We start from the raw sequence: 230,675 nt of genomic DNA, 5'->3' as shown, positions 1-230,675 counted from the left end.
GGGGGGCCAGCCGCTGTCCTATCTTCTTTTTAAAATTAAATTGAATTATGTGCATCTTACTAACTCGGGCTAACAAAAAACAACATGACTAGCTTATGACGTTTAATTTCTTGGTTTATTGGTGAGGTTATATATGCTGGAGTTTGCAAGTTGATGATCCTGAAGATGGCGCTCTAATGGTTAGGAAAGTTCACTTGTGGTTGCTGGTTTAAATCCCCGACCATCAGGGTACTTCCCCTTGCCTCCATCCTCCATCCCTGGGTGCTGAATTAGCTGCCCCCTGCTGTGTCACATATGGGTTCAATTCAATTCAATTTATTTTTATATAGCGCCTTTCACAACAGAATTGTCCCAAGGCGCTTTACACAGATGTGCTGTGATATATTACAACATTATTAGAGACAGTAATACAGAGCAGGAAAAAGGATGGAAAGAGAATAAATAAAGAAAACCAGATGACAAGGGAGGAGAAGAACCAAAACCTCCTCATTACAGAAAAAAATAAAACCTCTGGGGGTCCAAGGTGAACTGGCTGCCCCCCCACCCCCCCAGCTTACAGCTAGATGTAAGCTGTGATTAAGGATCAAGACAAAGTCTATGAATGAGTCCATTATCCACATTGTCCTGTGTAGGTGGCACTGAAGGTTCGTAGGTCCCATTTGCGATGTCATCCCTCCATGGGACTGAACCAGGACTCCAGCTCAGATGGTGCTCAGATGGATATGTGGGAAGGCAGAGAGCATGGATGGTCAAAACATGTGTTGACATAAAAATGGACAAGCACAGTGGATAAAAATGACATGTACAGCAGCACCAGCAGCCAGAGTTATGGTGCGTTAGGTTGTGGGTAAGCTAAGCTGAAGTAATAGGTCTTCAGTCGAGATTTAAAAGCCGAATCGGCATCCTGAACATAAACCATTCCACAATATAGAGGCCCTGTAACAGAATGTTTCACTGCCCACTGTCACTGTATTTATATGTGGAATGAGAATTCTGTGATCTAACTGGACGATGCGACTTGGAAACCTGAAGTAATTCAAGTTAATTGCAGAGGACACATTTCGATGTTGTGCACTGTGGTGTGTTGACAGTTTTTCACTTCACTTAACCTTTCATGGATGTGATATCTAGTTCCCTCCACCCGTTGGCTGTGGAGAAGCTTGTGGCCAAAGCAGTATATAAGTGAGGATCAGAGAGATGAATCAGTCAGTATCACTGGAGAAGCTGGGTTACAATGCCTCGCTCTGGGGCCCAGTGGTAATGTGGTGACTGTGCTGGCCGTGGGATTTGAAAGCACAACCATCAGGAGATGGCACACATCCCTAAGCCCTGTTTCTCCCCCTTGGCCTTTTGAAAGCACTTGCAGTCTAACTCTGCTGCTAGTCTTGTGGTTTCACTGCCCTTGTCTGGACACACCTACTTCTCTGTCTGGTACATCACAATGACTCCCTGACAAAGCCCAAATCTTACTCGTGATCCTTGTCAGAATGTGTCAGAACCCAGGTTCAATTCAGAAACCTTGTAACATACAGAGGTGGAAAGTTCAGGTCCAGAAAGTACAAATCCAGGTTTTGTTTCAAGGAGCCAGTTGAGTCTCTGTCACAGTGACACTTTATACTAAACTGGCTGGTTGAAACAAAACCCTGGTCTGGATTTGTACTTTCTGGCCTAAACTTTCCACCTCTGGTTACATATAACATATAAGAAGTACACCATCTTTTCTGACTATGCCTGTCGGATATGGACAGCCTGCTGATCAAAATAGCTTCCATTTACATGCCAAATACATAGTGCTGAAATACTAACAGTATTTTATATAAAGATCTGGGATCTGGAAATTCCTTTACTTTTACTTTTTAAACTAGATCAATATCAAGGTTTGTGACTTCACACTCTCCATATAATACAGTGAGCTTCTTTTCACTGTTATACATTTAAGCTGTAATTTACCTTGGGGGTAGTGATATAGTATTTGGTATAGGATGGTATAGGATTGTGGTTTTTTTCCACAAATCTGTAAATCTGTGAGCTTGCATGTTTGTTTGGACTTTCTCCGTAACATCCTGCCCCATTTCCAGAGTTGAGTAATTCAGGTGCCGAGAATAAAAGTCCAAAGCAAGACTTTGTTTTAACCAACCAGTTAAGCATAGATTCACAGAGTACTTAACTTATTGGTTGAAACAAAATCCCGGTCTGGATTTTTACTCTCTGGATCTGAATTTCCCTACTCTACCCAGTCCAAAGCCCACCTACTTGGGAGGACGGGTGTCTCCAAATTTTCCACACGCTGTATTATTCTGTGCGAACACTAGATGGCAGTGCGGGTTCAGTGTTAGGTGTTCTCAATATCGTAAGATCTGGGCTGGGAGGGCATATGGTGCTCAAAAAAAAGCACGTGTTGCAGTTTGCCGTTCTCACGTGTAACAACGCTTCCTGTTTTGACCTACGCTAAGTGCCAGATTTGCCAAGCCAAAATTTTTGGTTTCTTGGTGAGTTCACATATGCTGCAGTGTGCAAGTTGAAAGATGAAACTTTTGTGGATGTAACAGAGGGAGGAGTTCTCGCGAGTATGACACCGTATGTGTTATATAACACATTTTTCTTAAATTCTATAAGGCAGTAGCTGATTTTTCTCATATGTAATATATTTCATTTGCTGATTATTTATTCTGCAGTTGCATTTTTTTATCCATCTTCTAACCATCTATCCTGGTCAAGGTCATGGAGGGTTGGGGGCTAGCTGGCCCAGGGCACGAGGCTGGGGTACACCCTGGATGGGGTGCCGGTCCGTCATAGGGCACGAGGCTGGGGTACACCCTGGATGGGGTGCCGGTCCGTCATAGGGCACGAGGCTGGGGTACACCCTGGATGGGGTCCCAGTCGGTCATAGGGCACGAGGCTGGGGTACACCCTGGATGGGGTGCCGGTCTATCGTAGGGCACGAGGCTGGGGTACACCCTGGATGGGGTCCCAGTCGGTCATAGGGCACGAGGCTGGGGTACACCCTGGATGGGGTGCCGGTCCGTCATAGGGCACGAGGCTGGGGTACACCCTGGATAGGGTGCCGGTCCGTCATAGGGCACGAGGCTTGGGTACACCCTGGATGGGGTGCCGGTCCGTCATAGGGCACGAGGCTGGGGTACACCCTTGATGGGGTGCCGGTCCATCATAGGGCACGAGGCTGGGGTACACCCTGGATGGGGTGGCAGTTTGCAAACCACATACTATAGGCAATTTACAGATGCCAAGTAGCCTGACCGCATGTTTTCAGGCTGAAGGAGAAAACACACATGACAGAGGGAGAGCAAGCAAAATGCACACCCACAGAGCAGAGGCAGGTTTCACACCACTGTCCGCGGAGGTGTGAGGTAACACTGCCTTCCACTGAGCCACCGTGCCAGTCTCCTTGGTTTAATGATGTAACGAAGCATATATTTCCTCCTACTTAATGGATTTCTTCATAGTTAATGTATAAATGTAAAGTGGTAAACACAAGAGGAAGACTGTGCATGGTTCCATAGTGGGTGATTTCCCAGGCAAATGAAGGCTTGTTTTGGCTCTAGGGCGCCGGAGTTATTTGCTGTGCAAAGGCCGTCGCTCATTCCCTCCCGTAAAGCATATAGAGGGGATGAACAGATGGTCTAATGACACGTCGTTACGCGGCTGGCTCATGCAGGCCCGCCACGCCCGGGAAGCACGCCTTCAGCTCGCCTCCCAGGCTGTCTCTCCACTCATCTGTCAAGGTTGCCATAAAAACACTGGCAGGTAAACAGGCGAGTTTCGATGCGTCGACTCTCACGACTCGCCTGCCCGCTGTTTAAAGGCGCAGATAACGACTGAGCGACTGTGCAAATATCTTGTGTGCAGTCAATATGTCATTTTTATCCCTGTCTGGGAATTGTGGTCACACTTTGACCTTCTGCAAAAAGCCACAATTTTTTTTTTTTTAGCGGCAAGTTTATTGTCCTGTTACCGTAAGCCTGCTTTCTACCAGCATTAACAGGCCTCATAGATGCAGATGTTTGATAGCTGGTCACCAGGGCTACATGCAGGACTTCATAGACTTATATCTGTAAGTTACAAAGCAGGCTAGACATAGTAAAGTTACTTTAGCTATGAAAGCAAAATATGTAAATGCTAAGCATTGCATGTAACAATAAATTTAAAAAGATGGAAATAAAATGTCAATGAGTAATTTAGTTCACTAATTAAGAAAGAAAATTCCTTATATGATTAAATTAAAAAATTATAACATATAATATCTCAAATATAATTCTTTAGAAAAACATAGAAATTCTCACGTCAGACAATTCAACAAAATAAAAAAAAACACTTCCTTCACTTCATTGGCTGGATTCCTCTATGCAGTTCTTCCAGAAAGTTCCTCACTCAGTTATCCCTTGAAAGAGGTTCCTGGTGTAGACACGAGCTCCATAGCTCTCCATAAGCACATGACAAATAAGTAACAAATAAGTCACATGACAATTCAGTAAAGGCAGCATAGCACAGGTTTGCAGGTTGCATTTTTGCCCAGATTCATAATAAACTGTGAATAAATCTTTATTAAAATACAAAATGTACACATCTTAGATAGCCCACAAATTGTGCAATCACTCGTAAAACTTTGAAAGCCAGCTTCAAAATTATGTCCAGAGAAAATGTCAAGATCTTATGTATCTTCTTGCAGTTGGAATGGGAAAAAATGAAGGGAGTACAGAGTACGGAGTACAGAGGAATACACTGACGTTACGCAGCATTAACACATTCCCAGTCTGGTTTCTTGTCACACAAAACAAACCATACCAAACAAGCTTTACACAATATTAGCAAAGCATTTAAATAAATAAACTTACCAGGAGTCTCTGCTGCAGTATGTGGTTACTGATACTAAAATAATATTACATATTACATAATGGGATTGGCAATAATGAGATGCTACATTGGGCAATGCCCAGTTGTGGAAAATAGGACCAAGTGTTGGAGAGACTCCGTACTTTCTCCTGGAATCACACGAAACTCACTGGGAACAGTCAGAGCTGGAAAAGGGCATTGGCACCCAAAGTTCTCGAGTTCTGGAAAAAGACTCCTAACGTGATCCGTAGGGCAAGCACTTCCAATTTCTACTTCATCAGACCCTGCGTTGGCGTTTCAGGAATATGTCTGATGACATCATAGATGGTGGCATGCAAATCCTGGACAGAATTTAGCCCCGAGAGAGACTTGCTGGATGCCTGGATGAGCAAACCCAAAGAGACAGGGAATATCAGTCGCAATAGGCTGCATCCCGTGCTCTCTGAATACCGCACAGGGCAATTCGCAGTAGTGTATGAGGGAACGTACCCGTGTGGAATCTGATTTACCCGGAATGGTGACAAACTCATAAATGCCAAAGTCTTCGGTTGCATCCTCGTGACCTTGCGGAGTAATGAAAAAAAATAAACAAATGACAAAGTAAAACATAACATGCACATGCGTGACCTCAGAGTAATGAAGAGAAAAGTAAACGTTTGGTTTTGAATAATCAGAATTAAATGGATTAAGTGTAGGGTGACCAGATAATCCAGGTCAGGGAGGGTGCTTTGAGCCAGAAATTAAGAAAACAAACCTGTCAAAGCAGAAGAGGAACTGAACTATTTCGCCAAGCACAGGGGCCCTTCGGTTTAAAAGTAGTTTGTAAAACCTGAAGTAGTTCAAAATGTCCTTCCTGACATGGATTTTCAGATTTTTTTCTGTTATTAATTGGCAACACCTCAAAGTGTAGGGAAAAGCTTATGCAGCCAGACTGATGAACGTCTATTAACAGCATGTTTCGGAAAAGCAGAGTGTGCTCTCTCACCTGAGAGGTGTGTCCGCTTCTGGTCCATCAGTGGCTTGTGGTTTCTGCGGAGAACCAAATCATTCTAGCTTATGATTTTCATTAGACTATTCATCAAAGATATCAGAGCCTTACAGACATCAGAGATCTCTGAACCACAGGCGGAATCACTGCATACCTGTTATACATGTCCATGATAACTGGGGGAAAGAGAACAAAAAAAGAAAAGGTGAGTTAAAAAAAAAACATTTTAAGGCAGTATTTTCCAACCCGGTCCTCACGGACACACAGACAGTCCATATTTTTGAGGTAGCAAAAATGTTGCCATTCGGGCAGGGAGCTGGGAGGGAGCAAAAACATGGACTGTGTGCGGGTCCCTGAGGACCGGATTAGGAAACACTGGTTTAAGTCCTGCAAAGGAACAGTGAGACAGATGGCAGTATCTCCACTGTGTGTCTCTTGTCACAGTGACAACCCAAGTTCACTGGCCTAAGTGCAACAGAAAGATCCATCTGCTGTGTGCTGGATTCTGTTTCCACCAACTACCGATGAAACACATGACCCAGGCGTGAGCTGCTGATTGGACGCTTTCCCACCTCGATGAGGCCGGCAGCTTCTCCTGAAGAGAATCAGTAGCATGCAGGCAATGATGATCAGGCACGAAATGGTGATGACTGCCAGTGGAGACACCGAACTTCCTGTCTGCAAATGCTTCGCTTTTCCTACAAAGAGAACCGCAGACAAATGTTATAAATTATATTACTAAGTTTATATGTATATCTTAATCAGGGTCAGGCATGTCCGACTCTTTTTACAGTGAGAGCTACTTCTACGAATAAAACACTATCAAATCGCAACGGTATATTTTATCGCTGACTGGAGTGGGGCAGGGGGATTCCACTGGTACATTTTTCCAAGCAGGATGGTGCTCCCCCCTTGGGATATTTTGCCAATCGTGATCAACCTGTTGGCCGCCAAGGAAATGAAGCATTATCCATTCATCATCTCGTGTTCGTCCTGGAAACACGCCGCGATCCGCGGGTTGGGATGAGGTGGAGACCATAATTGGGTTACGGTTCAAAAGAATTACGAAGAGAAACTAAATCTAAAGAAAGGTCACAGGAAATGATGTCGTCAGAGATGTCGGCTCTTGGAAAGGAGGGCGAATGGAGAGGACTGAATAGATTCGGATGGGGGCTTGAGCCAACATGCAAGTTAGAGGTCAGTCTTATACTGTGAGTAATTACAGGTGAACAGATAAGCTCGCTGTCTGACTTCACCTCAACATGGGGCGTCCGCAGCCACGCCAGGTCTGTCTTATTAGTTCCAGGAAGTGGCACAGCGGTTGACGAGCAGGACATGGACTTTGCAGGTTACCACGGCTGGCACTGCAGTGTTTATTTACAGAAGTGGCATCAGTGAACCCTGGACTCCGTGGAATGCATTATTTTGGTCTTTTCTCCACATCTACAGTAGTGCATTCCCGAACATACCCTGTCACTTCTCTGGTTACTCTACCGCAGTGTTTCCCAACCCTGTCCTCTGGAACCCTCCACGTTTTGCTCCTTCCCATCTCCTTGCCAGACACCCCACCCACACCAGTGTTTCGCGATCTGGTCCTCGAGGTTCCCCCAGACAATCCACGTTTTTTTGCTCCCTACCAGCTAGAGTGAAACAACGTGGACGATCAGGGGGTCTCCGAGGACCGGACTGAGACACACTGCCCTAGTGCACCGTGTCCCCAGTGTATAAGATAAGAGGCTTTATTCGTCCCACGGGTGGGAAATTTGCATTTTACAGCAGCAAAGTGGATAGTGCAGCAGAAATAAGCAGAATGCAGAAAATCCTTAAACAATAACAGTAGTATCTAACAATAAAAAATTTGAAATAAAAAATAAAATAAAATACAATATATACATATATGTATTGTCCTCTATAATACATATATGTATTATACATATGTGCATGTCCTGCTCATGCAAAGGTCATAAGGACAGCTCTCTGACCCCTTATTCCACTGACATGTCCAGGGACGTCACTTCCCTCTAGGTGTTGCTGTTTTCTAAGATCATCACTGAAGGGTACTATCACTCATGCTGCAGTTCATCATCATCTGCCTCAATGAACCCTTTGCCCACTTTCTTGAAGTGATTTCAACTCACCAAAATGATTATTGCTCCTTTTGCAGCAGGGTTGTTTTGCGTCAGTTTTTTTTCTATATGTGGAGCCAGAATGCAGTACTGTAAACACTGAGCACCTGCTGTGTGCTATTTGCTTTCCAATATAGCCGTAAGTCTTTGGTACAGGTGGCAATGACGTGTAGCCATAACACAATATTGACTCTGCTCAAATGCGGCCGATGAATTAGATAAATTTTGTGTTTGCCTGATTCACTCGTTACCATGAGCTTTTGTAAATAATTACATTGTCAATTTACATATGACATCAGGTTCAGCATTATGTGTCATGTTTTATGAAATATTATGTTTTTATCCATCCATTTTCCAAACCGCTTATCCTACTGGGTCGCGGGGAGTCCGGAGCCTATCCCGGAAGCAATGGGCGCGAGGCAGGGAACAACCCAGGATGGGGGGCCAGCCCATCGCAGGGCACACTCACACACCATCCACTCACACATGCACTCCTACGGGCAATTTAGCAAGTCCAATTAGCCTCAGCATGTTTTTGGACTATGGGGGGAAACCGGAGTACCCAGAGGAAACCCCACGACGACATGGGGAGAACATGCAAACTCCACACACATGTGACCCAGGCGGAGACTCGAACCCGGGTCCCAGAGGTGTGAGGCAACAGTACTAACCACTGCACCACCATGCCGCCCCTTATGTTTTTATTAAATATGAAATGCATTTAATTTATAAAAATTTATTGTACCGGAAGATTAACTGCGTCGTGTTTTGTGCTTTAGTTTTCCAACCTGGTCGTCGGGGTTCCACTCCACATTTTTGCTCCCGGTAGGGAGCCCGGTGGGAACAAAAACGTGGGCTGTTTGAGGGTCGCTGAGGACCGGGTTGGGAAACACTGTTTTAGACTAATGTGTTTGAAAATCTGAAAGGTTATTTCCCATTACAAGTAACGTTTCCCACGTCCAAGAAGAACTGGCAGTGCTCCTGAAGATTGGCCAGGAGGTACTCACCGTGGAGTTTAAGAAAAGCCTTATGTCTTTTTTTATAAAGTATGATTATCAAAATTATGGATTTCGGAAGACGCATTGAATGCATCACATTTTGTGCTTTAGAATAACAAGTTTGAAAATCTGACAGGTTACATTCACCACATCAACGAAAAACTGGCTCTACCCCAGAAGCTTAACAAGGAGACACTCACCAGTGCCCAGACTTGCCACCACCAGGGTGAACTGGGTCTCATCTTGCTTTCGCGTGACGTTGTTGAAGGCACGGCATACATACTCCTCTGCATGGGCCAGCTTTTCAGACATCACCTCCAAGCGGGGCCCCTTCATCACCACCTTAGTGGAGTTGCAGCTCTTGGAGATCCACACGCAGGTGTTGGGTGGGTTGGAATCAGCGTGGCAGTCAAATAACACTAGCTCCCCGGGGTTGATGGTGAACACCTCGCCTGTCCTCAGGCCCTGCTGGGAACTCACCTCCAGGTTGTACGGCCCATCTGCAAAGATGACAGGCTGAATACCTTATATTTACCAATCATTGGAAAGACCGTTTGAATTTATCCAAGGGTTAGTACTGGGATCATCACCCTGCCTATTATCGGACGGACACATCTAAGGTAAAATGTTTCGATTGATGGAAAAAAACAACGTAGGCTACATTTCGATCAAAATATCTATCAGAATTGGGCATAGCGTTAACCTCTGGATGGTACTAAAATCCTCCTCTGCACTCTAAAACCTTTAAATACAAAACTGTTTTATTCCGCGTACCATTAATTACTCTGTGGATCCTTTTAAAATGTGTATTTGCACGCACCAACCTTAAAGGCACACTCCTAATTCTCCACCAGTTCAACGACATTTAATTACTATTCAATTACCATTACCATTCCTACACAAAGGATACATTTAAAGAAAAGCACAGTGGCCACGATTCAATATATGTACATGTTCTCGTTCAGCTCCTGTTGGGCATTGCTTACAGCAGGTGCCAAAGCCTTATCCCCAGTCCTACACACGTGCCTGAATCCCTGGCAAACGTTTCTCTCATCGACATGACTGTATTTGCATTGCAGCTAAAGAGCTCGCTCAGAAACAGAAGGGGCCTGTCTCTATAGATAAAAAACGTAACCTAACCAGAGGCGATCGCGTTTGAAAAGCGCTTCCTGCAAAAAAGGTATCTCTTGCTTGATCAGAAAGTATTATAAATCCACTAAATAATATAGATTAATATCATTGTTTAAATTTAAAAATTAAAAAGCAACTTTAACTAGCAAAGACACTTTCTGGTACAAGATGTTAATCATAGGGTTGCGGCCAAGTTTGACTAAAAATGATATCATCTGTCATCTGTCATCTGTCATCGTTTGGACAAAGGGACTACTGTGCAAATAAGAGCCAGTTCTGCTTCTACACAGGACAGTTTGTGGACACTGAGAGCGTGAATTAATTATTTCCTAGGTGTAGTTATATTTAATGTGAAAAGGTGTTTTGTATCTGTCTGAAAAAGGATCTGTTTTGTACAGGAGTATTTAAGAGCTGCAAGCAGGGGATGGTATACTTACAGAATACGCTTAGGGGGACCGGTCTGCTCCTCTCCTCGCTAATGTGGTTGCTGACCTGACAGACATAGTCGCCAATGTCCTCTTTCCTTACAGGACTGATGACAAACTTGCCATTATCCCCTGAGAAGCTGTACCGGTCACCAGCACCAACAGGGACACCGTCCCGGAACCAGCGGTACTGCACATGGGAGCCATTCTCCACCGAGCACGTCAACGTCACGTTGTCCGTGTCCTCAACAACCGGAGAGACGGGGCTCATGTGGATGTTTGGCTTAGACACAGGCACTGGGGAACACAGATCGTGTCTGTTTACAGCTTGATTCATTACCTGTTCACGTCCCAATTTTTAACGTTAACAGGTCAAGTGATTAATGTCAAAATATGAGGAAATTAGCGAGATGCCGCTAAAATCGATAAGGCCTCCCATGGAGTTCTCATGAATTTCTTGCATCTGCTTACCGTTGACTATGACTCGGACCACTCTGCTCTCCTCGATGAAATCAGGCCTGTCGGCAAACTTGAGCCGGATGTCCACCTTGTACTGTCCCTCCGCCTTGTCCTCCAGCACGTTGATCAGCAGCGATGCGTTTGGGGGCAGGAAGGTATGCCGGTGCTCCATGCTCGGGTTGGAGATGACATTGTGGTTCCTGAAAACCACCAGCATCGTATCCTGGAGCTTCCAGTCACCCTGGATGTCCACGTTCGCCGTGGTGAAGTTGTATTTCACTGGCAGGAGGAGAGGCCTTCCCCTGACCCCATGTAGGACGGGGGGCACGCTTATGAATGTGGAATGGGTTCCTGGAGGGATCATGGGATTGGTCAGGAAGCAGATCCAATCAGTGGGAACAACCTCATGGAGACCTCGGTGGCCTTTGCTGAGTTTCATTGGTGTCCATAATGACATGCAGGTCAGCATGGAGGACCACAATATTTGCCATTATTGAAAGGCAATGCCTTACTTTTAATTACTTTGTGATCATTTACCGATCTTCAGTTGTACAAACAAGTTTAAAATTTCCTGACAAATTGAGTCATACATTAGCTCCACATGTACTGTAAATTTTGTAGTCATTTTTTTTACTGAGAAAGACCGAAAAGTGATTATAACCACCTGGAAAATCCACCGTAAAATAAAAAAAAAAAAAAAAAAATCTAAATGAGGAACTTTAATTATCATTTGTAGTGTGAATATCATATCAAAATTTTTATTTGAATTTAGTTTTTTTAAAACGTTTTCAGTTTTGTCTCTTTCAGTTGCTCAAGACTTAATCTTTACCTTGGAATGAAGCCTTTCTTTAGTATTTGTCTAGCACCTGAAGGATTTAAACAATTAATGAGGCCAAACAGGTCTCAAAGCAAACACTCGTTTTGCAGACTGACTGTTGAGCACTGCGCTTAACCTGGGTTTTCCTTTAATCATGAGTTTGAACTTTTTAAAAGACAGGATGGGTGTGTCAGGCACCCAGCGGACATATACGCAGTGGTGAGAAATGGGGTGTTCGACACGTTGGAGAGTTATAGATGGGATTCTGGTCGCAGCAAGGACCCCCAGCGTTTGTTCTGCGTGGAGTTCAGTGGTAATTTTAAGAAGGGCTGCAAGGAGCCGTTGTGTCATTGTCTGCTGTCGGATTGGGGGGGGGGGGGGGGGGGGGCATGCGGGGTGGAGATCGTGACAGTCGGCGTCTGTGTTGCCAGGTGGACTGTGGATCATTCGACAGCAGGTAGGCTGCCTTCACATAAGCACCCCCGCCCCCTGTCGCCACACACACACACACACCCCCGCCAGAGTTACCCTGGAGACAGGCAGCTTTACCAGAGCTGCTGACTGGCAATATTATTCATCACAATAGATTACTGTGGGCCTGTTGTTATGTCATAAATAATAAATACAGCCACCCCCATGACACGTGCCTCGACATCTTGGGTGGGGGAGGTGAGAATGGGGAGATGGGAGTGTGGACACACTCAAAGAAGTGTGCCCACTGTTTACACGCGTGCAGGAATGTCATGAATAGGCTGGCCTGTGGACTCACTGTTATCCCCAAACAACTAGGGGGCTGTTTTGTTATACTGATAGAGGAGATGGGGGTAGTCTGACACGCTTTTACAAATGGGACACTCCCCATGACCACCGTCGGCCTCGTGCCCGTGCTGTTTGGACCAAAAACACAGGCAGCCTGCAAAAATATACCATTCACTCTTTTTCGTAGCGTTTGTTAGTCAGAGACATTGCTTATTTTCTGGAAGTCATCCAAGGGTCCCCATAACGTTGAGGGCATTGCTTTCAATGTGCAGAGTAAGATACACATCACATGCTCAGGACAGAAACTCTTCGAAAGTCATTACGGTCAGATAACAGAAATACATCCTTTTGAGTCACAGAGCAAAAGATGGTAACGAGAGTGGAATCGCTAGCGGGGGAATTACATGCAGCGAGACAGATACCAGATACTCAGATACCATTTGCAAGTGATCTGGTCTTCCTGGAAACTCCAGGAAAGTACAGTTCGGCAAAAGCAAAGTGCTGCTGGTAAAATTTGAAATTTTAAAATGCTTGCTGTTGTTATTGACAGGTACTAACATACACTTGGGTAAAATACCAACACATGGAAAGATGGTGTTATGTTGCTAGCAATTTATGAACAATATTTCCTGCTTCGTTTTGAGTTCTGGCTCGTTCCCTCGCGGCGATTCGGCGTCCATCCACAGCGCGGCTCGCGGTGAGACCTTTAGGAGGTCTCCGTGGCAACAGCAAACCGAAGGTTCGGGCGGCTTACCTGTGAGGAGAAGCAGCCCCCCAAGGAAGAGTGGCAGCGCAGCACTGCTGACGGACTCCATCTGAGCATCCTACTCTCCGAGCAGCAGGCGGGCTGTGGCCAGGGCAAAGGGAACAGGGAACTGCTGACAACATTTGCCAGGGAAATGAGAGTGTGCTTGGCCCCACCCCCACAGCCCCCCCGTCCACGTGGTACACCAAAGGAGACCTACACCTGGCAGGGCCTCCGTGCTCGCTCTACGTGCTGGCCGGCTTCTCCCTGTCTCCACCTCCCGCTCTGTCCTTCTCCTGTCAAACCTTCATCGCTTCTTGGGACGCCTCCATGTCAGCCTCCCCATGTGAGAGCATAACAGGGCCAGAACCCCTCATGTTGACCCCCTGCTGCCATTCCAAAGGAGCCCCAACCATTTAGTAAAAGTGCCCATTGGGGGGGGGGGGGGGGGGGCTCGCTCACACACCGGCATCTTCTCTTCGCTTTCACACCAGAACCAGTGCGACTCTAAAACGGGTTTAATGTGCACTTCACAATATTAGCTTTCCTATCCAGCTAAGCAGTTTCTTATAAACCCTGCAGTTTTTTTCGGCCATCCAGTCTCCCCGTATTCTTTGGACGTACTTTGATCTTGTATCTTGTGGTTCTACTTTGTCATACTTGTATCACACTGTAACTCACCATCACGCTCTTATCACAAGGGTCATGAATAAGCTCATTACTGTTGCAGTTCCCGTTCTGCATTAAAGGCATTAAGGTAACTTGTGCATACAGCCTTCTCATCTATGGTAGGTGCTGCTTAGTTCCCTTTTCCCATCCTGCATCTCCCTCCCTATATGGAGGAAGTGACTGTCATTTTTGATCTGTCCTCTTGGTGGCAGTATTGTGTTGGATATTCAGCTCTGTGTGATCCACTTTGGCGCAGGAGGTGGGGGGGGGGGGGGGGGGGGTGGAACAGATAATTACAAACAGTTCTTATCTGACCAAACTGAGGGAAAAGGCCTTTTCAAATTATATAAAAAATGCTGCCGATATGCATATACACAGTGATACTGCTGCATTATCTGTGCAACAATTAGATGTATTTCGGCCTGTTTGTTTTTAACACATGCTAATTTGTAGCCTTGTATTTTGAGGGTGAAACGGAGCTTGAGAAAAACATGAACCTTTTGACCTGTAGTTACCTCAGGCTGGTGGCCAGTAGTGGCACTCTGGCGCCCCCAAGCTGCTCGGAGGTCACCAGCTGCCTTGTCCCAAAGCAGGCATGGACTCGGCGACCCCGCTGCCATGACGCTTCCTCGGCGGCTCTGGGGCGCCGACGTCGGCAGTCTGACATAGCGCAGAGTGGAAACCGCTGGCAGGTGCCAAGAAGCGGTGGTGTGTGTGTGGGGAGGGGGGTGCTCCGGAGCACTTGCGGCCTCACAGGAGCTGCGCTGTGTACGTTGTGCAGACCACCTCCCCTCCCCTGCTTCAGCCATGCCAGCGTGCGAGTGCAGGTGAGAGAGCCTATGCAGTTGCATGTTTGAGCGTGTGTTAGCATGTCAGTCCGGGCGTGAGTGTCCACGCGTGTGTACGTATGCATGTGTGTTTGGCCTGGAAACAACACGGAGTGCACAGCAGCAGGAAGTGCAGGGGTGCCACGCACGACGGGGCATTCTGGGCCTTCCCCCTGTGCCGGGCGTTACGTTTTCCACCTCTCAGTTCCCCCTGGCTACGAGGTGGGGGATGTTGGAGGGGGGGACTTTTGGATCCCAGCCACCCACTTTCAGAGCGGCTCTGTACCCTGTTGCAGCCAACGCCATCTTTGCTCATGACCGCACTCCACCCAGATCGGGAGACATTACTGCGCACACAAGTGTTTCCCTCTATAGTCTATAGCACTATGCAGATGGCACACCTCCACAGACAGCATAACTGCGCAGACAGCATAGCTCTGTCAATGGCATAACTGCGCAGACAGCATATCTCTGTCAATGGCATAACTGCGCAGACAGCATAACTCTGCCAACAGTTTAACTGCGCAGACAGCATAACTCTGCATATGACATAACTGCGCAGACAGCATAACTCTGCATATGACATAACTGCGCAGACAGCATAGCTCTGCTGATGGTGTAACTGCACAGACAGCATAAATACACAGACGGCATAACTCTGGATATGGCATGACTGCACAGATAGTATGACTCTGCAGACAGTTTAACTGTGCAGACAGCATAACTCTGTATACGGTGTAACTGCGCAGACATCATATCTCCACAGACAGAACAGCTCTGCAGATGGCATAACTGGGCAGATGACATACTACTAAAGACAGAATAACTCTGCAGACAGAACTACTCTACAGAAGACATAACTGCGCTGGTGACATAACACTGTAGACAGCATGAAGTTCTCAGAGTAATAGGGCATTGGGACATGTTACATGGTGTAGTTTGTAATTAAAGGAAAGGCTGCACTGAACTCCAAACGCATCTTTCCCTGAAATGTTTATGCATTTTCAAACCTATAAGAGCTTCCTGGCTCCCCATTGGCTCTTGATTTTTTTTTCCTGAAGCCTTTTCCAGGTCTCTAGCATCACCAGCCTCGTGATATTCCTGAGGCTCACCGCTTCTCTGCATCAAGACAAAGAGAGAATCCTCCATGACGCACTTCGGGGGTGAAAGCCCCACATTTGCCAACCGCTGAACAAAGGCAGTTTCCTCAGATTCCTTACGATCTTCCTCAAAACGAGGCACGCGTTCGGTCGGGCTCCCCATCTCAGGTTTTGGGCCAATGCTTCACCCGTAGAGTGAATGGAAGGTGTGAGTCATTGCACGCTCTTCCTGCCGAAAAAGGAAGTCGTTCACTCGTTCCTGCAGCCGTGGGGGCATGGCTTTTGGAGAAGAGGCCGAGAAATGCAGAAGCGGAAGGCCGACTCTGCTGCAGAACTTCTACACAGGGCTGCACTCAGAGGGTGCCGAGAGGAAGTGTCTGTTTCTATGCCAAACTGGCAGGGGGGGCGGAGACTGGGTCCTCGTAGCGTGCTCATTGGCTGAGTTGTTTTCATTCATCCTGTGAATGATTTATAGTGTCGGGAAGCCATAAACAGGCAGGACACAGGGCAAGCTCCACTCACCTTCCACAAAGCCCAGAATGTCGAAACATGGTGCCTGTCCCATTCCGGTTTTCCAGCCCCCGCCTCGCTACAGGAATGTCCTGGTGCCACATAAGAATAACCAAAACCATAATCAATATCCCATAATCCTCAACTTCCTCTCATTGCTTGGAATTTTTTTAAATAATTGTTTACTCTATTCCTCCTTGTGAAAATGATCCCACTTTTGTTGGAAAATTCATAATTAAAATAGTTGTATAATAACAAACCTCTCTACTCGATGATGTTGTGTTGCAGCGTATTAAAAAGATATGCACAGAAAAGTTCTTAAAAAGACATTTTATTGGTCATGTGTTTTGCAACATTTACTTGTTAAGCCACATCCAGTACAAAGAACAACTAACAGTGCAGAAATAAATAAGAAACAGATAATAGCCGCAAAAAATATACCAAGTGGTCCATTTTAAATCTGATCAATGAACCAATCCAACTCACATATTTTAAACCTACAATGACTACAGAGCGATTGGTTTATATTTTACATTAATGAATTAAGATACTAAAGGACACAAGTAGCTACCTTTACTGCATCTTAATGAAACGATATGGCTCTTTATTTATTGGTGCTTACAGATGGTCACAAGTTGTCACCTAGGGGGCCATAATGAAAACTGACACGAGACGACCTCATGCCGTAAACGCTGCACGTGAACCGTGAGATGCAGATCTCCACGCCTTTCCTCCCGCAGACGGCCGCCCTAGTGCACTCTGATGCTCTTACGGGTGACAGTTCTACTTGATTTGCAAAAAAAAAAACAGCTGACACAGCCACTCGTCCGGCATGGCAGTTTCGGATGAGTAAGAACCTTCCAGGTGAGTCAGAGGACAAGATGTAACGGCAGCGGGCCTCACTGTATAATGAAGTTGCTACATGAGCAAGAAGGATCAGGCTGCAGAAAACCATCTGGCGGTTGGAGGACCTCCACTGAGCGGTCAGAAATCACATAGCCTCCACTCCTGGCCTGGACATGACTCTATGCAAAGTTCAGGTACAGAAGAAAAATTATTATAATAATAATTATTATTATTATTGGTACTACTAGTAGTAATATATTATTATTGGACAGGACATTATCTCCACCAGGATTATATCCTATCCTCCTCTAGGATACCCATATATACAAATATATAGGATATCCATCCACTATCTCCTGAGGCTCGTAGTCACATGACCTCCACAATAGCACTAAATATGATGTTAGTGCAACATAGGGAACTATAATAATCTGGTCTACTGAGTTCTCTTCAGTAGCGTTATGTCCAGGCCAGGAGGTCATGTGATTTCCGACCCTCCTCCTAGAGGAGGTCACCCAATAGCCAGATCCTTTTCAACCTGTGTGGCAGGGTGACGTGGACAATGAGGCAACTTCCGGTGCAACGACATGAAGGAAGTGAACTGAGATGTCCCTTCCAGATTCAGTCCCCCTTCAGAGGCCCAGCACGTGAGCTGGTGACACAAACAGTACAGAACCCCACCGCACTGCAGCACAGAGCACCTCTAAGACACTGGAAGTGCCTTTTTAAAACTACACAAAATCGTCGCCGGCCACTGGCCGAGGAATGGATCTCATCCAAACCATCCAAAGATATTTGGAAGGACGTTTTTCCACGAGAGACAAACTGTTTATACATATTCTGCTTAGTTATGCTGTCCGCTGTAACGCAGACACACACACACACATACACTCTCATGGGATTTAAAAAGCGTGCTTGGTAGACAGGGAGTCTCACTCTGGGTGGGGCTCTTCCCAATCCAGTCCCCCACCCTGGATGGGCTCACAAGCTCTAAGTTAATCCACTTTGGAAGTAGATCTTGAGTTTCAGAGCCACCTTCAGTATGTTCCCTGACTTGATGAGTCATTTTCCATGCTGTCTGTCACCGCTTGTGAGTCCAGGTAATGACGCTCCTATCCCTTGGCACGGCAGCAGCTACCAGCGCCGGCTCCGGTGTCAATTCTGGCGTCACCCCGTCTGGGGACTAGACCAGCGTTTCAGTCGCTGGATGCATTTGATGAACAAGCACAACGCTGCATAAAAATGAACTGGAATCCAAATTGTGACGCAATTTAAACGCAAACTTCTGTCTCCTGACCTCAGTTATTGAGGCCGTTATGCAGAGGAAGTCTGGTGAGACCAGGGGACCTGAGTAGATGCCTTCAGCTCTCTTTCTCTGACAGAAACACTGGGTGATGTCACGCAAGTGAGGTGTGAAGCAAAACAGCCAAGTCATGTCTGCCGCTAGTCCAGATGTTTAGAGGCACCCTCAAAAGCCCCCCCCCCCCCCCCCCCAGGGAGCTCCGTGCCAGGATCCTCTCCTGGGAACACTGGCCCCTACTGGCTTGCGAGCAAACGTTCGCTGGGGCCAGCGAACTAGGCAGGACGAAGTCGCCGTTTGAATCTTATAACATAACCTGCAAGAACATTTTTCCAAAGAAGCAGGAAGGCGAGTGTGAGCTCCAGGCAGAAATAACCAGCCTGCCACGGCTCCCCGTTCCACCAGAACTCGGTCAATGGGTAATATAGACACACGCACAGATCCACACGTGTGCATGGCTGATGTGTACACCGTCCTGACAGCACTGATTGACTCTTTACAGGCCTGAGCCCGACAGACTGACTGCCCCACGTGACAGTCCTGTCATCGCCGTGAGGTCTAACTTTTCACCTTTTCCACACCTCTCCATCTCAAGCATGCTCTCGTTTTCTTCCCGAGCATGCTATATGTCTGCCAGGACTTTGATTGCTGGCTGTGAAGATTAGGGGCTACACATCTGTTGCAGCAAATGGGTGTTGATGTTGTGCCATTGTGCCATTGTTCCTGAATACCCCATTGTCACCCACATACAATAAAACATCTGCGTGGAATACCAGCAAAGAAAAATTTACAGCCTAAGACGTGGAGAAAAGAAAACCATGTACGTACATTGTTCCCTCTGAACGTTCATTGTCTGGTCTCATGTTCCTAGCCACGTGTCAGTCGGCCAAGAAAGCACCATGAAAATAGGCGTGTGTTTCTGCGGGCAGAGCCGGGCGTGGGAATTTCAGACTGGGTCTATCTTACCTGTAACGAGCCATGGGTGAAAGGAAATCGCTGTTTTATGAACAAGCAAGCATACTAAGGGCGTGGTGGGGGGGCACCTTTGAAATTGCAATCGCAGCTACCTTCCGACAAAAGATAACCTAACCTTTATTATTTTTACAGCGAAAATAAAACAGCACGCCTACGTTCTTTATGACTTTTTAAAATTTCCTGATGCCCAGAGTTGAACAATGCGCTTATTGATTGAGAGATACCATTTATTGTATGTGGCCGGGATGTATAAAAGCAATGGCATGTCATACAGGTAACTGTAAAACGAGGTGAGCAAATTCATCCAGGCACTGTGTTTTACCGCCTTTTTGTAGTTATTGTCACAATTTCATTTGATGCATGACTGCAAATATGACAGGCTTGAGTTTTTTTGCCCACCCATCCATCCATCCATCCATCCATTCATCCATCCACCTTCTGGCCACTAATCCAGTTCTGCGTTATTGTAACACCTGAAATTTATACAGCTTTACTCTACATCTGCATTTATTTATTTTATTCAAAGCCACATACAAGCAAGGCAGATAAATACATTACGAGCCAAATATTCATAAGTGCAGCTAGGCTGAGCTTCCAGTGGATTCCCATTAACAAGTGAGTGGCTGTGGAGTAGGAGCTGCACAATACATACAAATATCACAAGAACCTGATAGGGCAGCTATTCAGATCAAGCACAAAGTCCAAAACCCAAGAGCTCAGCTGAGGGATCACGCAACAGTTCAGTGGCTGGAGGGATAGTTGAGGTTTTCGCAGAATGTCTTGAGACATTTCTTGAAGGTTCGGCTATTCCAGAAACCCCAGAGCATAGAACAGGCTTAATGATCAATGATGCAGCCTTAAATATCAGTCATACAGTCTTAGTTATTGTCACAACATAGAAATGAGCGACTTGGGGGCATAAGGCCAACTAAATTAGTGCTTTATTGAGCAAAAAGAACGGACACGAGAAAACAGACCATGAGGAGTCAAAATGGGAAGACTAGCACAGGGTAGGGCACAGGCAATGGGAGGAATGACGTTGGACAGGGGCTGATGAGACAATAAGATACTTCCATACAAAGAGTATTGAGTAATGGGCATGGCTTCTTAGAGCCATGTCAGTGAGAAGACAGGAGGCTCAGAGAGATGCGTCAGGCAGGACATGATAATTATCAGTGATGCAGCCTTAAATATCAATGATGCTTCATCAGTAGTCAATGATGCAACCTAATTATCAGTCATGCAGCCTCGATTGTCAGTGATGCGGCCTTAATTATCAGTCATGCCTCTTTAATTATCCGTCATGCAGCCTTGATTGTCAGTGATGCAGCCTAATTATCAGTGATGCAGCCTTAATTATCAGTAGTTTGAGTCAGTGGTGTGAGACAGGGCTCGAATTTGAGGGGCCAGCGAGTGGCCTTCTTTCTGAGAATAACATGCCGTGCATTTAGCATTTTAGCATCGCTGGAATGTGAGGACAGCTGTCAGCTTTACACATGAATGGAGGGACGTGCACATGGCCGGAGATGGACAGGCCGACTATCAAAGGCAATAAATGTGGCAGCTGGACGGGACAATGGCACCCTGGTTAACCATTAATGTGGCATCTGAGAGCATTGTCTGAATGGTCCCTCTCTCCTCTTCCTATGAGTGGCACGCTAACCACATGCCGAACTTTCACTCAAGTCTGTTTTTGAGACTGTAAGAACGCCCACGACACATCTTTCAAGACGATAAATGCAGGCATCTGGCCGAAGGACGTCCTGTGTGGGGTGGTCCTGGCCGGCCCACTTCCCATAGACATCCAGTCTGCTGCCTGTTTTTGCAGTTCTCTGTAAAGTGACAAGACAGGAATCGATCTTCCTCCTGATCTGGTCTCCCTGATCATGGGCCAGAGCCCCGATGTGTAATTATTGCACACATGATTCATATTAAAAAGTAAAATATAATAAAATAAAATCAACACCTGGCTTGTGCAATAGCATAATAACACCAAAATGATCTCTTGCAATATACAATGAAGGTTAGTGCCCATGCAAACAAGATAAAATTCTGACCGATCTTTTAGTTTTATATTGTATGGTATATTTTGATATATATTTTTTTTTTTTACAGTACAACCATCCCAAATGGCCTGAAAACTAATCAATGAATGGCTCTCATATTTGAGGCTCTGTTTATACATGAATACTGTCTTTCACCTGCGAAAACAAGCCTTTATATTCTGATACCAAGTGCCACGGGTATAATGTATAAATGTACTGTGTTTCCAGCCCCTATCAAGCGAGGTAACAGGTGTCCCTCTCTTCAAAGAGCTGGCTTTCTGTCTTTTCGCAATTTAGTTGCTGGGTTTCCATGGAAATACAAAACAGAAAGAGTCTTGTCTGGGGGCCTGTGTAGGGGAGTTTCCTTTTTTGCTCAGTGGGTAAAAATCAAGCCAACACAGACACAACACTCCATTGTCAGGACATTTAAAGTTAAGACTGAAAAGCGTCGTCCTTGCTGAGGTCCTGCCTCCCCGGAAGTCGCGGCTGGTTGGCTAGGGTCCACCTGGGCCTATGGTGTCCTTTTTTTTAAGCGAAACCTCTGGTCGAGTCGTGAGCTCCAGTGGCAAGGACCACTGTCACCTCGTCTTCCCGCAGGATTCGCAGCGACGGACCATCAAGCGCACGGTGAGGCAGCGAACGGTTAACGAAACCTGGGGGATGTTCCAGCCAGCCGCACAGTCCCCATCACTGTTCCTGGGTCACATGGTCACGGCAGCTGTTGTCGCCGCTCGGGTCGCTCAGTGGATGTCGCCCCCCCCCCCCCCCCCCCCCATCCAACGACTACATGCTGTAGGGTGGAGGACCCTAGTCCACAGATGCTCAGAAAGGTGATCCGGGAAGTCAGAGACACCTGCCCTGTGTCATCGCGGGACAGCCCCGGGACAGGAGCCACCCCCCCGGGACGTGCCGCCTGCCATCTGCTGCACGTGCTTCCCATTAGGCATTATGTAACATTCATAGACAGTGAGCTCACACGCGCACGACGCCGCACGGCGGGCAAACTAAACACGCGGACGCGTGAAACGGTGAGCTCTCCGAAACGGCGAGCTCCTCGAATGCTACTTGCTCTCGAAGGAAGCTTTCCATACGCAGGATCTCCAGCGTCACAAATGGCTCTGGGCTCACCTACCTGCCCATCCGGGGTTATTTGTCGAGTCTTTGCTCGCTGTCCACAGAGCAATTTATGAAAAGCTGCTTTCTGTTAAGCGTTCAATTTAAAACACTTGAAACAAATAAGGAGATTTATGGCCAAAACTTCAAGACCACGTGTTTCATATTGATACATTACAGGATGGATGAGTGCTTTAAAGTACATAAAATGCATATTTTTATCTATTGGTTTATGGATATACTTGTATAGTACTTTATCTGTTTATGGTAAAAAATAAAGCTACATTTTAAAAAGCCACAGCAGTACTGATAATGATTACACATGTTGTATCTTCAAGCCATTCACCACTGAATCGCTGTATAATAGCTAGGTGTGTCTTATTTGCAAATGTTTCAATTTAAACTTCAATTTTACCTTCAGGATAAAGGAACTTTTCCTTTAGGCTCTGGTTCAGTGTTTTCTCACTTACAGCCAGCTTAGGAAGGGCATGATGGCATCTCATAAGTGAACAGCAGCACCCATCGATAAATGGTGTCCACATTAATGTGAAAAGAATTATTGTAAAAACAAAAGAAAAATGCACAGTCGACTGTGACACTTAAAGGGAAAATTAAAAAAAAAAATTAACTAGGTTAAAAACATTTTGCATATGGCACTCAATTTCACTCTGTTCATTTTCAGCTTCCATTTTATGGCCAAACTAAGACCATGAATGGTAATATATTCAGTCCAGGCAATGGCTTTCAGTGCTCATTAAAACTGAACAATGATGATGCAGAAATGTAAAGGAATGCATGTACAGTTATACATGGAGGACGAAGCACTTGCCAAGTGCATTGTAATGCAAAGATGGCATCTCAGTGGGGGCGCGGTTCGCCCTATATACTGCAACATCCATTATCATCCTCACTGGTAACCATATAAAGGTCTTTCTGTGTGTGCGTGTGTGTGTGCATGTATGTGCATGAATGCAGAGTCCCCACAAAGATATCATTTCAAGCCTGTGTATGTGTGTGTGCATGCAAGTGTGTGTGTGTGTGTGTGTGTGGATTAGGTTTATGTCCCCTACAATGTGATTAAAAACCTGTTATTCATGTTGTGGGGACCATTTTCAGGTCTCCTCAAAAATCTGTGACTAAAAGTCTAAAAAAACTAAAAGTCTCATATTTTGTTTGGTTACTTATGGTTAAGGTTAGGGCTGGGTAGGGGTTAAGGTCGTCATGCTGGGTTCAGAGTTTTCCCCATAGAAATGAATGGAGAGACCCCACAAAGATATCATAACAAACCTGCGTGTGTATATGCGTGTGTGTGTGTTTTGAATTAAGAAAAAAAATCCATGTTCCTCCACAAAACCAGTCCAAATATGTAAATGAAAATGCACCCCCTCCCCCCCTGCCGCACCTGAAAGAGGTCAGAACACGGAAGCACATGAGAGACCCTCCCCAGCCCCAGGTCTGCTGATCCTCGGCGCCCTCTCAGCCAGGGAACTTACCTTACAAATACCTGGCAACCGTGAAAGACTTCTCTCTAATCAGTCTTTACATTTTTCTAATCTGACTTGATCAGTGCTTCCCAATCTGGTCCTTGGGGACCCACAGTCAGTCCACGTATTTCCTCTCTCCCAGCTTCTGGGAGCAAAAATGTGGACTGTCTGGCAGGGAGCTTGGGGGGAGCAAAAATGTGGACTGTCTGGCAGGGAGTTTGGGGGGAGCAAAAATGTGGACTGTCTGGCAGGGAGTTTGGGGGGAGCAAAAATGTAGACTGTCTGGCAGGGAGCTCGGAGGGAGTAAAAATGCGGGTTCTTGAGGACTGGATTGGAAAACTAGTCTACAAAAGTGCTCTGTTTCATAAAGGGTAATGGGACCCAACGTGGCTGAGGAAGACCTGATAAGTTTCATTTGCGACTCCAGAATTCGGGTCCACAACTGAGAGAAAGATGAGCTAAGTCTCTCCCAGCATTTCTTTCCGATGTATGCATCATTTCTGAGCATTCTCAAGGAACAGGAAGGCGTTCACCCTTCTAAGACAGAGGCCAATGGGACAGTGCATTTGGAGCGCTACCAGACTTAGAGAGGACATCTGAGGGGATACCCCATTTCCTGGCCAGAAAGTACAATCTGCAATCTAGATAAAAACCTCTGGCCAGGGACCATGGTGGGGTATTTTTTTTCCTTTCTGTTTTGCTCTGGACCTACAGTGTGTCTGTCTAATGTTTTTTGCGTTTTAATTTCTGCTACATTTGCTGTGACTTCTGCTAGCAAATGTTGTTGATAAGCTTGGTAACATTTTGAATATATCTACATATAGACATACAGCACTGTGCAAAAGCCTTAGGCAGTCACAGAACATAATGTTAAAATGATCTTAAATGATGTTTATGTTGGTGTAAAATTATGATATTATGTCTGTCAAGTGTGTCAGCTTGGCCATTTAAAAACCTCTCCTAAAGTCACCTAAAGTTTTTGACTACCCCATCTTGTTTGGGTAATCAATACCCCATTGCGTTATTTAATAAAACAAGTTAATTAATTACCCCCCCCCCCCCCCCCCCATTCTGGGTTGTTCCCTGCCTCGTGCCCATAGCTTTCAGGATAGGTTCCGGACTCCCCGCGACCCAGAAGGATATGCGGTTTGGACAAAGGATGGATGGAAGTTAATTAATTAATTGAACGGGTGGACAAATTTAGCAAAGAAATAGAACGGCTGAGGTGCCCCTGAGGAGAAGTTTGGGAACCAATGTAGAGTTTATCTAGCCGTTCAACAAGATTTCAGTAACCTATAAACAAATAAAGAATAAACAAAATTCTTGTTCACTTTTTATTGTGTTACCATTAATTTGCATACGTTATAATGTTAGCTTTTTTTTCTTCTGAGGAAATATACCTGTACCACCGAGATAAATAGCCGTAAACATTTTCTATGACTGCCTATGACTTTTGCACAATACTATATATTTGATAATATCTATAAACATATCTATTTATGAACATATCTGAGCTTTTGACAGATATGTTTGCACAACAACATATTAAAGAATAATACTGCAGTGAGTTCAAAGGAAATTAGCATCTATCCTTTAGCCTTTTATGAAAGTGAATTCTGTTCTCCAAGTATAACAGGCATTCAGTTGGTTCTATGTATCTGATGGGCCTTGCGAGGAATTTGTAAGAACAACTTAATTTTTATGAGAAATAAATGCTCATGGGTAGAGAATCACTTTTACCCACAGACTTCTGGGATTTGATCAGTATGGCACAGAATTTTTGGATGTTTAGAGTTTTTGAGTGCATTATAATTTTATGGAAAATGGTTGTGAATAAAGCATAACATTCGCCATTTCTTTGCTAGTCAAAAACCTTAACTTTTACACACTGGAACGTCTGCATTAAGAACAACGGCATACCAGTGAACACGAAATGCACAGCTCTCTCAAATAAGAATTCGAGTAGTCTGTCGTTGAGGATTCTTTCTTTGGTTTCTCCCAATGCAACGGCATTAAAATTATCCTAGGAAATATTTCACACAATATCTCAAACAACAGCTTGACGTATGTTAATAGATGTGGATCGGACAGAATACATATTTACAAAAGGTTAAACTTTCTCAGTATGTCGCGTTATCTTCTCATTTTGCAAAAACGATGAGTCGAATTGAAATTCACTAACATTGATCAACAACGGCTTGCTTTGCAAGATACGTTACACGTTCCAATTTTCTTGAGTTCACGTTTCACACATGGGTTTTCCCCCTCATTGGGCCATGCAAATACTCTTATTAACAAGTAGCCTCGGACTGATTTCATACGGCCCATGCAGTGCTTATTCATGCCACGCATACAGTGGTTCACTTGTCCGAATACCGTTTATCGACACATTTAATACGCATTAGTACAGCCTGTGATAAATTATTTCCCCCGCAAATGTGCAATCGTGTACATGAATACATTAAATAAATACATACATCACTGACGTCGCCACTATGGATGTTTATCGTATTCTACGTGTGCCTGTATTTTTAATAAATAGTGCTAAGCTTACTGCACGCATTTATGTAGAAAATGTACGTCATACATGTACTCACATGCATGAATGTTAATTTTGGTTTTTCCAGAAATGCGCAGGAGTCGTGTTGCCAAAAATAAATTGAGCAAGCAATTTAAAACTGAGTCTGCATTAAACATCTCATGACATTAATCCTGTGCCTCTGGGTTTTGAACCTGGCCTCACGGCACAGAACTACCCATGTCGGCGTAGAATCTGCTCTGCATCGAATAAGGAAAAGCATGTTTTCTACATCCCGATACTCGACTGTTGCATTAAATGGTGTTTATGATCACTTTTTTCTCTTCTTGTAGATCCCTGTTTTGGAAGCTGACAATTTTAAAAACGGCCCAGAGAAACCAAGGAGACAGAAAGAAAGCAGAACGAGGCGGTTTTGCCTTTGTAGTTAGAGAGGAATGCGGAAATGTTCCTGCTCTGTGTCAAACTTCTCTGAAGGGGGTCAAGGCGCATTCAGCTAGCGTGGGAAAGGGAAAAGGAATCTGAGCGAACTCTCCATACTCTGGGACGGGGGAACAGCACTTCGTTCCTTGAGGAGCCTGCGGTATGGACTGTGATCTCCGGGAAAACCGAGTTTTTAAAGTACACGATCTAGTGTGAAAAAAAAATCGAAAAGCCCTTTTAGTTGATTTGCTTGAATAGGTCGTGCTGTGTTTGGTACTGCTGGAGGATGGGGGTTCCAGCGCGTGCACCATCCCTCTACCTGTGTGGCCCAGGGCATAGACAGTGAGGGATCTGTGAAGTATTTGCAAACTTCTGCTCACGAAGAAAGGGCTGGTTTCATCGCAGATTGTAAGGACGTGCACGTCGCTACGGATTTGGATTCCTAATCTATATCTATCAGGTATTTGAATTTCTGCAAAATGTTAACTTCCTCCAGGATTTTTTCACATATCTTTTATTGCATGTATGCAGCTGTGTCGACAGTGTGGGTGTTAGTGCATGCTTGTAAAACGGTGTTTAGCCTATAGGACATAGTTCTGTGTTTCCTAATGTATATTTTGCTCAAGACTGACACTGAATTTGAGCTAGCCATGAAATGTATAATTAAAACTTTCGATCCTTTTAAATATGATGGTAAACTTAATGCTGCAAAGTGCTGTCCAAGTAACATTTTCTTTAAATGTTACGGGAAGTTTGGAAGCAAATAGATAATATATAAACTGACATCTTTTATTTATATGGGAAGTCGAAACAATACAACCACGTGCTCGCCACAATTTTTAGAGCCTCGCATCAGAAAGAATATATGTTATCTGATTTTGAAAGTCTTGTAATTTAGGCAAACGCGAATCCAGTTGATATCTTTGCATGTTATCCTTATTTTGTTGTCTTCGCTTAATTAATTCCGAGTTGTATAACACCATGCATAGGGACAAATACCTCGTGCTTTTGTGCTACACGCCCGTACTGTTATGATATGCATTGGAATACATTGACTTATAAGTAGTTCAGGACCCAAATATTTAAGTTGCTAGATAAGAAAAATGAAACTTGCAATAACAATGTTTACTTATGAATAGATTAATTATTCGGCGACATTAAAGAAATGTGATAAAGCTTATAAAGGCGATTTAAGTCTTTATTTTGCGAACACAGTATGACCCGCTGTTTTCTGTCTCTTTTATTTGTTTAACCATAGGTATTACAAATACAAGCCATGCATTTCTGGTGATGTTGTAATAATTTTAATGCTTCGTTTTCGTCGGGATTTGGCACCGGCGATATTTTTAACCGCAAGTGAAAGAGACAATAAAGAAGTGTAAGATGGACAAAGACAGCACGGCTCCACAATACGAACCTGTTGCTGAGATCGGCGAAGGTGCGTACGGGAAGGTGTACAAAGCACGCGACTTGAAGAACGGTCGCTTCGTAGCCCTCAAAAGAGTGCGGGTTCAGACAGAGGAAGAGGGGATGCCTTTGTCAACCATCCGAGAGGTGGCAGTATTGAGGCAACTGGAATCATTTGAGCACCCCAACGTTGTCAGGTAAGGAATTGGATTAATAATATAAGAAATGGAATTCATGTTATACACATATTGTACAAAATATAGGGTTGATTTATACAATTTTAATACATGGCATTTGCTTATTTTTAACATCTATTTTATGTATTTAACTTGACGTGTAAATTGTGCATTTACAAATGTTTTGCCTTTTTTAAAACATCGTTTAGGCCTATTCTACAGCATTTTGAATGAGTTATCTGAATGAATTTAAATATTTAGTTTATTGGCTAGTTTACGTTTATGTGCGATTTTCACGGCTCTCTAGTTTCAGTATGTGGGTAGAATGTGCGCACTTTTGTGGAATTGTTTTTTCGTGCAGTCGTTCGTTTGCTCCGCCGAGCCATCCGTACCTTAACTACAGCGCCCCCTGTGTTCCAGCTGTGCTGAAGCTCGTGCAGACGCCTCGCGCTGTGTCGCGCGGCTTATAACGTAACGAAGAGCTGTCGGCTTGATAGCTTCAGATGCAGTAATTAACGAATTGAAAAATGTTTTAATCCCGAAATGAGGACATTCAACAGGTGGAAGATTTTTATATTTGAAAATCAGGATTTGCGTTTCAATACAAAAATAGCTCACATTTCTTAGAGTTCTTCATTATGGGATGTTGTTTCTAAGAAAAGTGCTGCTCTTTGCTTAGCGCCCGAAAGCTTTGACTTTCAGTCATCTGTCTTAAAATACAGCACATGTACCCTAATGACTCAGGAAGTGAACTGAATGCGTTTGTTGAGATATTCCTTAGTTAACTTACTTAATCATATCTGTTCAGAATATGAGTCAACTAAGTAATTCAGACTTACCATTTGGTTCTGGGGGAATTCTTTTCAAAATGTCTTGCGTTGCTGGGAAAGTTATGTTGAATATAGTTCACACGGGCATTTCTCAGAACAATCTACCTATTTAAGTCTCTTCAGAGCTTCTGGAAGCAAGCTACATTTAATCTGTTAAAGGTCTGATTTGAGAGAATGATTGAATTTTATTTGGGGTATATTTCAGACTCTGCCCCACATGCAGTTTGCTGGTGATCAAGGTATCTTGACTTAGACAACCTAATACATTGTTAAAAGAAATGTAATAATTGATTGAAATAGCAATTATGTTCCTCTTAATAGCTTTCATTGTGGTCAGCGTTCAGGTTTCAGACCTTTGCCTTGAAAGGTAACTCAAGGAAGTTATGATTCCATGAATCCTAGAGAATTCCAGTTGTTCTCTTGAGACACGTGTAACTTGACGCTGTGCTTCAATTAGGACGTTTGTTACGCTTGACCCTACGTTGAAGTTTCTTTGTCTCCTTTCCTTAGCTTGCTTTGGGATGAAAATACTTTGATTGCCCTGAAAAGCTCTGTGGCTCTATTCACTGGTTTCATGTTATTTTAAAGGTACCTCTGGTATCTTATAAAGTGTTGATTTTTACATGTTATTTATTGCCTGATTTATATTCATAGTAAAGCAGAAAGGAAATTTAAATAAATAATTAATACGAAAGAAAAAAGGCAATTTTTTTTTTGCATAATTCTTGACACTTTTTACTCTAACTTAAACTTAATTTAGGTGTGCAAAATTACTTAGACAACTCACACAGATAAGTATATTCTGTCCATGTGTGATAATAGTATTTCAGAATGATGTGTATCGTTCAGGATATTAAAAAAAATGGCGTCTATAAGCGTCTAGAAACAACAGGGTGCCAAGTCAAGATAAAACTACAAGAAACAGATACATCTAAGAATTTCCCTCTGCTGAAATGACACCAAACAGAAAATCCATAGCATTGTGTTTGGGGAAGTCCCACCATCCTCAGCAGTGGGCCTTGGTGGTCACATGATGACAGCACGGAGATGCTTTTCCTGCTGAGCAAGGTCTCCTGCAAAGTGGGTCAGTACTGGAGGATGAATGGGCAGAGTGAAGTAAAGGCAGACAGCAACTGAAAATGATGTTGAGAATCGATCTTTGAGCTTGAAAGTGTTCAGCAGGGACGGCACCAGGCCAATGCTCCCCTTATGACTTTTAGTCATTGAGTTAAAGACCTTAATCTTCTATGGAGCAATTTCATAAAATGAATTAAAACTTCTGCATTGTGAAGAAACCCTTCGTACGGCTCAGTACCCTCTGATGTGTTTTCTTGTGCCTACGTTGATGAATGTCTTGTATTTACCATAAATAGAGCGTGGATTTTAGGAACAAAGAAGAGAGATGGTTCATAGTGCTTATTGCAGGGTCGCGAATAACTTGTCATGAAGTTTGCAGTTATGGACAGGAACAGTTGTAAATGTAATGATGTTACACATAATCCCTCATCTTACAAAACTGGAACATAGGTCAGTCATGGCAGGGTACTGTCATGGAAGTGGACAGGGAAGAGTGTGGAGACCTTTAGAACTGAAATGAGAGAGCATGAAACTTAAATGATGTGGGATGTTGCTGAGGAGCAGTAAATTACCGTGGTAAATGGGAAACTTCTATTCGGGTTACAATGGACACAAGCAGAGATGGCAGAAAAAGAGAGATACTTACAAGCACATTTGTGTAACTGTGCACGGCCTTTTGTGTACTGGTGAGTTATAAGTTAATAGCAGAGGTGGATAGTTCACGTCCAGAAAGTAAAAATCCAGACCAAGATTTGGTTTCAACCAGCCACTTGAGTATGAAGAGTCACATTAACCGAGTACTAAACGGGTCGGTTGAAACAAAATTTTGGTCTGGATTTTTACGTTCTGGACCTGTACTATTTCCCTCTGCTAAAGAGTATGTTTCACCTAAATATGGTACAGGTATCCCTCAAGATAGGTGGGGAAAGTAAGGACGATTTCAAGGGCCTCTATTTAAAGTTTGGATAACATAATTGGATTGGTCTGGGTTGGGGGGCCAATATGACATGCTTTCATGGGGCCCAAGATCTCTTTAACTGTGGGACATCCATCCATCCATCCATCCATCCATCCATCCATTTTCCAAACCACTTATCCTACTGGGTCGCGGGGAACTTTGAGACATTAAAATCCAAAAATGCTATAAATATCCCTATGCGACCAACAGCTCACTCTACAAGTAACTTCAAAAAGCATCCATTTCTAACCATTATTAAGTATTAGCTTTGGATTAAATACAAAACGATGAACCTTGGGGATTAATCAACTCTCGTGGCTCACTGCCACATTTTACAGTAAATGTGTGTACATTTAAAAAGCAAGGATGATCTATGCTACTCATTCTGTAGTTATATTTGCCGTTCCTTTAATGACTTGCCTGTCGAGAAACGAGTCATCATAGAGCTTTAAACAGCTATGAAAGTTGTCGAAAAATTGAAATGAGTAACGGGTGAGCATGTTGACTGTGCTTGTATGCTTTTCCACAGGCTCTTTGATGTATGTACGGTGTCCAGAACTGACAGAGAGACAAAATTGACACTGGTCTTCGAACATGTGGATCAGGATCTGACTACGTACTTGGAGAAGGCACCTGAACCTGGTGTACCACCAGAAACCATCAAGGTACTTTGGATACGTTCATCCTGTTTGTGTAGAGAGCACTTCTGATTGTTCCTTATGCAGCCTTTCCCCAGGTTATGATGAGGTTAAGTTCTCATAAACCTATCAGAAGGCGAAAATACATTTTATTGCAGTGCACCTAATCTAACAAACATCATAGTTTAGCCTATAGCATACATACTCAGGACACTTACGTTAGCCTACAGTTTAGCAAAATCATTAACACAAAGCCTATTTTTATAATAAAGTGTTGAATATCTCATTGAATTTATTGAATAATGTACCGAAAGTGAAAAACACTTACCCATCGTAAAAATGAAATATCGTAACACGGACCATTGTAACCCAGGGCGCCTGTATTTTATTTTCTGGATTTAAGGCAATAGAGAAACATGTAATGGAGAAATGATGAACACAAAAGCACCTCAATGTAGTATATTGTGATATTTTTGATTTATGAGAAGCTCAAGGTCGTATCTCCTCACATCCTATTTCCTTCTCATGCTCTGGGTCAACCATGTCATGCACTCTGTTGTGTAATAATGTGAACTTTAAACATATGTGGCGTGCCCTTCCATCCAAAGTAATTATAACAGTGGCCCCCATTCTTGATGAAAACATCACACTTGCTCGAACATTTTATGCATACGAATAAATACTTGAACAACCACACCTTCCATTGGTAACCTTTTGCAAGTAAAGAGAGAAACATGCCCATAGACTTGGAAATACCGGAATAGATGCAGGGATACATATGTTAGCAATCATGCATTTTCCAGAAACAATGCGCATACAGGCAATTCAATGGCAAACAATAGTTTCAGAATTTGGCGTTGATCTGGCAGGATTATATTGTAGCTCCTTAATTGCCGTGAACAATAAAATAAATCTGTTTTTGAAGGGAACATTTTTAGTTATTCCCGCTGCTTGCGTGAAGTGCACAGGAAATGTGTTCTGCTGGCTTTGGAAAACACAAGGACATAAAAAAACAACCTTTGAGAGACTTGTGCTGCTTTGAAGGGCACTACATGTGCTGGAAGGCCACAAATTAAGGGAGCGAAACGATACAGTACTTTTATTTTTATTTGGCTCTGATTTTTAATAGCCTGAATGCTGTTATAGAGTCTGTACTATGAACATCGGGGTGTTTGGCTAACTTTTGGTACAAACAGTTGAATTTATGGTTACTTTATTATTCATTGTATTTTATGTATTTGTAGATGTATAACAAGAACATATTCCTGCAAAATCACCTTACCTTTTTTAATGAATTTCACTCATTGACTTATTTATATCTAGGTTCTTACACCTCAGTACATAGTGGTGCAATTGCATGATATTAATAATTGTGAGAGTATATTGTTTTTACTTTACTTGCACATAATAATAATGGATAATTGTGACCCACAATAGGATAAGCAAGATGGAACTGAATGATGGAGCACAGATTACAGCCATGTTTGACACAGGGGGTCCGGTACTGAAGCGCGATAAATCAAGACATTCAGTGTCCTGCTCAAATAGGACTTCAGCCGAAGCTGTAATCACATATACCGGGGGACACATGTCCTCCCCAAAATACAAATGTGCTCACAATGACCGCCCCCCCCCCCCCCCCCAGTATTGACTCCATGGCTACTGCCTTGGCTTCAACAGGAAGTTAGCATGAATCACAGTTGTAACTGGTACTCCCCATTGAGTGAATATGGGTCTAATGAATGTAAGGCTATAATAATGTAGAATTTGTAAATTTTGCCTTTTTACCATAGGGAAATTGAATTAAATCAAGAATAATGAATGAAAGGAGCATCATCTCAGTTGGCTTGCATGATTGAAAAAACTTTATATCAAGCACGAACATTGCAACATTATGGAATTTGCTCATAAAATGTACAACCTTATCAAAAACGATAATGAAGCGGTAAGGAAGATGAATGGATGGATGGATTTGATTTCAAGCAGTTTCTCTGATCTTTCTGTCCCACCCATTTACCATTATTCTTATCCTACTGTACATCAACAAGTAATACGGAAACTGCTTAATGGAGCCTAACTGTCTTTGTAAGTAAAAGAGGAGACTCACACATTGCTGTTGTGGTTCTTTGAACAAAGGAGGGGTACAGCCTTCCACACAGACAGAGGACGCAAGGCTGCTGGAGTGGAATTAGTGCATAGGTTCTGCGACCTGTGGATTCAGAGAGCTGGCTAATAGATTGGGTAGCTGAGGATATACTGTATGACTAGGTAATCCTGCACCTGTGGGGATTGTTAAGGCCCTTAGAGAGGACACACCCTTTCTCCGCACTCTCTTCTTCTTCATCAACATTCCCCTATACAGGAGACCATTGTAAACCTTGTGACAGGGATAATAGAGATTTAAACATTAAAGAGCGGTAAGACACTGATATTGATATTAATATTTACCCTGGGTTTAATTATTTTTTTCTATATAGGTCCCATTTTACATCAGGTTATGGCATTTTGAGCACAGCCATTACAGTAATTGCCCGTCGTTGGAGGTCCGTTACACATCTGTGCCGTGTGCTTGCAGTGTGGCATGGTCACCAAGCAGTTGTCAGCAACAGGCCGGTCGTTGGGCTTCGAGTGCCAAGCCTCTTGTTCAAAAGGCCTGTTCCCAGTCGAAGGGAGAATTGACAGCCTGAGCCACCAGGCCAAAGCCATTAGAGGCCGTGGTCCCCTTTTCAGAGCACCGGATTCCCCAGAAATGGGGAAACAAGCTGGGCGAACGGGAATATCGTCCTTTTAGCAGCAAACGACTAAATAAATGCAACTCCTTCGCAAACCTTTAACATCTTAATCTGCGCCCCCACGGAGGACAGCAGATTGCAGAGAACACCCCCGCCTGCCATTCAGACCCACCGCATGGGCAGTGATGAAAGAGGCCCGCAGATGAAATGGGGTGGAAGGATATCAAGCAGGTTTGCCCTGGCTCAGGGAGTGTGGGGGGGACGGCTGGGCCTGCAGCCCTCAGAATCCCATCTCCCACTCATAATGAGGAGGTTAATGAGGCATGGGCAGGGAATCATACCGCCGGTAACGGGCAGATGTCCCGCATTATGCCCGCCGACAATAAACAATATTGCAGCTTCTCCCCCATTTGCATTAAAAAGGCGGCCCTCTGTAAGCATGTTTCGGCCGGTCCGGGGGCCCTTTCTCCTCACCCTTTTGATACCCCACTCCTCCAGTCTCTGTGAAGGCCTTGTGAAATAATCACTCTCACGTATATATTTCAGATCGCCCAATCAAAAACCATGGAAGGTATCCGATCGTCTCCCTCTTGTTTCCCATTCACACTGTTAATATCAGAATATCGTATTTTAATTCTCAAACAAGTGTTTGGTAAGGCTATCCTTTCGGAATTAAAATGTGAGGTTCTTCCGGGCAAGGCGGTTCTCTGTGAAATGCGACTCGTCGAGGGGCAGCACCTTCAGTCTGCACTTTCTCCTTGTTTTTAGCCTGCTTGCTGTTTGTTTCTCAAAGGTTTCGGATAGAAATGGAGGATTCCATAGATTCCAGCTGATTTACCTACCTTTTATTAAGCAGACTTCTCCGCTTTCAATGCAAACTCACTCCAGGGGATTTTTGTGACCTAGATATAGGGTGAATATTAATCTGCATTTTATAGATGGAACAGAGTGACACTTTTTTAGAGGTTTTCTGGTACATTCTCTGGAGTAGTAACTCGTGCAGGTGTGTCTTACTCCCCCCCCCAAGGGCTATGTGACTGGTAAATATAATACAAATACCCCAGCAATTGTACATGTTAAACACCTCAATGGCAGCAGTGGTCCATAGAGCAGAGCGGTTTGTTCTGGATGGGAATCTGTTGGATATTTCAAAATTTAGTTTTCATTTTTAATTTTGCAGTAATCAGCACTGCAGAAAGATGGCCACTTGATGCTGAAGATACTCGTACTAAAGGCTCTGAAGCTCCTGAAACCTTCCTGACACATTTACCACGGCGTCAGGCTGCCCCCGGTCAGATAGCTGCCGCTGGCTGGCATTTTCTGCTCGGCTGTGTTCGGTATTCTCTCAGTGTTTTTAATCACTGACCAGCTGGCTCGTTAGTGAATGGAACCGCGGGCCCGTGTCCATGTTACTTGTGAGGTCTTGGCCCGAGGCGATTCGAGCGGTAACTGTGAGACCGCTCCCTCGAATTCCCCCCCCACCCCCTAACCAGCCCTGTTTTCCTCCCACTCGTCTCTCACGTGCCCCCCCCCCCCCCCCCCCCCCCCCCGCATTAACACATGCTTCTCCTCACCGAACACCCTTATCCTAGCTCATGCCAGAGGAAACAGCCTCTGTGTTTCTTTCTCTTTCCTTTTTTTTCCAGGGCCCTTGTTACACCAGGTCCACCGCTGTGTAAACTGCCCCTCAACGTAGGACTAGTGGAGGCCCTGTGAGCTGCAGTGCAGAGCCAGAGGGCTGAGGCCGGCCAGGCCCGCTATTCGGCTTGTGCTCTTTCTGGAAGTTCTTAATCAAAATGCTTCTGCCACTTCAGTATGGAGATTCTATATATAATATATTTTATTAAAGGTTCGTGTAACAGGTGCCATCAAATCCCAAAATATGAGTCAGGATGTTTGTTGTCCGCCCATGTTTGCCATGGCATGTTTTGAATTTTTGTCGCGTTACTCATGGGCCATGCTGATTATCGCTCATAAATACTAGTTATGGTTCACCAGGCACCCCCACGCACTGAGAGAATGAAGGAGCTCCCTTTTCATGCTGTTCTGCTTGATCTGAGCCTTGTCACTCCTACTGTTTTCCAGGACATGATGTACCAGCTCCTGCAAGGCCTGGATTTTCTGCACTCCCACCGTGTGGTACACCGCGACCTGAAGCCCCAGAACATTCTGGTCACCAGTGGTGGCCAGATCAAGCTGGCTGACTTTGGCCTGGCCAGGATATACAGCTTTCAGATGGCCCTCACCTCAGTAGTGAGTATCCCGGCTTTGCTAATGAGATGACCCGTCCTGATCTTCTACTGTGTTGCTCTTTAAGAAATAAACTGGTGTCGAGTTTAAGCTACACCTGCACTATCAAATCATTCTGAAAATCATACTCAGATTCCAGTCTGGCATATAAAATCATACTGAAAATCATACTGAAAATCCAGTTTGGTATATAAAATCATACCAAAAATCATACTCAGATTCCAGTTTGGTATATAAAATCATTCTGAAAATCATATTCAGATTCAAGTTTGGTATATAAAATCATACTGAAAATCATACTCAGATTCAAGTTTGGTATATAAAATCATTCTGAAAATCATACTCAGATTCAAGTTTGGTATATAAAATCATTCTGAAAATCATACTCAGATTCCAGTCTGGCATATAAAATCATACTGAAAATCATACTGAAATTCCAGTTTAGTATATAAAATCATTCTGAAAATCCATACTCAGATTCCAGTTTGGTATATAAAATCATTCTGAAAATCATACTCGGATTCCATTTTGGTATTTAAAATCATTCTGAAAATCCATATTCAGATTCCAGTTTGGTATATAAAATCATTCTGAAAATCATACTCAGATTCAAGTTTAGTATTTAAAATCATTCTGAAAATCATACTCAGATTCCAGTTTGGTATATAAAATCATACTGAAAATCATACTGCAATTCCAGTTTGGCATATAAATAACAGCCACAACTTAAGCTTGTGTAGATTTGAGCTCAGCCAAATAATGCGGTGAGTATGTTTACGTAACATAAATTATTTAACTCGCCACACCCATGTCTTTTTCTTTCGCTTTAATGGTGTACACACCGCACATAATTATATCAGCAACGACGTCCCTACTGCAGTCATTAGTAGCCAGCAACAGGTACTCAGAAGAGAGAAAGTTCTCCATTCCCTGCTGTTATTGTTTGTGCGCGGAGAGGAAACATCAGGCCGCTCACTTCGATTGATGCTATGGCATTTTACAGCTTTCTTGGGATTTTAAGCGTATTCCTCAATACTCTTTTCCTGAGACAAAGAGGAGTACATGTGGGCAGAAAAGGTTTACTTGAGGGCCTAAACCTGATCCCTGTCTCTTTACTCCTGTCTCCCTCTCCTTCTTTTCTGTGTTCGTCATTCTTTTCTTCTTATCTACCTCTCTTGTTTCCCATGCGCTCTTGGTTGAGGCAATCCCACCATATCAAAGTGACGACCGAAAACATTTTCTTAAGGCTTTTGTGAGTAGCTGTCAGCTCCATCTGGGCGTGTCCACAGAGGTAGGCTCGACGCCGATGAAGGAGGGTTGCACGTTGCCGAAACAGAGACTGGAATGCGACTGAGCTGCTTGTAAATGACACCGCGGGCGCAGGGGGAAAGCTGGCCGCTCCTGTCCCAGAACACGCCATGCAGACGAGGCTAGGGGGGGGGGTCTCCGGCTGGTTTTCATCATCGGCCCCTGTCATCTTTTTGTAGATTTTCAAGATTTTTGGATATAATATGCGGGATTTGTTCGATGTAGGGTTGGGAATTTGCAGGCATTTCTGTGTTTATCTACACTGAAACGGTCAATTACAGGTGCCTCCTCCTGGGTACACAGGCCAACCTGTTTAGGAGATCTTTTCTTCGGGATTCCTTGTGTTGGACCTCACTGGAGGTCTCTCCAGTCTCTTTAGGCCTTTGTGTTTATGAGGAATCACCAGGCGCTGGACAAAATAACTTTGGAAATAGCGCAGGGGCGACTTTTCAAAAAAGGGAAGAGACAGACGCGTCGTTGGCCCCTGAATTCCCCTTATCACCTTCCTCCAGCGGGGGGAGCGCAGAGGGAAAACAAACGCTTCCTCTCAGTCTTGGCAGATGAAGGAATATCGTTATTTTTGTATGCAAAAGCAGTTGATAGTTTTTCTTTTTCCGCTTGGGCGAGATCCTGGCCACGGCGAATACCAGACTAAGTGAGGGGAAAAAACCGTCTTGTAACAGTGACACGTAAAAGAAACCCAGTGACTCACTCCCAAAATGTGAAACAGTATGTCGTATGAGGTGTAACAAGCAGTGGTTATTTTGAGTAATAGGTTTCGTTTCAAGATTAAAGAGATGAAGGTTTATTTATGGTGTTTTCAAGAATTTTTTTCTTTTTATTTTGGCGCATCACTCGTATGTGAATGACCATCTGGCATTATTGAAAATGGCTGCCCATCAACTTGGTACCTCAGTACCACTTCGGGCTTCAGCAAAGGCATCAGCCACCCGCAGACTTCTGATCGATTAAGATCTCTGCTGTGGGTGTTAATTGGTAACCTGCACAAACGCGCACGACGAGGAAACCGTCAGCGACATCCACCCCCATAAACTGCCACCGTAGAACTGTCTCTGGTTAAGCTGGCATACAGACCCGCATGACCCAGGACTGGCTGGGCAGGGAGTTGGATGTTCGTTGGAGACATCAGGGTGCTGTTCAGGGGCACTGGGGCGAGACTGGTGACACAATGTGGACAGAAAAAAGCCAAATGTGTGGAACCGAGGCAGGCAGGACTGACTTGGGGTTTTATATTAAAGTTCAGCCTGATTCACAGGAGCAAAATAAAACAAAAGCAGTTCATACATATTAAGCGGAACAAATGCTAACCCATCAACCAATCAACACACAAAGTTCTGGTCACCTGACTGGCCCTCCCATGCTGGCTGTATTTAGATACAGCATGGATGCTTTTAGCAACACAGGGACTCAGTGGGTAGCACTGCTGCCTCACACCTCCAGGTTTGGAGCTTTAAATCTCATACTCTGTGCTATGTGGAGTTTGCATGCTTCGCCGTATTTCATGGGTTTCCGCTGGGTGCTCGGGTTTCCTCCTGCAGTTAGGCTAATTGGCGTCTCTTAATTCCTTTTAGAGTACAATTGTGTATATTTACCCTGCAATAAACTCGTATGCCATGCAGAGTGTGCCCCAGCCCTGTGCCCTGTGCTGCCTGACATGGTCTCCAGTACCCCCTGCTACCCTGACCAAGAAAAGCAGTTAGATCGGGTAACGCTTTGTATTACCTACCACTTCATAATGCATTCATTATACATTAATGGAACATTCAGTGCACCTTCATAATGCATTCATAGAACATTCAAAAGCAGCATGTATGTATACTGTAACATCCTAACATCCCGTAACAGCTTTAATATACATTAACAACAAATGTTATATGATATTAACAAACATTATAATCATATAATGTTTGTAATTAATATCCAGATGCTTCTCTACTTACGAACTTTCAACTTACGAACTTTCAGATATACAAACAAAGAGGACTGTAAGTCCAAATTGTGTTCATTGGGCTCCTGTTTCCTGTCCGCAACATCAATTTTTTTTTTTTTGCGCACCAATTCTGCTTAGTACGACTTCTGGCCGCTACTCCCGCCGCGCAGCAGCGTAGCGTGTAGCGTACTTGCATATACCCGTAAAATGATACTGGATAACAACTTACGAACATTTCAAGTTATGAACGGCCGTTCGGAACGTATCTCATTCGTAAGTAGAGGAGTGTCTGTATATTAATACTCTTAAGATATGTTAGAATGTTATGGTATATTAACACGCTGCTTATGAATGTTCTACGAATGCATTATGAATGTCATTTTGAAGGTGCGCTGTATACGGTTAGCTCAGAGGTTAATGCTTGTATCAGTTGATTGTCTAAGCTTTGATGGAAGCATTTTTTGATGCATTGGGAATTATCTTCATGCTATAAACCCGAGAACGAGACCAAACTGAAGTATGTCATTTAATTGAATTGCTGCCCGATGTAACCAAGCAGCCCGGGTACCACCTCAGAATGGGAGACTGGCATTGGCTTTTAAGCGGCCTTGCAGTGTAGCGTATTCTTTTAGCACCACCACCCCCCCCCCAGTTGCCTTCAGAGGACCTAGTTACATGGAAAAAGGGTCCCTCAAAACAAATGGGACCACCCACTGGGCACTACCGTGGAGGGGGGGCCGGGGGGGATTAGCATGGATAGGCAATTCATGTATTGTCCTTCCACCATCGGATAGTTTTATTATGAGTCCAGCGTCCCTGCATTATCCTTGCATCTGACTGACAGCTTCACAGCTTTAGACCATGGGGTGGGGAGGAGCTTGTGCCACAAAGGAACACATTTTATTTTTTCCCTGTCCCCATTGATAGCCATTGTCCTGCTATATACCACATTTCAGGTCATTTACAATGACAGCCTTTTTCAGTCACATACTTTAATGACAGGAGGCCACTTATTACCCGTATAAAGATGATATTCTGCCGTAATTTCTATACTGCTCGATTAAAAAGAAGATTTTTCATCCAGAAAACACTGATGCTGCCTTCCCTTATTTCAGAATCCGGGTTAAGCTGACCGGTATCCCACTCAGGTGCTTGCCGGGGTGAACACTGCATAGTTTTCTCACATTTGAGGTTAATTGGAGAACTTTTCATGTGAGTTACTACAGGAGGCCTTGAGGCCGCCAAAATGTTCAGGAGTCTATTCTGAAGATATCGCGCACAGAATTGCACAAGTAACTCGATTCAGGATCCGCAAGCAACAGTCACAAGTCGTTTATCGTAGTTTGCACTGCGTTACTATGGCAGTGTCATAAACACAAACACCCAGATGGAAATGGCCAGACATTTACTCTTATTATGGCACGAGTGTTTTTAAACAAGACCTCATGACCGCAGTGTAACGGTTTATAATCACGAAAGGACTGATGGTTTTTAAAACATACAATGATGTTACTGTCATCATCCTAGGAGCAGAGTCTGTACAAGAGGATAGAATGTATATATAGGGTTATAGAATATCTCAGTACAGCCATATAAATGTCCGAATGCCAGCGGTGGTAGAAAATAACCTACCACAGGATCATTTTCAAAGAACTCCACTATCTCAGGTGATGGTTACATGCTGATGATGTGTCACCGTACAGCCATCTTTATGGTTCTGGGGTGGTGTGCAGCTCTGTGAGTTTAGATTCTGTGCCCGAGATCCGGCAACAACCAAGGTTGTTAGTTCAGATCCCGTAGTCTGTAGAGTGACATCACTGGTGGGCCCTTGAGCAAAGTCCTTAATCCCAATTGCTTCTGGAACACTGCCTAATCCTCACTTGTAATTGATTTTGTACAAAAGTGTTTCTTAAATGAATAAAATAGAGATGTAGGCTCTGGACCACCACGACCCTGCATTGGACAAATTTAGAAAATGGATGAATGATGGATGGATGGATGTTGGAACCATCTGCCTGCCCTCAAAATGGCTCCCCAATTGAATACACACTCAGGGTCTTTAGTCTCGTAGACTACAGAAAGCTCAGAAGCACGGCCTATTTGAATCAGAGTAAATATGCTCCACGGGCTGATTGGCAAAGGGGAGAGGAATGTGGCATTTGAAATCCAGTTTTTACAGTGGGGAAGCCTTAACAGGTGGTGCCAAAAGCCCATTTGCAGTGCTGTGGGCAATGGTTGCAATGCAACGGACCTAAAGCGTGACTGAAGCAAAACGAATGTCCAGCATTGTTTATCCATCAAAATTCATCTCAGTGAAGATCCTTTCCCTGAGTTCAACCCTTTATGCAACAGCTGAGGTTTTTCATATAACCTCACCCTTAAATAATACGCCCGTATAGTTAGCTTCAGCGTCGCGTAATTGTGTCAGAAACCTTCCTATATCCATCAGGAAAATGATCTCGTCTTTACAGAAAACAAAATCGTACACTTTAAGGGTTTAACTTTAGGGGTTTAATGTAGCAATTACATTTATTGTTGTGGTTAAAATAAAAAGTGAATGGGGGAGTGGATGGTCCGGTGACGCATGAAACTGGCACGACATTGTGCTTGTGCCCTGTTTACGCCTATGCACGCGCATTGTGTCGTGAAAAAAAGGGCCTTCCACAGGCAGCCACTGCATACCAGACCCAAAATAACCGCGGCAGCAGGACTCCTTTGGGTCCCGTCACTTCCTGCCCACAACTGGAGGAATGAATTCCTCATGTTAGCGAAGCTCACCGCTGGTTCAGGCGGTCCCCGCCCCCCGTTCACTTAAGGTCTCGTGTGGAAGCAAATCGTGCCCAACCGTCGAATCGACGGCAGACAAGAGGGAGAGTGTAGAACAAGGCAGAGGGGAATGCGTTCATAAAGCCCACCTCCAATGATCAAGGTTCGCTCAGACCCCAGTCGCATGGCAGGACCTTTGGGGCAGTGTCTCACTTTGTATAATCTGCTTTTAGAGAAAAGAGATACATTTGTATTTCTCTCTTCCATTCGTTAAATATAAATATATGGCTAGATGAATAATATATATTAAATATATTACAAAATATGAGCTAATTTGGGATCATTAGCAGCTGGAATAAAAGGATGTAAACAGATTGAAAGGCAGGCCTGCTGAGTAGAGTTTCCATACTGTATTATTATGTAAATCTATATTTTAACTTTTCATTGACCTTTGCAGCTAACATACTTATAACATACTTATATAAGACACTTATTTAAGATACTTATTTGATTTCAGCATTGCAAGGTTTTCACGTGCAAATACCTTAAGAGAAGCAGACGTAATTATGAAAATACTGCAGTTGTAGAGATCATAGCATCATGCATTGTGAAACTGAAAATTAAAAGTGGGAAAATTAAAAGTTGGTTTCTCTGTTCCACGCACGAGACAGAGGCCTCCTCTCAGCGGCTAACCAGCTAGCTAGCTAATCGGGTCATGTATGAATTATTGGTGTTTCCTGTGCAGCTGGAACACAGAGGCATTTTCTCTCTGTAATTAAGTTGCTCTCTGTATTTAGCCTTCTTAAGAACAGGGGTTCCTTCCATTTTCTTCTGGAAAAGTCCAACATATGTCCGCCTAACATGGAAACTGTCCTTTTGAGATGAACGTGTATGATCTCCATGCCCGTTCCATCACTTAACGAGACATCTGTGCAAAACAGCTGCAAGGTAGCAAAGGTAACAAATACAGGACACGCGTTACTGAATGGAGGTCAGGTGACACAAGATAGGGGTGTTAGTGAACACATTACATGTGTTATTAATCAGATCACACAGTTCATTGAACAGAGGATAGACAGCCCAGGATTCTGGTATTAATGAACACAGAACACATGGTACCGTTCACAGGTGTTAATCAAAGAAATAGATGAGCTACCAACCACAGAACGACCAGCCATTACCAATCTGTCTTTCCATTAACCATTTCATTAGTAATAATCACCTCTGTTCACATCCTACCCTCAGTTCTGTACGTTATTTTTAAACCATGTCCTTTACTTTCAATGTTGCCTTGAAAGACCTGGTGAAAGGAATGGCTGAAAATCCCGGTATGACTAATACCTGCCTGCCAGGATTTTACCAGAGAACAAGCCGAGTGATTTTCCACCTGTGTTTCTGTCTGCATGCAGTAGGGGTTCCGGCAAATAATCCGGGACAGACGCACCACACACTTGAAAAGCCGCATGTAGCACTTGGAGAGAATGAACGGCCAGCAGGTTGACAGGTCAGGCTGGATTTCAGCACACTGTGTGAAGAGGTGAAGCTGTTCGCATGGATATCGTGCAATAGATGCACTTTGCAATTCTGACCCAGCATTTCTGCTCCGGGCTCTGCCAATCATTTGTGTTCCTCCTGGGTTCATTGTCGAAGGGGGGAAGGAGAAAAAAAAAGGATTCTGCGTATTAAAGCTTTCCCTGTACCAGGGAAAAAAATTACAGCATATATCAGGAATTTTCCAAGTAATGATTCGCGGATGTGGAAGCGTTGGGGAAACGGGGCCTTACTGAGCCGCCTTTGTTCGCGAACACAGGGCCCCACACTGAATTCCTTTAAGCGCTGCATACTTTGGCAGCCGTTGTGCACTTTTTAACTGTATGCTGTGCACCATTGCGCTGCGATTTGCACTGAGCGTATCACTCTCCTACAAGCTGCCTCCTTAAATATGCGTGCCTTTTATTTCGCCCTGTAAACAGTCTTTTTCGGGAGAGCTGATGCCGACTTCAGACATGGTAAGGGACAGATTGACCAGTAGGGGGGACTCATTTCAGGTCCCAGTCTACACAGGCCAGTGTGGGTAACAGCAAAGTTTGACTAGCTGCTGACAGCCTGTACCATGTGTAGGATAATGTAGAGGGGTGCGCTGGACAATACCAAGTGTCACTCCCAAGACTTGCTGAGGCAAAAACTAGACACATGATATTCAAGCCTGGCTTCCTGCTTTCAATGATACAAGATATCCTTCTGTGACAACATGCACTATTTGCATTTTGAAGCAACTAACAAAAGAAATATGAGTAAGACAGGTACAGAAAACTCAGGAGTTCGGAGAAGCATTTTTTCAAGCACCAGGTGGTGTGCTGGTTAAGGGTGCTGATTTACCCACTGGAGACCTTGCAAGGAGCAGTTGAAATGTTCAGTTGTATAAATAGATGCTATTACAAGCTGCCAAACCTCTTATCTTGTGCAAAGCCTCTCAGTCCTGCTGCTTCTTCCGTGTTTGACCACGTGCCGTCGAGTCAGACCGGATGGAATGGCTGTGTGGCTGGCCCACGATCGGCGGGTGTCAGGACGTGTGCCAGGATGTACCGAGGGGTCTTGGACCTCTCCTAAGGAATAAAACAGTATCTGCCATCAGAAGCTATCCAAATATCCAAAAAACCAACAGTTTGCCAAGACGAACCCTCAGAATTTAAAGGGACAGTGAGGAGCACCTCGCTTCCGAGCTTTACTGTCCTGATTACGAGGGACACATTTACTCCCACGGACGCGACGGACAATGATAACTGAGTTAGAGCTGGAACATCACCCCTCGTGCAAGCTTGATGTGTGTAGTTGGCACAGTCCTGAAATTAGCTGCATATTACAATCCAATGGTAACGCAAGGATCCACCACAATCGGGAGGCAAATTCCCATAAGACGCAGATCCTCTGTGTCTGTGGTGTCGTACACGCACTGTGCAAAGGGCTGCAGCACCAGCCTAAGATCCTGGCTTGTGGATGTGCGGATATCCCTTTAAAACCACCCCGGCCTGCCCAGGAGGATGTGAAGGTCCATATTAAAGGCTCCTTCATCCCTCACTTCCTCCTTGAGCGAGAATGTAAACACAGGGCTCCGTCCAACACTGTCAGCCTGCCTTCTGCTAAGTTGCATTGTGTGCCATTGTTTCAGCTGCAAGCAGAAAATTGGACGAGAGAGAGGGGGACCGTACACCAATTCTGAAAGAATAAAAACAAAATCTTCCCTCCTGAGGAGTATTAATTCTATGGATTTGGGTGTGGGCTTCATGGGCGGAGCTTAAAGGGAAAGGCTAAGTGGTTCCTCAGAAAGGAATGTGTAGAACGTGGCCATTTCATCTGCAGTGATAGCCAGCCTGCTTCTGCCAGGCTGACTGCACTTCAAATGTGCAGGCCGACAATAAATTGTATTTTACTGGACGATTAATTACTTGTTTTTTTTTTATGCTTAATGTTTTGGCTCATTGGAGTACACTTTAAATACATATAAAGCTACTAAAAGATGATACACTGGGCTGCAATCTGCAGAGCAAATTTGCTAAATGTGTAGCTGGCTTGATTCATGTGGTTCGATATTGAGATTAACCCAGAGATTCGGTAAAACATTTGCAAGCTTAAAATTTGTCTTTAGGAGGTATAACGGTGCCATAGTTCAAGGTGTAAACCCTTCAGTATACAGTAGTTTCCATCATGCAACCACTCTGCTCTCCTTTTAAGTGGTTCCCATGACGTGTATCTCTGCAAGCTGCCCAATACGCTGTCGCTACAGTGTAATGTTTACCATATATAAATAATTGCGAAAGGCAAATGCTCGTTGACAGAATATATCAAAACCGTGCTATGCTGCGCTTCAAAGACTTTCCACTTGACAGCGGCACCTCTCGCAGTCCTGCTTCCTGCTGGTGGGACAGACCTCTGGTGTAGCCTTCTATTAACAGTGGCTGTGTGGGGCGGATATGCTCAGATGGTAACGTCGCTTCACTGCAGCATGCGGTTCTTCTTAGAAGTCAAAATCCTATACATTTATAGTTTTTTCTGAAAAGCAGTTAAGAGGAAAAAAGGCCGAGGTTTTTTTGTTGCATAACTGAAAATAAGTCTACCTTTCTTGAAAGGGGAATCTAATATCTGATTTAGGTCGGTTTCTCAAGCTTGGTAGACATTGACAGTTGAGTAATTTTCCTATTTTGACATGGTTTGTATAATGATAAAAGTTTTAATTGTGAAGGGAAGCTGAATTTTGACAATCAGATTTTTTTGGGAACCAGATTTAGGAAGCCATGTGATAACAGAATGATGTAATGAATAGCCTATCAGGAAGGAACTGTGGCTTAATCGCTCAGGACTAACATTAGGCTCCACCACGAGGCCTTACCCCAGAAGACAACAGCAGGAACCAGCTGCTTACCATGGGACAGTAGAGAGACAACTGCAAAAGTTTATTTCAGATTCAGAGCAGGCATATTTGTTTTTTAAGGACCACCTGAATATTCAGATCAAGAATTTGTTTTCTGGACATTTAATTGAAGGGGAAGGTAAACTCTGTGAGGGTGGGAAGAGCTCTCTTGAGTTGTCACCTAAGGGTGCTTTGTTAAGGTAAATGGTACGGTAAATATTAAGGTAAATGCTGTGTAAAAACAAAGCATTCGAAGCAAAGTGGATTTACGGGGCTTGAGGTCAGCGTTTGTATAAATTGTGAAAACAGGTGAAGTTTGATTATGTGTTGAATTCTTTACCTTACCTTTATTCCTGTTGTTGCACTGAGCATGTAAAGGACAAAAGAATTTCCCTCGGGATAAATAAAGTTTTTTCTTATCTTATCTTATCTTAATTAGGGGCTAAGATGCACGTCTATGAAACAAGTGATTAGCCATCTTTTCAAAAGGTCTCCTTGTTCACCCTGTACTTGTAAATTGTAAAAAAAAAAACAAAAGAAAAAAAGAACGTTCCGAATGCTATTTTATTAAAACTTCATAGCCTGGGCTGAAACAATGTGCCAGTATTTACAGCTGAGACGATCAAAGACACTTGTCTATAATGTTAACCGCTATGTCGTTTACCTAGTTTATTCTCCACAAAGTGCCTACAAGATATAAATCCTTTTTTTTCCCCCGGAAGGCAGAGCTAGAAAATGGCAGCGGAAGATGCTCACTTTTGCATCAACTGTTGGCCTGCGGGTGTCTGGTGTTTCAAGTTTTCAATGAATGGTGTGAGATTGAAGAGGAACCATCACGCAGTAACCACACATGGCCCCTTTGATCACATCATCACAAACTAAGGGCAATATTTACATGACTTCCTGTGCATTTCCACTTAATCAGGAAGGCTAAAATAAGAGACAGTAGCTTATTTAAGTCCTGCAACTTCTTTGTAAATCCCATTTTTAAAATTGCTATTTTGAGAGTCAGAATCAATGCAAATATCAGACGCCCTTATTTGGGAGCTAATCTGCGGGATCGATGACTTTTTTCAGTTTTAGTTTGTGTCATCATAACATTTTCATCTTGGCAGATATGCATTTAACATATTTAGTGTGTGGTGTCAGCCCCATGTTAAAACGATTCTTTAAGCAAGATAAAAGACAGAGGGCCGAATGAAACTTTTGAATCAAGCGTTAACTCAAACACAGATGTCATCTCCACTGATATCAAATGAAAACAGATGGCCAAATAAAGCATTAAATGTCATAACACTGTCATTATATACCGATTCGGTATGTTTCCCATAGTTTCAAAGGTGCGTTCTCTCACTCCTTATGTCCTTGTACCTTGCCATCAATACTTTGCTTTCAGGGCTGCCCCATTAGTCATCTTTGTAGATGACATACTTGGGGTTTCTGTTCCTATCAATCATGCAGCAATAAAGCACTAATATCAGTAAGCCTCCAGTCGATGCCTTTCTCTTATTTTGCAGACTTATATGAGTTGTCTTGTCCCATTAGTCATCTTTGCAGATCTGCAAAAAAGTGATTAAGACAATGGGGGTTGGTAGTGTCCAGATAAAACCAGCTTTGGTTCTCTTGAGGAAGGAACTGGCACTGTGGACAATGATGCAGGTTTATTGTCTGTTGGACATATGCCTTATTGTTTCATGAAGACGAGCGTGCGATGATTTATGGGACATTTCTAAGAAATGGTAGCTCATCTGGTTACAACACCTTGCTAACATAACATCCTGCTAAGGGAAGCATTTTAGTGGTTCAAAAAGAAGATTACATAAACGGTAACGCTTTACATTAACTGCACCCTCATAAATGCCTTTATAATGCATTCGTAGAACATTCAGTGTATTTTCATGGTGCATTCGTAAAACATTCATAAGCAACATGCAAGGATATCTTAACATGCTAACATACCTTAACAGTTTTAATATACATCAATAAACATCATACAATTATAATGCTTGTTATTATTAAGCTGCTAAGTTATGCTAGGATGTTAAGGTATACTTCTTATGCTGCTTATGAATGTTCTATGAAAGCATTATGAATGCATTATAAAGCATCACTGAATGTTCTACGAATGCATTATAATGGCATTATAATGGTGCAGTTCATGAAATGTATAACCCATAATACTTTGATTTGTATACGAATATTTTATTCAGCAACACGTATTTTGTAGCCCATGTTTGAGTAAGCCTCAGTGTAGCTTCAGTAACTCACGGTCCACCAAAACTGAGTGTTAACTCACTGGTGTTAACAACCTTATTTATACAATATTTTGGTGAGGAAATGCATTTGATAGATAATTGATTAACCCATTAGAAGTTATTATTTGAATTATTATTGTCTTACAATTGCTGTATTATATATGCAAATTATTTACATATCCACTGATAATCAGACACTCAACTGTCTGGAAAGTTATATCAAGAATCAGAAAAATCCCTGTTTGGATGAGTCATTGAACTCACTTGTGCAAACTTTATGTAAAATAGAATTATTGACAACTACAGTGGAAATTTGCAGTGATACCTATATAGCGATATAACCAGCCTCTCCTCACTGCATGATGAAACCTCATCTGGGATAAAGGGTGTTCAGCCTAAACCTCACATTCACCCACCGATGTCCTAAATGGCTGAAAAGTCACCCAAGTGAATTATAATACCTGACAAGGTATCTGAAGGTCTAAATATACAGATGGCATTTGGGCTTCTGAAGACTACGGAGGTGCGTCTGATGGCACGGCTTGGTCTCAGCCTACACATGGACTGGAAATGTCTACAGTCTTCCCAGATTTGTCTTTAAGTGGTTCTAAAAGAGGAGAGGAGCCTTACCTGATGTAAACAGCCGGTCCTTTCCAGTACGGTTGGCTGACTACTGAACATTTCTGTGGAGCTCTCTGGAAACGAGTCCTGCATACAGATGAGCTGCACAGCCAGCGCAGTGTATGAAAGGCCAAGCCCAAAAGCCGTCTGACGGAGTTGCAGCGTGAAATGCCGACTCTGTCTTCCCCACGTGCTCGCTCTGAGTCTCCAGGCATACCCAGGCCGCAGGCCGGCCAGCCTTTCACAGACCCAGAGCTGTACAAACTTGCCTTAAATATCAGCCTTGTGTCAGCCTCTCCACTGAAGGTACCACAGACACTAGCGTGTCTCAAGTTAATCCTCCTGCCTTTGAGGCTGCAGCTGGAGGAGAAGATTGCGGACAGCGTTCTTTTTGTGTAACTCGGCAATTTGGAATACAAGCGGTGGATAAAAACATCATTATTTTCACCCTAAATGCTTTATACTCTCATTGTGCGATTTGAATAACCTGAACTTTTTTGAAACAATATAGCTTTTTAAAAGTTTCAATATGCTTTATGAAAGTAATTCCAATAGTAGAAGTGAATTTGACAGTATATTTGTATGTTTTCGGCTTGTTGATGTTGTTGTGGTCAGCTATTTTTGCAAGTTGGTATGTGTATTCATTATTATTCCGCTTATTCTGCTCATTTTATTATGCAGAATAGTCTATTATGTCTGCGTACGTGGCATGTTGGTGCCGCGGGGGTCAACTGGAACATTTACTTGAGTCAGATTAGCAGAGTCTCTATGAAAGACCATTGTGACATATTTGGTAGCTGATGTAAGTAACTCTGCAGAACACAGACGATATTGCCAGTTTAGCTTATATGTGGGTTGTCATCTGAGGCAGAAAAGCAGGGTCCTCGGTTGTTAGTTACAGTATGAGTTGACGTTTGCCGTAAGTCGAAGCTCAAAAACACCCAATGGCGTGTCGTCTCGTGGGACCTACTTGGAGCTCCTTGGGAGGTAAATGACAGCAAGGATGCGGTCCCCTCATACATGGCCGTTAGCCCATCATGGATCCCTATGAGAGATCATCTGATGCAAATAGGATTGCGGGCAGATAAAGGAAAAGAGCCATTTTTATGGAGCAATACTGTCCAATAGCATCCTATTTAATGTAATAGACATACATTACCAGTCAAAAGCTTTTGCACATCACAAATTTTTGTTACTTTTCCATTTATTTTATAAACTGCATGCATTTTTTATTCTTGTTGAGCATTGGAAAGTTGAACACCTATAAATGAAAATATAAGTGAAAACAAGTTACCTTTATAACACAGAAGGAGCAGGGCATGTCTGACATCCTATGAACTGGTTGTATGGTGATGGCATAGTCACATTCTAGGCTGTCATTTAACTTTAAATGCATTAATTAAGTGTCTCATCTCAAACAAACAGCAGTATTTAATGTTCCTTGTAGAAATAATGCCTTGAATTTTCTCTGCTGCTATAATTGCTAGAGGAGGTTGATTTGATTAATCTAAGATTTGACATTTTCTTGCTAAAAATGTACTCAAATGGTGAATATACTGTAAATTTATTTCTTAGCAAAGAATACTGAGTGTATTTGTAGTAAATGGTAAGTGAGTTGCATGCAAATGTAGAAAATCTCAGTATGTGCAATCACTTTTGACTGGTAGTGTAGCACGGTAGCAAAAAACACAACTGGAAGGAATTCCTGCCCCCCTGCAATGATTTAGATATGTTAGGAAAAGAATTACTTTAAATAGGTGGAATTTAAACATAATTACAGTCACCCCTTCACTTTCGCGAGGCTTAGGGGCAGCAATTTGTGAATAGTATTTGGTTCCATTATTAAAAATGCAAAATTAACAGCACTGAGAAGTTTAAAAGTTATGCAAGGAATGTAAGTTTCACAGTTAGAGCGACAGCTAACATGTGTGTGAAGCTGGTTGTTGAGACAAAAAAATGCATAGCATGTCCAAGCCAAGACTTTTAATATTAAAGATATAGTGTGCACTAACACTAACAAATATTAAATAACACTAATTATATCATTTTATGCGTTCTCCATAATTTTATTGCCTAAGGCCAGCTCGCGAAATCACTAATGCCAAATTCGCAAATCTGGAAGGGAGACTGTACATCAATGGTCGAAATCCTAAATATAATATAGAATACAGAATACAGCGTTAATCAAAATTGATATTAAGTCAATACATGATGTTTTAAAATAGACCAAATTCTTATGAGTTTATTTAAAGTGTAAAATCATTGCACTCCTATCCCTAATAATTTTATACCCATAAAGAAGCCCAGTGAAATAGCTAACAGGATCGGAACAGGGCCAAGGGGAACACCTCTGATGATTTGCTGCAGGCTATGATCCACTCAGGGGCTTCTATACCTTTCTGCTTTCTTGCTGGCATTTCATGCCACATGCCAACATTTCAGCACAGCATTTAATCACCGAGGGACTCAAAAAAGGCTCAATATGAAGGAGACATTTGAATTTTAAGAAGCTTTGAGTCAGAGTCAGTCTGCCTCCTGGCCTAACCCAGAATCATGGTGTGCCCCTTGTGTGCAGTAAGAGTGACCCCCGTTAGTCCATATGGGTTTTCAATACTGTGCTCACCCTTTGTGTGTGTATCTATTCCGCTGCAGGTTGTCACGTTGTGGTATCGGGCCCCAGAGGTCTTACTGCAGTCCAGCTATGCCACACCAGTAGACCTGTGGAGCGTGGGCTGCATATTCGCCGAGATGTTCAGCAGGAGGTAAGTGTACTTTCTTCGTAAATACTATAATCTACAGTCACATATTAAATCACATTGTATTGCATCGTAGATCGTCGTTTCGCTACTACACAACATACTATATGTTTACTTCTTATTTAAAGTTCTCCTTTGATTATACTGTTTGAATGTCTGCCATATTCCTGACTCGGATTGCTAGTTAGAAGAAGTATGGATGAATATATACCGTTTGATAGTGCCCCCAGACCCTGAAGAGGACAACTGATTAAAATATATAAAGACAAGCAGGTTATAAGAAGCTTAAGCAGTTAGAAGTAGTTTGGATGAATGTTTGATTGATTGTTTTTTCACATTAGATTTAACATTACCTTTCCCTAGAGGTAACCTCCTTTCACTGGCACCTGGGAAGCAGAGCATAACTTCCTGCTTTTTTGACGGTTGGGCTGTTAAACGTTAATGAAATTCAGTTGGAGCCTTTCCGCGGTTTCAGACTTCTGAGAATTCAGCTTCAGATATATATTTTTTTTCACTGTTTGTGGTTTACCGTTAATTTTCACAGCGAGAGAGAATCACCAGTCGCACAGCAAGCCCACATTGAAATTTGGTGTAGATGGGGTGGGGTGGGCTGGACCCGCTTCCCCATGTGGCATGTCTTCCGCTGTGTTTACAAGCTCCGCTTAGATGCATTTTTTTTTTTAACGTTTGGGAACTGACATGAAAACGAAGCCCGACGGAACAGCATTTGGTGCTCGGCTAGTCATTCATAGCGGTGGACTGCTGCCAGGAGAGTGAGGCCCTGGTCATTTCTGTGTCGTTCCTCTGATAAGTAACATCCCCTTTTCAGCTCACTGGGCTCAAGGAGACAGTAGACCGTTACCCCATCTGACCTGCCACCATTACTACACATTTTTTGGTCATACTCAGTTGCTAACTGTGACTGTATGTTTAACCAGATGCTACACTAACCTAACTTAGTTAGACCATCGATGCAAAATACTCAGTCATACGTAGTTGAGCTAATTGTACTCTTTGGCCCCGTATCTTCAGAAGAGCAACAGTTTCAGCTTTTATTTAATAATTTTAAATATGTTTTCTTTTTAATATGTATACGACGTTTTATAGCAGAATAATGTGAAACTTATTGGTTCCCATGATTCATTGTCCTTCTGTTCACACCATAATCCATCTCCTGGTTTCCTGTATTATTTCTGCCATGAGTATGTCCTTCCTGATTTTCCATTCCCAGGAAAACACTCTCTTTATCCGTATGCCACGATTTTGGGAGCGAGACCTTCAGCTGTGCTGTGGCCAGCTTCTCACGTTCTAAAGAAATCCCCAGACACTACACAGGTTCTGTATGTTTGGTCCATAAACATAAAAGGCTCTGTCTCTCCAGCTGGTCTCTTTAGATAAAAGCAATAGAGCAATGTAGAATTTCTCACTTTGGATGCAATGAAATATTCCTGTGGATCTGTATGTCCGAAAGATAGCTCTCTTTGGGCATCAAGTGCCTGGGTGCAGAACCTTTTGAGGAGCTGCTGCAGAACAGAATCGGTTTCTGGGTGCCAGTCTTTCACATAACACACAGGGTGCTGTGACTTAGTGCTCCGCAGCTTTGACTTGAGCGGTAACGGGACAGGCACATTCAACACCCAGCTGGCCGTGAGACACTTCAGACACGTGTTGCCAAAATGACCTTAAGTAGCGTGGGACAGATAGAGCGCATCTGAAGGTGAAATTCCAGCCTTAAAGATTGTTTCAAACCACGTGCCAAGTCTCACAAATCCTCGAGGAATGTTTCGGAGCAGAGCCTGAGTCACTCCCGTGACGGCGGCCATGGGTTGCGTGCATTGACACAGTTGGATAACTTCCACTTCAGGCCAGGTACTTCGCTCAAGGCTAAAAGGGCACTCCATGACCCAAACTCCGTGCTCTAAACCTTCAAATTCCCTCAAATTCCCACGCATGGAGAACGTTTGTCAGTCTTATTTGGTTTCCTAGTGGAACTGGGAGCTTCCTTTCTTGCATGGACGATGAAGGGATCAGGTCGGGAAACTCAAAGATCTGTAGTGTTTTTGCATTTTTCCAACCTACCCGTACTTGTCTCTAAACATTTTCAGATTCCAGGAGGCCCTTTTTCATCATTTACCGAAGAGCCATCAGCTGTGTTAGTAAATGATTTGAGAATTCACTGTCGTCGTGGTTTCCCCCAAGCCTGTCTTAGCAGTGGCGAAACGCAGTGCATTGGCTCCTCTTCCCCTAGTGTTGACTTACTCATTTCACACTCACACTATGCCCTGAGAACTGAAAGCCCTGACCATGTCGGTGTCGATTTCAAACCCGGCAGACCTACGAAGCCCAGGGGGAATCCCAAAAAGGAGGAAAGTGTGCAGTGTAAGTTTGGGTTGTGCAGTGGAGTGTGTCATCATCTGGCAACTCGTAACCACAGGGTCGCCGCTGTCAGTTAGTTCCTGTTTCTATGGAAACGGCTCGCTGGCCTTCATATTGGATAAATCGGACCACCCTTAACCTGCACCCACATGCCATTTGCAGCAATAGTGGTTTATTATCAAGTTACAGTATATATGAAACTTCCCACTGAAGTAAGACATTAATAAAAATAATTGATTGACAACCAGACTTAATTTGTTAATCCACAGAATAATTGCATGTAAATGATGAAAATATGTAAGAAGAGTCTTGCTATTAATATCTGCTGATACATTTTAATGCTTAGTTAATATGAGCTTCTGAAAGTATCTCTTATTGAGTTACCGCTGAAGTATCATAATACCATAAAGGGTTATTCCGCCAGAAATTGTTATTAAGATTCCTGTTTAAAATCATCTCTAGGTTACGGTACTCCACCCAGTAGGACCTAATCCTTTGTTTCAACAAAACATCGCAGATCACACTTCTCACATTTTGCTTTGACGGTACAGGTACATGAATGAAATTCAGATGACCAGATGCAATCCTTCTATTTCAAAGGAACTGGGAGTGTATTGGAAGTACTTCTATCATTTCTGATCACCCTCTGAGAACAATAGTAAATGACTGCATTCAGATCTGAATTTATGGTATGTGCATAAAAACGTATCCTATAAGCCGTCATTCATAATTAAAACACTTGTTAAATCCATTCTATCCATCCTATGCAGGGTAGAGGGGGTCTAGAGCCTATCCCAAAAGTTATAGGCACAAGGCAGAGAATAGCCCAGGATTGGGGGCCAACCGATGGCCAGTTTGGCAACTCCAATTCACTGTGGGGGGTAAACTGGAGAACACCTCACAATGACAGTGAGATCAAGCAAACTCTCCCCCACCCCATGTAGAGTCTCGAACCTCACTCCAAGAAGGGTGAGGCAACAGTGCTAACCACTGTGCCACCCCTCACATGTTTTATATGTTCATGAACTTCTTTAACAAGGTCTTTATTTGCATTTTGATCTTTTAAATATAAAAATGACACCATATGCTCACCTAAAAGGAAAAATTTCATATGAGTAAAGTTATCATAAGCATTTCCTAGTAAATGTATTACACTCACAGACTATTGCCAATACCATCTGTTTGTTTTTCATAGCTGTCTATCCAGTGCAGGGTGTCTGTCTGCCTGTATCTCAGGAAGTACAGGGTATAAGACAACCGGACACAGAGTGCCTGCTCAGCCCTTACAGGTCACACACACACAAAGCACAGTTCACAGCTACTGGTCCAGCTAAACTCTGCATTGTGGGTCAAAGCTGGTCTGCTTGTTAGATGCAGACTCTGAGCAGGACTCGAATCCACAACCCAGGAGGTGTGAGGGCACAGTAGCTGGTTAGACATGACATGCTAGACACCTCAGCCTGACAGCCTTATTCCTCAGCGCACCACCAAAACACCCTCTACACACTCCTCTGCATGTCCCGCTTTCGTCAAGCTGTGCTGGAACATCCCGGACCTCCTCTGCACCCAGAACAGGGTCAGTCCCCCACAGACCACAAGAGGCGACCTTTTCAAAGAGTCTGTCACACCCATGGGCTCTCTGTTCGATTAGAAATGCAAAAGATGTAATGCATTACGACGATACCTTCTGCAAGCTAAGGTCCAGCTGCCATTCCAGCAATCAGCAGAAAAAGAAACCCAACGTTTCACTTCTGACTGTCTTGATACGCACATATTTGCAGAAAAATTCCCTTGATAAGTCAGTTATTGCCACCCCTCCCTACCCCCACATGAACTGTAAAGCACACATTCCACTGATAACTCTGCACCCCTCACATCCTCAATTGCATACACACACACAGAGACACACACAGTCCAGGAATGCAGGACAGAAGCACTGTCTCTAACCAAGCATGACTACCTGCATGTCAAAGCTCAGGCTCTGTTAACCTGCCAGATTCTCACTGTCCTGCCTGGAGCTGCAGCAGCCTGGCACATCACACAATGCTGCAGATTCACACTCCGACCTGAATGCAGATCCTGTTAGAAGCTGTTGATTAATATCAAGGGAGTAGTTCTGGGAAAATACCTTGGGAAGAATTTCAAATGTACTTGTTTTGGCACGACATCGCTTAAGGTTATTTTTAAAAAGAACTGGTTTGGCAAATTCTTAAAATTGCAATATTGTTAGATTGTAAATCTCTCTAAGTCATTTATTATGCACCTGCGAGACTGCAAAGAACACAGCGCTTTCTGAGGTGCGCCATACACATGAAACCATGAAAGGATGATGCGTATGGCTATTAAGCGGAATTATGAGGTGTTTTGTGCTAATCCGGACTGTGTGCTTTATTTGATTGTCCTATTCCAAACAACAAGAAACAATATATCACTGACAGTTACTTTTTTAAATGACTATGACTGTTATTTATGAAAATTACTTTTGTCCAACTCGCATTAAGTGACTTACAGATCTACATTTAGCACTTCCTGTTTATAACATGGCTGTCTATTGTCATAGAAAATGCTTGAGGAGTATCTGTAAAAATGCCAAAGGGGATAACAGTATAGCCCACAAGCTATTGATAGCATTGGGGTCAGTATGAGGGAACCAGTCCAGATGTGCATCTCTTTAAAGGGTCAGGGTGAAACGCAGCTGCTATTCAGCATGTTCCCAGGATGAACAGCCCTGCAGCTGGCTAAGGGGTAAGAGAGCTGCTCTGCTTCAGCTGCCTTGTGGCAGGTCGACCTCTGGTGGCGGGAAGCAGTTTTGCGAGAGAGTTAGTGGGTGTTACCAAGCAGCGCTGGGACCCGTGTGCAGCAAGGTGCAGATGTGGGCTTTGGTTTATTCTTCCTCTCACACTCGTCTACGATGAGCATTTGAGGCTCTGCTCATCAGCCACGATCCTCAATCACCCCAGCAGGGGTCACTGGAAGAATCATAGAGGGACATGTTTTGGGGCTTAACTGTATTGTGTGGGCTCTGGAGTTCAGTCTCACACATAACAGGAGCTGCCAGTGGTCCAGCTCCCGGTCATCAGCACTGAGGTTTTAAAAGCGTCAGTCTCGTGTAAGGGGTTCCAGTACTGGAGGAGAGACGCCAGATAATGTGGGTCAGAGGTGCCGAGTGTGTGTTGGAAGGTGCCTGTCTTGTGATTTGTGCCTGAGGCTTGGAGATTGCTTGACGCGATGTCCCCAATCAGCCGTAGTTAATATGCTTGAGAACACACATGCAGATTTCCTCATAAGCCTACGTGCGTGGGCTGGTGGGAACTCTAAACCGACACTTATAAATTTAGAGGGAGGGAACCATGACATCAGTTCCAGCAGCTGCTCTGGGCCTGTAGAGGGACACCCTTTCGAAGGGCCTCTTTCTGTGAGGACCACCCCATCGGCCTAGGCTGACACTCTACCCCTTGGTACCCCTCTTAATCACCCTCGAACCTAATCATAGCCTGGAGAAAATGTAGGGTCTTTTCAGACATATTAATGGTTCAAATCCACTGCAGCAATTGCCACAAACTTCAGTCCCTATAATTCCCTTATAAATATATATTTTACTTACTACTTCACCTAATATTTCAGTTCTATATCACATTCAAAAAATGATTTCTTGAACTTTCATAAGGTTGTCCGTAAAGGTCCACAGTTAAGCTGTGACTGTTCGGTTGTTATTCAGATTAATGTATTTACAGTTTAAGTAATTTTGCGTGGTCACAGACAGAACATTCCTGAAAAATGAATGTTGCCAGTAACTCATGTTTTTCTTCTTCCTTTCTAGACCGCTTTTTCAGGGAAACTCTGATGTTGACCAGCTGGGCAAGATTTTTGAGTAAGTACTGGGTTCCCTATAATTCAGACACCATACACAAACAACGTAAACAGTTTTTATAGTGCAGTCATCTGATGGGCACATCTGCTAGGCTAATAATGCAGGGCGGGGCAGCGCAGTCAGATGTATCACTGTACTGTGGTATGGGCTCGCTTGACACCGTCACCAGACGAAGTGAGACTCGCGTGACCCCCCCGTAAGACACTGTAAGACTCCTGTAAGACCTAGTGAACAAGACGCGGCTGGCAAGGGAGTCCCAGCGGAAATTTAACACCCCAGCAGGCCATGGTGACGGCTCCAGTTACCATGGCGGTCCTGAGCACATGGCTTCACAACAGATGCAGTCAGAAGGTAGCAGCCATCCATCCGGGTAGAACGCCCCCCTCATTTTCTGATGCCTAATAAACCGGGGGTGGGGGGTTGGATTAACATCAGTGCTGACTAGAGATTTCAATTAACCCAATCCAGAATGTATGACTGTGCCTGTAGTGAGTTTGTGTGTGTGTGTGTGTGTCTGTGTGGTCCAGGTACACATTACATTGTGGGGACCAAATGTCCCCAGAATGTGATAAAAACCTGTTATCCTATGGGCAATTTTTTCAGTCCCCTAATCTGTGTGTGTGTGTGTGTGTGTGTGTGTGTGTGTGTGTGTGTGTGTGTGTGTGAGAGAGGATTAGGTTATTGTCCCCCGCGATATGATTAAAAATATTATTTTGACCTTGTGAAGACGTTTTTTCGGGGAAATTCAATTTGATAAAAATCTGTCACTGAAATTAAAATCAAAAGACTTGTATTTTGTTTGGTTATTTATGGTTAAGCTAGCTTAGGATTGGTCAGGGTTTTTGCCATAGAGAGAGTGGAAAGTCCCCACAAAGATATCTGTGGTGTGTATGTGTTTCCCTGTGCATGTAGGGTCAGTATCAGACCTCACATGTATGTGTGTGTGTGCGTTTGGTCCCAGAGCTGGTGTGTGTGTGTGTGTGTGTCTGGCACCCTGGCTGACATGCTGCACCTATTCGCAGTGTCGTAGGAGTGCCCAGCGTGGAGGACTGGCCCTTGGACGTGGCCCTCCCTCAGAGCGCCTTCTCCCCTCGGCCCCCCAGGCCCATCGCTGAGCTCGTCCCGGAGATGGATGAGCAGGCACAGGCCCTGCTGCTGGTAATCCCCCTGCCTCGCTTCACTAACCTTGGACTCGCACCTTCTAGGGTGTGTTAACCATCAAGGCTTTGCCTAGAAAGTGCAGTTCTACATTGTCGCTAACTATTTGCAAACGATTTCTCTCCAGCAATTTCTCACATTTAATCCCGCCAAGAGGATCTCGGCATTCGCCGCTCTCTCCCATCCGTACTTCCAGAATATGGAGACTAGCAACAAAAGTTCCCAACAAATCCCTAGCAACAAGTCAACGCTGGAGAAGGCGGCGGCCTAGCGGACATGTCTGCCACCACGGACTTGACTCAAGGAGATTAGCTTTTATTTGGGTGGTTTGAAATATTTTTTGCTGAAAAAGAGAGGGGGGGGAAAGTCTTCCACAACAACATATGCTGCTCTTTTGATTTCTTGATAATGGAATCAAAAATAGTTTGCCCACGATATGGAATAGTTTTTTTTCTTTTTACTACAATGCAAAGACATCCCGTTCAGAATCGAACCACCTGGGAAAAATCTGGACTTCCAGAAGCTGCTTCCTCACATGCTGTCTTCCAGAGGACACCCCCTCGAAGACCCCCTCCCCACCCAGACAGGGGGTCCTGGGTCTCACCACTCCAGCTGTTCTCTCCAGTTCATGGCCATACTTATCTTTGCTCATCTACTTAGCTGATCATCAGCACCCCCGCCAGTTCCCCCCATCCCCATCTGGCTTGTGCTCCCCCCCCCCCCCCCCCCCGCCCAACTTCCCGGAACATTGACGTTCTGCATATCACATCATGGAATGTGTTAAGTGACTGTGTCATCTCTGCCCCCTAGTGGTGGCGATACTGCTTAGTGCCTTGGGTTATGTTTTCTCATTTGTGAATTCAAGTTTTATATACTCTCAGTTCCTAAAGCAGCCTCAGCTATTGAAGCTGATGGAGATGACTGTGTGTACAGTTATATATATATATATATATATATATATATATATATATATATATATATATATATATTTCTGTTTAATTTTTTCTAGTTTGTGTGTGTGTGTGTGTGTTTTTTTAAGTTAAATGTTCTCCCATTTTTACAAGTGTTAACCAGCGTTGCGGTTATTTTGATATACTGCCGCAAGGCTGCTGGAGGCAAACAGATACAAAGCAGGATTAAATAATTGCGGTACATTACCTGATGCGTGCAAAAAGAGGAAGATGTGTCTGCTGAGTTGTGAAAAATCCTAATATGTTGCTGTAAAATATTTTTGTAGGTCTTTGATAAAGGATAATGGAGTTGATGTAAAAATCCTGGAGTTGTTCCAAGGCCAATGCGTGTGCTGCCACGTATATGTGTTCTGTGAAAACTGTTAACTTTGTACATAATGGCAGCAGGTCATTGCAGAAGACCAGTAAGTATGGTGTGTGGTTTGTGAAAAAAAGCTAATTGGGGTGGGCCTTTCGTGGTGACGAAAGGGTCGGTGTGGATGAGGTGGCTGCAGACACTGCGTAGATGACGTGACCCATGAATTTTTCGGAGTTCGGAGGACGTAGTGCGGTAGCTGTAGTGTTAGAGCAAGTAAGAGTTCATTGTTGGAGGTTATGTCATGTCACAGAAAGTGTTTGCATGGATGAAGCAGTCATTTTTTTTCTTATAACTGGCCTTTTGTCCATATCCTGAATTTTTAGACCCAGGACTGCACTAGAAAGCCCGGTTTATCATGAACATTTTTTTTGGATTGTAAGCATGCGCTGGTACGCTGTGTATCACAATAGAAAAATGAAAGACAGATTATAGGGTGGAACAGGTCATTACATATCAGACATAATTTTGTATACTAGACCTTATTGGTTTAAACGCCACAATTAAAAATATATGCAGGACGGACAGTAAATGTGATACATGATTACACATCATATGTATACTTACACATCTATTTTGAGAACAGGTCTCTTACTAATTTCGTCACATTATATGCATGTTTATGTCATTGTGACACTAATGTCTCATTTGCTGCATTATTTCATCGTTGGCCAGTAAAAATAAGTCCGAAATGAGGTGGGGGGATAAATTAGACCTTTCAGAGTAAGTTACAACTTTGTTACTGAAAAACTACAGTGAACAAAATCCAAAGACTTTGAAGCTATCTGTACATGTTAAATGTGATTGAACGTTTAACTCCTGAGAGTGAGTTTGCTGGTCTTCAGCTCAGCAGTTAGGATTCAGACAACAGGGTTTAGTTGCCTGGGGAGCCTGACCTGATGACATGTTCATGTCCTTAAACTTAATTCTTTGTGTTTATACTCAGGATTCATGTAAGTAAAATAACACAGGCATGCGTCCTCTTACCATTCACTCTAATGTCACATGAATGCTTACCAACAATTTGCAGGTAATTTAAAGGTACAGTACACACATATATCAGTTAATACCTTTATTTTTTTTTTTTATTAACTGGGACAGATATAATTTCCAACGTGTGTAATTTATATATAAGCTACAAGTGATTTTTTTCCAACAGTATTCTATCTACTTAGACATGTAGTAACTACCCACTACACAGTCCTTCTGTCTTGGATAATGAATCTTGGATTTGTCATTATAGATGGAAAATCTCAGCATAAATGTGCAAGTTATTTTTGAATTATGAGTTGAGGACAAGTAAACCCTCTATCTTAAAAACTTGGGCCAATTTTCATCGTTTTTTTTTTTGTTTTGTTTTTTTGTTTTTTTACTGCAACTCACTCAAATCTCTGCCCCCATAGTGGGAAATTCAGGGAACGTATCTGAATGACTATGATTCAGCCTGTTGCTTGTTATGTGTAAATACAACTGTAAAAAAATCATTAGTTAAATGCCTTCAGAAAATGTGAATATGCTGTGGAAAATTCAGTATTGCGCTGAGTATGCCCCTGTTAACTGTTTGCTACCACTTGTATCTATTTTTGTAAAAGAAATTATTGAGCAGAATGACTTCTTATGGTAAATAGGGTTCTCCATATCGGTTACAGAACACAGATGTAAATAATTATTTTCAGCAATGATAACAGCCTGTCGAGTGCATTTCCAGTGCTGCTGGCTTATTGTCATTGGTTGCATGTTGATGTAAGTTGCACCAGATTTTGGGATGTGCAGATGCTCCCATCCAGGATCCTGTGCCTTAATACAGGCTAATTCGCCCTGCACACTTCAGCACCTTCCACTCGTAACATCTCAGTGCCTCCCAGGGAAAACGAGTGCATTCTTGTTTTTGAGAATTAGATCAACCCATTCTATACAGGCCTACCTTTACAGGGGTAGTCTAGGTTAAATTAAGCTGGATGGTTTCCATGTTGCTGGGTGTTGCTGCAGTGCATTGTGGGTGGCATGCTCCCCCAAGACAGTATCTCCTACCGTGTCATGCCAACCTCAGTGAAAATTTTGATTTTGCGTTGTCGTTGTATTAGTTATTTATTGACCCTATCGATTTTAGTATTTAAGTTTTGCTTACATTCATTGTCTTGCTCGAGAGCGAAAGGAGTCTGGCATCATGTGCAAATGACGATGAGCGATTTCACCTCCTTCGAACCTGAAGCACCAGCATGTCAGAGGTTGCCATGGAAATTGTTGCATGGTGTATTTTGCTTGATTTCAAAAAGCAATGCTTTTTGAGCTAAAATACACCTTTAGCACTCTGTTGCCCTACAAAATAAGAAATATTCCTGTTTTATTTATTTTAATATATATTTGTTAAAATGTCCTTAACAAGCTAAAGAGCTCTGATACCTCTGGAGGGTCACACTGCTCCTCTCTTCTGATGGTTCTTAATGAGACTGTAATGAAACTGTCGAGGAGTCTTTTGTAAGGGGGACTAGATAGCGAATGTTTAGCGGTATTGTAAGCCTCGCTGGACAGTTTCCATTTTAACTTGAACATGCCCACAAGGTGGCGCTCAAATGTGGCTTTAACATTTTTGTTTTGTGGTTTGGTACGCTCACCTGTTCCAACTTACATTCCTGAATAACAGGCCTACCTGAGAAATGGGTCATTACGACGCTCCGTATGAGCATTTGCGTGTGGCCGTCGAGGCCCATGCTTGGCTCCTCTTCTCCTTGTTATTCTCCGTGATGTTGTTCCTACAATCATCAAGCCCACCTTCAATATTTCAGGTGCCTTTCTCTGCATTAAGCGTGGATACGGACAAAAAAAAAAAGGAGACTATTACCAGAAGTATAAAAAATGCATAAACTATTATGCTGTTGTGCATGAAATATTCATTTTGTTAGAGTGACATTTTTTGCGAAATATGTGCATGCTCATGATGAATAAAGCGTGCCTGGTGGTGAAATCGGTGCTATGAGCAAACATTTTCATTATATATTAAGTATAGCGATCCTGCTCATTTTCTGCGCTTCAAGTTCCGTCGGCAGTGCTGGAGAATACAAATATTGTTATTACTGTTATTTAAAAATGTAAGAAAAATATTAATCTTTATATTGGTTGACATTGTATTGAATACATTTCTATGGAATAAGGACTGTAAAAGACGAACAGCTGAACAATTCAGAAAAGGTGTTTCGGAAATTTGGGGCTATTGTTTTTGATCTTTTTTTTCATTTTTTTTTTGCTAGTAAAATACCATTACAATAGAAATGTTGGTGTAGGGTATTTAATGAACTTGAGAAATTTTTACTGTATTTAGTTAAAATGCTACGTTTGCAATGGGCTTATACGTGACGGACAATATAGCGGTTTGTGCCAAGTCGGAAACCATTCAGGACAGAAAAATGCTTCGGATATATTGCATTACTTAGAGTAACAATGTACTGTACTCTCATGTATGTGGATCTAGTTAGATCAGTAAATTTAAGAATCAGTATTGTAATGTAAACCAACCTGAGGCAAAAATGTAATGCAGTAGATTAAATGCCAGTTTTATGCTGAAACCTGTAATAAGCTTTTTATTTTTATTTACATGCAATTCAGCCTTATTTATAAAATTCACCCTGAAACGTTAGAGTTCGATTGCTTTTTGGTGTTGCATTATTTTCTGATTTAAACTGATGCCTAAGATCATTCTTAATTGGAAAGTATGTTAAATTGTAAGGTATGATAACCAATATTGGCAAAAAAATTATGACCATTTTCTTTTAGAGGTGGGGGCATGTGTTTTTATTTTTGTAGGATTTTATAAACAGGTTTTGCTGCTAATTGCTCTGGCCCAACCCATGTATAGATCCAGCCAATCTAAATAAAAGGTGGTAATTTTCTGCCAATGACTAAAGCTGCTTGAATGTAAGCTTGTTGTTTCAAACTGCTTTGACTGCTTGACAGTTTTATTTTTCTAAAATAAATATTTCTGTGTGTAAATGCCCTTTGTTTCTCATCTACATGAAACATTTGTGTCACAACAGAGAAAACAACAACCAAAACACCACTTGCCCATGCATCCACCCATACATTTCCATATCACTTATTCTAGGCTGTGTTGCGGGGCGGCATGGTGGTGCAGTGGTTAGCACTGTTGCCTCACACCTCTGGGACCCGGGTTCGAGTCTCCGCCTGGGTCACATGTGTGTGGAGTTTGCATGTTCTCCCCATGTCGTCGTGGGGTTTCCTCCGGGTACTCCGGTTTCCCCCCACAGTCCAAAAACATGCTGAGGCTAATTGGACTTGCTAAATTGCCCATAGGTGTGCATGTGTGAGTGAATGGTGTGTGAGTGTGCCCTGCGATGGGCTGGCCCCCCATCCTGGGTTGTTCCCTGCCTCGTGCCCATTGCTTCCGGGATAGGCTCCGGACCCCCCGCGACCCAATAGGATAAGCGGTTTGGAAAATGGATGGATGGATAGGCTGTGTTGCGGTGACCCTGTAGTCCAATGTGGACTCTGGCAGGGAGCTGGGAGGGAGCAAAAACGTGGCCCTGTAGGTCCTGAGGACTGGGCTGGGGGGCACTGCTGTGGTCTAGCCCAAGAAATACAGGGTATTTATACGGCGTATGTTAGCAAGAGGCAGCCCACCGGCCCCTTTTTAGTTTTCGTCATGCCCCCCCGCCTCCTAATAGATTCCTGCGGTAGTATGACCCCCTCCCGGAACATAGCTGGAATAGGGGACGTGGCTCAGTGGGTTACGCGCAACGTTAGCGCAGACCAGCGGGGAAGTCGGGGAGAGCAATCATGCTCGGGCACAGTATAAGGCAACCGGGTCAAGTGCGAGTATGCTACGATCGGAAGGGTGCCTGTTCAAATCACGCACTCGGGAGAGTAATTACCCCGACTCATTAAACCCCAACTGCCACAGGGAGTGGCTGACCCAGATTTCTCATTTGCATAAAAGCTGACTACAGCTGGTTTATGTATCAAATACATAAATGTACATGTATTGCGTACAGTCTCCCCGCCGCACGGAGAACACATGCGAACTGCACACAGACAGATAACTAATTCCTAATTGACAATGAACACCAGTCCACCCTGTGAACCTTTGAACACAGTGGCCGCTAGATGGCACCACTGTCGTGCATCCGGTTCGGGCCCAGTCAGAAGAATTGCATCATCGGCGGAGGGATGTAAATAAAGCCTCAAAGTTAACCGTATGCATGCGTGGCTAAATCCGTAAAAATGGGGAAGAGAGACAACAGAGTGGTAAGTCCAAGTTAAAATGACCTACCTGCGCGCGCCCAAAAGGTGCTTCAGCGGGGGCTGGTTAGCGAGATGGGTGTGGAAGGCTCCGCAGCGTTTGGTATCGTTATCACGGTCTGCAAAATAAACGGACGCCGTGGCCGAAGGGCCTGCTCATGAAATACCTGAGCTGCCTCGGTGCAGAATGTGATTTCCAAAAATGTTGGAAAAAACTTGTTTACTTTTTGTTCCTGCCTGCCGAATATAAAAAACTAACGGGAACCTTACATTACCAGCCGTTATCTTTACCAAATACAGACCTGGTAATGCTTCTATCAGCCGACTCAGCGGCTTCGCTCCCGTGTGGCTACGTGTCCCGTTTAATTAAGTCGCTGCTGACCATGTTACCGGCCTATTTATAACCAGTAATATTTAGAAAGCTGATAAAGTCACAAATGTTGCCTTTTTCGGGAATTATGATAAAAGCACCGTGTGTCTGGATAACTGACTAGCGAGATAAACAAATAGTTCTCTGGTTTAGTCGCTGGCTAAACCTATTGCCTGGGCTACCTAATTACCTATCTCGAAGTTGGATTTACTGTAAAATGAATCGGATGGAAGGGACAACTATGCGGTGCAATTATGCGGCCCTGGATCCTAGCACGGGTTTTACTGTAGTGTGATAAATTAGCGGCGTATGTTATTCCCCACCCCCGTGTTAATTAATGTCTGCAGGCGTACATTAACCCCATAGCGGCGGCTCGGGCCCGGGGACCCCCGCCATCTGCCGGAACCACGATCCAGGACTACCTGAATAGACCGAGGCCGACGTGGTAAGGGCTGCACCCAATGCACCCGTGTGCATGCAGTCCCGCAAATACCCCAAGGGAGGGTGTTGAACTCATTTGTTTAATATTTGTGACGTAATTTTGTATATTAATATATACATCTTTATATTTCGTAATGTGAAAGGCTACGTGAAAATGTATAGAGTAGCTCTTGACTCTGGGATTCTAACCCTGCAGACCCTGAGATTTATAAGATTTATAAGATGTTTCTTCATGCTTTATTTGTATAAAACAACACATTATGCCATCTTAAGTCTTGATGTTATAGCTGAAAGCTCCTACAAGTGAAAGTACACAGTAAAGTCTATAGTAAGTGTGACTGTTCCTGCTGAATCCTGTGGAGTCTGAAGGTTAAATCTTTTAGGGAGGAGGTGAAGGAGCAGCTGGAGAAGAAAAAGAAGGGATCAAGAACGCTGGCGGAGTTTGAGGAGAAAATGAATGCGGTAATAACATCTGTCTTTTGGGCTCTGTAACTGCTCTGCTTTTAAAGTGCCTTTCATTGGGGATTGCAAAAGGCCGGGCTGTCTCTAGCTGTTTTATGAATTGAACAGCAGCAAGTCTTTGAGTTTATATCAGAATTACACGTGTATAAGGGGTGTGTGACTGCAGGTTAGGACTCTCCTCTGATTAGAAGGTCACTGGTTCAAATCCTGTGGTGGGAGTGATGCCGCTGTTGGGCTCCTGAGCATGGCTCTTAACCCCAACTGGTCCAGTTCACTGGACTTTGGCTGACCCTGTGCTCTGACCGCAAAACTTATCTGCAGGGCGGAAGAAAGTGTATCTGTTATGATAATGTGATTTCTATGTGGTCCCTGACGTCCAAACTGCCCGCCCCTCTGCAGAAGTGGAAAAAGGAGCTAGAGAGGAACAGAGACAAGCTTCTCGGAGGGAGCGATGGCAGGAAGGACAAAGATAAAAAAGAGGTGCGTCCTGTCGCTTCGGTTCCGACTCGCTTCATGCTGTACGGTGGCCTGCTCTTCTGACGGCTCACTGCTCTTCCGTTGTCTTTGGGTGCAGAAAAAGCGACGAGAGAAGAAGAGAGCCAGCAGGGTGAGAGAACTGTTCCTCTGTCCTAATGGATGGCAGAAGAGCGTTCGGCGTCCTTTAGAACCTCATCCGTTTAACCCTTTTGTGGTTTAATTTGATGTGCCGTACGCTGCATTCCTAGACAACTTAAAATCTAATAAAGTCTTTTCGTTGTGTTTGGTCAAGCATTCTTCGTCTTCTTCCTCTTCATCAAGTTCTGATTCCTCTAGCAGCTCGTCCGAATCTGATGAGGCAAGAATATTTTATTCGTTTACGTAACAATCTAGCTTGCATATCTAAAGTGTCACGTATTTCATAAAAATTAGACTTAAAATGTTTTCGTTCATTTATATTTTTGAGATTCTTTGGGTAATATTTTTCTGTGCAGTCCTTGAATCTTTATTTCACTGTTGTTTGATGGCTGGGCTCTTTGATTTATTTTTTTTTCTTTTATGATTGTAATCTTTTTTTTTGTGTAATTAGGAGGAAAAGAAGATTAAGAAGAAGAGAAAGCAGAAGCGTGTCAGAAAGGTGTCAGATGACGACGACTCAGAATCAGAATCTGACAACAAGGTACCTTGTTAATCTCACTGGGCACCGGCTGACATGTCAGGCTCTTTTCATTCAAACGCAGAGGCATTGTTAGGTCTGACCTCTCGGGACTATAGCCCTGAGTATTTTGAACCTAGTCCCGAATACTTTAACCCCAGTGCCAATCTTCCTTTAAAAAAAAAGCCCTAGGTAAGATTGACTTGGCCCCTGATCCTTTCAATAGCTTGTAATGCTCCTGTTCCAAACCAGATCTCAATCAGGCTCAATGTATTATAAAAGTGGCATTTTGAGACCTAAGTGGTGAATGATCCAACAAAATCTCTGGAAAATGGCAGGTTGTCTAATGCAATCATCTCCGTTATTTTAGCAGTTGTATCTTTAGCTCTTTTGCTGCTAACTTTCAGTATTTATTAAGTTTTAAATATTGGTCAAGATAAACACATCAGACTAATGCCGATGTCTGTCTTGATTTTTAACACATATTGGCCAATACCGATATATTGGCTAGTATATCATGCATTTCTAAGGCTGTTACGTTTAACCCTCTGGAGTCGATGGCATCGTCGGCGATCCCGCGTATCTTTCTCGTGTATTTCAGTTCATAACTCACTGAAATCTTAATGTGGAAACATGAAAAATACGCTGACTAAATCCATACTCTTTTCAAAAAAGTCAATTGTCGGAAGTATTACAGTTTTTAAAATCAGGTTAAATGGGCAAAAAAGTAAACCATGTCACCTTTCTTTGTTTTACCTGCATCGGGGGTGTGTAGTGCCGCCCTCACCTGAAGATCGCTATTCGCATTCTAAATAGCCGCATTACCTCGTATTCAAATCGCATTTGCATGGTAATCTGATGAACAACACAACAGTGAAACACGATCTAGATACATCCCTATCAGCACCATTAAGGGCGGGGGGGGGGGTGTGGCCAGGTGTGAATGGCTCATGCAGACACATGAAAGTTACTACATATTCAATGAAAGGAGCCCAGAAATGGTGACATGAGTTCGGTTTTTCTTATTTATTTATCCAACTGAATGTTGTAACTACACCATTTACTCATCTTCATGTAGCCAAGACTTTAGTGATCAGATATCTGGGATCAAAACAAACTGCCACCATTGCTTACTATGTACTTTTATAATGTTTCTGCAAGTGTTCCAAACTGCATTTTGCAATGTCTATACTTTGATGTCAAATTACAAACTTCACATAAATCTGAAATTAACATTACATCTCTACAAAGTGCACCAAGATTAAGATGAGTTTAATACCAAAACAAATATCTAAGGAATAATTTATTTGCCATGAATTAAGTTTATGATATTAAATGAAATGTGTGACCATGCCCCAGTCAGTGAAAGTGTGTTCCCTACCCCTAAACCCCAGAGGGTTAACTTGGTCTTGATCATTGCTACCAAGCAAAAACAATGTCTTTTTTGATCTACAAAAAGAGCATTGTGACAAAAAGATTAGCCACTATATAGCGTGCTCTGCGCTGCAAAACTGGGTGAGATTTCCAAAAGCATTGTACAGCTAAGATAATCACTGTAGCACCGCCTTTATGAATTTTTGTAATGAATCTGCCCGTCATCCTGCATTTTCGAAACCCAGTGCTACTTTACACATTTACCTGCAGCACATGAATGCGACTGCACCTCACCAGTACCTTTATCTTTAATTAAGGATGATTTCGGCACCTTGGTAGTCAGTTCTTCACCATGCATCAATGCATCGTTGCAGCCCTACTATTCAGCCCATGTTTGTGTTGGTATTTGGGAAGCACTAAAGAGCCACAGCTAGTCAGTTGCTTCTCAAGCTTGAAATGTGCTGAGGGAACAGGTCATTCCATAAGCTTTTAAGCAGGTTCCCATCCAAGCTTTCTCCCATCAACATCTGTCTCAGAAAAATCCGATATACCAATGGCATGGGAAAAAAAACACAGGTTTTGTTTGCAAACATGAATGCAAATGTGAATTTTAGTGTTTTCATGCATGTTAGCAGCATGCAGCCGTTAGGGTGGCGTTTTGTGGTCACTGCGAGTGGTTTCTCTGCTTCTCTTTAGGAACCTTCCAGAAAGAAAAAGAAGCAGCCAAGGGTGGACAACACTGAAAGGGAAAAGGTCATTTCAGTTCATAGTAAAAGCCGTTGGCCTTTCAGCACCCTTTACCTGCCCTCAGAGCTCTATGTTCAGCTGTGACAATGACTCTGCCTGACAGGATGACAAGGGGAGCCGTCGTAAGCTAAGGCTGGAACATCCCAACAAGGCCTCGTCCCCTGAGTCGCATGCAGACTCCGAAATCGGGGAGGTGAGTCCCCCCGCCCCATGAGCCCCACGCCTTTTCATCTCTTTGTGCTCTTAAAATAAAAAATTAAAATATAAAGTGATCTTGTGCTGCCATCCTAGGGTGACTCGAAGAAACAGAAAAGAAGTAGTGAAGAGAAGGAAAGAAGTACGGTCAGTAACCATGTGCAGGTACCAGTAACACATGGAGGGAAGTTCGGTCAGTAACCGTGTGCAGGCACCAGTAACACATGGAGGGAAGTTCGGTCAGTAACCGTGTGCAGGCACCAGTAACACATGGAGGGAAGTTTGGTCAGTAACCGTGTGCAGGTACCTGTAAGACATGGAGGGAAGTTCGGTCAGTAACCGTGTGCATGTTGTGGAATATAATGGTGCACAAGAATCATGGTTTGGTACAAACCCTGGTTTTGGATTCACAGTTCAGTGCAATTTCCGTACAGCAGGGAAGAATTTGTTTTGAAATTTATTATTAAAACTGCAAGCACAATTGGGAACAATTGTAAACCAAAGGGGTGGCATGGTGGTGCAGTGGTTAGCACTGTTGCCTCACACCTCTGGGACCTGGGTTCGAGTCTCCGCCTGGGTTACATGGGTGTGGAGTTTGCATGTTCTCCCCATGTCATCGTGGGGTTTCCTCCGGGTACTCCGGTTTCCCCCCACAGTCCAAAGACATGCTGAGGCTAATTGGAGTTGCTAAATTGCCCATAGGACTGCATGTGTGAGTGAATGGTGTGTGAGTGTAAGCTGCGATGGGCTGCCCCCCATCCTGGGTTGTTCCCTGCCTCGTGCCCAATGCTTCCTGGATCGGTTCTGGACCTTACGCGACCCAGTAGGATAAGCGGTTTGGAAAATGGGTGGATGGATGTAAACCAAAGGCAATGGCTGTCAAAATGTCTGAATAAGAAGACCTAAGGCAAGCTTATTTTACATACTGTAAAATAAAAAAATAATCAAAAATATAATCATATAATTGTAATGAACTAAATGCCATGTTCTTTACTGCAGAGTATGGTCACATATCTGTAGCAATAAACAACCCTGTAGCTGGGGAGAGCAGCTTGCAGAGGATGTTTCTCCTGCTCTGGTCGTACACGTATTTGGATGATGTCTCAAGTGAGTTAACATGTTGGGTGTGTTTCCAGCAACATATCTGATTTAGTTATAACAGCCGACAGTCTTGGCCTTACCAGATACTCTCTATAGTGACGGTGTAGTGTATTAGGAAACAGAAATGTTCCCAGAATGCCTGCTATCAGTATTAGCCATAATCAACTCACAGCCAGAATTTACATAATTTGAACAAAATGTTTCATTTTCATATTTAAGTAAAAGTATGGATTCCACATCAAAATATTACTTAAGAACAAGTTATCCAGTAAAACAAATCTGGTTTAAAAAGTACTTGAGTTTCAAATGTAGTACTACTTATTAAAATCTCTTGACTTTAAGAAAAGCAAAATACCCTTTAAAGTCCACTCAATACATGTTTTAATACAGCATTGTGAGTTACAGTGCATCACAATAAGGTAAAGTGAATTGCGAGGATAAGAAGATATAAAGAAAATATTTCAGAAAAAGCTGTGAGATTTACCAAGTTTGGCAGTGCAAATTGGCAGAACGACATTACATGATTTTTCATTCAGTGGAAAAGAAGCTTGATCTGGCCCTCAGGACCAGGTTTAATAATGAACATGTTGTGGGCGCTGCTTTGAGACAACATTCCTTGTTCTTCACTATGGAAAATAGCTGATCATCCAGAGCAGATGTTCTCTGTCGTTTCAGTAGGCTCAAGTTGGCTCCTTAGCTGTGGTACCGCTAACTGTGAAAACTGATTTAAAAATTGTCCACCTTATTATTATTATTATTATTAATGGCCCATGAGAGAGAATTGCAATCTCAGTTCTGAGTGGAAAAAAATGGTGATTGGGTAAAATATCAAAGTCACAAAACCCTGTACTCAGGTATGCTGCATGCTTTTTGCATATGGAATTTGTTAAAATTTGGTATGTAATGGTGGTCTCGTGCTGAGGTCCTTTTGCTCTGCATTGTAGTGAAGCGTAAGTAAAAGTTGCAACAAACTCAAGTGAAGTACACATCCAGAAGAAACCTAATTACAGTGATACCTTAGTGTCACTTGCACTGGTGTCTGCATTAAGGTAATTTGTCTCATTGTGCATGCCGGACCGGTAACGTACAAAACGACGCACAACAAATACGCATACTGCTACGACCCAAGTGTGCAAACATATGAGAGACTGGGGAAACACAAACCAAAGGGATTATCTTGTGTCCTTCCAGGACAAATCAAAGAAGAGGAGGAAAAAGAAGCAAAAGAAGCACCGAAAGAAGAAGAAGGCGTCCAGCTCGGATCACGAGTCAGATTAAGGTGTCCTCCTGTGCGCCCCCTAGTGGTACAGGCAGGGGTGTGAGTGCATGCCTAGAAAGGCGGGAGTCGGGCTGCCAAGGCAAAAGAACGCCTGCATGAGCCGGGAGTCCGGAGAAAAGCGAACTCTTCACTCACAAAACTTTTAATATGGGGAAACTGTCTTGCCGTTTTTTTTTTTTTTAAGAATTTTCAATCAAAATAAAAGTGTTACCATTTGACTGTCACGTGGATTATCTGCAATAAAAATTTAATTTCCTCGCACATATTTGTATATGATGTACGTTATGACTAGGTCTTGTGTGACCTTAGTTTATTTGTCCCTAATAATCTTATGGGATTTACGGTCTGCTTAGCAAAGGGTGGCTGGAAACTAGCTGCCATGTGATAGGTGGTTCTCGCGTGACTTTCACTTTACGCAGCGTTCAGTGAGGTGTTTCTCATGGCAAATATCACAGTTGAGTTGCTGAGAGATGGTTTGTTTTGTGACCTCCAGCACCCTCTATGAGATGTCTGTGTAGAACCTACACTGCACGTATCAGTGCTGTGCTGTTACCAACCTCATATTGAAGTTGTCATTAAAAATGCACTGATTTTTGTAGCAAAGAAATTTGAATTAAAAAATTCACATGCATGTACCGTTCATGCTATATGACTTTTTCTTGTATAAATGGTAGTGCTGTTTATAACCGCTTGTGTTTTGCTTTACCAAAATATTTGATGTGAATTTTATATATACATATATAAATTATATGTAAAAATATCTGGGGTAGACAAAATAATGAGAGCGTTACATGAAAAAGAACTGAGTAGCTATATTACAAGCGCAGCTACATAGGGTTAGGCTGAATGTCAAGTGGCAGTGAGATATGAGACCTCACCATGAGTTCCGTGTGACGTTCGGAAGTTTGTGAACACCTAAGAATTAAACTGTACACAAGTGATTTAGATGATCCGAGTCATAAAACAAGGATATTTTGATAAAACACAGTGGTATATGTTTAGGAAATGTGTGAACCTGTTAGAATGTTTGCCTGTATTTTACAAAATTTAGTAATTCAGGTAAGCTAAGTCATGAAAATGAGAACTACATAAAACACAAAATGTTGGTCATGCAATATTGCATATCTTTGTTGGCAAAGTATGTGAACTTTTAGGATTATATAGTCAGTTAAGTAGCATTGTGGTCATGTTGGAGTTTTGATGGTCCTGCCCATTTGTAAAAGAACGTAAGTCTGAGTCTTCGGTTTCCAATGGGGAATATTGGGGCGCCCAACCAAAATTACTCTGAGCATATAATCTGTTAGAATCCCCGGGTAATCTCTATCTTGCAGGTGTCTGTTGCATTGGCTAATGTCAGTGTTGGTGAGTCCACTGTCAGGAAAACCTTAAACAAGAATAGAGTGCTTGGCAGGAGGGCAAAGTGAAAGTCTGCGCCATGATGGCGTAACAAGGGGCTGGCAGTATTTGGCGTTACATCATGAGCTAGATCGCACTAATCCCCCTTCCACACACACCGTCTTTATTACAAACCCATTTAAGTTAAAGTGTTACATTTCTTAAAAATTAGTTAAATATTTCGTACATATTCAAAATTAACACATTAACACTGTACGAATACATCTGCTGATGTCTCAGTCTGGATACTTCATCAGTGATGTTCCTGGGATCTTCTGGTCTTTCAGCATCATAGACCTCCCCCAGGTGACCCCACCAGGGCTGATCAGACCTCACCATGTGCCCAGACAGCTAGCTGGTCTGACCCCCATGGCTCTCTTCTCCTGAGCCACAGCCATCTTTAGGCTCTCTCTGCTGCTTCAGTGGTGCTGTACATAGCTCTCCTCTTTCTCTCTCATTCCATGCCAAAACTGCTTTGTGTTCTGCGCAGGAAACGGGCCACAAATCCCATGCACTCGGCCTCCAGTGGGAGAAACCAGGCTCTCCATCCCGACTGCTGACAGTTGCTGACCAGGTCTGTGTACTTGGAGAGCTCCCGTTTGTCCAAGCGATCTTCACCGCACTACTACTCTTACTTCCTCCTGAAGTAGGCAGTGCCCTTCCTGAATAGCATCCTCTACCCTCCACTCCCTGCCAGTCCTCTCTCGGATCCCTGCCCATAAAGTGCCTTGTGATTTGCACCCTGTCCAAGGTGTGCCCTGTCTTGTACTCAGTCTAATACATGGTTCTTGCTTGTGCTTTGAATCAAACTGGAAAACAAACTGATTTTCATAAAATCTATTTGCAACGCAGCATACAAAATGGCGTTTTCTGAAGTTCCAACATAAGTGATAATGAATGGACTGCATAGCAAAAATATATTTATAACCTATTGCTTACCATAAAGGGTTAATTAAGCAAGTGTTTCTTTCAGTTTCCATTTATTTGAAAAGGAAGTTAAACCTTAAGATCTTCAGCAAACTCAGCACTGCCGCTAGAAGACAAAGGCGGCAACGACAAAAGTAAGTCGTTATCTTATACAAAAGATAAACATGCTGCAAGACCTGACGTTTGCAGAAATTTATTTTAATGATGTAAAAATGTTTCCGAGGGATTTTTGAGAAAATTCATCACTGTACCTCGATAATATGGCCATAATAGTAGTTTTTCCTTTTCTTTCCTTAGATGCTAGGTGTTGTTGCATTAGTGTTGCTGACGGCAGGACTCTCTGTCTCTCTAATTTGTCCTGATGGAAAATACTGTTCTGATACCTCAACCTGCTGCAAGACTGAACATGGATATGCATGCTGCCCTTATCCAAATGTGAGTTTTTACCATCTGCCTTTTTAGGAAGTGTGTCAAAATCTTAGGCAGTCAAAGCAATGTTTAAAGTTATTTATCTGGGTAATAAGTATATATTTGCTTAGCAAAAAAACACAATTTAACATTAGAACACATGCACATAAAATGTAATATAATAAAAGTAACAGGAATTTGCCCTCTAAATTTCTCCTCCAAAAAATTTACTGCTGAATGGCTAGAAGACCTCAGCTTCAGTTCCCAAACCTCAGAGGCACAACCAGCCATTCCATTTCACCGCCATTTCACTTAGTTGATTACTTTAATTGGTTAAAGCAGTCATTAAGGTATTGTTTAGCCATGCAAGGCGTGCTAGTGGTGGATTAAAAACATACGTGGGTGTATTGGATCTTTGCTACAATTACTGGGGTAACTTTTAGAGAGGTTTTGAAATGGCTAAGCTGATGCATTTCTACAGACGTAATGACAGTTTTATACCGATTTCGTTTAAGCATCGTTTTCTTTGACTGCCTAAGACAACTGCACAGTACTGTATCATAGCATGCTATCTTTCTAAATCTGACTTAACGTTCATTACAATGCACGTCCTCAACGAGCGCAATACTGCAGATAAATCATTTTGTAAGACAATTGGTAATTGTTTGGTAATCATGACAAAAAGAGGAAATAGTAAAATCCCGCCACTGACATCAGCACTTTGGTGTTGAATGGGAAATAAGGTCATATGATATATTTTCAGTATCCAGTATATATCAGTATGATCTTTTTGCTTTTTCCTTGTTTAAGTATGACTAGCTGGAGTGATATTCTTACCAGCAGACACATTCCTAAAAAAGGACCACAATACTGCATCAGTTGGCATGACACAGGACTGATGGTAGCGCCCATCTTTTCTCTTTCTCCGGATGCCCCAAACAATCGGAAAGGGGATTCATCAGAGAAAATGACTTTACCCCAGTCCTCAGTAGTCCAATCCCTGTAGCTTTTGCAGAATATCAGTCTGTCATTGATGTTTTTCTTGGAGAGAAGTGGCTTCTTTGCTGCCCTTCCTGACACCAGGCCGTCCTCCAAAAGCCTTTGCCTCACTGTGCATGCAGATGCACTCACACCTGCCTGCCTTCATCCCTAATCCCTGTAACCAAGTAGCAGCTCTAACCATTGAATGCCAGTTAGATATAGATTTCACATAACAATTTACTCTTCTGTGGATGGATGGATGGATGGATGGAAGGAAGAGTTGACAATACATTCAGTGCAATGGGATTAGTACAGTATTACGTTGCATGTATTTGTGACTGTAGGCAGTTTGCTGCCCGGACCTGACTCACTGCTGCCCAGAGGGCTTCCATTGCGACATGCAGACTCAGATGTGTGAGAAGTCGGGGCTGCAGGCCACGGTTCCAATGCTGATGAAGGTGGAGGCAGAAGAGCCCAGCATCCTCCTTGTTTCCCTGGACGGCGTCTCTGCTGAAGGAGAGAATGCAGGGAGTCCGGTGGTGCGCTGCGATGCGACACATGCTTGTCCTCATGGAATGACATGCTGCCATCACCCTGCTGGGGGGTGGTCCTGCTGTATCTACTCACCTGTAAGAGAACATCTGTCTGCCAGCTGAATTAACACATGTTAATTTCATTAACTATTAGTGTTAATAGTATAAACTATTAATAATGATACACATTCAGCTTGAAACCAAGTGTAGAGACTTGTGTGATTAAAAACATGCATAATTTATTTACAAGACTTATATACTGTAATATGATCCTTGTTTATTTTGTTGATTGTTTGTCCCTCAGGCTCAGTGCAGCCTGGATGGTAACCACTGCTGCCCGTATGGTTACCAGTTTGACAAGACCTGCACCCACTGTCTGAGGGGAGGAGTGCCTTACCCGTTTCTCCTACACAAGCCTGCCGCCACAGTTAAACCCACTAAGGCTCCTGTGCTGGAGCCCGGAATGTCACCGAAGGTGAAGTAAAGCCACAGCTTTGTGCCAGTTGCTGCTAGTCCCAGACACTCTCGGAGGCCCCCATCAGGCTTGCGTTTTGCTTTGTAGGACGAGTGCTGTCTGCAGGACCAGGCCACCTGTCCAGCAGGGATCCAGTGTACGGAGCAAGGGCTGAGTGCAGGAGACAAGGAACTGCAGGCGCAGGTGGCCCTGAGTCCAGCCCTCTCTGGCTTGCCACAGTCCTCCATCATTATCTGCGACTCGCGTTTCTTCTGCCCCGATGGTAACACGTGCTGCCAGGGGCCAACCGGACAGTGGGGCTGCTGTCCATATCCACTGGTAAAGACTCCGATCAAATGCTTCATACTGTATGCGATGTGAAAATTGCGCCAGCGATGTGCTTTGTATGCTGCAAAGTGTAAAAGCGTTTTGAAATATGCTGTGTCAAACAGACATTTCTGGATTTCACAGGCCCAGTGTTGTCAGGACGGCAAACACTGCTGTGAATATGGCTACAGGTGTAGCCGCACATCTTTCAAATGCACCAAAGGATACCTCCAGTTCCCTTCAGCTCACAGGGAGGCCCAGCCAGTTTGACTGCTCCTGTCGGAATTACACACACCTTCTCGTGTATCTGCTTTTACATTGTTTTATGCTTAAAATGCACGTAAAAAATTGCAGCTTGCAGAATAGCAGATGTAAAACTCACAAAACTGGACATCAGGATTTATGCATTTTACAAGTAGCTTGGATTGTCCTTGTAGACTTAAACCACAGTGGAGAAAGATTGCGGGGGGGGGGGGGGGGGGAACCAGTGGAACTAAATATTAAATGTAATCTTTGCCAATGCAAATTGGTCTAGTTAATATCTATCTGTAGAAATATCAGAACTTTACTGCTTTTGCAGCTGAATAAATAAATAAATAAATAAGCAAGCAGAAATTTCACACAATATAATTATTTTAACTCAAAAACAAAAATACCTGCAATCATTATTTTAACAGGAAGGGAAAACGATAGAACGCATTCAGTATAACTGTAGAATGATGAGACAGCACGTTTCCTAAATTTGAAAAGAGGTTTGATCTTAGTTGACTTGAGAAGGAACCAGGAAAAGATCAGATCTGTGTCACATTAAGGCAAGAAATCCAATTTGAGTCACTTCAGCATGGCAGTGTGAACGTAGCCTATGTCACAAATGCTGACTTTTCTAGGGATGGCAGGGTTTAGCATGGACTGGACTGAGGACTGTGCTGTAAAGGTGGCACCCTTGCGGGCACTGATGAAGGAGGAGGGCCACACTAATTAGAAGGCCCCCTTAATATGGACTAATGAGGCATTTGAATCCATCAAGAAGGAGCTGCGGAGCTGCTCTGGGCCTCCCAGACAGCACCAAGCCGTTTTATCTTTATTTCGGAGACAGGAAGGACGGCTTTGGGACTTGGCAGATGGAAGCAGCCACTGGCATATTACAGCATGAAGTGGCTGCCTATGAAAAGGTCACTGCCATCTCAGTGGGTTACCCAGTGACAATTTATACGTCACATAATGTGGTGGACCTCACACAACAAAACATTCACTGACATATAACTTAAAGTTAAAAAAGGGGGGTTTACAGTATATGTAGGTGGTACTTTGGCAATCCTAGAGAAGCATAACATTTTTCTTTACTCCTCTATTGTGGTAATTGTTTTTTATTATAGTAGCCCGTGTCCCTTAATCGGTCACATAAATATCGTGCTACGCAGCTCCACCTTCGTTCAAAAACGTTCATTTTCAGTTATAAAATTTCCGTCATTCGTTCCGTTGTGTAAACACTTTTCAGTCTCTGTGCTCTCTTGGTAATTAATGGTGGTCTTGTTTCCTTCCAGTTTACAGTTATTCATTTTTTGGGGTCTCTTGTTCTGGCAAAAGAATTTAGAAATTTGTTTATTTAAAATATTAAAAGTGGAGATGGGCACACGTACAGGTATGGATTGGAATATAAATGGATGTTAAGGCAGGCAGTTCTTTCTCGCTGCCTCCAACCTTCCAAGCAAAGAGAGGGGAAGAATCTCCCATCGTGTTGTATCGTTTTTCATTCGTACAATTATCTTGCTATAATTAACATCAAATAATTGTCTGGAATTTGCAGTGAGGGTAATTCCCAGGTATCTAAATGCTTTGCTGGGCCAGTGAAAGGAGACACTGTCGTTTAGTTGTATGGGCTAATTCCCAGATATCATCATTGCCTGCGATTTGTTTTCGTTCATTTAATATCCTGAGATTGAGCCATATTTGTGTAAACGATGCATAAGCGCTGGATTGGAGACAAGTGGATTTTTTTTTTTTTATAAAAAGCAAGATATCATTGCCATTTATTTAATTTGATATGACAGAGTGATCTCCAGCCTTGCCCACATCAACACTATCACCTGTATTAACGCTGAAATTATGTCAGCAGGTCCTTTTGTGGCAGGGCTGAAATGCAGTGGAAATGGGTTTTTTTATGATTAAGTTAATTTTCATGGCAAAGAGGGACTTTCCAATTAATTGCAATTCATCTCATCACTCAACATGACATTCTGGAGTTTATGTAAATTGCCATCATAAAAACTGAGGCAGCAGACTTTGTGAAAATTTATATTTGTGTTATTCTCAAAACTTTTGGCCACAGCTGTACAAAAGAAAGCTTCGTCACACTGCCCCCTGGTGGACAAAATGTTTTATTCACCAGATTTGACGTAAAAGACGCGTGTAGCGGCCCTTATTGCATACATGGAGTTATATGCCATAGCTGTATACTTTTAACACACCATAGCAGGGGCGTCAGAAGCATTTTGAAAGTGGGGGGAGGAGGAGACACACCTGCGGGGGGTCTGGGATCAAGAAATTAGCAGGAAATAAATAAGAAATGATATATTCACTCATGTTTTCATTAGTGATCACCAATTGTTTTAACCCAATGGTCTTCTCATGATCTGAATTTTAAAATTTGAACCAAATAGTTTTGGCGGAAGCGGAAAATACTGAAACTCTAAAATACTGAATTCCCAATAAAATTTTTGGATGCAATCACTTTATGCTTGCTGATAAAAATACTAAACTCCCAATAAACGTATGATGATTATGAATATTTCATTCCTGCTGATATTATGAAAGCCAGCAGGTGGCGCTCTGTGCACTATAATAGGCGTAGCTGACGCTAGTAGCCTAAATTAGGCTACAGATCTAGAAGTATTCTGGTTAATCACTGTATGCAATTTCAAGTCACAACATGGAATCAAAAAATATCGTCAGAGCGGACTTGGCCTCATTCTTGGCATTACAATTTGGTAGGCTACTGGGTTTGGATGTAATGACGGTTAACATTAAGCTAGCTGATACATCTCCTAACATTGACTAGCCAGCTAACTGCACTAACATTTCCGTTGAAAAAAAAACGTTTTAACTTTTTTAATGTTAACTTAGTTTCCGCTTCTTTGTAAAGAATTTCCTTATGGCCATTGTGTCCAGGGAGGGAGCAAATATTGCAAACAACTGATCGTCAACCAAGAACACCGTACATAACAAAAGAATAAGGTTTTAGCAAAGTTGGATATTGTGAGATGGCAATGGGGCTGACGTTACCTCCTCCAGTATCGAGCAGCCTGCACCTTTACCGTCTGTGACCTGCACTGACGATTCACTTCACTTGCGTGTGGTGAGTTGCTGTACGTAACCAGGAAAACCCGGAGTGGTCTTTCAGTGGTATGTGTATTCTCAAATCCATCAGGTGGAATGGATTCTTTCGCGAATCAACAGAAACAGCGCTGGGTGAACTAATATGTTATGTTAAATGTGTGGGGGGTCCAAACGAATAATTATGAATTACTTAATGTCGGTGACGCCCCCATGCACCATAGTGTCTCTGCATTCTGGCTGTGTTAATTGACATTCCTCTTTCACACTTTACATTTCTGAGTCTGGTGATTATAGAAAAATCACCCTCAGCAGTAGCGGTGACTCTTGGTCTTTCTTTTCTAAGGCAGTACTCATGGCACTTGGTTCTTCCATCTGCACTTTCGATATGTCAGTTTTTCCAGAATGACTGACATTCGGTTGAGTGTTTAACGACGGGCCCTAATTTACAGTGAACTGCGAAATCGAGCCGTTCTTGCCATATGATGTACTTATACAGCCATAAACAATTACCTTGTCACAGTATATATGAGAAAAGACATTTCAGAGACATGCATGTTAATTAAGATATGATCGTTATTCAACATTTTCTAGCTCTAAATTTCACAAAAATGTTAAATGAAATTGCTTGTTTTGGGCGGAAACCAGAACACTGAAAAAAACAGCTAAAGATTTAAAATGAGAAAGCATGCAGTGCCCCCTGTTGGCAGTTACAGCTCTGCTTGCAGTCTTTGTTTATGTTTTACTCAGAAAGCACGTTGTTGCCCTTACTCTTATCCTATTGGCTAATCCAGTTCGAGACGCAGCCAATGAGCGCACACTTTAAGATTCGTCCCGTTATTCAAAAGTGCTGAAAAATCCTTTCAAGCGTCTACCTGGTTAGCCAGATGGCGTTGTCAAGTACAGCATACTTTAAAGTATGATGATGTGTCATAACGTATTCAATTTTTGTATTGCGTAATGTCATTACCGTTTTCTTCAATTGTATAAAATATTTTGTTATATAAAATATTCATTATCGCTTGATGGCATCTACATGCCGTTAGCCAGACACGACCCAATTTAATCTGAGTTAATCTGACCTATATTTCGTTTTCTTATTACGAGAAACGTCTTTGTTTTCACCCTTCAGTGCTCCGAAGACAGCCGGAGGGCGGACATGCGCACTGGACGCCGCACTTGGCGCCGGCGCCAGCTGACAGCCGCTGCGCTTCGCGGTAAGGAAGGGCGCTTTGCTGCCCGCTTCATAAAGGAAATAAACTTAAATGCAATCACATTTTTGTTTCTTTTAAGATTAAGATTACTACGAGCACATAGTGTCATCGTTAGCCATTTTTGCATTTTTAAAATTGACTTTGTGTTTGCTAGTCATTTGCAAGTAAAACGGCAAGTAAAACTGTAATGTTGTTTAAATAGTTTATAATGGCATCAGCTGCAGTTATGTAAAAAAAAAAAAAATCGAAAATGAAAAGAAATTAAATAAATTTGCCGTAGTAGTTTTTATTCCGTAATATCTAGCTGTGTTTAGGACGGACTTGAAAATGAAACTATGGTGTCGGCTTAACCTTTACTCATTCCATTCTTGCAATAATGGTTTACTCATGTACAGCTATTTTGAAACATTCAAAAAGAGATTCATGTAAAGTAAAACACTTTTGACTTTTATTTGGGGGGTTTAAATACATTACGATTTGAATACAGTCGATCGTTCCACCGGCTTAGATGTGTTTACCTTAAATGTGTTTTTAAATAGGTCTAATTATAAATAAATTCCGAGGTAAAGCTATTTAATGATAGGCATTGTTATATTTCGCTCAGAACGAGTTACACGATCAGTACGGCTTTTGAATGAAATCTCGTCTTGACTGCCTAGAATGCGGTGATGAGGCGGAATACGGAAACGTAATGCTTTCAGTTTATACTAAGGAAATCATTTATTATGGACATAATCTACGAGTTATAACATCAACCATACCTGGGCTTTCCATATTATAGCGGCACCTCGAAAGCATGGCATCAAGGTCTTTGATGTCATAAATTTACAGTTATACAGTAACTATTCGGCCATTACTAAACTTGACCTACATATTGTGTCTGCCTTGTGCCCCTGTTGGCAGTTTACAGCTCCGCTGGCAGTCCCGATAGGGGACCCCGTAACATTTATTTTTGGATTGTTTATTCAAAGCTTAAGTGATTTGTACATATCCAAGGACATTAAAAATATCTTAAATGTTGCATTAATTAAATTTTCTCGTTTCTCAGAGGAACTGTCAGGGTGTGAAGGAGAATGTCCAGACGCAGGTAAGAAGGGATGTTTCCAGATGATTGCTATCGGGACAGTACCTTAGTTTAACTGAACTCATTTGCTGTTTTCTCGTTATTCTGCAGCACACGTTTATTAGCTAAAGGTAGGAATGAAGCCATTCAGAAGGTCACAAGGACAAGAAAAAGACCGTTGCAGGTGTGTGACACTTCATAGAAGGTCACTTGATGATTTCACGTAGAAATGGATGCCCGTAACACATTGGCCTGGCTTTTCATTGGGCAGGTCGACAGACTGCAGACAGGACCTCCTCCGGCTAAAACCAAATTATGCAAGACAAAGGTAATGATTCATAATCAATAGACTGATTAACTGTTGAATATTTTGTTACATTTTGTAAAATCTTGCCATTCTGTACGACGGGTTCTTCATTTCGCTCCCAGGCAGTCGAGAGCTCACTTCACTGTGCAAAAATGTATTTTCTCCAACACACTGAAAAAGTGATGTATTTGACCACTGTAGTTTTTCATTATTTCCTCCTGCGATGGGTTGGCGCACCATCTTGGGTTGTTTCCATACCTATGGCATTTTATATTTATAAGACATTTTTCTACATTTCCTTCAAAAGCCTTTCTTACAGATCTGCAATATTAATGTTGTGGCTCTTCGTATACATTTTTCCTCAAATTTATGTATCGCGTTTAGCTTTGAGAAGATCGTGCTGACTTACATAAATCATGCCCAAAACTCCAGGAGCGAAGAAGATGATTCTACATTATATTTGACAGAGTGTTGGATTCCTTCCTCCGCAGGGTCCGTGCTCCACTGTAAGTGCCCTCCTCCCTGTTCTGACGGAAACTCCACATAAGGAGCTGGAGGTGGCCAGGTACCTGTCCGGGGTCAGGAATCTGAGCACATCCCCGCTGCCTTGCCTCAGGTAGGCACAGTTTGTCTGCGTCTATGTCAAATTACCGGATGTCCCGTTCAGCCCCCGCCCTAATGGTACAGCCCCACGCCATTGAACTTAACGCTTCAACTGACTTATGTTACTTCCGACAGCTGGGCCAGCTCAGAAGATGTGTGGATTAAGATGCTCAATAAGGATGTCAAGTACATCCATGACAAGAGCTTCGCACAGCGACATCCAGGCCTGCATCCACGCATGAGGTCCATACTGTTAGACTGGCTTATGGAAGTAAGAAATAGGCCTTTGTAACGATGCATTATGAAGACAAATATTATCATTATTACATTTTCATCATAAAAAAAAAGTGCAACTTCCAAATTTTGTAATAATCACCACAATATGTAATTATTTATTACAGAATGCGGGGAGATTTATTACATATCGCTTTTAAGGTGTCTATTACAAAATGAAGCAGAGTAATACAAAATGCAGACTATTACATAATGAAATGAAAATATGTTTCATTTTGTTGTTACATAATTATTACATAATGCACGTGTTGTTTTATTGGCAGCTTTTGTCGTGCTTGCTCTGTATATCGTGAAGTTAGATTTTTTTTTTAAATCTAGAGTAAAAAAAAAAAGCATAGAATTGCTTGAATTAGCATAGGGGTGGTTTCACCCTTTTAATAGGAGAGTCTGCAGCGTTGAACTGTGTTTATCCTGTGAACTGTGTATGTAGGTCAGTGAGGAACACACCCTACAGCGTGAAACTTTCTACCTCGCGCAAGACCTTTTCGACCGGTTCCTGCTGAGACAAGAGGCGGTCGACAAAAGCAGGTTGCAGCTCATTGGGGTCACAGCTCTGTTCATCGCTTCCAAGTTAGAGGTAATGATTGGCGTATGTACTTTGATTATTAGATTCGAACATCCAGCCATTGCACTAGTATTTTTATTATTATTTTATGTTGTTACTTGGCCAACACTTGCGCAGGGCAACCGACCATTATACTCACACAACTTCAGATGAAATGAAATTTTCAATCCATTGGTAGAATATATACATACTGCATAATAATGCCTATTAAATACATTAGTGTGCTGTACTACATCTGAACCCACCAGATTTAAATGAGAACTCTTTGCTTAACAGAGTCAGCATTACGCTAACAATGCAGTGGTGGTGGGTTCATATCCCAGGGAACTGATATACATTATAACCTTTCCCTCTACTGTAAATCGCGTTGGAGAAAAGCATCAGATAAATGAAATGTGAATTTGGTTATAGCAACATTAATTAGACTCTCGCTGGTCCCTCTGCATTGAGAACAGAGACTGAAGGCTTCCCTAAGATATTAGCTTAAATGATTTAATTATTAATATCGATGGACTGAAGTCTAGGCTATTGCTTTATACATTCCTGTATTGTGTAGGAAATCTACCCTCCCAGGCTTGAGGAGCTGGCTTACTTCACAGATGGGACCTGCTTTGAAAAGGAGATCCAACAAATGGAACTGATTCTTTTAAAGGTGTGTCACCTTAAACAAATGATATCCATCTATCCTACTGGGTCATGGGGGTCTGGAGCCTATCACACTCATTCCTACGGGCATTTTAGCAAGTCCAATTAGCCTCAGCATGTCTTTGGACTGTGGGGGGGAAACCGGAGTACCCGGAGGAAACCCCACGACGACATGGGAAGAACATGCAAACTCCACACACATGTGACCCAGGCGGAGACTCGAACCCGGGTCCCAGAGGTGTGAGGCAGCAGTGCTAACCACTGCACCACCATGCCGCCCCCAAATGATATCCATGCATTTATGTTGTACATGTTATGGTGTGTAATAATGTTTAAGTTGTTCGAGGACATGATTACGATGATTTTGATTTACCGTGATTTCGTTAAAATATTTTGGACGTTTTTTTTTTTCTTTTTCTCAGGCTTTGAATTGGGAGATCCGACCTGAGACTGTCATCTCATGGCTGAAGCTTTACATTCAAGTTTCAACTCTGAAGGACGACCGTAGGTTCTTAGTGCCCCAGTTCTCCCCAGATACTTACGTACGGATCGCACAGGTACTGCACTCACCTCCTGCCTCTTGAAAACGGCTCAGTAATAAATCACCGTAACTCTCCCTCAACAGTCTAGTACGTTTTTTTAACCATACCTTGGTGGCCTCTTCGGATTTCAGCTCCTGGACTTATGTATTCTTGACATAAACTCCTTGGGCTACCAGTATGGCGTCCTGGCTGCTGCAGCCCTCAGCCATTTCACTTCCTTCGAAGTTGCCCAGAATGCATCAGGTAAGTGCCGCATTCAGTCTGGGGCTCATTCTTCCCGTTGTGAAGTTTTACTGGGGATTCAGGAATGTCCTTTTATAGAGAGAGTTGAGTCACATGGTTTGCTTTGTGTGGATGAAGGCCTCTCCACTATTAGTCCAAAATGGGTCAGCTGGTAAAAATGACCACACCCCACTTAGGCCACTAGCACTTCATTAACAACCGAGCATTGGGGTTGGAAAGTTTGAGAGTCCCTGGCATAGTTGGTACAGATTCTGATCTTGGGAATTTGCAGGAACATGAATAGGCTTCAAAAACCCATCGAGGAAAATGGGAAGCTGAGGTTTCCTGGCTGGTTTAATTAACTTTATGTTGTGATGTTCTGCTCCTGAAGGCCTGAGGCCAGACATCCTGGCCGACTGCGTGAGCTGGATGCTGCCGTTTATGAGGGCAGTCAGTGAGTCCTGTGGCTCACGGCTGAAGGGCTTCCTGACCAGGTCTCAGGAGGATGGATACAACATCCAGACCCACATGGATTACCTGGCTATGCTGGTGAGGGACCCCGTGGAGCCACTTAAGCTTAGCACAGAGCTAGATGCTGCTTTTGTTATCACTGACTTCAGCTATAGCCGGTTCCAAGTCACTGATCATTCTCGATGTCTGTCTCACCCCAGAGAGATGTGCAGAACATGCAGCTGGAGACTGTTAGCAGGTTATCCCCTGGGGCTGAGAGCGCGACCCTAACGCCACCCAAGAGCGCTGAGAAAGCATCTCCGCACTGATCCTGAGGTCTCATCGGGGGGACCTGGAAGTGTCTCTAACACCCCATCAAATGTTTAGAAGCTTGGAAGGCTGGTCGAACCTATTAAAGCGTTTTACACCTCTGTAGATTAGTAATGAAGCATTAAAGGTATTTTATTGAATACTGCCAGCAAACATGTACAAAATCCTTATTTTTAATGCTTGAACTGGTCAGAGGCCAATTTTGAAAGCTATAAGTTTTCATATGTCGGATAGCTAATACTCAATGTCTCATTCACAGTAATATTTATGTAAACTAAATACGCAATGTGATGCCTGGCATTCCTGTGTTCAGAAGAACCTACCTTTCTTGCAGCTAAACTTGGGGAACGGGTTGATTTTTCCCCAATGTCTTGTTTTTAGCGTATTGTACATAAAGTCTACGTGTGCTGCAAGTCTTAATATTAAAATTTGATTTGACTTAAAAGTGCATGTAGTCACTGGAAGTGAGATCCTCGTGCATTTGTGTGTAACTCTTTACCCTGTTCTGTCGTGTAAAGTTCACGAATTGTATCGCCTAACTGTTGGTATCAGCCGATACTGCAGCAATTGGTCATTGGCCGACGGTTAAAATTGGGCCGATACGTACTGTCGATAATTCCCTTTAAAACGGTGAACCCACATACTAAACAAAAGAATGTCTGCTGTGAGTTAGGCTGAATAGGGGTTAAGGTTGTCATGTTGGGATATGCAACATGCATATCTGTAAAATTGCATGCAATGGAAGGTACATCCATATCCCAAGGATGGATGCAAGATCATAACAGCTACACAAAGTGCATGTTTGTAATGGTGTCATACGATGACAATCATATAACAACTTGGAACCCTTTGTCTGAATGGGTTGATCAAACATACTTTATTTAAATAGAATCTTTGAAATTTAGCTTGAAGTCCTTGAGAAGTCATGAAAAAGTCATCGAAATTTCTTGACCGAAAAGTGTATGAAGGGGCGGCATGGTGGTGTGGTGGTTAGCGCTGCTCCCTCACAGCAAGAAGGTCTTCAGCTTCATCCCCAGGACGGGCGTAGGAGTTCGCATGGTCTCCCCGTGTTCACATGGGTTTCCTCCCACGGTCCAAAGGTGTGCAGGGCAGGTTGATTGGTGAGTCTAAATTTGCTCTGTGGTGTTTTGACATCTGCCCAGGGTTGGTTGCTGCCTGTGCCTCTTGTTCCTGGGATCCGCCCCCCCCACACACACACACACAACCCTAGCTGGGATGAAGCAGTGATGGATGGAAAAGTGTATGAACCCTGAGTGTTGGTAGCAATGATTTCCATTAATTCCACTACTTTTAACGAGGCACAAGTTGGCTACTTATTTCGTGCCACCTTAAATAGGGGAAGCCGTTCAGACAGAATCCTCTAGAGGGCACTGTGCATGCTAAATCGACTCCATGTTCTCAGCATTTCGTCTTACTAAGCAAATGGTAATAAAAATGCTTTTGGTCACGTCCATTGGCTCTGAAACTAAGCTGCTGTTTCTAATAAAATTCATGATGTTTGGAATCTGAGTTGTATGATTTCTCAGATTATTATTATTAGAAAATATTTCCCACTGTATGTTGTTCAATTTAATACCTTCTGAAGCTGGTACATTAAAGCCACCAGTAAAAACAATGCATTTTCTGCGGCTTCTTTTTCGCAGTTTCCCTATGGGGGAGAGCTCGCAGCAATGCATGTTGTGTCTATAATAAAGACGCAATACAGAAAATAGCGCATGGATAAAGTGTGTCAGCTGCAGAACTCATATTTAATACATGAAGTTCATAAATCTCCCTGTAGTGGAAAAAGTATATGAACCCTGCTGAAGGCAAGACAGTGAAGAGTATGAAGTTTCAGAAAATCAAATCCATTCTGATAAAGATGGTCGCCTTACTGCCAAATAACGTGAATCTGTCAGTTATGCATTTCATAGGAAGAGAAAATTCAGTGCAGACAGTGCAAAATCGTAAGATAAACTTCCCCGAGTAATACCACATTTGACGATCAGCCTTTCTCTATGATATATGTTATAAATATTTAAATATATTAATAAAATTGCTCTCTGGGTCTGTTGTAAGCCAGAATTGGTGTTTTCTTACCAAAAAATACTTCCATGTAATTTGTTTATTTGGGTTGAGTGTTCCTTATTTAAGCAGAACCTCCCAAACCTCGGCATCTGTGTTTCTGTAATAATCAGCTGTCGGTATTGGGCAGAAATTTCCTTATCGGCGCATCACTACATGTCAGTTATGCTGCCGATCTCCTTGAGGAACATTAAGGTCCCACATGGACCCATGTACATGACACACCTGAAGCTCTTTACAAAATGTTTATTTCCTAAAGCAAATTAAAAAAATAAACTCCGGTCTAAAAGTACAGCTTGACCATGGCTTGAAGAAACCTCTTCTTCCTTTTCTGCGCAGCCAGCTGCAGGACCTCGTCAGGATTACTGGCGTTCAGCTCGGTTTGCCCGATTGCTTTGATCTGACAAAAGAGAAGCACTCAGCAAGCTGGCTCGCCCCACTACAAACGCACAAACACTACAGCGATCTCTGGCTCCACCTCACGTTAAGCACGGCTCAGTAAAGTACCAGGGCTCGTTTAAAATTGGCCGACGAAAAAATGGAGTCATTACTTACAGCTATTTGTCGCTTTTCATTCTCCCCTCGCTTATGGTGAATGTCTGAGCATATGGTTAAAGAGGAATTACGTGTCACAAGAAAAGAAGCCAACAGCTTTAGACACCGTAAGAAAACAAAAACAAAACCAAAAGCAGGATACATGTGAGGTACTCGAGGATGGTGACGTCCCAGATGTAGTCATAGAGGGCATCCATGGCATCATGACTGATAGAGAGAGAAAAGGAGTCAGGTCTGTCCCCACTTAAGCCCGCTTTCTCAAGTGAAGAGACAGAATGGGCAGTACTCAAGTGAAGAGACAGAATGGGCAGTACTCAAGTGAAGAGACAGAATGGGCAGTACTCAAGTGAAGAGACAGAATGGGCAGTACTCAAGCGAAGAGACAGAATGGGCAGTACTCAAGTGAAGAGACAGAATGGGCAGTACTCAACCTGCTCTGCTCCTGAAGAGCTTTGAATGCTGTCATGTAGTCCACTTCTCTGAGGAACTGACAGAGCACTGCCACCTAAACAGCATCATTAATCACAATTAATATAGTGCCAGGTAGGGCTGCACCATATCGCATCATGATATGTGATATACTGAGATAAAAGAAGCTGAAATGACCTGAAATAAACTAGAGCCAAATAGATTCAACCATCGGTGTGTGTCAAATAAGTTGGTGGCAGTGTAGCGAGTCAGACAACATGCAGTGCTGATATGATTACTGCACATGAGTGTGAAATATCGTGCAGCCCTACCACAGAGCCATAAAAAGGCCCATTTTCTTCGTCCACATTAAGAGGCAAAGCAGGTGACTGATACCAGGGAATCATGCGTGTAAAGGACTGAGCACCCTTACCTGAGTGTGACAGTTCAGCAGGGAACAGCACTTGATCATCCTCTTCAGAACCTGATAAGGAAGAGGCCAGTCACACCGGGCTACAGACACCAGTATCTGTGGCAAACGCTGCTCCGTGGATTATTCACACGGTGTGTCACGGCATAGAAATGTCACAATAAACTGCTGCACGGCCTGAGGGTGTTTTTATTCTGTGCTGCTGACCAAGTGCTTCTCAACAGCTGACAAACATCTAAAAGCCAACATCGGCTAACAGCTGCTCTAACGCTCAGTGTTCTTGATTGCTTGCTTGATTGGTCCAGGTGCGCTGGGCAGGTGCAAAAACACAGACTGTGTGGACTGTCTTGGGGTCTCCAAAGTGTGGGTCGCGCAACACTGTTCTAAAAAGTTAACAGGGATGGTCAGTTACAGACTTGAAAGAGGGAGACGCTCAGCGGTCACCTGGTCGGTGTAGACGTCAGGAGGAACGGCCTTGCTGAAGAAGTCGGAGCAGACGGCCCCGGCCTGGAGGTAGTAATGCAGAGCTGCCGAGTGCTGGCTGGTTACTGGGAGAAAGAAATGAAAGCATGCGCATGAGAGAGAGTGTGAGAGTGAGAGAGAGTGAAAGAGAGAGACAGAGAGAGAGTGAGAGAGAGAGTGAGAGAGAGAGTGAGAGAGAGAGTGAGACAGAGAGAGAGAGTGAGAGAGAGACAGAGAGAGAGACAAAGAGAGAGACAAAGAGAGAGAGAGTGAGAGAGAGACAGAGAGTGAGAGTGAGACAGAGAGAGAGAGTGAAAGAGAGAGACAGAGAGAGAGTGAGAGAGAGACAGAGAGAGAGACAAAGAGAGAGAGAGTGAGAGAGAGACAGAGTGAGAGAGTGAGACAGAGAGAGAGTGAAAGAGAGAGACAGAGAGAGAGTGACAGAGAGAGAGAGACAGAGAGAGAGTGAGAGAGACAGAGAGAGAGTGAGAGAACCACCGCAGCCCCTGGCACGGCCCCCCATCTTCCTCATTCCAGTGGAAGCAGCGACGGGCCCTTACCGAAATATATGTCCGCCTGCGTGATGAGCCAGGAGTGGTTGTTGGGGTTGAGGCTGAGTGCGTGGGTCACGAGCTCCTTGACCGTCACGGCGACCGCCTCCACATCCACGGACTGCAGGCTTAAGGGGGTTTGCGTGACAGAGTCCGTGCAGTTTAGCAATCAGACTCTCACAAAATCCCACCATCCAAATAAAATACTCGGGGCTAAGAGCCACACTATTCTAGCAGCGCTGGACTTGAACATGTGAGTAAGAAAAGGTATGTCTGGGTGCTATTACAGCATATTCATAAAATTATATATGAACCATACAGGCGGGAGAAAATCTTAATATTTGCTTGAAGATGCATTAGGAAGTGTACTGTGCTCCATTCAAAGAAGCCTTTTCAGCAGCAAACACTTGCAAAACGGACATAATTCTTACTTTGGCAGAGCTGTGGGCCAGATGGACAGGTGCTCTGCTGTGACTTCATTGACAATGTCATCCTACAAAGCGAGAACAAGGTCAACCAAAAGGGGGCGCTGTGTAGAGCATTGTTTGGGAAGCGTTTGGCGGGACACGCACCCTCACGATGCTGTGCAGTCTCACAAACAGCGAGATCAGGGTGGTCAGAACCAACGGCTCCTAACAGGAAGGAAAGGAGCTTATTAAGCGACCGTCAAACTAAAAGCAGGCCAACAGCTTTATCCATCGTCTTAGGGAGAGGAAAAAAAACCTGCAACTTACTCGAAGTTTCTTGATGAAGGTAATAAATTTGCTCCTGGAATATCCACAAAGAAAAAGACCATTATTGGAGGGGGGGGGGGATTAAAAGACAAAGGAGCAAATGGGGAACGAGTTTGACATTGTTCGTGGTTGGGCGAGGATTGAGCAGCAGCAGAGACGAGCAGACTGTGTGGGGAGGCCAGGTACCGGCTGCAGCGGCTCCGTACCGCGGTATGATGCCCATGGTGGACTCCCTCTGCTTGATCAGGCTGACGCGCCCGTCGTTGGCCCGCTTGTGCTGGCTGGACACGCTGCAGATCTGCAGCACCACCTCCCACAGCTCTTTGGCCGTACGCCGGCTCTCCTTGGGCCCTGGCAGCTCCTTGCAGGTGGCGGCCAATAGCTGGCCCAGCTTTCCGGTTGCCAAGGATACATATCAGCAAGTGGGGGGGGGGGGGTGGCGGGAAAAGAAAAATGACCCATGTGACCTACTAAGATCAGACACCTGGTACCGTGTGTGTATGAGATTGTCAAAGATGTCGAAGAGACGGAGAGATCAGTTTAATGACATTTAAGATACTAAATCACTCAATATGTCAGGTATATATAAGGAGTCTTTATCTACCTTGACGTAGGCGTTGTTCAGAACCAGAGACTGGGGCACCTGCAGGGTCAGGTACTCGTTCTCCCTCCAGTTCAGCATGAAGGCCACACACTCCTCCCCCACAATCTGACGCAGAGGAACATCTACCAGGGAAAAAAGCAAACTAAACGACTGTGGGAATGGCCGGTTTTCTCTATTCTTCACTTCGGCAGATCTCTTGGTCCTCCTCCATGCTCTGTGCTGGTGCTCACCGTGTATCCTCATCTCCAGATAGCCCCGCACGCGGCTGACCAGGTCCGCAGGGGGGCGCTCACGGGTCGCCCCGGGCCCGGCCCCCGCCTCGTGAGCCCGGACCTCCAGCAGCAGCATCTCGTTGAGCATCACCTGCCGCAGCTTGGGGGAGAACTCTGTGACGAGCTCAAGGCAGGCGGCAAAGAGCTGGCGGGCATGGGCGAAGTCCTGGGACAGAGAACGCCACGTAACGCGCTCGGCCCATTCGGCACGACATGCTGTAAGCAAAGGCAAGAGCCTCGCGGCTCTAAATTACGACAAGCTACCAAATGATGCCGAAATCTACAACCGGAAACAATGGACATTTGACAAAATGACTGGAACAGAAGAATTACATTAAAAAATACAGCTTCGACGTTTCTGAAGTTGCTTCTGAGGAACATGCTGGGATTCACTCACATGTGACTGACCTTTATTGTGATGCAGTGCAGGCCTTTAGCCATGAGAATGTAGACAAGGTCCCGCGTCAGGTTGTCCTTGATGCCGAGAATCACACTGACATAGTCTGCTGGGACCTCCCACTAGGTTGAAAGGGAAACACGAGTGAACAGTGCGTGCATGTGCAAGCTGACAGTAACCAGACCACGCGCTGAGATGTTCTCCAAGAAGCTTAGAAACTCCATCGCCAAATCCCTGCATTATGAGGACATGTGATGTGGTTCACTGTGGGCACAATTCCTGTGACCCCCGACCTTGCTGTTTGCCCTCCAATAGGGCCGCTCCGCCATGCCGTGCAGCTCGATCAGGATCTGCCGGATCCTCCTGGCATCCAGGGACAGGATGAGCTGATGCTCCAGCTGCCCAATGTTCACGGAGGCCGAGGCTGATGGCAAGGTGGAATGAAGGACAATCAGAAGATTCGTCTCCAGGTTAATCATGGTGGATGGCTAGGAAATGACAGGGTACAGTCTACAGTGTAGACCAGGGTTCCCCAAATCTGGTCCTGAAGGACCGTAACCCAAAACACGGCTCACAGATCTCCCCGTCCAAACTCACCTACTAAACCTGGTAACTAGCTGATAAAAGTATGTTTGCGTGGGGAAATCTGCAAACGGTATTGGACTCCAAATGATATTCTGGCCCTCCAGGATGACCGGAATTGGGGTTCCCTGGTTAGAGGACCCTGTAGGACTGTATGAGAGTACCTGGGATGTCGTAGAATGAGGGTAGGGGCTTGCTGCTGTGGCTGACGCTCGTGGACCTCTTCCTGATCTGTTCCAGGAGGGCCTTCTGCTCGTTCTCCTCTAGGAGCTCCGTGAACAGCTCATGGGAGGAGACTGTGAGGACCAGCGATGGCTCCGTCAGGCTCTCACACAGGGTCCTGAGAAGGCAGACACTCAGGGTGGGACCATGGCACCTTCAACTAACTGCGGGCTCCACCTGACCTCCTGATGTGGTTCTTACTTGAGGAAGGAGGCCATGTTCCTTCTTGAGGACTCCAACGTGCTGGTCTTGTCTAAGGACCTCGTGCACACCTGGAGACACAGTACAAAGTCAAGGGCACGCAACTCGCATTTCTCTGCAACCGCATCTGCTGTCCCACTGACCAGCCGGCCCCACGCCACAGACGCCCACCTCCAGCAGGTAGTCAATCATCTGCTTCCGGGGCCTGAGGAGCAGCTGGAAGAAGTGGACACTGACCACCTGGCCCTCCAGAGCATCTCGCACGGCATTGCACATGGACAGCTTGTGACACACCTCGTCCATCGCCCTGTCCCTGTTCAGCGTGCACACACACACAACAGGTTCAAAATCTCGTCTTGTCTGGTACCAGCTCAACACCATCGCACTGAAAGTCGAATGATAAGCTTAAGAATAAATAAGTGAAAAAGCGTCTGGCTAACCACCAGCGTCTCACCCCAGCTGAGCCTTGTGCGTGAATTCTCTAAGGATGGACTGTCTGAAGTGGTTCGGTAGACTGAGGGTCATGTTGTCCTTGATGAATGCATCAAAGAGCGCCTGGCGAGGAGGGGGGGGCCACAAAGCAGCGAGACTGTAAACATCACACTGGAGGCGTATTTGCGAGCGGAAATGACACTTCTTGGGGTCACTGGTGTTTTCGATGCTTCTATCCTGACCTGATAGTTCTGAGTCTTGATGTAGGAGTTGATGGAGTCGAAAGCGGTCGGCTCAGCGTCGCTGGGATCCGAGGCACCGGTGAGCACCCTGCACGCGTTACAGTATCCCGCCAGGCGCTTCTCGTCCACCCGACAGTGCTGGGCTCGAGAGTCCAACTGGAAAACAAGCCAGAAGGCAGGGGGCGCCATACTCACACACAGCGAAGAGCCACATTTTTCAGCTTGACAGACCTGCACCATTCATACACAGGGTAACTGTTGAGGCTGAGGACTAAAATAACAGAAATAACCTGGTAAGGGTATGACCCTTTCACCTAAATTAATTCATCATTATAAAATAAATGAAAACGCTTTGGTACTGGAGGCTCATGGAGTGTTTGAAATGGCTACATTTCAGATTAACGCTGCTACGTAATGCACAGTTTACACCTTGCTTTTAGCCATCAAACCCACTCTTTCTTTTTCAATACTATTAACATGACCGGGGGGGGGGGGGGCTGGGAAGCCAGTTGACCTTGGACCCCCCAGAAGTTTTTGGTTCCTCTCCTCTGTTATCATCTGACTTTCTTCTTCTCTCTTCCTTTCTTTGTCCTCCTTTTCCCCTGTTTTTGTACTATTCTGCCTTAATGATGCATCACAACACACCCATGTGAAGCACCTTGGGGCGACTGTGTTGTGAAAAGCACTATATAAAACATGAACTGATTTACTGCCTGACAACCAATGTCCTCAGCCAGTCAAAGCATTTGCTGTATAATAAAAATCCTGAATGGAGGCTCAAATTTGTCCATCTCTGATTTCTATTTTTCCCATTTCCCATAAATTCCAGATACTATACAGTAGTTGAGCTGTTAAAATGACAGGAAATGATCACTAGGTATCGAAGGGACTTAAAGGCTAGATTATGATCGTCATACCAGGAACAACCAGAGGAGAGCCCAATTTGTTACACAGTAGACCAGGGGCCTCCAGCTCCGGTCCTGGAGAGCTACTCTCCAGTAGGTTTTCTATCCTACCCGGCTTCTGATGAGCCACACCTGCTCTCAGGTAAATACCAGGAACAGGTGTGACTCATCAAAAGCCAAGTGGGACAGAAAACCTACTGGACGGTAGCCCTCCAGGACCGGAGTTGGAGACCCCTGCGGTAGACATTAGTGAAAGTTCTGGGTGGTGTAGCCGCCCTCTCACAGGAAGGAATCTAACAAGCAGGTTAGGTGAACAGCTGACACAAAGGCTACGGAACATTCCAGAAGGCAGAAAGGTGCCAAGGGACACTGCAGAATTGGCACGATAGCTCACCTTGTACAGCAGCTCCTTGGTTCTGAAGAAGTGCCCCTTAGCTTTCTCATAGGACGCTGCGTCAGAGCAGCCTTGCTGGAAGAAAATGGCGCCCAGGTCGTAGTGAACCTGCGTGGCATGAGGCGCAGAGGTGGGGGGGGGAGGCGGTGTGAGAACAGGCCAAGGGGCTTATCTAAAGCAGCAGTGTCACAGACAGACACTGGGCACTGCTCTGCTTCATCCCTGCAAATCTTATCGGGAAGGAAATAGAAGTTTAGAAGCACAAGCAATGACCACCAAGTGGAAATAACTGTCAAAGACAATGACAAAAAAGGGGCTGGTCATCCCTGGGGAGGCCTCTTGCTCTGATTTAAGATCTTGTCCTTAAACGTCATTTACCAAATTACCTGTCTACGGCTGCTCGATTATGGCAAAAATCGTAATCTTGATCATATTGGTCAATATTCAGATCACAAACATTTCATACAATTACTCACCGACTTTGGAAATATCATGCATTTATCAAACTTTATAAAAAACAAAGAAAGCTTGTCTTTTTAATGGTAGATTTCCAAAAACATTAAACGTTTGCGATTATTTTGTTTTGATAATCGCTGGAAGCCAAAATCGTAACTGAAAGTAAAATTCAATGAATTGTCCAGCCCTACCTCTGTCTATATGACTGAATATAAAGTACTTGTGCTTTGCACTTTTAGAAAGACTTGGTATAAAAACACCCACTGCTGACAAGCATTTAGTGTGGAGAGAGACAGGACCTCAAAACCCAGGGTGAGTGCGGCAAACACTATGAATCTCAGGCAGATGTACCCCTAACCCGAACCATGCAGTACATGACCGTTCATGCTAATCTCAGCCACTGCAGATCTCTACTGAAAAGTGTGTTGCTCCAATCACTGAAAACAATACCAGAGGATTAACCAACGCTGACACAATATCATACATGCACCTGTATATGTAAAAGGTAATAGATCTATTCTTCACTGTAATGCCTGTTTTCCTGGCTGATTTTACTTTCCTGACAGCTTAGCTGCTAACAGCCATTGCAGTGCCGCCCAAACACAAGTTCCGTAGACGGTCACCTGGCAGTGCAGCTCGTCGGCGCTGACCCGAAGCCCAGCGGTGGAGCTCTCCGTCTCCCCATTGGCCGCACAGGGCTCGGCGGCCAGGAGGTCCAGTGTCCGCATCGTGTGCACGTAGAAGTCCCTCCTGATCTCCAGCGCTCCCTCCAGCACCGTGATGGAGTCGTCTAACTGCTCCTTCAGCTGCCGGAGGTGGGCGTGCGCACCATTACCACGATTACCTCCCTCCGTGGGGCACAAAGCACCTCCGAGCTCAGCGTGCTCACGCTCTCAGAGGGACACGCCACTTACCACTTTCAAAATGTTGTCTGTCATTTCTTTCTCCTGCTGCACAAGGTTTAACCTTCGAACAATGACAACAAACAGCTGTTTACGATTCAGCAAAACAGGGACAGTGAGGCACACTGTGAATATGGTGGATAGGCCCTCAACCGCTAAAACTGCACCAGGGGTCTAGAAAAAAAATTACTGTGCACTCTGACCCCAAACTTCCCTCTCGTGTGTCTGTCTGTGTGTCTGTCTGTGTGTCTGTCTGTGTGTCTGTCTGTGTGTCTGTCTGTGTGTCTGTCTGTGTGTCTGTCTGTGTGTCTGTCTGTGTGTCTGTCTGTGTGTCTGTCTGTGTGTCTGTCTGTGTGTCTGTCACATATGGGAGATGGGATATGCAAAGCATGATTTTTGCTGCAATTAAAATTGATTCCTTTCCATTCATGTGCCTTACCTGTTACCAAAAAAGTTGGAACATTTATACCCATTTAAGGACACCAGTCTATATAAACCACGTTTGGACCGTAAGTAGAAACCCAGTCGGCCCACAGGAAAGGCGAGCATGGTCATTACTGCATGTCTGTCACCTCGTTATTTTAACGAGGCATCAATCCAAAGCAGTTCAGAAAATCCACACATGTGAAAATTTCACTGGCTCCTAGACCCAGACAGAATGCTTAGTTTATAAGGCTGCTGCACTGTAAGAAGTAAGTACCAATACGTACCTTTGACAGTACAATTACTTGCCATTGGGGCTGTACTCTTAAGGATCTGCCAATTGTACCCTATAGCTGTATGCAAATGTACCCTTTAAGATACAGAAATGAACTGGAATGGAAAAATGGAATGGAAAACATTTTTGAACCCTTGGGGGCCAATGCTGCTTGTACCTAGAAGAACAAAACAGTTCCACGTCTGAAACGTCTTGTCTGACAATGCAGGAAATGGCATTGGAAGGACACTACGAAGCAACATCGGGGGGATTCAAACTAGTGACCTTCAGGTTACAAACCCAGGTCTTCCAGCACCATGCGACCTACTGCCTGAGAGTAAGGCTGGGACACTGACATGTTGAGCTGGTGTGGCCCAGGCTTGGTCTGCTTCTCTGGGAAGCTGCTGAGGACGATGGTCCGGATGGCCCTGAGGGACACAGCAGGAGAGCAGTTCCATGAGAACTCTTGCGGGCAGCTATGACCAAACGATTGAACCACGGACTTTCTGCGGGTTTCATCTAGTTAAAAATTAAAAACATTTTAGGACCATTATGAATGCAAATTAAGATCTATTTCACAAACACAATGACAGAAAAATATTAGGGATATGAAAGAAATCTGATTCTCAGAATTTGTCCACATTTAACACAAACGTCCAGTTTTTGTTTTGCTAAACAGTTTGCACTCAGCAGTTAGAGGTTATTGGTTCAATGTTGGTTTTGTTTTATAGTTTTGCTATAGCATGATAAGTAATGAATACAAATTTTTCCCAAAATCAAATTTAAATGCAATTTCCGCCTAATATATATGATTTATCATTTGAAAATATTTAAGTAAAAAGAGCTCTTGTATTGGAATCTGCATTGGCAGGTATGTAATGGAATTGGACTGGAACTGAAAAAATATGGATCGGCCCATCTCTAGCTGACTTCATAATCCAATCAATTTTAAGATCTGTCAAAATCATACTTAAAACATTAAGATATTTTAAGGCCTAAACCTAAGACTATTGGATTTCAGACTTTAAAACTTTAACCTTCTATGTGTTTCTGTACACCCTCCTCACCCAGTGTGGTCATTACCAGCGGTTGTAGATGAGCACAGCCATGGTGGTGGTCGGGGGCAGAGCGGACAGGTCGAGGTCGACGTGTTTCACGCCAGGGGGCACCTTGCTGACACACAGCAGCTCGTTCAGGAGCATGTTCAGCACCGGGATGGAAAGGCTGCAGGACGCGACAAACATCACACGTCGACACGCCGTTCACACCATCTCCAGCTTGCAAAAATGTAACCACAAGCTCTGGTGTCCCGTCAGAGTAACCCAACCGTAACTGCGCAAGCCTGAGGTCTAGTCAGCTTCTCCCAGCCTGAATCACACACCCTTTCTCCAGCACATCCAGGTCCCATTTCAGGTGAGCAGACACCTTGAGGGCCAGCAGCTTCAGGGTTCGGTTCCTGCGGTTGTCTGCTGGGGGCTGCACCTGGTTTTGCTCATTCACAGAGGGCTTGGAAGCTTGCTCCAAGAACTGGATCACAAGCTGCACCGGTGACGGATCTGAGGATCGCCACAGGGGTCAATTCAAAACTCTTTATTGTCACCTCTTTGTATACACGAGCAAAAACATTTCTGTACCATGCCCCACATTACCACCATGAAATGTCATTTCTCATCCCCACAGACGCGCCACATATTTTTAAGGTTATAGGACACTAACGCGTATCTTTATAAAAATATTTTTTAAACTACTAAATAACTGATTAAGAAACAAAGGAATCGAGTTTACCCGGAGAGCTGCTCTGCAAATGTTGTTCCAGCAGAGTTTCGTCCAGCAGAAACTCGAACCAGGATGTCTGCGGCGGAGTGCACGGCCGGCTGCCGGTGGCCGCCTCACGGTCCGCCGCTTCGGCGCTCATCTGTGGGCGTAAGCACAGGGGAAGCAAAGTGAGCAGGATGCAAGGCAGATAATGGGGAGGCTTCTGCAGAAACTGGCAGCCGGTGACACTGTCACAACGTCTGCTGTAGCAAAAGAAAAGCTGCCTTTAGGGGACGGTATTATGTGGACTGAATATACCCAACCGCTGTGTTTTTATTAACCAGATAGCAGTTATACCGTATTTACATAGGGTAATTTACAAATACCACAATTTTTCTGTCTTCTCACTTACCTTTACCAACGAAGATTAATATTATTTATGCACTTCAAATTAATATCAATACTGTTTTTAAAATAGTTTGTCTACATGGCTTGTAAATACACTATGCATACTAACATTTCACCCATTGAAAAGATGATTCCGGGTCACAGTATCACTAGGCCGCCATTGATCTTCACTGTAACGCTATCTTAGATCGCACACTTAATGTATATCGCCATCTAGCGTTTTGGAGGTAAAATGACACTACATTCAACACTGCCTGGTCAGGAAAATCCCAGCGCCCGCTATCACAGGCAAAAGGACCCATAGCCATAATACGGACTGATGATATGAATAAAATACCGAGCACAATAATAAGGATTCTGTTAAATTTACCAATTCGATACAATGTATGCATATAATGTGCATATCACGTAAGGTGTAATTTGTAATGAACTTTACATATTTTTTGTTTTGCTTAAGTTCTGTTGCTGTTATTGTTTATATGAGTGTTTGAATGAAAGTGCAGTATTAGAAATGTCAGGAAAAGGCATGGGGAAATGGATTTTTGACCACTATCATTCCTTAAGTATTTTCTGAATTTCTATACCTTTTCTTAATATTTTCATGCTTAATATTCAAGCATGTCTTGTGAAACTTTTCCCCCGTAAAATTACATTAAGTTATAAACTACTTGAAATACTTTGAGCCACGGATTTAACAACGGTACACTGTATGTCCATAGTGTACCTTGATGACCACTGCTGTAAATTAATGTAGAATAGAGAATAATTGAATTAATAATAGTAATAATGCAATAATAATAGAGATAAATCGCGAATCATGGCACTCAGGACTTCCACTAAGCAAAAAAATACAACAAAGAAAATGGAACAATTTTGTAAGACCACGTGTCGTTTATTAGCATACGAGTTCATTATTATTTTCAATTACAGAAATTTAGTGACCACTGCCTTGTTCTTTCTGAGTAAATTCCAGGCTCAAACTAACCCTTTACCAGATAAGCAGATTTGGAAAAAAAAACAAACATTTATCCATCCATTTTTTGCAACCGCTCATCCTATTCCGAGGTATCAGGGGTCCGGAGCCTGTGGGTGCGAAAACGAACAATAGACATATTATAGAAAACGTTTACATTTCTATGTAGAACATTTCAGAAGAAACATTGTCTGAAAACACAACAGGTTAGGAATCTCATTAGATTGGTCATCAGTGGCCTTTAATTAAACAAAAAAAAAAATAACATAAATCAAAATTTGGTTATTGTACAACACAAGTACAAATTTATAACATACAATCAAATACCATAAAAGCACTTTATTAAATATCACAGTATAATTCCCCAATTACGATTTGCATTTACTTATGTTTAAGTATCAGACATTTTGAGATTCTGAAATATTTAGATGAATAACTTAGCATAGTGTTATTTGGAAAAGAGAATATAACCCCAATGTTTACATTTGTCACTTATTATTACCAGCAGATCCAGGTTAAGTCAGTGTTATGCAATATCCTGTGATATGTAAGCATACTTTACTGTAACACTATAACACAAGAGAAGAACACGAAGGACTGTCTTGTCAGAATTAAAACAGGCACGGGGGAAACATGAAGAGCTGTTTAGCATATAAGTTTACCTAGTGGCCATTTTAACTTTCTTTCAGTTCTTCTTATCCCTTAAAACACAGTCTGGGATATTGTCACTATAACTTGAAAGAATATTTTAAAAAGAGAGGTAAAGAATCACCTGCAGTATCGACTTTCCTTTAAATACGTCTACGATTCCCCAAGAGAGCTGCAGTCTGCAGAAGACGGCTTAAGAGCGAGTGGGCAGCTCGTCGACATCTTAAACCATCCTGCATTTACATATTTAGCAGACGCTTTAACCAGCAGTGACATACAACTGAGAAAACAGGGACAGTCGGTCCTTGGAGCATTTCGGGATAAAGAGCCTCACTCAAGGGCCCAACGGTGACATCACTCTGCCGCAGGGGGAAAGGTCTGGGCCCCCTGACAAAATGTCACCTGGTCCCAACAAAACTCATAATTTTACTGCCAGGAAATCCATGAGCATACTTAATCCCTGCACTGCACACCCCGGGATTTGAACCAGCAACCTTCCACTCACAGGCACAGCAGCCTGACCCCCCCAGAGCCAAACACGGCCCCCATTCTGTTACGACAAAGGGTGCCTTGGGGATGGCATGCAGAGTCAGAGCCAGACACACGGAGAGCGTCCAGCTGACCGTCCCTCAAGTTCTGGATGGAAATGTGGCTAGAGCCCCCCCCCCCCCCCAAGAAAAAGTGAAAGGCACAAGGAACATTTTGCAGAAGCGAGGAGTTTCAGACAGCAACTGTGTCATTCATGACGCTGAACAGATGATTCACATCCACCTAATGATCCACTAATATCCAGGTAAGGCCTGACGCAACTCAGCCCAGTACACAGACCCCCCTCCCAGCAAGCACCTTCATCAGAATAAAAGAGAAACACACACACACACACACACACACACACACACCAGAAACATACAACCCCAAGACATGGCTTCTGTGTGCAAAGGATCCTACTACCTGTGCATCTTCTCCTGCCCCCCCAGACAGGGTAGATGCCAGGATTCCTTCCTGGGCTCAGGGGGGGCGCCCTGCATCCGGCTGACCTGCAGACCAAACACAGTCCCCCCCCCCAGTCCAGCAGCAGCCTGCCCTTCCAGCGTTAGGCCTGCATCATAATGTCCGAACGAATGCATAGAGTACCTAACCACTGGCTTTCCTAAGTAAAATCCAAATAAAATGAAATGGGCTACGAAGAGTTTTAAACAAGAATATTTACACAAATTCAAAGTATATTCAAAAGGCAGCTTTTGAAACCTCAGACAAGGACGTCATCTTTGGCGCAAACATCGGCTACATCACATGATTTGTAATATAACAAGACTGTTTAAAAATCTAAAAACACGGACAGAATCAAGCAAAAAAGAATGGAACCACGTATGCCTGCTGCCCCCATTTTACATGCTATGTTTCTCTTAAACAGATCCAGACCCCTCCTGGTCTAAATGAGACCAGAATACTTGTCCATGACACCAGCAGTCAGCACCTCCGCCTACGCCATTTGTGAAGAGGCGAATGCAGGACAGACGTCATAGGCGGGCGGCTGCTGGATTTCTCCACTCTGCTCCATGGTGACCTCACAGCACTCAATCTGAAAAACCCAGCAGTGATTGATGGGCTTTGCTGCAGGTGTGTCCACCTGACGTCCAACGAAACCACACCATCAGGCAAGCAGCCTGCAGTGGTGGAAACATAACAGCACTCTGACTTCTAGACTGGACACTAGGCATTGACAATACCATTGACCTTGTGGCTCATACTGGTAACTAGATAACTAGCCCGTCTTTTGGAAGAAGCAACGGTCACCCAGGGGTAGGATTAAGCAGTCAGTGGCTGGGGATTATTCACTCTGAATCGAATACAGTTTACAGGCCACAGATGCCAAGGGCTGTCAGACCGGCAGAGGCTGGATACGGATTACTGCCTATGTACACCAAGCTGCTATTGGGAGCTGCAGCGGAGGTCATCCGGCAAAGGAGGGGCAAAGCTAGAAGGTGTGTACCATAGGCTCACGCAGATCATAGCGTACAGAGCTGCAGAGCACGCGCACACACAAACACACGCCCCAAAGTCACGGTAAATACCAGTTATCTTCAACCCAATGCAGAGCGGAGGACGAATACCTGGCTACGAACGACAACAAAAACAGCAGCCTGCGTTACGAGGGACAGGATATTTGGCTCCTTTGGCCAGTTAAGAGATGCGATTTGCCCTGATGTTTGTCCCAGTAAATAAAACATCAAGGTGGCTTCATTACAGCGCTTTTTAGAGGGACTGAACACAACCAGAGACACACCTACAGACAGAGACAGCGATGGAAAGGCAGACAGTCCAGTCATCAGTACTGGAAGGAGACCACGGTGTTCACTCTGTAGATGTGGTATGAGCGGTTCCAGAAGACCCTGGTGAAGTAGTTGATGTAGGGCGAGTAGTTCATCTTGATCTCCTGGCAGAAGCGTGCGTACTTGGAGAAGGCATACATCTCTCCTTTCTCATAAAGGACCTGCGGGGGGAGGGGGCATTAGCGGCCAGCCATTCGCTCCTGTGCTGTCACTGGCACATGAGGACCGTTTTTTTTTTACCAAAACTCATAGATTATAAACAGACAGTGCAGAGACATTCCTCCTTTTGCTCAATTAGCCAAGGCAAGGTTCAGACCTGGAAGGGGGCTTTTTCTAAAAAAAGATCAAGCGCTACACTTAAAGGAACAACATGCTTTTTTAATTACTGCCACGCGTAAAAACTTTTGATATTAACTGAATCAAAGGGGCAAGAGCAAGGTTAGAATTCAGGCACAGAACCACAACCCTGCACTGGGTGAGTAAATGAAAGATGGATGGATGGATTTAGGTAAGGTGTGGGAATTTAGGTAGGACTCACATGGCCATTGGAGATGTCCAGCAGGTCTTTTATCCTGCAGCCCTTGGGTGGACCCAGCTCGCTGCAGACCGCCTCCTCGATGATCACATGACTGGCCTGGTATGACGTCAGGATCTTGTAGATGTCCTCTGCAGACCGCAGTGCATAGACCTGGTAAATCTGAGGAACACCAAAAACACAGTGAATCATCTCTTTTGTACCTGGTCTGTTAATCGTGCAGGGTAAGAATTTGCAGTGACCTCCTGATATTGACATAGGTTTGGAGATTCGAAATGTGTCACGATTTTTAAACAGATTTTGCTGTAGAGCATTTCAGGCCTACATTTAAAGTAAAGATAAGGGCTGTAACAATACAATGACAATGTATTCGTCAACATTTTCAGTTTGGAACATATAATTAAACGACAATAACATTTCTTGACACGGGCGAAATCTAAATTCGCAAGTCGTTGTTCAACACGAAAAACATTCCGCTAATTGTGGCTGTGAGTCGATTATAGCTAGTGCTGGAGAGCTTAAACACCCTCCTACAGCACAAAAATCAGTAGTTTGGGAATATTTTGGCTTCCCAATAAATCATGTCAACACCAGAGAGAGAGAGTAAAGACTAAAAACGACTGTCTGCTCTGCTATACCGAACTTGGATATTTTTCAGGAAACACGTCCAACATGCTATCGCAGTACATAATTTTAGCCCCGATTTTCCACTTGCTGAAAATTTTTAATGACAACCAGCAAAATCTCCAGATCAGAGACAAATCGGTGTTCGATTAGCACTGACAAATCGGCGCTCGATTGCTCTTGGTTCAGAGATGTGACCGGACATAGTCACCGATGGGTCGCAGACGCTCGTCAGATATCTAGCAGGCTAAATATCTGGACCTGTGGGTGACAACAAATTCTGTAGTGTGAAAAATGTGGCGGCTGGCATTGAGTGTGGCGATGGGCTAGACATGGGGTGAGGAGAAACCTGAGGGAGAATTTTACAAAAGGTGTAAATAGTTCAGCTTGTTTGGAAACTCTTAGTGTTCAGGGAAGAGGTATAGAGATATTCAGTGAAAGGTGACAAATTCGCACAGCTGTGGTTAGTTGTGGCTTTAAACTGAGATGCAGGGACAGACTCTGCACATGCTTATCATTGATTCATAACTCTGAGCCAAACTCACGGATGTCAGTGAACCCCTTAGTCGGCTGTGTTCAATGGGGTGAATATATTAGCAGTACCAAATGTGAAAAAGTATTTCAATAACCCGTGTTTAAACTGATTTTTAGAAATCGATTTCTCGCGGCGATATAAATCATGCTGATGAACAGAATCAGCGTCCGAATGCTTCCTGACAAAGCAAACAGAGCCCAGGCCGCGTAGCGCGACTCACGCTCTCACTCCTCCTCAGGAGGGCACTGTCAGTGTAGAGGGGTAGGCTGGCCACACTGCATCCGGAGCAGAGCTTCACTGAGCCCAGGAGCTGGGGGCTGCCGGCAAACACGGCTGCCATAGGAGCCTGTGTCCTGCAGGGGGCGCACAAGGCAGACATCATGAGAATATACTCTTTCATGGGACAGCACACTGTAGTATTTAGACAGATATTTCCATAATACTGTGGAAATGAACAAAATAATTTAAGAATTAAGCCTTAACAACATGCCAGAATTAATAAGCTTGGAAAACAGAAGTTCTACATTCTGCTTATCAGCCACTTGGCAACCCCCCCAGCTCCCACCAGCCCTGGCACTGATAGCTGTAGAATCTCCAAACGTAACCGTTAACCTGCAAGTACTGTACTACGGAAAGATGGGGGGACACTCAGGGCGGAGGGAAAGGTGCTTCCTCACTTGATCCAGTTCATCAGCTCCACCGTGTCCGGGTCGTAGAATTCCTGCAGCTCGGAGAGCTCGGTGATCAGCCGGGGGAAGTACTGCGCGGAGGAGACACAAGGACGTGCGCACGGCGTCAGCGACACTGCGGCAGTCGTGTGACACGTCTGGCCTGTGGGCGGCGCCCTCGCGCACTCACCTCTCTCCACAAGCTGAACCCGATGATGGTGGGAACAGCTGTGCTGAGTATGAGAGCCTGTGGGTTGATGGGAGGAGGAAAGAGTCACATTAATGACAGGCCTCCGCTGCGCCAGTAAGTATCAGCCCAGGCCTGCATGGAAAGGGTGTTTGCCCTCAAATACACTGTAAACGCCTCCCACTATTAAAAGACCGTCTATGGAACTGACGATTACTGAATGAATGAGGCTGAAAACGTTCAGATATTTAACAATTTATTTTTAAATCTTGCTACACATATAAAAAAATTTAAAAATAAAATGTTTCTGGACCATGAATTGTGGAATACAGAACTCAAAATGAAAAAAAAAAACATTGATTTTGGTGCCATGCCAAACGGAGTGAGAGAACTACAGCGTGTCTGTAACGGAGTGAGAGAACTACAGCGTGTCTGTAACGGTGTGAGAGAACTACAGCGTGTCTGTAACGGAGTGACAGAACTACAGCGTGTCTGTAACGGTGTGAGAGAACTACAGCGTGTCTGTAACGGAGTGAGAGAACTACAGCGTGTCTGTAACGGAGTGACAGAACTACAGCGTGTCTGTAACGGAGTGAGAGAACTACAGCGTGTCTGTAACGGAGTGAGAGAACTACAGCGTGTCTGTAACGGAGTGACAGAACTACAGCGTGTCTGTAACGGAGTGAGAGAACTACAGCGTGTCTGTAACGGTGTGAGAGAACTACAGCGTGTCTGTAACGGAGTGAGAGAACTACAGCGTGTCTGTAACGGAGTGACAGAACTACAGCGTGTCTGTAACGGAGTGAGAGAACTACAGCGTGTCTGTAACGGTGTGAGAGAACTACAGCGTGTCTGTAACGGAGTGACAGAATTGCCGTGTGTAATATCCTAGGCAGGTTGGGACTGGGTCTCACCAGCACCACAGGATGGACCGACTTCAGCTTGAGCCACTTGAATACCGTGACCCAAAGCTCTGGGGAGCAGACGCCAAATGCCGTGAACATGCAGACATAGGGAGTCCAGAGGTATTTCATCCTGGGGGGGGTGGGAGGTATGGGAAAAGTGAGGAATTGGTCACATCTCTGCAGACACAATAGAGGGAATGCACATGACGTCACAGCAGGCAGAAGTCACTGTGCTCACACCCACTGAGTGGCAAAGAGACTGAGTGGCGGCATAAGCGTTCAGCTTGAATGCCACAAACAAATATGTAACATGGGAAAGAACTGTTATGTGACTGATTGTACAAAGAGATTTAACATGAAATCAGAGCTGTTTTACAGACTGCCGAATACTAAACTGAAGAGGCAAACGGATTCCTGAAATGTGCAGCAACAACTGGAATCCAGGCTCCGAAACATGAATTTGCAGTTGTCATTTTGAGTCCATTAGGCTGGACTTTACATTAAGTTATATACTGTCTTGACTACCTGTCAATTATATATTCAGCATCATTTATTTATATTCTGTGTAACTGAAAAGCATTTATTTAAAAACATCCATGATGATGGTGGGGGGGAGAGAGATAGATGCATATAAGAGCTGTAACAGCCAGTAATGAAATAACTGCCAATAATATAATATGTTCATTCTTAATGTAATAAAATTGATTATGTAATAACTTACCAATAAAGTAATAAACATTTCTGAGTTAAAAACCTATTTTTTGCCATCTATTACATTAATATGGAGGAAAAAATTATCTCAGAAATGGTAGTTATTACATTGGCTGTAACAGGGACTGCTCCACAAAACAAGTTTAGACTGTAATCCGTAACTGTGAAAGTTTGTTCAAAACATATTGTCAGGAAACCTGTTTCCTAGCCGATTCCTGATTTTAATTTACGCAGATAATTGCTTGTTTCGCAGTTTCCCCGCCTAAAAAAAAAGCAACGTTATAGCATGTTTTGCCCCTCAATCTGTCTGAGGGGGGCGTGTTCCAGCAAGAACGTGACATCAGTGCATACCCTATATACAGTGACATGGTTCATAAGGCCACATGCAAACTCACAGTCATAAGATTAGCAAGACAGTAGGGGGCGCTGTGGTTAAGGACAGACATAACCTCCATTTCAGGCCCTGCTATAGGATCTGCACTGCTCCAGTAAAACATCCAGATATAATTATACTAGATACTTTGTTGATCCCCATAGGGAAATTCTCTTTACACCTCCCCCAACTTGCTCTCTAAGTGCGAGCAAGCTGGCCATGAAGGGCTGCCACTCATAGCAGCGCCCAGGGAGGTGGGGGTTAAGGGCCTCGCTCAAGAACCTGACGTGCTGAGGGATGGCTCGAACCTGCAACCTGCAGGCTTAGCCCACTGAGGCACACGCTGGCCCATATACTGTACTATAAACTATTTAAAATACAGTTAATTTCACCAAAGTAAGAATTGAAAATAAAATACAACTGTAATTAGACTGAAAACCAAAGGACACATTTTAAACAGCAAGCATTTTACAGGCGTGACCTGCCCTGGTGGACGTACCCCACAAACAGCATGGCCAGGCCCCCGAAGAGCAGGGTGTGGAACACATGATAGACGACCTCTGGCTGCTGGCCAATCAGGCCGTCCTCCAGGCGGGGGGCGCTCTTCAGGGGCTCGCCGCTGCTCAGGAGACACAGGGCGTGTCAGTGCCGCGGGACGGAAAAGGCAGTGTCCTTCACGCGGGGGAGGGTGGGTGGCGTACCTGAGGCGGCGGTAGATGGCCTGCAGGGTGGACAGGAGGCACACCAGCAGGACGAGCAGGTAGAAGGGCAGCACAGATGCCTGCGTCAGCCGAAGGAAGAAATCCTGGCTGGGACTCTGGAGGCCATCCTGACACAGCAGCAGGTTCGTCACAAAGTCCCTGGATCGTGGGGGGGGCAGGGGGCAATGCAGGTCACACACTCACATTTACAGACACTCAGCCAAACAGCGGCAGGATCTTTAAAACAGTCGCACGGATCTGGACTTACGTTGTGGAGTTGAGCCCAAATTTCACCTCGAGAAATTTGAGTATATGGTCACTTTCACTGACGGGGATGATTTTCTGCAAAGACGATTCAGATGAACATGCTTGCTAGGGAGCGCTGATTTCAGCCCGTTACTGATGCAGTTCATGTTTTCTTTATTAAAACTTACATTAGTACTCAGTGACATAAAAATGGCTTTAAACAAACACTAGTTCACAGCCCTGATCACTCAGAGCACAGGAACCATCCTACGGTCATAAGGCTGTTTTAAATGTGCATATTTGCCTCATTTCAGTTATTTACGCTTCAGATCTGAGCAAAAAACATGGACGTCATCACAAGATAACATCGTAAACTCCACAGGCAATGCTCACCTTGACCAGATAGCTGAAAGTGATTCCGATAGTGAAAACCAGGTAGAAGTGCAGCAGTATCTTCATAAGTCTGGCCACCGGGGGGCCCACTTTCAAGTTTTGCTGCGAAAGGGTGAGGAGACATTAGCAGTGTCAGGTCCTGCGGTCCCAGGGTTATCGCCGGCCCCCCCGCTGAAAGTCTGAGGTTCTGGGCGCTAACTCTACCTGCAAGTACCTGGCAAGCGCTGAGCCAACCAGGAGGCAGAGGAGGGGGCAGCTGAGCAGGTTGGGGTTCTGGAACTGCAGTGGGTAGGCCAGCAGCAGCGAGCACAGATACACCTTGTGGATGTCCGCCATCTGCCGGGGGGGGGACATTGGGCGCATAGCCAAGAGCTCAGGAGGAATGATTACTCATAGGTACTCACACGCTAAGGAGGAATGATTACTCACACGCTCAGGAGGAATGATTACTCAAACGTACTCATGGGCTCAGGAGGAATGATTACTCCCAAGTACTCACACGTTCAGGAGGAATGATTACTCACAAGTACTCACACGTTCAGGAGGAATGATTACTCACACGTACTCACAAGCTCCCCTTACCAGAAACCTTTGGTGAATCTAATTTTTAAAGCTACAGAGCACCTGCTATTAAACCAACCGGGAAGATGTCAACAATGTAGGGCTGGGCTTTATGACCTCAAATCAATATCACGATTAACTGAATATTTTACCTCGAATTTGATTAATGAACGATTATTTTTTTTTTGCCCTCATATTCCATTGACAAGGGTTGTACTGTAAATATGCTATTAAGCTATTAAAGCTGAGGCATTTTTTCTAATACTAAATATCTTTATGATTTTACAATTATTTAAGAAAACACACAGATGAACCCATCCATCCATCCATCCATCATCTCCCGCTTAATCCGGAGTCGGGTCGCGGGACCCGACAGATGAACCATTTATGTTTATTCAGTGAATATTTTGAACAAGGTCTGCAAGTTGAACAAGTATTTTAAGTTCCCTAAAAGTAGAAAATAGTTTGCATTTCCTCCAAACAAAACAAACCGTAGTGATCATGTCTGTCTAGGTGAAAGTGATTACTATAAGCCAACGATCATTATTTCATTATTTTATTTTTATGTCTTATGAAGATTACCATATAATTGACATTTTTTTATTTATCACAAAAATATAAAGTAATAAAATGGAGAGTGTTGCTGTTAACTGAATTTTGTTGACTCTTTCAAAATACATACAGCTATTTCACACACTTTTCAAAGAATAGTACTGCACAAAGTAATTTACTGAACTGTGTGTAATTCTAATATGCTTTAATAAAGTACAGTACTGTACATAAAATATAGCTTATTGTAATTTCGCTACTGCATCTGGTTGGCTTGTTTTTAGCAGTTTATCATACACTTTGATGAGTTTATATTTGTAATTGGTTAGCACTGTTGCCTCACACCTCTGGGACCCGGGTTCGAGTCTCCGCCTGGGTTACATGTGTGTGGAGTTTGCATGTTCTCCCCATGTCGTTGTGGGGTTTCCTCCGGGTATTCCGGTTTCCCCCCACAGTCCCCACAGAACAACATTCTGAGGCTAACTGGAGTTGCTACATTGCCCATAGGGTGCATGTGTGAGTGAATGGTGTGCCCTGCGATGGGCTGGCCCCCTATCCTGGGTTGTGCCCATTGCTTCCGGGATAGGCTCCGGAGCCCCCGCGACCCAGTAGGATAAGCGGTTTGGAAAATAATGGATGGATGTACAGGAATAAATCTGTCCCACTTTAGCCTTTTGATCCATATAAGCACTTAGTCACTATAACCGTGAATGATCACTATAAGTGGTTTCCACTGTATTTTAAATATTGCTAGTGCTTAGACCAATTGGTGGTATTACCTTTGGTACCTCAAACTCACAGGGTTTACATTTGACCTCTTTTTGTCTTATGTGTCCAAACAACGGATGCAGCATTTTCCTTTGGTACAAGCGGCTCGAGTTGCTCAGTCAGCTTGGTGTCTGAGTTCACCTCCATGCTGCTTCCATGTTGCAGACCGGATGAGGCGGAGTCACATGACGACACAAGCGGCAGTATTTTAAAGGGACAGTATATGACCACACACTGGGGATTTTTTTTTAAGTATTAACAGAATTTAAAAAATAAAACAAAGTAATTGATATGGGCAAGATTACATCGAGTAGAGGTTCTGAATGTCAGTTTTGTCTAATTGCCCAGCTCTACAACACTGATATATATTTACAACAATGATATGTTTTCTTTATTAAAATGAGTGGATCTAATTACCAGGATACTTTTTGTTACGGATTTTACTGTTGAGGACATAATGTCCTTTGAGAATTCAATAAATAATTTAAACCTCAGCTGGCTACGTTTTTTTTTTTTTAAAATAACGGCAGATGCTACCTTGCGGGGCTGGACAAGGTCGAAGCAGTCGAGCAAGAAGAGCGCCAGGCCCTGGACAAACACCACGTAGTGTCCATGCTCCCAGATCAGGATGAAGGTGAAGGTGGAAGCACTCATGAGAAGGTAGCAGAACATCTGCAAAAACACAGGAGAGGAGTGACACACAGGAGTATCACGTACGGTCGACCCTTCCGCTTGGCGACTTTCCACGTCACAGTTGCGATATATCGCGGGCTCGGCACAAGAAATTAAATGGGAAATTTTTGGGAGTTTTGCGAAAGCTGCAGACGACACGTCAAGAGACAAACAAAAAGTTTAGTGACTCCTAAATGCATGACATATGCAGGTTTGCAGGAGGCCAAGCAGGATTACGGCAGCCTCTCACTGTGATCTGTCAGTGATCTTTGCATCTCATATTTCTCGTCTCCCTAAAGGAGACAAAAAAAGATGTACGCAGTATTTCCAGATAGCGGGGGGTCTGCGTGCCTAACCCCTGCGACATGGAAGGGTCAGCTGTACGACTCTCAGCAGAAGCTCTCAGAGATTCACTGGTCCTGAACACATACAGCATCTTCTTGTCTGCTTACTTCAGTCTTTGTTGTTGCTGGAATGTTGCAGCTATGCTTAGTATGAGGTCAGTGAATCTGTACAGCAATGTTCCCATAAGGAGGTCAGTGCTGTTCCTACAGACTGCTCACCTCCATGGAGGAGTGGATGTTGTTTCTAAGGAAACCAGTTAAGGCAGCGACTTGGCAGGAGAAATAAGGCAGGGCCCAGTTGTCCCTCAGCGGAATGGCGTAATCCACTTTCGTCGTGTCCGGCCTGGAGAAGGGGTGCAAAATAACAATGGGAGCTACCATCTGGGACAGGAGCTGGGGGTGATTCTAGTACAGAGAAACGGATCAGACACTCCCTGACTCACCTGTTAATGATGTACCACGCCACGGCCAACATGCCCGCCACCCAGGTGCCACTCATCACCCAGCTAGAGACAAAGAGCGCCGTGACGTAGATGGCCTGCAGGCCGAACACCACCCCGATGTAGAAGTACACTGGCTCGATCACATCCTGCACAACGAGAAACGTGTTTACCAGCATGGTAAAACTCATCACAAGGACATCCAATCAATCCCCACAACCACAGATGGCTTGTTTAAAGAATCCCTGTCCTGTGTCATAGTGGGTGTCCCAGCCAATCGGACCACAGAATATTGTTCCATGCTGTAAAAACCAGCAGATTCCAGCACGCCCTGATGTTCCCAAGTTCAATGCATCCTTGGATCAAAAAGGGGGGGGGAGGGGCTTGTGTTTAACCAATCACAGTCTTCATTATATGACATCACCGGATTAATTAAAGCCAGCATTTTTTGTTAAGCGGCAAGGTGTATAGATTTGTAAAGTATCCATTTTATTGAGTATGCCCTTTGTTAATGGATGTAGCATAGATACAAAACAAAAAAAGCATGCTTTCCTGCAAAGGCTATACAGAGCAATGTAAGGGTGCATCTTCATTTCATGATGATGATGATAACAAGACTCAAACTGGCCAATCACAGGCTCAGAGGCTCGGCCCGCTGAACCACGCATCCCTGGTTCGGTGGCTGGAAGCCTTTAGTTAGAAAATGCGAAAAAGCAGCCCAATGTGGTGACGTCATACAATGAAGACCATGATCTATTACAGAGATCTATGATCTATGAAATGAAATCCCTTTCCTTGTTGACACGGGAACCTGCCGATTTAGGGAAAATAAACAAGTAGACAAATATACCCCTGAATTATCAGATAGAGGCCCACTGCTAAACCTGCATGAATTTTCATCCGAACGATCAAAATATTTCGCAATGTCTTAATAGTTAACATGATTAATACCGATTTCACTTAAGAGTCAGGAGGGAAGAAAATGGTGTTAATTTTGCATGGGCACAAAATATTGAGAAACGAGGCTATGTGAGCACCCACGTTGTGACTCACCTGACTGCCAGTGACTCTGTAGAGGAAGCTGGTGACAAGCTCAGGGTACAAGAACAGCTGCTGCACTGCGTTGATAGTCAGGGCCGAAACGGTCCTGTTGTCCCGTGTCAACTCATATACTCCTTCCGTAGGATGGGGCACAGGAACGATCAGACAGGCAACGCAGACTGTCAAGCTCATTTTAGTGCAATGCTGTACCTTCAAACAACAGCGATAGGCCACACCACCTTGCCCAATCGGGGCTCACAGTGATGATGTCATCGGGGGAGGGGCCAGTTACCTTTCTCGAATGAGGGCGCCTTCAGCATGTGCTTATAGTAGTAATAGTAGAGTCCGTTGCCACCCTGGAAGGTAATTTCCCGTTCTAGCTCCTGTAATAACAGAAATTCACAGCGTGGAAACGAAAGCAGAGAGCATATAAGACCGAATCGGGTGAGCGAGTCAGTTCCCTACATGCCCTCCGTGAAGACGAAGACTCCCTACCTGTCTGCTGGAGAACCAGAACTTCTTCTCATGGTAGATGGAGAGATAGACGGCATACATCATGCCACAGGTCACAGCTGCCAGGCAGCCAAAGAGGAGCTTTACCAGGCGCTGGACAAAAACAGCTGCAGAGAAGAGCCAGGTGAAGGTGGGTGAAGGTGGCCCTATGTCACTCCACCGCACTGCACCTCACAGCCAGGGGCACCAGGTGGGGGATGAGGCTCACTGCACTCCATCACCCCTTATCTACAGCAACAGCCAGACACCTGCACACAACACCCCCCCCCCCTCCCCCCCGACTTTCAGAATCTAAGACGGTAAGTGCTGACATTTGCCAAAGTTCCTTGGTCTTTTGACGTCACAGGGCTCTGAATGTTCTGCTTCCTCGTCCCCCTTCTCCTCCTTCGCCTCCATCTCCTCCTCCGTCTGCTCCCATGCCCCCGACTTGCTTGCTGGGCATCCGTCAGCGGAGCCTGGCTGCTGCAGCTCCTCGGAGGTGAAGCCTCCTGCTGAAAAGAGCCTCAGTAGCACATTCCTGCTAACACGGATCCAGCAAACCACACTGCAGCTGACAGAATAAAACACTTTGTTATTTTTATTTATTTATTTTTTTTTTTAAAAAAGAAAGCAACTATTTTCCATTAAGGGGGAAAAAACTTTCGGTATAGTGTTCATTTCACTTTAAATGGAAATGCAAAATTATTACTAAGAGGTTTGCTGGTGCAACAGCTTGATGAACTCGACCTAAAGTCTCAGAAAACAATTCTCCTAATGCAGTCTATCAAGCAGCATGGTGAATTTTGGAGAAAAGGGACGTCAGTCCATCGCAGGAAACTCATTATTTTCAGCATTATTATTGTTGTCACTGTTAGTCTTTTTTTCTGAGGAAGAACAATCAGTTCCTGATGTTTGTGCAAAAACGTGCATACCTTTGTCTTCAGGTAGCGGACCAGGGGAAGGGTCAAGCTCCGCGGACGCCCTGCTCAGAATGTCGTCTGATTCGCTGCATGTCGCCTCTCTTCTGTGTCTGAGCTCCGTCATCTCCCCCTGACACAACACGCAGGAGACGGAGAGATCAGTCGGACAAGCGGTGGAGGACGGGGATTGCACATCTGTCTTTATGGACCATCTGAGAAAAGTAGTAATTAACTATCCTCTGACAGAAGAAGCGGGGGGATATAATGCCTCGAGCACCATACAATAGGATGTAAAAGCACGGATAAATGCATTAACAAATATAGGATATGGCCTTCGTCTTTTTCATACATCCGGCTGGTGCATGGTACATTTAGCAACATCAATAAACATATAGATCCGCATCTTTATAACAGCAGAGGTAATCTGGTCGACCGATCACGATAAAATCCCGTACAGTTTTTAGCAATTTTATAGCCGACAAAAATTCAGTTCTGCACAGACGTGCCATCATATATCTGGCATACTGAACAAAACTGAAGCAGGAAACGATAATTCGGATTATTATTATTAATAATATTTAAAAAAAAAAAAACCATCTTCTCTCTTATCCCGCATAATTAACGAAAAGATAGCTCAGACCGCCTTGTGTTTATCCTGCTGGTGTAGTTAAACAAACCCTACATTTAAATGTCCTAATATCCAAAAGTCATCCCAACATTCTTCAAAGTACTGCTCCCCAACGGCTTTAAAAGGAAGACTCGTCCATCAAATATAACCTAGACAGTTAAAGGTGTTAATTACTTTTCTTGTCGGCTACGATCTCGATAACCTTCAAAAATGCAGCATGTGCAACTTATTGTTATCACAAACATTACGCATATCCTGCTCTTTAAAGCAGTCGTACTGAATTAAATTATTCAAACTATATGTAATACTCATCATCAATTGTCACTGTTGGCTGATTACGTAATTAGCAAGCTCCCATCCATTGAAATTCTTCGTATAAAACTAATAATGTTGAAACCACATACAAATGGACAGCAAGAGAGAGAAGGCAAGGCAGTCTCAGTCCTCATCAGCTCAGTCAGATGACAGGTTCACCTAGCTAGTGCAGGAAAAAATATACTGCAGTTAAAGAGCGATGTGTATTTCTTTCAACAAGAGCTATAAAAAAGTGATTTCCTTACCGGTTTCTGAAACCGAGTCTTACACGAGATCCATGTAGCTTGCTAGGTTGGAAGATCCAAAATGCAAAATTTAGTAAAACGATAATAAAAAAAACAAATGACTATAAATGCAGCTTAAATTTGAAATTAAAAGATAAAAACGTTGCCTTCCCTCTGACTGCTATATATAAAAATAATTGTACAAGTCTTTTAAGGAAATTAACGAACTGGTTTCCTCCTCTGACGATCAGCTAAGACCTAAACAATTCAAGACCCATGACTCGTCTGGTAGTTGGCTGTTATACGTCTTTGCTTGTAAGAGTTTGTAAATACACCAAGATCGGTTAATTCTTATGTCATCGAGACGGAGAATATTTCCTCAGTGAATGTGTCATCATTAAATTTTATCTTGTATGTGGCCTATTTCATGAGATACTTCGCGTGAGCCAATCGTCTTTTCGTTACTGTTGCAATAAACATAAAAGTAAATGCCTTGCCGGGAATAACGTTTTGAAAAATGCTTTGAAAACTTAATTACAAAAGTTGCTGAACAATGATGCTCAATGAGTGGGCATGGCCGAATAAGGAAATAACTTTAAAAGATTCTGGGTCTTCTTTTTAAAAAATGTCTTTGTAATTTTTCTTTTTAGCCAGCCGGTGTACCGATGAAAGGCATCCGTGTGCTACTATATAACGCGTTCATTCTTCACAATGGGTGTTTGTGTCTCATTGAAACTGAACAGTAAAGTGAAATAAAGTAAAACAAATATATCGTAGAAAGCTGGGAGCGATTGATCATTTATTGTTACTGAAAAGTGAAACCCTTCAAAATTAATATATTAAGCACGCTGTATATTTATTATACATATATCATGTGGAAAAAACATTTTTAAATTGAATTCCTGATTAATTTAAAGTTTAAAGTATAAAACCAGGGTGCTGATATATCAAAATTACCATAATAAAATTCTACATTTGTAGAATAAAATTAGCTTAATGATATGGATAATACGGCAAAAATATAAAACGTAGGGTTTATCATTAAACAATATACATTTTTATTGTATCCTAATTATTTGTCACTACGATCGCTATGAGGTGACAGTCGACGCTATATACAGTTCGGAACAACGTTTTCCTGATCTGCGGCGCGGGGAATGCTGGTACTTTTAGTTCAATGAACTGGGCGTCATGACAGTGGGTTTGCATTGCTGACGTTTTTCAACGTTAGAACAAAATACGCAAAACTACACTTTATATCTACGGTACTTTGTAAATGAACGCGAGACTCTAAACTAACTGAAATATCTTGTTTTAATATGAACGCACCGTCAATGAGATGCGACTGCGCATGCGCATTGGCCCTTGCTCGACGTGCGCTGTAGCTGATCGGTTGTGTGTCTACCATAATGCTGAGCGAGGCCCCACCGGGTTTCTCTTGGACAACAAAGGGAGGCAGATCTCTGTCCATATGAGATTTACCCACCTGTGCGAAGAGGGGATCATGCAGGACTGAGTCCGTCCAGCGATGTACGTCACAGAAACAGTAAACGTTGTCTCGTCGTAGCAGCGGTAACACACTGAAATTCATCCTATACAATCTGTTAGTATTATAAATATTAACCAAATTTGATTACCGTGTTGAGAGGGTATATTTAAATTTTTGTATTCTTCTGCATGTTAACCAGCGGTTATACAGCATCTTCGATGTCGTCGTTACGAGCACTAACTCTGTATTTACAAATGATGATTGTTCAATTCATGTGCACAAATAGGTAGATCGGCTGTTTTAATTGACTGCAGTGTGTTTTATATGTACTGTAGGGCGCAAAGATCTGAAGGCTTCCAGGCGATTGAGACTTGCTAGCTGAGACATTATTACCTTACTGCAGTATACACATCGTCTATTAAAAATATAGTGAATCATAGGCACACACACGGATTAAGTATCTATATCGTTGTGAAAACTCTGGAGATTCCTTCATAAGAAACCAAACAAAACAAAACTCGGGGCATTTTTAGTTTTTTGATTACATTCACAGATTTTTTTAATATATATATATATAAAATTGAGTTTGGTTCCCACAAAGTTGAAATAACAGGTTTTTATCACATTGTGGGAACATTTGGACATTTGGTCCCCACAATGTAATATATACATGCACACGCACACACACTCACACACACACATTATGGGTACTTTAAAGAGCCCAGTTCACCCAACTTCAGAGTACCTGAAGGAAACCCACACGAGGGGGCAAACAAACCTACATAGCTGGGGGTGGGACTTGAACCCATATCTATGAAAGTGTGAAGCTGTAAAACAACTAAATGAATTTTATGTGAGTAAGGCTTTGGATTTGGGGGCGAGAAAACCTTCGTGGCAGATTAGACCTCCTTATCGCTTTTGACATCAGATCTTTTTGAATGCCACAGTAATCCTACATTTGCCACGCTCCAGACCTTGGCGGCATCCCTGGTGTACGAGCAGACGTGGTGGAGAGAGCGCAGGCGGTCATGGATCCGGCCGCGGGAGAGAACCAGAACCTACGTTCCTCTGGAAGACAGGTCAACGTCAGACTGAAGCGCTGCAGCAACAGCCCTGCAGGACAAGTAGGTGCATCTCTGGATGCTTCTTATGTTGAGCTCCTGTAGAACGGGGGAGTCAAACAGAGATATTCATTTATAAAAAGGCAGTGAAGAGGATACAGAGAGCACAGTACTCACCCGGGAATGTGACTCAGAATGCAGTAATTGTAAACTCAGAAGCTGTAGTTATGGATCCATAACTGCATATGGAAAAGATTTTATTTGGGAATAAAGTAGTAAAAGTGATATGGATGGTGGCGGTGGTGCAGTGGTTGGCACTGTCGCCTCACACCACTGGGACCTGGGTTTGAGTCTCCACCATGGCTTCATGTGTGTGGAGTTTGCATGTTCTCCACATGTCATTGTGGGTTTTCCACTGGGTATGTATTCCAGTCCCCCCCCCACAGTCCAAAAAGATGTTGAGGTTGATTGGAGTTATCAAATAGCTCGTAGGTGTGAATGGTGTGTGAGTGTACGCTGATGTTGGTCGACGCCCCATCATGGGTGGTTTCCTGTCTTGTGCCCAGAGTCTCTGGGGTGAGCTCCAGACCTCCTGTGATCCTAAATAGTAGGAGCAGTTTCAGAACATGGATTGCTGGGTTTTGAGTGGTTTTTCATTTGGAACAAAGACAGCCATAATAGCATATTTGTAGAGTTTTTTTTTAGTTTCTTAAGAGAACAATTAAATTCTTGGGACATTCCAATTTGCACTTGGACATTCCAAAGTGCATTTAAACTGGCGGGAACCGGCAGTCCTGTGTGCTCCTCGATATTTTCAGCAAATACGGCATCATTGGGGTCACTGTGGATGCTGCCTTTTCCCCTCAGAGCCGAAGGAGAGCGGCAGACACAGAGGAGGAGGACGACCAGTCGGAGAAGAAACACAGGAGATGTGAAAAGTCGGGCTGCTCGGCCACGTACCCAGTGTGCTTCGCCAGCACCTCCGAAAGGTCTGTGCCCAGTGTCGGCCATCTGGGCGGTCCGCTCATCACGGGGAGGCGGAGTCCACACTGACATCTCATCTAGTCCTTTTTCAACCATTCCAGGTGTGCAAAGAATGGCTATACGTCGCGATGGTACCACCTATCCTGCGGAGAGCATTTCTGTAATGAGTGCTTTGATTTCTATTACAGAAGGTAGGAACGAGTGACAGACCGAATTAAAAAAGCACTCCGGGAACCTCTTGGGAATTTATGCTGCTTATCATTTAATGTAGGACAAAGCATCCGGATCCAGCATTACTGCTGTTATTCTCTGTGCCATCTGCTATCAGCCCATTCAGAGTGAGCACGTTACATTCCAGAGCCTAGCTAATCTGTGGTCTGTACTACTAAATGGATTTGTCCTCATCTTGCCACACACAGTCATAAAGATGGTTATGAGAAGTATGCCAGCTGGAAGAGGGTGTGGACAGGCAATGGGAAGAGTGAGCCCAGTCTGAGAGCCTTTATGGCCGACCAGCAGCTTCCGTACTGGGTGAGGACATCCCTACGACGTGTCGTATGTCGTTTCTTGAGGGCGAATTGAGGACTCTCTTCAGAGAGGACTCTCTGAAGGGGATCCCACAGGCCAGCAGCGATAGTGACTCATTGTAGCATCTGCAACTCTACATTCTTGATGCACTGTGTACAACGTCCGTCCCACCAGGTCCAGTGCACTAAACCAGACTGTGGAAAGTGGCGACAGCTGACCAAGGAGATCCAGCTCACCCCCTCGCTTGCTATGACCTACCGCTGTGGGATGAAATTCAACAACGTTAAGGTGAGATAGTGAAGGCGAGCAGCAGGGCTTGGAGGACACTGGTCCGGTCGCGTTCTTCCTAACCATCTTCTTTATTCTCAATTCTTAGAACGAGGGTCCCGACCAGTGCTCCCAGCCAGAAGACATGGTGGGAACTAAAGCAACATCTTCTTTACTCTTGAGTCCAAAACTGTGATTGAATTGAAGTCAGAATCCATGTCAGTGACCAAATGATCCTGGCACTTATTCTTAGAATTTTTTAAAGGGCCAGTTCACCCCAAAAATGCATATCACTATGCAAAAGATATCGCCGGGGGGCTCGTGCTCATATCTTTCGCGCTGTGATACGATCGGGGTGCGGAGTTGGGCAGAAGGAAATAGTTCCTCTGTTAAACTACATACTACGACGTCTAATTATTATGAACAACCGGGTCATGATTTCATTGCTGTTTAATTTTTCTGATGAATTTTCTGCCACTTTAATCACCACAGAACAAATGCCATTCACTCCCGTTATATTAGAGAGAAACCCGGCATTTCTACGGCCGGTATCTCCAAAACTTGGCAACTCCCAGCAGATCAACCTAGACGGATAGATGACATTAAAACCCCTCTGAAACTTGTATATATTTTTCAGTTTTTGGGTGAAGTACACCTTTAACAGAATGTCCGTATCTAATTGTTCATTTGCATGTGAAAATGTGATGGTGTGGGTAGTCTGGCTGACTCTGATTCCAGCTCTGTGTCATCAGAGGGTAGCTGAAGTGATTGACAGCTGGTGGCACTCCATGCTGATCCTGCCACCGCTGCTGAAAGACAGCCCTGCCGACCCGTTCCTCATCGCCTACTACCCCGACTGCGTGGGCATGAGTCCCTCCGGCTCCCCCTGCAACATCCCCCTGAGCGAGATGAAGGCTGAGCAGCTCCGAGCCCCACAGACACAGGGTAAGCCTGGGGAGGTCTGCCGCACGATTGGCTGTCGGCCCCGGCCGCCACACTGACCGGCGTGTGCCGTGTTCAGTTCCAGGGCTCTGTCCGTACTTCCAGCCTTTCTACCAGCCCAACGAGTGCGGCAAGGCGCTCTGCGTGCGGCCGGACATGATGGAGCTGGACGAGCTCTACGAGTTCCCAGAGTTCTCCCGCGACCCCACCATGTACCTCGCCCTGCGCAACCTTGTCCTGGCCTCCTGGCATCGAGACTGCAAGGTGTGTGAGCGCGCACGTGTGTGTGTGTGTGCATGCACCCTGCGATGGACTGGCATCCCATGCTGGTTGTATCCCAGTTTTGAACCCCCCTCCCCCCATGACCCTGAGCAGAACAGGTGGATGGATGGATGGATGGAGTGAATGTGGCTCTTTTCTTGGTAGTGTGACTCATTCATTAGTCTTCCTGCTCTTAGTGGTGCCAGAAGAAGACTTGTCAGTAACAGCCCTTTCGGACACCCATGTGGGTCACGGCTGACCTACGGCACAGGCGACTAACACCCTTCCTCTGCGCAGACGGTGCTGACGGCGCAGACATGCGCAGCACACGTCATCGTGCGCGGGCTGGTGCGCGTCCGCTGTGTGCAGGAACTGGACCGCGTGCTCTGCTTCATGACCCGGAAGGGCCTGATCAACACCGGCGTGCTGTCCGTCACCGAGCCGCTGCTGCCCGGCTGCTACCGCAACGTACGAGCGCCACCCCCCCCCCACCTTACCTGCCTCATTATGATCGTTTAGCTTCTGGTGTTAGGTTAGTACATGTGTAGAGCGATGTGCATGCAGGAGCAGCCAGAGTGCTAACCTCGCCTGTCCTCATCCTTACAGAATAAGGTGATAGTGATTGGAGCTGGAGCCTCAGGTCTGGCCGCCGCCCGGCAGCTGCATGGTTTCGGCTTGCAGGTGGGTTTCCGGTGGGGGTCAGTGTCTACGTGCATTTTGCCAGCTGTTTCCATTCTTCTTGCCTCTCCATCCGCATCCCACACTCCTTTCCTTCATCCGTAAACATTATTAAAAGGTGCTGCCACGTTCAGGTTTATGACCCTTGACCTCTCTCACTCTTTTTTTTTTTTTTTTATTAATTAGTGTATTTTTTTGCCCTGCAGGTGGTGGTACTGGAAGCGAGGGACCGGATCGGGGGCAGGGTGTGGGACGACACATCCCTAGGTGTCACCGTGGGGCAGGGGGCCCAGATTGTCAACGGCTGCGTCAACAACCCCATTGCACTAATGTGTGAGCAAGTGGGTGTCTGTGTGTGTGTCTGTGTGTGTGTGAATTATGTTTATATTGCATTGTGGGGATCAAATGTTCCTCACGGTGTAATAATAACCTGTTATTTTGACGTTGTGGGGACCATTTTTCAGGTCCCCACAAAGATCTGTGAATGCATTCAAAAAAATTTGAATGCCAAAAGTCTCGTATTTTGTTTGGTTACTTATGGTTAAGGTTAGGGCTGGGTGGGGGTTAAGGTCGTCATGTTGGGATTTGAGTTTTCCCCATAGAAATGAATGGAGAGTCCCCGCAAAGATGAAATTACAATCCTGTGTGTGTGTGTATGTGCATTGTAAGTTTATCAACTGTCTTGTTAAACGTCTGTCAGGCGTAGTCATTGAGCTTCAATGCGGCCGGTGTTTCTCTTTCCCAGTGCCATTTGCCTCTGTTTGGCATATGCTTTTGTGACTTTTGAGACTGTTCTCAAAACACATTATACACCTGCATTTCCGCATTCACACTACACCATTTTAGCCCTGATTTTCCCACTGGTCGACAGTTTTTGCAGATCGCTGACAAAAGCCCCAGATCGGAGGCACATTGGTGTTCAGTCAGCGCTAGCAAACTGGCACCACTCTTTGTGAGATGTTCAAAGACGCGACCGGACACAGTGGCAGCTATCTAGCAGGCTAAATATCTGGGCCTGTCAGAGAATCCGCACCCTGTAGTGTGGAAATTGTTGTGACCCGGCCAGCGATGAGCTACAGCCAATGAGAGCACGAGGCACAGGGTGAGTGGAAACACAGGAGAGGCGCGGTGCAATATCAACAAGCACGGCTACACCAAAAGTCCTGCCTCGTGCATGGTAATGTGTCATTTCCACGGGTCGCTTCTCCCGTGCGTTTTCAGGACAAACTGTAGTTGGGAAACCAGACAGGCCTTGGCGAATGGTCTTGTAATCTGTGACTCCCTGTCACTGATAAGTCACGTTGTGTGAAAATCCCAGAGATTTCAAGATTCTCGATTTAGAAGACAACAAGTTGTGCCGTATGAACGGTTCAGCGATCTGACGACTTTGAAAGTCATGTAGCGTGAACTTAGCACAATAAGATGCACCTTTTTATCTGTGTTTGTGATTTAGTTGCTTAAACGCTTTTTCTGGTGACTTCCTGAGCCCCAGTGTATGTTTAGATGTATGAGTGCTTGTACTCCATGTGAGTCTCTGCTTTGAGCTTCCCCATTCTCCTCTGCTCATATGCCCTGGCTTTTCCCCTTATATAGATGGGTATAACGATGCATAAGCTGGGTGACAGGTGTGACCTGATCCAGGAAGGTGGACGCACCACTGATCCCGCCGTGGACAAGCGGATGGACTTCCACTTGAACGCCATCCTGGACGTGGTGTCTGAGTGGAGGAAGGACATGCCCCAGCATGTGGACGTCCCTCTGGGAGGTACACGCTCCTCTCCAGGACACTGCTGCCAGCTTCTGCATTCCACACTGCATCTTCTCCTGGCTACAGACTTCTGCATTAACTGAGTGCTGTCATGTACTGGTCCAGTTTAGGGGTTCCCAATCCGCCAGTACCAGTATTCCACCAGGCTGCAGAACTCTGAGAGTTTTGTGGAGGAGTTGCTTAATTAGCCAAAATAAACTACGAGCGTATATATATTTTTTTGTTTTTATCACCCTAGCATTTGCCTGTCCGTCTGAAAAAATGGAAACGAATAAACTGATGAAATTGCTAGTCAGTCTGCCCCTCCTGACTCTTTAATACAATGTAAACCGGTCCACGGTCATCCAGAGGTTGGGAACCCCTATTCTGATTGTAGCTATTGACAGTTAAATTGTATTTTTAGACTGTATCGGACTGTAGCACATTGCATGCACTTGTCTGCTATATAGTCTTTTGGTATATATAGTAATGCATATATCAGTTAAGGAGATTAATTTACTGTGTTTTTCTCTCATTGACACTTCATTCTCTTCGGCAATAAGTAACTTTGAACAACTTTGCGTGTTCTCTTATTGCGACAGAGAAAATCCAAGAGGTTTATAAGAACTTTCTCCAGGAGTCGGGGATTCAGTTCAGTGATCTGGAGGAGAAGGTGCTTCAGTACCACCTCAGCAACCTGGAATATGCCTGCGGCAGTGACCTCAGCCAGGTAGCCCCCCCCACTCCACTCTGTGCCTCGTACGCTCAGAGCGGCTGCTGCATACTGACTCGCGCCCCTTGCCGTCTAGGTGTCCTCTCGCTCCTGGGACCACAACGAGTTCTTTGCACAGTTTTCCGGCGACCACACCCTTCTGACTCCCGGCTACTCCTCCATCCTGGCCAAGCTGGCCGAGGGCCTGGACATCCACCTCAACACCCCGGTACTTTACCTCATTTTATATAGTAACTTTTTGCTAAAACACATTTACTCTGTCACTTACCAAGTTTTGCTATTTTAAGGAGTATTCCATATCTAGTATATGTTTAACATTAGTTTAAAGTTTACTTCTGCTGTTTCTGCATGTTTTGCAAAATCATTTTCCCCCTTTCTGGTTAAATCACTCCTAGATGCGTTTGTGAGAAATTTGTTGAGCTCCTTTTGTGCTTTATAAATACCCTGATATTTATTGCAACAAAATGTCATGCTATCCAAGTATGTTATACAAATTACTTTACTTCCTGTCACGCCTCCCTGATCTCGTTGCATTTGTTCTTCAGACCAGATCGCAGTTACAGCTCGGGTCCCTTCATTTGTCCACACATACAGTATAATGTTTGTTTCCTCCGTTTATTGTTGTCTTCCGAGTTCATAACTTCAAGACATTTGTATTGTGTTTCGCGGCGGGATATTGAACACATCTGCAAATCCCACCCCAAAGTACCGAAGTACTGAAGTACCCCAGACGCTTTGGTACTTCATGTACTGGAACTTTTGGTACTGGTCAGTGGAAAAAGGAAATACCAGAGTAGCATACCAAAAGTACAGTATCTGGTGCAGTGGAAAAGTGCCTATATATTCCTCCCTGTGCTGGATAGGCAGTTTGATGGATGGATGGTATGACAGATTTTAACGTGTTGTTTACTGTCGCTAATCATTTTGTCCCCTGCAGGTCCAGAGCATCGACTATTCTGCAGATCTGGTTAAAGTCACTACATGCAGTGGTACTCAGTACACTGCCCAGAAGGTAAGTCTCATTAAGCATTAAATGCCTCTTTAAATCTCTTAATCTTGTTTTTTTTTTTACATGCCTTGTGGCTCATCGTAGCCGATGTGGCTGATCAGTGGGTTTTCCGCCGCCTTCTTTAGGTTCTGGTCACCATCCCGTTGGCCCTTCTTCAGAAGAACACGGTTCAGTTTAACCCTCCGCTTCCTGAGAGGAAGCTGAAGGCGATTAACAGCCTTGGGGCAGGAGTTATTGAAAAGGTGTGCATGTATATTTTTAAGACGAAATTGGCAGACGTGTGACCATGTATGACAGTGTCTACATGCTGAATCTGTTTTGTGGTTTGCAGATTGCTTTGCAGTTCCCGTACCGCTTTTGGGACAGCAAGATCCAGGGTGCTGATTATTTCGGACACGTCCCGCCCAGCCCCGAAAAGAGGGGCATGTTTGGGATGTTTTACGATATGGACCCAGAGGTCAGGGCAGGTTTGAGTGCCTGAAGCATACATTAAGGTGGCCGTATATTTCAGACGAGATTGATCGAATTGATGTCATTTTGGCAATGTAGCCATGACCACTGCGGTGATCACCGTTTTGGTGTATCGCCCGTGCAGCATCCCGGAGGCAGACGTTTTGTTTCTTCTTTTGTCATTTGTTCTGGTCTCACTCTCTTTACGATTGGCTGGCATGAATGTGACTTCATGGGGTTGGTCAGAAGGGACCAATCATGCAGATGTGTTCAATATCCCGCCTCGAAACACAATACAAATGTCTTGAAGTTATGAACTCGGAAGACAACAATAAACGGAGGAAACAAACATTATACTGTATGTGTGGACAAATGAAGAGACCCGAGCTTTAACTGCGATCTGGTCTGAAGAACAGATGCAACGAGATCAGGGTGGCGTGACAGGAAGTAAAGTAATTTGTATAACATACTTGGATGCTTTGCACAGTAATTCCTGTTAATAGTAAATGTCGTAACTGTGGAATGCTGGCTGTGGAATGCATGTGTGTCTTTCGTGATTTATGACTGTGTCCCTTTGTCCCCCAGAGAAAACATAGTGTCCTGATGTCTGTCATCACGGGTGACGCTGCGAGCACCATCAGGAATCTGGATGATGTGCAAGTGGCAGATCTGTGCATGAAAATGCTACGTGAGCTGTTCAGAGAGCAGGTAAAACAGCTCCGAGACGTTTCTCGTTTTTCAAGTGTACGCAGTGTGATTGTTCATGGCGGATAAGTATCTTGTGATTTGGTCACACTTACTATGTAGTCTCGAATTTTCTTTCCTTTAATTTTTGTTCGCAGGAGGTCCCAGATCCGGTGCAGTACTTCGTCACACACTGGAGCAAAGACACGTGGTCTCAGATGTCCTACAGCTTCGTCAAGACAGGGGGCAGCGGAGAGGCATACGACGTCATAGCTGAGGAAGTGCTCGGGAAGCTGTTCTTCGCAGGAGAGGTGAGATATATACCAGAAAGCCCCACAGGAGGTGATTTTGCAGCAGCCTCCAGAAGTTCTGCTGCACGTCTGATTTTATTAATGTGTATTTAAAGAGCAAGACGTTTACATGATCTGCAATAGAAACCATGTTATGTTTTGTCGCCGACTTTAAATGTATACAAAATGTGGCTGTTTATCAGGCTGTGTTTATCGTGTCTGTCTGCAGGCTACCAACCGACATTTTCCCCAGACAGTGGCTGGAGCCTACCTGAGCGGCGTGCGGGAAGCGAGTAAAATGGCAGCTTTGTAGCTAGAGAGAGTGGGGCTAGTAGCACAGCGTGTGGCAACACTACTCTGGTGTTAACCTGCATCCGGACCCGGGAGCTACAGCTGTATCACTCTGTATTTCCCAACATGCATTGCAGCGCAGCTCTTCTGCTCTGAAGGTCATACTTGTGGGTACTAATTAAGACTTTGGGAAAAGAAGAGTTTCCAGTAGAATAATGTTAAACGTGTGATGAAAGCGCTTATAAATTACTCGGTTGTACGATGTTACTATATGATTTAGCACTTTTTGTTCATCTGCCGGGACCGCTGTTTGCACAGGATGTTTGGGTACTTGTGTATGTGATGTTGTAATAATGGGTAAGGACACAAAAGTGGCTTTAATCACTCAGAAGTGGATGAAAGACTTCCGTCATTAATATACACATTCAAAATGCATTTTTTACTGAGTGAATTCTATACTTTTTGCATATGTCCAAGGCTTTTGTAATAAATTGTCTTCGATTGAGAAATTACAGAGCAGCGAATTGTTCTAGTGCGTAATATATGCTAAGTTAATTATATTTGTTTCTGAATACACGGTGCCGCTTGTAACGGGATGCATTTAATTGTTTTCTGTCTGTATAATGCTCTGTGGAGGTTAATAGGTACAGTCACGCTGGTTTCTGGACAGATTCTGGCAAGACTACACAGCCACACATTAAAGAAAGAAATAAATCATCTGATCGTAAATGTTTTTTTTTCTTCATGCAGAGCTTATATTCTCAAATAATAGATTAAAATGTTAGAATAAAATGTTAACTCTGTTACACAGTGTGTCATGCTGGTTACGCAGCCCCTCACTTTCCTTAAGTACATGAAAGTTATGAAAATTCACTAAGTGACCACGAATTATATTTGACCTGATTCGAACAATGTATTTATTGGCTTTGGATTTGCATTGAATCAATTCTAGTATATTACGGGCTTCACGGTGGATTTTGGCTCGCATAGGCTATGTAGGTGATTAATGTTTCTTTCTTAGATTACATTACAGACAATAGTATTTAACTATGAAGTCACTCGTTCAAAAAAAAATGCAGCTAATTAGTAAAGGAAAAAAAATACGACTTAATTATGGGTTACTGAAATCTTCCAACCGCTTATCTAGTACAGGACCGCAGAGGGCAACCCTGTTCCAGACAGCACAGACTTAGAGGACACGTACATTCACATCTACTAGGGGCGATTTAGAGAAACCATCTCGCCAACATGTATATCTTTCGACTAAATGGGAATGGGGATGATATTCTCATCCTCGCTCAAGAGGCGTGAAACAGCAAAGCACTGTCTGTCCCTAGCGGCAGTCCGTACCGATCTAAAAAAAAGCTGTAGTAGCCATAGTAACATGAAACAGCGCTAACACAGACAGATACTACCGCTGCGACCAGGTACATGAAATTCTTTGTCATCTTAGACATGCCAGTTGACAAGTGTTAACTGGAAAAAAAACGTAGACAGAAATGCTTTCCACGACTGTTCAGATGACGAAAAGTCCTTTAAGGCAGGGAACTAAAGCGGTCAAACACGCAGTCCGTGACAATGATGAGCAAACTAAGGTGGGTTAATTCGCTACCTCACTCGTCTGTCGTCACAAAATCAATATTAGTATTTAAAGTTTTAGGTGGTACTTGCTTACTGGTCGGTATATGTACGGTTCTCGTTGCTTTTAAATTTAAAGCGTGTCTCTTCGAAACTCATGGAAATCAGACGTGTGATAGAACTTCTGGAGGATCCATTTGCAGTAAGTGACCGGCATATTTTTATATTCCTGCCCAGCTGATGACACTTGCGTCACTGACAGGTACAGAGACATACAACGAAAATAAAACAATGTGTACTTTAATAACTTTCACACATTAGCTCGTCGACACGTCAGCTAGTGGTCTAATTTTTGAGAACAGGCAAGCCATTGTCATTGGATTTTTGTGTGTATATAAATCACTGCCCTTGCGTTTTCAGGGAACTTTGAAAGAGAGGCAACTTTTCCTTCTGAAGAAACTGTCAAAGAGGTGGAAGTATGGTGTTGTATCCTTCATGTCATGATTAATCTAATTATAACTTTACATTTGTCCACCACTGACCTACATTGGAAACATTTTTACTCTCTAAAGGTTTTTTTAAGGACTGGTGTTGCCTGGCTTTGTATAACTGTATCCCAGTAGAATGGAAAAACCTACCAACTAAAATCCCCACTGTCCCAATTACTGGTGATTTGGTCTCCAGGGATGTTTGGTGTTTAATGGCTTTTCCATGGTTATAATCACTTGAGATCACTTACTAAGCTTGTTTAATTAATACATGCAGAAGATAGGTGCATTTTCAAGGCACATATGTTCCATCTTTAACACATTGTACTTTATGGCATGGGCGTCGCCACCATTAAATCTGAGGGGGGCGTGTTCCCCTCACATTTCATAATTATTCGTTTGGACCCCCCAACATTTAACATAAAATATTAGTTTTATGCCAGTGTCCCCCCCCCCGCACATTCAAAATACTTTTGACGCCCCTGCTTTTAGGAGATTCTTTGGTTATATAAATAGAGAATTATTATAGACATAAGTATATGTGAGTGCTTTCGTATCTCAATTCTGTGCTGGATTCTGCTAAAATCTGGAACTCTGGAAGTCTCTCTGAATAGAAATTTTATAAGCAATGTAATAGTGCATTTTCTCAGTATCCTTAGAAGTGTAAAAACTTTGATTGACCGCAGCAGTGTCATATAGCAGATATTAGATTCTTCCCTTGAAAGCATTTGTTCTGTTGATATTCTTATGTGTTTTCCTTTATACTGACACATTGTAGTTTTTGAAAGACCTTGCTGGCATTTTCCAAATCCTCAACATATGTGCACTCAAGGGTCATCCCCAGTTCACTCAGGTGATGTGCGACCTGCTCCAGATATGCCGGTAAGACGTGTCTCCTCAGCAAACTCATCTCTACTGTACCGGCTGATGCACCGTTTGGTAATCAGCAATTTTTCTCTCTCTTCAGGCTTCCTTTCTTGAAAGAAAAGTCCTCGGACGAGTTAAATTATGCAACGACTGTTAAAGAATGTTTCTCTCAGCTGGGTATGATGTGGAGTTGGAGCTGGTCTTGGCAGGACTTGTCACTGGGAATTGTGGGAGAAAAGCTGACATGTTCTGCTGTTTCAGGTTACCTGATGAGGGTTCCCAGCACTGAAGTAAGGATACAGATCTGTGATTCCATCATATCCTTCTACAGTCCCCCTCCTAATACCAACTATCCAGATGGTACGCTGCCGGCACTGGCAGGAGCAAAGTTGCATGTCACATTCCAAGTCTCTCTGCATATGCTCATTGTAAGAGAGAGCAGTGCTTCAGCATGACCACATGAGGGCAGTAGTCTACAATTGGATGCTATTAAATGTGTCTCATCTAATTCAGGGTTAAGTCACTAATAAAATAAATAAATTGAAAACAAAATACTATTACACAAAATGGCTAGAACAATGTATGCAGTCATAGTCTCACACATAGCTTTGCCCCAGTAATGGATATAATCGTACCAAGACTACAGCTTTGTATTTCTTCTGTTTTACTCTCCTTTCCTTCCAGAATCAGCCGCTCCTTTTATGCTAGAGGCAGCCAATGGTCTTTTAGACCTGACTATTGGCTGCGCCCCCTTTAAATCTGATAGGGCAGTAATGGGGCAGAAAAATAAGGGCCCTAAAAACTTTAATGATGGTAGTTGCAGCAGATATCACATGTGATAATTGCATAGTGTTTATTTAAGATATACATTTGCAATACAATATACTGCTATATAGTAGACGAAGGTTGGAAATTATTTTAAGATAAATGTATTGATCAGAAAATGATCCCTGGTATGTAGAAGAATAATGCTGTCTTGCTTATGTCATCCAATCCCGCATCTTGTGCAGGGCGCACTGGAGGGTTCTGGCCCACCAGCCCCAGGTTCAAAGCTCAGATGGTGGAGCGCAGTGGGCTGGCGGAGACCTTGGTGCTCTCCATGGCGCTGCTGGAGCAGCAGCTGGAGGTGAAGCTGAGGCTCCTGCAGGCTCTTCAGCTGCTTTCCAGCTCTTCAGGTGAATGTACAGGATGTCAACCACATCCAACAATGTCGTCTTTACCCTCATCCATGTTTCTTTATACAGGGATCCTCTGTTAAATTCTGGTCATTGACTTTAAGTGTGATGAGCCTGACCAACTATTAAAAACAGCAATTTCATTTTTATATTTATAGCAGGTTTAGGTCACATCGAGCCTATTTATAGACATAAAAACCATGGATTTAATTTCTGTGTTGCAATTTTCAAGAGGTCATATTTCTTGAAATAACGCTGATTTATTGCAGAGGTGAACTGTGACCTGATCTTGAAGGCGCAGGGGGCCAGGATGCTCTGCACCAGGATGCTAGAACCGGATCCGTCGGGACAGCTGCTGTTCTGCTCCTCTGAAGTGCTGTGGAACCTACTGGAGAAAGGCTGTGCAGAAGAGCTCAGCTCCCAGCTGAGCGAGATGGACTGCATCCTGTGTGTAAACTAGGGATCGTGTTATTAATCAACACTAGGAGCCGCAGTACCTTTAAATGTAAAAGTACTTAAATGACTAGGCAGCATGTGTCATATTCCCAGTTGAGCTGATTAATTAACCATGATAGATTAAGTTGTTGCGTGGCTCAGTGGGTAGCACTGCCACTCATACCTCCAGGGTTGTTATCCTTATGTTGTGTGAGTTTCATACTGCAGTCTAAAGCCATGGAGTCGGTTGAATTGGAATCTTTGCTCATAGTATGTGAATGTGTGTTCTGCAAAGGACTGGTACCCCACCCAGAATGCACCTTTGCCTTGTGCCTTATATTTCCTGGTAATAGGGTTCCGGTGCTGTGCAGCATTGCACTGGATAAGTGGGCGCAAGATGGATGGATGGGTGGATTTTTGAGTTGTTGAGAAGCGGCTGTCCTCTGGTAGCTCAGTAACTAGTACTGTGGTGGTGCATTCTCCAGTCTATCTGAGTTTACATGTTCTCGTTGTGTTCGGGGGACACATGCTCTGGATTTCTTCCGGATTTTTCTGAATAGCTGTTATGTGCTTGCGTGGGTTCTGTGGTGGACTGCTGTTCTATTCAGGGTGTCTCCTATCTTATACTATTGCAGTTACTGGGAGAGACGCCAGTTTAACCACTGCAACCAATAATCTGCTATGAAAAATAGGTGGACGAGTCATTGAGTTTGTGAATGATAGAATTTAAATCTCATCGGAATGTTGTAGACAGCCCTGTTAATTAGATGAACTGGCTAATTAAGCTGCACTCATTGCTGACACAGATGTATAATTAAGCAAATGGCCATGAAGTCTCCGGAAACAAAGATTGGCAGTGACTTTGAATCATCGTAGGATGCCATCTTTCAGTCTGCAAAATTTCTGCCCTGCATGAGCTGCCCAGGTCGAGCACAACTTGAATGGCAGAAAATCCCAACAGCAATGTTCCAGTTTATAATGGAATGTCTTCCTAGAAGTATAGAACTTATTACAGAATGAGAATGAGATATTGGATGAGCTGTCGTCCACATATTTTTTGCAATACGGTGTAGCTGCAAGCGGGTAAATCACGCTGTGTAGACACAATAAAATGAATGCTGTAATCTTCCTGGTATTGGAGCTTCGTGTGATTTTATTTGCTGAACAGCATAATCAGAAGAGGAGGAAATTGTAATTAAGAGCTCAGCTGAAATGAGAACAACCTGTGAAGATCTGGATATCGATACCTCCGGATTAGAGGGCACCGTGAAAGGAAGAAAGTTCAAATGAGTTAATTATTATTTTTGACAGATGCGCTTAGCTCAGCTAATATCAGATGTCATGTAATGCATTCCGGACCATAAGTAGTCACCAATTATCTGGAATAATCCACTTGAATCTACCTTGGTGTTAACTGCAGTTACAGAAACCTTATACCAGCATAGGGAGTGATCCAGCATCGTCTTGCTCAGTTCCCGCATTTCACCAGTTCCACAGAATCATACTGTTTACTGTCTCTCTGTGTTGTAGGTGTTTAAAAGAAGCTTTTCTCAGCCTGCTTTTGAGTGGATATCGGCAGTACGAGCTGCAGCTCAGAAACGACCTTCTGGTGATTATCTCTCTCATAGCAGAAAATCCCACCGCACCGCTGATCGTAAGTGCAGAGCGTCTAGTGATTCACATTCAGAGGCAGACATGTAAGGTCCAGAAAGTAAAAATCCAGACCACGATTTTGTTGCAACCAACCAGTTGAGTTTAAAGGGTCACAATCACAGAGTGCTCTGTGGAAACAAAAACGTGGACTGGATTTTTACTTTCTGGATTTGAAATGTCCACCTCTGGTAACATTAATTTTAAAACATTACTTATAAGTAAGATGGATGGGTGGGTGGGTGGATGGATGTATGTAATATATGAGAATTATTCCACCACATTTTTTGGTTTCCTGATTATTTTCTTTGTTCATCAGGAGAGTGGGTTAGCTAAGCAACTCATCCTGTTTCTCACATTCCCCGAAAGTAAGTGTTCATGTTTTATAATGAACAGTAATCAACATTTAATGTCTTCTTGATATTTATATTATTCTTACTTATGATGCATTATCAACAAGCTCTTTAATAGACAACTGAGATCAAATTGTTAAGAAACTGAACTGATATTTGTATCTTTGTGTGACTTTGTCTCTACCAGATGCTAGTAAGTTGTTTTCTGCTTTGCTCTAGTTAAAACCCAGAATCCACTTCTTCATAGCTTCAAGCTATCTTTAAACAATGAGGATTTTGAGATGAAGAAACTTTTCTTCAATTTGATTTTTGTAATGTCAAGGGATCTTTCTGCTTTGCAGGTAATCGCAGAAGAAAATTTAGTTAGGAATCTTACCAGGTGAAATTTGCGCATTTGTGTCCGAAGTATGAATCATTTACTTTATAAACAGTCATCACATTGTCTAAGCACGTTTTAGTGATAAGAAACTCAAGATGTATTCTACTTTTATTCCTTTGTGCATTTATGCTCAAATAATTGGGACCATTTATCTTTTGCCAGTGTTGATAAAGGATTGACCTTAGTAGGTTTGTTTACCCCTATGTATTTCATTCTGGGTATTTTTCAGCTGTTCAAAGATGGCCGGGTTCTGTTGGCTCTGCTGCATCATGCCAACCCTAACAGGAAGGTGGAGCGACACGACTGGTCCTCCATCCAGCAGGAGGAGCTGCAGCTGCAAGCCCTGGCCACACTGGCGTCCGTGGCGCCGCTGCTGGTGGACGAGTACATGACTTGCCAGGGGAACACACGCCTGCTGCTGCTGTTGGAGTGGTGCACAGAGACAGGTGACACAATGGGGTTAGGGGGCACAGGAAGCTGCAGAATGGTGGTGGGAAACCTTAAGGCTGCGTCCGAAATTGCATACTTGTTTTCTACGTAGCTGTAGTGACTGCGACACAATTTGAAAGTCGCGTACACTGGAAAGGGTAGCCCTCATGCATTATGAAATCACACGCAAAACTGATTTAATGTGAATTTTTAAGTTCATATCTATGTTCAGGGCCGTGCTCAGGCATAGATAAAGTATGTCATTATGCTGTTACCTCAGTTTATTGGTTATCCCACATTTTACAACCACCCATCCATTTTCTGAAGCCATTTATCCTATTCAGGGTTGTGGGAGCCCTGGAGCCTATGGGCTCTTTATCCTGGGCTGAACTTCCTGGCAAACGCATCTTAGATGCCACGGGAAGACTGCAGAGCTGGTGTCTACCTACCTCCTGTCATACACACACTGGATGATGTCATTTCCGTTGAGTTGGATGTGTTTCGAACAACATTTCCAGATCTGTGTAACAGAGCCTACACACATTCTTAGTCTTATCGAGTACTCTCTCTCCAGTGGTGTAACTTATTGGGAAACCAAAATCCAAATACCTTTCCAAGTCTGTTTTGTTTTGCTCATGTGTGGATCAGTATTATGCAAAACATTGCCCTGATATTTCCAAACCACTGATTATGATTGAGTGTAATGAGCATTAGCCATGGCCAACTCACAGCCACAATTACATAATGTTTTTCCACATTAAACATCTATTTGCGAATTTAGGTTCCTCCCATATTGATACATGCGTTTGTATCATTGTTCACACTCCAATCCAAACACATGTACCAGCCATGATATAAACCATTAACATGATGTACTTTTGTCCTCCCGAGCTCTGCCTGTGGGTTTTTAAAGCAAAACCTTCCTGTTTGTTCTCATGACTTTGGAGATCTTGCTGATCTTTGTTGATGGTTATTAACACAGCACACGGGCAGGATCTTTTGCATTACTTTTCATTGTTGTTACATTTTTTGTACAATTTTCCTTGGATTCCATTGTTTGAAATTGGAATAAACCCAGTTTTCTTGTATATTTTTTTTGTACAGTATTTTGTCCTAAAGGCATTACATTAGAGGAAGTTATTCTATGTAGTTTTGTCCCTTTATTCAATCCTATTAATCTATTTTCCGTGCGCGTAAATGCCGCTTTTGACCGTGAATATGCTGTAGCCTCAATGCTGGCATGGTGTAAAATGTTAACCAACCAACAATAGTACATAGGAAAAGAACATTCTTACTTACTTAAAGCTTATAGTTTAGAACTTGACTTTAGACTTTGGAATGATGACTTGATTTAGGACTTGAGGGTTAAGACTTGAGATTTCCTTATTACTTGAAAATCAATGATTTGTTGTTGAACACACTATATTCTGTGTGCAACACTACACTATCTCACTGGAGCAGCAAAGAAATTTTTGTCAAGAAGGTGGAGGAAGTAATGTCTCAACACAAACTTAAGTAGAAAACAATGCCTGGTTACAGTACATTAGCTGACTCAAATTGTATCTTTTTCATTAATAGTTCTTAATGGTTTCAACTTTTGTAGGCATCAAATGACAAAATGTATTAAAACATACAGGTCAGGTTATATGTAAGATGGTGACCGCATTGTGTCACGTGCATGCTTACTGTTCTCATGCATACATGCAGTACATACTGCATTAACGGTCGAGTAGTACGCTTCTGACAAAATTTAGTACCTACTGCATATATATGAAATTTCAGACGTACATTTAGAATCCTGCAACCAATCCCCTTTTTGGCTTAAACCAGTGGGGAGGTGGGTTAAACAAGTCAGTGATTAATAATGCATGGCAGTACCCTCCCCAACTTGGATCTTAAGCTGGGTAAATACCAAGCCAATGGCAAAAAACTTAACGACTGATTGGCTCCTGTCGAAATTTGCGCTAGAACACACTGGCACTACTAGAGGTGACGGCTGACATATTCCACAATGGGAAAACAGTGTCACCAACTCGTTTTGATGTTGATTCAATGTGTTAAATGAGGCAAATCAGCAGCAACGGCGTCATATTATGTCTCACACACTGACCCAACTTCCTGACAGCCTGATGGCTCACGATGGCCGAGAATCAGCTGTGTTCCACCTTTAGAGGCTCAGCTCTTGGTACTTTAGGCTGTATTTCAGAATGTAAAAATAATATTTTACAATGTCTCATAATGAGTACTGGGTGACACATACACCTTCTGTTTTTTTGCATATGTAGCAAGGTACCCCCCCCCCCCCCCTCAAAATATGCTGATTCCGGCGTCTATACCTCCACATGGGTCCTGTAACTGGAATCTATTATAATACATTATCCACAAGACAAGCAAAAACTACCATTACATAAACTATCGTAATAATTGTTTAACGAACAATGAATAAACACAGAATAATCTGTTTATTCATCTCAAAATGATAAACTGTATATACGTATGATTCAAACGTGTGTGTGACTTCCAACCCTGTTCTAGTAACCTATGCCTGTTTTTATTGTAACATTTTCTGAAGCTCGAAGGAATGCTTAATTTTAATATCTGTTTAATTGCTTAACTTAAACTTGTGATGTACAGATTATTCATTTAGAAAAAAACTAGGCCTACTTGCAAGCAAGTACAAGCTGAATTTCAAGCAGTTTACTGTTGCATGTCAAATAAATACTGAAGAGACTTACTTGCGTAGATGCAGGTTCCCTTTGTCAAAACAGACAGGAGAGGGTGCTGAAGCACTCTCAGCACTTCCAGCTCTACAGCATACTTGACAAATTAACTAGAGTGGTTGGGATTTAATTATGATCTGTCATAACTACTTGTGTAGCACAAACTATGAACAAAAAAATACATTTATGAATGAAAGTGTCCATTATAAGGCCATCATAAGCTGTACAGTTACTCATGAAACAACCATTAAAGTATGAATTTAAAAAAATTGACAAATAACCCCAGAGAAGTCGTTACCAGTTATCAAGTTTGCTAATATTAGTCAGTGAAAACTACTGCTAGACCGCAGCTAAAGTGTTGTCATACATCTGGGGCCATGCTTTACTGGAACTGAGTTGGAAATTACTTTGGGAGTAGTAAGCATTTTATTTTGGTGATGTCATTTTTTATCGTTTTCACAAAAAAGGAGATATCAGGGTAATTTCCGTTTTGCGTAATATTGATCCACACATGAGCAAAACAAAACAGACTTGGGAAAGTATTTATAGGTCAGTTATTGTGAAAAAAAAAACAGAACAGTTGCCTTCACCTCGTTTGTGATCAGGAATAAAATTTCAGGAAGTACTTTAACCTGTTTAATGTGTGAATTAGTTAATGCTTCTTGGTTGACCTAAAACTCAGAAGGTGAGCAGAGACCTTTCGAACTGTCTACCTCAAACAGATGCCTGCTTTGGACAGGGGTACAGCTGCCATGATGCCGGGGGCCGAGGCAGGAGAAAGGCCCACATGCGCTATTGCGTACGTCTGCTGAGAGCCATGGCCGCTCTGGCCAATGAGCAGCTCAACCAGGACCTGTGTGACCAGGGGGCCATCGGGCAGCTGCTCGGTATGGATGTCAGGAGTCTGCCTCCGCCTGCAGCTTCTGAGCATTTATGCTAAAAAAGTGAAACATCTGTAGCATTGTAGATCGATAGAGCTGCCATCCCCATCGCACCCATCCAACAGTCAGACCAGAGTCAGATTTGTGTGCTTGAAGCAGGTGTGTAATTACTCATAGGAATCATGGCTAGTTTTGAGAAAGAAGGTGGGGAGGACGACCCCGTGATGGTGGAGATCAAAACTGACATCCTGCTAACGCTGTCGGCGCTGTGCGAGGAGGACCTCCACAGGAAGGTAACCGTTTGAGATCTCAGTGGAATGGCGAAGTAGGATGAGGCTGCCCCATAGTGCCGGCTGGAATACATGTGCACATAGCCCTCAGTCACCTCAGTGCACTGGCAGATTTGGGAGGAGCACCATTCAAAAGTCAGCAGCCATACCGCCTGCAGTTCAGACCCGGTGATCGATCTGAAAGTCATAAAACCGAGGTCCTGACTCTTCAAGGTCATAAAAGATCCTGGAGCGTCTTTGGAAAGAGTAGGGGTGGTACCCCGATGTCCTGGCTAAGATTGACCACCTTAGACCTATCAAATATGGCCTCCTTCTTATACTGCAGATCTAATTGGTGGATTCTCTCCTGTTCCTTCACCATCCTAGCTAATGTGTTCTGAGTGTACTGACACAGAATGGCTGCCGTTGCATCATCTGGGTGGTTGTTACACAGTGCTGGCAGTTGAACTGGCTCCCCATTGGTTTTGAAAAGCGTTATATAACTGTAATGTTTATTCATTACTCATTCAAAAGCACAGTAAACAGGTAGGGTTTTTCACAGGAGCTGTTCGGGCTTGACGGAGTAGAAATAGTGGTACGTTTTCTCAAGTTGAGCACGGCGAACTTCTACAGTGGCCTCGGGCATAACAAGCTGATTCTTTCCACTGTGGACTCTGTCTGGTAAGTGCCAGAGCAGAGTGGCTTTGATCTCGTTCATGCTGCTTAACATGATGCTAAAGTGTGTCCTGTTCTGAAGGTCCTGTATTGTTGGGTGCTACATGACTGAAGATCTGTTTTTGGAAAAGGAAGGAGTTTTGCTTCTGCTTGATCTACTTCAGGTCAGAAAATAATATTGTGCTTTTGTTTATATATTAATGTACCGTTATTCCTTAACCTCACCCATTCATGCATTTTTAGTAGCTGCTTATCTAGTAAGGGTCTTGTGAATGGGAATCACAGGGTGTATCCTGGGAGTATCAGAGAGCATAGCACTGGGCGTACCACAGGGCGCCGTCTGGGAGTATCAGAGAGCATAGCACTGGGCGTACCACAGGGCGCCGTCTGGGAGTATCAGAGAGCATAGCACTGGGCGTACCACAGGGCGCCGTCTGGGTGTATCAGAGAGCATAGCACTGGGCGTACCACAGGGCGCCGTCTGGGTGTATCAGAGAGCATACCAGTCGGCATACCCCAGAGCCTTGTCTGGGAGTATCGGAGAGCGTAGCACTGAGCGTACCACAGGGCGCCGTCTGGGTGTATCAGAAAGCATACCAGTCGGCATACCCCAGAGCCTTGTCTGGGAGTATCAGAGAGCATAGCACTGGGCGTACCACAGGGCGCCGTCTGGGTGTATCAGAAAGCATACCAGTCGGCATACCCCAGAGCCTTGTCTGGGAGTATCGGAGAGCGTAGCACTGAGCATACCACTTCCCGTAACCTGGGGTTATCATTGACCATAGCACTGAGCATATCACAGGGCATATACTGGGTGTATCAGAGGGCACTGAGCAACTTTACTGTTATTTAGTCTATTCCTGTGCTCACATCATGAATATTCTAAATCAGTACGATTCACATTCTTTGCCTTTGTGCTTTCAGTCCTGCCCTCAGTGCATGCAAAATGAGGTGCTTGGGACCCTGCTAGAGCTGTGTGACAACCCAAAAACTCTGCCATACATGAGTGCCTGGAGGGGGGGCCAGGAGGGCCAGACCACGGCGGCGCTCCTCACCCACCTCTGGAGGGAGGAGGAAAGAGAGCTGGGCGTAAGGCGCCACCCCTCTGGAATGATCGCAGGTAGATTTTGACAAGGGCCAAACTGCGATGGCTAGATGGTCAGAACATGTCCAAAAGGGCAGATCTTGTGGGGTGCAGCTAAAAGTGGTCCAAGGATGGCCAAGCAGTGAAGTGGCAATGCGGCCATGAGCTTCCAAGGCTAACTGACGTGCGTGGGGGGGTGAAGGCTACTCCATCTGGTCTGATTCCCATAGGAGAGCTACTTTAGCAGAAATTGCTGAAAAAGTTAATGCTGGCTTTGATAGGAAGGTGTCAGAACACGCAGGGCCACTGATGAAAGCACATGTGAGCGTCAGAACTGGACCATGGAGCGATGGAAGAAGGTGGTCTGATCTGATGAGTCGCGTTTTCTGTTATCATGTGGATGGCCGGGTGCGTGTGCCTCGTTTACCTGGGGAAGAGACGGCAGCAGGGTGCACTATGGGAAAAAGGCAAGCCGGTAGAGGCAGTGTGATGTTCTGGGAAATATTCTGCTAGGAATCCGTGTTATTTTGACACATACCACTTGTATATACATACACACACTGTATGTAAGGTTATAGCAACAGTCCAGAGTCATTTGCATGATTTGTTGCTTTGTTCTTTGGATGGACAGACGTCAAGAAACCCATCCTGTCTGCCTACCAGGAAGATGCTTCAGCTGAGCCATTGCCTGCAGACCGACCCAGTGCCTCTGTGATGGATGTGACAGAGAACCTCCGTTCCAAGATTTATTCCATATTCTGTCATCTTGGTGAGTTGGGAGGCTGTCTGATCTGACCACAGCAGGTAGGGTGTGATGCCTCGGAGATTCATGTTATTAAAATGTTTGCAGGTTTCGAAAGTCTGCCCGGATTGACAACTGAGGACTACGTCACCCTTGTGATTATAAGGAGATACCTGGATTTTAAGGTGAATAAATCAGTTCCTATTTAAAGCATGGATGACACTTTGATGGTCAGAAACCTGCCGCCATCTGTCATACGGGTTCATTGATTGCTAAGTGTGTAAATGGCTTTATCGCAGGTGGGGGAGGTGTGGGAGGAGATCACCAGGAGGCTGGAGCTTGAGGGGGTGAGGCCCGTTTCTCCAGATGAGGTGGCCCTGCAGGCCGTTGCAGAGGCGGCAGAGAATGTGGCCCAGGTGGCAGCCTCACAACAGGCAGAGCTGCTGGAGCTTCAGCAAAAGAAGGACATGGATGAGGAACAGCTCATGTACTCAGAGGTGCTCACCATTCACTTCATGAGCTCTAGTGAGACCTGTCTGTCTGCTTGCTGGTCCTTAACCCCACTGTCCCTCTTTACAGATATATCCCTTATTTCATAGGGCTTTAACAATGTTCATTCAATTTTTCTTTATTCATAGATACGATCTAACCACAAGCAGGAAGAGCTGATCACAAAATCTTGGGAGCATTTCGTAGCTAAGACATCCGACTATAAGATTTTGCTGGTGAGTTCGTCATTCATTTCTGAACTTTGCATATTGGTTTCAGTCCCATAACTGACTGGAATTTAAGACTTAATGAAAACTGAATGGATATTTAACAGAACCACATTTGAAAGAAAGCCGTCTTGTCTGGTAAAAGTGAAGTATTTCAAACTGGGGGGTGCGCCTGCACCAAGGAATTGCAGGGGGTACTCAGATGAGGGGAAAAAAACAGAACTGTATGGACTAGTTGAGCTAGGGGCAGATCTATTTTGAAATTCCAGTCTTAAAAAACATTAAAAATAATGTGAACACATTATATGCCTGTACACATTATATGGTGCTAACAAATGAAAATAATTTAAATGGGTAAAATAAACAGGCGCTGCTTATTAAATACATTGAACTGTTATGAATAATAACCGAGTGAAAGTTTACTGTGGGAAAGATGCTTTGTTAATGCTTACATACTTGGAGGAACCATGGAGAAATTTCTAGCTGTTGGTAGCTTGATGAGAACATGTGATGGCAAAGAACGACCTAAACTGAGCAGAAACAGAAAATATGACAACGCCGAAGATCACAAAGAGATACTCGTATGTAAATTCTGCTCTCCTCTCTTTTTGTACAAAATGCTCTATCACTTTGCTATATCAGCATGGCTCCTTGTCAAGCAGTTTGACCATTTTGAAGACAGACAGCTTAGTTAATAAGCAACTACCAAACTAGCTTACAAAAAATCACTGAACTTGCACTGAAAATTAAACTGATAAAACTCAGTTAGAACAACTTTATTTACAACAAAAGGCAATGGTGAAAGATAACATACAAAACAATAATCTGTCATTAGCGTTGCAGCAAAATGCTTCTGTGCCCCTGCATGCAACAGAATCAGTGAATACCGCAACCCAACCCCCCCGACAACGAATGAAACTTGTCAGTTGTGAGCATTAATGTCATTGGTAGTTTATCCTGTCTTGCTGAGATGTCTCCCAATCACCTTGCAGGAAAGCCCAGCTTCCAGGGGAGTCTAAAATATCTGACTGTGAGTCTATCTAACCAAGCATCATTGCCTAAGCAAAAACTATTTATGAAGCTCTCATAGACTCCCAGTGAAGCACGGCGACTGGCCAGGCTCCAAAAACACGTAGTCAAAGCATACTCTATTCTCCATTTAGACAAAGCGTACATAAATCTTCCATAAACCTCCACTGATATATAATGTAAATCAGCATCTATGTGCGGTACGTATCCTGGCTTCAAAGGGAAAGTTAAATTATGTTATGGGAGGTATTTTCTGCAAGAAATAAAATGAAAATGATAAAATGAAAATACGTTTTAAAAATCTCCACCTTGCCATTTAGTTTTTAAAGCCTATGTGCAAAAATCCTGCCAAAATGTAAATTAAAATGAAGTAGCACCATTTGCAATGAAAGCATAATTTTCTACTCATGTATGAGTCAGATGTGAAAAATAAAAAAATAATAATTTAATAAATAAAATTGAAAAGCCTTCTTATCATTTTCTTGTGCTTTTCAAAACAATGCTTTTCATTTCCCAATTTCACTTCTCCAAAAATGCAAATGGTGCTGTGTAGCTTTCCAGGCCTCCGTTAGGCATGTTCCTTCACTTTTGGGAATATCTTGTCTGTCGTGATATAGCAAAGGGATAATTCATATTCCTGGGGATAATCCCTTGCTGTGATTTGCAAACCCTTCAGGTTGCTATCAAATCGAGGCAGCACTGAACTATAGGAAGCTTTCAAAGCCTTTGCAGGCACAGCTGGATAACCAGCAGTTTCACTTTTACTTCAGTCCTCCTAACACTCGATATTTCGGTGACTGCTGAAGTGAAGGATCTGCTTCATAAAATTTGCCCTTAGCATCACCCTAAGAAGGTTAGATCAGCACTGAGGCGGTTCTCAGTGCCTCTCACTGAAATAGAAGGCAAACAATTCAAAACCCCTTGGACATGTATCATCCAATGTGACAGATGTGGAGCCACTCACTCCTAACACCTTACTGATGGGGTTGCCTGACTGAACAACTCCAGAGGTTGTTTGCTTAGACAAAGAGCTCCACAGCCACTGCAGATGGAGACAGTTGATTTCTTTAGGAATTATGTCCACACAATTCAGGCCAGTTATAAGTGATAGAAAGATGAAACTGAATAGCACTGACTAAAGGCCATGTCAGAAAACCGAACGACAGCATTCTGAAACAAACATCTTTCTATGAAGATTTGTATGCCAAGTCCGCCAAAGTTGCATTGTCATGATCTGCAAGTATGGGAACAAGTCGCTCTTTGATGAGTCCTAGTCAAGTCTCAAGTCATGTGCCCTCAAGATTGAGTCCAAGTCTTTCCATCCTTTATGCTGTCGAGTCATCAAATTTGTGACTCAAGTCAGTCGAGCTGTGAGTCATGTTACTCGAATCACTATCTTGTATCTTGTACCTATGTCCATTTTTTTTAGCTTTAGTGATTAAAACTTGCTGCAGCAAAAACCCACCACAGTGTGTCATAGGTCAAGTCATTCATAGGCAGAGAAAGGTTGAAAAGAGAGTGCCCAATTCTGTCAGGGTTGTTCTCAAACAGTATCTATGTCCCTGTACATCTGGGGTCACCGACATGGGGTCCGCGGGCACCAGGGTGCCCCCAAGGACCACATGAGTCACTCACAGACCTGTTCTCAAAATAGCACAACTCATCAGTGAGCAGCATCTAGACTTTAATTTAATCCCGCTGCTTTTCTTATTTAATCACATTTGCATTTATAGAGTATAATTAATCATTAATAATAATATATAACTAAAGATAAACTGAGCAAATTTGTTATTTAAGAAAAGTGTATCAAACTGGTAGCCCTTCGTATGGCTCAGTACCCGTGAAGTAGCTTTCAGTTTCAAAAAGATTGGTGACCCCTGCTGTACATGCAGGAGTGATGCATCTTTCGGAGATATTGCATTCAGCCAAATGAAAATGTAGACAGCAGAGAATTAATACACTCTAAAACTATAAAATTAACATTATGCTATCCAAAGGGGAGACTATTATCTTAAGTATTGTCAAGTCATGGGATCCAGGTCGGGTCTAAGGCTCAAGTCACCCGCTCTCAAGCCAAATCGAGTCCAAGTCTTTCGATCAGTTTTGTCAAGTCAATTCATAAGTTATCAAACTTGTAATTTGAGTCTGAGTCAATTTGTGAGTGATCAGTGACTCGAGTCCGCGCCTCTGACGATCTGTCATCTGTCATTTGGAGAGAGCTTGATTTCTGCAGATTTCAAATGCATTAAAAATTAATGAACAACAGGATATCAATCTTTTACACATGCGATACATTTTTTTGAATTGGAAGAAAACATTTTGTTTGGTTTACATGACTAGCCTGTACAGTGTATTTGGTGACAAGTATTTTCAGCTGTTTGCAGCTGTTCTGGTTGCTTGTTTATATAATTTTTTCTTTGATTTTTTTAAGGTTTAATATTATGCATTTTATATTTGTATTATATTTTATGTTATTGGATAATATTGTGGCTATTTCTTTTGATTTTAGTATTGTATAATTTATACAATTGCATAAATCATAGACTTGTCTATATACAATCAATATCCAACAAAAAGCTGGTTAAAAATGAACAATAAGCTCTGTGTTATCTATCACTGTAAGTAACTGAATGATGGTGTTACTCTGATAATTTCAATATTAATTTTGCTTATCTTGATATACTTTGTTGTAAAGTTTAAGGTGTTGCACGAGTTTAACTTCACCGTGTTCGAGACACTTTTTAGAACCGGGTGTCTCCAATATCTTCGCCTTTTTCTTTTCGTTGTTTTCTTAAAAGGAACAAGAAAAACTCGTCACCAGTGCCGCTAGTACACATTGTGCAGTAAACTCTCATTTCCACCCCCCAGATTCTTACAAAAAAATCACAGTATTGCCTAACAGTCAGTATACAATTACCTGTGGTCATCTATGACATTCATTATGTAGTACAAGCCAAATCGTTGTTATGTTTAGGTAAGTTTTTAGAGAATGAGTTGCTGTACACATTCACAGAATCCCCTTCTTAAACCAAATTGACAAACACAGGGGTATACTGAACTGTTAATTCAAATCAAGAGGCATGAATATGAGTGTGTGTGTGTGTGTGTGTGGTGTTATATTTGCCAAATGTCCCCACAGTGTGGTTAAACTTTTTAGCTTGTGGAATCATTGTTATGGCCTCCACAATACAAACCTTTTTTTTTTTTTTTAAATCTATGAATGCAATCAAAAAAACTAAAAATACCGAAGTCTTGTATTTTGTTTGGTTACTTATGGTTAAGGTTAGGGCTGGGCAGATGTTTAAGTTGTCATAGTTGGAATTAGCGTTGTGCCCATAGAAATAAATGGAGAGTCTACACAATGATATGCCTACCTAATCTGTGTCTGCCTCTGTCTGTATTTGAATAATGGGGAAAACATTTCTGGGTTTTATTAATCATCAGCAACTTGAAACACTAAAGAGGGGTGGGTATTTCATCTTGAGCTAATGTAACTAGCCTAGCTTTCACCGCTGGTGTGATCACTGTTACGATTGGATCAAAATAATCACATGACACACAGTTGGAAGAGAAAATAGGTGTAATGCGTAATATTTGCAAAATATACAGCCTCCCCTAACTTTAAATAGACTAATAATTTTGTGGTTTACATGTATTATAGTGTTAATTATAGTAACTAAGGATGAAACAGTTACCGGTTTTACGGTAAACCACGGGGAAATTCCCACCATTTAGCGCTACCATTTCAAATTTTAATCATTATTAAAAATTGAGCTTTGAAAAAAACACTCCAATGTTGTCTAGCATCAACCAAAGTTGGCAACAGTCTCTCAGATGCAGGTGTGCAGGGCCATCGTTTGTTTTCTGTCAGTGAAAACATGGAGGAAGGCAGAGACGGCAGGATATTTAATGTTAATGCACATTTGATATGGGTTTAATATGTTTGCATAAGGTCTCTGTGTTATTCTTTTAATGTTTGTGCAAACAAAAAGTGCATAGTGCTGCTGTGTGATTATGAATATAAGACTTGGTGAAATGATTTCTGTCTGTGTCAGCAGGCCTACTCTTTGACCATTTTTGTTACATATTAACAATACAGTAATAATTCTGATATCCGTAATAGTCATGCTCATATAATTGCGAAGCAAAATTTTCATACTGTTTTATCTCTAGGTATAATGTGTAATATTTACAGAATATACAGCTCGCACTAACGTTAGATGATGATTTTATGATTTATACGTGTTACAGGGTAGAATTGTGAAATGAAAAATGACCTTTGTAACATTAGTAACGTGTTCAGGGCTGAACAGGCTGTGCCTGCAGCAAGCTGTTGGAGGGATTTCGATACGAGATCATGAATGATCGCATCGCAGTTTCTGCCTGGGTTTCAGAACCTCTACATCCTTAGTGGTGACAGTTACTCCCTTGGCTGTGTACTTTGGGCCTTACGGCTTTGCAGACCGTTTACATGCACAAACAGCAATATAACACACCAAAGGAGAGGGGAAAGTAGAAAAGGGTCCCTTTCAATGGGGTGACCAGATAATCCCTGTCAGGAAGGACACTTTGAGTTCAGGCAGGGTTTGTAATCTAGCATTTCAATTAAAAGGACCTGGATTTCACTTAAGCACTGAGTTCTTGCCGTATGTCTCCTATAATCATAGTAATTGGCACTAATATAAATGTGAAAGAGCTGGATGAGTCTTTCAATCAAGGAAACAAACTAGTCAAAGCAGAAGAAGAACTGACATACTTATTTCTAAGTAGGTTGTAAAACCTGAAGTACCTCAAAGTGCCCTCCCTGACATGGATTATCTGTTCATCGTACTCTAAATTATTTTATCAGGAAATCAGCAAATTGCTACTAAAATAACTATAAACCAGAAAAAGCTGAGCTTGTCACCTGGACTGCACCACAAAAAACTCGCACCACTACTAGTACTTGAACATAGAGGGTTTTACTACCCGAGAGATCTTTTTGCATGAACTGGAGACCACACAATTGTGCATGTAACTGGGCTTTTCAAAGCATTGGCCTGATATCAGATTGCACTGGTCCATGGGGCACACAGCCAGCAGAGCACTCCAAATTCTTTCACTCCCATTAATGATGCCAATGCACAACCAGGTACTATCAGTCAAAGGGTATCTATTGTGTTAGCGGAGGCTTATAGGAAGAATCAGAGTACTATAGCATGCATGTGATTAAGTCCTTCTTGAACATGAGAGATCATATAAGGTTTGAACATTTTTACTTTCTGTTCCCTAGAAGCTGAAAAGGCATTGTTTACCAGTTTGTCTGTGTTCCTGGTTTCCCATTTCACCACTGAAAATAAAACCAAAGCAAAGAAAGATGACACTACACCTCCCACCCCCCTCCCCCCTCACAGTATATCATGTGTACGCACTCACAATATGAATTTCTTCTTTATACTGAATTCCTGTGGGGATGCAATAATTAATGTCTCTAGTTCATTTCTTTAATTAGAGTTATTCCAATCTACAGGAGTCCAAAAAATATCAGGAAAACTGTATAGAGTCATCCAAAGTGAAGACTGAAGATGATGGATCTGTTTTTCACCCCACCCGCATCTCTGGTTTATATGTCACAGTAAGTGTATGGCTTTCGAAATTGTATCACAAAGCAAAAGATCCTTTTAACTCTAATCTTAATCCCTTGCTGATTCACCTTTGATATTAGACTCTGTTGCATTGCTTTCTATCATGATATGCAAAGTCACCTAGTGCCTCAGACAAAATGTGTTATAACCTGAGCACTTTGATGTCTTCTGTCTCTTTCATCAGCTTCTTTCTGGAGTGGCGTTTTGAAAATTCACAATCCCGCCGAACATTTTTGCGATTTTGGGCATTTCAAGCCCATTTATTGCACCTGATAGATTTTTTTTTAACCTTTAGCTTTATGTGCCAATCAGCTGCAGACCCACAACCCCCCACACTCGTGCCTGGAAAACATCCCTGTTGCTTTCTGGTTGCTTTGCAGAATTTCTGTGGCCGTGTGGTGACAGTGGAGAGCACCCCCACGCATCTGACTGGAGGAGCGCTGGCCCACACAGAGCTGGCCCTGGAGAGGGTCCCTATCCAAGGGGGAGCCCCACAGAAACTCCCCATAGCATCTCAGAACCAGGAAATACTCCACCAGAGCCAAATGCCAGTCAAATAAAAAGCTACTGTCACCTTTATCTTTTTTTTGCACTTATTTTCAAATAAACAGCACCTCTCTGTCTGGTTCCCTGAATCACAATTTCCTGGAGCCATAAAACTTATATTGACTCCACTTCCTGTTACAGATAACCCACGTGTTGTACACATAGTCTGAGCTGGATTAAACCTGACCCAGTCGTTTTCCTTCTGTGAATATAGCTTTCTATAGCGAACTACATTTATTATAAATCATGCGGTTTGAAACCGAGATGCTAAACCTTTGTTTTGTTCAACAAACATAAGTGGTGGATGAATGCACTCTCATTGTAAATTCAACAGCCTATTGTAAAAGGTTATTAAAAAATATTATTTCAAAGTATTAATGTCTAGCACTAAGTAACAAGCAAGTGCAGGATAATAGACATGGCGACACACACGAAGTGACTCATCCATCTACTTTCCCAATGCTTATCTACTACAGGTTCTTGGCGATACCAAGTAATTGAGTTACCAAAAAATACAGCTTTTTGTGGTACAACAGAGTCTACTTGTCAATAGGTTAGTTGCGATAATGGAGTTCAGCATGTTTACGAAGCAGAATAAGACACAAATCAATGTCAAGGCTTAAGTGTTTTGTCTAAAGGAAATTGTGCACAATAAAATAGCTTGCTAGTGTTTTCCTTTATCGCCTTTATCTCAGTACGATTATCCAGCGGCCATCCATCTTCCGACTGCTTCTCCAGGTCAGGGCCATGGGGGATGGCTCTCCCACGCAGCACCATGTACGTCCCGCACAGGATGCCGGACTGCTACCTGGGAAGGTTCCCTGTGTAGTTGGTAAAGTGATTCGACCGGTCAATTTAGACAGGATGAAAAATATGTCTGTTTTCCCAAATTACCAGAGATAGCAAAGATACAAGGGATCCCGTCCAGATATTGACGTCACAGTTAGCACATCTGAAAAGCAAATGACGGCTGTGGAAATCTTTGTCTCTGGAGCTCCTTGCCGGCACAGCCCTCTCTGTTTTTAAATCTAAGTTTAAAATTGACCTACTTTATGTGCATTTTGTTAGCTCTAATTAACCTTGTGTTTTCTTTTCAGTTTTATGGTTTTAAATATCCAAATTCATTTTGTTTTTATTGCTTTAAAATCTTTTTTTTTTCTAATGTACAATGTCCTTAGGTATCTTGAGAAACTTGTTTAAATAAAATGTATTGTTTTTATTGTCTTAAAATTTATTTATTATTATTTTCTTGTTATGTACAGTGTCCTTGGGTGTCTTGAAGGGCTATTTAAAATAAAATGTACTACGTCCCCATGTAAAACTAATCCCCTCCAAATACAGCTTAACTCTATGTTTTGGGGTTAGGAAACCCATGAAAGAACACGTAACTAACAAACACACAAAGTGAAGGTGGGATTCAAACCAACGACCGTGGAAGTGTGAGGCCGGAGTACCCAGAATAGCACTATATAAACTGCAAATATGACAAGGTAGAACATTTTGCCACATTCCAAATTGTACACCTTAAGATAATTGCTAATAACTTTAAACCAAGGGCATTGAATTTATCCTGGACCTGAGTTTTTTGTCTTGATTTCAGCTTTCTGATAGCTGGGTAGCTCGTTCAATTTAAGGGAATTCAGATGTTCTGCAGAAATACTCCGTCTTAATAACTCTATTACCCGACATTCATCACAGCCGGAAGTCATTTTAATCACGTGGTGGTAGTGGATTATAGTATATCATTCTCTTTTCCAGAATAAAACTTTCGTCTTTAACGGGTAATAAAACAATAAAAATAGGAACATTATGGTTTTTGTATGTGAAAAGTGACGCAATGAGGAAAATCTTTCTTAAAATATTTCTTACAGGAACAGGAGAGAGAAATTAATTTCCCAGGACGAAGTTCTGAAGCTGTGTAACCGAAAACCGTAGCTTGAGAGGTTTGCGCATATCATATTGAGAAATGTAAAGCACGAATATTAAACCGATTTTAATTTTTACAGATTATGTGATTTTGTTTTTTTTTACTTCTTACGACGCGTAACATCGCTACTGTTTGACAAATAAAACCCATGAATCCTATCTCGATTTAAAAAGCTTTCCGACATCTTTTAATACATTGCTTCAGATGGAAGCCACGTTCTTCAAGTGCATCAAATTTTAAATATACATAAAGTTTGTCTGTTCCCAGGTTCGTACCATGGAGAAGGTGATCAACTGTTTCAGTAGGCAGCCCGGAGCGGCAGTGAGGCTGCTGTGTTTTCCCTGGGCCGGCGGCGGATCCGTTCATTATGCCCGCTGGGGAAACCTGCTGCACAGCTCTGTTGAAGGTTTGCCTGGCGGACCGTCAGCACAAATGTACAGGGACAAGTGATCTGTAATAGCTCTACATACTGTCTAGCTGGTACTATGAATCATTTCATCATCATTATTATTGTTAATAATAATAATAATTTAAGCAGTTTTATTATTTGTTCCTGACCAGTTTTTAGATTTTGATATTTCCTGCCTTTTTACATTTCGAACAGTCACGTTAGGGGGCAGTTTAATCTCCACCTTTAGTTAAGGATGATGTCTATTCCTTGGTTTACCATCCAGGGAAAAAACGCAAAGGTTTTCCGGTTGTATTCTGCTTTGGAAACCTTACCGGGTCGATTATTGTTAGAATGGTAAGATATTAATAGGCAGGAGAACAATGCTTTGAAGGGAACGATCTTCCCTCTGGCCCACCTGCAGTGTATTCCATTAAGCTACCTGGGAGGGAAGCCAGAGTGAAGGAGAATTTCTTTGGGAGCATGCAGGAGGTCGTGGATGAGGTTGTCAGTGCACTGCTACCAGCACTGCAGGAGAAGCCCTTTGCGTTGTTTGGCCACAGGTATAACGCGATGCCCGCTGAAGGTCGCGGCTGATCCCACAGTTCATAGTAATGAGGCCTGTGTAACTCGCCTGTTAATATTTCTGTGTCGTAGTTTTGGAGCCATGACCTGCTGTGCAGTGGCTGAATACCTGAAGAGGGTACACAATATTGAGCCTGTGCACATGTTCCTGTCTGGAGTCTCTGCTCCTTATGTAAGTCGGGCGCTGAGGTGGAAATTTCAGGCCCAGAAAGTAAGAATCCAGACAAGATTTTGTTTCGACCAGCCAGTTCAGTACTCTGAGACTGTAACTCTTTATACTCAACTAGCTGGTTGAAACTAAATCTTGGTCTGGATTTTCTCTTTCAGGACCAGAAATTTCCACCTATGGTGGGATATTTTTTTACAGTGCCTCGCTTATTTCTTTTCCCTTCCAATATTTACAACGTTTTGTGTTTCGAATCCACAGTCAGAGACACGAATTCAGGCTCCTAAGAAAAGCAGACTCTCCGATGAGGAGTTTCTGCATTGGATGAAGGTTGCCGGGGGAACTCCATCAGAACTCCTGGCAGATCCTGAGATTGTAAAATTGTTCTTACCTGTCCTGAAAGCCGATCTTCACATTGTGGAAAACTTCAAGTCAGTTCTCTTTATTATTGTTTTAGGACTCTGGAATTGAGGCTAAAGCCATAACCTGAACACATGACCACCCAAGTATAGTTAAACCATGATTGTAGTCTAGGTGCAGCAGTACGCACTTGCAGAGATTGATGCTTGCTAATGTTTTTTGTCTACTTTGCAAGTAAATGCAGGATGCTGTCATCCATCCATAGGTTTTCCAGACCTGATCACCCTTTTCTCTCATGTCCCGTGTCCTGTTTTGATGGAACTGACGATTCTCCTCATGATCTAGAAGGTGAGAATCAAAAGTATTTAGAAACTTCTTTAAAAAAAAAAAACCCAAAATGAACTGCTTGTGAGTTTAGCTTGTTTATTTCTGTAACATATCAAGAAGAACACAAAGGCCACTGGTCTTAGCACTGAAAGCAGCCTTGGTGGTTTCCGGAATCAATAGATGTCTACAGTTTACCTCGAGTCTCTTCAGTATCCCGGAGTGCAGAATAAAAACAGAAAACCTGCACTCTGCTTTTCCTATTTAATGAATTATATTTCTGCTTTCTGACAGCCTGGAGGGATATTACAAGTGGAGAATTCAACATACAAATGTTTCCTGGATCCCATTTTTACTTGAAAGATAAGCTCAATGAGAAAGTCCTGCTGGACTACATAACAAAGCACCTTGAGACAGCGGAAATGGACTACTTATAGCATAAATAATCGTCTTATAAATGTAATTTAAATAGAATTTCCTACTGTTATGGGGCCTTTATTGTGACAGTTAATTGAAAGCTTTTACGGCTGGAATCCAGATGGTCTAAACTGTAGTTATAAAAAAAAAATGTCTAGCAGAAAATCAACTCCTGTTCCTTTTCTTCAGATTTCTGAAGATGTTGACCTACACTATATGCTATTGTCACGTGCTTCTTTTTTAATAACATCTTTTTATTAAGTACTTTGACTTCAACAACTCCAGCTGATCCAATACTGTTGTCGTTTTTTAGGAATGTGTCTGCTGGTAAGAATTATACATTACAGATGTCATTTGACCATGTTTTAGGTGAGAGCACGGAATGGACCATGTAAATAAATAATAAAAGAATAACGAGGAAAATATTAAATCTACGTTTCTATCCCAAATGGCAGGTGTGTTTTAGTTAAAATTTAATAGTTTAAATTGCATTTATCTATATAAACTTGTGTATAAATATATGTATTTGTCAACTGTATAGATTTTCGAAATATCACGTAGGTTTCTGAACATTATCAGTCGATTTTGTTGCCTGAACTTGGTAATAAAAGAGCCAGAAGGCGGAGGTGTGGTGCGGGGCGAGCGTGACAAACGGAGAGTTTGTCGTCCTTGTGACGTCATCACGCCAGGCCATTGTGGGCGGTGTCAGTATAATACGCGTAAACCCGGAAGTGCTTTCGCGTTTTCCTCAAAACACATAAATTATTCTTATTCATGTACCTAAATAATGGGTATAACAAAATTAGCCGACTTGATTCGCAGTGAGGCGCCCAGTGCCATCTCTTACAAGAAAATAAACGACTATTCAGGTCAGTTAACGGGCACTTTAATCACTCTGTTACTTTAGGTGGTCCAATTTGACAGATGTGCTGGGTGAGTGGCTAGACCATCGCTGTATCTAAGTTGGAATAAAATGCTCTCAGGGGTTGCCAACTCTCACGCATCTGGCGTGACATTCAGGCTTTCAGTCTGCCACTCGCAGGCAAGAAATCATACGGCAGATCTAACCCTAATTCCATTATTAACCTAAAATTGCCTATATCAAAATCGTTGGGGTTGAGATCAGTCACATCACTAACGTAATACCTCTCTGAAAAGGCCGTTTCCTTTAGCATGGAAATATTACTTTTTTTTTGGTCTGTGACAAGGTGGATATCATTTGTGGTTAAATTACAAATTGTCTGCTTACTATTGTAAAATAAAATGTGGTTAAGCTTTACACATCGCTTCTGAGCAGTCTAATGTCTAAATTATATAGTAAACTTTAAAAAGGGTAAAAATGCAGTGCTTTTCCCAACCTCACTGTGACAGTGACCCATAGAGTGAGGTCCCTATAGTCTGCGTGCTTTTTTTTAATAAGGAGTTAATGACTGGAAATTGTTAGTTGGGGTACACAGTGATATTTTTATGATTGATTTCTTCTCAACAGATTGCACAATTTGTACTTTAAGAAAGATTTGTTTTTATTTTTGAAAGTTGTTGCTGAATAAAACAGAGGTAGACTTGTGTAGCCATAGATTTTGTTAGCCATAGATTTCTTCCAGTAGCATAGAGGCACAACTTTTGTTTGAGCAACTTGGCCATTATATTTTCCTAATCCTAACATACTCAAACAGTACTGCTACAACACTAAATGTAGATAGTTTGCCATGTTAATTAAAATGTATTGATACCAATATCTCATTTAATGCTTAATAGATGATAAAGGCAAAAGACAGGATTGGAATAAGTATTGACAGATACTCATCCCAAACCTGTTATATTGGATTCAGATCCAGTGTCTGAGCTCACTGTCATAATTGATCGATAATTATAATTGATACTTTTATTGATCCCCATGGGGAAATCGTCTTTTTTCACCTCCCTCAACTTGCTCTTTGTAGAGTAAGCTGTCTGTGAAAGGCAGCCATTTGTTGGGGCACCTAGGGGTTAAGAGCCTTGCTTAAGGACCTACAGACATGCTGGGTGGGTTCGAACCAGCGACCTTCTGCTTACAGGCACACAGGTTTAGCCCACTGAGCCACACGCTGCCCTCAACACTGGCTTGAAATCATGAAACCAGTCAGACAACCTTTGCTTTGTGATATGGTGCATTAAATTATTTAATAATAACTTCCATATTAAGTTAGAATTAGCCATTAGAAGATGGGTAAATTGTGGCCACGAAGGGATGCACATTGTCAGCAACAATAGTGAAATAGACTGTTCCATTCAACTTGGATTGCTTGTTATTAACGGGTGTAAAGTGTGCCAAGGAAACTGGGGGTGCAGCCAGTAATGGTTTCAATTCAGTGCCAACGTACTCATCCTAGTGACAATGTGACAATGCCTATAACATATATTATTAACGAGCAATATAAAGAGGATCTTGAAATATCTGCGTTGTGGATGTACTTTGATATTAATGACAAAAACAAAACATGTCAGACTGCAAGTGCAAACTGTTAAAATATCCAGAGGAGGTATATAAATAATCTCATATGACACAAGTAATCTAATTAAACAAAAATCAACGACACTCTGCAACAACACACTAGGCAGCAGACACTAGCATGGAGAATGAAAATGTGAAACGATAGCCCTTATGCAGTGAAAATAACAGAAACTCTTACCCACTATTTCGTTCTTGACGATCAAGCATAGTGTCATGATGGTGGTACATGGAAAGCATGATACTTTTTAAGGTGGCATGTGGTATAAAATGTTTGTAAATAACCGCTTTAGATGGTATAGTTTTTTTAGACATCAGCCAGCCTTAAGTGTTGTCAGTAAGTACCAGAAGGTCAGCATCGGTGCTCATACTTGGTCTGAAAACTATGGTACTGATGCATCCCTAAAGAAAACATTACCCACGCCATTTCAGCTCAAGGCAGGTTGGGTCTATGGATTCATGCAGTCTTGCTGAGCCTTACCCACTGCAGCCTTAGCTTTGTATTTTCGGCTGAGGGGAGATGAGAAATTTGATATGGTAGCCTGTTGTTGTAGCCCATCCCCTCAAGGTTTAGAACATGAATTCTGAGATGCTTTTCCATTCACCACACTTCTACAGAGTGATTATCTGAGTTACTGTAGCCTTTCTGTCAGTTCAAAGCAATCTGGCCATTCTCTTCTAACCTCTCTCTTTTTGTTTTTTTGTTTTTCATACCATTCTCCCTAGAGAACTCCAGAGACTGTTGTGTGCGATATTCCCAAGTGAATAGCAGTTAAAGAAATACTCAAACCAGCCCATCTGGAACCAACAATCGTACCACAGTTAGAATCACTGAGATCACATTTTTTTTCTGGTGCTTGATGTGAATATTGTATGGTAAATATCTGATTAGCATGATGGTGCTTACATAAGCTAGAGAAGGGTAGAGGCAGAGTTCATGGCCTAGAGTAGGGATTTTCAACCTTTCCAGCCACAAGGTCCAGCTGTTTATCAGGGCCCATAAGAATAAAAAGTCCAAAGTTTAGTTAGTAACTTCTCATTTTCTTAAAGCTGGGGAATGTGGTTTTAATCAGATACACTTTTTTTTGTCAAACCTTCTCCTCACAGTCCCCCAGCCATCTGTTCTGTGTGTGCGCTGAAAAGAAACTGGTGTTTCTCTGTAGTCTTGGCTCTGTGAAGGGAGGGAAAACAGACGACGTGGCTCAGAACGAGCCACACAACGCTATTCCAGCCAATTAGCAACAGGGGGCGCTCATGCTCACACACAGGGATGGGGGGGACAGGGGAGGCAGAAACGGGAAAGCAGGGGGACGAGGGAAGGTAAATCCGGAGCAGGCTGATGTACTGAAGCAATAGAGGTGGTCGAGGAACAGCTAAAGAGAAGAAGATCTGAAGAGTGAAAACTGAAAAAGTTCTTAGATCAGGCAAAGGTGAAGATAAAAAGGCTTGGCACAGCAGTAGGTACTGCAGCTCTTACATTGGAAAACAATATGGATGAAATTTGCTGAAAATTCTAAATAAGCTTTTCAAACAAACTTTGGCTGTGTAGTATTACTAACCTTATCGATGTTTTTAGGTTTGACAGATATATAACGTAACTGCTGCCAGCTGTTGCTAGCTAACCAGCAATAAGTTACTGCAACTCCATTTTAAATAAAATTTACAAAAACTAACGTAATAGCTTGACAGTTGTGAGTACTAACGATAGGCATGTTCATTGTTTTCATTCATTAGAATAATGTTCGGTGTTTTCTTACACGTGAATTAGCCATTAGGTATTTGGATATGTCAGCGATACGTTATGCTTCCCTCCCACACGCGCTCGCTCTCGTAAACTCGTGCTGCAGCAGTAATCATGCAGCGCGCCGTCTTGTGTTTAGGATGAGTGGCTTCGGGGGAATGACTGCAGAGAGAGGGTGGGATACTTTCAAAATCTGCTGGTTTCTCCAGATTCGCATACCATAGCTTTAACAAGTGCTGATTTTGGTATGATGTATAAAATGAAAATATTTCAAAATGATGAGTCTTTGTAAAATGAAGCAGCCAGTTCAGCACTGTGACACATGTCTAGCCTAAGTGGGGAATGATAAGTGGGGCTTGGTGTCTGTGATTGGCTCCGACAAGAATTGCTTATTGTATTCTTGGGACGGGAAACACATATCGATTTGGGACTGGTCCACTGACACAGACAGTTTCTTGTTATGATGAGAATTCATCGTTTATTTGATAGATCTTTTTCTAACTTTGTAGAGGTATTATATCGGTAACAAATTAAAAGTTAAAATTTTGAGATAGGTCGGCTGAAAACTGAAGCAGCACTACATAGTGGGGGGGGGGGAGGGTAGATTCAGATATTTAATCATATTAGTGCGATAATTCAAAAAGATCGACAGATCTTTTTCGACCTTTGCAGGCATGTTGTAAGATTAAAGATATGGACCTACTCAAATTTTAAGACAAATCACAGCAAAACTGAAGCAACAACGCCTAATGACAACAAAAAGAAGGATGAATTAATAGAAGGCTTAATCTTATGAACCGGATACACATATGTTATTATTACTCTATTTATGCAAATCAACCCAAAATTGAAATTACAGAGACGGAGGGCAATAGCGAGCATAAAGTTATAATGCATCTACCATCTTGTCAACAGCCATCTGCTATCTAAACGTATCCCATGGATCATTTACAGGTCAGTGATTCTCAGTTTTTGGGATGCAAAATGAAACTTGTGGACTGTGAGTTGCCCATTAAAAAATCACTGTGTTCAAGCAAGTGAGCTGCATCAGATGGCACGAGCCACACTCCCTCCGCATATAATAATAATACAAAAAATTGCAAGGAATGTGAAACCTACTTTTGCAAACGCGTCTTTTCACTCAAAGAAAAACGTTTCTTGTCATCAGGATTTCTGTCGTGAATTCTTAAATAATTGTTTTGCACATATTGTATTTTTCACTTTATTTGCTAGCTATTGGGATTTGTTTTATTTATTTATTATTATTTTGGTATGCACTGTCAATTTTGGAAAAACGCTGCAAGTTATTGAGAGATGGTCAAAATGTTAACAAGCCTCAGTGTCTCAGTCAAAACTCCACTCCTGAGACGTTTGAGAAGTTTGGTGCAAAACCGTAATGGGGCGCTATAATTGCAGTGCATTTGTCCTGTTCACAACTTGTGATTCTGAGGACTACACTGTTCAACATCTAAATATGAAATTTTAATTATTGGTATAGCTTGAGAAGTCCTGGTGACATGCAAAAAGGCACACGTCAGCCAAAAGGTGGTGCTGTAATGCAAAAGAATATGGTTAATGACTAGTGAAGGGTGAGTCACATATTCAAACTATTTATGTATTTCTCTTCTGTGAACTGAGGTGCATCTACTGGTATATACTGTAATATGTCCATCTGTCATGCCCGGCTCGTACGATCCTCATGTGTGCCACGCCCCCCTGATTATCCACGTGTGCTTCCCCGATCGTACCCAGCTGTGTCTTGTTGTTTTGATCGATCCTGTCTTTTTAAGTCTAAGTCTTGCCTGTGTCCGAGGTCTGTCATTCTGTCATCGCGGCGATTAAAAGCGGGCGATCGAGCGTGCAGGCGAGCGAGCAGGAAGCAGGCAGGCAGGCAGAATAAGGGGTAAACGGGGTTTAATCGTAGGACTCAGGGCAGGAAACATCAGACACTGACTAACATCAATGACAAACCCCAATGACATCAATGTCCCCTGCCACATCCATCCCCAGCCGCCCATGTCCCCGGCCATGTGCATCCCTGGCCACGTGCGTCCCTGGGTATGTCAGTGTGCTTGGGCTGTAATATATTTACATGCAAATCTAGTAATTGTTTTGCCGTTGCTTGGCAAATGTTATCTGTAGCCAGTCAGTGAAATGCATCATTGGAAATTCTGAAAAATTTATCATGGGGGAGTTGAGTAGGAGGTAGGGAGAATGTGTTAGGGAGGCTTGTAATAATATTTTCATCTTACTACAGTATTTTTGCTCAGCAAAATTTAGCATGAACAGACACCCTGCTGATGAACCATAATTACACTAAGACGAGTGCTCCAGAGATGCCAGATTATTGGTCTGACTCTGCTCTCGGACCCCAAGCTTCGCTCTCAACTGTTTATATATATATATGCAGGTTTGTCTCAAAAGGAGATCGACTAATAATGTTTAACCATTCCTAAGGCAAGATAAAGTGACTCGTTTGCCAGTATTTATTCTTGTTTTGTGGGTAAGGTCAGGTCAGATCAATTTGGGGACAATGCACTGGTACGGTGGTTTGTGTGCCATGTTATTTAGGCAGGTTAAACAGGACTGTAAAGTATGACTGGACCGCAAATGCATTATATCGGTAAATCATTTCGGTATTTAATCACTAACCACAGTTACTGGTCCTCATCCTGAAGCACAATTGTTGTGTAAGTGATTTGTAGTAATTCCTTGGCTTTCATAGTTTCCATTAAAAAATGTCATTTAGAATTATAAATTGTAATTGCACGTTATTTTACTACTGTGATTTGCTTGGCCGGCGCTACGCATGAAAAAAATTAATTGTCACCCTTCATATTTCAGAATTCAACAGCTTGGGTATAAAGTATTATAATTGCTATAATTACAGTCTATAAATTATTACCTTCATGCCTGCTGCAGAGTCAGCATGATGCTTGAGATCAGATTAGGTTCACATAAATATCTATGGCAGAGGAAATGTCGCTGCTTTTAAGTGCAAGAGAAGGCGGTGCATTTGAGGTGAGGATCCGAAAAGAGCCTACAGTAAGTCAACTTTGGTCAGTTGCAGTTGGGTAGGAAACCTTCCAGAAACTTCACTTGGGAAGTTAAGCTGGGGATTTTAGAAATATTCAGCTCAACGTCAAACAGGCATTTGCAATTCTTTTGTGAATAAATACTGCAAAAATATGAAGTAAATGGCTTCCTAATCAATATAATGCTGCGTTCTGTTGTAATTTATAGACTATAACGAGTGTTTTGTCTATAATAAATGAACTAAGCTGGACTGTTTCCGCATGAGCTGTCGGATACAGTGAAGAAACCAAACTGTATGAATAATATAACATAGAAAATGACTTTTAAGCAGAGTGTTTTGATGCAAATGCTTATCTGGAGGTGTTTTTATACGCACTATTACTCACGAGCACTTGGTTACACAGCGGTAACATGACTAGTGCCGTCAAGTTCGGCGTCTTGCAATTCTGATGTTATATGTGTGATTCCTATGTCTCAAGGTGTCTGTGAGTTATTGTTTTTAAGCTCAATCGACGCAGTGTGTGGCGTTTGGGTCCCAGTGATTAAACTGTCAATGAAATGGTGTTAGCTAGCTAACATTTACCGTATCTGATTTACCGGCTAGCTAGCTACTGTATAAACACATTTTGATTTAGCATTTCTTAGTTAAACCTTAATACCATATATCAAATGTATTTAACCCAGTAATATCATCAAAGCTTGTCTGGATGTAGGCCTGGGCTCAAACGCAGTAGTGTGGCTTCAACAGTAATGCTATAGCATGCAGGGTTCTAGAAATTGTCTGTCCCACCCATCATAGAGCAACTTGCAGCAGTACTTCTTTAGTAATAATGTGGAGCTTTCATTTCATAGCCTGTGGTACCTGCCAAGGTACCAGGCAGCTTGTCTTCATGGCACACTTGCACTACATTAAGAAAGAGACAATTGTCCATTCCTGCAAAACTGCAGCATCATGTTTACATTGAAAGGCACTACTTGAAGATATTTGAGCTATGATGCTTTTGGAAAACTGGCTCGTGTTTTGTAATGCAAAAAGTTGCTCCTTTCTCAAGCTAAGGTAGCAATGGTCAAGACCCTGAGGTAACTAACTACCTAGCTAAGTAAAAAGTAATGCTAGCCTTAGAAATGCATGACCTGTTGATTAATATATCGGTATCGGGTGAAATTTGTTAACAATCAAGGTATCAACTATGGAAGGTTCATTAATATTAAGAAAGTATGGGGTTCCGGATGATCTTCGTATTATGGCGCTTTTGGGAAATTTTCCTTCTGTTTCGTAACACTGACTGCTCTCTCTAATGATTCAGAGTCTACGAGTCAGAGTCTGCTGCGCTACGATGCTTTTGGGATGGTGCTGAAATTTATACATTTTCCAGTGATGTGGTAGACGGTGCTCTTCGTAGACTCATTTGTCGTACACACTTTGTGTGTATATTGTGTTGTTTGTGCCGTTGTCTTTTCAGCCAATTCAATCACTTATTGCTTATGATTACGAAACTTGGTGAGACAGTTAGTCCATCCATCCATCCATCCATCCATTTTCCAAACCGCTTATCCTACTGGGTCGTGTTGGGTCAGGAGCCTATCCCAGAAGCAATGGGCATGAGGCAGGGAACAACCCAGGACGGGGGGCCAGCCCATCACAGAGACAGTTAGTCATGATACAAATTTTAGTGTTGCCGACATGGCGTTGCTATTGTCTCTCTTCCGCCATCAACATACCCGATGCGACTCACCTGAGATCACAAGGTGAAGACAAGGCCGCAGGGCTGGCATGCAGGTGAGAATGAAAAGCCACAGACTATGGGCAAAAAAATCCAGCTTTTTCCTGTCCAACGTTCAATCTCTGGACAACAACCTGGAGAATCTCAGGCACTTAAATTCCAAAGAGATCTGCATAATTGCTGTGTTTTCTGCTTCATGGAGATATGGCTTAACAACAGCACGGTGGACCAGGTGCCAATCGGGAAGAATCATTGGGGAAGAAGTGAGAAGTTGGTGTATGCTTTCTTATAAACCGTACATGGTGCACTGGCATGAAAGTAATTTCACAGAGCTGCTCTCCGAACCTCGAGTATCTTGATCGTGGCCGTGGTTTACATTCCACCACAAGGAAACACACACGGCACTCAGAATGAACAGTATTGCATAATCACTACATGTGAGAATGCATACCCTGTCACACTGTAACAAAGCCAACCTCAGGAATATTTACCCTGAATACCACAAACACACCTCCTGTCCACTAGAGGCGCTAACACCCTTGTTCACTGTTACACCACACATAAATAAGCATACTGCTCACTTCCATGTCCACACCTGAGAAAACTGGATCATGCCTCTGTGCCTTAAGTGGGAGGAGCAAGTCACATGAACATTGAATTGCTGGGCTTGAAAGATGGAGTTAAAACTATAGGACTGCTTTGATTTTGGGGACTAGGACATGTACTGGGATTCATCCTCTGATCTGGATCAGAATGCCACTGCTGTAACATTCTTGGCTATATAATCATTAAAACTGACATTTTTCCTAACCAGAAACTGTGGATTATGCCAGAAATCTGTCATATGGTCAGAGGCTACACTAATGTGGTCAGTACATAGACATGCAAGTGAACAAAAAAATGTATGGAATGGCATTATCTGCGCAAAATGTGAGTACAGCAATAGTGGAGACACAGTTTAACTGTATGCGTTACGCACATTGAATGTGGCAGTGCATTCTCCATTCTGAGCTTGCAAACAAAGATCTCCCAGTACCACCCCCTGACCCCCCCATGAGGCCAACTTTACTGTCGCTGTCGTGGACATGAAAGAGACTTTTAACCAATCCGACATCCACAAGGCTACTGGTCCAGAAAGTGTTAGGAAGCGTTTTAAAAACACTGATCCTTACACTGCAAGATCTGCGATTCAATGCCACTATGTACGACTGGATCCTGGATTTCCTCACCAATCCCCAGCACGTGTGGATTGGTAGAAACACCTGCTCAACCCGGATCCTCAGCACTGACCTGAGCCCAATGCTGTACTCACTGTTCCCTCATGACTGCATGGCCAGATACAGCACCTACTCCATGATAAAGTTTGAGGAAGACCCCACCACTGTGGACCAATGATGATGAGATGACCTACAGGCAGTTGGTGAGGCTCCTGGCGCAGTGGTGTTAGGACAACCGTCTCTTAATATCAGGAAAACTAAGGAGCTGCTAAATGATTCCAGGAAACAAGATGCGGCTCATGCCCCTATCTGCATTGAGAGACTAGGCAGCTTTTGGTTCCTTGGAGTCACCGTCAGCGTTAACCTCATGTGGACAGAACATCCTGTACAGCAGCTGCCATTACAAAGGCCCCTCAGTGCCCTCAGTTCCTCAGAGGTCTGGGCAAAGCCCAGCTGGGCCGCTACAGTCCTCACCTCCTGCAGGTGTGCCGTGGAGTCCATCCTCTCAGGGCGTGTTACGTCCTGCTAAGGCAGCTGCTCCGCACAGGACAAGGAAGCCCTACAAAGGGTGGCTCAGAAGATCATCGACACACAGCTCCCAGCAATCCAAGACATTTACACCGCGCACTGCCTCAGAATGACAAAATGCATGATGAATGACTCTAGTCACCCAGCACTGACACTTTACACCGTTCTGCCCTGTGGTATGTGGCTCAGGATACTCTGCACGCACACAGAAAGGTTCAGGAAAAGCTTCTACCCTAATGCTATAAGACTGCAATATTAATACTAAACTCTACAATGCTGTTACCTACCTCTCTTTGGTACTGATCTGTCCCATGCTCACCGCTTTGCCCTGTCACTTATTATTTGTTATTATTTATTGATTGGTCCGATCCCACAGGAGAGCTGCAGTATTGTAGCACAAATTGCTGAAAAACCTAAAGCTGGCTATGATAGAAAGGTGTCTGAACACGCAGTGCATCGCAGCTTGCTGCGAATGGGGCTGTGTAGCCTCAAAACTAGGCAGAGTGCCCGAGCTAACCTGTGTCCACTGACAGAAGCACCTACAAGAGGGTATATGAGCGTCAACTTGACCTTGGTGCAATGGAAGGAGGTTGCCTGGTGTGATGAGTCACATTTTCTGTTACATCATGTGGACGGCTAGTTGCATGTGTGTCATTTACCTGGGATGCACTATAGGATGAAGGCGGAGGCATTGTGATGCTCTGAACAATCTTATGCTAGGAATCCTTGGGTCGTGGCATTAATGTGGACGTTGCTTTGTCACGTACCACCTACTAAAACATTGTTGCAGACCAATTGCACACCTTCATGGCAGCAGTATCCCCTTTGGCAGTGGGCTTTTTCAGAAGGAAAGAGCAAAAATGACGCAGAGATATTTGGTGAAACGTGAAAAAGAGTTTGTGGTATTGTCTTGGCCTCCTAATTCCTGAGATCCCAGTCTGATCGAGCATCTGTGGGATGTGCTAGACAAACCAGTTCAATCCATGGGGGCCCGACCTTGCAACTTACAGGGCTTCAAGGATCTGCTGCTATTGTCTTGGTGCCAGATACTTCAGGACTCCTTCAGGGATGGGTCAGAGCTGTTTTGGTGGCACGATTGGGACCTATGCAATATTAGGCAGGTGGTTTTAACTAATTTAATTAATTAATTGTACTGGGTGTGAAATGAAATGCATACATGGAATGGCCAATCAGAAGTCCAATCAAGTTGTAGAGGAGGTGGGTCCAAGCAAGTACAGGAGACGGGACCAACCAATCAGATGTCTTGGTCGTACCTCCTCTATTTGCTAAGACTCAACACCTCTACAATTTGATTGGACCTTTGATTGGCCATTCCATGTATGCATTACACTTCTGATTGGTTATCTCTCTGAACGAATCATTTTTCAGTCTGCCCACTGAACATTTTTGTCTAAGTAAAACTCCCATGAGCTTGAGGGTATCAGTCTTGGCCGACATTTAACTTATAATTATTAAAAGTTGATGATTATAGGAGATGATTATATTGGGCAATCAGCCATTTTCCATAGTGGAGAACTAAAGACTTCATCTGGTCATTTACCAATCTCAATGGACGCTCCCCGGGTCCCTGACGATAAAATTTCCAAGTCGGGGGGTCAGGGCCTAAAAGTATCAGCCCACAATATGTTTTTAATCCATTATTAAACCTGGCCCACTGATGGAACTTTTGTTTTCCCACAGAATAAAAATATATATCATTCCCTTATCAGGTCTGGCAGATTAAACCACCATCAATAACCCCCCCCCCCCCCCCACATACACACACAGCTCTTAGTACATGACTTAGAGGTTAGCCAGTTATTGATATTGACAATATTACACAAAAAAAATCAGATATCGGCCAAAATTTTCATATTGGTGCAGCCCAATATCCTCGAAATGGGCAAAACATGTTCCACGTATTATTAGTGGTAAAGATAAACAAATCATTACTTTAGCTAAATAGTATGAAAAAAAAAAACTGCAACAGAAAGTATCTGACATTTTTATATCGCTGTATTTCAATTAGTTTCAGAAGCTATGTATGTAGTTTTCATTTGAAATTTTTTATTTTATTTTCTTATCTTATTTTAAGTTCATGAAAATATTTTCATATGGTTTTTGTTTTCATTAACGATTAAAAACCCTGCTTGCTTATCTGCTGCCTTACTGAGTGAGGTTGCCTTGCTGCACTGTGTCGCTTTGGCTGCTCTCTCCATGCTGTCTTTATAGCCACAGTAGCCGTCCTGCTGCTAGCTACTGATATCTCTGAGGTCGCTTCATCCACAGCACACGCGTCTTCGGTGGCCATCAAGTTGGCACCATTGGTTGTGAGATTAATGTAGTCAGTTTTACGTTCTTGGTGATTGGCTGAGCTCTTTTTATCCATTTATCCTTATCTGTAGCCATGATTGTGCTAATTAACTAACTCCATAGCAAACTTGCTTCCATACGAGAGTAACGTTAGAAATGTTGGATACACTGTGTCAGTTTGACCATTTTTCTCTACACTCTCTAGTGGACAAACAAGGGAATGCGGACGAGAAAGTGAAACTGATTTTCATTCATTTACTTATTTAAATCTCTTAATTTTGCAATAGGATTAGGCAGTTTTTTTCCTGCAGTAGTTAATAACTGTGTCTTTTTGTCACAGGCAAAATTGTTGCTCTGGATGTGTCAATCGTGCTGAATCAGTTTCGCACTGCTGTCCCCAATTTCCACATGAGGTGAGGTTTCTGTATTTTAGGGTTTATTTCATCTTACTTGGTCAGCATATAATCATATGTGTTGCATATAATATATAAGTATAATTTGGAGCACAGTTTTGTACTCAAATATCAGATATGTGGCATGTAGATGAAATTTGTGAAAATGTGTCTTAGTACAGAGTAATTCCAAAGGCATTTTATATTTCATAAACCAAAGGTTTGTATTCTGTGAATTGTGTATTTTTATTATTATTATTTGACATATCTGACATAATTCCTCTACAGCATTGTTATTAGTTTATTCTGGAGTGTTGTGATGTTGTTCTAAAGGCTAACATAGTCTTAATTCCTTTTGCAGTGCCCTCACTGGCCTATTCTTTCGTACACTGCACTTCCTTGAGCATGACATCAAGCCTGTCTTTGTGTTTGATGGGTTCCCGCCCGAGCAGAAGAAGACTGAGGTGAGGAGGGGAGACATGGACCTCAGCCCGGGGTCCCTAATGAAAGGCACTCGCGTGTTTCCATGTCTTCCACAAGACAAGTTCATTGTATCTGACATGATCAGTTAACCTTCCCTTTTTTTAAACCGAGCTTCACTTTCAATCGCATATACGGATCTCAGCAACAGTATTACAATTATCTGACATTTTAGGTTCACAAAAGACATGATAACTCTCCATAATTAATGCCATTTCTTAATATGACGAGACTTATTAAGAGATTGTTTCCACAGCTGCAGAAAAGAGCAAAGGCTGCTGGCCGTTCAAGTTTCTATATTTCTGGCAAAGGTGAGAGATTCTGAGGCTGCATTTAGTGCATCGACACCTTCTTTAGGATAAGGACACATCCTACAGAATTCAAAACCTGTGATTTTTGTTTTCTGTCATTTTTGATGTTGGTTGAGGGCATAAGCAGTACATTTATTTATCTGAAGGGAGATATATTTGTGAAAGGAGCATTATCCAGTAGCTGGAGCAATTAGGGTTAAGGGTCTTGCTCTAGGGCCCAACCATGACATCACTCTGTCGACCATGACATCACTCTGCCGACCATGACATCACTCTGCCGACACTCATGAAGACACAGAAGCCTGATCCTCAGAGCATCACATTGACGCGGGTATCTCAGTGGGTAGAACTATGGCCTTCGACAAAAGAGGGTTGTGGTCTGGACTGCTATGCAGTCTCCTGCAACAAATAGTAGCAGCAGAATGGCTGGTTGTGCTGGAGATGTTGGTGACTTCCCACTTGGCACCATCATGGGTCACCATCTGTCCAACAATTCAGATGACCACATTTCCAGCCCTGCTGGAGCTGCCCTGCTCAGCTGCAAGTGAGGTGATTGTAAAGGTCAAAACGACTGGAAGTAAGTTCATAGTGAAGTAGTAGGCAGCCCAAGCTTACTGAATGATGCTGGCAGATCAGGTCCCAATAGCCAACTGGAATGACAGCAAATCCCACTAGCAATGTTCCAACATCTAATGTAAAGCTTTCCCAGAAGACTAAAGCCTATTTTAGCAACAATGGGCTGACCAACTTCATATTAATACCCTTGGTTTTAAAATGGGGGCAGCGGTTGTACAGTGGTTAGCACTGTTGCCTCACACCTCTGGGACTGATAGTCGAGTCTCCACCGATTCCCCATGTATGAGGAATTTGCTTGTTCTCCCCTTGTCATCATAGGGTTTCCTCCAGGTACTCTGGTCTCCCCCCACCATCCAAAAGCATGCAAAGATGAATTGGAGTTAGCAGGTTATACCATTGAATGGAATATGTGCCCTGTGATGGGTTGGCACCCCATCCTGGTAATTCCCTGGCTTGCACCCATAGCTTTTGCAGCAGGCTCTAGACCAGGGGTCTCCAACTGTGATCTATTACTACTGGATAGTAGCTCTCCAGTACCGTAGTTGGAGACCCCTGCTGTAGACCCCCTGTGACGCTGAATAGGACAAACAGGTATGACAAATTGATGGATGGATGGGTGCTTTGGACAAGCTTTTGTCCAACTTTTCACCGTATAGTGTAGATATCCAGTCATCATTCAGACACCAGACAAAAAGTCAGTCATGTGACATTTTAATAGATTTTTTTTTCCAATTAGTTTTTAATCAGTTGTAGAATCTTCACTGGTTTCAGCCCTTTCGCTTTTCTCCATAGATTCCCCTCGCATCCAGGACTGTAAGCGCATCTTAGAACTCTTGGGTGTCCCTTACATCCAGGTCAGTCCCTCCATTACAGAGAATGATGGTAACATGCCATCATCACCACTTAAATTGGGGCCTCTTGTTTTTCCTTCCAAGGTCTATTTAATGATGGCGTTTCATTGCCTTCATTCCAAGTCCACTTATTTCCACGTGGTCATGTACTTCTACAATCTGATATTGTTAATGGTAATTTAAAAAGCGCAGTGAAGTGATCCTGACCTCTTGGCCTTGCCAGGCTCCGGGGGATGGTGAAGCGTTCTGTGCCCAGCTGGTGAAGCAGGGGAAGGTTGATGCTGTGGCATCAGAGGACATGGATACCATGCCTTTTGGCAGTGAACTTCTCATCCGCCAGTTTGACGCCAAGAAGGACAGGTAAGGAAATGTAGATTACGTTTCTGTCCTGTTACTTTGTTCTGTGGTGTGGAATTGGTTCAGAATGTGTTGGTTAACTTAACTGTATGTGATGGTCAGTATTGGAATAAAATGATTTTACAGTGCAAGTGTAGAAATTCATTCGATCCTTTTTTTTTTATCTCTTTTGGTCGTTTCCAGTGATGTTGTGGAATATTGTCTCTCTAAGCTATTGGATGTTCTCCAGTTGACCCACAAAGAGGTGAGTTTTTATTCTCTTGTCATTCTTTTCATAGACCCTTCCTTAGAGGTTTAATTTGTCACAGAAATGCTTGTCATCTGTCAACTGCAAAAAAAACTAGATCAGGAACTCGTCTTTCTTTGATTATCTTCCCTGGAACTAGTTTCACATTCCCTTTTTGTAGTTTGTCGACCTGTGCATCCTCCTGGGGTGTGACTACTGTGAAAAGATCCAGGGCCTCGGGCCTAAAAGGGCTCTGAAACTAATCCAGCAGCACAAGACCATAGAAGAAGTGGTGCTTCATATCAATAGACAGGTGAGCTCTAGTATTGCTCTACCTACACACTGACCTGCTAGAAAGAATTGCCCTGGACCTACTGGACCATATCCTCATTCTTTCATACATTCATCCATCCATCCATCCAGTTAGTATTATGTAATAAATTAATAGTTCAAATCTTCATCAAGCAGAATATCTAATCATTGTGCCAGAATAGAGTGTGCAGTTACAATAAATAATTTACATGACTTTCGTTTTTCAGCTTGATGACATCTGCTGTGTCATTGTCCTGATTTCCACTGTGACCTTCTGATGTCTGTTTCTCTTAGACTCATCCTGTTCCTGTTAGATGGACCTACAAGGAAGCACGTAGACTCTTCTTAGAGACACCAGGGTGTAATCCGCCAGATCTGATTTGGACCGAGCCCAACGAGGATGAGCTGGTCCAATTCCTGTGCCATGAGAAACACATAAAGTGGGTCCTGCCCCGGCCCCTAAAGCGAGATGCAACAATCAGTATAGGAAAGCCAGATTTCAGCGATTTTGACGGTAACTGCTCTTGTCAGGGAGACCAGGGTCCGAGGACGGATGGAGAAGTTCCATCAGATGCTCCAAGAGAGGAGGAAAGCTCGTGAAGAGGAGAGGAAGACGGGTCAGACTCACATGGAGGACTTTTTTCGAGTGACACGAAAACGACAGGTGAAGTGCTAAGACATAGCAGCATAACGTTGAGATCTTTGTCATTGCCTACATCATATTTCTGTAGATCTGTTGCTAGTTTAAAAATGCCAGAGTTCCACATCTGAAAATCAGGCATAGATGCAGGACTAGGTCCCTTTAAGGTGCTGACATTTGGAAAAAGGTGATTGATGTCTTAAATGTGACAGCTGTATTTCTGGTGAAAGGCCGCTGAAGTTTTGAGGAGCCCCAGAAGCAAGAAGGCCAGGCCTCAGTGACAGGCCTGACTGCGGGAGTGTTACGAAGGAGAAGTGCCTCACCTCCTGCCTGCAGAGAAGTGTAAGCCCAAGATCCAAGCAAGTGAAACTTCTGTTAATTGATAGGGAAGTTCCTTGTGTGTGATTTCATTCAAAGGACTGGTGCAAATTATGTAATACTTTGTATCGCAGGGTGACATATAGAAATAATATTCTATAGTGTCATTTTATTTTCAAGGCCATTTTTATATAGAACTGTACCAGTGACCATAAATCTAAAAAATAAAATCATCATTATTATTGTTATTGCTATAGATCAGGTTATATTGGATCAATTTTGTTGTTGTTTTTTTGATCATGCCTTTGATATACCAACATTACTGGTATCTTACCAATATTATTTATTTTATTTGTTGAATTAAATTTGCAATAGAATATTAGGAAAAATATGGTGTCTGTTGCTTTAAATTTTGTCGCCAAGGGAAACCTAGTAATTGCATTTGAAAGTTCTTCAAACACTGGCTGAGTAACAGGAGCTGAGCTGACCGGATGCCCTCTCTTTGTCCAGATATGTACAACCCACAGTGCTGCTTCAAAATATGTCTGTTAAGAGGGCAAACACTGGTGAATAAATAAAATATTTTTTTAATGGACATCAAACAACAACTTCATCTCAGTGCTTAAAGTAGTGCTTTACAGCAGTGACCCATTTCCTAAGCCTAATGCCTCTGCCACCCCCAATCTGATTCTGAAGTACTAATCGGGCAGCATCTTCGTACATCCTTCCAATCAAGCGCATATTTAAAGGTTAAGATCAATGGAACTGCTGTGAATGCTGCTGCAGCGTAATGGACCTGCTGTAGATGCCGGCGAAATTGCAACCTGTGGCACGGAACCTCATTGTGCAGCCTGAGAAGAGAGGAGATCGTACCACTAACAGATCATTTGGTAGTAACATTAAATATAAACTAAATTACCATATTTTGTGAAACTACAAAGGAAATTTTCTATATACACGTCCACATATACATATCTATTTAACACACAGCCACACATACACACTTCCTCTTCTCCCATTTCCTTCATGTCCTCGTTCTGGTGGTACGGGTTAAGGCGTGTCAGCATTCTGCCACTGGCAATGGCGTAGGCTGCGAGTGAGGGGCAGGGGGCCTTATGCAACACCAGGGCTATTTAGGTGTGCTTTTCGGCTGGCTGGGAGGGGGCTGCTCCCCCTGCGCTGTGGGTCTGTCCGCCAAGATGAAGGAATCGTTAGAACGGGTGCTGATGCGGAGAGGCGTCAGGCGGCTGGCGTTGCTGGGCGACCAGGGCAGCTGCACCTGAGCTCTCTGGGAGGGAGCCACCCCATCATCTACCACGGCGGACCATGGCGGCGTATGCAGAGGGGACGCATGATCCACGTCTGGCATGAAGGCTGGGTTCTCTATCCCACCTGTCAGAGTGCAGGGATTGGGTCATGATCACATGATCACAGAAATAAAACATGCCAACTGGAAATGAAGAGCAATTGCGTGTGTGGTGAGTAGCACCGCCGGCTAAACTGACTAATAAATGACTTGCTAGGTCAATGAGAGCCTGTGGGAGACACTAATAGAACTCTGCAGGTCTTATTCTGTTAAGAAGTGTGGGAATTACTTCATAATAAAATTAATGTACATTCAGAATAAGATTTTTGATGATTCGTGAAATCAGTCTTTAATTGTAAGAAACGTCTGATTGAGATGTGAGATCCTTAATTGGTTTTCAAGCCCCATCTGGGTTTCTAGTGCACCTTTAACACACATAATGAACCTTTGTCTTATTTTCTGTTCCATCACTGCTACTAAAGCCATGGTTACCTCCAGATCGAATGGACAGTCTTGTGGGAGCCCCACCCCCAGATGCTAAACCACCCGGAAAGTCAGAGGTGAAGACACTGTCGTCTGAGAAGTCTGGTGGCAAATGGAGAAACAAGTGAAGAAAAATGCATCATTCAGTCACTGTAATGTTGCTAATGTTCCATAAGCATGATTTTGCAAGAGGACAGTACTGAACAGCTGCTAATTATGGTGTGCTGAATGTCTTAGTACTCAATGGTAGTTATCCAGAGCGTTGAATACCAAAATGTCACAAAGCTTTGGGCAAGGTTATACTATAATTACCTGCGTCTTCAAATGAATGGGTTTTGTGTTTTCCGTTCGGTATCTGGACAGAATGAGGAGTAACACAGTCACACGTGAAGGATAACTTCTTCCATGCAAGCATGTGCTGTAGGGAGTAACCGGCCAGAATTCTTTACCTGATCCTTCTTGGCTGGTTTGATCTTCTTGCTTTGGGTGACACCCATCTTAGTAGATTTGAAGGACTCCAGGCGGCTCCTCATGGTGCGCTGGAAGATCTCCTGGACTTCATTTTCGTCTTTGTTGAGTCCCATTTCTTTTCTGCTGTACCTGTGTCTGTGCTGAAAGGCAGCAGGCAGATGAGCGGTAGAGAAGTTCATCTTTGGCTTTCTGACATATCAGTCCAACTGGTATTTGTATTTATCCCGCTTTCTTTTTGCTGATGATTCATTTGCGATATTTTGCAATCTTCTTGCCAGACTGACCTTAATTTTGCCTCATCCTTAACTCATTGTCAAGGGTATGAACATAAACATAAGAACATAAGAAATTTACAAAAGAGAGGAGGCAATTCGGGCCATCAAGCTTGTTTGGGGAGAACTTAACTAATAGTTTAGAGTTAAAATCTTATCTAGCTCTGACTGAAATCACTGCACGGCTTCAGCAATTCATTGGCTCGAGGTGCAGTATAGTACAGTGCAGTACAGCACTGTATGCAGTTACTTTTATTAAGTACTGCTTTATTTGTCTGACTTGCCTACAAATTCTGAAAAATTCAAAAACTCATGAAGACAGACTATGGGAACAGACCTCATTCCTAAGTTGGGGGCTGCCTGTATTAGGTGTGTATGTGGCTTTTATACCATTTTCTTTGACTGGTTACCTGTTTCCTGGCCTTATACAGGTGCATTTGCAGCACGTGATGAGTATTGATGTTCTCTGTGTCCCTCATGCTCTTCCCCCTCATGTCCTCCTCCACATCCAGACACACTGTAGGCACGTTGTCCTGCCTTTAAGACAAACATGAATAAGAGCTCTTCTGATTGCAGAACACACTTTCCTAAGACTGGTTATTCAGAAGCCCAGTATAAGTAATGCAGAATATAATATGAAGAGATATACCCCGGGTACTTACATCATACAAGTCATCGGTATGGTATAGGGTCCTGTGTCTGAGCTGTCAGAATTCATGTCTGGCATAATATCTGAAATATCTGAAGCCAACTTTTTCTTGAAGTCAAGGTTTGCATTGTCCTCAGACCGAACGAAGGCCAAAGATCCACAGCGTTCACCCTAAATCAGGAAATACGGGACTTAATTGCGTGCTACCACTGTATCACAGCCATTCCCCAAAGAATAAACAGTGAAAACACCCTTTCTGAACAAGGACACAAGAAATCAAATGCACCCACAATGCATTTTGCAGCCTTAATCGAAAATGGCAATACAGGTGTCTAAGATCAATATTAAGGATTTTGTTCTTTTTTTGGTAATTCAAGTTGGTAACGTGGTGAAGAAGTGTGAACGTGGATTAAAAAGCTGAAAGAGAGAATGAGGAGCGAAGTCTTTGGATTGTTCTATGCCATGACCTTAAAATAAGGTCACGGGTTTCTTTTGTTAAAGCTCTGTTCTTAAAAATGGGATCCTAACTTCCCACGCCTGGTCACTCCCAAGCTGGTCTTGCCCAGGTGCGTCACGCTTGCATAATGGCATGCCTTCTCACACGCAGGGGGATAATCACAACCGAGTGCCTCAGGCATATTGCGGTACATGTCTAAAGGCAACAAACCGCAAGAGGCGAAAGATCACCTCGGTGACGTAGCTCATAGCATCCTTCAGGTTGAGCTGATGGAAGACGTTGAAGAGCTGGTCCTGCTTCTTCCGGGCTGATGACTTCATCAAGATGGGGCGCAGCCACTTTTCCTCAAACTTATTCCACCTAGTCGTGAGACCAAAAGGGAATGTTCAGGTTACACGCGGTAACATTGACACACTGACAGCAGTGTGGGGAATCAGTCTCGAGTACAACACGTTCGACATACAAATGATGTATTTCAGTTGCTTGACTTACTTCTCTCTCATATAGTTGTGTCCGATTTGCCCAGATATGTCTTCGATTGCTATGAGAATGTGATCAAATGCCTGAAAAAACCAGAGAGTAATTAGGAAGCACCAGTGTCAATAGACTGGTTTTCATACCTGGACGAGGGACCTTATCGTTACCAATTTCAGTCCTTACCCTGTTCTGTAACTTCTCTATCAGGGAAACCTCTGTCTTTGATGTCCTTTTCACTTTCAGCCAAGTGACCAAAGGTTTCATAGTTACTCCCTGGAACAAAGGAATTGCTATTATACTTTAGAGCTTCTTCAGAAGTCACACAATATACTTAAACTGGCATTATTTTCATGTATTGTTATTTGGAGAGATGTATTTCATCACTGTTAAGTCATTTGTAAAGGAGAACTCATGGCTACATTTTATTTGTCAAGTAGGACATAATTGTCTTTATTTATTTATTGTAAGTCTTACCTGCAACACAACAGTAAAGTAGACTACTATGAGTGTGGTGCTGATCATGAGGTTCTTCTCCCTTACTTTATTTTCATCCAGCATGAAGGCCAGTGCATAGGCAACAGCACCCCTTAGACCACCGTAACTCAAGACCACCTGATCAATTATCTCAAGGGGAATGAGTCTGAAACGGTTCAGGACCCAAGTAAGGGCAAAAACTCCTGTGACAGAATGAGAGATGCACAATAAACAAAAACGGCCTGAAACCTGAAATTGGTTATAAAATTATCATCTAGAGCACTGGTCACCAACCCTGCTCCTGGAGATCTACCACCCTGCAGAGCTTAGTGCAGCCTTAATTTAACACACCCGATACAGATAAGTATTGGAGCTTGCTATGTTGATGCTGAGTTGACTCTAATACTGTGATGCTACTGAAGGGCCTGATTACCTGCGTCAGGTGTGTTAGGCTGCGCCTAAACTCGAAAGGGTGGTAGATCTTGAGGAGCAATGTTGGTTACCACTGAGCTAGAGTATAGGCAATTTAGGAATTCAAAATGGTCTCTAATTTTTATTTATTTGAATTTATTATTTGATTTGCAGTCTCGATGAATATTTTAGAAGGGCTTATGCGAATACAGAAGACAGGGAGAGCATCAAGCACTGCCCCTTTTCAGACAAGTACAAAGGGATGATATCTTACCTATGATCCTGTACACTAAAACAAATACAAGTGTGAGGAGTATGAAGGCCGTGTTCCACACCCAGATCTGAGGGTCTATGGCAGAGATTCCCAGGAAGACGAAAATGATGGTCTCCGAACCATTGGCGAACACCTTCATGGCGTATCTCACTGTCGTCACCGACGACTCCGCCATGTTGGCATTGACGTACTTCTGACAGCAGACGCCACAGAATGTGATCCTATGACAGATTGAATGAAATGGCTATTTATTCTGCTTACATTAAGGGAACAGTAACACAAATAGTATTACAGGATCCTCCTCTGCATTATCAGACAAAACCTACAGAGCATACATGCTTGCATCTTAGTCAGCAGTCTCGATGAAGGCAAAATTTTAAAGGGCTTACGCCAAAATGGAAGAGAGGGAGAGCATTTCAGCTGTCAGGTAGGAGAGGTAGGAGACGATGAAGATGAAGCCAGGCTCAATGATCTGGATGTTCTTTGTGCACCTGGTCAGGAGCGAGAGGAGGACGGCGAACACCACTCCAACCAGCGCCCCTCCAAAGGCCACCACAAGGAAGGACACTGGGGGGGGTGGGCAGCCATCATTAGAGCATATGGGTACCAGGGCCAAACAGGGACACCGCACAGGGACAGGCAACAACAGCATTCAGTTTGATCACCACTTTCTCTCAATGATTTTCATTCATCTTATTTTTATTTTGGGCAAAAAAAATGCCTGGAGGAAGCATGTATTTAACTATATTTCACTTATTGTCTTTTAATGGACTAAATTATTTAGTCATTTTGTTATTTATTTAAAAATACTAGAAGTGGTCAAACTACAGTAATGAAAAATAAGCTTAGGTAGGTGACAATTTCTAAGAATGCCACGTCTATAAGACTCCATGACTACATTCATATCACATTATACCGCACTCATAAAGCATCATAAACATGTCTATAAGTTTTTATAAAAATGCATAGCACATTATAGCCATGTTTATTGTGCGTTGTGAATGCTTTATGAAGCTCTCATCTTCTCATCAACTTTCACAAGAGAAATTTATCACAAAAAGGCCTATGATGTGATCTACTTAGATTTCCAGAAGGCCTTTGATGTTGTCCCCCACAAATGGCTCTTGCTTAAGCTCAAAGCTGCAGGGATTTTAGGAACTGTAGCAGCTTGGATTGAAAACTGGTTAACAGACAGGAAGCAGCGAGTGGTTACAGTATTACAGGCACAATGTCACAGTGGGCCTGCGTTCATAGTGGGGTACCGCAGGGTTCAATTTTAGGACCACTATTGTTCATAATTTACATCAATAATATTGATACCAATACGTACAGTAAACTGGTTAAATTTGCAGATGACACCAAGGTGGGTGGTGTAGTATATACTGAACTAGCAGCACCAAGGCTACCATTGGATCTGGATTTAATTAGCCGCTGGGCTGATACCTGGCGGATGAAATTTAACATAGATAAATGCAAGGAAATCCATGCAGGGAGCAGAAATATAAAGTAGATATTTTATGGGTTCCACTGAAATAAAGGTAGCTGATTATGAGAAAGATCTCGCTGTGTATGTTGATGCTTCCATGTCCCACTCTAGCCAGTGTGGGGAAGCAATAAAAAAGGCCAATAGGATGTTGGGTTACATCTCTAGGTCTGTGGAGTTTAAGTCAAGGGAGGTGATGCTACGATTATATAATTCCTTGGTAAGACCCCACGTGGAATATTGTTTGGTCACCACACCTTAAGAAGGACATTGCTGCCTTGGAAAGGGTGCAACGTAGGGCTACGAGAATCCTGGTCTCAGTGGAATGTCTTATGAGGAGAGGTTAGCTGAGATTAATCTGTTCAGCCTCAAGCAAAGGAGAATAAGGGGGGACATGATCCAGGTATATAAGATTCTAACAGGTCTGGATGCTGTTTAACCAAATGACTATTTCAATATTATTTTAAATACCAGAACTCGTGGCCATAAGTCGAAATTAGCGGAAGAACATTTTAAAATGAATTTGAGAAAGCAGATCTTTACACAGCGTGTAGTCAGAGTATGGAATAGTCTTCCCGCTAGTATAGTGCGAGTTACCACCCTGGGTTCCTTTAAATCAGAGCTAGATAAGATTTTAATAACTCTGAGCTATTGGTTAAGTTCTCCCCAAATGAGCTTGATGGACTGAATGGCCTCCTCTCGTTTGTAAATTTCTTATGTTCTTTAATACACTATTGATACCATCATAATGCAGTACAAAGCATCCTTAATTCTTATACTGACCATTATAATGCATTATGAAGGTATCTATAGTGTACTATAGATGAGAGCTTCATTGGAGCTTATTAAGTATTATAATCAACAGTATAATGCCTTATGACTGCCTTATGCTTTATTAGTTCTTATACCAATCAATATAATGCATTATGAAGTTATCTCTAATGCGTTATAGATTACAGTTTTAAGTGAAGTGTTAACCTTCAGTAGTTAAAGTATAGGGCATGATATAAAGCTATTATAAAGTGTTATAACAAACACGTTACTGATTTATCAGAAGTAAACAGCGAGACGATGATAGACTTTATTCGCTTACCTATGCCTTTAATTATTTCTACTGCAGTGATTCGATCCGCTCCTAGAGTTACAAAAGCGTCACAAACATTGTACAGCACCTGTGGACAAGTGAGGAAAAAGGTTATACGTGACTAACAGAATGAAATGATACTAGATTTTGGTTCCACAATACCTATGACAATTTCATGTATAATGCAAAGAATAATGCATCCTGAATGTTAGGGATGACTGGATTTTGTACATACCACTGTCACGCCGTCGTTGAGGAGAGATTCTCCAAAAACTAAGATGAAAAGCACCTCATTGACATGGACTTCTTCAAAAACAGCTAGCACAGCTACTGGGTCCACTGCAGACAGCAGACTCCCAAAGAGCATGAATTCTAGCAGATTAATCTTCAGGTCGCCTAGAATGCAGTACATAAACCATTGTTTCTTCCGGGATCTCACCAATCAGTGTGGTGTACAAGCTACTCACCAATCTATGCATTCAACAATCCACACACAAAACAACAACCATCAGATTTACTAGTACTTTCCCCCAACTGTTATGCAGTTCTGGGAAAAGAATGATGAAACAAACAAAGCTTGAATACATATGGAGCATAGAAATGATGGCTTTACCCATGATTCCACCCAGGTAAACACCCCACAATGAGAGGCCCACAGTGACAGCATTCCAGACAGTCCCCAGAATGGCATAAGTCAAGATGGCCCCCATGTTGCTGAAGAAGAGCTTGTTGGGCATGAAATAGCCTGCGTCCAGGATGATCTGGGGCAGCAGGTAGTAGAAGAAGGTCACAGGGGTCAGAGTGAAGGTCTGGGCCTTGTCTGCCCCCCAGATCATTCCACCCAGGACGAAACCAATTAAGATGAGGAGTGCACTCTCTGGGACGTTCTTGGTCAGGTTATGGTTCAGTTCAAACACTGGAACAAACACGAAGAGGCAGAGAGACAGTTAGAATCCCGCGGAGGAATGTTATCGCCAACATTTGTCCATCATGATATCACTTTCACAGCAACACCAACAGGAGACTCACCAATTTGATTCCATTTTGCTAACAAATCTTACAGAGTACTTAGTCAGACGTTAAATATAAATCTGCAGTCTCACCGCATCGCCAAGTATCCCTGAACAGCATGAAATAATATATCTGTAAGATCTCAGCTGTTTTCATTTTTGGCCACCTCAGCTGGTCACATCAGTCTGGAATACCAGCAACCAGGGGCGTTTCTAGCTATTGGAAAGATCAGGGGCTAAGTCAGGTTTACCTGGGGCTTGGCGGTTTTTTTATTTGGAAGGAAAACTGGCAGTGGGGCTAAAATGTGACCCATCACCACGAAATGAGTCTTAAGTCGCACTGGTAGAACTGAACCCATAAGACTCATTTCGTGGTGATGGGTCACAAATAAACTTTATAACATATTATTATAAGATTATAATATAATGCAAACCAGAAAATAGACAATACAGCAAGCTTTGCCGAGTTAAACATTAGATATTCCAGGGGAGGTTATTGTCAGCGATCTCTCATGAGTCACCCACTCACTATATTTACATGTAAGCATCAAAAAATGTTACAAGGGAATCAAATGTACATGATCATCTGACTATATGAAGGTACTGATCACTTATGTCAGTAACAACGCTCAATTAACTGCCAACATACCACAGATCGTAATATTTAGGGATGGTGGGATAGAAAACCAAGTGGATAGGGTTGGTGCTGTAGACACTGCTGCCAGGAATTACTCACACGCTACTTATTGCTTAACTACCGATAATCTTTTGGCAAAGTGAAAAAAGACCAATGAACCATCATTAATGTTAAAAGTTCCCGTGGGAGTTGGTTTCCTCTTTCATTATGCCCAGGCACAAACCAGCTCTTCTCTTCGCTAGAGACTGTTGAGACACAGTTCACAGATTTACAAAAATCATTCAGTTCTGGCACAGATGTTGTGAAATATATTAATGATCAACTGGTTTTTTGGGTACAGAGTGAGAATAGAATAAAGGCATTAAGGGTATAATTAACCTTGCCATTAACCTAGCTCTTTCTGCCGCTTTTGAAACTGTCAGCTGTGAGACTGAACATTAAAATGAATGACCTCCACACTTCAGATTGCTGGTCAAATGATTACTCGACTCCTGTTTCCGACCTCTGCCTGCGTTCTCCAGAGGAGACTGCATGTAAAGTGACTTCCGATTGGTTAAAAATTAAAATGAAGTCATTGCGCTTTTCTGCCCCCCCCAGTCCCCCCAGTGGAAACTATGACAAAATAGCAAACTCACGTCGAATTGGCCAAGCCTCTGCCATGCTTCGAGCCCTAACCCACTCTTAAGTTAGTGTACAGTCACAAAGAACTTCAGCAGTGAACAATGGAACTGTGTTAGTCTGAGTGATAAAACAGTGAGCACCCCCCCCCCACTCCCCACCACCACTCCTGTCTCTGCCCAATGTCATTGTCACAGCTCTAGACAATGAAAGCTCACGGCATGACAGCACCACACATGCCCTGCAGATCCAGCTGTATGCCTGTGGCATCTTCATGAATAAAATATGCGACTGAGGGGAAAGTTCGCCATGGTCTCTGTGTCCACGCTACAGACTCTTCATGATCCTTGTATTTTCTGTTCAAGACAATCAACATGTACTGAACACTAGACATTACCCCCTCGCTGTATGTGTACTGGTTTAAGTAAAAGTCTATCACAAGGTAACAGAATGCTAATAATTGGGTAGTATTTTCAATTGAATGCAGAACATAGACAAATAGCTACTGAACAAAAAGGCATAGGAAAGTTATTGAAAACACTGTTATGCAAATGAAATACTGGAATTCTCCAGCTAAATGCCAATAATTTCAACGGCATTAAGATGCTTGGCTAGAACACCCAGTGATGATGTCTAACAGCCCCTGTTATAACCATTTTTGAATAATTTGAAGTATATGCACAGATATTCTTCGTCTTAATGATACGTACCCAGCTTCGCCAACCCTGTCACAAATATCCAGAGAGCCACGATGTAGGGCTGTGTCACATGGTCCCAGTGAAGAGACACAATGGACAACTCTGTCACATTTGTCCCCGAGATGTTGGTGGGTGGCAGCGGCTGGCCCAATATGGTCAGGGGCTTCCCATCCGTAGGTGTGCTGAAGATGCTTAGGAAGAGCGGTAGCCAGAGGAGGCTGCTTTCCATCTTACACCCCATAGCTTCCAGTAGCACGGAAAGCACTGTTTACACTGTAGAGACCCCCACAGACAAGGCAGGTAACTGACAAAGCGTTGGATATTATTTGAATGCAGGGGACTTCACCACCGGGATCCTGCCGTGCGACAGTGCCGGTCCAGCGAGAGCTGGGACACCTTAAGACACCTGAGAACATTTATCTGGCGTGCTAACCAGGGGGCGGGTCATTGGTTCTCAGAAAGACGTAGTTAAGCTTTCATTGAGCAGGAGATCTTTGTGTTCAAAACAGGGGATTTAAGCAAAGTACATTCATATAATAAGATCAGATATTTTTTTCCCAAAATCCTTTGCAGTATAAATCTAGTATAGCTTTACAGATTTCTTTATGTGTCCCAGGTTGTGGCTTGGATAGCACTAAAACAACTACTGGATTTAATTCATGGAAATAGCATTCAGTAAGTTCTACAGTACAACAAAACGGTGAAACTGATTAATGCATTAAAAGAAAGGTTGAGATCTGGGGTAATCTAACCCTAACCCTAACCCTAACCTCTCTGCTGCAGAGAGAGTAACATATTGGGGTTCTATTACAGCATTTTTTAAAATGGAATTTCAGATATTTCACTATATTGGTCACTGACATTGATCACATCGCTGGCTGTCCTGAAATTCCTGAGCTCTCTGGGACATGTAGACAGAAGCCTTCCGTACAGAGGCAAAGGCTGCCTTCCATGTCATTGTTCCGTGTCAGATGGGGATCAAGGGCCAGCCGGCTCTGAATATATGTGGCAGGAGGGTAAAGCATTTACACTGAGTCTCATTGTCTGCACGCTGCGTCATTATGTTCCCGATGTCAACTTTCATTACCTGCCTTCATGAAAATTTAGAGATGTACATTGAATGTGGTTGTACCCCACCCTTTGTAATGTGTATGTGTGTGTGTGTATGTGTGTGTGTGTGTATATATATATATATATATATATATATATATATATATATATATATATATATATATAAAACTTTTTGGTTTCATACATTAATCTGGCAGAGCTACCCTCCAGTAATTAACACTTCCTCCTCCGTTTGGTTTAATGATTTGCAGCTTGAGCAGATCTGAGCGGGGGACAGAGGTCACGGAGGTGCGTATAAGGACATCGTCCCCGGGAGGGGGGGCGTCCGTCGCGATGTGCCTCATGGGCCCAACATTTTGTAGTTTGCAGTGTACAGCTGCTCACTGGTGTCTCCGTCGCAAAATCAGCAGTTATGTCTCCTATCATCACTTAACTCACAGAGGAATTTCAGGAAAAAAGTTTCAGATTTAAGTGAAAAGGTTAAGAATTCTGTTGGGGGTGGGGAGGGGGGGCAGTGCCTAGATCTCTTACATGGCACACAGAGATCAGAGATGTAACTCATATTATTTTCCAGGTGATTAAACCCCATCCATAACTACAGTAGCTGTGGGAGATCTGTGTATGAAGACCATCAATCCCCTTTGCTCCCCGGGCAGTGAGTCATTAGCAGTTATTGACGGTCCTCTACTTACGAATGAGATACGTTCCAAACGGCCGTTCACAGCTTGAAATGTTGAAATAAGTCGTTATTCAACATTATTTTAAGGGTATATGCAAGTACTAAGAACTAGCATGCTGGGAGTTCGCACGCTATGCTGCTGCGCGGCGGGAGTAGCGGTCAGAAGTCGTACTGGGCGGAAACGGGAGGCCAACGAACACAATTTGGACTTACAGTCCTCTTCGTTCGTATGTCTGAAAGTTCGTAAGTTGAAAGTTCGTAAGTAGAGTATTGACTGTTTGTGGCCAAGTAAAGTACTGTCATTTAATTTCTTTAAGAGCTATGGGGAAATTAAGACATTGTGAAGTGCAATTTATTATAATGTACCGCACATGGCCTGTCTGCAATGTCCTGTCCTGTCTCACCTTTGCTGCAGGAGGATAGCATAATGCTGGCCTTCTGCACAGCGGTGGAAGACAACTGCCACCAGCTGGCAGCACTAAGTCATTGCAGGCATGGCGGTGCCTTATTATTGTATGGTGAATTATCGTAATACCAGTCCAGAGTAATAGCAGCCTCAGTGTATGTGTGTGGAGGGGGGAGGAAGGCTTATCATTTCTTAATAATGATGACCGGATTAACAGCTAATTTCAGCTGCTTAATGGCAGGTCTCGCCTGCCAGGCATCTGGCACGGGACTGTTAAACATTGCTGAGGATTCCAGGTAAGCGCGCCGTCGAAGACCAGCGTGAGCTTTTCAGAGAAGGTCGGCAGCACCTTGGGAACGCAGCAACATGAAAGCTGAGCTGAAATGGACACGAGTTTCGCATTTGTACAGCTGGATGGGCAAACAGTACCCCCCCCCCCCCCTACTGTTAAAAGGCATAACAGCACTCAGGGGAGACGCCGCTATACTCCACCTGCATCTGAGGTCCAGGCCGCTACTCAGCATCCATATTTCATGCAAAAGTAACTATAGTTACTATGCACAGGTGAGCTGGAAATTTTAATATTTCATACATTAAAAATAAAGTCATAACGGCCAATTGTATAGAGATGTATTTTTATTTATATCCACAAAGCAGCTAAGACAAAATGTCAGCAGGTAGATTTGTAGTTAAGGGCAGGAGCCGGGGGGTCTAACTGGTGCACCAGTACAAGCTGCTTAACATGCAGTACAGTGAGCAGCTTCACAGATGGGAGAGAAAAAGGCTTTAGCCTTTGAAAACAATATTAAGCGGCTTCATGCTACCAGCCTGATGATACCCAGACATCATTATCACGCTTTTCACAATTTCATCATATTGGTCTGTCATCTTAATAAGGAGCGACGAGACAGAGAGCTGGGAGCTGAACCGAACCTCATAGGAGTGGAGCGCCTGATTCACAACTCCCACAATGCACTGGGGTGAGCATGCCTAGTCTTTACCGGCTGTCTGCTCCCTCTCGGTGAAGGGACCGACCAGAAGTGCGTCAATGTGAAGCCTGGCTGCCTGCTCACATGGTGTGCAAGTCATGCACCGGAATCCGTGCAACCACTGACCATTTTGCATCACTGGTCACTGGAAACTACAGATTCTCAGTATACACCCATCCACCCACCCATCCATCCATCCATCCATCCATCCATCCATTGTCAATTGCTATTGTGATTCAGCGCCAAGATGTACGTCAGTGAACTCTGAATGACACGGCAGCCTATAACAGGTGACTCCCGATACACACACATCAACAGGCAGTCGCATAATTACAGGACAACTTAAAGCAAACTTGAATCACAGAGAGCTGGAGGTTATGTGACAATACAGACTGTCTTTATGCTGGTTCATAATAATAATAATAATAATAATAATAATAATAATAATAATAATAATATAAGCGCAGGCGGCATGGTGGTGCAGTGGTTAGCACTGTCGCCTCACACCTCTGGGACCCGGGTTCGAGTCTCCGCCTGGGTCACATGTGTGTGGAGTTTGCATGTTCTCCCCATGTCGTCGTGGGGTTTCCTCCGGGTACTCCGGTTTCCCCCCACAGTCCAAAAACATGCTGAGGCTAATTGGAGTTGCTAAATTGCCCGTAGGTGTGCATGTGTGAGTGAATGGTGTGTGAGTGTGCCCTGCGATGGGCTGGCCCCCCATCCTGGGTTGTTCCCTGCCTCGTGCCCATTGCTTCCGGGATAGGCTCCGGACCCCCCGCGACCCAATAGGATAAGCGGTTTGGAAAATGGATGGATGGATAATATAAGCAGGCCAGTCCAAGCAACTAATTCAGCTGACTGCATGTTTTTGGACTGTAGTATCCAAGGGGAAACTAAGTAACGGGGGAGATCATGCAGACTGTCATGCAACACACTCAAAATAATATCTTTGTGGGGACTCTCCATTCATTTCTATGGGCAAAACCCTAATCCCAGCAATGACCACCTTACCCCTTACCCAGTCCTAACCTTAACCATTAGTAACCAAACAAAATGCAAGACTTTTGGCATTTTTTATTTTTTTATTGCAGTTACATTTTTTGTAAAGCTGAATTTCCCCTTGTAGGGACTGAAAAAAATGGTCCCCACAATGTCAAAATAACAGGTTTTTATCAGATTGTGGGGAAATTTGCCCCCCCCCCCACACACACACACACAGCTGCTATCCTATCATTAATATTTCTCCATTCATTTCTATTGGCAAAACCATAATAATAACTATGACGACCTTACCCCCCACCCAGCCCTAACCTTAACCATAAGTAACCAAACAGAATACAAGACTTTTGGCCATTTTTAGTTACGTCACTGCATTCACGGATTTTTACAAAACTGAGGTTTATATTGTGGGGACCTAAAAAATGTCCGCCCAAGTTAAAAACTGCCAGATTTTTACCACATTGTGGGGACATGGGTCGCTACCATGTAGTGAATACAAACCTACACACACACGCACACATGCATAGCGTGGGATTCTGAACAGCGATGCTCGAGGTATGAACCAACAATAACAAAAAGGTGGAGAAGAAGGTGAAAATGAAGAAGCATTTACAGATACGTGTCGTTTTCTGTTTACATGATTTATGTATTTTCCAAGAATTTTGTAACAAGGGAATAACATGAGAGGAGCGAAACGTGCATCTAATGTGTCACTTCTGGCTAAAAAGCAGTCTGTGCTAGAGGTGCCAACTGGAAGTATAGAGAACTAGGTAAGACTTTACTTGGAGGGGGGGTAGATAATGTAGTACTGTATTATGCTATTACTTATGTATTAATTAACCATGAACCTTGCCACATTGCTCAACACTACCTGAAATACTTCCCTTTAAAATCATTAGGCTACAGTAAAGTGTGACCCCCATGCCGGCAGAGGGGGGAAGACAGCGTCACTGCAGCACACGCAAAGCCGCCGCTCACCCAGTTTGCAGAGCCAGCAGACCAGGACCCAGAGGGCCATCAGGTAGGGCTGCTCTACATGGTGCCACTTCCAGGTCACGATGGGCAGGCTGGTGAGGCCGGAGTTGCCTTCCGTCCCATTCGTGGCGTTGATGTTGCTTTGGGGATTTGTATTATGTGCCGAGGAAGCCCAGGTGGTGCCGGCCAGCGCTGCCAGGAGCAGCGGCGTTACTGCTCCCCACAGAAGCTTCATCCTCAGGCTGCTAGGCTCTCTCCAGGCTGCCTCAGATCTCTCCAGGCTGCCTCAGATCTCTCCAGGCTGCCTCAGGTCTCTCCGGGCTGCCTCAGCTCTCTCCAGGCTGCCTCAGGTCTCTCCGGGCTGCCTCAGGTCTCTCCGGGCTGCCTCAGCGCATGCTGCTCTCTCTCACTCTTACTCTCTCGCTCCTTCCCCGTTGTCAGCGGTGATGACACCCTCTGGCACGAGTCCCTGTTCTGCTCTGGAAGCCGCCCGTCTCGTGTGGACCTTTTTCACTGCAGGTGTGGCTCAGCCTCGCCAATTGCTACAGGTGCCCGGGTGCCACGCCCATCCTGCGCAACATGCCTGCTCTCCTCATTTACCAATAAACAGAGGTGACCTCTTCCCCTGCCCTCAGGCTAAATTAGCCTCAGTCCTGGATTTACGCTGGTATGCTGCTCATTGACTGGAGAGCAGGGGTGCTTACCTGCACCACGCCCAGCCAAAGGTAAGTCCCCAAATGAGACACCTGCAGACAGAAAATCAGTGACTTCATTATCAATGACCAGAGGGAATGTTTACATAAAAAATTTAAAGTGATTAAAAATGCAGTTCATACTGTACTACGCTGCATGTCTTAATGTCAATGAAAAGGGTAATAACATTTAACACGCAGGAATCCCCTGTAATTATGTTCATACAAATTACTGTCCATCAGCAGAAAAGTGACTGAGAGAACATAAGAGCTGCAAACTGACTGCTCTCCCCTTTGACAAAGTGAACAGGAGCAGATGGATACTTGCACTAGTTATATTAACTTAAATCCTGTTATGTGTCTCTCTGTGTTCAGAATGTATGGCCACGGGTGAGGGGGTGGTATGGTGGTGCAGTGGTCAGCACTGTCGCCTCAAGCTGCAGGGAACCGGGTTCGAGTCTCCGCCATCTGGTGTGTGGAGTTTGCGTGTTCTCCTCATGTCCTTGTGGGGATTCTTCTGGGTACTCTGCTTTGTCCTCCCCCAGACCAAAAACATACTGAGGCTGATTAGAGTTACCAAATTGCCTATAAGAGTGTGTGAGTGAGAAGATGGTGCATGACCCTGAATAGGAAAAGTGGTTTCAGAAAATGGATGGGGGGGTCCCACATAACCACACCAAGTGATGAAAGTGTCTCATAAATTGAAAATAAATTGTGTTTGTTACATATTCCAGTACAACCAACAAATTACAAGCAAAAAACATATAATGGATGTGTCTCACAAATTAAGATAGTGTCACTTTGGCCTGCAATGGTCTTTCTGCCTTTATATACATATTTTCAATCAGGCAGTGTTTTTTGTCCATTTGAGCATTTGAGCCAGAATACCTACAGCATTGATCGTGACAAAGAGAAAAACAAAATAACCGTCACTTTCCTTATGTCAAAACACGGAATGCCCCAAAATGTAAGAATAGCTGATATAGCTAATCTCAGGTGTCTCTGTCTGCCATCTTCCTCATTCCTGCCCTCTCCATTATAAACACAGGCATTGTTTGATGATGGACAAAACTCGGTGTTCACACAGCGGGTGGAGAAATCCTGAAACATTCATAGTAAAGTGTCCATGAGGGCCAGAAGTCAAGCCACAGCCCTTGATGTCACGAAGAATGAAGAAAACATCATCTAAATACAATTGACATATTTATAAACTGATTATTTAATACAGTATTAATTATATACAGTAATGATTACTTTATAAATATAGTAATCAATGTTTTAAGAGAGATCCAGATGATCATGTTTTACTTTGGCATTAAGATCCCTTTAAAGGGGGGGGGGGGGGGGGGTGAATGGTTTGGCCAATAGGAGAGAGGCTAAAGGGAGAACAGATAACAGTGGACTGCTTAGGGGGAGACAAGATAACAGTGGACTGGTTAAAGAGAGACTGGATAACAGTGGATTGGTTAACGGGAGACTGAATAACATTGTATTGGTTAACAGGAGACCAAATAACAGTGGACTAATCAAAGAGAGACTGGATAACAGTGGACCGGTTAAGGGGAGACAGGATAACAGTGGATTGGTTATTGAGAGACCAAATAACAGTGGACTGGTTAAGAGGAGACAGGATCACAGTGGACTGGTTAACGGGAGACTGAATAACATTGTATTGGTTAACAGGAGACCAAATAACAGTGGACTAATCAAAGAGAGACTGGATAACAGTGGACCGGTTAAGGGGAGACAGGATAACGGTGGATTGGTTATTGAGAGACCAAATAACAGTGGACTGGTTAAGAGGAGACAGGATCACAGTGGACTGCTTAATGGGAGACTAGATTACAGTGGACTGGTTAACGGGAGACTGGATAATAGTGGACTGGTTAACGGGAGACTGAATAACAGTGGACTGGTTAAGGAGAGACTGAATAACAGTGGACTGGTTAACGGGAGACTGAATAACAGTGGATTGGTTATTGAGAGACCAAATAACAGTGGACTGGTTAAGAGGAGACAGGATCACATTGGACTGGTTAAGGAGAGACTGAATAACAGTGGACTGGTTAACGGGAGACTGAATAACAGTGGACTGGTTAACGGGAGACTGAATAACAGTGGACACAGTGGAGTGAAACAGTAAAGGGCAGCTTGTTGATGTGGGATAGGATGACGGTGACGGGTTGGACGGAGACAGGAAGGTGACGGAAATGCTAAGGCGAGACAGTGTGCCCTATATGTGCAGGACAGTAACAGTTTTGGGGGTTGGGAAGATGATCTTCTGAAAATACCACAGAGTGCTCATGCACTGATCCTGCAAATTCCTTCACTTGTGTCTGTAAACAATGACTTTAAAGGTACAGCAAAGGAAGTTTAAAAAGGGGTTCGCCAGGTCAGTTGAGAAGGGAAAGTCAGTACAAACAGATGGCAAACCAACTCGTATTTACTGTTCTGGGCATCATGCTGAAAATGTACTGGACACAGCTAATTAGTGGGAATATGGGCAATGACAAGCAGTATAAGCCCACACAACAGGTTGCAGGAGCGTGCTGTAAATGTCAGTGCTCCGGCAGTGTGAATGTCAGAGAGCAATGCAGCAGCTACTCCTCAGAAGTATTTGACGCAAATCACATTATTATTTCATAACCTCTAATATTTTAAACCAGCATGCTATTTTTGCAGTTCACAAGAAAGCAATATAAGTAATACTTGGAAAATAAATGAAAGTAATGTTTCGAAGACCGGCTTCTGCAAAGGACGTCGATTGAAACGATGCATGCGTATAACAATGCATACAGACATGCAGTGAGGCTCAGGGGATGGTCCGACATTAATGGCTCACTGGTAAAGGTCCAGCTTACAGCCAGTGCAGCCTGAAGCATGACCAGCAGCGTTTTGAATATCAGTCACATGATATAGCAGCTTCTGTTGTGTCTACATGCAGAGTCATTTACGGTAAATATGTGGACCACGGCTGCAGTGACCAGTGCGTCCCGTTAGGATCCGTTTCATCGGGGCAGCCCTTCAAAAACAGCTACACTGCCAATGTCATACAGCCAGCAGGAGGACGTGTTACGGTTTTACGATTAAAGCCATTCACAGAAATCATCTTGGTTTACACAATATCACATGTTTTGGCAATATACATCAAATGCCGGACAGTGAAATCACAGCCACATCTATACAAATGGCTATTGCAAAGATACTTTGGGAACGGTGACAGACAGAATAATTTCAGCATAATAACATGCAAAATATCAGAGTTCATATGAAAAAATGGCATAAAATGATCTAATTATTGTTTTTTTCTTATAGTGTAACTAGGAATAAAGACATGGGTGATTTATCCAGGTCGTTGTTTATAGATTGTCTCTCACAACATCTCGCTTATCAGATTTCTTAATGCATCTCTTAAGGAAAGTCACCTGAAAAAAAACGATTGGGGGAAATTAGGCGACATTGTTCTGTTTCTCATCCCTCTTTTGTCACTATATTTAAGGCCCCAAATCAAATAATGTAGCTCACTGTACACACTGTGCGTCACTGTAGTTTAATAATTGGATGATATATTTATTGCTTTCGTCATACTCATATCTGTTATAATACGTATGTCTGACAACATCCCCTATAATGTCAATGTAATACTGAGGTGGACAATTGAACAAGAGATAATAATGTAAAAGGAGAAGCTTCGTAAAGGGAATATTTGTGATTCAGTGCAAGTTCATCCGTCTTCCAGCTGCTTTGCCCGGAGAGGGTAATGGAGAGTCGTACCGAGGCAGAAGAAAGCACATTCACCACACACTCACTATGGGCAATTTATAGACACCAATTAGCTGCCCATCTTTGCTCTACGGAAAGAAACTGGAGCACTTGGAGGAAACCTGAGACAAGGAGAACATGTAAAGTCCAAAGACACACAGAGCAGATGTAAAATTCCAGCCCCTAACCCTGAAGGTGTGAGGCAACAACACAACCCTCTGAACCATTATGCTACCCAAATCCTACATCAATTTTCAGCGATTGTTCACCTTGTGAGGGTTAAGGTGACCTTTTCAGGTGACCAAGCCACATAAGGTGACATGGGAACACCGCATCGGTGCGTCACACGCGCTCACACAGAAAGACTAACACCAAAAAATCCTGTGGGCAGTAAGAGCAAACTTTACATTTAAACGTTAATTAATGGATTAATGAAGAACATATGTTATTCAAAATGTGAAAATACTCGCATATAGTGCCGAGGTTGGCCAGTGTGATGATGTATAACTCTAAACCCTGAGAGGCAGTGGCACGGACTCAGTCGTGTCTCCTGTCTCAAGCGCTGTGCCTCCCGGGATAGACCCCGTACAGGACAAGCCTGGATTACTGCAACATTATCACAGACGCAGAAAGCAGTGGAAATCCATTCTGTACAGCAGCACAAGGAGAAACACAACAAGGCTGTAACAGGACACATAGATTTAAAAAAAACGTGTTCTCAAGATCTATCAGTCATATGATCCTCGAAGACAGGTGCTAAATTGTAATTGAGCACTGCAAAAAAGTCAAAGTGGGTTCTCTTAAGCCTCAGTCTGGGTTTGAGGTCTGAATCCATCATCCACTCTTTGTGTGGAGTTTGCATGTTCTTCCCGTATCATGCACTTTTCCTCCTGCAGTCCAAAGAGGCAAATATCTGGACTGTTTCAAGTCTTCATATGTGTCTCTTAGTAGCTGTTTTTCCATTATGTCTGGTGATCGGTAGTAAGTTAGCGGAGGAATTCAGGAGTTTCAGATTCCAGAAGGGCAATTATCACTTTTATTCAGGGTAATTTTTCCTTTGCTGCTGGCATTCTGGGGCCACATCTTCTGCCTTTGTCTTGGCAATTGAAACTGCTGCCCTCAGCTGTGAACACTTAGCGAAGCACATAATCAGTACATCTGCTGCGCTGTAGCGCTGTAGGCATCAGCCATGGTGTGAAGACCCTGCTTGTGTAAAGACCAGCAAGTCTAACTGCTCAAGGACACAAGCCACTTAAGTAGCACCTTTCCCAGCTCATACTACTCTTTCAGTAAGTGCTTCCGCTCCTTGCTCTCAGCGCTTCTCTCGCTATCTCCACTGGAGGGACATGTGGTCATCATAACCTACGCATTGTTCTGTCAACCTTTGACGTCACCTCCCTTCACATGAGATTGTGGAACTGCCAGTCTGCCGTGACTTCATCTCTACTCTTGCTACACATTTTAGCTCTTCGTGTCCCAGATCTCACATAAACCCAGATCCGCCTGGAGAACACCGCCATTCCCGCTGCCCTGTCCGCTAGCTTCTCTTTCGCCCACACTCCTTCACTGTTTGGGGAGTGGGGCAGGTTTGATCATTTCCAAGACATCTGCTCCTTATATCTACTCCATATTTGAATATCATACTCCATCATTAACCCCGCTAAACTGTGTATTGTTCTTATTTATCACCCGCCAGGCCTACTAGGGAACTTCATTCAAGAGCTGGACATGCTCCTGTCAGCCATTCCTCATGATGGCTCTCCACTTGTCTTCCTGAGGGACTCGATCATCCACCTTAATTAACCCCAGGCTACCAACTTCCTCACCATCCTGACCTCATTTAGCCTCGCCCAATTCTGTAATCCTAACATTATAAGGCTGGACATGAACTGGACCTCATCCTTACATATAAATGTATCGCTGACAGCCCACCTGTTACCCCTTTACATGTTTATAACCACTACTTTAAGTTCACCTTGTCTCTCCCTGCTCTGCCTTCTGCCTCCTCTCCTCAGATCCTCTTCCATTGTAACCTTTGTTGTCTCTCCCAGCTGCTTTAACACCTCTCTCTTCTGCCCTACCAACTCCTGAGGATTTCTCTGTCCTCGATGCTAATGAAACCCATGATACATTTTCCTCCGTGCTTACCTTTTGACTTGATACCCTCTGTGCACTCACCTCCAGACCAATATGCTTGCAACCCTCTCATCCCTGACTCTCCAGAATAATCTATGTGCAACCGATGAAGCTGAAGATGGCCATGAGGAAAGGATGCCAAAGAAACATTCCATGAATCTGGCAGAGAACCAATTACTTCTGCTATAATTTTTTGCTTCTATCTCTGCCACCAAGACCACCTCCTACCAGGAGAAGATTGCTTCCTCCACAGACACATGCAAGTTTTTCTCCACTTTCAATGTCCTAATTAACCCTCCTCCTCCCACTATACCCATCACCCTTACTGCTGACTTTCTTCCATGAAAAGGTGGCAGCCATCGACCAGCCAGTTCTCTGCACCTACCACCAACATGCAACCCTCCATGCTCAGAACTATCTAACCTTATTGCCCATAAGCCCACTACCTGTGTTTGGATCCTATTCCCTCCCACCTATTCCAGGCCATTTCTCCTACATTAACCTTGATTAGCTAGTCTTTTACAACCAGCACATTCCCTGCTGCATTTAAGCAGGCTGATGTCACACCGCTGCTTAAACCCTCACTTGACCCTCCTCAAATTGAAAAATATTGACCAGTCCCTCTCTTGTCATTCATATCCAAACACTTGAATGTGTCGAATTCTCTGAATTTCAAGCAGAACAACCCCCTGGATCCTCTCCAATTTGGCTTCAGACCTGGACCCTTCACCAAGACTTCCTTCTTTGCTGTTCTAGATGTTCTGAGAGCTGCTTCCCAGTTGTCCATCCTGATCCTGCCAGACCTCTCTCAACTTGGCATCACAGGGACTGCTTTGTGTTGGTTTAACTATAAGACAGATAATTACAAGTGGCCTGAGGTGCAGAGGTATCCAAGTCACAATAGGAAATAACTGGTGTCCCTCAAGGCTCTGCCCTTTGTCCCCTCCTACTCTCTATACATTAGCTCACTAGGTCAGATCATTCAGTCAGGTGGCTTCTCCTACCAATACTATGCCGACGACATCCAGATATTTGCTTTTCTCTCCTGATGGCACTACTGACATGCTGACATCACAGCCTGACATCACACCACCATCTCACCTCCAGTTAAATCTAGCTAAGACTAAGCTTCTCATTTTCCCTGCCACCTTTACCGTCCATCATGACATCTCTTTTCAGCTTAGATGAGTGACACTGTCTCCATCAAAGTCTGCTATGTTTGGGTATTGACTGACAACCAGTTGTCCTTTGCTGTGCATGTAACACCTCTCTAGACATCTTGCATGTTTTCCCTATATACCATCAGAAAGATCACACATCGTCTGTCTGAGTAGGGAGCTCCGCTTCTAGTTCAGACACTTGTTACCTCACAACTAGACTACTGCAACTCTCTAATTGCAGGTTTCCCAGCTTGTGCTGTCAGACTCCTGCAGATGGTTCAAAATTCAGCAGCACGTGTGGTATTCAATCATCCTAAATGCTCTCATGTTACACCCCTCCCAAGATGTTCCTTAAAATTTACGTCCCATCTCGCCCTCTTCGGTAAGCAACCCTACGCCACTTAGAGACTCCTCCACCATGTCAGAAGTGTCACTCCAGACGTTTCTCATGTGTGGTTCTCCGATGGTGAAATGACACATGCAGTCATCAGATTCCCTCCCCACCTTCAAGAAACACCTCAAGACTCATCTGTTCCAGGAATTGCTCTACTAGCCTTATATATCTCTGTTCCCTGCATGTTCTTAATATTACACATCTCATCACTGAATTCTCTTATTAGGATCTTACTTGGTTGGTTGGAACATGTTGTGTATCTCTTATCTTCGTATTCTACTTACACTTGAAACTGGGCATTTATCTGAAATTCAACATAACTGCATGTATGCCCAGTGGACTTCTTGACAGCCATATGTTTGTAATGTGCTATTTACCTTGAGACTTGTATCTTACTTTGGACAAAGGCATCTGCTAAATAATATAAATTTAAACTGCTCATAGTCTATGACTGTGTACACGTTTGTGTGTGTAGTAGGTTGGCATCTCCTCCAGGGTGTCCCCAGCCTGGTGCCTCCTGTTGCTTGGTATATGCTTCAACACCACTGAAAACTAAACCAGGTTAAGTGGTTCGAAACGGAAAATTGTGGTCAGATGAACAAAAAGGTTTCTACTGCTGAAGCGATGTCCTGAAGTCACCACGAGTTCTGCTTTTTTTGCTCTTTACTCTATGAATTAAATCCTTTTTGTTCATGGCCTGGTTCTGCCTTTAGCTTTATTTGTAAGAGTCTTCTCCCCGTCGCATCAGTTGACAGAAAGGACGAACTTCAACCTAAAAATCCATAGTGTCATTCCTGCCCATGTCACAGGCGCGAAAGAACCAGTGACCTGTCCAGTGGCAGCAGGTCCCACATGTTAGGACACACCAAAAATAAGCCACAGGACTCCCACATGCCCTACTGGTCTCAATGGAAACCTGATTATTTATTTCCATAGCAGAGCTGCTGGACATCATGAAGGTTAAGAGCAATTCAAGCTGCGGGCATCTAGTTATTATCTTTCTAAGCCAGCTATGCTTTGTACTTAAAGTACCGGTGAGTATTAGAGCCGTTCAGGAAGAAGACCTTGTTACAGTTACTGTAAAAGCTCTTGTATTGGGCATTGAAGTAACCTGTTCGCTCAAGTGACTCTATATAAATATGAAAATATAAAGTTCAAAATAATAAGTATTCTGTTAATTTACACTAAACTGATAAAAAAAAAAAACGAAGAACTATTCCACAATACAAATGTCAGTTCCTGCACATTATCCTGTGTGTTACTGTATTACATGCCTCCGGAGCCAAACACTTTAGTTGTCTTTCCGCTTGTTTTGGTGTTATTTACCTTGCGATCTCTTGTGTTGTATCAGATATCCAAATTCATCCAACACTGACACTGGAGCGTACGTGCGTGTATATAAAAGGATTAAAGTTATATAAAGGATTATAGTTGCATCCATTTTCGGATACCACTTGTTTGCAGGGGGTCTGGAGCTTACGGACACAAGGTAAGGAAGAACCCAGGATGAGGCACCAACCCATCACAGGGCACCTTCACACACCAGGGGGAGAACATGCATCCTCCACGCACATGTTACAATTCAGTGTTTTTCTAGAGTGAAATTCAACTGTCAGGAAAATTCAGCTGTCTGAGAGCACCCTGGTCCCAAAATTCCAGGGAAAATACTTTTTACTGTACATTGGTGGAAGACATTCATCTGACCCAGTTGAAAGACAGGCCATCATTTGGAGCAAGTCTGACTGTCAACGAAAAGAAGTATAGTGATGAAAATCAGAAACACCAACATGAGGAAGTGTGACATATAGAAAGAGCAAGGAAGATGGGCGGGGTCACGTACCACTACAGGGTCACGGGGTCAGATTCACTCTTTATTCTTTACCCACATGATCGATAAAAGATTGAACAGATTATCAATAAGGCTAAATGCAGGTTGTGAGTCGTGTCAGTTATTATACCAGCCTGTGTGAAACAATTTGATTTCCAACTGGAAAAGAACAGCAGTGTTAATGTGATACTTGAAAGGCCACACCACTACATACACACCACTACATACACACACACGCACACACACACACACACACACACAGATTGGGTGTCTATATCTTTGTGGGGACTCTCGCTGTTTATTTCCATGCCATAACCCTAATCCCAACATGACGACCTTACCCGCCACCCAGCCCTAACCTTAACCAAACAAAATATGAGACTTTTGGCATTTAGTTTAGTTTTTTGATTGCAGTTACAGAATTTTATAAAAATTTAAATTCCTCTTCTGGAGACCAAAACAAAAATGGTCCCAACAATGTCAAGATAATAGGCTTTAATCACATTGTGGGGACATTTGGTCCCCACAGTGTAACGTATATCTGACCCACACATATGCACATTCACACACACATACATACACAAACACACACAAACACAGATTAGTGCACCAATGAGCCAAAACAATATGACCACCCCTATGTGAAGTGAAAAATATTGACTATCTCATAAAAAAAGGTTAATGTCAAGGTCTGCCATATATTAAACAGTAGACTAACATTCGGTAATTGTGGTCGATGTGTTGACAGTTTCTGAGCTACTGTGACCCAGCTGTCTGGCCGTAATGATCAGGCCTTTTCCAAAGTCACTCAGATCTTGACCCCTGAGTATCGAATGTTAGTGTCGGGGGTTGGGGGGGGTCCTGTAGGCAGTAGCTGCTATTACGTGTTACAAAACTGACCAATGTTCAATGACTTCAGCATTGAAATGTATAAATAATGTTTTTCTGTTACAATAAAAACCAAACATCACGAAGCACATAAAACCAGCATAAACACACACCGCACCTGCCCGTGCAGTCACTAAGCTAATTAATCAGGGGACTGGCATTTACAGCATGCAGCTGAGAATGCAACTGTCTATGACAGACACTGGGAGCTCTGCAAATGGTTTAAAAAAAAGGGTTGCTTCTTAACAAGATTGAAACAGACATTTGCAACAACTGTGCAATTTAAGCCTTGAAATAGTGGATTATATCCTGCTGGTTGAAGACTGAAAACGGAGGCTGAAGAGCACCAGGACAGACCGCGCTGTCTTGAAGGAGAGGATTAAAGTCATGCTGATGTTTACATTGTGGTCTGGGAAAGAGGAAGACACAGAGACACCTGTTTTCTGTGACAAGCAGGCCATGATGAGGGATGAGAGTCATGTCATCAAGCCCCATTCCTGCTGCGTAGTCCGTTCCTCCAGTTGATCCGAGACGAGATGGCATGTGAACAATGGGCGGGAACCAGGGGTTTAGAGAAACCTTAAGATAAAATTACAATGAAACAGCGAAAATGCTCTATGTTTAATTAAAAGATTCCTAACTGTCTATCATGGGTGTGGGAAGGGTGCAGCACACAAATGACATTCCTGCCGTGAGTAATGTAATCGTGCAATGAGGAAAGCGTCCGATTCCAAACGGGTAAAAAAAAAACTAAACAAAAAATACGGCAACTGGGAAATTGCAACAATAACTGCAGCCGATCGATGCTCAGCAGGAAGGTGTGCTGGAATGTGTGAACGTCCCTTTCACTGAGGGCTGAGAACAGGCAATAGATGAACAGGAAGGAAACAAGGCAGATTCCGGCAGCAGAATGTACTGTAGGCACAGGTCTGGATTTGAGTGTTGCAACAGGAAACGCTTATGGTGTCTAGAGGTGTTTTGTGGTGTGTGTTATTAATGATAAATCACAGCTATCCATCCATCTCACATAACTGCTTTTCCAGTACAGGCTCACAGGGTGACCATACGGAGAAGGAAGCAGAGGGTATGAGTGGGGTTATGTCCTGGATCAGAAGTCAGTCCATCACAGAACACACTCAGACATATCGGCTAAGGGCACGTTCAGAATTTTTTGATTGAAAACCAGGCTGAAGAACAAGTGAACTTCATGCAATGGGCAGTAGGTAGGAATTGACCTGTGACTGTCGGGCCACAGCACTACCCGCTGAGCACCCCCCGCAAATCACATAAAGGGGCTAAATTTTAATAAAGCAATAAGCATAACTATTCCAAAAAGCGTGGCACTCAAGTTGTTTCAGAAGAAGCGCTGAAACGTGGTCTGTCATAACATACACCCATCTGAATAATTAACAGACTTGTTCAAGGACGCAGAGTTTGGGGTTAGTGGAAGGCAATACATCAAGGCAAGGCAGTATTAAAAAACTAATGAAGGCCACCGAGTGTGCAGCACATTGCTGAATCATATTTCTGCAGCCAAGGAGAGAATTGTAATGACATCATGTCATGGAAGCAGCGGGTCAGGTCACAAACGTCAAAAAGCATGACTCTAATCATTAATAGCTAACTCAACCGTTTCAGTTATTACCACTACATGACGTCACAGAGCGGCAGGATTTTGCCCCCCTCAAAGCCATGCACTGCTTGCCGTCCTGGGGAGTCATTCATTGTTGAATATTAACATTTTCCCAACACTCTGTCACTTGTAGAACATTTATAGGTGAGAACTCATGTCTGTCGCAAAATGAAGGCAATGATAACAGGACCAAAATAAATGGGATATTTGGTTTTCAGTAATTCAAGGGCCTCCATCAGCCTATGAAGACTAGGCTTGCAGGCAGTGAAGAAGCTGGATTAGGTCTCCCCCTTGTGGCTGAAAATGGTCAGTGTCACTCTGAACAGAGCACCTGCTGGAGCAACTTGTAATAGGGAAAATATACATTTTAATTTAATTGAATTTTATACCCTAACTGGAGAGATTATAGAAACATAACGATGGAAAACGGATCTGGTCATAAGAAGTAAGTTCCTTTTTAATATAGGTCTCAGTCTACCTAGAAATTTACTGTATGTTGTGTACGATGCAGCACCAAAGTAAATCTAAAGGATGTATCACCATCCAGGTTTGAGTGATTTTTCCAATAAAGAGAGAAACAATGCCTGCAATTAAAAATATCAACTTAACCATTTTTATGAACAGTATATCCAGTTAAGCATGTGATCCCGAGAAGCCCGGGGCTTAAGGCAGTGTACGACCCGCACGGACTCACGCTCACGCGCCAGACATGGGCACTCGAGGTGCTGACTCCCCATAGCTGACTACTCGCACGTACATTTGTTGCTAAAAGTTGCCAAATGACATTCTGTGATGTCACTAGAGTGCTCAATGACGCTACGCAAATTGATTGGCCATCTCGGTGAAAAATAGGGAGAGAAAATTGCCGGTTCATATTTATTATTAGCAAAAGTAATACATACACGACACTTTATGATGAGATATTTGTTTGAGATAATTTGTAAACATAATACACTGTATAACTCAGGGACGGATTACGGACCGGGCCAGCGGGGCCGCTGCCCAGGGGCCCTTGGGGTGCAGGGGGCCCGTGGGGCCCCTAGCCCAAAACTATTTGCAACGCTTATCAACAATGTATTTTCGTTTGTCTATTTTAGAGGGCCTGCATTCTTTGATCCTCTGCCTACAAGGGCCCCTGACCCTATAGGGAGGGCGTTTGGCTGCCAAGGGCCCTTGAATTGTGGTGGTTGTGGTGGTGGTGCTTGTGGTGGTGGGGGGGGGGGGGGCGGGGGGCCTCGCGAACGTTTTGCCCAGGGGCCACACAACCCATAATCCGTCCCTGGTACAACTGAACAACTGCACATTACACATCATTCAGGAATTACATTTTATTTTCTTATTAACGAACTACAATTCCGAACAACAATAGATCTAGTTTTAATCAGCGTGTTGCTAGTTAGTTAACATGCCACCGAACTGATTAACAAATTATAGGTACAAGCTAATAACAAAGTATGCAATATACAGTAGGCTGTTTGGGATTTATAAAAACATAGCATAAATAAAACATGCATTTAAAAGGTTGGCATATTTACAAAGTCGTACGAACGTCTTGAAGAACAGAACAAAAACGAAATCTAGAGTTAAAATAGAAATGTCCGTCCAAGTTGTATATTTCACTTATACCGTATAACTACTGTATGTACGTCACAGAGGTAAACTAGCAACAACTTAACTCAAATATAATGTGGGCGCTAGACACCTCTCTCTTCCAGGCTGAGGTGCGTGAATCCGTGTATCATTAGTTCATTAATTTCCGCTTCAAAACCAAATCGGAAAAACAAAGAAGCGGCATTTTTTCCGGTTTTTAGAACGGTAAGATTAAGAACTGGAAACGAAAAAACCTGCTTCGTCCAAATTGGAAAACTGGAAAATCACTTTTTTCATTTTTGTCATATTTACGGGAAATCCAGGGGATTTCCAATATAACATATAATATAAAACATTATTTTAATATTATATTATATACAGTGTCAGTCGAACGTTTGCAAACACCTACCCATAGAAAGGTTTATCTGTAGGCCACTATTATCTGCATTTTAGGATATTTTTCAAGACAAGCAAACTGTAAAATAACATACAGTATTCCTGCCGAAAAAACAGCATAGCCCAGCATAACTGGCCACCGACATGAGCAGCATGTGGTTATACAGCATATATTGTGTTTTGTTGCTGATGGACCAGCTTCAGGTTGATTCAGGTTGACCAGCACTAACCAGCGCAGAAAGCATTCCTGTCTATGAATATGGCTTAGGCACTATCTAAAAAAACAAGTTGTTGGGGGGGGGGTTACAATATTGCTGGTTAAAATCCTTGGTTCAGCAGAGTGCTCCCACCTTCGTACCCTTGAGCAAGACCCTTAATGCCAGTTTCTCCAGGTACTTCCTGACCCCACTTTCTCTTCTAACCGATTTTCATAAGGTGGCCTCCTGGGATGCTTTTCCAGCTGTCCTGAAGGAGGTCCCGCATATATGCTGAGCTCTCATTGGCCGCTTTGCCCTCACTCCCTCTCCAAAATGATAAATTACAATCAAACAAGACTTGACTTGTCATATTTTATTTGCAGAATGATTAAGACAAGGCAATGTTTTTTTTACTTAACAGCTAGTTTACACATTACAGTAAATGCCACCAAAGGTAGTCTAATGTCATATACATGAACATTATGTTTCTTCATCATGAGACTGAAGGGAACATTACTTTAAGCTTTTATCAAGTATTTATTATATACAAAAAAAACACCATTTCAAAATGCTTCATTTATAATGAAAGATAAATAAAGAAAACTTGACTCACCAGTCATTTTACATTTGAAGAAGAAGGGCAAAAAGAAAAAAATTCTTTCCACAAAGATTTCCAAAAGTGTTAGACACTGAAGTTTACACCCCAGTAAATGCCTGCGAGTCGACTTGGTGGCAGAATCACTTATGAGGTCCTTAGGACCCTCCCTTCATCCCTCTCACTTTTCTCAGAGCAACCTCCTCTGCTTACACTCTCTTCATTTGCATCACCCTCTATCACATCTTCTCTATCTACCTGGAGAGGTCCCTCTACAAGCATGAAGCATGTAACAGAGATTAGCAGGCAGTTCCAATGTAACGGATATGATATAACATCCATTAATTTTCCAAACCGCTTATCCTACTGGGTCACAGGGGGTCCGGAGCCTATCCTGGAAGCAACAGGCACGAGGCAAGAAACAACCCAGGGTGGGGGGTCAGCCCATCACAGGGCACACTCACACATGCACTCCTACGGGCAATTTAGCAAGTCCAATTAGCCTCAGCATGTCTTTGGACTGTGGGGGGAAACCAGAGTACCCGGAGGAAACCCCACGACGACATGGGGAGAACATGCAAACTCCACACACATGTGACCCAGGCGGAGACTCGAACCCGGGTCCCAGAGGTGTGAGGCAACAGTGCTAACCACTGCACCACCACTTCTGAATCCTATGGAGGAAATATTTTCAACATGGCGATGTAAGGTCTGTGACAGCCAACCCCATGCCTGCATGCCTCTTCTTCAGGACATGGATGGGGTCTGTAGCGACATTGATGAATCCAGGCCTGCATAAGCCACTCCAGATGATGTTTTGCATGTTGTTTGGCCACGGGGAACAGAACCTATGACGGTGATGAGGTGCCGTAGCCCGATCCAATCAGGAGGCAGGATGTAGCCTAAATTCTACCCCCACACAGTTGCTTTTTTTGTCTGTTTTGTTACTGTATCTTTTTTTGGAATCTTTTACTGAACAGACTTTTTTCCATTTATGTAAGACGGCATTCTCCACTCCGTTTTTTGTTGAAAATCATTGCTTTGAAAAAAGGTTTTTATCCTGCTATTGTGCTTGTGTGTTCATAGATATTTTAGTAAGCAGTACATATGCAGCATTGCTACAATAATCGTTTACAACAAGCTACTGTACATTCTGTGAACATAACACTGTAAAGGCAAAATGCACTGCCACCAACAGTGTGCTTCCCATTGAGTAAAAAACTGTTAAACAACAACATTCAGATGGAGGTATTAACAATACTTAGTAACTGCAAAACAAATAAGTATAAAGTTTGTCATGATATGTATCTTAGAACTAAAGAATGTATTTTTCAGGCAGTCCATGTGGTCAGAGCTAATATTCATTCTGTAAGGATAACAAAATACACTGCTAAACACAGGGCTTTTCCACATTGAGCACATCAGTGTGCTGTTCATTGAAAAATATGTGCATGAGAACATAAGAAATTTACAAACGAGAGGAGGCCATTCGGCCCATCAAGCTCGTTTGGGGAGAACTTAACTAATAGCTCAGAGTTGTTAAAATCTTATCTAGCTCTGATTTAAAGGAACCCAGGGTTTTAGCCTGCGCTACACTAGCAGGAAGACTATTCCATACTCTAACTACACGCTGTGTAAAGAAGTGCTTCCTCAAATCCGTTTTAAAATGTTCTCCCGCTAATTTCCACTTATAGCCACGAGTTCTAGTATTTAATATTGAAATAGCCATTCGGTTGAACAGCATCCAGACCTGTTAGAATCTTATATACCTGGATCATGTCCCCCCTTAGTCTCCTTTGCTCGAGGCTAAACAGATTCAGCTCAGCTAACCTCTCCTCATAAGACATTCCACTGAGACCAGGATTCTCGTAGCCCTACGTTGCCCCCTTTCCAAGGTAGCAATGTCCTTCTTAAGGTGTGGTGACCAAACAATATTCCACGTGGGGTCTTACCAAGGAATTATATAATCGTAGCATCACCTCCCTTGACTTAAACTCCACAGACCTAGAGATGTAACCCAACATCCTATTGGCCTTTTTTATTGCTTCCCCACACTGGCTAGAGTGGGACATGGAAGCATCAACATACACAGCGAGATCTTTCTCATAATCAGCTACCTTTATTTCAGTGGAACCCATAAAATATCTGTACTTTATATTTCTGCTCCCTGCATGGATTACCTTACATTTATCTATGTTAAATTTCATCCGCCAGGTATCAGCCCAGTCGCTAATTAAATCAATATCCTGTTGTAGCCTCGGTGCTGCTAGTTCAGTATCTGCTACACCACCCACTTCGGTGCCGTCTGCAAATTTAACCAGTTTACTGTATGTATTGGTGTCAATATCATTAATGTAAATTAGGAACAATAGTGGTCCTAAAATTGAACCCTGCGGTACCCCACTATGAACGCAGGCCCACTGTGACATTGTGCCTCTAATAACTACTCGCTGCTTCCTGTCTGTTAATCAGTTTTTGATCCAAGCTGCTACAGTTCCTAAAATCCCTGCAGCTTTGAGCTTAAGCAAGAGCCGTTTGTGGGGGACAACATCAAAGGCCTTCTGGAAATCTAAGTAGATCACATCGTAGACCTTTTTGTGATCAATTTCTCTTGTAGCTTCCTCAAAGAACTCAAGTAAATTATTAGTTAAACAGGATCTATCTCTCCTAAATCCATGTTGGCTATCCCTCAGAATGTTATCTGAATCCAGGTAATCTACCATTTTCACTTGGATTATAGCTTCCATTATTTTTCCAGTAATGCTAGTTAAACTGATTGGCCTATAGTTTGCTGGGTTACTTCTATCCCCTTTTTTTGAATATGGCCGTTATATTAGCATGCTTCCGATCAAAAGGTACCACACCAGTAGATAAGGATTTCTGAAATAGTAAAGTTAAAGGTTGGCTAATAACATCCTTCATCTCTTTTAAAACTATACTGTAGGTAAGATACCATCAGGCCCCTATGACTTATTTATTTTGAGCTTAGCTAGGCTTAGTACCACATCAGCCTCAGTTATACATATATTGGTCATAGACGACGCTGTATTCGTACTAAATGGTGGTAAGTTACTCGTGTTCTCTACTGTGAGCACCTGTGTAAAATAATCATTAAACTCATTTACTATATCAATTTCATTTTCAATTATAAGGCCCTTACTATCCTGCAAATTACAATATAAATTACAGCATATGGTGCATGTGTGTACAATTCTGATACAAAAAATAATATGTTGAGACTGGACTACATAGTTTTAATTTGCTGTTTCATTTTGCCAGAGATGCGAGATGTTTTGGTCTTTGTATTGTTAGTGGGGTTTGTGTGTAAAGGTTTGAGAAAATTAGCCTAGTTTAAAAGAATATGTGTAAATAATTGAAAAAACAACTATAATGGCTCGCTTTGTTCTCTTTATCCTTCACCTACCGCATTGCATCAAATGCACCCCCCCCCCCCCCTTCCCAATCTCATAACATCCTGCTAAGCACGCTTGCGTTCATCTTCGTGTACCAAGCATATTGCTTTTAATCGACACTAGAGAAGGACTGCAAATACCGTTGAAGACAAATAATGCAGACCGCCGTTATCAGCGGTGATGGTATTTGTGATCTTCGTCCACAATCGTCGCTCCTGCAGACGCGCGCGCTCCTCGGTCTGTGCGCGTGCACGGCGGTCACTCCGGAGCGTGCGCGTATCGTCCCCAGCCTGCATCCACCTTTACCGCAGTAAAAACGGAGCTACTAAGATACAGCCTGCTGAGAAAGGAGCCGGAGGATTCATTACGGATGCGCTGAGAAAACGAGCTCGCCCTCTGAAAGGACATTAAAGGACACTGCGCTAATGTACGCAATTTAGATCAGAGGGGGCAGGTAAAACTGGACATCATTAAGCAGCTGAATTCCTTTATCAGTGATTTTTTTACGTTCATTTTCGGCTTAAGCCTACCAGTATTTCGACCTTTATCGCGGTCGTCCTTCACTTATTTACTGCACTCTCCCGTGAATGTATTTCTTAGAGCAATATTGCTGGAATGTTTTTAGATAGACAGACATTATAAGCACGTTTAATTAACTAATTAGTCTGTTCAGTCCGAAAACGTCGCATGAATGTCCGCAGAATTATTTAATGAGGCATGCGCCAGGGACATAACCGGCTTTAATTTTTCATGATTGGGCATAATTAGTGCCTTTAGCAGAACGCGTACGCATAAACACGAATATTAATACATGGTAACGATATATAGTTATTTACAAGACAGAGAACATTTAAGCGAATTACATTTCACTGGACGCTATACTTTGCACTTTATTAAGTTATGAATCATTAAAGGGAATGAATAGTTGTATGCTAGTTTGCTTTCTGTGCACTGATGCCAGAATCTCAGGGCGGTGATGCTGAAATATCTGATGGTGAGCTTCCTTCTCATATAAACGTAGCATGCAAAAATAGAGATTTATTTTACAGTGATTAGAAAAATATCTTAGAGTATATGTCATGTTCAAAATATATACGTTTATAAAAGCAAAACAGGCCTACAAATAGATATCAGCAATAAGGAAAGTATGTAATTGATTAAACTGTGACTGAATAATAAGCCAAAGACCGAAAGAGAGCACTTTGAGAAAGGCGACTGATTTTAAGTCACATCACTGTTTGTTAACAGACTGCTTTGAAATATTTCGGAGCGTTAACTTATTTTGCACAATCTCCGCTCTTAGGCTGAAATACGCCCCTGCACTTAGGGTGAATTGTCTGCTATTACTGACGTCGAAGGTCTAAAACAATCATTTGTCTTCCACTGTCTGCACAACCGAAATTCTTTCTACACTTCCAGCTGTCCATTGGAATGTAAGTGAATATTTATAAGCGAAAGAAAATAATTAATTAATATATTTAGGTCGGTGGCGTTACAGAGCGGAACTGTCATTGGTGCGGGTTAGACTTACGTGTTTTTTAATGGCTCAATGAGGAACCTGCGCAGAGTCGGAAACCTGAAGTTTAGAGTTTAATTACTGCATCTTCATATTGTACATTGATGCACAATCATAAATAATAATAGCAAGTTTTGTGGGGCCACTCTTCAAAGTGACATTTCTGATTTTACAATCCAGCGGATATTCCTCTTGCGAGTTTGTTCTACTGTTTTTACAGCGCAAGGAAGGGCTACTTGGGGAAAAAAAAAAGTTTTTTTTTTCGTGAGAATAGTCAAGGCCTGCAAAAAGGAGTTGCATTCAAAAAGACTAGACAACGGTTAGGGAAAAAATAAAAAGCCGATAAGAAGAGCGGTGCGGCACTTTGGGAGCCGGTTCCCCTGCGGACTCTCCAGCTGGCGCTTGGCCGCGCGCTCCTCTGCCATGTCGCCCCTCGGTATGTCTGCACTGCGGCTGCTGCTCATCCCGGCTCTGCTGTGTGCGCTGTACGGTAAGCATCGTACGAGACCAACCGAGTCCTCACCTAAAAACAGAAGAAAATAACATAGCCTTCCTGCTTTCTTTCTAGGGTAAACTATAGTCACCAAGTGTATAAACGCGCTCACCAACGGAAGTCTATGACAGGTTACTTAAATTAGTGGTGAAAATGTTGTGCTGATTTATATTGCTTCCCGAAACAGTGACGTCTTTTAGCAGTATGCCTGCGTACTCACCATTGCCATGTATTCATATCTTTGTGGGGACTCTCCATTTGTTTATGTGGGGAAAACCCTAATCCCAACAATGGCAGCCTTAACGCCTACCCAGCCCTAACCCTAACCTTAAGTAACCAAACAAAATACAAGACTTTGGCATTTGTAGTTTTTTTTTTTTTATTGCAGTCACAGATTTCCTATACAATTGAGGTTATCATTGTGGAGACTGAAAATATGTCACCGCAAAGTAAAAAATTACAGTTTTTTTTTAATCACATTGTGGGGAAATCTTGTCCTCACAATGTAATAATTACGCCCACGCACACACACACACACGCACACACACACACACACACACACACACACACTACAGGCAATTTAAAGGCATCGATCCACCTGAGGCACGTCTTTGGAAATCCACACAAACACAGGAAGTGCAGGCTTTCACTACATGCACAAAGTCAGGACAAGATATAAACCTGATATATACCGTATAAAGCTCACAGAAAGTCACTTAATTCAGTAAAATATTGCAAATTTATTGGTTTTATAACAAAACCCTTTTTTTGTTTGTTTACAAAACATATATCACATTAGAATCAACCAGTAGTTTTCGCCGAAATTCATTATAAGTAGTAATAAATTGAAACCAAAATTAGTTCTAAAAGAGCTGTTCTGAGTTAAAAAGTTTATTGACAAGCAGCCTCATTTGGGTGCTTTTTAATTAATAACACTCTGGCAATAACTGCAAACCCTTCTGTTTAGTATCCCATTGGGACACAATGACTAAATTGCAATTAATAGTAAAATGGCCAGAACTGAACTAATGAGTCAGTAAGAACAATTTAAGAAAAGAAGATCTGTGCAGAGGATAGATGGATGGATGGATGGATGGATGGATGGATGGATGGGTCATTTATGTGCCAGTTGCCAGCACCACTTGTCATTCTCACAGCAGACCGTTGGACTCTGAGCGTGAGTCTCACAGCCTGCGTTCCTGAGTTCATGCTCAGTGTGACATCAGCCTATTAATTAGCCTTCCTCAGACATCATGGTGCTTTCACTCTCAGTTGGGACATGTGGCCGTAATGCCGTCCTTCCACCACTTCAGGACACATTGTCCATCACATCTTGACTTGCTTCAATAGTGCTCATGATGAGACAGAGAAGGTGTTCTGGTTGAAAATGCTGACAGGACAGTTGACATCTTCAAAATGTACAGAAAAAGGAAGACTGGTGGATTTGCTGGTGGAATCTAGTCAGCTTTATCACAGAGGCAGCAGCCTCTGTTGGGAATAGCTGAAGCTTCCTGCTAATACAAAGTACAGGCTGAAGGAGCAGTATGAGTACAAAAGCAGGGCAGAGTGCACTGGACATTTTGGAAGCATAAATTTGTACTGTATAGCCATGTATTAAACCTTTCCTGCAATGAAGTTTTAAGAGTTTGGTTTTAAAAGCAAACACTTTATTGGCTATAGGAGACACTAAGGTCCTCAGTGTTGGACCACTTCCCGAACACTTGGCAGATCTAATTAATAGTGACCTAATTAACAGTTCCCCGTGGAAGTATTCACACAACTCCTATGGTGTCTTATATTGTGAAATGGTAAGTTGGCATATGAAGCTACGCGGCGGCTCGCTGGGCTTCACTGCTGCCAGCAACTCACAAATCCCAGCAGTCCCAGCAATTTTTGTCCTACTTCAAAACTCTCTGCAAGTTACTGTAAAAATGTAAAAAAAAAATAATAAAAAAATTCAACTTGTGGCATTTTAGCTGCAAACGAAATCTTTGAAGTTTTTCAGTCAGGTTTTTGAGCACTTCACAGCACTGAATCTGATATTTTAAACGCAACAAGTAATTTACAGTACTACTGACTTGATTCTGCAGATTGTGCCATTTTGCTTTTGTTAGATCTCGGGACACCATTTCATACTGTGGACCATTAGGTGCTGATTGAGTGTCTGGAACATTGTGCTCACATCTAGGGTGTTACACTGAATTGGCTCATTTCTTACACTAGGGAAAGGACATCAGTTAATATTGTAAATGGCTTTTCCTCTGTTGCGCCGTTAGGCTGGGGGTTCTCCAAAGCTCCATTGTGGGACCAGCTCTTTTAAAAATACACATGATACCTTCAAGCAATGTTTTTATAATATTTCTTTTCATTGTTACATTAATGACACCAAGCTCTATCTTCACTTGAATCTCAATGACCCAGTCTCTTAGACTTGTCTTCGTGAGTGCTTAAGAAATGTAAAAAAAAAAAAAAAAGCTTAAATAATAATATTTTTTACAGCTAAATGACAGCAAATTAGAATCCATTTCATTTGGTCAGCCAAAACTCACATTGCCACCCTATGTTAAGCTATTATGGAAAAAAAAATTGGAGTTGATCTTTGACTCAGAAATCAAACCTCATGAACAAATGACTGCTGTTGTCAAAGCTAGTTTTCTCCAGCACAAGATGATCTCCAAGGTCAAATCACTTCTGTTTTAAGATCCACAAAACTCATTCACGCTTTTATTTCATTCCATTTGGTCAACTGTAATTCATACCTTGGTGTCAGTTAGCCATCTCTATCACGTTTACAAAGTTCAAAACTCAACGTTTAACTGGTGCAAGATTCAGGGATATCTCACCCATCTTAGTCTCTCTCCTGATGGTACATTTTAGGATTCAGTGTAAGATCTTATTGATCACCTTGAAAGCCCTAAATGGATTAGCCCCTTCCTATAAAGCAGATTGATTTTATCAGCTCACCACCACAAGATCCCTGAGGTCATCTGAACATCTTCTCCTGACTGTTCCTCAGGTAAGGTTTAAATTAAAGGGTGACCACGCTTTTTCAGTAGCAGCACCAAGGCAGAAGAGTTCATATGGTGTATTTCCTGATAACTACAGGAATGATTTTCAGGATCCCTACCCGTTAGACATGCTGATTTGGCCCAGATTTTGCCCAGTCATCTCTGCAGTTTGGGGACGGGTTATGGATGTCGGTTCTTCCATCCATCCATCCATCCATTTTCCAAACCACTTATCCTACTGGGTCGCGGGGATGGCGGTTCTTGAGCTTTTCTATATAAATAACTTTCAGAACTTGGACTGGGTCACCGGATTCATGGTAGCATGTTGTTCTTTCTATGTTTAACTATATTGCACTGGTTCCACTCCAATGCCACTTACACTGGGCGCGTTGTTCCCATAATTAAAGCAGCCCATGGGTCTCTGTACGCGCCTCTCAGGTCCCAACAGTTTTGCTCCCATCTCTTCTGTGGATCAACTTCTATTTTTCATTTTGTTCTCTCTCTCTGGGTTGAGCGTCAGTGACTCTGCAAAGTCGATTATTTCTATCCCGGAACAGCGTCCATGTGCAAAGCCGCTTGTGCAGAGGTGGACTCAGACACACAGGCGGTGGCCGGCCAGGGCTTCAAGCTGGGCTGTATCTCCTGTAAGCAGAGGGGAGAGGTAGAGGCAACCGCCAGAGTCAGCTGGTACTTCCGCCCCAAAGGGGAACACAGCTATATTCATGTAAGTGGTGTGGACTGCAGCATGCTTAGAACCATGTTTTCGGGTTATTGGATCCCAAGACACAGTCATCCTGTGTTCCTCCAAGGGCACAGTTTACTATCACCTTTACCTAGGGCTAAAGGTGGAGATTCCAGGTCCAGAGAGTAGAAATCCAGACCAAGATTTTATTCCAACTATCCTGTTGAGTACTCTATGTCTGTAACTCTTTATACTCAACTGGTTGGTTGGAATAAAATCCTGGTCTGGATTTGTACTCTCTGGACCTGGAATCTCCACCTCTGCCTTGGGCTAGTTGACTTGTGAACAGTGAACAGTCTCTGACGCTCAAGACATCAAACCAAACACTGCTTTGTTTTTCATGTTCTCGCTGGAGAATCTGCTACATAACATGAACAGAATGCATGTTCTTCGCATTTTTGCCCTTTGCTCAGATATACAGCTATGAGGAGGAGGTACCCTCCATTATGAATGAACAGTTTGAGGACCGCTTGGACTGGAACGGCAGCAAGAACACGGCAGACATCCAGGACGCTTCAATCTACATTCTCAATGTCACGTTCAATGACTCAGGAACTTACCGCTGCTTCTTCAACCGCATCCTCTTCTACCCCTTCTATGAGTTCCAAACCACAGCCACCAAAGTGGTCCACCTCTCCGTGGTAGCCAAAGGTAGGCGGGCTCTTAGGAAGTGGGAGGGGCCATGTGCATGTCTGAAGTGTGTCTGAAGTGTCTGTCTGGTCCAGGTATACATTACATTGTGGGGACCAAATGTCCCCACAATGTAATAAAATTCCTGTTATTTTGATGTTGTGGGGTTTTGCCCATAGAAATGAATGGACGTTCCCCATAAAGATATGAATACAGGTCTCTGTTTGTGTGTGTGTGTGTGTGTGTGAGAGAGAGAGAGAGAGACAGAGAGAGAGAGAGAAAGAGGGAAGGAGAGGATGAGTAGATTACACGTCGTTAGTATGATGGAAGTCGGCAAACAAAGCATGCATATGTACGTACAGGGTTAGGCAAAGAACTGAAGGAGTAGCGATGGCTGAAAACTGAGTACATACATGTATTCAGTAATGTATTCCATTACAGTACATAAAGACTATATTCAGAATACTTTTAGAACACATTTACAATGCATTTTTGAAAGGCATGTGTAAAACAGCTGCGTTCTATCACTATTTGGTTTTTCTTTCTGCAATACTTCTGAGTGGCGAATTTGTTAATTGCTTTTCGCATATGAGCATCAACATTAATCAAATGAATGGATTAGAAACATATGAAAGACTAGAGGGTCCAGTTTTTTTTTTTATTAAGCTGTCTTTTTACTTTATGACCTCTAGCTAATTAAAACTAATTTAAGCAACATAATGAGAAACAGATGTGCATAGGTGACGAAGTTTATTATCCATCCATTTTCCAAACCGCTTATCCTACTGGGTCACGGGGGGTCCGGAGCCTATCCCGGAAGCAATGGGCACGAGGCAGGGAACAACCCAGGATGGGGGGCCAGCCCATCGCAGGGCACACTCACACACCAGTCACTCACACATGCACTCCTATGGGCAATTTAGCAACTCCAATTAGCCTCAGCATGTTTTTGGACTGTAGGGGGAAACCGGAGTACCCGGAGGAAACCCCACGATGACATGGGGAGAACATGCAAACTCCACACACATGTAACCCAGACGGAGACTCAAACCTGGGTCCCAGAGGTGTGAGGCAACAGTGCTAACCACTGCACCACCATGCCCATAAACAATTATCAAAACCTTAAATGATAAAAATCAAATGGAAAACGACATTTAAAATCCTCCTAACATTGCATGATAAGATTGCATCTAGTCAGTTTTATAGAAGTAAAAGCTATATAACTAATTTGTGAAATGGCCATATTAATTTGTCACAGATTAATGACATTGCTTGAATTAAGTTAACTGAATATTTTTACACATCGCATGTCCTGCATCTAAATCTTCACATTACAATTTTGCTCTCATTCAACTTAATGGAGGATATCTGACTATTGTATTGCATGAAAAGGATCTTCTCGTTTGGTTGCGATTTGGGGTAAGATGGTTTCCACCATGACTTAAAAGGCACCGGACAGCAGCAATTGAGGGCAATGCTGTGTTGTACTTGAGGAACGTCTGTTTAAAGGCTGATGACCAGCACATTAAAGGGAAGCAGGGGACATGCAATGCTAGCTAGGTTTGCAGGTAACCCCAGCTTGGTTGAGTTTTAACTTGAAAGCATTGCTCACCTCAACATGATTCTTTACATTAGAAGTTGAAAGCATCCATGCTGACAGAGTCTATTATTAGCAGGCACAACTGGCATTCAACAGTAAAAGATTTTCCACTTTTTTGTCTGAAAGTTGTAAAATGATGCTTGTATTTCCAAGACGCTAAAGCACTACAGTAGGTCATGGTTGCGTGTGCTGAGCTACAGCTTACCACTGCCCCCTATTGGACAAAGAGAAAAGTGTGCACTTGATGATTGAAAACAAAGACAAAAAAAACAACAAAAAACAGGGATATCTTTTAAGAGATTTTTAAACTATTTCTATATAATAGCAGATGCAATCTAAAAGTATTAACTTTTCAAAAAAGTAACAGAATTCTAAATACTGCCTTGTAAAATGTAATGTGGACTGAATTCAGATACTTAATTGTTGAATTCTGAATATGTGGCAGTGTTACGTGTCCCGTTACATCCCTGTATATATTTACCCATCTGCCCTAAGTTGGCTTGTATCACTATATCTTATCATAATGAGTTCTGAAACAGCGCAGAACCACACAGCACTTTCATCGTATTTTATGTTGAGTTTGACAGCCATATATATATGCATATACATATATACAGGTATATATGACAATTTCTTAAAATGTGTGTGTGTGTGTGTGTTATATATAAATTATATATGTAAATGACCTCGATATCACTGATTATACTGTAGGTGGTATACAACTCAGCAGGTTAGGATGATGTGATTGCAAGGCTGCTGATTCCAATCCTTTAGTCAGTAGAGTGATTTCACTGTTGGGTCCATGAGCAAGATGCTTAACCCAGGCTTAGACGGAATGGCTAACGCTGCTTTCTCAATAAATAAATGTTGCTTTGGGTAAAAGCATGTGCCAGATGAAATGTAATGTAACATGGTCTTGGACTGCATACCATGTGCCCAGCTGGATATGTTCACTTGGGCAACTCAAACTGAGAATATGTGTCAAGCTTATGAGAATGCCACTGGGCGCTTAAACCAGCAACGTTCTGTGTCCATCATGATGCTTGTGTTCATCAACACAGCCGAATAATCAGGAAGATGATGTAGTGCTCTCGTCTAGCCACCAGGGGAGTGGCGTCCATCATCTCAGAGGTTATGATGTACGTGTCCATTATCGGGCTGCAGCTCTGGCTCCTGGTGGAGATGATCTACTGTTACAAGAAGATCGCTGCAGCTGGAGACGAGGCACTAAGACAGAGCGCGTGAGTATCACCCCCCCGCTGTGATCCGTGTCCCATCTCCTCTTCCTGACTTTCAGTGTTTCAGGGTGCGATTGCCATCACTGTTGCACTGCCGTGGGGGGGGTATATCGCCTGATATCACCTCTCATTTCTGACACCCTCAAAAGCCTTTTACGCGACGCCAGATGTCAGCTCAGATGCATCTGTTTCTCTTTCAGGGAGGAATATTTAGCTATAGCCTCGGAGAGTAAGGATAACTGCGCGGGGGTTCAGGAAGCAGAATAGCACAGGTATGTTTCCTGCACTCCTGTGACCCTGGCGGCATTGTGGGGTGCAGTACGGCCCACTGAGGCGTTTTCTCCGATCTCAGGATTGACACGTTTACGAAGACACATCGCTAACCCCCCTGCCATCGCTTCCATAGCTCTCCTTACCCCCATCCCCTCAGCCCTACTTTATTCAGTGTCTGTGGGGGAATAAATAAAGACAATTTATTCATATTTTTGATGAACCTGGACCTGAAACAATCTTGTTAGCAAACATGGATGACGAATACAAAGCAGTGGCTGTTCGAGACACTTGAATAGCATGATGTCACCATTTCTGTATGCCTGCAAACAGTGCTGCTGGAATAGCTGTTCCTGTTTGAATCCTACTGCATAATGTGCCCCTTACTGGACAGCATGGCCATGCAGTGTGACTGTATAATACTGTCCTAAGTTGTCGACTTGTATAACTGTATCTTGTCATTATGAATTCTGGAACAGCTCTTTGCCACACAGCACTTTCATCTTATTTTATGCTGAGCTTAACAGCCAGCCTTGGTATTGCAAGAATCCACAGATTTGTAAGGCTTTATAGGTCATGCAGATTTACTCATGCATTAACAAGCTCTGAAAGAATATTATAGTATGCATATGACTGTCATCTGTTCAATGCCAAGAGGTCATTCAAAGGGATCTTCCCTAGTGATTCTAGGGTGGATCTAAATCTTGTACAACGCAGTCAAAAGCTCCTCTGCATACGTAGCTTGAATTGCACAGCCTAGTAGATACCTTAGCCATCTCTGTACATAGGCTTCAGTGTCTCTCTGCCTTTTCTAGCATGTCTTCTACTGTGAGATGTTTCTAATATTAAACGTACTACACCTTAGTGCAGGAATTACCTGCACCTATCAGGGGGCAGCAACATGAATAGTTAAAGAAACAGGCAACATAGTCAGAATTAGACTATGTACGCATAGATATGTGATTGTTCTCAAGGTGTGTCTTAACTGTAGAAGTTACCTATTATCTTAAAAGTTATCTTGAATTTTATGTGTCATTTGTATTACATGTTACCTGAATTTCCCTTGCACTAGTTAGCTAGATCAACCCAATCAAAAGATATTCTGCTTATAAAGGTGACACATTTGACCAAGCAATAAAAAGTAGAATACTGTTAGACAATGTGATGATTGCCAGGACCGTAGTACCAACAGCAAGACTTGAGGTGCAGTTACATGTTTCTACCAAAAGGTGGCACGGTATAACAGCATGTTGTTTAAGAAACCTTTGCAGATTAGGCACAGAGAAATGGTGCATGTGTGAAGGCTGTTACTTTGGGTTATGATCTGTATCTCTCAATGTATGCAAATAAAACACCTACTGACACATGCTGGCTTCATTCCAGTCTTCCTTCGAATTCTCCTTAATCCGTGTATTTGTTATAATTTACATGTATGTTGTCTGGATGATGGATTTATGAACATGCCAGTCTGCAAGCGAGTTTAAACTGCATCACCATCCCTCCATTATTTACGCCAGCCTACCACCTAGCGCTTTCCCCTCAAACAGCAAACCAATTCATGTTTCTGCATTCTTTGGACATGTTTACAGTTACCGTCATTGTTGAATAAGGGTTCTGGTTAGGGTTACACACCTGAATAGTATTAATCAAAATTATATATGAATTGTTATTAATGTAGATGTCACTGAATAAAATTCTTTTTTTTTTTTCCTGGGGCTACAGTGTTATTTCTGTCCCTCCAAATCCTCTGTGAATGTTTTCTTAGGGAGCCTGTTCCACTACCATCTTGGCCAGATTCTGGCATATCGCCCCCTTCTGGAACATGTGACAACCTGTGATAACTGTTTGTCACAATTATCCATCTTAGATATCCACCCTTTACAGTTTTCTCTGGATTTTTTTGTCATATTTTGAAGTGAAATTGTAATTATATTCTATTTTATTATTTTTTATTTATTACTGCATTTCCTCATATAAAAACTAGGACTGAGCTAAAACCCAGGTCTCAGATAATGGCTGGGGGGCCTCACGCTGGGGATGTGGTCAACAGGAACAAATAAAGGCCAGGAAAAAAAATGAGGGTGAGAATAATCCTGGGGGCTCATTTATAAAGGTTCTGTATGAACAAAGTAGATGAGAAACATCCATACACACATTTATATGAAGATTTGGGGATTTGTAGAGAAACAGTACAAACAAAACATACCCTGAAAAAGTCTGAACGTTTACGAACGGTTCAGCACAATTGTATGAATCTTTTGGAGGAAACAAAAACAAAATAGAGTTAGAGAAACCGAAATGTGCATCTAAGTTGCATTTATACATGTTTTGGCGATAGGTGAAATGTGCATTAATAAATAACGATTTTTATTATACTGTACCTGACAGACAGCTAACATTCAGCATTTGCTTTAACAAGGTAAGTTGCGATGTTTAGATAGTATCCTAGTTTTCAGTTTAGGTTGTGCTTGCTGGTAAAAAGTAAAACACACATATATATGCTAGACAGATGAAAAATATACTCCAGTGCGTATCTGATTTGTCCTTAAGTATAGGTTCCACTAACTGGACATATGTACCGTAGCAGAATGGTAAGTTCTCAAGTAAGTTCTCAGAAACACAGTTCTCAAGTCTTACAAAGGTTATCTCCTCAGCCTATAACAGACACAGTGGTACTCTCGGTGGTGATCAGTAATAAGGGATCAGCACCCCAAAAAAACAGCCATTAAAGAACTGCAAGATCTCTGGAGGACAGCCAAGTTTTCCAAACGCTAGTATTCATACACATCTCATCCATTAATCCAATTTAGTACTAAGGCAACAGCAAGACACTTCAGAACTAATTAATGACTACATTGTGACCCATGGGGAGGCTTTAATGGAAATAGATAAACTGCAGTTCAAGGTGGGTCATAGAAATCCGATCCATTGGATCAAGGACAATGCAAACAAAATTTTTAAGTCCACTTAGGTGGGACATGACAGCTGGGGACGATCTCCTCTAATTCGCTCCGCTTCTTAAATAGATCAAATGTCGTGTCGATCTGCCTGCCTCGCCTCCGAGGGCTTCTGCTCCTGCTCCGATCGCGCTAACCGGAAAGTATGACGGTAATCTTAACCAATGCCGGGCCTTCTTAATGCAGTGTGGGCTTTTCCTTGGATGAACATCCGGATCGCTTTGGAGATGACGCTACTCACGTTGACTTCATGATCTCACTGTTGACTGGAAGAGCGCGCGAGTGGGACATTGCCCTGAGGTCAGATGATAGCCCCCTGTTGGACTCTGCACGAGACTTCCAACAGGCTTTTACCGAGGTGTTCAATCACGCTGCAGTTGGACGAAGCTTGGGTGACCGACTGTATGACCTGAAGTGCCTAGAATCTGGTCTGGAATTGAGGGGACGAATGGAAAACCTCCTTTATCACCAATACAGGGCAGTATGAATATCAGGTTATGCCATACGGTCTAGCCAACAGCCTGTCCATTTTCCAAGCCTTCATATATGCCATGATATGGATAAGCATATGACCAACTGGTTTGTAATTGATGATAGACAGGCGAATTGTATCTGGGACCATAAGGTGGTATGAATGGCCCTGGTTCCCCTTCTGTCTTTACTCTGTCTATAGATGACCCTGTTCTTCTCCAAAAAGGTTATCCTGTTCTGGTCAACCAATCGCTTTCACAGCTTCACCTCCATCTGGAGGTCCTGGATTCAGGCATCAGTAAGTTTAGATGGCAGGGACATTGGTAGGTCAGTTCAGACCCAAGATGACCATTTCTTCGATAACTGATATCGAGATGCCACTTGGTCTAAAAATGGGGAAACAATTTGTGGTACCATCCAACAAGTCCCAGAAACCATTGTGGCTCTTTTACACTCTTGACCTAAAGTGATAAAAACAATAGCCCCCTGGAATGACTCCAAGATCTCATAGATCAAGGGCATGAGATGGGCATCGAACACAATATTCTGGTTCAACTGGCAATAGTCCACACAAAACCTTGCTCATCCGTCTGGTTTCAAGAGACTACTGTGGATGACAAAGTGGAATACGCAGGTTCTACCATACCATGTTTCCGCATTCCCCAAACATGGGTAGCAATGAGATCCTTCTTCTGGAGTGAGACTTGATAGGGGTGACCATGCATAAGTATGTTGTCAGTCAGAGTGGTGGTATGACGTATGAGGGACATACTGTATAGCTGAGGGACTTGTATTTCAAGGTTGGAAATTCCTCCAGGAGTTGTAGCACACCAGGTAACTCCTGCACCTCCATGGGGAGTTCATGGTATTTGAGGTGATCAGAAGAGAGGCCCAAAGTTGTGATGTTTTCAAGTTTTTAAAAGAAGATTTATCCAGACAATATCAGAGTCATTTCTCCCAGATAAAAAAGCCATCACAGAGATGCCTACCAGTGTCAGATTCTGGGACTGATTCACTCTCTGAGAGATTCTTGCCAGGCCCCCATTACAGAAAGGCTCAGAAAGGAGACGTCTTGGGTGTGGGACACAACTCAGCAGCAGACCTTGGACACGGTAAGGCTGAAACTGTTATCGGCGCTCATATTAGCTTACTTCGACATGAATAAGCCCACCATAGTGTCAGCAGATCCCTGCAGCTTCAGTTCTGGGGGTGGCCTTGCTGCAGGTACATGGGGCTCAGCACCCTCCTAGTAGCCTTCTGTTCAGGGCATCTCACAGGGGCTCAGTGCCTTTATGATGACAGTGCCCGCCCATTCGTCTGAGGCATCTCAACTCCAAAGCAGGTCAAAGGTCTGCAACCTTTTTAAAGCAAAGAGCCATTTCCTCCTAAATGTCTGACGCAAGATTTAGAAAGAGCCAAAATAGGTAAAGAAGGTGTCATACCCGGCTCGTCCGCTCCTCGTGTGTGCCACGCCCCCTGATTACCCACGTGTATTTCCCTGATCGTCTCCAGCTTTGTCTAGTTACTTTGATTAGTCCTGTGTATTTAAGTCCTGGTCTCCCCGGTTTCCCTGGTCCGTCATTGATGTTTCCTGATGTCTGTTGCCGTCCAGTGTTCCCTGACCCGCCTATCCTTATTAAAACCCCGTTTTCCCGTATCCCGCTTGCCTGCCTGCTCCTTACCCGCACGATCGCCGCTAATCTCCGGCGTGATCGTGACAGAATGACGGACCACAAAAAGAAGCGGAGAGGGAGGAAGAGGCTCCCACAAGAGCCGATCTCTCTCGGCGCCTGCTCGCTCTCCAGGCTTTGGCTTCCGGCGGAGGAAGAGAGGGAGGTACCTGCCCTACCTCCAGCCCGGGGGCCGACCACACGCGTCCCCGATCCTGCGTGGAAGTACTGGCTCTCTAGTGAGGACGAGGACGAGGAGCCCTTCCACTACCCGGAGCCAGAAGCCTTTCTTCCACCGTCCGTTTTCACGGACATCGCGCCGCCTCCCGCAACCGCCAGGCGCCAGCGAGGGAGACGGAGGAGAACGGCGATCGCCAGTACGGAGGACCTCCCTCCGTCATTGCTGGCGGACCCCGTTCCCGTGCGGCCGCCGCCGCCTGCGCAGCCGCCTTCGCTGCCGCCGCCGCCCGAGGACCCCGCTCCCGTGCGGCCGCCGCCGCCTGCGCAGCCGTCTTCGCTGCCGCCGCCACCCGCGGTCCTCGCTGACCGATACTTCACCCTCCAGGGGCTTTATTGGAGGGTGATAGGAGAACCGGCCCCACAGGCCCCCCTGGAGGGGGAAAGACTCGCCACACAGCTGGGGCAGGACTTGGCCTCCTTCACTCCAGAATCCCCTTACTCAGATCTGGAGAGAATTGCTGAGGACCTCCGGAGGCTAATCAAACTCCGGAGAGCCTCGGCTGCGACTTCCGAGTCGCCGCCATTGCCGGCGGACCCCGCTCCCGTGCAGCCGCCATTGCCGGCGGACCCCGCTCCCGTGCAGCCGCCATTGCCGGCGGACCCCGCTCCCGTGCAGCCGCCATTGCCGGCGGACCCCGCTCCCGTGCAGCCGCCGCCTGCGCAGCCGCCTTCGCTGCCCCCTTCGCCTGCTGCAGCTCCAGGGCAGGCGCCCCCACTGCAGCCACCTGCAGCTCCAGGGCAGGCGCCCCCACTGCAGCCACCTGCAGCTCCAGGGCAGGCGCCCCCACTGCAGCCACCTGCAGCTCCAGGGCAGGCGCCCCCACTGCAGCCACCTGCAGCTCCCATGCAGCCGCCATTGCCGGCGGACCCCGCTCCCGTGCAGCCACCTCCTGTTCCTGACCGCGCTGCAGCTTCCGGGCAGGCGCCCCCTCTGCAGCCGCCTGCTGCAGCTTCCGGGCAGGCGCCCCCTCTGCAGCCGCCTGCTGCAGCTTCCGGGCAGGCGCCCCCTCTGCAGCAGCCTCCAGTTCCTGACCGCGCTCCAGTTCCTGACCGTGCTCCAGTTCCTCCCGAGGCGCCCCCTCCGCCTGCTGCAGCTCCCGGGCAGGCGCCCCCACTGCAGCAACCTGCAGCTCCCGGGCAGGCGCCCCCACTGCAGCCGCCTGCTGCAGCTCCCGGGCAGGCGCCCCCACTGCAGCCGCCTGCTGCAGCTCCCGGGCAGGCGCCCCCACTGCAGCCGCCTGCTGCAGCTCCCGGGCAGGCGCCCCCACTGCAGCCACCTCCTGTTCCTGACCGCGCTCCAGTTCCTGACCGCGCTCCAGTTCCTGCAGAGGCGCCCCCTCTGCAGCCGCCTGCTGCAGCTCCCGGGCAGGCGCCCCCTCTGCAGCCGCCTGCTGCAGCTCCCGGGCCGGCGCCCCCACTGCAGCCACCTCCTGTTCCTGACCGCGCTCCAGTTCCTGACCGCGCTCCAGTTCCTGACCGCGCTCCAGTTCCTGACCGCGCTCCAGTTCCTGACCGCGCTCCAGTTCCTGCAGAGGCGCCCCCTCTGCAGCCGCCTGCTGCAGCTCCCGGGCAGGCGCCCCCTCTGCAGCCGCCTGCTGCAGCTCCCGGGCAGGCGCCCCCTCTGCAGCCGCCTGCTGCAGCTCCCGGGCAGGCGCCCCCACTGCAGCAACCTGCAGCTCCCGGGCAGGCGCCCCCACTGCAGCCAGCTCCTGTTCCTGACCGCGCTCCTGTTCCTGACCGCGCTCCTGTTCCTGACCGCGCTCCTGTTCCTGACCGCGCTGCAGCAGCTCCCGAGGCGCCCCCTGACCGCGCTGCAGCAGCTCCCGAGGCGCCCCCTGACCGCGCTGCAGCAGCTCCCGAGGCGCCCCCTGACCGCGCTGCAGCAGCTCCCGAGGCGCCCCCTCCGCCTGCTGACCCTGTTCCGGTCCCTGTCCCTGGCCCCGCTCCTGTCCCTGGCCCCGCTCCTGTCCCTGGCCCCGCTCCTGTGACTCCTCTGCCCTTGCCTCGGCGTCCTCGGCCCCGACCGAGGGGCGTGATGTCCGTGTCCCGTAAGGGGCGGGGACACAGACGCAGGGCTGGGGTCCCGCCCGCCCTGCCCCCTGGCTCGCCCTGCCTCGCCTGCGCTGGGGCTCGGTTGGCGCCTGCGGGTCCTGGCCCTCCGGGTCGGCTGTCGCCTGCGGGTCCCTCTCCGATGCCTCGTCGCCCTGCCTCGCTCCCCTCTCCAGAGCCTGGTCGGTCGCCTGCGGGCTCCCCGACGGCGGCTCCTCGGTTGCCTGCGGGGCCCCTACCTCCGACCCTCCACCGGACATCGCCGCCTGCTGCGGCTCCCCCCTCCTCCGGGCCTTCGCCGTGGGCCCCTCCTGCTCCCTCGTCCCCTTCCCCGGTGCTCCCTCCTGCTTCCTCCCTGGCCCCTCCGCGGGTCCCTCGCCCTGCCTCCTCGGCCCCTCCGAGGTCCCCTCCGGCTCCGGCCTCCCGGCCGCCTGCGGCCCCTCCGGCTGCCTCCCGTCGCCCGCTGGGTCTCCCTCGGGCTCCCCTTTGTTCCTCCTCCTTGTCTCCCTACGCCCCTGCCTTTGTCCCGCCTGTCTCTGCCCCTTCGTTTTTTGCTCCCCCTTGCTTTGTTCCTCCCGTCTCTGCTCCTCGTCCTTCTGGGTTCCCTCTGTTCACTCCTGGCCCTTTTGTTCCGCCTGTTCCCTCCGTGTCCCCGTGTCTGTCTGCCTTTCCTGTCCTGTGTCATGTCTTGTCCTGGCTTCTGCCTCTGTGTCAGTTTTGCCTGTCTGTCTTGTTCCCTGTCCCTCGTTGATTTCTGGTTTTGTTTTTCAGGTCCTGTTTTGCCTCGTCCCGTCCGTCGCCCCCTTCCTTGGCGCGCCCGGAGAAGCGCGCCTTTGGGGAGGGGTTCTGTCATACCCGGCTCGTCCGCTCCTCGTGTGTGCCACGCCCCCTGATTACCCACGTGTATTTCCCTGATCGTCTCCAGCTTTGTCTAGTTACTTTGATTTAAGTCCTGGTCTCCCCGGTTTCCCTGGTCCGTCATTGATGTTTCCTGATGTCTGTTGCCGTCCAGTGTTCCCTGACCCGCCTATCCTTATTAAAACCCCGTTTTCCCGTATCCCGCTTGCCTGCCTGCTCCTTACCCGCACGATCGCCGCTAATCTCCGGCGTGATCGTGACAGAAGGGGGATTGAGATACGAATTTTAATGTGATATGTGTTTATAGGCATTTAACACAAAAATAAAAGTACTTACAAAAACTATTATAGAAAATCTTCTTTTGGGGGGGTGGTTGGGGGCATTTCTGGTGCAAATCAATAAGACGCATGACAGCACAAAAGTTACTAGTGAAAACAGAAATGAAACAACCACCGGTAAAACAATCAGAGCGAACCGTGGCAGACAGTGGACCACAGACACTGGTGCCATCTTCCTTAATCAAAGAGAGCCTGATAAGGAGCAAGAGCACACCCCTGCCAGACCCCAGACTCAACTGGGAAGAACACAGCAATGTCTCTGGGTCTTCATTCAGACTACACAGCAGGAGCGCACAGCTGAACAAAAATGCGTTTCTCCAGGTTGGATGTATAACCATAGACTTAAGACAAGTATATGTTATATATACGGATGACATAGCCAGACACAAAATACTGCACATCATACAAGCCTACTGCATGTTCTAAAAGAATACCGCATGCTATATTTACACAGTTGTTGCATAAAGTGTGACAAAACATTAAGTCATGCACCAAGGCTCAGTTCATGCCTGGTATTAACATCCATCCTAGGTGATCCGATCACAAGTGGATAGTGCTAATTACAGGTGTGAATGCACCCGAAACGGATTGAAGACGCACTGAGATCTGATCGTTCAAACCACATTCGGGGGTGGCCTTGGACGCATGAAGGTGTCACGGGCTGCATTGAAGGACTGCCTACTCAGCTGACGTCCTCGTGTGGGTGTAAGCAGCCTACATACATACTCATTAAACACGCAAGCGGTATTTGACATATGATTTATGTCGGAACATCTGTAAGTGCAGTATGGGCCACTGTATAGTAAACTGCACTGTGAATAACAATGCATCTTTTTCAAAAAATAAGTCTGTATCTACATGGAAGTTGCTTTAATATCACTAGACTCACTCCTGGGTCCAAGACCACGATGAGTGTGAGAGTCGTTAAATTAAACCTCCTGCCTGTTACTTGAAGCAATAGCAATATTAGTAGTAATAAATTTTGGATTGGGTTAAGTTAACATTACTTGCATTTGTTCTTGTGTTTGACTAAATGTTTATATACAGTCACCGGCCACTTTATTAGGTACACACACTACCAGGTTAGACCCCCTTTTGCTGTCATTCCACTATCAGTACACTATTGGATTAAGATTTGGTGATTGCGGAGGCCATTTGAATATAGTGAACTCATTGTCATGTTCGAGAAACCAGATGATTTGGGGTTTATAACATTATTCTGCTGGAATTATGCTGCTGGAAGTAGCCATTGGAAGCTGGGTACACTGTGGTCATAAAGGGATGGACCTAGTCAGCAACAATACTCAGGTAGGCTGTGGCATTTAAACAATATTCGATTGTGCCAAGAAAACATCCCACACACCGTTACACCACCAGCAGCAGCCTGAATTGTTGCTTCAAGGCAGGATGGATCCATGTTTTCAACTTGTTTACACCAAATTCTGACTCTACCATCTGAATGTTGCAGCAGAAATCGACAATTATCTGACCACACAATATTCCATTGTCCAACTTTGGTGAACCCATGCCCACTGTAACCTCAGATTCTTGTTCTTAGCTGACGGGAGTGGCACCCAGTGTGGTCTTCTACTGCTGTAGCCAGTCTGCTACAAGGTTCCACATGTTCTGCCTTCAGAGATGCCCTTCTGCCTACCTTGGTTGTAATGAGTGGTTACTTGAGTTACCGTTGCCTCTCTATCAGCTTGAACCTGTCTGCCTATTCTTCTCTGACCTCTGCCGTCAACAAGGCAATTTTCGGGCAGAGAAGCGATACTCACTGGCTGTTTTCCCTTTTTCACGCCATTTTCTGTAAATCTCAGAGGTGGTCGTGTGTGAGAATCCCAGTAGATCAGTAGTTTCTGAAAAACTCATACCAACTTGTTTGGCACTAACAACCATGCTACGTTCGAAGTCACTTAAATCACCTTTCTTCTCCATTCTGGTGTTTGATTTGAACATTAACTGAAGCTCCTGACCTGTATCTGCATAATCCAGAAGGTCTGGCAAGAATATGACATCAGTATTGTGAGACGAGGTTATGTGGGTAAGAGAACATGTGCTGAGTCATGGAGAGTTCAAGTTATTAAAAATGAAGACCAAGTTACATCCGGACAATGTCCAAGTCATTTATAAAATTCTATTTATATTTGTCATACTCTACTTAAGAATTAATCACAGCCTTCATTAAAATGATCAAATGACAATAGGGTCAAATAAGCAATACGTATGATTCAAATGTTCTGCTGAATTAGTTGGGGAAACCTTATTATTTTATGTTAGTTTTTCTGAATTGCTGAAACACTAAACCTCATTCGTGTAACAAAACTGCCAAACATTCTTGGAACAAAACAATTGTGAAAACTCATTTATCAAATCTGTCACTCATTTGGTGAAACTATACACAGTGCTCACCTAGTTTGGCATGATTTTCAAAATTCAAAACATTCTCATTCATCAAAACACATTTCGCACCTTGACACAGGCTGCCAAAGTTAATCACAACCAGCGCACAATAGTAATCATTTAAAAACAATGACTGAGAACTGCTCACACTCATTTCTAAACAAGTGAAGAGACAAGTGTGCGACTACAATACGTGCTGGATGAGAGCACAAGTGCCATAAGTGAGTTGACGGCAAGGTATGGATGGGTCACAATGGAGGATTCTTCCCCCGTTGCCTAGGCAGAGTACTGCCTGTGGAGTTTTCTGTCCTGACACAGCCCTGAGACATGATGATTAAGCAGAATGAATATTCTTCCTTGACTTTGGCTTGGCATTTGTACAACATTTTACTGTAATGTGCCTTACATTTGGATATTTTTGCTTTGTCCTTTACAGTAACTTTTTTGGAGTACTGAATACTGCAAATATTACATTTTTTTTGCTGAACAACATTTTTTTTTTTACTATACTTATTTGGTTTGAGTTTTGCAACTCAACCTGCAAAAGACATTACCCATGTTTCACTACATGCCAGGAACAGCTTTGTTTTTTCAGTTTTTTGATTGTTTGATTTTGTAAGACAAATCAAAGGTTTCATGAATGTAATCTGAAAAATGTTTTTTTTTTATCATTGGAGAATCAGTAGTTGGATAGTCTCAACGTGCAAAAAAATCTCACTGTTAAGTCTTTGCAGTGGTACTTAGTAACATTGGTAATGCTTAGTAAAAGCTCAACTAGCTAATGAAAACCCATGGACCGCAGAACCACATGGCGGGGGTGTGAATCTGGTTCTACCGGTATGGACTGTTGTTTGACGAAAGTGACATCAACAAAGCTACCAGCAGCACCAGAATCTAACAGAGCAAAACTTCGTGCAGCACCTTCACCAAAGGTAAGTGTGACGGGAATGGTTATTTGTGTAAGTGTGACATTGAGATAGGGGCAGATGCATCAACCTTAGCTGCTTTGTCTCGGTTCCAGGTAGGTCGGAGTGAGCAGCGATGAATCACATGGCTGGCTTCTCCGCCGTAAGGGCGCAGGCAGTTCCGTTGCTGTTGCTATCTTTCTTCTGGCAAAAGGGGAGTATGTCCGAATTGCATCAACTCTGGCTCCAATGAGTTACCTCCTCAAACATCGCTTCACTACAACACATGAGTTCCGCCTAAAGTTCCGGGTTAATTGCTTTCCTGCACAGAATTTGTACGTAGGAGGCTGACCAACCTAACCTAGCAACCAGGTTCGGAATTCTAGGGTGAAATCAGTCAACGACTTATTCTCTTGCCAAAGATCACACAGTCAATCACCCGGACTGTGTCCTTCCCTGAATGCCTCCTGGAAAAGTGAAGGAGAAGGTTAACTGTGGGCTTTTTTCCCATCCACAAGGAAGAAGCCC

At 43.6% G+C, this 230,675-nt stretch overlaps 13 protein-coding genes and 1 long non-coding RNA gene across 36 annotated transcripts; 9 read left to right on the top strand and 5 right to left on the bottom strand.

Moving 5' to 3' along the window:
- Nucleotides 1-4,542: 4,542 nt before the first annotated feature.
- Nucleotides 4,543-13,690, bottom strand: hepacam2 (HEPACAM family member 2). The gene is made up of 9 exons (XM_048994196.1): nucleotides 13,309-13,690; nucleotides 10,991-11,329; nucleotides 10,532-10,816; nucleotides 9,164-9,463; nucleotides 6,412-6,537; nucleotides 5,994-6,015; nucleotides 5,837-5,880; nucleotides 5,341-5,414; nucleotides 4,543-5,231 (listed from the first exon to the last, which is right to left on the bottom strand). Exons 1-9 carry the CDS (start codon nucleotides 13,367-13,369, stop codon nucleotides 5,121-5,123), a joined length of 1,362 nt encoding a protein of 453 aa, XP_048850153.1. The 5' UTR covers nucleotides 13,370-13,690; the 3' UTR covers nucleotides 4,543-5,120.
- A 13,201-nt stretch (nucleotides 13,691-26,891) lies between these two features.
- Nucleotides 26,892-61,396, top strand: cdk6 (cyclin-dependent kinase 6). The gene is made up of 8 exons (XM_048994579.1): nucleotides 26,892-27,587; nucleotides 28,386-28,731; nucleotides 32,105-32,240; nucleotides 37,031-37,198; nucleotides 53,157-53,266; nucleotides 59,457-59,507; nucleotides 60,530-60,665; nucleotides 60,793-61,396. Exons 2-8 carry the CDS (start codon nucleotides 28,511-28,513, stop codon nucleotides 60,934-60,936), a joined length of 966 nt encoding a protein of 321 aa, XP_048850536.1. The 5' UTR covers nucleotides 26,892-27,587; nucleotides 28,386-28,510; the 3' UTR covers nucleotides 60,937-61,396.
- Nucleotides 37,519-64,803, bottom strand: LOC125719621 (uncharacterized). The gene is made up of 3 exons (XR_007385120.1): nucleotides 64,642-64,803; nucleotides 45,672-45,826; nucleotides 37,519-44,852 (listed from the first exon to the last, which is right to left on the bottom strand). It is a non-coding gene; the product is annotated as an uncharacterized LOC125719621 (long non-coding RNA).
- Nucleotides 64,804-66,106: 1,303 nt separating this feature from the next.
- On the top strand, nucleotides 66,107-74,985 carry fam133b (family with sequence similarity 133 member B). 5 transcript variants are annotated; one of them, XM_048994582.1, is made up of 11 exons: nucleotides 66,107-67,250; nucleotides 67,962-68,059; nucleotides 68,439-68,517; nucleotides 68,917-68,997; nucleotides 69,092-69,124; nucleotides 69,287-69,352; nucleotides 69,584-69,673; nucleotides 71,720-71,776; nucleotides 71,874-71,963; nucleotides 72,062-72,112; nucleotides 74,258-74,985. In XM_048994582.1, the coding sequence occupies exons 1-11, from the start codon at nucleotides 67,227-67,229 to the stop codon at nucleotides 74,342-74,344; spliced, it is 756 nt and encodes a 251-aa protein (XP_048850539.1). In that variant the 5' UTR covers nucleotides 66,107-67,226; the 3' UTR covers nucleotides 74,345-74,985. The 5 variants fall into 5 exon arrangements, with proteins under 5 accessions (XP_048850539.1, XP_048850538.1, XP_048850542.1 ...); XM_048994581.1 differs by having other exon boundaries at nucleotides 72,062-72,130; XM_048994585.1 differs by having other exon boundaries at nucleotides 72,062-72,130; nucleotides 72,269-74,985.
- A 1,709-nt stretch (nucleotides 74,986-76,694) lies between these two features.
- Nucleotides 76,695-79,766, top strand: LOC125719619 (progranulin-like). Its single transcript, XM_048994580.1, has 6 exons — nucleotides 76,695-76,801; nucleotides 76,965-77,102; nucleotides 78,401-78,685; nucleotides 78,894-79,064; nucleotides 79,152-79,382; nucleotides 79,515-79,766. Exons 2-6 carry the CDS (start codon nucleotides 76,965-76,967, stop codon nucleotides 79,638-79,640), a joined length of 951 nt encoding a protein of 316 aa, XP_048850537.1. The 5' UTR covers nucleotides 76,695-76,801; the 3' UTR covers nucleotides 79,641-79,766.
- A 2,508-nt stretch (nucleotides 79,767-82,274) lies between these two features.
- LOC125719617 (G1/S-specific cyclin-E2-like) lies at nucleotides 82,275-89,383 on the top strand. Of its 4 annotated transcripts, XM_048994574.1 has the most exons (14): nucleotides 82,297-82,357; nucleotides 82,539-82,725; nucleotides 83,836-83,920; nucleotides 84,966-85,004; nucleotides 85,092-85,164; nucleotides 85,252-85,308; nucleotides 85,779-85,903; nucleotides 86,026-86,161; nucleotides 86,615-86,761; nucleotides 87,306-87,401; nucleotides 87,817-87,951; nucleotides 88,068-88,179; nucleotides 88,550-88,707; nucleotides 88,830-89,383. In XM_048994574.1, exons 4-14 carry the CDS (start codon nucleotides 84,991-84,993, stop codon nucleotides 88,935-88,937), a joined length of 1,161 nt encoding a protein of 386 aa, XP_048850531.1. In that variant the 5' UTR covers nucleotides 82,297-82,357; nucleotides 82,539-82,725; nucleotides 83,836-83,920; nucleotides 84,966-84,990; the 3' UTR covers nucleotides 88,938-89,383. The 4 variants fall into 4 exon arrangements, with proteins under 4 accessions (XP_048850534.1, XP_048850531.1, XP_048850533.1 ...); XM_048994577.1 differs by lacking the exon at nucleotides 82,539-82,725 and having other exon boundaries at nucleotides 82,275-82,357; XM_048994576.1 differs by lacking the exon at nucleotides 82,297-82,357 and having other exon boundaries at nucleotides 82,364-82,735.
- A 1,871-nt stretch (nucleotides 89,384-91,254) lies between these two features.
- On the bottom strand, nucleotides 91,255-102,823 carry ints8 (integrator complex subunit 8). Of its 3 annotated transcripts, none has more exons than XM_048994572.1 (28): nucleotides 102,742-102,823; nucleotides 102,255-102,384; nucleotides 101,851-102,025; nucleotides 101,553-101,693; nucleotides 100,826-100,897; nucleotides 99,785-99,836; nucleotides 99,494-99,676; nucleotides 98,415-98,522; nucleotides 97,116-97,271; nucleotides 96,896-96,996; nucleotides 96,613-96,754; nucleotides 96,442-96,512; nucleotides 96,183-96,358; nucleotides 95,730-95,860; nucleotides 95,448-95,558; nucleotides 94,998-95,205; nucleotides 94,768-94,889; nucleotides 94,370-94,554; nucleotides 94,164-94,197; nucleotides 94,002-94,061; nucleotides 93,861-93,922; nucleotides 93,439-93,557; nucleotides 92,861-92,964; nucleotides 92,420-92,470; nucleotides 92,010-92,083; nucleotides 91,721-91,785; nucleotides 91,579-91,622; nucleotides 91,255-91,423 (listed from the first exon to the last, which is right to left on the bottom strand). In XM_048994572.1, the coding sequence occupies exons 2-28, from the start codon at nucleotides 102,382-102,384 to the stop codon at nucleotides 91,307-91,309; spliced, it is 2,994 nt and encodes a 997-aa protein (XP_048850529.1). In that variant the 5' UTR covers nucleotides 102,742-102,823; the 3' UTR covers nucleotides 91,255-91,306. The 3 variants fall into 3 exon arrangements, with proteins under 3 accessions (XP_048850529.1, XP_048850528.1, XP_048850530.1); XM_048994571.1 differs by having other exon boundaries at nucleotides 102,637-102,797; XM_048994573.1 differs by lacking the exons at nucleotides 102,255-102,384; nucleotides 102,742-102,823 and having other exon boundaries at nucleotides 101,803-101,926.
- Nucleotides 102,824-103,503: 680 nt separating this feature from the next.
- LOC125719273 (probable C-mannosyltransferase DPY19L4) lies at nucleotides 103,504-120,070 on the bottom strand. Of its 8 annotated transcripts, none has more exons than XM_048993904.1 (21): nucleotides 119,284-119,425; nucleotides 118,264-118,381; nucleotides 117,664-117,843; nucleotides 117,335-117,459; nucleotides 117,132-117,222; nucleotides 116,852-116,973; nucleotides 115,802-115,947; nucleotides 115,578-115,701; nucleotides 114,880-115,014; nucleotides 112,669-112,800; nucleotides 112,465-112,566; nucleotides 112,094-112,167; nucleotides 111,826-111,984; nucleotides 111,624-111,743; nucleotides 110,050-110,170; nucleotides 109,139-109,195; nucleotides 108,958-109,040; nucleotides 108,501-108,633; nucleotides 107,125-107,283; nucleotides 106,541-106,747; nucleotides 103,504-105,920 (listed from the first exon to the last, which is right to left on the bottom strand). In XM_048993904.1, exons 1-20 carry the CDS (start codon nucleotides 119,326-119,328, stop codon nucleotides 106,583-106,585), a joined length of 2,391 nt encoding a protein of 796 aa, XP_048849861.1. In that variant the 5' UTR covers nucleotides 119,329-119,425; the 3' UTR covers nucleotides 103,504-105,920; nucleotides 106,541-106,582. The 8 variants fall into 8 exon arrangements, with proteins under 8 accessions (XP_048849861.1, XP_048849862.1, XP_048849864.1 ...); XM_048993905.1 differs by having other exon boundaries at nucleotides 103,504-103,715; XM_048993907.1 differs by lacking the exon at nucleotides 119,284-119,425 and adding an exon at nucleotides 119,440-120,070 and having other exon boundaries at nucleotides 103,504-106,747.
- Nucleotides 120,071-120,637: 567 nt separating this feature from the next.
- LOC125719261 (lysine-specific histone demethylase 1B) lies at nucleotides 120,638-131,549 on the top strand. 3 transcript variants are annotated; one of them, XM_048993879.1, is made up of 21 exons: nucleotides 120,638-120,948; nucleotides 121,855-122,031; nucleotides 122,836-122,957; nucleotides 123,054-123,143; nucleotides 123,372-123,483; nucleotides 123,655-123,768; nucleotides 123,857-123,895; nucleotides 124,500-124,692; nucleotides 124,769-124,953; nucleotides 125,248-125,418; nucleotides 125,557-125,631; nucleotides 125,835-125,969; nucleotides 127,222-127,393; nucleotides 127,978-128,105; nucleotides 128,185-128,316; nucleotides 129,046-129,120; nucleotides 129,243-129,359; nucleotides 129,449-129,574; nucleotides 130,153-130,275; nucleotides 130,410-130,562; nucleotides 130,771-131,549. In XM_048993879.1, exons 2-21 carry the CDS (start codon nucleotides 121,936-121,938, stop codon nucleotides 130,852-130,854), a joined length of 2,442 nt encoding a protein of 813 aa, XP_048849836.1. In that variant the 5' UTR covers nucleotides 120,638-120,948; nucleotides 121,855-121,935; the 3' UTR covers nucleotides 130,855-131,549. The 3 variants fall into 3 exon arrangements, with proteins under 3 accessions (XP_048849836.1, XP_048849835.1, XP_048849834.1); XM_048993878.1 differs by having other exon boundaries at nucleotides 120,638-120,990; nucleotides 121,880-122,031; XM_048993877.1 differs by having other exon boundaries at nucleotides 120,639-120,948; nucleotides 121,880-122,031.
- A 644-nt stretch (nucleotides 131,550-132,193) lies between these two features.
- On the top strand, nucleotides 132,194-152,505 carry LOC125719547 (cilia- and flagella-associated protein 69-like). Of its 2 annotated transcripts, XM_048994420.1 has the most exons (24): nucleotides 132,219-132,259; nucleotides 132,373-132,427; nucleotides 132,550-132,612; nucleotides 132,831-132,896; nucleotides 133,677-133,780; nucleotides 133,866-133,942; nucleotides 134,027-134,125; nucleotides 134,776-134,940; nucleotides 135,210-135,387; nucleotides 136,906-137,029; nucleotides 137,345-137,393; nucleotides 137,598-137,719; nucleotides 137,987-138,203; nucleotides 141,629-141,793; nucleotides 141,965-142,080; nucleotides 142,619-142,737; nucleotides 142,814-142,895; nucleotides 143,656-143,851; nucleotides 144,447-144,584; nucleotides 144,666-144,742; nucleotides 144,857-145,054; nucleotides 145,196-145,282; nucleotides 151,812-151,916; nucleotides 152,307-152,505. In XM_048994420.1, the coding sequence occupies exons 3-24, from the start codon at nucleotides 132,568-132,570 to the stop codon at nucleotides 152,484-152,486; spliced, it is 2,709 nt and encodes a 902-aa protein (XP_048850377.1). In that variant the 5' UTR covers nucleotides 132,219-132,259; nucleotides 132,373-132,427; nucleotides 132,550-132,567; the 3' UTR covers nucleotides 152,487-152,505. The 2 variants fall into 2 exon arrangements, with proteins under 2 accessions (XP_048850376.1, XP_048850377.1); XM_048994419.1 differs by having other exon boundaries at nucleotides 132,194-132,427.
- A 1,661-nt stretch (nucleotides 152,506-154,166) lies between these two features.
- Nucleotides 154,167-157,062, top strand: olah (oleoyl-ACP hydrolase). Its single transcript, XM_048993519.1, has 8 exons — nucleotides 154,167-154,253; nucleotides 154,344-154,415; nucleotides 154,667-154,805; nucleotides 155,212-155,350; nucleotides 155,445-155,544; nucleotides 155,800-155,969; nucleotides 156,164-156,246; nucleotides 156,517-157,062. The coding sequence occupies exons 3-8, from the start codon at nucleotides 154,676-154,678 to the stop codon at nucleotides 156,657-156,659; spliced, it is 765 nt and encodes a 254-aa protein (XP_048849476.1). The 5' UTR covers nucleotides 154,167-154,253; nucleotides 154,344-154,415; nucleotides 154,667-154,675; the 3' UTR covers nucleotides 156,660-157,062.
- Nucleotides 157,063-157,261: 199 nt separating this feature from the next.
- Nucleotides 157,262-174,541, top strand: zgc:110269 (probable flap endonuclease 1 homolog). 3 transcript variants are annotated; one of them, XM_048993516.1, is made up of 11 exons: nucleotides 157,262-157,508; nucleotides 170,030-170,102; nucleotides 170,443-170,545; nucleotides 170,818-170,872; nucleotides 172,241-172,302; nucleotides 172,523-172,659; nucleotides 172,840-172,900; nucleotides 173,064-173,195; nucleotides 173,489-173,634; nucleotides 173,726-173,858; nucleotides 174,065-174,541. In XM_048993516.1, exons 1-11 carry the CDS (start codon nucleotides 157,427-157,429, stop codon nucleotides 174,113-174,115), a joined length of 1,035 nt encoding a protein of 344 aa, XP_048849473.1. In that variant the 5' UTR covers nucleotides 157,262-157,426; the 3' UTR covers nucleotides 174,116-174,541. The 3 variants fall into 3 exon arrangements, with proteins under 3 accessions (XP_048849473.1, XP_048849474.1, XP_048849475.1); XM_048993517.1 differs by lacking the exon at nucleotides 157,262-157,508 and adding an exon at nucleotides 160,452-160,591; XM_048993518.1 differs by lacking the exon at nucleotides 157,262-157,508 and adding an exon at nucleotides 160,456-160,587.
- A 182-nt stretch (nucleotides 174,542-174,723) lies between these two features.
- slc9a3.1 (solute carrier family 9 member A3, tandem duplicate 1) lies at nucleotides 174,724-190,580 on the bottom strand. 2 transcript variants are annotated; one of them, XM_048993514.1, is made up of 16 exons: nucleotides 190,079-190,580; nucleotides 182,607-182,909; nucleotides 182,229-182,389; nucleotides 182,003-182,081; nucleotides 179,816-179,993; nucleotides 179,427-179,647; nucleotides 178,742-178,944; nucleotides 178,451-178,540; nucleotides 178,283-178,353; nucleotides 178,021-178,150; nucleotides 177,347-177,504; nucleotides 177,095-177,221; nucleotides 176,391-176,552; nucleotides 176,254-176,296; nucleotides 175,951-176,043; nucleotides 174,724-175,544 (listed from the first exon to the last, which is right to left on the bottom strand). In XM_048993514.1, exons 1-16 carry the CDS (start codon nucleotides 190,308-190,310, stop codon nucleotides 175,282-175,284), a joined length of 2,514 nt encoding a protein of 837 aa, XP_048849471.1. In that variant the 5' UTR covers nucleotides 190,311-190,580; the 3' UTR covers nucleotides 174,724-175,281. The 2 variants fall into 2 exon arrangements, with proteins under 2 accessions (XP_048849471.1, XP_048849472.1); XM_048993515.1 differs by lacking the exon at nucleotides 190,079-190,580 and adding an exon at nucleotides 184,969-185,655.
- An 18,291-nt stretch (nucleotides 190,581-208,871) lies between these two features.
- On the top strand, nucleotides 208,872-219,620 carry LOC125719545 (sodium channel subunit beta-1-like). Its single transcript, XM_048994417.1, has 5 exons — nucleotides 208,872-210,765; nucleotides 214,334-214,500; nucleotides 214,932-215,169; nucleotides 217,848-217,989; nucleotides 218,187-219,620. Exons 1-5 carry the CDS (start codon nucleotides 210,699-210,701, stop codon nucleotides 218,251-218,253), a joined length of 681 nt encoding a protein of 226 aa, XP_048850374.1. The 5' UTR covers nucleotides 208,872-210,698; the 3' UTR covers nucleotides 218,254-219,620.
- Nucleotides 219,621-230,675: the final 11,055 nt, after the last annotated feature.

Source organism: Brienomyrus brachyistius, chromosome 23, assembly GCF_023856365.1.
Source record: "Brienomyrus brachyistius isolate T26 chromosome 23, BBRACH_0.4, whole genome shotgun sequence".
In the NCBI taxonomy this organism is placed as follows: Eukaryota; Metazoa; Chordata; class Actinopteri; order Osteoglossiformes; family Mormyridae; genus Brienomyrus; species Brienomyrus brachyistius.
Note: the sequence above shows the minus strand (reverse complement) of the source record. Positions and strands in the feature narration are given on the sequence as shown.

What these genes read in the sequence shown, in the direction of transcription:
- ints8 (XM_048994572.1), bottom strand. Translation starts at nt 102,384, where the DNA reads ATGAGCGCCGAAGCGGCGGACCGTGAGGCGGCCACCGGCAGCCGGCCG. An exon ending in CCGACGAGCTGCACTGCCAG is followed by an intron (nt 98,523 to 99,493) that starts GTGACCGTCTAC and finishes CATGCCACGCAG; the next exon opens with GTTCACTACGACCTGGGCGC. An exon ending in ATGAAAAGCGACAAATAGCT is followed by an intron (nt 91,424 to 91,578) that starts GTAAGTAATGAC and finishes CTCTTTTGTCAG; the next exon opens with ATCAAAGCAATCGGGCAAAC.
- LOC125719617 (XM_048994577.1), top strand. An exon ending in TGTTAGACTGGCTTATGGAA is followed by an intron (nt 86,162 to 86,614) that starts GTAAGAAATAGG and finishes CTGTGTATGTAG; the next exon opens with GTCAGTGAGGAACACACCCT. An exon ending in TGGATTACCTGGCTATGCTG is followed by an intron (nt 88,708 to 88,829) that starts GTGAGGGACCCC and finishes GTCTCACCCCAG; the next exon opens with AGAGATGTGCAGAACATGCA.
- LOC125719545 (XM_048994417.1), top strand. Translation starts at nt 210,699, where the DNA reads ATGTCGCCCCTCGGTATGTCTGCACTGCGGCTGCTGCTCATCCCGGCT. An exon ending in GGGAACACAGCTATATTCAT is followed by an intron (nt 214,501 to 214,931) that starts GTAAGTGGTGTG and finishes CCCTTTGCTCAG; the next exon opens with ATATACAGCTATGAGGAGGA. An exon ending in CCTCTCCGTGGTAGCCAAAG is followed by an intron (nt 215,170 to 217,847) that starts GTAGGCGGGCTC and finishes GCTCTCGTCTAG; the next exon opens with CCACCAGGGGAGTGGCGTCC.
- olah (XM_048993519.1), top strand. Translation starts at nt 154,676, where the DNA reads ATGGAGAAGGTGATCAACTGTTTCAGTAGGCAGCCCGGAGCGGCAGTG. An exon ending in TTTGCGTTGTTTGGCCACAG is followed by an intron (nt 155,351 to 155,444) that starts GTATAACGCGAT and finishes TCTGTGTCGTAG; the next exon opens with TTTTGGAGCCATGACCTGCT. An exon ending in TTCTCCTCATGATCTAGAAG is followed by an intron (nt 156,247 to 156,516) that starts GTGAGAATCAAA and finishes GCTTTCTGACAG; the next exon opens with CCTGGAGGGATATTACAAGT.
- hepacam2 (XM_048994196.1), bottom strand. Translation starts at nt 13,369, where the DNA reads ATGGAGTCCGTCAGCAGTGCTGCGCTGCCACTCTTCCTTGGGGGGCTG. An exon ending in GGTGGCAAGTCTGGGCACTG is followed by an intron (nt 6,538 to 9,163) that starts GTGAGTGTCTCC and finishes TTCTCTTTGTAG; the next exon opens with GAAAAGCGAAGCATTTGCAG. An exon ending in GTAAATCAGATTCCACACGG is followed by an intron (nt 5,232 to 5,340) that starts GTACGTTCCCTC and finishes TTGCTCATCCAG; the next exon opens with GCATCCAGCAAGTCTCTCTC.
- slc9a3.1 (XM_048993514.1), bottom strand. Translation starts at nt 190,310, where the DNA reads ATGAAGCTTCTGTGGGGAGCAGTAACGCCGCTGCTCCTGGCAGCGCTG. An exon ending in TTTAGTGTACAGGATCATAG is followed by an intron (nt 178,945 to 179,426) that starts GTAAGATATCAT and finishes ATTCTGTCACAG; the next exon opens with GAGTTTTTGCCCTTACTTGG. An exon ending in ACTGTCCATTCGATCTGGAG is followed by an intron (nt 175,545 to 175,950) that starts GTAACCATGGCT and finishes GCACTCTGACAG; the next exon opens with GTGGGATAGAGAACCCAGCC.
- zgc:110269 (XM_048993516.1), top strand. Translation starts at nt 157,427, where the DNA reads ATGGGTATAACAAAATTAGCCGACTTGATTCGCAGTGAGGCGCCCAGT. An exon ending in GAAAATAAACGACTATTCAG is followed by an intron (nt 157,509 to 170,029) that starts GTCAGTTAACGG and finishes TTTTTGTCACAG; the next exon opens with GCAAAATTGTTGCTCTGGAT. An exon ending in GAGTGACACGAAAACGACAG is followed by an intron (nt 173,859 to 174,064) that starts GTGAAGTGCTAA and finishes TTCTGGTGAAAG; the next exon opens with GCCGCTGAAGTTTTGAGGAG.
- cdk6 (XM_048994579.1), top strand. Translation starts at nt 28,511, where the DNA reads ATGGACAAAGACAGCACGGCTCCACAATACGAACCTGTTGCTGAGATC. An exon ending in GAGCACCCCAACGTTGTCAG is followed by an intron (nt 28,732 to 32,104) that starts GTAAGGAATTGG and finishes GCTTTTCCACAG; the next exon opens with GCTCTTTGATGTATGTACGG. An exon ending in GCCGAGATGTTCAGCAGGAG is followed by an intron (nt 53,267 to 59,456) that starts GTAAGTGTACTT and finishes CTTCCTTTCTAG; the next exon opens with ACCGCTTTTTCAGGGAAACT.
- LOC125719619 (XM_048994580.1), top strand. Translation starts at nt 76,965, where the DNA reads ATGCTAGGTGTTGTTGCATTAGTGTTGCTGACGGCAGGACTCTCTGTC. An exon ending in CCTGCTGTATCTACTCACCT is followed by an intron (nt 78,686 to 78,893) that starts GTAAGAGAACAT and finishes TTTGTCCCTCAG; the next exon opens with GCTCAGTGCAGCCTGGATGG. An exon ending in AGCCCGGAATGTCACCGAAG is followed by an intron (nt 79,065 to 79,151) that starts GTGAAGTAAAGC and finishes TTTGCTTTGTAG; the next exon opens with GACGAGTGCTGTCTGCAGGA.
- LOC125719273 (XM_048993903.1), bottom strand. Translation starts at nt 119,328, where the DNA reads ATGAGGACTGAGACTGCCTTGCCTTCTCTCTCTTGCTGTCCATTT. An exon ending in GCCATCTACCGCCGCCTCAG is followed by an intron (nt 111,744 to 111,825) that starts GTACGCCACCCA and finishes TCTCCTGAGCAG; the next exon opens with CGGCGAGCCCCTGAAGAGCG. An exon ending in TGGACATCTCCAATGGCCAT is followed by an intron (nt 106,748 to 107,124) that starts GTGAGTCCTACC and finishes CTCCCCCCGCAG; the next exon opens with GTCCTTTATGAGAAAGGAGA.
- fam133b (XM_048994581.1), top strand. Translation starts at nt 67,227, where the DNA reads ATGGGGAAGAGAGACAACAGAGTG. An exon ending in ACAACACTGAAAGGGAAAAG is followed by an intron (nt 71,777 to 71,873) that starts GTCATTTCAGTT and finishes TCTGCCTGACAG; the next exon opens with GATGACAAGGGGAGCCGTCG. An exon ending in CGGTCAGTAACCATGTGCAG is followed by an intron (nt 72,131 to 74,257) that starts GTACCAGTAACA and finishes GTGTCCTTCCAG; the next exon opens with GACAAATCAAAGAAGAGGAG.
- LOC125719261 (XM_048993879.1), top strand. Translation starts at nt 121,936, where the DNA reads ATGGATCCGGCCGCGGGAGAGAACCAGAACCTACGTTCCTCTGGAAGA. An exon ending in GCAACAGCCCTGCAGGACAA is followed by an intron (nt 122,032 to 122,835) that starts GTAGGTGCATCT and finishes TTTTCCCCTCAG; the next exon opens with AGCCGAAGGAGAGCGGCAGA. An exon ending in TGTGGACGTCCCTCTGGGAG is followed by an intron (nt 127,394 to 127,977) that starts GTACACGCTCCT and finishes TTATTGCGACAG; the next exon opens with AGAAAATCCAAGAGGTTTAT.
- LOC125719547 (XM_048994419.1), top strand. Translation starts at nt 132,332, where the DNA reads ATGCTTTCCACGACTGTTCAGATGACGAAAAGTCCTTTAAGGCAGGGA. An exon ending in ACAATGATGAGCAAACTAAG is followed by an intron (nt 132,428 to 132,549) that starts GTGGGTTAATTC and finishes TTAAATTTAAAG; the next exon opens with CGTGTCTCTTCGAAACTCAT. An exon ending in ATCCCACCGCACCGCTGATC is followed by an intron (nt 137,030 to 137,344) that starts GTAAGTGCAGAG and finishes TTTGTTCATCAG; the next exon opens with GAGAGTGGGTTAGCTAAGCA.